The following is a 288,358-nucleotide window of genomic DNA, read 5'->3' as shown; positions in this document are numbered from 1 at the left end:
ATGAGCCATGTTGTTTGTGCACTGTGCAATTGCATTAATGCCTTGAAGCAGCGAACAGACAGATCGTTATTATGATGGTACAATGAGGATAGCTGGAAACCAACCTACCCCTGGAAATGGCAGCGATGAAAGATTATGGATGAAGCAAAAATTATATCCAAGAAAACAAGACCAGGAAGACTGACACAAATAATTGGATTATCAAGACTGACACTAATTAATTGGATTATCAAATTTAGGTACTCAAACCTGAGTTTATATTACATCAGATCCAGTCACCTCACTCATAAATAAATGACGATCAGCTTTTGTAATAACATAGTAAATGTATTGGGGAAGCTGCTATTTCGTTATTCTACTAAATAATTCAACTCTGAATCTCTCTAACTCAGAAATGGATGTCCTGACTACAGTTTCTTGAATTACACACAGCTCTTTGTTCTTTTGTTTTTGATACAAACATCACAGAGAAGGTTTTTTTCTTGCTGTGTTTTAATTGCTTTATTGGTCGATTCACCTACCGCAAATATTACCTCATTGTAGATACTCTGGGTGGGAGCACACAAGAATAGACTACCAATGCTTCTCCCTCCTTCATATTGGAGGCTGCTGGTCTTTACGTTCAAGCTAAGCTAGACTTACATTGATGAACCATCAGTAACTCCAAAAGATTGAAGTTATGCAAAACAGATTGGCTTTTTATTCACTATAGACTGGAGCCACTTCCATGCTAGTTGACTGCCCTGAACAGAGGAGTGGGGGGGAAAAGGGGCAGAGCAGTCACCTTTATTCAGGAGTCTATGGGAGGGGACATTTAGCCAATGGGCGTGCCCAGACAATGGTTTACCACAGTCACATTTTGAATCTTTTGCAAATGATGGCTCTCTGTTGTTGTACCCACTGTGATGGTACAGAGAGCCCAGGTGGTGGTTGTCAAGAACGGGGAAAAGCTACGGATGTGGTCGACTATAGCCAGACCATTAACCGCTTCACGCTCCTGGATGCGTACCCCCTGCCACGCATCACGGATGTGGTGAACCAGATCGCCCAATACCGCATTATCTCCACTATTGACCATGTTCGGCCTACCACCAGCTCCCGATCCGCTGCGAGGACCGACCATTCACGGCCTTCGAAGCAAATGGGCGGCTATATCAATTTCTCAGGGTACCATTCGGGGTAACGAATGGTGTCGCGGTCTTCCAGCGGGAAATGGACAAGATGGTGGACCAGAACGGGCTAACCGCTACCTTCCCGTATCTGGACAATATCACCATCTGCGGCCACGACGCCAACCTAGACAAATTTCTTCAAACTGCCCGTCGGCTGAACCTGACTTACAATTTGGACAAGTGTGTCTTCCGGACCACACGACAGGTAGTGTGGTGGAGAACGGGATAGTCATGCCAGATCCTGACCGCATGCGTCCCCTAATGGACTTACCCCCCCCCCCCCCCACATATCCAGAAAGCTCTCAAACGTTGCCTGGGCCTTTTCTCGTATTACGCCCAATGGGTTCCACACTACGCCGACAAGGCGCGTCCTCTTATCAAGACCACCTCTTTTCCCCTCTCGACCGAAGCCACAGCGGCTTTCGATTGAATCAAATCCGACATCGCTGCTGCGACGCTGCACGCGATCGATGAGTCTGTCCCGTTTCAAGTCGAGAGCGATGCATCCGACTTCGCCCTGGCAGCCACCTTGAACCAGGCCGGTCAGCCTGTAGCCTTCTTCTCCAGAACCCTCCAGGGTCCGGAGAGTAGACACTCCTCGATCGAGAAGGAGGCCCAGGCCATAGTTGAAGTGGTGCGTCGTTGGAGACATTACCTCGCTGGGAGGCGCTTTACACTGTTGACAGATCAACGCGCGGTCTCCTTCATGTTCAGCAACACCCAATGTGGTAAGATAAAAAACGACAAAATCGCCAGATGGAGAATCGAACTCTCCACCTTTAACTATGACATCCTGTACCGGCCTGACGCGCTCTCCAGGGGGACGTGCGCCAGCATACAGATGGACAGACTACGGAAACTCCATGAGGCACTCTGTCATCCAGGGGTCACTAGGTTTGCTCACTTTGTCAAGGCCCGCAACTTACCCTACACAGTCGAGGAGATCCGCTCCATGACCCGAGCCTGTTCGGTGTGTGCTGAATGCAAGCCCCACTTCTTCCATCTGGATAACTCCCACGTTATCAAAGCCACCCGCCCCTTCGAGCGTCTTAGCGTAGACTTTAAGGGGCCCCTACCGTCGACCAACCGTAATACCTACATCCTTACAGCCATCGACGAGTACTCCCGCTTCCCATTCGCTGTGGCCTGCCCAGACACCACTGCCACCTCAGTGATACAGGCCCTTCACAGTATTTTCACCATCTTCGGGTACCCCAATTCCACCCACAGTGATAGGGGGTCCTCATTCATGAGTGCAGAGCTGCGACAGTACCTTCTGGAGTGTGGTATTGCTTCAAGCAGGACCACGAGCTATAACCCATGCGGTAACGGCCAGGTCGAGAGGGAGAATGCCACCATATGGAGAGCGGTTACACTGGCTCTCCGGTCTAAAGGTCTCCCCACCTCTCACTGGCAGGAGGTTCTCACTAGTGCCTTACACTCCATCCGCTCCCTCCTATGTACTGCAACAAATGCCACCCCCCACGAAAGGATGTTCCTTTTCCCGAGGAAATCCGAATCAGGAACCACTGTACCGGCATGGCTCACCATCCCTGGCCCCGTCCTTTTGCGACGCCATGTCCGGCACTCAAAGAACGACCCCTTGGTCGACCGAGTGACTCTACTCCACGCGAACCCACATTACGCCTACGTTGAGTTCCCAGATGGGCGGGAGGACACTGTTTCGGTGCGGGACCTAGCTCAGGACGCGGTAGACCCAGCAAACCCCCCAACCCAACCTTCCCCAACTCCTTATTCTCCAGGCCCCGTGCCGCAACAGAAGGACCAACAGCACCCCAATGACCCGGGCCACCCTGCCGACAACACGACTGGGGAATTGAGCGACGGAGCAGTCGCACCCGACGAGCCCGCTGGCGACACCACTCCAGCGACCCCAATCCTGGCACCACGGCGGTCACGCCGGATGGTCAGACCCCATGACCGCTACAGTCCTTGACCTACCCCTTCCTTTCATTCTCTCCCTCATTTTTGTTTTTTTTCCCAGGGTCAATTCTCCAAGAAGGGGTGAATGTGATAGTACAGATCTATCACCAATGTACATAGTGTATATAGTTACTGTACCTAGACTGTGCTTACAGCGATTGGCTGAGAGCTAAGCCACACCTATTGTCTGGGCCTTAAAGGGTTGTGTCCCTAGCCAGGTCGGATCATTCCGGACTGGTCGGCCACCTGTGAAGCGCTCCGGTCTTTTGCTAATAAAAGCCTTGGTTTGGATCAACAAGTCTTTGGTTCTTTCGACGAGCTCTACAACCACTCCAATAATTTACAAGTTCACACAAAGGGTAGAAGGAATCAAACCCCTTCCCCCCACCCTTCCCCCCCCACCCCCAAAGACTGGAGTGACACAGGGTCAAATGAGATCTTCAAGGCTGTCATGTTTTTTAAGAAACAAGTAATGATTTTTGTGCTTATAAACTTGCCATAACAAGATTAAGAATGGAAAGAGAATGTTTGATGTAAAATTTATAGCAAATACAAGTTGAAAATATATTAATTTAGTTGACCTTCAGACAACATGGCACAATTATTGCATCAGTCGAATCATATTTGGAGAACTCTGGCAATGTAGTTTTGTCTCGTCGATGATAATAGGAGACTATTTTAGAACAAAATCCTGATGGCAGGTTATGCTATCCCATGGAATTCAATGTTTTAGAATGTACATTCCTTAATAAGTTGGACTTCGAACATGTTAACAAGAGGCTTGGTGGAATTAAAGAAAAAGAGACAGTAGTGCCTAATTAAACCACAATTAATAAAGGTGAAGCAGCTGATATTCTTTCCCGTTAATAGATTTTATATATATTCTATTCAATGATGGTTGTCAAAATACCTTTATTCCAAAGTCAGTAAAGTTCCTGGAGCTCGGCGATTGGAGGAAATGAAACAGATACTCAAGATGTGTTAATGGATTTAATGCGATAGCCAGGAGAGCTCAATCATTGACTGGCTTAGAAGACTAGATGTTTTAAGAAAATGAAGCTGAAATTAGTAGACCAACACCAGCAACCAATCTGGCGGACATCTCCACAATGCACACCACACCCCCTCTCAAATTTTGGTAAGTAATGAATATATTTTGTTAGTATAATTCTTTAATTTTGCTGTTTATGAAGGAAACTAATTATTGGTTTGCTTTTAGGTCTTTTTAAATACACTGGACCTTCAAGGATAATCCAATGTTAAATCATACAAAACTATTAAAGGAAGAATAATGTTAACAGCTGAGAAGAATCTTACCAGTGCCATCTGTGTCCCAGTCATGGGGAAAGATAACACCTCCAGAATCTCTTTCAAATGAGCAAAAGATACCAGGCCATCTGACTGGCTCCTCAGAGCACTCATTATCAAGAGGATCCGTCAGAGCCTCTGACAAAATGCAGCAGGTGAAAGGGCTGAGTTCACCCGAATTTTGAGTGGCATATCTGCAATTTGGAGAGGCATATCTGCATCAGACTGTTCATGGAGCTGGTACTGAAGGTCATCCTGACCACAAGAATCACAGAAGCACCAATTCCCAACTGCTTGTTGAATTTGCAGTCGCAGAATTCCACTATCATTTGGTTCACATTTTACTACAAAGTTTAGACCATGGGAGAGAGTTGTCAACGCTCCTCTTTAGTGCCATGAAACACTACAAGAATGTAACATACATAATCGGGGGTGACCAACCTTTTAATTTAGACATACAGCATGGTAATGGGCTATTTCAGCCCACAGGCATGTACTGGGGGTGTAGGTTAACTGGACAGCACGGACTCATGGGCTGAAATGGCCTGTTACCATGCTGTATGTCTAAATTAAACATTAAAAGATTGGCCACCCTTGACAATTTTTGCCTGCCATAAAGGCAAAGAGTCATCCCTTCATTTGACTCACTGTTGAATTTTATTTGATGACACTCCTGTGCAGGCACACGGATGAAAGAAAAATACAGGGTTATGAGATAGGGTGGGGTTTTTCACCACAACATCGAGGGCTGAAGGGCCTGTACTGTTCTATGTTCTAAAGAACCATGGAACACTCCAGGCAACAAATAAATGCAATGTTGCAATGAACTATGTATGGAAAAACCCAACACCCAACCCCAACCAATCAATTTTCCCTTGCAACTGCTGCAACCGTGTCTGCCTGTCCCGCATCGGACTTGTCAGCCACAAACGAGCTTGCAGCTGACGTGGACTTTACCCTTCCATAAATCTTCGTCCGTGAATCCAAGCCAAAGAAAGAAACCTTAAAGCAACTGTGACAATTAGTTTGGTGTTAGATGAGACCACGTGACTTTTTATTCAGACACCTGCCTGATTTTGCTTATACCTTGACAAATGGCTCAGGACCGATGTGTTGGTTACTTCCTATGGATGGTGCAGGACCTGCTATGTTTCTCCAGCACGTTGGCATATATGAATGGTGTGGGGATAGAGAGCCATGTATGGCACAGAGGAGATAGGTCCTTCAGCTACCATCACATAAAATAGGTTTGATGTGCAGAACTGGCCTCCTCCTTCCCCTACGTTTTGGTGTTCTCTGTGAATGTTGGGGGGTCAAATGCAATAAACAAACTCTTCAGGTTGGAAGGTTCCAACCAGATGGCTTTAATATTGATCTCCAATTTCCATTTAACTCTTTCCCAGAGTCTTTTTTCTTTTCCTATCCTTTTGTCTCCTTTCCGACAGCTCACCACCACCTTCCCTCTCCTGAGTGACCACCTCCCCCATCTTCTCAGCTTTTTTCATTCTTCTGCCCTCCCATCTGTAACCAGCTATGACCCCTTACCTGTTAGCCTGTGTCCCTCCCTGTGCCCCTTTCTCCCTCCCTCCTCTCTGCTCCTCATTCCCCATCCCTACCTCCCTCCTCTACCCCTCCTTTTTATTCTGGTGCCTGCCAGTTTTTGCTTCTACCTGACAAAGAGCCCAGGCCCGAAACGTTGGTTACCCTTTACTTCCAATGCATATGGCAAGACCTGCTGAGTTTATCCAGCACGTTTGCGTATTAAATTTTATTAACTTGTCTTTTACCCTGTGTTCCAGTCCTGGAGCCACCTTCGTTGTGCTGACGACAAAATGGCTCAGTGAAATGAAATGAGATTTGCTTAGACTGTCCTTGTGGACAGCGTTATTCATCAACAGAAATTGGAAGTATTCTCCATATTTTGAAGATATCAATTGACAAATTCACTCAAGCATCCATTTTTTTTAAAACTTGCTATGCAATTGATTTGAATTGCAAAATTGATCATGAAAAGTGATTTGTCTGCGCAGAGCTTGAAACTGAGTCACTTTGAGTGATCAACATTGGGGCTGAACGCACGTGGCCCTGAACGTTCCAGTCTAGGAATAGATGAAAGCAGCATGACTCATGTAAATCACCTCTAAAATGTATTATTCATTCAGCAATAAAGAGCCCTGCAAGAAATCATTCCAACCAATTGTAGTTCTGAGATGGGAAGAACTCCGCAATGTTCACCTATCTGGAACAGTTGCGAGCTGTAAATTTGGCAAATACATTCAAAAGCAGAAAGAAAATGATTTTGCATCATATCAGTCAAAGACTTAACAAGGTGGTGTAACTTTGGTGAGTTTGTGTACCCGGAAAGATTCAGTGAAGCTGTTAAAAAGAAAGAAAACCTCGAATTTGAATTGATGCGTGGAAATGTTACTTCCATGGAGATATGAGCCAAGGAGGCAAGGCAATGCCATCTTGTGCCACCTCCTGCTGTTTACAATATTGTGTTTTCAAACTGTGACTTTCTGGTCCAGAAACAAGGATGACAGCAAGTAAATAGATGTTCCCTGGATCACTGTTAGAGTTGTATCAGCATTCATTCCCCATGTAACTGTTCTTTGTATATTTGTTAAAAGAACCCTTGAGCCAAACTTCACATAGATTGGTTAAACTTCATGTTTAAATACTGTACTGGGGTTGGACCTCTATTCTGGTGGGCAGGTTTGCTGGAGCTGTTGGGGAGGGTTTAAACTGAGGGGATGGGAACCAGGATAGGGCAGAAGGTGGAAAGGAGGAAGCATTATGTTGTGGGTGTAGCAGTGCTATGGCAGCACTACAACTCGCAGAAGGCATTGGACCGGCTATGAGACGCTATCAGCGCATGATGACATCACAGGTCGAGTGCATGATTCGGGCTTTTATAAGGTTGTGCAGGTGATGAAGAGTAAATCCATTTGATTCACTCTAAAAGAGCCTTGTGTGGTTATTTTGTCATATCTACTGCGATTCCAGTGGCCACAACTGGTGACCCCAACAAGTCCAAAAATACATTAATGTCACAATTGCGGACTGGGTTTTGGATGGTGAAAGAAGTTTTATTTGTTGGTGAATTTGTCCAAATTGTAACTGTTTGACTTATTGCAATTGGTCCTTCTATGTGCATGGATTTAACTGTCGAACCTTCAAGCATGGAAGCAAACCTGTTGGAACTCCTGGTGTTCATCTCTGTCCGTCTTGGTTCATTGGAGGGCACTCATCCCTGATGCAGAGGATCGTGGTTCCCTTGTAAATCTGCAAACATGGAGGTTCTTGCCATGACCACCAATGTGCCACCATGCTAACTCCCTTCCTGAACCTCCCCCACCCACACTGAGCCACAACCCAAAATAATACTCAATGCTGACCCATACCTCAAAACTTCCCACTATTTCCTGGTCAATCCTCCTCCTGTTACCAGGCCATATCCACCACCCCTTCTCCCCACCCCACCCAAGAGCTTTTCCATCTCCATGAACCAGACTCAGACATGCCTCATTTTCTAAATCTCTCCATACAATGAGGGTGTAAACAAAGAGCAGACCTTTCCTGTGTAAGACCTACTCAGGAGGGCATGATGTCTCGGGCCATTATGCACTTCCTGCATTGAACCTTGGAAGAAAGCATTTGTTGGCCTGTCTTGCATCACCTCAGCAGGTGTATTAGCGAGGAGGCGCAATCAGACCAAGGGCTCACCTGATACGAAACGACGACGCAGTTCCTCCACAAGCCTGTGCTGGGGACAGCATCAAATTAGGAATTCTGATGTGTAATTAATATTTTATCCTCGTGTTGGTGCCATTTCTTCCTTTCTGGGACTCGGATTTGTAATCTGATTGGATTTTGGTGAGCATGTGATTGATGACATCCCGTGGTTAACGCTGACTAAACAAAGTCAGCAATAATTCTTCATCAGTTGTGTGGAACTTGTATACCTGGAAGGATCACATTTTATACTCAAAGTCAAAGTTCAGATTTATTGTCAGGGAACGTACATGACATCACCTACAACCCTGAGATTCTTTTACCTGTGGGCCAGGGAATGTGAAAAACTGTACTCAAGAAAGGCTAAAAGAGAGAAATGTAAACAAAGAAAGAAATGTAAACAAACTGTAAATAAAGAAATATAAACAAAATGTGCACTAGAGAAAAATAAGTGCACAAGTAAGAGACCTTAAATGAGTCCCTGATTGAGTTTGTTGTTGAGGAGTCTGATGGTGGAGGGGTAGCAGCTGTTCCTGAACATGGTGATGCGGGTCTTGTGGCTCCGATACCTCTTTCCTGATGGCAGCAGAGAGAACAGAGCATGTGCTGGGTGGTGTGAATCCTTGATGATTGCTGCTGCTCTTCAATGGCAATGTTCCATGTAGATTTTCTCGAAGGTGGGGAGAGTTTTGCCTGTGATGTACTGGGTTACATCCATTACCTTTTGCAGGGGTTTCCACTCAGAAGTATTGGTGTCCCCACACCGGCCGTGATGCAGCCGTTACTCATCTGTTGAACTTTGCCAGGGTTTCTAGTGTCATACCAAACCTGTGCAAACTCCTGAGGAAGAAGCACTGACATGCCAGAGACAGGTACTGAAAGGATAGTAGAACCATAGAACATTACAGCAAAGAAACAGGCTCTTTGCCCATTCCAATCTGTGCCAAACTATTTTTCTGCCTTGTCCCACTGTCCTGCACCCAGTCCATAGCCCTCCATTCCCCAAAAATCCATGTACCTGTCCAAATTGTTCTTAAATGTTAAAATTGACCCTTCATTCACCACTTCAGCTGGCAGCTGGTTCCACACCCCAACTACTCTCTGTGTGAAGAAGTTCCCCATCATGTTTCCCCTAAACTTTTTCCCCTTTCATTCTTAAACCATGTCCTCTGCTTTGTATCTCACCCACCCTCAGTGGAAAAAGCCTATCTACATTTACTGACTATCCCCTCATAATTTTAAATACCTCTATCAAATCTCCCCTCATTCTTCTACGCTCCAAGGAATAAAGTCCTAACCTGTTTAACCTTTCCCTATAACTCAGTTCCTCAAGTCTGGGCAACATCCTAGTAAATCTTCTCTGATCTTTCCTGTAGTTAGGTGACCAGAAATGCACACAATACTCCAGATATGACCTGACCACTGTCTTCTACAACTTTACCATAACATCCTCTCATTTCATTCCTCTATACTCTGATTTATGAAGGCCAATGTGCCAAAAGCTCTCTTTACAACCCTGATGCCACTTTTAGGGAATTGTGAATCTGTATTCCCAGATCTCTTTGTTCTACCACACTCCTCAATGCTATACCATTTACCATCTTTGTCCTTTCTTGGTTTGTTCCTCTAAAATGCAACACCTCACACTTGTCTGCATTAAATTTCATCTGCTAGTTTTCAAAGACCATGTCAGTAGTTCCTCTGTTTGCGCGAAAGCCGCACTGTGATTCTGGGAGAACATTCTCGGCGACACTAGATATTATTCTATTTAGGAGAATCCTAGCGAAGATTTTGGCTGCAATGGAGAGCAGCGTGATTCCCCTGTAGTTTGAGCAGTCTGATTTCTCGCCTTTGTTTTTGTACAGGGTGATGATGATGGCATCACGAAGGTCCTGAGGCAGTTTTCCTTGGTCCCAGCAGAGCTTGAAAAACTCATGCAGTTTGGCATGCAGAGTTTTGCCGCCAGCTTTCCAGACCTCTGGGGGGATTCCATCCATACCTGCTGCTTTGCCACTTTTCAGTTGTTCATTTGCCTTATATGTCTCTTCCCGGGTGAGGACCTCATCCAGCTCTAGCCTTAAGGGCTGTTGAGGGAGCAGGAGCAGGGCGGATTCTTGGATTGAGCGGTTGGCACTGAAAAGAGATTGGAAGTGTTCTGACCATCGGTTGAGGATGGAGATCTTGTCGCTGAGGAGGACTTTTCCGTCTGAGCTGCGCAGCAGGCTTTGGACCTGGGGTGAGGGGCCGTACACAGCATTTAGAGCCTCGTTAAAAACCCCTGAAGTCGCCAATGTCCGCGCTGAACTGGGTTCGTTTGGTGAGGCTAGTCCACCACTCATTTTGGATCTCCTGGAGTTTGCGCTGAAGATGGCTGCATGCGCGACGGAAGGCTTGTTTCTTCTCTGGCCAGGACGGCTTTGCAAGGTGAGCCTGGTGGGCAGCTCGCTTCTTTGCCAGCAGCTCCTGGATTTCCTGTTTGTTTTCGTCGAACCAGTCCTTGTTTTTCCTGGAGGAGAAGCCCAGTACCTCTTCAGTAGATTGCAGTATGGCAGTCTTCAGCTGATCCCAGAGGGTTTCAGGGGACGAGTCCGTGAGGCGGATTGCATCGTCGAGCTTTGCTTTGAGGTTTGCCTGGAAGTTTCCTCTCACTTCGTCTGACTGCAGGCTTCCAACATTGAACCTCTTTCTGGGGGCTTTACTGTCCCTAGACTTTGACTTGAAGTGAAGGTTGAGCTTGCAGCGAACCAGCCGGTGGTCAGTGTGGCATTCCGCGCTGGGCATGACCCTGGTGTGGAGCACATCTCGTTTGTCACTTTCTCGCACCAGGATGTAGTCCAGGAGGTGCCAGTGTTTGGATCGGGGATGCATCCAGGTAGTCTTCAGGCTGTCCCTCTGCTGAAAAAGGGTGTTTGTAATGACAAGCTGCTGTTCTGCGCAGAGCTGCAACAGGAGGCGCCCGTTGTCGTTGCACTTGCCGACACCATGCATGCCCAGGATTCCTGGCCAGGTTTCTGAGTCTTTGCCGAGGCGAGCGTTGAAGTCGTCAAGGATGACAACCTTGTCGGCTGTAGGGGTGCGTTGAATGAGGTTGCACAGATCAGTGTAGAACTTGTCCTTTTCTGCTTGTTCCGCCTGGAGGGTTGGAGCATAGACACTGATGAGGGTGATGTGACGCTTGTTTTGAAGGGGGAGTTGCATGAACATGATCTGGTCTGAGTGGCTTGTGGGGAGGTTTTTGAGTTTGGAGGCAATGGAGTTCTTGACCATGAAACTTACACCATATAGGCGTCGTTCATCCATAGGCTTGTCAGACCAGTAGAGTGTGTCGCCCGCGCCGCGTTCTTGGAGGCTGCCTACATCTGCAAGGCGGACTTCACTGAGAGCGGCTATGTTAATGTCGAGTCTGAGGAGTTCAAGTGCGATGAGGGCAGACCGACGTTCAGGTCGGTGGCTGTCAGCCTTGTCTAGCATGCTTCTGATGTTCCAGAATGCTAGCTTGAGTTTGTGAGCACCTTTTGAGGGGGAGGACGTGGAGGGGGAGGGCGTGGACATGTCCTCGGGCCTGCGCAAAGGAGCTTTTAGGTGGAGTGCAGTTTGCGCAGTACTGGCCCCACCCTTTACACCCATGGTTCGTATGCCGTGGCCAAGCAAGCTGGGACGTGGCAACGAGATCCTTGGGTCGTAGGTTTTATATCGGAATGGCCTTCTCCTATGCAGGTTTCTTACCCGGGCTGGAGTGGCCTGCCTCCCCTCCTACGTCGGACCATTCTGCCCGGACAGGGGCCGGGGCCACCGCTGCTTTCCCTGTGCCCGGACTGGGGCCGCCGCCTTCTTCTTTCTGCCCAGACCGGGGCCTCCGCCTGCTTCGCTCTGCCAATGCCGGGTCCACCGCCTCCTCCTCGCTTCTGCCCGGACCGGGGCCTCCGCCTGTCTCACTTGACCGAGGCCGGGGCCACCGCCTCCTCCTCGCTTCTGCCCGGACCGGGGCCTCTGCCTGCCTCACTCGACCAAGACCAGGGCTGCCGCCTCCCCCTCGCTTTTGCCCAGATCGGGGCCGCCGCCGCCTACCCTCTGCCCGAACTGGGGCCAGGGCTGCCGCTGCTTTCCCTGTGCCCCGACCGGGACCGCCGCCTCCTTCTTTCTGCCCAGACCGGGGCATTACAAACACCCTTATTTCAGCAGAGGGACAGCCTGAAGACTACCTGGATGCATCCCCGATCCAAACACTGGCACCTACTGGACTACGTCCTGGTGTGAGAGAGAGACAAACGTGATGTGCTCCACACCAGGGTCATGCCCAGCGCAGAATGCCACACTGACCACCGGATGGTTCGCTGCAAGCTCAACCTTCACTTCAAGCCAAAGTCCAGGAACAGTAAATCCCCCAGGAAGAGGTTCAATGTTGGAAACCTGCAGTCAGACGAAGTGAGAGGAAACTTCTAGGCAAACCTCAAAGCAAAGCTCGAGGATGCAATCCGCCTCACGGACTCGTCCCCTGAAACCCTCTGGGATCAGCTGAAGACTGTCACACTGCAATCCACTGAAGAGGTACTGGGCTTCTCCTCCAGGAAAAACAAGGACTGGTTCGACGAAAACAAACAGGAAATCCAGGAGCTGCTGGCAAAGAAGATAGTTGCCCACCAGGCTCACCTTGCAAAGCCGTCCTGTCCAGAGAATGAACGAGCCTCCATCGCGCATGCAGCATCTTCAGCGCAAACTCCAGGAGATCCAAAATGAGTGGTGGACTAGCCTCACCAAACGAACCCAGCTCAGCGCAGACATTGGCGATTTCAGGGGTTTTTATGAGGCTCTAAATGCTGTGTACAGCCCCTCACCCCAAGTCCAAAGCACGCTGCGCAGCTCAGATGGCAAAGTCCTCCTCAGCGACAAGATCTCCATCCTCAACCGATGGTCAGAACACTTCCAATCTCTTTTCAGTGCCAACCGCTCAATCCAAGAATCCGCCCTGCTCCAGCTCCCTCAACAGCCCTTAAGGCTAGAGCTGGATGAGGTCCTCACCCAGGAAGAGACATATAAGGCAATTGAACAACTGAAAAGTAGCAAAGCAGCAGGTATGGATGGAATCCCCCCAGAGGTTTGGAAGGCTGGCGGCAAAATTCTGCATGCCAAACTGCATGAGTTTTTCAAGCTCTGCTGGGACCAAGGAAAACTGCCTCAGGACCTTCGTGATGCCATCATCATCACCCTGTACAAAAACAAAGGAGAGAAATCAGACTGCTCAAACTCCATTGCAGCCAAAATCTTCGCTAGGATTCTCCTAAATAGAATAATATCTAGTGTCGCCGAGAATGTTCTCCCAGAATCACAGTGCGGCTTTCGCGCAAACAGAGGAACTACTGACATGGTCTTTGCCCTCAGACAGCTCCAAGAAAAGTGCAGAGAACAAAACAAAGGACTCTACATCACCTTTGTTGACCTCACCAAAGCCTTCGACACCGTGAGCAGGAAAGGGCTTTGGCAAATACTAGAGCACTTCGGATGCCCCCCAAAGTTCCTCAACATGGTTATTCAACTGCACGAAAACCAACAAGGTCGGGTCAGATACAGGAATGAGCTCTCTGAACCCTTCTCCATTAACAATGGCATGAAGCAAGGCTGCGTTCTCGCACCAACCTTCAGCATGATGCTGAAACAAACCATGAAAGACCTCAAAAGTGAAGACGGTGTTTACATCTGGTATCGCACGGATGGCAGTCTATTCAATCTGAGGCGCCTGCAAGCTCACACCAAGACACAATATCAACTTGTCCGTGAACTACTATTTGCAGATGTTGCCTCTTTAGTTGCCCATTCAGAGGCAGCTCTTCAGCGCTTGACGTCCTGTTTTGCAGAAACTGCCAAAATGTTTGGCCTGGAAGTCAGCCTGAAGAAAAATGAGGTCCTCCATCAGCCATCTCCCCACCATGACAACCAGCCCTCCCACATCTCCATCGGGCACACAAAACTCAAAAAGGTCAACCAGTTTACCTATTTCAGCTGCACCATTTCATCAGATGCAAGGATCAACAATGAGATAGACAACAGACTCGCCAAGGCAAATAGCGCCTTTGGAAGACTACACAAAAGAGTCTGGCAAAACAACCAACTGAAAAACCTCACAAAGATTAGCGTATACAGAGCCGTTGTCATACCCACACTCCTGTTTGGCTCCGAATCATGGGTCCTTTACCGGCATCACCTACGGCTCCTAGAACGCTTCCACCAGCGTTGTCTCCGCTCCATCCTCAACATCCATTGGAGCGCTTTCATCCCTAACGTCGAATATATATATATATATATATAATATATATAATATATATATAATATATATATAATATATATATAATATATATATATTATATATATACACATATATATACATATAATATATATATATATATATACACACACATATATATACATATATTATATATATATATAATATATATTATATATGTATATATATATGTATATATATGTGTGTGTGTGTGTATATATATATATATATATATATACACACACACATATATATACATATATTATATATATATATAATATATATTATATATGTATATATATATGTATATATATGTGTGTGTGTGTGTATATATATATATATATATATATATATATTCACATCTTTGGCTTGGCTTCGCGGTCGAAGATTTATGGAGGGATATGTCCATGATTGCTGCAGGCTCGTTGGTGACTGACAAGTCCGATGCGTTACAGGCAGGTATATATATATATATACATGTGTGTGTATGTTGTTTTAATATATATATATATGTTTGTGTGCAAGTATGTGTGTGTTTATATATATTATGTGTGTGTATTATACATATATATATATTATGTGTATGTGTTTTTTATATATATATTGTGTGTGTGTGTGTGTGTGTGTGTGTGTGTGTGTGTGTGTGTGTGTGTGTGTGTGTGTACAGTTAGATAGATGGATGTGCTAAATCCAGATATTTTTCACAACTCTGAGGCGACACTTTCTAAGTCCTCTAGAACAGCATTAAGTGCTGATCCGTGCAAAGCTCCAAATAGGCCCACCCGTTCCACCCCTTACTCTTTTGTTCGTCACCTGCTGACATTTTTCCCATACCTTGATGAAGGGCTCCAGCCTGAAATATCAGCTGTGTATCTTTGCTATAGAAAGGACACTGTTTGACCTGCTGAGTTTCTCCAGCATCGTGTTTTTACTCCAAATAGGCAATGATGTATTTTCTAATGACTCTCATTCTCATTCTGAAAGGCTCTATCCCTTAATTAACCACAACTTTTCCTGGAATTTAGTGGGTCTAGTTTTGTTAAATCTTCATAGGTTTCTATAAGATCTGTTCTTTTGTCCTCCGGTGAAGAGGGGCCTGATTAATCCAGGCTCTTCTCGTATGGTCTGGTGACTCAGGAATCGTTCTTACCCTTCCTATACATCAGGGCTATTAGGATCTCTTCCCTTTGTCATGAGTTTGTAGATTCCAAGCCTATTTGTTGCTTAACTATCCTTGACAACCTTGACAACTTGGTTCATTTAGAATGGGCTACATTCATTTTGAAAGCACATTTCACGGTAAAAAATCACCACAACCAGGTTCTTCAATGAATGGATTTGATCTGATCATAAATCACCCTTCTAGCCTGCATCCACCCCAATAATTAGCTGTGGATTTACCTGGCACATGTAATTAAATGCATCTGTTTAAGCACAAAGTCTAATCCCCCTCAGAGAAAGAGACTAAAGCTGCAGACAGATACCGAGATGGGCTCTCAACAAGTTCTTGTACATCCTTGCCCTTGAACACACTTCCTCTTGCAATAAAAAACAATGTACCATCTGCCATTCCTACTGCATCTAGACCCTTGTTTACAGTGATCAATGCAAAAGACAATCCACATTTTGTTGCTCCTTCCTTTTTCCTAATATATTTACGATTCATTAATCAGCAGATTTTAGAACCAAAGTGGACAACCTCAGATTTATCCACAATAAATACTGTCCAACATTGTCTATGTCACATTGGAGTCTCTTTTCATCCTTCGCACAGATTAAGTTCCCTTCCCCCTAACGAGAAGCCTTATCAAAAGCCTCCTGAAAATTGAAATATAAAGTTCAAGATTTATTTTCAGAATACGGAGATAGCATCACATACAACCCTTGGATTCTTTTTCCTGCAGGCCAAGCAGAGTTTTTACTTATCATTGTACTCAAGAAAGCATAATGTATACAAAAGAGAGAAATGCAAACCAAGAAAGAAATGTAAACAAACTGACTGCAATACAGAAATAATCTGGTGATAATAATATGCAAAGTAAGAATCTTTAAATGAGTTTGTAGTTGAGGAGTCTGATGGTGGAGGGGGAGCAACTGCTCTTGAACCCATTGGTATGTATCTTGTGGCACCTATAGAACTATAGAACACTACAGCACAAAAAGCAGGCTATTCAGCCCTTCTAGTCTGTGCTAAAACATCATTCCACTAGTCCCACTGGCCTGCACCCATTTCATAACCCTCTAGACTTCTCTCATCCATGTATCATCCAATTTATTCTCAAAATTCACTACATTCACTACATCAGATGGCAGCTCATTCCACACTCCTACCACTCTGAGTGAAACTGTTTTTGTACCATTGGGGTTTGATTTTAGGTTCCTGTACCTTCTACCTGATGGTAGTGAGCAGAAACATGGAATTTTTTTTTAAATTGATTTCTTCTAAAATTTAGACATACAGCAAGGTAACAGGCCATTTTGGTGCATGAGTCCATGCGCCCAATTACACCCAATTAACCTACAACTCCTGGTACATATCGAAAAATGGGAGGAAACCAGAGCCCCTGGGAAAAACCCACACAGACTCATGGAGAATGTACAAAATCCTTACAGACTGTGAGGGATTTGAACCCCGGTCCCAATCACTGGCACTGTAAAGGTGATGTGCTAACCGCTATGCACCCTAGAATGTAGAATATCTGTCTCAACATTTTTATAGAAGTTTTAAGTCAGTTCATACAATAATGTAAGAAAATGGGAGCAAAAGTAGCTACAATACACAAGATACCATGAGCATGCATACGGTCTTCAAAGGCTTTGGAATGTAAATACAAGACGATGTATATTGCGTGAAACTATTGTAACAGGTTTAACCCAATTTACATTGAATGGAGGCAGCTTTAGTGGAGTAGCAAGTGAAAGTAGAACCATGGAACATTACAGCACAGAAACGGGCCCCTTTGGCCCTTCTAGTCTGTGCCAAACCAGTTTTTTTTTTGCCTCATCCCACTGACTTGCACCCAGGTCCATAGCCTTCCATACCTCTCCCATTCATGTACCCGTCGAATTCTTCCTAAGTGTTAAAACTGAGCCAGCCTTTTGCACTGAGTTAGAATTTAACATGGAGCTCAGTCACATTTCTGAAAGGTGAGAATTGCAACAGAGCTGCTTTCAGTTCAGCTCATGATTTTGCCAGTTATCCTTGACCCAAAAACCAGAATGAATCACATGTACCCGTATCTATTTCTGACAAAAAGGGTCAGGTTTTTCCTCCTTAGGACCATCAAAAATTACAGCAGAGAAGCAGGTCCTCTGGCCCTTCTAGACTGTGCCGGACTATTATTCCTTCTGATCCCACTGACCTGCACCCTGAACATATCCCACCATACCTCTCCCATCCATGTACCTGTCCAAATTCTTCTCAAATGTTCAAAATGAGTCCACATTCATCACTTTAGCTGGCAGCTCGTTCCACACCCCCACCACTCTCTGTGTGAAGAAGTTCCCCCTCACATTCCCCGTAAACTTTTCCCCTTTCACCCTTAACCCATGTCCTCTGGTTTGTATCTATGCTCAATAGAAAAAACATATCTACATTTACTCTTTCTATCCCCCTCATAATTTTAAATACTTCTATCAAATCTCCCCTCATTCTTCGATACTCTAGGGAATAAAGTCCTAACCTGTTCAACCCTTCCTTGTAACTCAGTTCCTGAAGTTCAGGCAACATCCTTGTAAATCTTCTCTGCACTCTTTCAATCTTATTGATATTTTTCTTGTAGTTATGTGATCAAAACTGCACACTATACTCCAAACAACTTTACCATAAGATCCCAACTCCTGTATTCAATACTTTGATTTGTGAAGGCCAATATGCCAAAAACTCTTTTTACACCTGTGTCACCACTTTCAGGGAATTGTGTATCTGTATTCCCAGATCCCTCTGTTCTACCGCTCTCCTCAGTGCCTGAACATTTAATGTGTACGTCCTTTCTTGGTTTGTCCTTCCAAAATGCAACACCTCACCCTTGTTTGCATTATATTCCATCTGCCATTTTTCACTCCACTTTTCCAGCTGGTTCAGATCCCCCTGCAAGCTTTGAAAACTTTCTTCATTGTCCACAACACCTCCAATCTTAGTGTCATCTGCAAACTTGCTGATCCAATTTACTACATTATCATCTAGATCATTGCTAGAGATGGCAAACAACAATAGTGCCAGCACCGATCACTGAGGCATACCACTAGTCACAGGCCTCCAGTCTGAGAAGCAATCATTTGGCTTCTCCCATCCAGTCATTGTCCAATCCAGTTCACTACATCACTATGAATACCTAGTGACTAACCATTCATGTGGGACCTCGTCATAGGCTTTACTAAAATCCATGTAGACAACATCTCCAGCCTTTCCTTCATTAACTTTTCTGGTAACCTCCATGAAAAACTCAAAGATTGGTTAAACACAACCTACCACGCACAAGGCCACATTGACTATCCCTAATCAGTTTCTGGCTATCCAAATAATTGAATATCTGATCTCTTAGAACACCTTCCAATAATTTACCTAATATTCACTGGTCCATAATTTCCAGGCTTAATTTTGGAGCCTTTTTAAACAGTGGAACAACATGAGTGTGATAAATTACTATGTATACATTTATCTGTCTGGGAACACCCATTGACCAACTGTATCTGTGGCTCCTTATTGTGAGAGAGGGAACAGGTTTGTAGGTCTCAAAGGGAGGGACTTTGAACACAGTTTTGATGGGAAGGATTTTATTTACAGAAGGCAAGTGTGGGAAATGGTGACTGATCACACACACACACACACACACACACACACACACACACACACACACACACACACACACACACACAGACTGGTACATAGAAAAGATCAAGGAAAAAAATCACTACATGCCCCTCCACCCCTTGACTCAGTGCAGGCACAGCTCTGTGCTACAAGGGACACTAATTAAACACTCCCAACCTTTTTAACAGTGCACATCTTACCAACAGCTTCTCCAGCACCCTTCCACATTTCTAGGCCTGGAGTGAAGCAGGGTGGTCCCAAGCTGGCAAAGAGAGAGAACAAAGAACACAGAGCACCTTTATAGTGTTGGAGGGTCCAGCCAAGGATGTGAGCAGTGAAAATTGCTCATTGCCAGGAGGGTCAAGCCAGTTACAATGGCAAATGGCCCAAGGGCAAGTTCAGGCCGGCTAGAGAGTCCAGTCTAGGTTATTTGCAAGGGACCAACAGCAAGGTGTGAACTAATGGGTGGGGCGGGATCAAATCTTGATTGGCAGCTGGTGTGTCCTCCAATTAGGTAGAGGGCAATGCTTTCACATGACAGCCACAACTCTTCCCAATACACTCCTCCCACAAGCTCCTGAATAAAGGTGACTGTCCCTCAGCCCCCTCCTCAGTTTGGGACAGTCGACCAGCAGGAATGTGCCTTCATTCTATTGCGAATAAAAGCCTGTCAGTTTTGCTCAATGCCAGTCTTCTGAGTCATTGATGGTGCATCAACGAGCTACCCTCCAATACTCTAGCAGCATACTCGTGGCTGAGGACATTTTAAATATTTCTGCCAGATTGCCTGCGATTTCTACACTAACCTCCCTCAAGGCCCGGGGGAATTTCTTCACAAGTCCTGAGGATTTATCCACCCTTATTTGTTTTAAGTTAGTAGGCACCTCCTCCTCTTTAATATGTATAGGTTCCATGACCTCGCGGCTTGTTTTCCTTACTTCCAACAACTCTGTGCCTGTTTCCTGAGTGAATGCTGAAGGGAAAAAAAAACCCATTTAAGACCTCCCCCATCTCTTTTGACTCCATACAAATCTGACCACTCTGATCTTCAAGGGGTCCAATTTTATCCCTTACTATCCTTTTGCTCTTAATAGACCTGTAGAAACCCTGAGGATTTTAGAAGATAGAACAATACAGCACAGTACAGGCCCTCGATGTTGTACTGACCATATATTCCTTCCAAAAAAAGAACTAAACCCTCCCTTCCCCATAATCCTCTATTTTTCTTTCATCCATGTGCCTGTCTAAGAGTTTTTTAAATGTTTCCAATGTTTCAGTTTCCACCATCATCCCTGGCAAGGCATTCCAGGCACACACAACTCTCTATGTTTAAAAAAAACTTACCCCTTATGTTTCCCCTAAACTTCCCTCCCTTCATTTTGTACACATGTCCTCTGCTGTTTGCCAATCCTACCCTGGGAAACAGGAGCTGGCTGCCCACCCTATCTGTGCCTCTCATAATCTTGTAGATCTCTATCCAGTCTCCTCTCATCCTTCCACATTCCAAAGAGAAAAGTCCCAGCTCTGCCAACCTTGCCTCATAAGACTAGTTTCCCAATCCAGGCAACATCCTAGTAAATCTCCTCTGCACCCTCTCCATCGCTTCCACATCCTTCCTATAACAAGGTGACTAGAACTGAACACAATAAGTATGGTCTCAACAGAGATTTAGAGAGTTGTAACTTAACCTCTCTTTCAATCCCATAGGCCTTCTTAACTATCCTATCAACCTATGTGGTGACCTTGAGGAATGTATGGATTTGGACCCCAAGGTCCCTCTATTTATCCACACTCTTAAGTAACCAACCATTAACCCTGTACTCAACCTTCTGGTTTGTCCTTCCAAAATGGATCACCTCACACTTACCCAGATTGAAATTTGTCTGCCATTTTTCAGTTTAACTCTTCATCCTATATCCTCTTGTAACCTTCGACAACCTTCAGCTCCATCCACAACTCGTCCAACCTTCATGTCATCCGTAATCTTACTGATCCATCCATCCGCCTTTTCATCCAGGTCAACATGCTGGAGAAACTCAGCAGGTCACACAGCACCCATAAGAAGTAAATGGTAACCCCAACGATTTGGGCGTGGGCCCTTCATCAAGTAGAAGCAAAAAACAGGCAGGTACCTGAATTAAAAGGTGGAGGGAGGGAGGAGAAGGGAGGAAGGGAAAGGAGCACAGGCTATAAGGTCAGAGGTGGACATAGAACAGGTGAGGTATTAAGGCAACTCAAATTAGCCTCACTGCTTGACTTGAAAACTGATTATAAAAAATCAAAATTTATAAAAATCCCAGAACAGATCCCTGCGGCACTCCACTACTCATTGACCTCCAGGTAGAATACTTTCCTTCCACTACTACTCTCTGCTTTCTTCCTACAAGCCAATTATTTATCCACACACCTAAGGTTCCACTGATCCCATGCCTCATGATTTTCTGGATGAGTCTCTCTTGGACAACCTTGTCAAATGCCTTGCTAAAATTTACGTAGACCATATCTACTGCCCTACCCTCATCAATTTCTTTTGTTACCTCTTTGTTCTTTTTGTTCATCCTCGTGTCTTTTTTTGCCTTCCCAATTTCTTTCTTGAGGTTTTTTTTGCATTTTTATACTCCTCAAGAACACCATTTGCTCCATGTTGCCTATACCTGCCAAACCACATCCCCAATATTGCTCGAAAACCAAAATTCCTATGCCTGTGAACCTTGCCTTTAATCCTCGCAGGAACATACAAACCCTGTACTCTCAAAATTTCACCTTTGAAGGTTGTCCACTTACCTCACACATCTTTGCTGGAAAATAACTTATCCCAATCCACTCATTCTAGATCCTTTCTCATTTCTTCAAAATTGGCCTTTCTCCAATTTGGAATCTCAGCCCAAGGCCCAGACTTATCCTTCTCCAGAATTAACCTGTAACTAATGGCATATGATCACTGGAGCAAAATGTTCCCCTACACATATTTCTGTTACCTGTCCTGTCTTCCTCCCTAAATGGAGATAAAAAGTAGTATTTCCTTCTCCTTAGTTGGCATCCCTATACAGTATAATTGATTGAGAAAACTTTTCTGAACACATTTGATATATATGAGTCTCAGGCAATAAGTGGAAAATTAAAATCTCCTACGATCACAACCTTATATTTCCTGCAGCTGTCTGCTGTCTCTCTACAGATTTGTTCCTCTAATTCTCATTGACTATTGGGCAGTCTATACTACAACCCCATGAGTGTGGTCATACCTTTCCTGTTCCTCAGCTCCACCCATATAGCCTCAGTAGATGAGCCCTCTGGTCTGTCCTGCCTGAGCACAGCTGTGATATTTTCCCTGACGAACAATACCACTCCTCCCTCTTTCACCCCCACCCTGGTTCTAGTGCCTCAAAAGCAATGGAACCCCAGAACATTGAGCTGCCAGACCTGCCCTTCCTGCAACCAAGTTTCACTAATGGCCACAATGTCATAATTCCACTTGCCAATCCACATTCTAAACTTGTCTGCCTTTCCTACAATACTCCTTGCATTGAAATAGATGCACTTTAGAAAGGTTCTACCATGTACAACCTGTTGACTTCTAACAGTGCATGCAATTTTCACATCACCTTTTCCCTTCTCCACTCCTCTATCTGCTCTGGCAGTCTGAATCCCATCCCCCTATAAATCTAGTTTAACCGCCCGCCCCCCCCCCCCCCCCCCCGAGCAACACTAGCAAACCTTCCCACAAGGAAATTTATCCCCCTCCAGTTCAGATGCAAACTGTCCTGTCAGAACAGGTCCCACCTTCCCTGGAACTGACAAAAAATAAAGAATCGCCTGGGATTTCCTCATTCCTCATGATAGATAGCAGCAGCTTATAAATGTCCTCATTTCTTTCTGTGTTCTGAACTAAACATTACCTCATGGTAATGATTTGTTGGGTTTGAGCCCCATTAACCTTTCAAAGGCATTGATTCTACTTTGGTTGTCTGTGTGTGGAATACAAATCAACCACGCTTTTCTTTCCGAATACTTGGGGGACGTAATCATTCAGGGTATTTACTGAACTTTGCTGGTTTCTGTTTTAATTCTACTTGTCATTTTTTTTAAAAATTATGATTTTTGTGATTTTGTGATTTTGACATCTTTGACCTGCTAAATTTTATTAAACTTCTATTTGTTCCTCACTTTGTTCTTTTATTATCTTTTGTGGCTACATTTTCCCACATTTGCCTGAATTGTTTTTCCTCTCATTCCTGGCTTTAAGAGGTGATTGGAGCACGTGCAGGCAAATGAGACCTGCTCGGTTCGAAGACAAAGTTGGCGCAAAAGGCCCGTTTCCGTGCTGTCTGCCTTGGGAAACGTATTTCTTTATTTCTCTGTGAATTGGTTTGGTTTATATTTTGTTTAAATTCCTTACAGCAGCTCCAGCCTTTTTTTGTATTAATCCTCAGCGATCAAATAATTTAAAAATGGTTCAACCTCGACAGCCACGAACAGATGTACTGCATACATCAAGTCTGCATGCAGATGGTATTTTTTCCTTTTTACGCACATGTCTTACAACTTACTAAATTTGACTGTGCTGCACAGTGTGAGTTCAGGTTAGACAAATTCATGGAATTGCTTTTCAGATATATATTTTATAAACTATATGGTGCTACATTTCCAGTGCAGGAACACGTCAGTTTTCAAGTCAAGCAGTGAGGCTAATTTGAGTTGCCTTAATGCCTCACCTGTTCTATATCCACCTCTGACCTTATAGTCTATGTTCCTTTCCCTTTCTCCCTTCTCCTCCCTCCCTCCACCTTTTAATTCAGGCACCTGCCTGTTTTTGCTTCTACTTGACGAAGGGCCCACGCCCAAATCGTTGGGGGTTACCATTTACTTCTTATGGGTGCTGTGTGACCTGCTGAGTTTCTCCAGCATGTTTATGTGTCGCTACCCAGTAACGCTCGTTGTCAGGGTGGTTTGGAGCATGCCCTGCGCTGCACACCTGGGATTTCCATGTTGACAAACAGTTGGAAGAAACTGAATTGTCATTAGTGTTTTTTAGGCAGCAATGTCGGAAAAAAGTTAAACATAAATTAACATAATTACTCACCTTGTGGTTGTTTACACCGCACCCCTTAAGTTCCTGTGCTCATTAGTCCAGGTGCTTTTATGTGGAGTAATGTGGCCTGAGTCATTAACTGGATGTCAAATTCATGAGGTGAGTTTTGTGGTGCGATTTACACCGCGGGCTTCACCCGAAAAGTTGTAGGGGTCCTGCAGGATAAATCACGGTGCAGGAATTGACTCAAAATTCCTTCACTTTCCTTTTTAGATGGCAAATTTTGATGATTGTGCCATTACATGCCTGCACTCTAAAAATCCTAAATGAAAACATTTATTCTATATTTAATCCCAGTCTTCTTCTTTGGCTTGGCTTCGCGGACGAAGATTTATGGAGGGGGTAAAAAGTCCACGTCAGCTGCAGGCTCGTTTGTGGCTGACAAGTCCGATGCGGGACAGGCAGACACGATTGCAGCGGTTGCAAGGGAAAATTGGTTGGTTGAGGTTGGGTGTTGGGTTTTTCCTCCTTTGCCTTTTGTCAGTGAGGTGGGCTCTGCGGTCTTCTTCAAAGGAGGTTGCTGCCCGCCAAACTGTGAGGTGCCAAGATGCACGGTTTGAGGCGTTATCAGCCCACTGGCGGTGGTCAATGTGGCAGGCACCAAGAGATTTCTTTAGGCAGTCCTTGTACCTTTTCTTTGGTGCACCTCTGTCACGGTGGCCAGTAGAGAGCTCGCCATATAACACGATCTTGGGAAGGCGAGGGTCCTCCATTCTGGAGACGTGACCCATCCAGCGCAGCTGGATCTTCAGCAGCGTGGACTCGATGCTGTCGACCTCTGCCATCTCGAGTACTTCGACGTTAGGGGTGTAAGCGCTCCAATGGATGTTGAGGATGGAGCGGAGACAACGCTGGTGTAAGCGTTCTAGGAGCCGTAGGTGGTGCCGGTAGAGGACCCATGATTCGGAGCCGAACAGGAGTGTGGGTATGACAACGGCTCTGTATACGCTTATCTTTGTGAGGTTTTTCAGTTGGTTGTTTTTCCAGACTCTTTTGTGTATTCTTCCAAAGGCGCTATTTGCCTTGGCGAGTCTGTTGTCTATCTCTTTGTCGATCCTTGCATCTGATGAAATGGTGCAGCCGAGATAGGTAAACTGGTTGACCGTTTTGAGTTTTGTGTGCCCGATGGAGATGTGGGGGGGCTGGTAGTCATGGTGGGGAGCTGGCTGATGGAGGACCTCAGTTTTCTTCAGGCTGACTTCCAGGCCAAACATTTTGGCAGTTTCCGCAAAGCAGAATATAGAATAATACCTAGTGTCGCCGAGAATATTCTCCCAGAATCACAGTGCGGCTTTCGCGCAAACAGAGGAACCACTGACATGGTCTTTGCCCTCAGACAGCTCCAAGAAAAGTGCAGAGAACAAAACAAAGGACTCTACATCACCTTTGTTGACCTCACCAAAGCCTTCAACACCGTGAGCAGGAAAGGGCTTTGGCAAATACTAGAGCGCATCGGATGTCCACCAAAGTTCCTCAACATGATTATCCAACTGCACGAAAACCAACAAGGTCGGGTCAGATACAGCAATGAGCTCTCTGAACCCTTCTCCATTAACAATGGCGTGAAGCAAGGCTGTGTTCTCGCACCAACCCTCTTTTCAATCTTCTTCAGCATGATGCTGAACCAAGCCATGAAAGACCCCAACAATAAAGACGCTGTTTACATCCGGTACCGCACGGATGGCAGTCTCTTCAATCTGAGGCGCCTGCAAGCTCACACCAAGACACAAGAGAAACTTGTCCGTGAACTACTCTTTGCAGATGATGCCGCTTTAGTTGCCCATTCAGAGCCAGCTCTTCAGCGCTTGATTTAATCCCAGTATAACAAGATCAAAACCACAAATGTTCCATGCAGAGTTAAGGGCCACAGAGGCAAACGTAATCTTTCTCACTGTGAATCAACATGCATTGACCTTGAGCAATTTAATTGCCTTGCTGTCAGGAGGTCAGTGATAAAAAGCCACAAATGATCATTCAAGTCTGGAAGCAAATGATTTTGCACGACCTTGAATATGTCTTCAGGTGGTTGTTTTTCCAGACTCTTTTGTGTAGTTTTCCAAAGGTGCTATTTGCCTTGGCGAGTCTGTTGTCTATTTCTTTATCAATCCTTGCATCAGATGAAATGGTGCAACCGAGGTAGGTAAACTGGCTGACCGTTTTGAATTCTGTGTGCCTGATGGAGATGTGGGGGGGCTGGAGGTCATGGTGGGGAGCTGGCTGATGGAGGACCTCAGTTTTCTTCAGGCTGACTTCCAAGACAAACATTTTGGCAGTTTCCACGAAACAGGGCGTCATGCGCAGGAGAGCTGGCTCTGAATGGGCAACGAAAGCGGCATCGTCTGCAAAGAGTAGTTCACGGACAAGTTGGTGTGAGCTTGCAGGTGCCTCAGATTGAAGAGACGGCCATCCGTGCGGAACCAGATGTAAACAGCATCTTCATTGTTGAGGTTTTTCATGGCTTGTTTCAGCATCATGCTGAAGAAGATAGTAAAGAGGGTTGGTGCGAGGACATCCACCTGAAGAAACACACAAAGATCAGCGTGTACAGAACCGTTGTCATACCCACGCTTCTGTTTGGCTCTGAATCATGGGTCTTCTACCGGCATCAGCTACGGCTCCTGGAACACTTCCATCAGCACTGTCTCCACTCCATCCTCAACATTCATTGGAATGACTTCATCACCAACATCGAAATACTCGAGCTGGCAGAGTCCGCAAGCATTGAATCCATGCTGCTGAAGATCCAACTGCGCTGGGTGGGTCACGTCTCCAGAATGGAGGACCATCGCCTTCCCAAGATCGTGTTATATGGTGAGCTCTCCACTGGCTACCGAGACAGAGGTGCACCAAAGAAGAGGTACAAGGACTGCTTAAAGAAATCTCTTGGTGCCTGCCACATTGACCACCGCCAGTGGGCTGATATCGCCTCCAACCGTGCATCTTGGCACCTCACAGTTCGGCAGGCAGCAAACTCCTTTGAAGAAGACCGCAGAGCCCACCTCACTGACAAAAGACAAAGGAGGAAAAACCCAACACCCAACCCCAACCAACCAATTTTCCCTTGCATCCGCTGCAACCGTGCCTGCCTGTACCGCATCGGATTTGTCAGTCACCAACGAGCCTGCAGCAGACATGGACATTACCCCTCCATAAATCTTCGTCCGCGAAGCCAAGCCAAAGAAAAGAAGAAAGAAGGACATGTCAGCAGCCTCTTCACTGACAGACACGAGTCTGCTGTCGCTGGCATGGCTGTACCAACTCCTACAATGGGATTGAATCCTTTATATTTCCTTCAACCTCCAGGGATGCAGAAAGATGTGAGAAGTCTGAACATAAGGATTTTAAAATGGAGGTGATTGTGCGCTGGGATACTGTCAAATTAGAGAAACCAAATGGTACATATCAAAACGTGACATCCGAATTTTCAATGAGCTGGTGGTGCTATTCTGGAAAATTCAAGTCCACAGGTTTCAAAAGCATCAGTTAGTATTTGGGTTCCGATGAAGGCAGAGTTGGTGGGGCTATTACATTTCACCAGGTACTATTAATAATGGCAACAGAGTGGATCTCCCAATGGCCACCCATTTCAATTCTCCATCCCATTCCCTTGCCATGGTCTCGTGGACTGCCAGACTGAGTCCACCCACAATTTGGAGGAACAACACCTCATCTTCTGAACGGATGGCATTAATATCGCCTTCCCTGGCTTTCATTAAACCTCCCTTGCCCCCCCTCTTCTTCTCCCATCGCTTTTCCCCCCATCTCTGTTTCTCCATTTCATCTCCTTTCACACAAACATGAGAAATTTCTACCTCATCCAATTAACACCTTTTGTTGGTCTAGATTCCTCCCCAGCCATCACTGTCTGAATTTTGAAATTTCTTGCTTCTGGGTTATTCCTTGAGGAAGTGCTCAGGCCTGAAATATCAGCGATATATCTTTGTCTCCTATAAATGCTGAAAAGACGGGCTGAGTTCCTCCAGCATTTCTGTGTGTTTTTACCAGTACAGTATGTTTCCAATTATCCAAAATGCTGGGGCCAGACCTATCTCGGTTAAGTGGATTTTACAGATATTTGGATATTTTCTCTAAGACCAGTAGCATCAGGAGTGGTGCCTCTCCAGACAAAACCATCAGCACCCGCCTGATTGCTGGTACAGTACCTGTAGTTGCTGAGAAGTTGAGACGGAATCCACGACCTCGTGTCGAACTTAAAAAAGCGAGGCTCGGGTTCAGTGCAGGAGCCAAGGCAAGACGACGGGCAGGTGAAGGAGAGGATGTTGGCGACGAGCATGAATGGGGAGCTGGGACCAAGCCCCAGAACAGGGAGCAGCCAGCCAACATAACCCTGAAACAAACCATCATGCTGAGATAAGGAGTGGCCATCATCGTGGGAACTGTAACATGTCCAAAATCTTCATTACCCCCACTGGCATGGTGCAGGAGGTGGGCTTAGTGGGCTTCTGCTCATCATCTGGACTGGGCAGTGCATTTTGTCCACAACTGGTGCAGTATGAAGTTGGGTGGGAACTATGCTTACATCCCGGAGGTGTATAACTCTCTCATGGCTTTCCTTAAACTTGGGATTGAGTTGCTGACGATATGGCCCAGTTTGAAGTACATAGCGGCCCTGGTCTTTGCCATGTAAATCATCAAACCCATCTTCCCCAATTGTGCTGTGACCAAAGATGAAGCCAAATTAGTGGCTTGCCTCTGTTTCTGTAAGTATGAATCGGCACCTCTGTCGAGTGGGGGTGGGGGGGGGGGTGGGGTGAGGGTGGAAATAAGTCATTGGATTTAAACCTTCACTCCATTGTTTCTAATTAGTCATCATTTGGAAAATTGGTGTTTGTTTTTAATTTAGCATTTGGACACCCTTGAGCAGTGTAACAAAGCAAATTGTTACTAATTTGCTTGCCAAATAAGTGGTAAATCATGATCTTCCGTAAAACGTGTTGGCTTGGAACAGTACTTAAACACTGCTCTCTCCTCAGCGGAATCCATTTTGATTTTCTTGCCTGTTTGAATCCTTTACTCTTTACTTGATGCAATTGTTTCCTGTTTAGTTCCATTTGCAACTGACTTCCTTCTCCACTTTCTTTTTCAACTTTTTAAAAAGTTATGACATCATCTCACACACACCCGGAAACACTTTCGGATATTGGGAATTCCGGTTGTTCGGTTTTGGATAATCGGAAGTATTCTGTATGCTCAGGTGAAATCTGCTTGTTCAAGCAGGATATCTGTGATCTCACAATGGTTTTCTTTCCCCTTAGAACCAGGCCGACTGCACATTGACAATATTCCAAATGTTTATTTTAATTCCATTTTATAATTGTGCATTTTAAACTGGGTAGATTTCCTTAGTCCAACTCCACTGCACCACAAAGAATATAAAATACTGAAACCCAGTGCTATTTTTGTGTAAGGTTGGAAACCAGTGACTAGTGGCATTGCTCAGGGTTCAGTGTTGGGTCCATTACTGTTTGTCGTAAACATCAATGACCTGGATGACAGAGTGGTAAATTGGATTAGTAAGAATGCAGATGATACTAAGATAGGTGGAGCTGTGGATAGTGAAGAAGGGGTTCAAAGCTTGCAGAAGGATTTAGGCCAGTTAGAAGAGTGGGCTGAAAGATGACAGATGGAGTTTAATGCAGATAAGTGTTACATTTTTTGTAGGGCTAATCAAAATAGGACACATATGGTGAATGGTAGGGCATTGAAGAGTGCAGTAGAACAGAGGGATCTAGGAATAATGGTACATAGTCCCCTGAAGGTGGTCACATGTGGATAGGGTGGTGAAGAAAGCTTTTATAAATCAGAGCATTAAGTATATGGAGCTGTGATGTGATGTTAAAATTGTTCAAGGCACTGGTGAGGCCAAATTTGGACTATTGGTCACCAAAGTATCAGAAAGATATCAACAAATTGGAGAGAGTGCAGAGAAGATTTATTAGAATGTTGCCAGGGTTGCAAGGTCTAAGTTATAGGGAAAGGTTAAATAGTTAGGTCTTTATTCTTTGGAGCGTAAAAGGTTGAGAGGATTTGATTGAGATATTTCAAACTATTAGGGTATAGATAGAATGGACATGGAGAGGCTCTTTCCTTTTCTTAAAGGAGATACAAACAAGAGGACATGAAATGAGTGTTGGGGAAAAAAGTTTAGAGGAAACATGAGGGGGGACTTCTTTACTCAGAGTGGTAGGTGTGTGAAATGAACTTCCAGACAAAGTGGTGGAGGCAGGCTCGATTTTAGCATTTGAGGAGAAGTTGGAGAGGTATATGGACAGGAAAGGAATGGAGGGTTACAGTCAGTGGGATTAGGAGGGAGAAAGTGTTAGGCATGTTGGCATGTATGGTCTTCTTGTCTTGACCAGTTAAGTTTGAAGTGATATTTTACTTTGGAGAACAGGATACATATGCATGACACTGAGTCACTCAGAAAAGTGACGCATTCTGTCATTGATAAATGAAGAAGAGCTTGGTTTTATTAATGTTCCTTGGAAGGAGCAGATTAGTGTACAAATGATCTTTATTTCAGGTATGCTGCAATTGGCAACTCTCATTAACTCTTGTGTGCTGACTATGTACAGTATTGAGAGATGACGAGTAGATCAGTTTCTGTTTTGCATTGAGTCTCCACAAGGGCCAATGTTGGATGAAAAATAAAACAGATTTCCACAATTTTCCCTAACATGTCTGTGTTGCATTTGGTCCTTTGATTATTCTTGCAGTTTATTTTCTGCAACATAAGTGCAATAGGGAAAAAAGACATTAATTTGACTGGCTGTCAAATATTTTAAGGGTTTTTTTCACTTCAAATTATATGAATGTGCATATGAAAAACCATGAATGTGTTTGACACTTGCTGATAAATTATTGTTATTACTTCTGGTTTTGAAATATTTGAAATAATGCACAGAATATCTTCAGTATAGAGCCTAAAATGGTTATATACCTCACTGGAGTGCCAAAAGTGTATACAATTCCTAGTGAAAGGGTGACGATTTAGCAGGATATACACTCTGCGTGGTTCTTTTTCACAGGACTATTTTTCTCTGGATAAAAAAGGCATTAGGAGAGTAGAGGAGGAAAAAACATTCAAATGATTGTCTTCATTTCTCAAAAGTTAGGAATAGAACAGGTGAACAGGAGAGAAAAGCTCCAATACTATCTTACCAATCCAATTTCACTTTACCAATCCAACTTCACCGTACCAATCCAACTTCACTTTTACCAATCCAACGTCACTTTTACCAATCCAACTTCACTTTTACCAATCCAACTTCACTTTACCAATCCAAATTCAGTCCTCTTCCTACTACTGCAAGTTACTGTCATTGCTTTTCTTATTGTATGTCTCTGGAGATCACCTTTAAATGCAACTTTCTCTCAATTTCAGGAGGTTTTCTCCCCGAAATAGACCTAGCAGTTCCCTTCAACAACAAAAAAACAGAACATGGAGCATAGAAATCTACAGCACAGCACAGGGCCTTCAATTCACAGTGTTGGGCCAACTAATAACTTGTACAAGAACTAGAATTTCCCTTCTCTATAACTCTCCATTTTATCCTGTACCATGAACCTAACTAACAGTCTCTTTAAAAGATCCTATTGCACCTGCCTCTATCACCATTGCTGGCAGAACATTTCATGCACCGACCACTCTCTGTGTGGAAAAAGTTACCTCCTGGTTCCCCCCTGCACTTACTCAAGATTGTTTTTGTTCTTTTATTGTCATGTAATAAAACAGAAAATGTAATATTATGCAAATATTCTTTAGTCTCCAGTAAATGCACTTTGTGTTAATTCTAAACCATACTTTTGAAGTAAGATCAGAAAGATACATGGGTGTATTTGGGTGGTGTGGGTTCATGGGCTGGAAGGGCCTGTTACCATGATGTACCACTAAAAAAATGAAAACTTAAAATGAACCAAAATATTAAAATGTCTCAATCTGTTTTAATGTCTGGATAAAATGCTCTAGTTGAATATAACCTATAAAAGAAGTCTGGAGATCAAATGAAAGTCCTTGCCCTTAATTTTAGATTTAAATTTCCATTTATTTGTTTCCCAAGTAATATTTGCTGTTGATTGTTATTTTTTATTCTCCGCAGATTCATTAAGATTAATGTGAAAATTAGCAATTATCTGTTGGTCTGCAATAATGTTGTGCTCCCTGAGAGATTTGTACTCTTCCAGGCAAGTAGCGGGCAATGTAGATGAGAAAATGGCTTTGAAGGCAAGTCACTCACCATATGCCATTCTGACCTTCTCTTGGGGCCAAATTTATGTGGCTTTTCCAGTTGAAGTTCTGGTCAATGGTGATTGTTGGGATGTTGTGAGACTCCACTATGCTGATGTCATTGAATGTTGAAGATAGATAGTTAGACTCCATTATGTAAGTTGCCTAGTGCAAATGTCACATAATTTCTTAGCTCATGCGTATATTTTGCATGCACTGCTTGATTTTCGGAAAAGTTGTGAGTGGTGTTGAACATATTGCAAACACCAGCGAACATTTCCACTTCTGACCTAGTGATTGAGGAAGAGGATTGGAACGAGGACACTGAGCTGCCATGATGTCCTGGGGTTGGGATGATTGACCTTGTAACATCTCAACCACCTTCTTTTGGGAGGTATAGATGATTTGTAATTACGGTACTTAAACAGTGAAAAGGTCTCTCTTTTTTTTGCCATACCTTGTCAGAGGTTCATGCTCCTTGGGGTTAGTTTTGCACAGGTAATAGAAAGTGATGGGAACACCTTGCTTTAACAAGCACATTTGTGTAATTCAGAGATCGAACTGAAACGGCAAGTCAACGCTGTTGCCAGTCGCTGTTTACAAATTAACAAAACTTTTTTAGTTTTCACCTGAAAAGAGAAGGGAAAGGTTTTGATGACTTAACCTGTTGTTCCCGCAGTTTCACAGATGGTCATCGAAGAAGTTAATGCTTTGCACACACAACTGGAGATCGAGAAATCATGTAGAGAGAATGCAGAGGTCTTAGCCACAAAGGTAACTACTCCTCTTATTAAACTTGAATGTCATAAGAGGGCGAGGGCATTCTTTACTGTGATCAAGACTCCCAGCGTTAATTAGACATGGAATGACTGAGGATTCTATGCTAACTGCTTCTCAGTCTCCCATTCAGAGGTCTGAGGGAAAATGGGAAACTGTCTCCACAGTGAAGTTAGGTGCATGAATGATTAATGCCTTACTTCTCGAATCATTCCAGGTCATAAAATGTTTTTCTTTGGCCGCAAAAAGACTTTCACTAAAAGAATGGTTTTGCCTGTTGCAGCTCAGTCATGAAAACAAAAAGCTGAAGTACCTGAGCCTAACTTCGCGGGTGTGCCTTGATGACCTTCTGCCCAGTATATCAGATTGCGGTGCAACAGAGGAGGAACCGCAGGACACCAGCTCCGACCTCTACGTTCAGTATCAGCAGCAGGTCAAAGGTGAATATTGACAGAGAAACCCAAGATAAATTGGAATCTTGAGGTACTCAGCAGGCCAGAAGGCTTCTGTGGGTGGAAGTGTTCAGTCAGTTGCCTTCTTAAACTGCAGCCCCTGGGTGGACCTCCTGGGACCCAGTACAGTTACTGGGGCAAAGATGCTGGAAGCACCTTTCAAAGTGCAGGGGGTTTGACCCATTAAATTGCCAACCCAGCAATTTAAGGGGGATCCCGCCCGCACGATGGCGCAGTAAGGGATGCATCACGCACCCACGGAAACTATCAGCATTTAGTCTCTTTCCTCCACCCCCCCTCCATTGGCTGTCAGTCGCCAACCCACCGTCAATTGCCATGCCCACAATCAATCGCCCTCCCTGTCAGTCGCCACCCCCACCGTCTCTCCCCACTCCCATGGCAGCGACCTCCCTCCCCCTCTTGAAGCAACCCCTCTCCTCCCCGAACCCACCCCCCCCCCCCCCCCCCACGGCAGCAACACCTCAGCCGGGGATTTCTCTGACACAAATGCTGATGTCACCAAAGTAACCAGGTCGACAATTTCCCCTTTCAAGCCATCAGACCAGGACACCCGGGTAAGTTTTACTGGGTTCCCTGACTCCCTCTGAGGTAGGTCAGGGACCCAGTTGGGTTCTGACTGGGTTGACCCAGACTGACCCTTTCAAATAGCCATGTAACTGGGTCACTAACCGTGTAAAATTGCTGGGTTAACCCCACTGAAAGGGCGTAGTGTTCAGGTCTTGGGAAAGGGTTCAGTCCTAAATCTTGGCTGACCTTTTCTACCCTTTGTTGCTGTCTGACCTGCTGAATCTCTCCAGCAACTCTGCCAGTTCATGAATGTTAACTTGGAAGGGAAACTGAGGTGGAAATATTTCCTAACCTTCAATCTAGCAGAAAATCAGCTGGTAGGGAACATACCTGTTAGGGAATTGACAGAAGGATTAAATGTGAGTTGAGGACATTATATTGCACCTGAAATGTAGAGGGAGAGTGGAACTTGCTGTTTGAAAGGCGGGTTGAGACATAAACCCCTGAGACATTTCAAAAAGTACCTGGATGAGCACTTAACCAACAATTAACATACATTTGGACAGGAACATGCTCAGGAAAGATTTTGAGGGATATGGACCAAACATAGGCAGGTGGGATTAGCTCAGGTGGGCAACCTGGTCGCTTGTATATATATCACCAGTATAAATGCAACAGTCTGAATAGCTTCCTTCTGTCCCTCAAGACTGTGGTTCACAACTTGCGTGGTTTGAAGCTGAGGACCTCAAAGAGAGAGGTTGGGTGACCCAGAGTTTGAATGAAAGGTTCTGAGCTGCAGTCGTTGTCATAAACAATCAGAGACTTGCCTCTCAGTGGTGTCATGTCCATCAATGCCAAGTTCGCCAACATCATCACACTGGCCAAATGCAACACCCATTCAACAGGAAGGAGAAAGATACTAAACTGACATCACTCTGGCAAAGGATGACCACTTCCATTGTCCAATAATCCTCCAGCAAACCCACTACTAAAGTTAGGCTTTGGAATGTCATAAGTAATAGGGCCAAATGTTATAACTGTAATACTGTTATAGCCAAGATCCTGGCAATGACCTCCTCAACCAGAGGTAAAACACAAAAAGCCTGCAGACACCGTGGCTGAAGTATAAACACAAATTACTGGAGAAGCTCAGCAGGTCAAACAGTGTCCTTTACATAACAAAGATAAAAATACATAACTGACCAATTGGGCTTGAGCCCTTCACCAAAGTAAAACACAAAAGTCTGCAGACACTGTGGTCGAAGTAAAAACTAAAACACAAAAATCTGCAAACATGGTGTCTGCTGATTTCTATATTCTATACGTACACTGTTTCACCGGCTGAGTTTCTCAGCATTGTGTTTTTCCTTCAACCAGAAGCCCCTTATTTTAATGTTTACAGTATGCTATTGGACAGCACAGATGAATAGGTACCACAAAAAAAAAACAAATGGTGCCTGTAAGGAAGTGCCCTAAACACTTTTGATTACTTTTTCCTAATCATCATGTTTCAGTCCTCAGGTCTTTTTGGCTGTTGAATAAAATTTAAGTCTAAAAGGACTGGAGGAATAGGCCCCTGACCGATATTTAAAGGACCAGAGGAATAGGCCCCTGAGTGCGATCTAAAGGACTGGAGGAATAGGTCCCTGACTGATATTTAAAGGAGAGGAGGAATAGGCCCCTAACTGATATCTAAAGGACTGGAGGAAGAGGCCCCTGACTGATATTTAAAGGACCGGAGGAATAGGCCCATGAGTGCAATCTAAAGGACTGGAGGAATAGGTCCCTGACTGATATTTAAAGGACAGGAGTTATAGGCCCCTAACCGATATCTAAAGGACTGGAGGAAGAGGCCCCTGACTGATATTTAAAGGACGGAATAGGCCCCTAACCGATATCTAAAGGACTGGAGGAATAGGTCCCTGACTGATATTTACAGGACAGGAGTTATAGGCCCCTAACCGATATCTAAAGGACTGGAGGAAGAGGCCCCTGACCGATATCTAAAGGACTGGAGGAAGAGGCCCCTGACTGATATTTAAAGGACGGAATAGGCCCCTGAGTGTGATCTAAAGGACTGAGGGAATAGGTCCTTGACTGATATTTAAAGGACAGGAGTAATAGGCCCCGAACCGATATCTGAAGGACTGGAGGAAGAGGCCCCTGACTGATATTTAAAGGACTGGAGGAATAGGCCCCTGAGTGTGATCTAAAGGACTGGAGGAATAGGTCCCTAACCGATATCTAAAGGACTGGAGAAATAGGTCCCTGACTGATATTTAAAGGACAGGAGTAATAGGCCCCTAACCGTTATCTAAAGGACTGGAGGAATAGGCCCCTAACTGGGATCTAAAGGACTGGAGGAATAGGCCCGAATGAGATCTAAAGGACCGGAGTAATAGGCCCCTAACCAATATCTTTTTTTAAAAACTTTATTCATTTAAAAAATAAATAATATATAGCAATTAAACATGAACATGAACATTTTTTTATATAGAAAAAAATGAAAAAAAAGTACCCCCCTTCAGCCACTCGCCAAGGAGAGCCATAAAAAAGAAAAAAGAAAGAATATTAAAAAAAATATTAAATATACATATTAAAATCTAATCAATATAAATTAAAATGTAAATATTCCAAGTATAACAGCCACTTATTAATTAAAAAAATTATAATTATCATGCAAAACATAAGTAATTTTTTCCATTATTAAACAATATTTCATCTCATTATGCCATATATTAATATCAATCATATTTGTATCTTTCCACGTACTAGCAATACATTTTTTCGCTATGGATAAAGCGAAATATACAAAAGCAAGCTGGAACGTATCTAATTCCAAGCCTTTCAGAGGTTGCAAACTACCCAATAAAAATATTGTTGGATCTAAAACTATTTTAATCTTATACAGATATTCTAAAAAAGATTGAATTTTCTTCCAAAAAGATTGTATACATATACATGACCAAACAACATGAAAAAAATTTCCAACCGTATCACCACATCTAAAACACAAATCTGATTCATTAAAACCATATTTTTTTAAAGTTCTTCAGGTGTCAAATATAATTGATATAAAAAATTGTAATTAATCATTGCATAACATGCATTTATCAATCTAGTTACACTATCATAACAGATATCTAACCAATCCTCTTCAGAAAAAATAAAACCAATATCCACTCCCCATTTAATTTTAGATCTATCCCAACCCTTTTTATCCATACTATCCTGTAATATTTGATATATAAATGAAATATAACCCTTCTCTGGTACCTTCATAAGGGAAGTCTCAAATTTAGTCATTTTAGGTAAAATCATATCTCTACCAAACATACGTTTTACCAAAGATCGAATTTGATAATAAAGAAATAAAGAATTCTTATCAATACCAATATCTTCCTTCATCTGATTAAAAGATAAAAACTTACCCTCTTTAAAACAATCTCCCAAATTTTTCTCACCTTTAAATCTCCAATGCAAAAAACTTTGATTATGTATTGAAAAAGAAATAAGTTGATTATTATACAACGCAGTCAAAGCCGATAATTTACCCCTAGAATCCATCATTTTATTTTTCTTTATCCATAACTTCATTAAATATTTTAGTATAGGCACATTATATTGTTATAACAAATTCATATTCCACCAAAACAAAAATTGATGTATTTCAGATTCAGAAATACTTGCCATCTCAATTTTAGACCAGTTAGGAGGCCGTACCAAATCCATCAATGAACTAATAATTTTAAGTTGGGCTGCCTCATAATAATTTTGAAAATGTGGTAAACGTAATCCCCTAACTCATATTTCCAAGTTAATTTATTGAAAGCTACTCTCAAAAATTTACCCCTCCATAAAAACTCCCTAACCATTTTATTTAAATCTTGAAAAAAAATTTATCAAGTAAATATGGAATAGATTGAAACAAATATTGTATACACGGAAAGATATTCATCTTAATTGTACTTATCCTTCCCATTAAATTAATAGGTAAATCTTTTCATTTAATCAAATCAGTTTTGATTTTTTTCATTAACGGAGCATAATTTAATTTATATAACGATTGATAATTAACATTCAAAATTATACCCAGATATTTAATTTGATCAGTCCACTTCAAATTAATAATATTCTTATAAACTGAATAATCTCCTTCACTTTCCGGTAATATTTCACTTTTTTCCCAATTAACTTTATATCCAGAAAGACATCCATATTGTATTAAACATTCCTTCAAATGCAAAAGTGACTGAGCTGGATTTGTTAAATACACCAATACGTCATCAGCAAATAAATTAATTTTATACTCATCATCTTATTTTGTTTTATTTTGTCTTATCAACTGTGCTAAAGGTTCAATCACTAACACAAACAAAGTTGGTGATAAAGGACAACCTTGACGAGCTGATTGAGTTAACTTAAAAGATTCTGAAATCAAACCATTCGTCAATACTCTAGCTACTGGTTGACTATATAGAGCCCTAATCCAACCAATAAAAGAAGGACCAAACTTAAATTTCTCCAAAACTTTAAACAAAAAATTCCATTCAACTCTATCAAATGCTTTTTCTGCATCTAAGGATATCACCATCAGATGATCTGCAGATTATCGAAATCTAATAATAAAACTATTCATGCGTAAAATGTTATCTGAAGCATATCTATTCTTTATAAAACCTGTTTGATCAATATGAATCAACTTTGGTAAAAATTTAGCCAATCTATTTGCTAATATTTTAGCTATTATTTTATAATCTACATTTAACAATGAAATTGGTCTATAAGAAGACACTTTCAAAGGACCTCTATCTTTTTTAGGTATTACTGTAAGTAAAGCACTAGAACAAGACTCGGGTAATTTATAATGTTCTCCAATTTGACGTAATACATCCCCAAACACTGTAGATAAATCATCATAAAAAATTTTTATAAAATTCAACCGAAAATCCATCATCGCCAGGCGATTTACTGTTCAGCATTTCCAGCATAGCCATTTTAATTTCCGAATCAGTAAATGGTTCTTCTAACTCCTGTATATCTCCATCCTCTAATATCGGTACATTCACTGTGATAAAAAAAGATCAATCGATCCAGTTTCCTGTTTTCCTTTAGATGTATATAACTTTTTATAAAATTCATCAATAATCACACGAGATTTATAAGTAATAATAGAATTCCGTCTAACAGCATTAATAGTCCTCGATATCTGTTCTTTCTTTAATTGCCATGCCAATACCTTATGTGCTTTCTCTCCCCATTCGTAATACCGTTGTTTAGTCCTATTAATCACACATTCAAATTGATAAGATTGCAAAGTATTATATTTAGATAATTCTATTTTCTGATCTTCTGTAGCATCTTTCTGAAATTCCTTTTCTAACTCATCGATCTGTTTCTAACAGAATTAGAATTTTATTTAAAAAAAATTAATTTGTTTTTTCAAAAAATCAATAAATTCCATATTTTTAACAACGTTGTATTAAATCGCCAACAATAAGCTATTTGAATTATCTCAGAAGTTTCATATGTAAAATATAACAGAGAATGATCTGAAATCACCCTACATTTATATTCTGCTTGTTGTAATTTCCCTTCTAAATGTGCCGATACTAAAAAGAAGTCATTTCTTGAAAACGATGAAATAAAGGAAAAATCTTTCTCTGTCGGATTAAGATGTCTCAAAATATCTACTAAATTAAGATTTTTCATCAATGCTTGGACCTGAATTGCCATCTTGGATTTTTTAACTTTCTTTAGAGATTTATCTAATAAAGGTTCCAAAACACAATTAAAATCACCACCAACTAAAATATTATAATTAGCCTGACCCAAGCATAAAAATGCATCTGAAATAAGTACTCCATCATTTACATTTTGAGCATAAATATTAAGTAAAGTCCAAAATTCACTAAAAATCTTACAATTCAATTTAAGAATTCATCCTGCCTTTTCCTCCATTGATTGTAATTCAAAGGATAATTTTTTATTTATCAAAATTGCTACACCTTTAAATGAAGAAGAATATACATGCCCAGCCCAATCCCTTTTTATTTCACGCTTTCCTTCACATTCAAATGTGTTTCTTGTAAAAAGGCAATATCAATTTTCATTTTATTAATATACGCCAAGACTCGCTGATGTTTAATTAGACTATTTAATCCTCGAACATTAAAAGTAGCAAACCTCAACTTTGACATATCTACTATTATTACTAAATACCAATAATATCTTTATATAAAAACTCAAATTAATGTATATAGGCCCTCCAATAAAAAAAATCACAAATTAAAAACTAAAAAAAAAGAAAATCCCCCCCCCCCCCAAAAAAAATACCAAAAGGTAGTAATCCCCTGAACAAAAATTGGGTGACTAGTAAAGAACTTAGTGCAAATAGGCCCCTGACTGACATTTAAAGGACGGGAAGAATAGGCCCTTGACCAATATTTAAAGGATGGGAGGAATAGGACCCTGACTGGGATCCTAAGGACTGTAGGAATAGCCCCCTGACTGGGAATTAATGGACTGGAGGATTAGTCCCCGACCGATATTTAATGGACCGGTGGAATAAGATCCTGACCCCTATTTAAAGTACTGGAGGGAAAGGCCCATAACTGATTTCTAAATGACCGGAGAAATAGGCCCCTGACTGGGATCCAAAGGACCGAAGGAATAGGACCCTGACTGATATTTAAAGGACCAGAGGAATAGGCCCCTGACCTATATTTAAAGGACAGGAGGAATATGTCCCAGACCGACATTTAAAGGACGGGAGGAATAGGCCCCTGCCTCGGATCTAAAGGACCGCAGGAATAGGCTCCTGACCGATATCTAAAGGACTGGAGGAATAGGACCCTGACTGATATTTAAAGGTCCGCAGGAAAAGGCCCCTGACAGATTTCTAAAGGACCGGAGGAATAGGTCCATGACTGGATTCGAAAGAACTGGAGGAATAGGCCCCTGAATGGAATGTAAATGACCGGAGGAATAGGCCCCTGACCGATATTTAAAGGATTGAAGCAAAAGGACCCTGACTGATTTCTAAAGGACCGGAGGTATGGGCCATGACTGAGATCAAATAACTGGAGGAATAGGCCCCTGACTGGGAACTAAAGGACCAGAGAAATGGGCACCTGACTGATATTTAAAAGGCCAGAGGAATAGGCCCCTGTCCCATATTTAGAGGACGGTAGGAATAGGCCCCTGACCGACATTTAAAGGACGGGAGGAATAGGCCCCTGCCTGGGTGAAGGACCGGTGGAATAGGTCCCTGACCGATATTTAAATGTCCACAGTAAAAGGCCCCTGACTGATTTCTAAACGACTGGAGGAATTGTCCCCTGACTGGGAAGTAAAGGACCAGAGGAATAGGCCCCTGACCGATATTTAAAGGACCGGAGGAATAGGGCCCTGACCAAAATTTAAAGGATGGGAGGAATAGGTCCCTGACCGATATTTAAAGGACGGGAGGAATAGGCCCCTTACTGATATTTAAAGTATTGGAGGAATAGGCCCCTGACTAGGATCTTATGGTTCGTAAGGATAGGCCCCTGACTGGGATCTAAAGGACCAGAGGAATAGGCCCTGACTGATGTTAAAAGCACTGGAGGAAAATGCACCTAACCAATATCTAAAGGACTGGGGGAATAGGCCCCTGACCAATATTTAATGAACCACAGGAAGAGGCCCCTGACCGATATTTAAAGGACAGGCTGTATAGGCCCCTGACGGACATTTAAAGGACGGGAGGAATAGGCCCCTGCCTGGGATCTAAAGGACTGGAGGAAAATGCTCCAAATTGATATCTGAAGGACTGGGGAATAGGCCCCTGACCGATATTTAATGGACCGGTGGAATAGGCCCCTTACAGATTTCTAAAGGACCAGAGGAATAGGCCCCTGATTTGTATCGAAAGAACAGGAGGAATAGGCCCCTGACAGGGGTCTAAAGTACCAGAGGAATAGGCCCATGACTGATTTTCAAAGGACTGGAGGAATAGGCCCCTGACTTGGATCGAAAGGACTGGAGGAATAGGGCCCTGACTGGGATCTAAATTACCAGAGGAATAGGTCCCTGACTGACATTCAAAGAACCGGAGGAATATGCCCCTGACTGGGAACTAAAGGACTAGAGGAATGGGCCCTTGACTGATATTTAAAGGACCAGAGGAATAGGCCCCTGACTGATATTTAAAGGACGGTAGGAATAGCCCCCTGTCCGATATTTAAAGGATGGGAGGAATAGGCCCCTGACTGGGATCTAATGGTCTGAAAGGAGATGCCCTTGACTGGGATGTAAAGGACCGGAGGAATACGCCCCTGACCGATATTTAAAGGATCTAAGCAAAAGGCCCCTGACTGATTTCTAAAGGACAGGTGGTATGGGCCATGACTGGGATCGAAAGGACTGGAGGAATAGGCCCCTGTCTGGGAACAAATGACCCGAGGAATGGGACCCTGGCTGATAATTAAAAGACCATAGGAATAGGCCCCTGACTGATTTCTAAAGCACCAGAGGAATAGGCCCATGACAGGGATCGAAATGACTGGAGGAATAGGCCCCTGAATGTTATCTAAAGGACCAGAGGAATAGGCCCCTGAATGATATTTAAAGTACCAGAGGAATAGACCCTTGACTGATATTTAAATGACCGGAGATATAGGCCCCTGACTGATATTTAAAGGACCGGAGGAATAGGCCCCTGACTGATATTTAATGGACTGGAGGAATAGGCTCCTGACTGCAATCTAAAGGACCGGAGGAATAGGCCACTGACTGATATCTAAAGGTCCGGTGGAATAGCCCCCAGACCGATATCTAAAGGACTGGAGGAATAGGCCCTGACTGATATTTAAAGGACCAGAGGAATAGGTCCCTGACCAATATTTAAAGGACCGGAGGAATAGGCCCCTGATCGAAATCTAAAGAACAGGAGGAATAGGCCCGTGACTGGGATGTAAAGCACCAGAGGAATAGGCCCCTGACCGATGTTTAAAGGATGGAAGGGATAGGATCCTGAATGATATATTAAGGACTGGAGGAATATGCCCCTTACTAGGATCTAAATGACCGGAGGAATAGGCCACTGACTGATATTTGAAGGACCGGAGGAATAGGCCCCTGACCGATATTTAAAGGACCGTGGAAATAGGCCCCTGACTGGGATCTAAGGGACCTGAGGAATAGGCCCCGACTGATATTTAAAGGACCGGAGGAATAGGCCTCTGACTGATATTTAAAGGACTGGAGGAAAAGGCCACTGACTGATTTCTAAATGACCAGAGGAATAGGCCCCTGAGTGGGATCTAAAGGACTGGAGGAATAGGTCCCTGACCAATATTTAAAGCACCAGAGGAATAGGACCCTGACTGGGATTGAAAGGACTGGAGGAATAGGCCCCTGACTGGGATCTAAAGGACTAGAGGAATAGGCCACTGACAAATATTTAAAGGACTGGAGGAATAGGCCCCTGACCGATATCTAAAGTACTGAACGAATAGGTCCCTGACTGACATTTAATGGACCAGAGGAATGGGCCCCTGACTGATATTTAAATGATTGAAGGAATAGGCCCCTGACTGGGATCTAAAGGAACGGAGGAATAGGCCCCTGAGCGATATCTAAAGGAACAGAGGAATAGGTCCCTGACCGATATTTAAACGACTGGAGGAATAGGCTTCTGACTGATTTCTAAAGGACCGGAGGAATAGGCCCCTGACTGGGATCGAAATGATGGAGGAATATGCTCCTGACTTGGATCTAAATGACTGGAGGAATATGCCCCTGACCGATATTTAAAGGACTGGAGGAATAGGCCCCTGACCGATATCTAAAGGACAGGTGGAAAAAACCCCTGACCGATATCTAAAGGACTAGAGGAATAGTCCCCTGACTGTGGTCTAAAGGACCGGAGGAATAGGTCACTGACCGATATCTAAAGGTCCGGTGGAATAGGCCCCTGACTGATATTTAAAGGACTGGAGGAATAGGGCCCTGACTGGGATCGAAAAGAGCAGAGAAATAGGCCTCTGACTGATATCTAAAGGACCTGAGGAATAGGTCCCTGATTCGTATCTATAGGACTGGAGGAATAGGCCCCTGACTGATATCTAAAGGACCTGAGGAATAGGCCTCTGACTGGGATCTAAAGGACTGGAGGAATAAACCCCTGACTGGGATCTAAAGGTTGGGTGAAGGGGATGTCTGCTTGTTCTAAATAATGTTTCTGTGTTCACAGAACTGCAGGACACAGTGACACATTTGCTGGAGGAAAAGAAACAGCTTGCCGGTCAAGTGCAGGAACTGCAGAGCAATATTGAGGAACTAACCACCAGAGTAAGTGACCAACAGATTGGCAAGTATGAAAAGTATTTTATAGTTTTTCTCCATTTGCAAATTGAGCCATGGTAGGCCTTGCAGACGGAACTCGCAGCCAGACGAAACCAGCCACAAATAGCTAATGCACTGCGGATTGGATCGTTGAATGGGCTGGTCTGTATAGGAACTTGTTCATGTTAACAAGCTGCCAGTCAGATCTTAGCCACCAACATTGTGTTCAGGTCTTTATAGGTTTAGAAAATATTACAGAAACAAAGTCCTAATATTCTGTCGCCATTCTCCATCCAGACGTCATTGACATTGACTTTCATTTGACCCTTCCCCATTCTCTCTCATTCCTTATCCTGCTCTCCACCCCCTTCCCTTCCCTCCATTCAGAGACCTATCCCCTCCCATTTTTTTCCTCTTACCTTCCCACTTACCTTCCCTCTTACCTGCTAGTCTTATGCTCCTCGCCCTGCCCCTTCCTCCTTCCTCTCCTCCCCCATGTGTTTATTTTTGACCCCTGCCTATTTTTTTGTTCACACCTTGACGAAGGGCCCAGGCCTGAAACGTTGATTACCCTTTACTTTCTATGGACGCTGTGTGACCTGCTGAATTTCTCCAGCATATTTGTGCATTGCCTCATTAGAATCGTGTTAGATGTTAAGGAGGACAGACAACAATCATTTGTGGTCCATGAACTTATTTATCCTAATATATATATATGAAAGCACCACCAGCTGCTTAAAAAGTTTATAGCAGATTTATTGAAATAAACAGAGTGCCTGAGTGTCACAAAATCATTCTAAGTGCACCATAGTAAATTTGCCTCTATTGAATAAGTTTCACTCACTGTCCACAGTTGACAGGCTTAATTTAAGTGAAATTCCTCTGTGAAACATACAGATCCAATGACTTAAGAAAGAGGTTTGTCTCCATTTAGAGTAAAACAAAAGTTTGCCGTCCTCGTGATTGAAGTAAAAACACAATGCTGGAGAAATTCAGCAGGGCGCAAACAGTGTCCTTTGTGTAGTAAAGATACAGAATTGATGGTTCAGGACTGAGCCCTTCATCAAGGTATAACCAAAATGTGGGCAGGCACCTGAATAAAATGCAGCAGAGGGAGGGCCAGGGGGAAGAGCGTGGTCCCACATATGGTAGATGGATAAGGGAGGGGGGCACAGCAGGATGCAAGGGGAGGGGCACGGTCCCACAGATGATAGGTAGATAAGGGAGGGGGGCACAGCAGCAAATGGGGGAGGGGCACGGTCCCACAGACAATAGGTAGATAAGGGAGGAGGCACAGCAGCAAGCAGGGGGAGGGGGGAATGTCTCTATGAATGGAGGGGGAAGGGGAAGGAGAGCTGGAGGAAAGGAGACAGAGGGAGATGGAGGAAGGGGGAGTGATCTAGCAGAAACCGGAGAAGTTAGTGTTAATGCCATCCTGTCGGAGAGAGCCCAGTTGGAATATTAGGTGTCGCACCTCCAACTTACGGGTGGCCTTGGTCTGGAAAGTTTTCCACTCTGCATGTTTGCCAATTATTTGCAATCGTGACTCGCAAGACAACATCCTACCATTAGAAACAGAGGTGGGTGAACATATTTAACTTGAATTTGGACAGTTTACGTTTAGATGCGGAAGTACATGTTGGAACATCAAAGATATGATGAGTTCGAACATTTACAAATTCTAACGATGAATCTCAGGATAATATATTTGCACTGGATCAAGCTAATGTCGATATGAGCTACACGTGCAATGTTTTTCAGCTGGAGAAAGAACACACTGAGATGGAAGATCTACAGAATCTGCTCACAAAACAAGCAAAAACAATCAAAAGTTTCAACAGGGGTAAGTTCAACATTCAGGTTCTCTTCTGGAGAACAATAGTTTCAAAAGCACTTGTTAAAATACCAGTTTGTTACTTGTGTTTGTTACTCTGTATGGGGACAGTCACATGTGCAATATATTACTGGGTGTATGATCCAGAGGTAGGAATCACTGGGCCTCTTCACACCGCACTGTAAAATGAAGATTCCTGGGAAATTTTCCCAGGACCCCTCCTGTGAACCTGCTGTGTGAAAATGTCAGCCTGGGAATTTTAAATGGGTCTGCGGCCCTAACTCATAGGTACGGCCACAGCCCTGGGTAATTTTCCTGGACCACCCTCTCCCTGCGGTGTGCAAAGACAAATGGCCGAGCAGGGGAAGCCTCGTGTTGTCAGCGCCTGTGTGCTGTGTCACATAGGCGATTAAAATTAAAGGATACCTCCAGGCAACAGCGGGCCACTTCAGCCTGTCGCAACAGCAGCACAATGCAGGATGACTGGCCGTCCTTGTTAACCATAATCCTTCACGCAGCTGGATTCCCCAGAGCAGTTCCAGCTGCGTGAAAGATTATGGGAAACAAAGTCGGCCATTCATCAAGCATTGTGCCACTTTCGCGATGTGCTGAAGCGTGGGTTGGGGGGGGGGAGAGAGCGGGCAGGTGAGCGACCGATCAACGGGAGAGGTGACTTACTCTTGTGAGTGCATAACACTTCATTGGTAGGGGGCAGGACCCCCCCACCCCCTTAAATTGCCAGGGAGGGCAAATTCCTGGGAATTTGGACCACAGTGCGAAACGCTCAGGATGTCCTGAATTCCCGGGAATTTCACCGGGACAAAGTGAAAATGGAGTCATTTCCCAGCACAGCAGAGTGAATTTCAATTATTTGTCATGTTAAGACTGGAGTCAAAAGCTGCTTTTGATCAAGCTCATCAAACTTCAGCTACTTTACTTATTCACTGCCCAGTGGCTCTCTAGCAATGTGACTGCCCCAAACTGTACTGAAGAGCCATTCCGTTGTATCAAAATATATTAAAAAGAATAAATGGACTGAACCAAATATCCTTGCTGTAACAGAGACCCACAACCAAATGCAACCAGTTCAGCAAACTCCTTTTCACTTATTTGGGGTCTCCAACACCATTTTGTTGATATTCCTTTTCGCTATTCAAGTGATCTCCTGGGCAGCAGGGCTCCCTGCCCTATTTAAATGCTCCTGAGAACCAGCCTTCCCACAGCAGGGATCTCAAGGCACAGGAGATTTACCACTGACAAAGTAAGCCCCTGTTAGTTTCCTCTTCCTGTTGGTATGTGCATCATCGAGACTTTAGGCAGACCTAATCCTTCACGATTAGTCTCCTAGAATAGACCCTCTGCTCTAAGTTTTGGTGTAGAAAGCAGCTGCCAGGACATAGGAAAAATCTCAGAGATGTGATCAAATCTGACGACCAACCCACGACCTCCTGTGAATGTCTCCCCAATCAATAGTGACAGGAGTGGTTGGGATGGTACAGAGAGCTTTGTGTCTCAGGAGCACACATCAGCCCTGAGAAAGCATTAGGAAGAGGACACCACCTCACCAACTAGCTGGCCTGTTGGGCAGCTGCCCATCCCACCTGGGGAGGAGACTGCAGCCCCGTTAGCACCTCAGAACTGACAGGATAGGAATGGAAGCAAGTCATTTGAAAGGTCGCAATGATGGAACATATATATTTATGAAATATGTCCCTATACTAAATTAAAATGTCCAATATTTTTCATATAAAGATGAACATATTTTGGACAATGGGATGAATCTTCAAAGGGCCTTTGGAAAATGTAAAGCAGTTTGTGTAATTTTAACATTGCTGTAAGGATCCATAGGGAATTCCAACCTCATTCCACTTACCCACCTATCACCACCCCATAATTCAAGTTCAAATTTATTGTCGCATGTATCAGAATGCAGTGTCAGAAGTTGTTTTGTGAGCAGATTGGGGGGGGGGGCACAGTTGGCGTAGCGGTTAGCACAATGCCTGTACAGCGCCAGAGATCAGGAGTGGACTGAGTTTCGAACCCTGCACTGTCTGTAAGGAGCTTGTATGCTCTCTCCGTGTCTGTGTGGGGTTTCTCCGGGGGCATCGGGTTTCCTCCCACTGTTCAAAACGTACCAGGGGTGTAGGTTAATGGGGTGTAAATTGGGTGGCACAGACCCATGGACCGAAATGGCCTGTTGTTGTGCTGAGTGTCTAAATTTAAAAAAAATTAGTAGTCATCTCGCACACAGTATGACACATAATAGAACAAGAGTTCAGAGACAAGGAGGAAGACCAGTTGGCCCAGAACAAAGCCAACCTCATTTTTAATGCCTCCACTTGTTAAAAATCTACTGGATGAATGGGGTCATAATAACTTCTCCATGTAATGTTTCCTGGCCCAGTATCTGTGATGGCAACTCAGGAATACGAAGAGCTCAGGCAACAACTGGATCTGGAACAGAGCCTGAGACAAGAGGCTGAATCCTTTGCCCATGAGGTAGGTGAACAAGGGCAGGAAAAATAAAGTCTGCCTTTCGGGATGACTGATTAGGTGGGGCTATTTAACCACTGTGGATGTTATTCATGCATGATAAGCCTACTTACCCATACAATGTTTGTTGGGCATTAGGTTAGAACCCTGCTGCTAGAAAAGTTATTTTTGAATCACTAATATAGCACTGTTTGTCAGAATCAGGTTTATTGTCATGAACACATGTCACAAAATGTGTTGTTTTGCAGCAGTAGTTTGTGCATTACAGGTGCAAAATTGGTGTACAATACAGTCCCAGTGAGGATCAAAGAAAAGGCTGGAAGTCATAGGGAGGCTTGGTTTTTGAGGAATATTGGAAATTTGGTTAGGAGAAAAAGGGAGGTGTACAAGAGGTATAAAGAGCAGGGAGCTGAGAATTTGAAGGAGGACTACAAGGAGTGTAGAAGGAATCTTAAGAAAGAAATTAGAAAGCCCAAAAAATGGCACGAAGAGGCTTTGGCAGATAGAGTAAAATTAAATCCAAAGGGTTTCTATAGGTACATTAAAAGTAAAAGATTAGTGAGGGATAAAATTGGACCCCTTGTAGATAGCGAGGGTAGGTTGAGTGAGAAGTCAGAGGAAATGGGGGAAATTTTGCATGATTTCTTTGCCTCGGTATTCACTAGGGAAAAAAAATATTGAACCAGTTGAAGTAAAGAAAAATAGTGGGGAGGTTATGAAGCATATAAGGATAACCAAGGAGATAGTGATGGCTGTGTTGAAAAAGATAAAGGTGGATAAATCTCCGGGACCAGACAAAATATTCCCAAGGACACTCAGGGAGGCTAGTGGACAGATAGTGGGGCCATTAACAGAGATATTTAGGATGTCACTGGCCACGGGGGTAGTGCCAAAGGATTGGAGGGTGGCGCATGTGGTTCCGCTGTTTAAGAAAGGGTCCAAATGTAAACCTGGGAATTTTAGGCCCATGAGTCTGACGTCTGTGGTGGGCAAGTTGATGGAAAGTGTTCTGAGGGATGGTATTTACAGATATTTGGAGGTACAGGGATTGATAGGGAGTAATCAGCATGGTTTTGTCAGGGGTAGATCATGCTTGACAAACCTGATTGAGTTTTTCGAGGGGGTTACAAAAAAGATTGATGAAGGGAAAGCTGTGGACGTTGTCTATTTAGACTTTAGTAAAGCTTTTGACAAAGTTCCTCACAGGAGGTTAGGAAAAAAGGTGGAGGCATTAGGTATAAATAAGGAGGTAGTGAAATGGATTCAGCAATGGTTGGATGGGAGGTATCAGAGAGTAGAGGTAGAAAACTCTTTGTTCAATTGGAGGCCAGTGACTAGTGGAGTTCCTCAAGGATCGGTCCTGGGTCCACTATTGTTTGTTGTATATATTAACGATCTGGAAGTAGGGGTGGAGAATTGGATAAGCAAGTTTGCGGATGATACAAAAATTGGTGGTGTTGTGGACAGTGAGGAAGATTACCGTAGATTAAAAGGTGATTTAGGAAGGCTGGAGGTGTGGGCTGAGAAATGACTGATGGAATTTAATACAGATAAGTGTGAGGTGTTACATTTTGGAAAGGCAAATCTAAATAGGTCATATGCATTAAATGGTAGGCTATTGAGATGTGCAAAGCAACAAAGGGATTTAGGAGTTGTGGTAAATAGTACCCTCAAGGCTGATATGAGATGGTGTGGTGAAGAAGGCATTTGGAATGTTGGCCTTCATAAATCGGAGTATTGAATTCAAGAGTAGGGAGGTTATGATGAAATTGTACAAGACATTGATGAGACCAAATTTGGAGTACTGTGTACAGTTTTGGTCACCAAATTATAGGAAAGATATATACAAAATAGAGTGAGTGCAGAGAAGGTTCACGAGAATGTTGACAGGATTTCAAGGTTTGAGTTATAGGGAAAGGTTGTGTAGACTGGGGCTTTTTTCTCTGGAGCGCAGAAGATTGAGGGGAGACTTGATAGAGGTGTTTAAGATTTTAAAAGGGACAGACAGAGTAAATGTGGATAGGCTTTTTCAATTAAGAGTGGGGGAGATTCAAACTAGAGGGCATGGTTTAAGATTGAAGGGGGAAAATTATAAGGGGAACATGAGGGGAAATTTCTTTACGCAAAGGGTGGTAGGGATGTGGAATGAGCTTCCGGCAGACATGGTTGAGGCGGGATCTTTCCTTACATTTAAGGAAAGACTGGATAGTTACATGGATAGGAGAGCACTGGATGGGTATGGACCGGGTGCTGGTCAGGAGGACTAGGAGGGTGGGGATTTGTTACGGCAAAAACTAGTAGGGCTGAACTGGCCTGTCTGTGCTGTAAGTGGTTATATGGTTTTATGGTTATATAGTAAATACAAATATGTAAATAAGTAATTAGTCTGAAAAAAGAAGAAAAGTGAGGTCATGTCTGTGGTTTATTGTCTGTTCAGAAATCGGATGGAGGAGAGGGAAGAAGCTACTTTTGTAACGTTGGATGTTTGTCTTCAGGCCCCTGTACCTCCTTCCTGATGATAGCCTGGGTGGTGGTGGGGGGGGGGGGGCCCTTGAATATAGAGGCTGCTTTCTTGAGATACCACCTCTTAAAGATGTCCTTAATGGAGTGAAGGCTAAATGCCCGTTATGGTGCTGTCCAAGTTTACACTCCTCTGAAGCCTTTTTCTGTCCTCTTCCACCCCAGATGTAACCACTCAGAAGGTTCTCCATGGTACACCTGTAGAAATCTGCGAGAGTCTTTGGCGGTGTACCATATCTCCTCAAACTCCAATCCAAATATCGCTGCTGGCAAGTCTTCTTCATGGTTGCATCAACATAATAGTCTCAGGATAGGTCTTCAGAGATTTTGATACCCAGGAATGTGAAGTTTACTACCCTTTCCACTGCTGACCTCTCGATGAGGACTGGCTTCTCCACAATCAGTTCCTTAGTTCCGCTAACGTTGAGTGCAAGTTTATTGCTGTGACACCACTCAACTGGATCATCGATCTCACCTCTGTACACTTTCTCGTTGCCATATGTGATTGTGTGGACAACTGTGTTGTCATTGACAAATTTGTAGATGGTATTTGAATTGTGCCTGGCCACACAGCCATGGGTGTAGAGAGTAGAGCAGTGGGCTAAGCACACATCTTTGAGGTGTGCCAATGAGAAGATGTTGTTACCGATCTGCCCTGACTGTGGTCTTCCGATGAGCAAGTCAAGATCCAGATGAAGAGGCCCAGGCTTGCTGGCCAGTACTGAAAGGATTATGTCATATTAGTTTAATCTGTACTCTTCCCCCACCATTACATCCATGTGGTTGGATCTTCCTTCAAGGGCCCAAGTGCCAATGGGCTGAATCGCCTGCGGCCCACCAGAGTATGCCATTTCTGTCGATTGCCAAATTTTTCAACCTACTTGATACAATGTTACTTACACATTCGTCACATTTTCTGTGGCTGTTCATTCGAGCTGTAGCTGTTCTCAATGGGAATATTTAATTATTCCCGTCAGAGCTGCATGCAAAGGTCTGCAAGGTGGCATTTTGTTTTACATCTTTTCAAAAAATAGAGATGTAATGAGAAATTGCAAAATTAACGTGCTGTTACTGAAACTTCAAGTTGCAAAATAGAATTGAATCAATATTATTTCAGTGCCTAATAGAAATATTATCGCAGCACATAACTGAAAAGGTATTACAATCTGTCCCCATATACCCTGTAACAACATGAGCGTACAGTAGAACAAGTGCAGTCTCACCAACACCCATCCTCCAAGCTAACACGTGTTTTAAAACGGGGATGGTGAGAGAATTTTGGAGAGATCACAGTCATAAGTGGTGTTGAGGTGTTACTGACCAACATTGTCTCTTGCTGTGTGCAGGTTTTCTCCACAATAATGATTATTTTTCAAAAGTGATTCATTGTGTATGATGTGCTTTGGGAAGTCCTGAAGTTATGATTAAGTGCTCAATAATGAAAAATTCTCTCTTGAATGGTCTGTTGTCATTTGCAGAGAAATGTGACAAAATGACTTTGATTGAACAGCACTATGTCACCATCTTGTAGCTTCATCTAGAGTATTCAAATGGAGCATAGAGCATAAATGCCTTGGTAAAATGCATGTAGACCACATCTACTGCCCTACCCTTATCAATTTATTTTGTTACTTCCTCAAAAAAGACAACTAGACTCGTGAGGCACGACTTTCCCTTCATAAAGCCATGCTGACTATCCTTGAGTAGACTGTACTTCTCCAAATGCTCATCGATCCTGGAGGTCAGTGACTAGTGGAGTTCCGCATGGATATTTTCTGGGACTCCTGGAAGTCAGTGAATAGTGGAGTTCCACATGGATATGTTTTGAGACCCCTGGAGGTCAGTGACTAGTGGAGTTCTGCATGGATATGTTCTGAGACCCTTGGAGGTCAGTGACTAGTGGAGTTCATCATGGATATGTTCTGGGACTCCTGGAGGTCAGAGACTAGTGGAGTTCCACATAGATATGTTCTGTGACCCCTGCAGGTCAGTGACTAGTGGAGTTCTGCATGGATATGTTCTAGGACCCCTGGAGATCAGTGACTAGTGGAATTCCACATGGATCCTTACAGCAATGTTCTCCTTCTTCTTCTTCTGTCTCTGCTCTAGGGTTTGTGTCTTCTTCTTCTTCTCTTCCTTGTATCAGTGTCTCTTCTGACTTTCTTTTTGGGCTGTTTGTCTCAGTTTGTTGGTTTTTTTTATGCTGTCTTGATGTTGGTCCTCTTCTTCTGGGCTGGTTATCTGTTGTGTCTCTGATTTCCTTTTTTCATTCTCACCCCTTCCGTTCCCGTTATTTTCTGTATTTTCCCACTGGGAGCCCTACTGTCGGGTTTTTCTCAGCTGTTCAAGCTGTGGAGTTCCACTCTACAGCTGGTCCCCCCTCCTGTTTGTGTTGTCTTTGTCATGCGCATCGCGCATGCGCGGTTGCGCACCTCTGTTTGGCTCCGTGAGCCATCTTTGTAGTCCTACGTTCAGTGGGTTGCAAACCTGCGGGGTTTCCACTGACCTCAGGGAGTGGGCTCCTCTTTCCACGGCGGGTCCCTGCTTTTTCGTACAGGTAAGGCTTTCACCTTGCTCTTCTGGCGTCTTTCCTTCTTCTTTTCTTCCCGTTGTTTTTGGCTTTTCTTTCTTTGGTGCCATTTCCTCCACACCTTTATTTTTTATTTGTTGTGGTTTGTGTGTCTGGGGCTTTGCTTTTTCTTTACTTTTTTCCTTCTTTTCTGGAGAGGGCTGATATTCCCCTACCGGCCACTACTCCATCACGTGACTCCTTGTGAACCTACTCCACGTCAATCTAACCCTTCCCTCCCTCACATCCATAACCCTCTATTTGCTTGCTTCTATCTGCCTATCTAGGAGTCTTTTAAATGCTCCCATTATACCAGCCTCCACCACCATCCCCAGCTATGGATTCCAGACACCCACCACTATTCAAGTAAATGAATGACCTCTTTCGTCTTAGGGTGGCATGTTTTTTTTATTATTATTTTTTAAATTTTTTTATTTTTCACACCATAAATCACATTAACCATGATACACACTTTTTCCTTTTCAAACATATACAGTGCCATTTTCTCCCCCCCCCTCCTCCCATCCCACCCTCCCTACCTCCCCCCTCCCGTCCATTTAAAGTACAAAATCTAGGATACATTAAACCAGTCAAACAATGTTGTCATTCAATAAAAATAAACAAGAAATTCCACTGAGTCAATTCTTTTCATTTCCTTCTCCTTTCGTTAATTTAGGTAGTGAATGTCCCCGGTAGGTTTTCACTATTGTGTTTCATGTAAGGCTCCCATATTTGTTCAAATATTTCAATATTATTTCTTAAACTATATGTTATTTTTTCTAATGGAATACATTTATTCATTTCTATATACCATTGTTGTATTTTCAAATTATCTTCCAAATTCCAGGTTGACATAATAAATTTTTTTGCTACGGCTAGAGCTATCTTAACAAATCTTTTTTGTGCATCCTCCAAATCAATTCCAAATTCTTTGTTTTTTATGTTACTTAGGAGGAAGATCTCTGGATTCTTTGGTATATTGTTTTCTGTAATTTTATTTAATATCTGATTGAGATCTTCCCAAAATTTTTCTACTTTCTCACATGTCCAGATTGCATGAATTGTTGTTCCCATTTCTTTTTTACATCGAAAACATTATCAGATACTGTTGGGTCCCATTTATTTAACTTTTGAGGTGTAATGTATAGCCTGTGTATCCAGTTATATTGTATCATATCTAACCTCGTATTTATTGTATTTCTCATCGTTCCAGAACATAACTTCTCCCATGTTTCCTTTTTTATCTTTATATTTAAATCTTGTTCCCATTTTTGTTTAGTTTTACCATTTGTTTCCTCATTCTCCTTTTCTTGCAGTTTAATATACATATTTGTTATAAATCTTTTGATTATCATTGTATCTGTAATCACATATTCAAAGTTACTTCCCTCTGGTAAACTCAGACTGCTTCCTAATTTGTCCTTCAAGTAGGATCTCAATTGGTAATATGCCAGCGCTGTATCTTGAGTTATATTGTATTTATCTTTCATTTGTTCAAAGGATAATAATCTATTTCCTGAAAAACAATTTTCTATTCTTTTAATCCCTTTTTTCTCCCATTCTCTAAAGGAAAGGTTATCTATTGTAAAAGGGAGTAACTTGTTTTGTGTCAATATTAGTTTTGGTAATTGATAATTTGTTTTATTTCTTTCTACATGAATCTTCTTCCAAATATTGAGTAGATGATGTAATACTGGAGAACTTCTATGTTGTACCAATTTTTCATCCCATTTATATAATATGTGTTCAGGTATCTTTTCCCGTATTTTATCTAATTCTAACCTGGTCCAATCTGGCTTTTCCCTTGTTTGATAAAAATCTGATAGGTATCTTAATTGTGCGGCTCTATAATAATTTTTGAAGTTTGGCAGTTGTAAGCCTCCTTGTTTATACCATTCTGTTAATTTATCTAGTGCTATCCTCGGTTTCCCCCCTTTCCATAAAAATTTCCTTATTATTTTCTTTAACTCCTTGAAGAATTTCTCTGTCAGTTGTATTGGCAATGCCTGAAATAGGTATAATATCCTTGGAAAAATGTTCATTTTAATACAGTTTATCCTTCCTATTAGTGTTAGTGGTAAATCTTTCCAATGCTCTAAATCGTCCTGTAATTTTTTCATTAGTGGATAATAATTGAGTTTATATAATTGGCCGAGAGTTTTATTTATTTGTACACCTAGGTATCTTATTGCTTGCATTTGCCATCTAAATGGTGATTCCTTCTTAAATTTTGAGAAATCCGCATTATTCATAGGCATTGCTTCACTTTTATTTACGTTGATCTTGTAACCCGACACTTCTCCATATTCCTTCAATTTCTTATATAATTCTTTTATTGATAGTTCTAGTTCTGTTAAGTATACTATAACATCATCCGCAAATAAACTGATTTTATATTCCTTGTCTTTTATTTTTATCCCTTTTATATTATTTTCTGTTCTTATCAATTCTGCTAGTGGTTCTATAGCTAATGCGAACAATAAAGGTGATAGTGGGCATCCCTGCCGTGTTGACCTGCTTAAGTTAAATTGCTTTGATACATATCCATTTACTGTCACTTTCGCCAATGGTCCCTTATATAATGCTTTAATCCAATTAATATACTTCTCTGGTAAACTGAATTTTTGCAATACTTTGAACAAATAATTCCATTCTACTCTGTCAAAGGCCTTCTCTGCATCTAAAGCAACTGCTACTGTTGGCGCTTTACTCCCTTCTAGTGCATGAATTAAGTTAATAAATTTACAAATATTGTCTGTTGTGCGTCTTTTTTTAATAAATCCAGTTTGGTCTAGATTTACCATTTTCGGTACATACTCTGCTAATCTGTGCTAATAGTTTAGCTATTATCTTATAATCTGTGTTAAGTAAAGATATTGGTCTATATGACGCTGGTGTGAGTGGATCTTTCCCTTGCTTTAGTATTACTGTAATTATTGCTGTTTTACATGAATCTGGTAAGCTTTGTGTTTCATCAATCATGTTGCATACATTTTTGCATACTTCCAGGAGGGGCGGAATTAATAAATCTTTAAATGTTTTATAGAATTCTATTGGGAATCCATCCTCTCCTGGTGTCTTATTATTTGGTAATTTTTTTATTATCTCTTGTATTTCTACTATTCCGAATGGCTCTGTTAATTTATTTTGTTCCTCTATTTGTAGTTTTGGTAGTTCAATTTTAGTTAGAAATTCATCTATTTTCCCTTCTTTCCCTTCGTTTTCAGTTTGGTATAATTGTTCATAGAATTCTCTAAAGTTTTCCTTGATCTCTTTTGGATTATATGTAATTTATTTGTCTTTTTTCCTTGATGCCAATACCATTTTCTTAGCTTGTTCTGTCTTAAGCTGCCATGCTAGGATTTTGTGCATTTTTTCACCTAGTTCATACTATTTCTGTTTTGTCTTCATTATATTCTTCTCCACCTTATATGTTTGTAGTGTTTCATATTTTATTTTTTTATCTGCCAATTCTCTTCTTTTAGTTGTATCTTCCTTCATTGCTAATTCTTTTTCTATATTTACTATTTCCCTTTCCAACTGCTCTGTTTCCTGATTATAGTCCTTTTTCATCTTGGTTACATAACTTATTATTTGCCCTCTAATGAATGCTTTCATTGCATCCCATAGTATAAACTTATCTTTCACTGATTTCGTATTTATTTCAAAATACATTTTAATTTGTCTTTCAATAAATTCTCTAAAATCCTGCCTTTTAAGTAACATGGGGTTTAATCTCCATCTATACATTCTTGGAGGGATGTCCTCTAACTTTATTGTCAATATTAAGGGTGAATGGTCCGATAATATTCTAGCTTTATATTCTGTTTTTATTACTCTATCTTGCATACGAGCTGATAACAAAAATAGGTCTATTCTTGAGTATGTTTTATGTCTAGCCGAGTAATATGAATATTCCTTTTCCTTTGGGTGTTGTTTCCTCCATATATCCAAAAGTTGCATTTCTTCCATCGATTTAATTATAAATTTGGTTACTTTGTTCTTTCTGTTAATTTTTTTCCCAGTTTTGTCCATATTTGAATCCAAATTCAGGTTGAAATCCCCTCCTATTAATATGTTCCCTTGCGTATCTGCTATCTTCAAAAAAATATCTTGCATAAACTTTTGATCTTCTTCGCTAGGTGAATATACATTGAGTAGATTCCAAAACTCCGAATATATCTGACATTTTATCATTACATATCTCCCTGCTGGATCTATTATTTCCTCTTCTATTTTAAATGGCACATTTTTACTAATTAATATAGCTACTCCTCTTGCTTTTGAATTATACGATGCTGCTGTTACGTGTCCTACCCAATCTCTCTTTAATTTCTTGTGCTCCAATTCAGTTAAATGTGTTTCTTGCACAAATGCTATATCAATTTTTTCTTTTTTCAGTAAATTTAGGAGTTTCTTCCTTTTAATTTGGTTATGTATTCCGTTAATATTTAAAGTCATATAGTTCAGCGTAGCCATTTTATACTTTGTTTATCTTCTCTTCCCGTTTCTCCATCATTACCTTTCCTTCTTATCCATTTCTGCTTTCTTGTTTTGAACACTTTATAAGACAACATTTCTAAAACATCAAACATTTTCCCTATTCTCCTATTTAAAACTTCTTTAACCCCAATCTCCCCTTCCCCTCCTGAGTTGTCCTTTATCCCTTGTCGGACAACCACATCTCCCCTCTCCATTTGGATTTGCGAATTCACTCGCAAACGTCAGCTGATTTTGCAGTGACCGTAACTCTTCCCCACCCAGCCCCCCCTAAATAAGGGAAATAGTAAATATAGAAAAAGAATTAGCAATGAAGGAAGATACAACTAAAAGAAGAGAATTGGCAGATAAAAAAATAAAATATGAAAATTGAAAAGATTTCAATTTTCATATGTAACAAAGGTCACTCTTTTAATTCCCTCCTTATTCCCTCTATTCCATTTCCCTCCCTTATTAATTCTTGTCTATACTCTATATATTTTCCTCTAAATACGGATACATTCATGTATGCACACTATATATATATATATATATATATATATATACACATATACCCCTTTCTTCTTTGGCTTGGCTTCGCGGACGAAGATTTATGGAGGGGGTAAAAAGTCCACGTCAGCTGCAGGCTCGTTTGTGGCTGACAAGTCCGATGCGGGACAGGCAGACACGATTGCAGCGGTTGCAGGGGAAAATTGGTTGGTTGGGGTTGGGTGTTGGGTTTTTCCTCCTTTGCCTTTTGTCAGTGAGGTGGGCTCTGCGGTCTTCTTCAAAGGAGGTTGCTGCCCGCCAAACTGTGAGGCGCCAAGATGCACGGTTTGAGGCGTTTTCAGCCCACTGGCGGTGGTCAATGTGGCAGGCACCAAGAGATTTCTTTAGGCAGTCCTTGTACCTTTTCTTTGGTGCACCTCTGTCACGGTGGCCAGTGGAGAGCTCGCCATATAACACGATCTTGGGAAGGCGATGGTCCTCCATTCTGGAGACGTGACCCATCCAGCGCAGCTGGATCTTCAGCAGCGTGGACTCGATGCTGTCGACCTCTGCCATCTCGAGTACTTCGACGTTAGGGATGTAAGCACTCCAATGGATGTTGAGGATGGAGCGGAGACAACGCTCCATCCTCAACATCCATTGGAGCGCTTACATCCCTAACGTCGAAGTATATACCCCTTTACACACATACATATAGATCGTGGTCATTTTTACTCTTATTACATGTCTTCATCTCTCTGCTTGTTTTGTAGTTGTTCTGCAAATTTCCTTGCTTCCTCTGGATCTGAGAATAGTCTTTTTCCATAAGATCGTTTTCGCTGTATTGAACTCCTTCCTCTTCTTCAGGAGTTCAAAACTTATGTGTCTTTTTAGTTCGCAGTCTTTTGTACTCTCGTTACACGTCTTCATCTCTCAGTCTATTTTGTAATTGTTCTGCAAATTTTCGTGCTTCCTCTGGATCCGAGAATAGTCTGTTTTGCTGTCCTGGAATAAATATTTTCAATACCGCTGGATGCTTTAGTATAAATTTATACCCTTTCTTCCATTAAATCGCCTTTGCTGTATTGAACTTCTTTCTCTTCTTCAGGAGTTCAAAACTTATATCTGGATAAATAAAGATTTTTCGCACTTTGTACTCCAGTGGCTTGTTGTCCTTTCTTACTTTCTCCATTGTTTTCTCCAGTACCTTTTCTCTTGTAGAATATCTTAGGAATTTTACTAAAATAGATCTTGGCTTTTGTTGTGGTTGTGGTTTAAAGGCTAATGCTCTATGTGCCCTTTCTATTTCCATTTCTTGCTGTAGTTCTGGACATCCTAAGATCCTGGGGATCCAATCTTTTATAAACTCTCTCATATTCTTGCCTTCTTCATCTTCCTTAAGGCCCACTATCTTTATGTTATTTCTTCTGTTATAATTTTCCATTATGTCTATTTTCTGAGCTAACAGCTCGTGTGTCTCTTTAACTTTTTTATTAGATTCCTCTAATTTCTTTTTTAAGTCCTCTACCTCCATTTCTACTGCTGCTTCTCGTTCTTCCACCTTGTCCATTCTTTTTCATATTTCTGATAAGGTCATATCTATTTTATTCACTTTCTCTTCTGTACTGTTTATTCTTCTTCTTAAATCACTAAATTCCTGCGCTTGCCATTCTTTAAATGACTCCATGTATTCTTTAATTAGTGAAAGTAAATCCTTTATCTTGCCTTTCCTTTCTTCTTCTATTTCACTGTACTCTTCCTCTTCCTCTTCTTCTTCCTCTGGGTTGGCCATCTGTTGTTTCTTTGTTGTCCTTTTCTTCTCTTCTTTCTTGTTTTCATTGTCTTCTATGTTCTCCTCTTGCTGCTGCTGTTCTGTAGCTGTCATTGCCGGATGTGGAGATCGACTCCCCAGCTGGTCGCCCCTCCCGTCGGTGTGTTTTTTTTGCATGCGCATCACGCATGCGCAACTCTTCGCGCATGCGCGGTTGCGCACTTTTACTCGGCTCAGCGAGCCATTTTTGTAGTCCACTTTCTACCGACCTGAGGGAGCGGGTTTCTCTCTCCACCGTGGGCCTCTTCGAACAGGTAAGGCCTTCTCCTTCTTCTTCCGTTGTCTTCTCTTCCTCTCTTCTTACCGTTGGTTTCGATTTTTCTTTTTTCGTCGCCATCTTCTTTCCACCTTTATATTCACTTTACTTTAATTTTTATTTTTGTGCCTTTGTGCTTTCCTTTATTTTTTTCGACTTTTCTGGAGAGGGCTGGAGTTCACCGTCCGGCCACTACTCCATCACGTGACTTCCCCTGGGTGGCATGTTTAATGTAGTGGTTAGTGCAATGCGATTACAGCGCCAGCGACTGGGACTTTGGTTCGAATCCCACAACATTTGTAAGAAGTTTGAACATTCTACCTATGCCTGTCCAGGTTTTCCCTGGGAGCTCCAGTTTCCTCCTATCCATTAAAAAAATGTACCAGGGTGTAGGTCAAATTGAGCGACGTGGGCTTGTGGGGTAAAATAGCCTGTTACCTGTTGCATGTCTAAATTTTTTTAAATTAAATTTAAATTTAAAAAAAAATGTAAAAGAATCTCCCTTAAACTTTCCTCCACTCACCTTAAACTGATGTTCTCTGGTAAGTGTTATTATTGCAGTAAGTGCTGGTTGTCCATCCTATCTGAGTCCCTCAAAAAACCTGAATTAGACTCATGAAGCATGATGTGCCCCTCACAAAGCAATACTCACTACTCCTGCCAAGGCAATACTGCTCTAAATGCTCATCAATCTGTTGGGTTTCTGATTTATTGTCAGAATACATGCATGACATCGCATACCACCCTCAGATACTTTTTCCTGTGGGCCAAACAGAATTACCACTTATTGGTAGTGCAAAAAAAAACTGTACATAACATGTAAACAACTGGGTAATACAAACAACAAAGTGCACAGTGAGTCCTTAAATGAGTCCCTGATTGACCTTATCGTTGAGGAATCTGATGGTGGAGGGGGTGCAGCTGCTCTTGAACCTGGTGGTGCGAGTCTTGTGGGACTGACACCTCTTTCCTGATAGTAGCAGAGCGTGTGCTGGGTGGGGTGGATCCTTGATGATCGCTGTTGCTCTCTGATGGCAGCGTTCCCCGTAGATATTCTCGATGGTGGGGAGCATTTTGCCAGTGATGTCCATTGCCTTTTGGAGGGCTTTACACTCAGGGTATTGTGTCCCCATACCAGACCGTGATGCACACTTTCCACTGCACCTCTGCAGAAATTTGCCAGGGTTTCTGGTGTCACAGCAAACCTCCGCAAGCTCCTGTGGAAGCAGAGGTGCTGATGTGCTTTCTTCAAGATGCCGTTGGTGAGTTTGGAAAACATCCTCCGAGAATCGTGACTCTCACAACTATCGTTAAAAATCCTCAATTTATAGATTTTCTCTGGGATTGATTGTAAGTGATTATTTCCCAATGAAATGGTGACCATTTCTCCTTATTCAGTTGCTGTTTATCTGACGTGGTTTCACAATGAGGACAAATGCTGGGGTAAGGGTGCATGGAGCAGAAAGGAGTGGTGTGGGAAGGAAGCCCTCTCCTCACCGCTTGGCCCCTCATCATGAGTACTTTGATTGAATCCTGACCATGTTGCAGATGCTGATAAAGCAGAAGGAGGTGAATCGACAGAGTGCAATCCTCCTGCAGCAGGTTGATCCCAGCGTACAACTGCTCAAAGCACTGGAGGAGGTGGCCACCATCACCAAGACCTTGGAGGAGGAACGGATCCACCACCAACTAAAGGTTTGACTTGCGTACCATCCACTCATGTTCCCATCACCTTCCTCCTCAAAAGGTAGCATCAGAGCTATAAATCTGGGGGTGCCTGAACCATGCCCATCTGTACCTATAGAGAACATTGAAGGGGCTAGCGTCTGTTGATTTAAACAAATTACTCAACTAGCAGCTCCTCCAATAGAACACTACAGCACAGAAACAGATCTTTCAGCCCATCTACCTGCTAAACTATCATTCTACCTTGTCCCACTGACCTGCACCCAGACCATCGCCCTCCATACCCCTCCCATCCATGTACCTATCCAATATTTTCTTAAATGTCAAAACTGAATCCGCATTCACCACTTCAGCTGGCAGCTTGTACCTCACTCTCACCCCTCTTCGCGTGAAGAATGTTCCCTTCATGATCCCTTTAACTAGTTCACCTCTCACCCTTAATCCATATCCTCTAGTTCTTGGCTCTACCCCTCGTAACACTCTAGGGGATAAGCTCCTGACCTGTTTAACCTTTTCCTGTAATTCATTTCCTTGAGTCCCACCAACATCCATTTAATTGTCCTCTTCCCTCTTTCAATGTTATTAATATATTTCCTGTAGTTAAGGGGACCAAATGCGCACACAATACTCCAAATTTGGCCTCACCGCTGTCTTACACATCTTTACCATAACATCTCAACTCCTAGACTCAATACTTTGATTTATGAAGGCCAACATGCCAAAAGCTCTTTTTATGACTCTATCTATCTTTCAGGGGATTATGTATCTGTATTCCCAGACCTGTGTTCTACTATATTTTTTCTTAGTGATCTGCTCTTACAGGGTATGTCCTACCTTGTTTCGCAGGCTCATGGGATGGAAAGGCCTGTTATCATACTGCATCTCTAAATTAAATTAAATAAATTAATGGGTTCATCTAGAATGTTTTTTCTATCATTAAGGCATTTTATTGGTGATGACAAAGTGACCCAGGGCCATTAATTTAACAACTGAGGCCAACATTAGACTGTGGGGGGTGGGGTGAAAAAACAATTTTTCTCAATTGTCATTGTTAGTCACTCAATAGAGATTTGGATCTGATGTCACCCCATCAGATGGACTGGCAGTCTTATCCACAACCTGTCCTGTTCAATGATGCGTGAACAAACATCTCCGAGTGTATCACTGGCCTGCTCTTCATCTACAAGGCATTTTCTCTGGGGCACTGCGTTGTGAGAATCCACAGTTACCATTCCCTTAAATCAATCCCTCAGTCTTTATTCCATTTCCAAAGTGCGCTTTAAAGCATTACCGCGCCCCCCGAACCCCTTCTGTGCCACCTTCTTCCTGTCAATTGTAATTCTTGAATCCTATCCTTTTCCCCAATATTCTAATTTCTAAATCCTAACCTAATCCATGAATCCTGGCATAGTTAAGGTAGCGGTTAGCGCATGCTGTTACAGGCATTGCAACAATTTTCCATGCTGCGTTGGGTGGCTAAAGTATGGAATTGAATTCATCACATTCACCATATATTCTGGCATATTAGACGACCTTCAGATAAGATGGGTCCTCAATTTTATCATGGAGTTTAATGTAGATCAGGGTGAGGTGTTACATTTTGGTAGGGCTAATCAAAATAGGACACATATAGTGAATGGTAGGGCATTGAAGAGTGTAGTAGATCAGAGAGATCTAGGCATAATGGTAACATAGTTCCCTGAAGGTGATGTCACATGTGGTGAAGAAAGCGTATGGTATGTCGGCCTTTATAAATCAGAGCATTAAGTATATGTTAAAATTCTACAAGGCACTGATGAGGCAAAATTTGGAGTTTGTGTACAGTTTTGGTCATCAAAGTATAGGAAAGATAAACAAGTTGGAGAGAGGGCAGAGATGATTTACTAGAATCTTGCCAGGGTTACAGGAAAAGATTAAATAAGTTAGGTCTTTATTCTTTGGAGTGTAAAGGTTGAGAAGGGATTTGATTAACATAGAAACATAGAAACATAGAAGATAGGAGCAGGAGTAGGTCATTCGACCCTTCGAGCCTGCTCCGCCATTCAACGAGATCATGGCTTAAAGTTCAGTACCTCGTCCCCGCCTTCTCTCCGTAACCTTTAATACCCTTATACTGAAGAAATATATCTAATTCCCTCTTAAATATATTTAATGAACCTGCCTCTACTGCCCTCTGTGGCAATGAATTCCACAGATTCAGCACCTTCTGGGTAAAGAAATTCCTCCTCATCTCGGTCTTAAATGGTTTGCCTATTATCCTCAAACCATGGCCCCGGGTTCTGGATTTTCCCATCATTGGAAACATCCCATCTGCATCCATTCTGGCCAGTCCTGCCAGAATTTTATATATCTCTATGAGATCCCCTCTCAATCTTCTAAACTCCAGCGAGTACAATCCCAATTTGCGCAATCTTTCCTCATAAGTCATTCCTGCCATTCCAGGTATCAGCCTGGTGAATCGCCTCTGCACTCCCTCCACTGCAAGAACATCCTTCCTTAGATAAGGTGACCAAAACTGCACACAATACTCCAGGTGTGGTCTCACCAAGGCCCTGTACAGCTGCAGTAAGGTATCCTTATTCCTATACTCAAACCCTCTTGATATGAAGGCCAATATACCATTTGCCTTTTTAACCGCCTGCTGTACCTGCATGCTCGCCTTCAGAGACTGGTACCCCTAGGTCTCTCTGCACTTCCCCATCTCTTAATCTATTGCCATTCAAATAGTAATCTGCCCTCCGGTTTGTATTACCAAAGTGGATAACCTCACATTTATCCACATTGTAGTGCATTTTCCATGTATCTGCCCAGTCCTTCAATTTATCCAAATCACACTGGAGCTTCCTGACTCCCTCTTCCATGCGCACAACCCCTCCTAGCTTAGTGTCGTCTGCAAATTTGGAGATATTACATCCAATCCCCTCATCCAGATCATTAATGTAAATTGTGAACAGCTGGAGATCAGTACAGATCCCTGTGGCACCCCACTGGTCACCGCCTGCCACTCAGAAAATGAGCCATTTATCCCAACTCTCTGTCTTCTATCTGCCAGCCAGTTCTCAATCCACATCAATACTTTGCCCCCAATCCCATGAGCCTTGAGTTTGGAAGCCAGTTGTTTATGTGGGACCTTATCGAAGGCCTTTTGGAAGTCCAGGTACACTACATCCACTGGCTCTCCCCCATCTATTTTATCTGTCACCATCTCAAAGAATTCCAATAGATTTGTCAAGCACGATTTACCTTTTGTAAATCCATGTTGACTCCGTCCGATCCCTTCTCTGCTAGTCATATGCTCCGCTATTACATCCTTAATAATGGATTCCATCATTTTGCCCACTACTGATGTAAGGCTCACCGGCCTATAATTCCCCGCTTTTTCTCTACCCCCCTTTTTAAATAGTGGGGTAACATTAGCTACCCTCCAATCCATGGGTACTGATCCTGAGTCTATCGAGTTCTGGAAAATAATTCTTAAAGCATCTGCTATCTGAATGTAGATTATCAGGCCCTTGGGATTTATCTGCCTTCAATCCCATCAATTTCCCCACGACCATGTCCTTAGAGATACTGATTTCTTTCAGTTCCTCCCTTGCATTAGTCTCTATGTTTCCCAACATCCTTGGGAGGTTATTTGTATCCTCTCTTGTAAAAGCAGAACTAAAGTAAGAATTTAATTGGTCTGCCATTTCCTTATTCCCCATTATATATTCCCCTGATTCCGACTGCAAGGGACCTACTCTGGATTTTACCAATCTTTTCCTCTTGACATATTTATAAAAGCTTTTACAGTCGGTTTTTATATTTGCCGCAAGCTTACTTTCGTAATTTATTTTTGCCCTCTTGATTAATCCCTTTGTCCTCCTTTGGTGCATCTTGAACTGCTCCCAGTCTTCGGTTGTGGTACTTTTTTTGGCCAATTGATATGCTCTCTCTTTGGACCTAATGCTGTCTCTAATTTCCCTTGTTATCCATGGTTGAGTCACCTTTTTTGGTTTATTTTTATGCCAAACCGGTATAATTTTGGTAATTGAGGTATTTAAAATTATTAGAGGTATAAATAGAGTGGACATGGAGAGGCATTTTCCTTTAAGAAAGGGGGGAGATACAAACAAGAGGACATGAAATGAGTGTTGGGGGAAAATGTTTAGAGGAAACATGAAGGGGGACTTCTTTACTCAGAGTGGTTGGTGTGTGAAACGTGCTTCCAGAAGAAGTGGCGGAGGCAGGCTCGATATTAGCATTTAAGTAGAATTTGGACAGAGCCCACCTCACTGACAAAAGGCAAAGGAGGAAAAAACCCAACACCCAACCCCAACCAACCAATTTTCCCCTGCAACCGCTGCAACCGTGTCTGCCTGTCCCGCATCGGACTTGTCAGCCACAAACGAGCCTGCAGCTGACGTGGACTTTTTACCCCCTCCATAAATCTTCGTCCGCGAAGCCAAGCCAAAGAAAGAAAGAAAGAAGGATAGGTATATGGACGAGAAAGGAATGGAGGGTTTCAGGCTGAGTGTAGGTCAGTGGGGTTATGGGGGAGAAGGTGTTTGGCATGGACTGGAAGGCCCATGTTGGCCTGTTTCTGTGCTGTAATTGTTATATGGTTACATCAGGTGTATAAGACGACACCCCCCCCACCCCACCCAAAAAATATATGTTGGCTGAGTTGTTGGATGTGGCTGGAAGGTGGGTGTTATCATGGAACCTCCAGCAAAATGAAAAGGGTACAAAGCAAGTGTTAAGTTAAAAGTCAAGGAATATACCAACTGTACTGCTGTGAGTGCATTTGACATAGCTGAGAAGATGGTGAGAGAGTGGAGAAAGAATCCCAATGTTTGATGAGAAGAGGAATCATTCATTGGCCAGAGGTGGAAAATCACGTTGCAGAATGGGTTCTACCACTGCATAGTCACAAGAAATAAAATCAGAGCCTTTATACACTGAAGTGGGCAAGGTTAAATTAAACCCAGAATAAATTCCCACCAGGTGTTTTTGTACATTTTCAAAAAAAAGGATGGATAGATGAAAATGGGGTAAAACTATGGATAGACAAGGCATGGAACAGATGACCAGGGGGTTTACGCAAGGAATGGAGTTTGCTGGTCTGGGATATGTTTCACAGCCACTTAACTGAGAACACTAAAAATAGATTAGCATTAAATAATGCTGTGATTGCTGTCATACCAGGTGGTTTGACTTCTCTCTTGCAACTACTAGATGTCTGCTTGACAAACCATTTAAAGATCATGTACGTGGAGAATGAAATAATTGGATGACGAGTGGTGAAAATTTCTTCCAAAATCTGTGGTATCTCTAGTGCAACGGATGGTTGGGGGACTCTGAGAATGAACATTCAGACTGGGACCCCTGTGATGACAATGTAAACAGTGAGACTCCGGATGCGCTCACCGAGTTCTTTGCCTCAGATGAGGATAGTGATTTTTAAGGATTTTAGATATGTTTATTTTAACCAATAAAAATTTCTTTCTAATATACTGCTAGCTTAAAAATTTGTTGTAGGGTGGGTCTGAGTGGGTTATGGAACCAATCGAGTGGTATTCTGAATAGAATTTTAATGTCACATTTTTGTATAAGATGAACCCTGTTTTTCGCATGTTTTTGGGTGCTTCAAGGGTCGTCTTATCAGCTGAAGTATACGGTAATTTAGCTGTGAATCATTTTCCCTCAATAAGGTGTTGAGGTCTGATTCTCTTGAAAGACATGAGTTTAAAAATAGAGATCAATGATAAGGGAGTGCTGTCAAGTCAGATGTGCTGTCTTGTGGATGAGACGTAGTCAAGGCATCACAATGATGTAAATTTCGTGCACACTGCTGCTTTGAAGAATGTGGAAATTATCCCCCAAATCCTGGCCAATTAATGTCACCAAATCAAATTACCTTGGCATAGAGGTGAGTGCAATGCTGTTACAGCGCCAGTGATTGAGACCCTGGTTTGAATCCTGCGCTGTCTGTAAGGAGTTTGTACGCTCTCCCTGTGTCTGCATAGGTTTTCCCCAAGGGCCCTGGTTTCCTCCCACTGTTTGAAATGAACTGGGGGTGTAGGTTAATTGGGTGCAAATTGGGTGGCACAAACTCGTGGGACGAAAGGGCCTGCTCTTGTCCTGTAGGTCTAAATTTTTTAAATATGTAAAAATAAAAATTGATAAAATTGTGTTGTTTCTTTCACATCTTGTGTTTATTTATATTTTCCCACATAAATTCCAACAGAGCATATTTTCTTCTGTTTTTCAAAGTTTTCGGTTGATTTGTGATCTCCGTAATGGCAAATTTCCATAACGTAAATGGCTGCCGTGCGGGATCACCTGTATTAAATTCGCAACTATGCAGACAGACACCATGCGTTACAATGCACTGGCAAAAACACAACCCCCAGAAAATCTCAGGCCAAGTAAGAATATATAGCAATTTCACATCCAGCGGCAAGTTGCAAAGGAAAGTTTGCCACAGGAAATTTTATGCAAAGTGAAATTGATTGAAATGCAACGACTGTTGTTCGTCAAGCAAATTGAAAGTCTGTTTGTGGATCAGACTCGCGATTGGGGAAAAAAAATGTTTTCCCGTATGATCTTGTAAAGATTGCTTGAAGAGAGAGTTGTTACATGGATGTATTTGGGCACCACAGGCTCATGGGCCAGAAGTGCCTGTTACTGTGCTGTATCTTTAAATTTTTACATTGTCACAGAGACAGGTTTATTCTGAGGCGCAGTGCAAGTTGGTTGACTTCTGATTTTTGTGGCAGGGCTGGCTATGACAGAGCCTCTCTACTACAGCCCTGGTGGAAACAAACTACCACTTTGTTCAGCACCAACTGAAGGCAGCGAGACGTACTGTAGTTAGTGCTTTTCTCTTTGATATTGTAACTAATTTCCAAGACCTTCCTCTACAGATTCAAGAGCTGGAATCCCACCTAAGTGACTCAGCACTGCAAAAGGAGCTGGGCCTGTTGCAGAAGCAGCTGGAGGTGGTCGAGGAGGAGAGGCGAGAGATAGAACAACGAGTGCAAGATATGGAGCAGAGGAACTGTGAGCTGGAGAACCAAGGTATGGATTCAATACAAAGAAATAACTTGCATCTATGTTGTGCTTTTCAAAAGATGAAGAGTGACATCTTGATCTTTACAGCCATTTTGAAAGGACCTAGTTGTCAAATGGACCCATGCTGTTTGTGGCCAATCAGGGATCTGCATTTACTGCACTGAAATCAACTAGAAACTGTACAATTTTAAAATGATCAGGTGTGAAATCAATGGATGAACATTTGGCACCATTACACAATATTCCAAATCAGATACTACAAGGAGATGTTAGTCTGTTTATTTTAACACAGTTAGGTGTTCATTTTCTTGAATATTCATGCTTTATATTTTCATTCTTTTATGAACGGGACGTGGATTATGAAATATTTCCTATAATTTCCTCTAGTGTAAGGTAAAACATCATGAGATGGGAATGTGTAAGGAGTTACCCTGTACAGGGCTGTAACAAGATGTGAATGCATCCTTGTACTTACAAGATAAGAGAGACATTGATGGATTGAGAGGCAGGAAGCTAGCAGGGAAAGGATAGCAACAGTTTTAGTCATTGGACAAGTAATGATATGATGATGTTCTAAGCACGTATCCAAGGGTATAAAAAATCACCATTTTGCTGATAACGGCAGAATGCATTCTCCGACTAACATGGTTAGTTGCAAGTGTTACAATCCGGTAATAAAGAACAAAGAACCCTGATTTCGACTCAGTCTAGTGTTTGTCTCACTCATTCATGAACAAAGCAGACCTAACACTAGCCCACCACAGATCTCTGGGTTCTGTTTCTAGCTTCTTGGCCACTCGCTGTGCACCGCAGCATCAGCTACTAGGATTCTGGAAATCCCACTTTAAGTCTCACTGCTCTTCCACCTTTCCAACTTTCCTGAAGATTCTTCTTAGAACTGACCCAGTTGTCCAGCCCTCCAGCGAGGACTCTCTATCCTTGCACCTCTCAGTGAAGCATTCTGCTCACTGGTGTTACTGCTGAACGCTTCAGGCATCCCATCACCTCAAAGCGCTGCTGTTGTTGGGCCAGCAGAGATTTTCACCCTGGCCATCTACCGTCACACACTGAGATCAGCAAGGGTTGCTGGGAGAAACCAAGTGTCTATTAATCTCTTACTTTCCTGCAGTGAAAGAACTAAAGGAGAAGCTGAAATTCCAAGTGGTTGAATCAGCTCCAGCCATGGCCTCTCCTCCACCTCCCCCTCCAGCTCCACCCCTTCCTCCCCCACCCCCTCCTCCACCTCCCCCACCCCCTCCTCTTCCAGCAACACGTTGCAACCCAATAAGGTACGTGGCTTGAGTTTTTTTACACTGTAGACAAAGGAATGTTGTTGAAGGATTAGAACAGTGGTTTTCAAACCTTTTCTTCCCACTTGCATCTCACCTTAAATAATCCCTACGCCATCGGTGTTCTGTGATTAGTAAGAGATTGTTTAAGGTGGGACTGGGAAGAAAAAGTTTTAATCGTATCTAATTGACTCCTTGTGTGCACGGTTTCAGAACTCCAAAGGAAATGGGCCAATGACAATTTATCTCAAGCCAAATATTTCAGTAACAATTGGGTCTAGAGCAGTGATTCTCAACCTTCCCTCCCCACTCACATCCCACCTTAAGCAATCCCTTACTCATCACAGAGCACCGATGGCCTAGGGAATTCTTAAAGTGGGATGTGAGTGGGAAGAAAAAGTTTGAAATCACTTCATTATAGGATAGATCGTACGTCAAGATGAACTCGGAGTGGGTATAGGGAGTGCCCTTGAAAAGTAAGGGGTGAAATGAGGTTTGGGGAAATCGATGTGCATTAGCTCGATATGACAGCACAATGATAAAACAATTAAGGCATCCAAATGGATGGTTTTGCTGAGATGGTAATTAAATCTATTAAACCTCACACTTTTAGAATTCTGGGTAAGGAGAATGATGGACAGGAGTGTAAGGAGATATCAGACAAAAAAAAAAGTTTGGAATTATCCTTTACCTTAAAGTTTTTTAAGAGTAAAGAGAGATGGAGCTTGATACGGAACAGTTAGCTCTAGTGAACAATCGCCTGATCTCCCTCTATGCCAGGTAGATCAGACTGAATATCTTAGACCCATCAGCAACTGATGAGAGACATTGATGAATGAGGCTCTAAAGGAAAGATTTGATCAACTGCAGGGTATTTCGGCAAGTCTGGGGACAAAAGACTAGATGGGCCAGGAGTTTAGGACAGTTAAGGTGGGCAATTAGCCCAAATGGTAGCGTGGTTGCTTATCATGCAGGATTCTGGGTAGCGTCGTTTAGAGTAGCAGTTAGCACGATGCTTTTACTCTGCCAGCGACCAGAGTTCAAATGGGGCACTGCCAATAAAGCCCGTGTCCGTGTGAGTCTCCTCCAGCTGCTCCTGTTTCCTCCTGCCCTCCAAAAACACACAGGGTCTAGAGGTTATTTGGCCACCACGGGGTCATGCTTTGTCTCTAAATTAAACAAAATTAAGTGTGTGTTCTGTATCTCTTACAGTTCCCTTATTGCTATTGTGCGCCGTTCCTCCAAGAACTCCAAGACACAGCCAAAACCCGAACCTAGCAACAGTAAGTGATCAGCCTCACCTTGTGCACTGAGATGTGGTAAGCAACTAAGACCAAATCTTCAGCATTCTCTGAAACCAGGTATTTTGGACACATTCCATTTCTTGTGTAGCTAGAAGGTTTCCATCTGCTTATTGAGCAGTTTTACTTCCCACGAATTTTGGGCAAGATGTGAACGGTGCCCCTTTTACACTGCCCTTTTTTAAAAAAAACAACAGGATTTAACCACCTCACTTGCCTGTGTGAATGCAACAAATTTGGGTTGGGGTGGTCATTTTCAACCCACTAATTGCTCGGTAAAGTAGGTGGTATCAGATGGCTCCTGTGTAATCTCCTGTGGCTTACCTGCCTTCCTGGCAGAGGCGGTTCTATGGAAATTAATGCCTATGGCAAGCACTGAAATTGTGCCACCCCCATTAAAATATAGTTACTTCAGTTCTTCACCATGCAACCATACCTCTCTGCTGCCAAGCCATCCACTTCGCCTTCCCTACCTGTCCTCGTCGCTGTAGAACCCTAATATAGTCATATCCAACATTGTGTTGGACATATTGAAATATTGGAAAATAATCCACACCTTAAAAAACACAACAGTCATTTCAATTAAAAAAAAACCTATGGCTACTTTAAAGGCCAGTATTCGTGGATTGAAAGTAGCGAGCAGCGTTCCCCAGGCTGGAGCGGAGCAGCCAAAGTTAAAGGTGTCCCGTCCCTGTGGGGCGCCCTCTCTTACCTTCAGTGGAAACATAGCTCTAGATACCAAGCACCCAGTGGGAGAGAAGCAGAAAGATGCCAAAGCCCATGCTCAAACTCATCCTTCAGCGCACACCCTCCTCAGCCCTGGCTCCAAGAGGGGACAGGGAGGGTTCAGAGTTAGAAGTCAGGAGCTCCAGTGTAGGCTGAGGGGAGAGTTTGGAGATGGGCATCAGGAGGTCTGGTGTTCGGAGCTCCCAATGACCGACTCCAGCCCCTCCCCTTGGCCTACCACACACTGGAGCTCCTGTCACCCGACTCCGAACCCTCCCCTTGGCCTACTGCTCACTGGAGCTCCTGAAGCCTGATTCTGAACCCTCCCCTCAGCCTACTACCACACATACACACCGGACCCTGGTGTGTGTGTTTGTGGTAGGCTGAGGGGAGGGTTCAGAGTCAGGCATTGGTAGCTCTGGTATAGGCCAAGGAGAGGGTTTAGAGTCGTGCATCGATAGCTCTGGCATAGGCCAAGGTGGGGGGGGGGGGGGGTGGTTCAGAGTTGGGCATCGGGACCTCCAGTCTGAAAGGTATTCTGTTTGAAATAAATCAGACAAGAGGTGTTGGCGGAGTTGGGTGGTGGGGGGGGGGGGGGGGGGGGCAGCGAATAATTTCTAAGCACTGCCAATGTGTACACACCACGAATTGCCAACTTTCAGCCATTTGCTTGCTGAGCTCGCGACACACATTGCACAGAACTTATTTTTTTAGATCATCGCTAAAGGAGGATTGGTGCTGAAGCCCTTGCCCTTCAGAGAATGCTCAGCACTGGGTTTAATAGGAAGGCCACCTCAGAATGTGTGTGGGTTTTGGTGGGTGTATAAGGACACCGGCAGCAAAGGGAATCCTGAACAGGCACCTCCGAGGCACAGATAGGTCAAGAAAACTGATGTTGACACCCTCTGCTGCTCAGTAATGCCTACGCTGACTCAACGTGCACTCCTGCTCCTAAATAGCACATACGAGCTTGTTTTTAAATTCTTATGAGGATTAGTGGGTGAAGACAGTAGCGCCCCTCTTCAAGTGGTGCCAAGGGCACGTGCCCTGGCTGCCATGCCCTAGATATGCCTATGGCTGTAATGCTGCAGGTCCCGCCTCCATTTGACCTGGGATACCGGGTTGCTATGTAAAAGGTCGCACTGACCCGACTTTTCTTGGTTCAGTATGAATGCCCTGATTCAGCCTGACCTGGCTGAGTCATTCACATGTCAATTTGGTGGAATCTCTGTGTAAAAGGGATATGTGACAGTTTCCTGCCTGGTATATCTGCGGCAGGTTACCCACTGTTACATAAAATAACATTGCTATGGCTTCAATCTCAACTACTCTGCAGATTGAAATAGACAAATGCACTGGAAAAACTCAGCAGGACCTCTAGGAAGTAAAGGGTAACCAACATGTCAGGCCTGGACCCTTCATCAGGTATATGGACCTTATGGATGTTGCGTGACCTGCTGAGTTTTTCCAACACATTTGACTAAAACTATGTATTTCGCTGGATCCCACTATCTGCAGACTTTCTTGTTTAACTCCTTTGGTTTTTTTTAATTCAATAAACTTTGCAAAGACAGCAAATGTCCTGTTCAAAATTTGCATTTTTATATCACCAAACACTGCCCTTTCTCACTATAATATTTACACTCAGACTAGAAGTGTGGTGCTCGGAAAACAATGTGGTATTGAATTCTTCAAAAACAAAAGAGCTCGTAATGGATTTCAGGAGGAACAGTATGGCCCCAGCTCCAATGTGTATTAATAGGGACTGTGTGGAAAGGGTCACGATTTTTACATTTCTGGGACGTATTTGACTGAAGATCTTTCTTGGACTACTAATACCACTGTGATAGTCAAGAAGGCACATCAATGACTCCATTCCCTGAAACTCCTTAGGAAAATCAATCTATAGGAGAAGTTATTGGTGTCCTTCTACCGCCGCTCTATTGAAAGCGTGCTGGCTTACTGCATTCCCATGCGGTTTGCCCACTGTACAGCAGCAGATAAGAGGGATCTTCAGAAGGTTATCAAGAAGATCATTGGGTTTTCCTTGTCCCCTTTGGAGGATTTATTTCGATCTCGCTGTATGGGGAAAACAGCCAATATCATTAAGGATTTTACTCATCATTTGTTCGACCTATTGCCATCAGGTAGATGATGTAGGTCCATTAAATCACGGACGAACAGACTCAAGAACAGTTTCTATCCCAGAGCCATCCAAGAATTAACCTATGCCAATTGGTGTATTTGTATTGATTTAATGCTACTGTTTTTTTCTTGTTTTTGTGTGTTTATGTATGTTGTATTTGTGACTACCGTGGGTTGCCTTTTTAATTTTCTGTTTAAAGTACTTACTTACTTGGTTACAAATTTATGTGGTCAATATATGTGTCAACTTTTTAAAATTAAATTTTTATAATTTAGACATACAGCTCGGTAACAGGCCATTCTGGCCCACGGCTCCATGCCCAATTACACCCATTAACCTACAGCCCCGATCGGTAGGAGGAAATTGGAGGCCCTACAGAACACCCACGCAGACACGAGAGAATGTACAAACTCCTTACAGACAGTGCGGGATTTGAATCCTGGTCCGATCCCTATTGCTGGCGCTGTAAACCGATATATGCCAACCGTGCCACTAGTTTTGTCATTAAAAATGTTCCAGTTGATCTCAACCTGCAGTTTCCTCGCTGATGGAGGAAGGTAGCCGGTATTTCACTATAACAGTTCTTCTTGGGAAGCATGAAAAGGGAATACTATGAATGAGATGTTATTAATATTTCCATCTATTAATTTTTGTTTTGCAGACCAGACAGGAGTTGATGATGTGAAAGTAAAAGCAGTGAATGAAATGATGGAACGGATAAGGCACGGTGTCATGCTACGGCCTGTGACACCTGTCACAAAGGTACAGTCCACCGGATGTTTCAAACATAGTGTATCCACATGAACCTGACTAATTCCACACTGCATCTGGGAGTCTCCTTTGTTAAATGCGGTGATGGTTTTCTCATGTAGGCTCATTCCCATTGACAGTTAAATCAGATATGGACAAATGTAGCTTCACTTTGGATCAAAGGGGTGGCAAGAGTTGGAATTAACTCCACACTTCCTGCCTTTCCAGAGGGAAGTAAAAGTTTCAAATGCACAGCAATATCATGTTTGCACAGTGCAAACCCAGCATCAAAATAGCATAATATTTTTCTTCACCGAATGAGGACACAAGAGAATGCAGATGATGGCATCTGTAGTTAGAAGGCTGAAGGATCTTAACTGTTCAAGCAGCATCTGAGGGAGGAAGGAAAGGATTGTTGATGTTTTGGGTCCCCCCTCAGTCCTGACATGGGGTCTTGACCTGAAACATTGATGCTGCTTGACCCGGATGCTGGTTGACCCCACTGATCTTCTAACATTTAGTTTTATGCCCATCCAAATAACTAAAAGATCCAAATTCTCCTGTGAGGTGAAAAGTAATGCAAACATTTAAAAAGAACAATCCAAAGTAACACTGATTTCGGAAAGAAATGTGAAAAGAAACAAAAGATTAATTGACAGAGACTCTGAGGAAATCAAATATCAAACCCTAGTCCACCTCAGCAACATTACCACAATCCTCCTCAACACCATCAAACCCCTCTCACACTCAAACCATCAAACCCATCCTCAACACCATCAAACCCATCCTCAACACTCAAACCCGTCTTCAACACCATCAAACCCATCCTCAACACCATCAAACCCATCCTCAACACCATCAAACCCATCCTCAACACCATCAAACCCATCCACAACACCATCAAACCTGGCCTCAACACCATCAAACCTGTCCTCAACAAAATCAAACCCGTCCTCAACACCTTCAAACCCGTCCGCAACACCATCAAACCCGTCCTCAACACCATCAAACCCGTCCTCAACACCATCAAACCTGTCCTCAACACCATCAAACCCGTCCTCAACACCATCAAACCCAACCTCAACACCATCAAACCAGTCCTCCACACCATCAAACCCACCATCAAACCCATCCTCAACACCAGCAAACTGACCTCAACACTGTCAAACTGACCTCAACACCTTCAAACTGACCTCAACAAAATCAAACCCATCCTCAAGAAAATCAAACCCGTCCTCAACACCATCAAACCAGTCCTCCACACCATCAAACCCAACCTCAACACCATCAAACCAGTCCTCAAACTATCAAACCCCTCTCAACATTCAAACCCATCCTCAACACCATTAAACCAGACAAGACAATATACTTCCGATCCATAAAACTAATTACAATGAACTTTCTTTTCTGGATATGTGTGTCCCCCTCGGGAGTGTGTCCATCCATCTACTTATTTATTTTTGATGTTCAAAATGAAGTTATTCACAGTAAAAATAAATAATCATTAACATGCCATGTACACCCGTACATACATGCACACACATCCTTATACATTCATGCGCAAGCACACACACATCCCTGCACACACACATCCCTGCACACTTGTGTGCACACACACATCCCTGCACACACACATCCCTGCACACTTGTGTGCACACACACAAGCACACACACATGCACATATCACATATACACACATGCACATACACACGCACACACATCCCTGCATAATCGCGCACGCACACACACATATTCACATATACACTTACACACAAAGGACAACAGAACAAAGTATTTTCACATTTATGCTGTCATCTTCTTTTGTACATTCTGTTATTGTACATTGTAGCATTAACCATTTATTGCACCTTTGCCATTAATGTGCTCCCCCCCTCCCTTTTCTGTTGTTTGTGGAGGTTTCACACCAATTTCAGCCCCTCAGTGGAACTATCCTGGACTGTGGTCCCTCTCCCTAGAGCTCTTGTGTTGGCTGCACCAAGCTCAGCTCTTACCTGAGCATGTACTCCTACAGACTGGAATTTGCTAGTTGGCAAAATTCCCTCACCGACATCTCCCTGTGCTGGAAGACCAGCCAGCTTTGGGCAGACCAGCATCCGTTGCCCATCTCTAAATTCCACACTGCTTTCTTGAACCCACTGCAGTCCTGATGAAGGTGCTTGTGCATTACTATGGGGTGGGGGGGGGGGACTTGTTAAAACAACACACTTGCTCATCAGCTCAAAAATGGTGCCTACCTTCTTTATTCTCCTCCAAAACACCTCTTCTTCTTCCCAGAAAATACTTCTCACCAAAGCCTCCCCGCCCTTTTCACTGGCTCTCTGCTACACAGGTGATGCGACGCTCCTAATCTCCTTCTGTAACCCTGCACATGTGTGTGGTCCATCACAGTATTCTGACCCGTGTATGCGCGTTACTTCTCTTGTACGTCACCAGCGGTGACTGGTTCTACTCCCGACCCACATAAATACGCGACCACGACAGCCCCCCCCCCCCCACTTTAGTCCTCGGAGCCATGTGAGGAGGCGACTGACTGGATCTTTCCTGCTGCATAACAGTCTGGAGGGCTGACATTCTGTCCCGATTTAGTCTGGTACTGCAGGGCAGGCAGTAGGGGTCCAGCTGTGTCTTCAGTGTTAGCAGAGATGAAGAAAGCAGACCGTCGATATACACCAGCTTCATATGGTCAATGGAGACAAGAGTCAGCCTTCCCATTCCGCTGGATCACAGAACTTTTTGGGTGACATTGTATGACCTCGTAAACAGGCTGAAGTGGTTGACGAATAGCATCACGTTGAACAAATACGTGCATGCAGTTGTGAATCATCCATAATATACACTGTAGTTGACACACTTCACGTAGGCATTGGTCTGAGCAATCGTATGCTTTCCCATTGGCTGTTTACATAATTGGATGGATCACACAGTTGAGTTACCGTACACAGATCAACAAATTCACCAGGCAGAGTCCGTATGGTGCCATATACCAGCTCTGCAGCTGACCAACCAAGATCTGCTTTTATGGCAGTGTGCACACCAAGGAAGACCATGGGCAAATGATCACTCCATGGAGATGCATCGCCACCTGCAGTCAATGCTGCTTTCAGTTGTTGGTGGAAACGCTTGACGAAGCTGTTGTCCTGCAGATGGTCGGCTGTAGTCCGAATGTGACTGGTAAGATCAGTGAGAGCTCGGAACAGTACCGATTCGAATTGAAACCTTCAGTCCATCATAATAGTGTCTGGAACACTGAAAGCCAGAATCCATTGATCAATGAAAGCCTGAGCAACGATCTCTGCAGAGATGTTGGTGACTGGAATGGCCTCCTGCCACCCGGTAGTCCAGTCCTCACACATGAGCAGATAAGTGTACCCTCTTGATGGTGGAAGCAGACCCACCAGGTTCAGGTGCACATGATCAAAACGAGAATCTGGAACAGGAAAATCCCCAGGTCTGGATTTCGTGCATCAGGAGACTTTAGAATGTTGACATGGCCAACAGGTCCTTGTCTATAGTCCAACATCCTGCTTCACAATAGGCCAGGTAAAGTGTTCTGTAATCAGTTTGATTGACACTCTCCTGCCTGGATGAGACAGGTTACGGAGGACACTGTATTGTCACGGGTACAAAAAGCCGTGGAAAAATAACAAGCTAGTGTTTCACCTGAGTCATCCATTGTTTTCAGTGGAGACCTGTGTTAATCTGGTAGTACTGGATTAGATCGGGATCTGTGTGCTTTGCATGAGCCATGGCAGTAAAGCCGATCGTAGTGGTATATGTAAGGCCTCGGATGTGCCGTATATCCGAGGAAAGATGAAATCCATACTAAACTTAACGTGGTGAGTAGTGATGCGCGCTTGTTCGAGCGGTATGCGTAAGAGGTTGGTGGCCTGTATAACTGGTAAAAGGGGCGCCCTTCCACGAAAAAACAGAACTGCTTTGGAAGGCCAGGAGTTCTCGCCCGAACAAACTATATCATGCCTGTGAAGGCGACAGCTTGGCTGAAAAGAATGCCAGGCGCTCCAACATCCTACTGACTCTCTGTTCTAATGCAGTTCCCACGGCCCTGTCAGAGGCATCTGTGGTAAGAGAGAGCAAGGTGTTGGGCTGCTGGTGGACGAGCATCATGGCATTCACAAATGACGTTGTCGCCCAAACACAATGGTCGTTTAGAAGCTGACCGTTTGAGATGATCTGTAAGGGGTAAGAGAGATGTGGCTGCATTTGACAGGAAATGGCAGTAGGGATTTATCAACCCGAGAAAATGCCATAACTGGCTGAATGTGACAAGAGTAGGAAAATCTCGAATTTCTCACACCTTTGTTTCATCTGGCAAGATACCATCCTTTGTAACTTCATGCCCCAAAAATACAAGTTCAGTAGCACCAAAAATGCACTTAGTCGGATTAATTACAATGGTAAACTCATCGAGTCTCCGGAACATAAGATAATCCTTGTGCTTCCCTCAAGAACATCTCGCAAAAGCGAGGCTGGGGTGGACAGGATCCATAAACCACTGGAATGTTTCAGCTACATCCTGCAAACCGAATGCCATTTGAAGAAATTCAAACATGCCAAAAAGAATAATTATCGCTGCCTTGGGAATATCAGGAGGTTCCACCGGAAGCTGATAGTTGGCACGCACCAGGTCTATTTTTGCAAATACCTGTTTGCCATGCAGGTTCACTGAGAAATTCGGAGTGTTGTATCAGTTGGGGACAGTGGAATTGTCCAGGGCATGGTAATCACCTCATGGCCGCCAATACTCCGAGGACGACTTCGGCACCATAAGCAGCAGCAGCTCCAAGCGGCTGTCAGATCAATGAACTATTCCCAACTCCTGCATGTACTCAAACCCAGCTCCTGCGATCTTAAAATGATCCAGGGACAATCTATGAGAACTCCCTGCAACCACAGGACCTCAGGTCTCTGTGTGGTGGGTTACTGCATGCTTGATGTCCCTGTGACGATATGATGGGGTCACCAGGCAAGTGAAATGCTTGAGCGATCCTTGGAATGGGCAGGAGCTAGGCTGGAGGCTTGTCAGGTGGGAACGACAAATGCAGCTCACTTGCATGCACTGCACTGTGATTCTTCAAGCCCACAAGTGGGGAAAAAATGTGACAGAAAACGTGCGCCCGCTATGGAATTTGATACATTTGTGACCGTGAAAAACACACGGCTTAGTGAGACCAAAATCCAGCATGAGTGACCTCTAGCCATATGCCTGAATGTGAGAATCTTTTACAACAGACGTATTAGGGTGTCTGCCCTCTTGAGGAGTTGGAGGAGCCACAGGAATTTCTGCACCAGAATCAACAAGAAATTGAACACCCAAGAGATGGTCTTTGAGGATAAGGTGGTGGCTGAATTGCCCATGAGCAATAGTTGCCTCTACTGCTGGCCCCTGCCACGTCCCCGACCATCACGATTCCAACCAGACCTGAAATGGGGCTAATTCCATTGGGTGTTCAAAGCCTGCACTTGTGCACTGAGGGCTGCCATTCGCTGCTCCAGTTCTGTTGTCTTCAGCTGAATGGCCGCTTAGCTTGTTATTCCGGCTTGGTTTTCTCGCACTGACTGGGGGCAGTTTTTAATGCCCCTCCAGCTGCATCACCAAGGTCATGGACATAACGGGATTAGCATGTCTCGCTAACTCGCTGAGGGGGGTCACCCAAAAGACACTTGAATTTGAGGAGGCAAACAGCAGAGGAATCTCTGCTTCCAAACTTCCCATCTCTTCTCCGTCCAAGCCTGCGCCATCTTCCCATCATCTGGAACAGCTGTTGTTGTCTGGCGGCTCGGCAATGCAAGATTCCCAGGACGGCTGAGTCCCCTCCAAAATAGCAGCCTTAAGGATGTTGTATGGGACGTTTTCAGCTGAATTAACTAGAACGTCCTCCATTTCACAGGCCATTGGCTCTAGGAGTCACTCCACAAGCAAACCCAATTTTATCTTCAAACTTATCACGTTTAGCAAGGAGAAATGTGCGTGGATGATCCATGCCTGTGCATTGTTGGTAAAAAGGGGGGAGAACCTCAAGTTTGACCTCCCTAACTTCCCCCATAATGGGTTTATCCTTATAATTTTACATTTTAACTCAGAAAGGCACCCATGTGGGGTCATCACTTGTAGAGACTATGTTATACTATGCACACAGAATTAAAGAACACACTCACTCGTTTTTCATGGCATCAACCTTCTTTATTTTCCAACAAAACTCTTCCTCTTCCCATAAAACATCTCTCACCAAAGCCCCCACCCCCCCACCCCACCCTTTTCATTGGCTCTCTCCCACGCAGGTGACTGCAAGGCTCCTATCCTCCTCCTCCTGTGGCCGTGCACGTGGTCCATCACGGTGTTTGCACTGACCCGTGCATGCACGTTACTTCTCTCGCGCGTCGTTCTGGATACAACACCAGCGGTGAATGGCTCTACTCCCAACCCAAATAAGTACAAGACCCCCGACAGGAGCTCCAGAATTTAGACCAGCAACGATGAAGGAATTTCCAAAACAGATGGGAGGGGATGGTGATGTCGCCTGACACCCACTTCCTACGTTGTTCTTGCTGGTTTGTTTTCTGAGTAGCTTAGATGAGTAATCAGTATTCAAGATACTAATTATCTGTATTCTTGCTTAAACTATCATCAAATGGGCTGGGTCGAAGAGAATATGGTTTACCGCATTGTAATTTTGTATCATGAGGCAAAATTTATCAACATTCAAATAAAATTGTTGATTACCAGAGATTCCTCAAAATAAAAGCAGAGAACAGTTTGGTCATGTTTAGGTAGAAGGTGACCCCAAACGTTAATTGCTGGCAGTGAAAGTACATTCATTTTTGGAAAAGTGAACAGTGTCCACGAAGAAAGGTTTTTAAAAAAAAACTCAAATGTGTAGCCAGTGGAGGGGCACGGACCACTGAGCCTGAGGAGGCAGTGCTTCCAGCAGTTGATGGCCGCTCCTCACAATAAAGTGGAAACTTTCACAAGCAATTTCTCCTTGAGTCAGTGAAGTGATAATACAAGAAGCAAGAATCAGTCTGCGGCACGTCACAAAGACACAAGATGAGAGGGATGACGTTGACTGAGGCTGTCAAATATGCGCAGGAATGGCAATACATGGTTAACCCCAGGCATTGTTGACTTACATTAGATGCACACACAAGTTATGCAGTAAGTGTACTAATCTGTCCCGTTGCTGGGCAGGATGTCCATCCCCAGGCCCTGATCTCCTGAGAGACAAGCACCAGTTGAAGCTGGCTACTGCAGGTGGAACGATTGCCTTCTCTTCAGAGATGTGATGTACTTCGTAAATGTAAGAAGTCAGTCTCCGCTTCCTGAAATCCATGGCTATTCACGGCAAAGATCCCACTGGCTGAATTTGGGGAAGGTGGGTGGAAGGAAAGGAGAAAAGGAAACAGTCCTCTTCCCACAACAGGGGAGGAAGCCCTCAGGCAGCTGGTCAGAGGCAAGCAGATCCTTGCCACAAGTGAAACAGTTGGTCAAAGGTTTCGTGATTTTACAGTAAGGCTATCATCAAATCACACACTTAAGCAACTGCACCGTTAGCCTCATGCAAGTCAAGTTTATTGTCATCTGATTGTACCAGTACAACCCGATGGAACCGTGTTCTCTGGTCCTCAGTGCAAAACATGCAGACACATATTCAGACAAATAATACATATGCAGGACAAGTATTTTATTTATACAAATAATTAACAAAATATTGTTTTGTACACATGAGTCTCAGATAGTTAGTGTGAGTAGTTCCTTGTTCAGCATTCTCACTGCCCATGGGAAGAAGCTGTTCATCGGCCTGTTGGTGCTGGCTCTGATACTCCTGTATCTCTTCCCCGATGGGAGCAGCTGAAAGATGCTGTGTGCAGGGTGGAAAGGGTCCTCAATGATTTTGCACAGCCTCTTCAGCCAGTGATCCTGGTGGATCACATAGATGGGGAAAGGGAGACTCCAGAGAGCCTCTCTGCTACTCCTATGGTCCTGCAGATTGACTTCCAATCCATTTCTCTGCAGCAACCGTACCACACTGTAATGCAGTCAGCCAGGATCCTCTTGATAGAGCTCCTGTAGAATGATGTAATATTGGCCGGTAGCCTTGCCCACTTCAGTCTTCTCAGGAGGTGCTGTCGCTGTTGACAAGTGAAGGAACTTGATGCTCTCTACCCTCTCTATTACAAAGTTGTTGATGTGTATTGGAGGGTGGTCATTCCTGGTCCTCCTGAAGTCCACAATCATCTCCTTTGTCTTGTCCATGTTGAGCCTCAGGTTGTTACTCGCACCATTTCACCAAGATTTTCCACTTCTTCTGTGTAGTGAGACTCATTGTTGTTGCTGATGAGGTCAACGACTATTATGTCATCTGCAAACTTGATGACAATGTTGGAGCTGGATCTGGTGATACAGTCATGGGTCAGTAGCATGAACAGGACTGAGCACACAGCCCTGAGGTGCACCAATGCTCAGCATGATGGAGCTCAACATTCTGCTACCGACCCAGACAGACCATGGTCTTTCTGTTAGGAAGACCAGGATCCAGTTACAGAGAGGGGTGTGGAGTCCCGGGGGGACAGTTTCTCCACCAGCCTCTGGGGAATGATGAGCTACAAACTCTGCCAATCATTTCTTCCACCAAACGTTCCTTCCTCCTGCAAGGATGTGATTATCAACCTATGCAGACACATACGGATGATCATTACCTTTATCTTTCACTCCTTTCCAACCATTTTTCTCATTGTTATGCAATAATTGGCTGCTGCCAGTTGGACACGCCTCCTGAGACTGATCCTACCCATGGTCCTTTGCATACTCCCCTTTCTACTCTGCCTTGATTAGTCGATGAGGTTGACGGCTGTTCCAGTCTAGTTAATAAAAGCCTGTCAGTTTCCCAACTTCTGTCTTTTGTGATTATTGATGGTGCATCAATACATAAAGATATAATTTAAATAAGTATATATAAATCACAAGATCACAAGAAAAAGGAACAGAAGCAGGCCATTTGGCCCATCGAGTCTGCTCTGTGAAACCTCCCTGAGATAAACTGTTCTCGCATCTAGTTCCAAGTTCTGGCCTTCTCCCCATATCCCTCGATACCCTGACTAATTAGATACCTATCAATTCCCTCTTTAAATCCCCCCAAAGACTGGGCCTCCACGGCTGCATGTGGCAACGAATTCCACAAATCCACTACCCTCTGGCTAAAGAAATTTCTCCTCATCTTTGTTGTAAATTGGTACTTTTTAATTCTAAAACTGTGACCTCTTGTCCTGGAATCACCGAACAGGGAAACATCTTATTTACATCCACTCTGTTTTAACCCATTCATTATTCAAAATGTTTCTATGAGATCCCCTCTAATGAATAGAGTCCAAAAACTGCTAAACGTTCCTTGTATGTTAGCCTTCTCATTCCTGGCATCATTCTGGTAAACCTCCTCTGTACCCTCTCCAACCTTGCTATATCCTTTCTAAGTTATGGGGTCCAAAACTGCACACAATTATTCCAAATAATGTCTCACCAGTGCCCCATAGAGTCTCATCAACACCTCTTTATTCTTAGACACAATCCCCTTTGAAACAAATACCAACAATATTTTGGTATGATTAACTCAGTTACAGGTTACTATTCATCAATCTCTCAGCCTATGGAAGAAGCCATTTCCCAGCCTGACAGTCCTGATTTTGATACCCCTGTACCTCCTTCCTAATGGTAGTGGATCAAAGATCCTGTGTGTTGGATGGAAACAGTCCTCGATATATTTTTGAACCCTATTTAAATGGCATTTAATTGCAGTGTTGACTCTGCCAGGGTTGGTCAAACTAACCCAATAGTTCAACAATGAAAATCAAAACCTACACATCCTGGAACAAACAAAACAGAAAAACAAGACTTTCAGTAGGTGAAGCAGTGTTGGTGGAAAGAGAAACAGGCTTAAGTTTCCAGATCCTCGACTTTAAATGTTGCCCCTGTTTCTCTTGCCACTGATGTTGCTTGATCTTCTGGGTTATATTCACGACTTCCTATTTATTACTCTGTTGTCAAACAAGGCAGCTGGTCATGCTGATGTAAGTTGCCACATCTTTTAAACACGTAAATGTTGGTGGAAAAGAGAGAAGGGCAATTTAGTAACAAATAGAACTAGTGATACGTAAATATTAACTGGTCTCCATTTCACAACTTACTTTAGGCTGTTAGAACAGCCTGAATTAATTTAACTGAATGAAGTTTTAAAACTGAAATGCAATGTAGCACATTGATCTTTGACCAGTCCTTGAGCACTATTGACAGGCAGAAGTATCAGATGTCTGGGAACAGCAGAAGGATAAACCACAGGGATGATCCAGGGCCCAAGTCTGCTTTGTTTCCCCCCGCACCCCCCCCGACCCCTGTCCTGTCATTGTGCATGTGCCTCCCCCCCACCCCCACCTCGCATTAATTTCCCTGGATCATTCGTTTTAATACATCCTGAAGGCATCCCCATCGCCCGAGAGAACCTGGCTCAAGGCAGCAGTGAGCCCATTAGACACCTACCTCAAGGCCCTAACCGCTGAAAACGTGAATAATTGTTTTATAAAAGATGTTAAAAAAATTCAAAAGACTAAGGAGATAAAATACTTATCCTCCAATGAATTAAATTGTCCTTATATTATGTAAACTTTATTTCCCATCCAATGAACATGCCCATTGAAGTACAGGGCTTTTTTCATTTCCAGCTATGATGTACGGTGACATATTCCCACCCTTTGTGTTTCGTTGGTTTCTGTCCATCCATTCTCCCATCACTGTTTGGAAGAGTGACTTCCAATTATATTTTGTTTCCACAATTACTGAGCAGCTGGACTAGTTAGATGCTTCATTTTTCTGGTTTGTTGTTAAGATTTATTTTATTTAAATATGCCTTGATTACTGGGGAGTTTGTTTCATTTTGGACACTGGGAGACGTTTCATATGATATCTATCCTTTTCTTCCTTGCTGGCTGACTGATGACTTCAATTGCGAAGAGGAAGGTTAGCGACAAGGTAGGCCTCTTGCACCCACTGCTCCCGCCTCGAGACCCGACCCACTCCATATCCCTGATGCTCACCCTGTACCGATCGTCAAACTTTACATCCGGGGCAGGCCACCTGGCCCCTGAAGCCTGCTTCACACATCAACTAACGGCGCAGTTTGGAAAGCGCAACACTTATTACATCCCCAGCGCCTTGAGTTCGAATCCATCTCTGACTGTCAGGAGTTTGCATGTTGACCCCACCTGTGTGGGATTTTCCCAAGTTTCCTCCAATTCTCCAAAATCCCAGGTTAATTGGGTATAATCGGGTGGCATGGATTTCATGGGCCGGAAGTGCCTCCTACCATGCCATATCGTTAAATTAAAAAAAACACTCCGACTCTTCCTCCACTGCTTTTCCGAGGACCGAAAGATTCAAACTCTCCAAGAAAAAATGTTGGCCTCTTCTCTGTCCTAACAGATGACTAGAGTTAGAAATTAATGGAATAGTTTTGCATGGCTTTGTTGAAAGGCTATCTGCTATATTAAGCAAAGAGCTTAGGGTCAGGCGTATATTTGTATAAGTTGGTGAGAAGGGCTTTGTTGTAGATTCAATTTTCCCAAAAGTTAAAGGTCAGATCCTGATTGTAACCTTGAGGGAGGAAGGTTGATCATATTTGTGAATTATTTTGGGGCTCGTGAAGCCAACCCATTTCATTGGTGCCAAGCGTTTTGACTAAGATCAAGTGAAGTTCGTCTGCTGTGAGCTGAGCAACCAGATCTGTGAGGAGCTGTCTCTGTAAGAAAGAGGAAAGAATAGGAAGACAATAAGAGGGCTGTTGAAGTGGAAGAGATCATCAGGTGTGAGTAGGCAGGCTGGCGTAGGGTGGATCCATGCTGATTGCGGGATTGGTGTAATGCCACAGCAGTAAGCCACCTCCATCAGACTCATGAATTGGATCCAGCAGCAAACTCCTTGGGAGGGCGAAGGGTTCAAAGCACCATCAATGTGACAGTGAACGACATAAGCAAAAGTTTCCCGTTTTCCCGGGACCTCTTAGTCAGGAATGCTGCAAGTTTGAGGTGAAGGGTATCCATTTCCTCGAAGATACTGCAGACAGCAGTCACTTTAATGTGACTGGGATAGCAGAGGATGCTCCAGAAGAAGGGGGCCATGGCTTTCAGCTCGCTATTCAAGGGACTTCACCCTTCCAGCGCAGAAGGAGCAGGTGATAACAGTACACATGTTCAATGCACTTGAGCCAGTCATGGATGTGCTGACTTTCCTGGGCTGTTATGTTGAGGGGATAGGGACCTGTGTGGACATCAAAGGCATGTTGGAATCTGAGCCAGCAAATGCCAAGTGAAGGTAAAGCTGAGTGAGGTCAGTGAAAGGGCCATCATCCACCCCTCTCCCCTCGGTTTTTGGCATTGGAGGGAACCGTGGGTACTTGCTCTATTCTGGACAGTCCAGGACTTCAAACCTAGGCATGTGACACCTCAGTGCCTAGAAGTCATCTGTAAGAACTGCAAGCAGGAAGGCCACAAGACCAAGGACTGTTCAGTGAGCAAGAGCTGCAACTTACCTGAGGAAGCAGGCCACTTCTGCCCAAAGCAGGCATCACTTCGGCCCAGGCCAATATCACCATCCCCAGCAAGATCAATTCCCCCTCAACCTCAACTGTGAAAGAGACCCTGGTAGAGATTGAGATTAGGGGGAGTGACGAGACCCCAGGCATCTCTACCTCCAATTGTCAAACCCAAACCACGAGGCCAGAGGGCCCTCCTGAGGAGGTAGGGTCCATGAAGGAGAGAGCTGCGGATGAAAAATGGAAGATGGTCAAAAAAAGAAAGAAAACCCAAAAGGTCCCATGGAAGTAACTAGCAACCAAGACAAAGAACAGTGGGAAGAAAAAGATCAAGGTGCAAAGAGAAACCAGCAACCTCTTGTCTGAAGATGAAGCCAGCATGAGTGTCCGACAAAAGAAGAGGAAGCGTCAAGGTGAAGGAGAAAGAAGAGGACAAAGGGTTATGAGTAAGCCCATCTGTGGGACGTACATCCTCCAGAAACCCCCAGCAGTCAGGCAGAGGCCATCACCTCCCAGCTCCAGGAGATTGGGAGCAGTTCAGTGGCCATTATCCTGGACTCCAGGAGACCAGCAACAGAACAGAGACCATTGCCCTGGAGACCAGGAGACTGGGAGCATAATTGAGGCCATAACCCCAGACTCTATGAGATGAGGAACAGAACAGAGGCCATTACCCCAACTCCAGGAGACCAGGAACAGAACAGAGGCCACTTCCCCAGACTCCAGGAACAGGGAGCAAAAGAGAAGGTTGGATGAATGCATGGATGCGAGGGGATTGGAGGATTATGGACAGGGAGCAGGTAGGTGGGATTAGAAGAGATCACTTAAATTGGTGCAGGCTAGATGGGCCAAGATGGCCTGTTTCCATACTATAATTGTTATATGGTTATATGGAATGTATTAGTATAACATGAAGGAAGCTTTGTTTTCTTTTGTAAATAATCTTATTGTGAATAAAGTTTATTTTTGAAAATAGAATTGGTGCCAGGTCTGCAGGTTGGTGATGGCACACCTTCCCCACCTGGGCCTGAGGCAGAGCTGAAAATGGGAACACCTTTCTCCAGTTGATTTTGATATCAGGAAGGATAACAAACTGAAGCTGCAGGAAATCTGAAATCTAAACACCAAATGCTAAAACTACTCAATAGGTTAAGCAACATCTGTAGAGAAAGAAACAAGAGATGGGGTTTTATCTGCAGACTTGCCTGTTTAATGTTCTATTTATTTATTTATATATATAATATATATATGTGTGTGTCTGTGTGTATATATACATATATTTTTGCACACTATGAACCATACTGACCAAAATATATACAGACATTTTTCTCTTGAATATATAGTGTTATTTTCTCCCCTTTTTCCCCCTTCCTTTCCCTTCCTTCCCTCCCTCACCCCCCCTTCCCATTTATTCAAAGTTCAATCTATATGATACATTAAATCCGTTAAACAATGTTGTCACAATAAAAATAAACAAGAAATTTTTGTCTTTTACTTTTATATATTGAGTCAGTTCATTTTGTTGTCTTCTCCTTCTGTCATTTTAGGTGGTGGAGGTCCGTGGTAGGATTTCTTTGTTGTGTTTCATGTACAGTTCCCAAATTTACATGCAATTTGGGCATGTGAGAAAGTGAAAAAATTTTGGGGAGATCTAAACCAGATATTAAATAAAATCACAAAAAGCAATATACCAAAAAACCCAGAGATCTTCCTTCTAAGTAATATAAGAAATAAAGAATTTGGACTCGATTTGGATGGAGCACAAAAAAGATTTATTATGATAGCCCTAGCTGTAGCAAAAAAATGTATTATGTCAACCTGGAAATTAGAAGACAACTTGAGAATACAACAATGGTACATAAAAATAAATAAATGTATTCCATTAGAAAAATATAACATAAAATTTAAGAAATCACATCACAATATTCGAACAAATATGGGAACCATACATGAAACACAATAGTTTAATGTTTTATTGATGACCTTTCAACACAATCTGTATATTGTTGTTCTTGTAGGATTGGATTAATCCTGAGCAAGGGAATGGGGTCTTAGTTACACATTCATTTGCAACATATGAGAAAGCGAACATGAGATTATTTGAGTTTTAGTAGTTCAGGAACTACTTACAACTTCAGGGCCTGTTAAAGGAGTGAAAACACCGAAATGCTGGAGGATCTCAGCTGGTCTTTTCAGCATCTATGGGAGACAAGGTTACATCGCTGATGATTCAGGCCTGAGCTCTTCTTCAGGGAAAAATTAGAAAAGGGAGAAACAGGAAATCGCAGCGTCTCAGAATTCAAACAATGGGGGGAGGAATCCAGACCAACAAAAGGTGCTAATTGGATGTGATAAGGGACTACTGTAAATATTTGAGTATAATGTTAAAATTTTGGTACAAAAATTTGAGCCCAAAGTAGGGGGGTTCACATTATACACAAGGTTATAATTTTTTAAAAAATCTGCGAGGTTTAATGATAAGATTATCAGCAGCCGCCTATATTGACGACAGCAGGACTGGGGGGTGTAGGGGAGAGATGGCAGCTTGACTCAGGTGGGCAAGTGGGGGGAGAGACACCAGCATGATTCGGGCGGGTGAGAGGGGAGAGAGACGCCAGCGCGACTCGGGCGGGCGGGGAGAGAGTCATCAGTGTGATTTGGGCAGGCAAGGGGGAGAGAGATGGCAGTGCAACTTGGGCAGGCGAGGAGAGTGAGGTTGTATCATACACCGGGGTAAAAATTTTCCCTCTTTTTCCCCTCAAAAATGTGGGGTCGTATTATATATGAAATGCATTATACATGAATATTTACAGTAAATGGAATTTATCATGTCCGTGTGAAAGGTGACGGAATGGAGAGACGACAAGGGAAGAAGTGAGGGGGAGGGGGTTTTAATGAAATTAATGGCATCCAGTTTGGAAGATGCCCAATTGGAAGATGAAGTGTTGTTCCTCCAATTTACAAGTGGTCTTAGTCTGGCAGTACATGAGACCATGGACAGACATGTTGGCAAAGGAATAGGATGGAGATTTGAAATGGGTGGCTACTCAGAGATCCACGCTATTGTAGCAGATAGAGTTAAGGTGCTCAACAAAGTGATCTCCCAGTCTGCATCCAGTCTCTCTGATGTAGAGGAGACCACAGTGGGAGCATCAGATATAGTAAACGACCCCTGCAGATTCACAAGTGAAATGTTGCTTCACTTGGAAGGACTGTTTGGGGTCCTGAACTGTGATGAGGGAAGAGGTGTGGGTGCAGGTCGAGCATCTCCTGTAGGTCCCAAGGGGACAATTGGTGGGGAGGGAGGAGTGGACAAGGGAGTCGCGGAGGGAGTGGTGCTTGTGGAAGGCAAAGAGGGGAGGAGACGGGAATATGTGACAAGTGGTGGGATCACGGAATAGATGGCAGAAATGGCAGAGGAGAATGTGTTGGATGCAGAGGCTGGCGGGGTGGTAGGAGAGGACCTGTCCTTGTTGCGCGTGGGGGCGGAGGGGTCAGGGCAGATGTGTGGGTAATGGAGGATATGCAAGTGAGTGACGAGTTGATGGTAGAGGGAAAGCCACGTTGTTTGTAGAACATCTCTGATGTGAAGAAGCATGGGTGGTTGGTGAGGACAAAAGAGTGGTCCTGATCCAGACAATTTTGGTCTTTCACTGTTTCAGCAGTGGGGCATCAATGATGCCAGCCACCTCTACGTGGGACATTCTGTTCCACAGGCCAGTTTATTTTCCCCCAATTACTTGTAACCCTTCCATCCTGAGATGATAATTCCTGGGTATAATTCTCCCACCCTGACACACACAACAGGTCATTATTCATCTTGGTGTACAGACAGAGGAATGCCAGCGGGCCAGTCTAACCGTAGTTCTATAGTTCACCCCCAATCACTATTTCTACCTCTTGCCACATGTAGTTTTCCAGGAGAAGGTAACTGGATAATGAGCAGTGGTGGATTATATTCCCTGCACTGTTTAGCCCATGGGAGTGTTTTTTCCCATCTGTACTAGTGAAGAAGCCTATTTTTTTTTAATTGAATTTTAAATTCAGTCCTATTTTTATAATTCCATGGATGTGGTGAGGTGGTGGGGAGTGGGATCATATACTCCAACTGTTTTATCCTTTGCATTCACATACATTTGTGTAGATTTATTGCTGTGCCTCGGAACGTCCCAGGGATTGTAGGTTAAGGGGATGTAATTGGAAGGCAAGACACATCAGCCGAAAGGGCCTATTATTGTGCTGCATGTCTGTATGGCTGCTTGATTTTCACATCTGAGAGTCTGGGTATACTCTCAGCCAGCTGTGGCATTGTTAAAAAGTGTGATCTGAAAGGACATTTGCAATAACACAAGAACAATGCAAGGATTTAACAATGCCATGAGGTTGAAAATTCCCAGAGATCCAATCCTCTTCCTGTTTCATCTTGTATTTGTATGCGCGAGTTCTTAAGACCAGACATGGATGAAGGAAAAGGATCTTTACTTTAATGTAATTGTAAACAGCACATGAGGCAGGCCATGAGGCTGCAAGTCTCCATTATAGATACAGCATACTGTGTGTCAGCCCCCTGCTGGCAGCCAAGTCTAATCAAACAGTAAGGCATTGCTAGTTGCCCTGCAACCATGATCACTATCATTACATCTCCCTTTCTTAAAAAAGAGCTTACTTTTAACCAACATGTTTTCTTTGATAACTCTGCAATTTTACCTTTAACATCAGGAACTTACATTTTCATTATTATCAACATTGTTAACATTTTTTATACTTGTTTTGTGTTTTCACATTTACATCCCTAAAACTTGAAGAGCAAATAAGATAGTATGACTTCATTCTTTATATTTGCTCAATGAGTCTCTTAGGAGGATTCACGTATCTTGACGATTTCCTGATCGATTGTCCTTGAACCAGAGTTGTTGCCTCAGAATATGTCTTCTCAGATGTGCCTTCAGGATGTTCAACAGTATCCGTCTTTCCATCTACTGTGGCTGGTCCCATTTGAAGGTCTCGATGATTTCTTTGCAGAACTGCACCTTCATCTGTCTGAATGGTGTATGATCTTGGTTGGACTTCACTAACAACAGTTCCCTTCTAAGTTCATAAGTTCATTTTGTCTTTTAGCCTTACTTGGTCACCAGTGCAGAGTTCCGGTTGGTTTTTTGTTCCTCTGTCAAAATAATACTTTTGCTTTTCTTTCTGTTGTTCTTTGAACTTCCTCACTTTCTCCCCCTCTTTTGTTTTTAGGAGGTTCTCCTGAATGGGTAGGTTTGATCTTAGTTTACATCCCATCAGGAGTTATGCTGGTGACAAACCACACTCGAGTGTCTTTGTGCAGTATACTAGCATGCTCTTGTAGAAGTCTGTTCCACTGTCTTTTGCCTTGTTCATCAGTCTTTTTGCTGACTGTACTGATTTTTTCACTAGACCATTGGACTGTGGAAAATGAGGACTTGACGTGGTTTGTACAAAGTCCCACTTTTTGGCAAACTGTCGGAACTTTAAATTGCAAAACTGGGGTCCATTGTCTGTGAAGATCTCACTTGCCATGCCATGTCTGGAGAATATGGCTTTCATATCTGTTATTACAGCATCTGCAATGGTGGTGTTCATTTTACACACCTCTGGATACAGGGAGTAATAGTCTGTGATTACAAGATAGTCCTTTCCTTGACATTCGAATAGGTCAGCGCCTACCTTCTGGTAAGGTCTTTATGGTGCTGGGTGCGGCTTTAGTGGTTCTGCAGGATTGCTTGCTGGATATTTCCATCTTATTGTACAGTTTGACACTTCATTTGTTACATCATTGTTGATTCTTGGCCAGTACATCACCTCTCATGCTCCTTTCTTACACTTTCAATTCAGAGATGTCCTTCATGGATCATTTTTAGCATTGCTTTTCTCAGACTCTTTGGGATAAGGATTTTATTTCCTTTGTAGATTATGTCTTCAACCACTGATAGTGCCGCCCTGCAGTTCCAGTACTCTGCAATGTCAGGTGAGCAGTCCTGCTTCATGTTGAGCTATCCATTCAAGATGTTTTTTCTCAGTTGTCTCAGTGTTTCATCTTTGTTTGTCTCAGACTTTATGAGCTTCATTTTTGCATCTGATATGGGTAGTGTACTTGTGATCATGTCCACAAAGGCATTCATGTCTTCATCCATTTTGGTGTTTGCGGGCTCTCTCATGTCAACAGCTCTAGACAACATTCCTGCTGCGTATGTTAGCTTACCCGGAGTGTACGCCACGTTCAGTGTATAGCATTGCAGCCTGATCATCATTCTTTACATTCTAAATGGACATTCATTTAATGGCTTTTGGAACAATGCAATCAAGGGCTTATGGTCAGTCTCTACACTGATTGCTTGACCTGACACAAACTGATGAAATCTTTCACAGGTGCATGTGATGCTGAGCAGCTCCTTTTCAATTTGAGTTGAAATGCAATGGGTTGCTAGTCAACATATTTTTGCAGAAGAACTGCACTGAGCCCACTATGTGATGCATCTGATGAAATCTTGATGGGTCTCACTGTGTCGTAAAACCTCAGAACTGGTTCCTCTGTGACCAGTTTCTTTAATTCGCTCCATGACTTTTCATGCTCATGATTCCACTCCCATTCAATGTTCTTTTCTGTTAGTCTTCTCAATGGAGCCATCTTTTCTGAGAGGTTGGATATGAATTTACCCATATAGTTGACCATTCCATTAAACCTCTGTACGACCTTTTTGTATTGTGTCCTTGGCATGTTCCCAATGGTGGACACCTGTCTGGGATCTGGTCTGATGCCCTCACTGCCAATAATATCTCCTACAAATGTTAGTTCTGTCACCCCGATCTGGCATTTCTCTCTATTCAGTTTCAGCTTTGCTTTCCTTGTTGCTTCCAGCAATTTCCTTAGTCTCTCATCTTGCTCCATTTTCGTCGTTCCCCATACTACGATGTCATCCATTGAGGTATCAACTCCGTCCAGGTGCTCATAGACCATATGGATAGTTTTGTGGTACATTTCAGGAGCTGAGGCAATTCTGAATGGTCACCTTAAAAATCTGTATCTGCCGAATGGACTATTGAATGGGCACAGTATTGAACTTGCTTCATCCAATTTTAACTGCCAAAATTCTGATGATGCACCTAACTTGCTAAAAAATTTTGCATTTACAAACTGCAAAATGATTTCTTCATGTGTCTTGGATGCAAGCAAATTCTAAGCTTTCCATTCTTTTTGGCCACGATTAATGAACCCACCTACTCCGTTGGCTCATCTATCTTCTAAATCATGTTCAGGTTTTCCATCCTGTCCATCTCTGCTTTTAGTTGCTTTTGAAGCGCAAATGGAACTTTTCTGCATGGATGTATTATCGGTGGCACATGTTTATCATGTGTTCTCCTGGAAGGCAGCCTAGACCCTGAAATAGGTAATTGTACTCTTTCAAGAGTTCATCATAGACTGTCTCTTCTTCACTTTCCACAACAAAGACTCTTTTTACCAGGTTCAGTTTCTCACAAGCTGTTAAACCTAGTATGGCCTATACATCCTTTGATACCACGATGAATGCTAGCATGTGCTCTTTGTCCTTGAGTTTCACTTTGACCATGCATTCTCCTTGCACTGGTATATCAGTACCTGAATATCCTGTCACCTTCACTTTTGTTCCATACATCTTTGGTCTAGGTCTAATCTTCTTAAAATCAGTCTCTGCACCAGTATCCAATTTAACTGATCTACTGGTCAGGCAAGCCTATGGATGAATGACCCCTATCTGGTGTAGGCTTCATGGTCAAGAACTCCATTGCCTCCAAACTCGAAAACCTCCCGACAGGCCACTCGGACCGGATCATGTCCATGCGACTACCCCTTCAAAACAAGCGTAGCATCACCCTCATCAGTGTCTATGCTCCAACCCTCCAGGCGGAACCAGCAGAAAAGAACAAGATCTTAACTGACCTGCGCAACCTCATTCAACGCACCCCTACAGCCGACAAGGTTGTCATCCTTGGCGACTTCAACGCTCGCGTCGGCAAAGACTCAGAAACTTGGCCAGGAATCCTGGGCAAGCATGGTGTCAGCAAGTGCAACGACAATGGGAGCCTTCTGTTGGAGCTCTGCGCAGAATAGCGGCTTGTCATTACAAACACCCTTTTTCAGCAGAGGGACAGCCTGAAGACTACCTGGATGCATCCCCGATCCAAACACTGGCACCTCCTGGACTACGTCCTGGTGCGAGAAAGAGACAAACGAGATGTGCTCCACACCAGGGTCATGCCCAGTGCGGAATGCCACACTGACCACCGGCTGGTTCGCTGGAAGCTCAACCTTCACTTCAAGCCAAAGGCCAGGAACAATAAAGCCCCCAGAAAGAGGTTCAATGTTGGAAACCTGCAGTCAGACGAAGTGAGAGGAAACTTCCAGGCAAACCTCAAAGCAAAGCTCGACGATGCAATCCACCTCACGGACTCGTCCCCTGAAACCCTCTGGGATCAGCTGAAGACTACCATACTGCAATCCACTGAAGAGGTATGGGCTTCTCCTCCAGGAAAAACAAGGACTGGTTTGATGAAAACAGCCAGGAAATCCAGGAGCTGCTGGCAAAGAAGCGAGCTGCTCACCAGGCTCACCTTTCAAAGCCGTCCTGGCCAGAGAAGAAACAAGCCTTCCGTCGCGCATGCAGCCATCTTCAGCGCAAACTCTGGGAGATCCAAAATGAGTAGTGGACTAGCCTCGCCAAATGAACCCAGCTCAGCGCGGACATTGGCGACTTCAGGGGTTTTTACAAGGCTCTAAAGGCTGTGTACGGCTCCTCACCCCAAGTCCAAAGCCTGCTGCACAGCTCAGACGGCAAAGTCCTCCTCAGCGACAAGATCTCCATCCTCAACCAATGGTCAGAACACTTCCAATCTCTTTTCAGTGCCAACCACTCAATCCAAGATTCTGCCCTGCTCCAGCTCCCTCAACAGCCCCAAAGGCTAGAGCTGGATGAGGTCCTCACCCGGGAAGAGACATATAAGGCAATTGAACAACTGAAAAGTGGCAAAGCAGCAGGTATGGATGGAATCCCTCCAGAGGTCTGGAAGGCTGGCGGCAAAACTCTGCATGCCAAACTGCATGAGTTTTTCAAGCTTTGTTTGGACCAAGGAAAACTGCCTCAGGACATTCGTGATGCCATCATCATCACCCTGTACAAAAACAAAGGCAAGAAATCAGACTGCTCAAACTACAGGGGAATCACGCTGCTCTCCATTGCAGCCAAAATCTTCGCTAGGATTCTCCTAAATAGAATAATACCTAGTGTCGCCGAGAATGTTGTCCCAGAATCAAAGTGCGGCTTTCGCGCAAACAGAGGAACTACTGACATGATCTTTGCCCTCAGACAGCTCCAAGAAAAGTGCAGAGAACAAAACAAAGGACTCTACATCACCTTTGTTGACCTCACCAAAGTCTTCGACACCGTGAGCAGGAAAGGGCTTTGGCAAATACTAGAGCGCCTCGGATGCCCCCCAAAGTTCCTCAACATGGTTATCCAACTGCACCAACAGGTCGGGTCAGATACAGCAATGAGCTCTCTGAACCCTTCTCCATTAACAATGGCGTGAAGCAAGGCTGCGCTCTCGCACCAACCCTCTTTTCAATCTTCTTCAGCATGATGCTGAACCAAGCCATGAAAGACCTCAACAATGAAGACGCTGTTTACATCCGGTACCGCACAGATAGCAGTCTCTTCAATCTGAGGCGCCTGCAAGCTCACACCAAGACACAATATCAACTTGTCCGTGAACTACTCTTTGCAGATGATGCCGCTTTAGTTGCCCATTCACAGCCAGCTCTTCAGCGCTTGACGTCCTGTTTTGCGGAAACTGCCAAAATGTTTGGCCTGGAAGTCAGCCTGAAGAAAACTGAGGTCCTCCATCAGCCAGCTCCCCACCATGACTACCAGCCCCCCCACATCTCCATCGGGCACACAAAACTCAAAACGGTCAACCAGTTTACCTACCTTGGCTGCACCATTTCATCAGATGCAAGGATTGACAACGAGATAGACAACAGACTCGCCAAGACAAATAGCACCTTTGGAAGACTACACAAAAGAGTCTGGAAAAACAACCAACTGAAAAACCTCACAACGATAAGCGTATACAGAGCCGTTGTCATACCCACACTCCTGTTCGGCTCCGAATCATGGGTTCTCTACCGGCATCACCTACGTCTCCTAAAACGGTTCCACCAGCGTTGTCTCCGCTCCATCCTCAACATTCATTGGAGCGACTTCATCCCTAACATCGAAGTACTCGAGATGGCAGAGGCCGACAGCATCGACCCACGCTGTTGAAGATCCAACTGCGCTGGGTAGGTCACGTCTCCAGAATGGAGGACCATCGCATTCCCAAGATCGTGTTATATGGCGAGCTCTCCACTGGCCATCGTGTCAGAGGTGCACCAAAGAAGAGGTACAATGACTGCCTAAAGAAATCTCTTGGTGCCTGCCACATTGACCACTGCCAGTGGGCTGATATCGCCTCAAACCGTGCATCTTGGCGCCTCACAGTTCAGCGGCAGCAACCTCCTTTGAAGAAGATCGCAGAGCCCACCTCTCTGACAAAAGACAAAGGAGGAAAAACCCAACACCCAACCCCAACCAACCAATTTTCCCTTGCAACCGCTGCAACCGTGTCTGCCTGTCCCGCATCGGACTTGTCAGCCACAAACGAGCCTGCAGCTGACATGGACATTTACCCTTCCATAAATCTTCGTCCGCGAAGCCAAGCCAAAGATGTGTCATTCACTTTTAATCTCAACGTCCAGTCTCTGTTTTCTCTCTTGTTTTCAGTCACAACATCTACATAGAATTCCTCTATCTCCCTTTCATCTACTGCATGAACCTTGCTTTGTTGCACTTGGTTCCTACGGCAACAGGCATAATGGTTGCTTTTGTTGCACATACAGCGTGTTTTACCATATGTTGGGCACTTGTTTGGTAGGTGTTATGTACCGCATCAATGACATGGCTTTTAATTGTCCTTTCATTTTTACCCTTTAAAGTATTTCCTTTTAATTTCTTTCATCCCACTTCTGACACCATGTTTCATCTTGTATTTGTATGTGTGAGCTCTTCGACAACACATGGATGAAGGAAAAGATTCTTTACTTTAACGTTGTTCTTAGCAGCACCATGAGGCTGCAAGACTCCATTACAGATACAACATACTATGTGTCAGCCCCCTGCTGGCAGCCAAGTCTAATCAAACAGTAAGGCATTTCTAGTTGCATTGCAACCATGATCACTATCATTACACTTCCTTTAACAAGGGAATTGGGTAACTGGCAGAGATGCCATGTTAAGATTAAAAATAGCCCGAGACTGGAATATGTTCTTTAACTCTGCAGATATTTAGAGGAAACATTTGATTGTGTCGCACCAGCTGCTCAGTCATCCTCAGGGTGCAGTGAAAGCGAATGTGCTACTTGGCTGTCTGATGCCCAAAGTGTATATGACCTTTGGTATTATTCTTGTTTTGTTTTGTTTTGGTGATGCGAATTCCAAACAAACATTTAAACATATTGGACTTGCTAAATCAAAAGAGCTTGACTTACAAAAACCTGAACACCATGATGTACTGGATCATTGAAGTTAGGTTGCATTTGGGAATTTTCTTTTTGTCGGACTTTTATTGGATTTGTTTAAAAAAAACCATATTGATCCTATTCCAGGTAAAAAAAAATCTGATTGAAGCAAATTGGAGGCAGTAATAAAAAGTCTCAGTGTGTAAAAGGAGCAACAGGGTCAGGGAGAATGTTAATAGAGTGCAGTAAACAAGGCATTGAAAAGGGAGCTGGATAAGCGTTGAAATGCAAGACATTATAGGGCAAGGGTTGTGGTCTAGTTGGCCTCCTCTGATATAGAGCCAGCACTGACTATACAAACGGAGCACATTCCATCCTTACCATAACCATTTGTTGAGGCTGGGATTTCAGGAATGGATCTGTGTTGTGTTGTTAGATCTGACCCACCACACATTGATCCATTTTCAAACTTCACTGGAACTGAAGATGGGGAAAGAAACAAAATGGATTGGCCAGCAGGGTCGGCGTAGTGGTTAGTGTAACTGTTACAGCGCCAGCGATCAGGACCGGGGTTCAGATCCCACGCCATCTATGAATACTTTGTATTTTCCCCCCGTGACTGGTGGGTTTCCACCGGATGCTCCAGTTTCCCTTCAAAACGTACCCGGGGTTGTAGGTCAAATGGGTGTAATTGGGTGGCATGAACTCGTAGGCTGAAAGTACCTGTTACTGTGCTGCATGCCTACATTTTAAATTTACACCTGATCCAACGCTACTCATTTTGCACCATTTGTAAGACTCCAGCATCATGCTACCAGAACCAGAGTCTCTGCCCATAAAAGTGCCCCCAAACTTTGAGGGGTGGACTTCTGCTTTGTTTGCTGTAAAACCCATGTATTAACAGTTCTGAAATGCCACTGACATTGAGACTTCTAAAAATTATCACATTTAGATCACAAGGACATGAGAAATAAGAGCAGGAGTCGGCCATCTGGCCTGTCGATCCTGCTCCACCATTCAATAAGATCATGGCTGATCTGATCATTGATTCCTCTCCACCCACCTGCCACTTCCCCACATCCCTTAATTCCTTTTTTACGTCAAAATCTATCTAACTGAACCTTAAATATGTTTTGAACCTTAAATATGTTTAATGAAATTGCCCCAACTGCTACCCTGGGTAGAGAATTGAACAATAATCTTCAAAAGAAATGATTAACTTAGATTTTTAAATGTAAAAATACACTGTAAAGACCTAAAGTGCATAAATAATTTAAAATATTGAACAAGAGCAAAATACTTAGAAAAAGTAACATATATTCCCTTTGCCTCTGCAATGACCAGATCAATCAGTGACTCCAAAAATTCCTTATCAGACAATGTATGTGGAGATACTGTACCTGAATCTGTCCAATCACTGTAAGTTTCCCTTTGGAAACTCTGGTGTTAGCTGTCAATGTCTGGCCTGTTCCACAGCCAAAGGTGGTGAGAAAACTGTCATACATGCAGCCCCCCCCCCCCCCCCCCACCCCCGCCCCGGCTAAGATTCCACCCTGAACTAATAAAGCCTCCTGCTCCCAGTTCTTTTGCTATCCTTCCTGATTCTATTGTGATCCTGGCACTGAATTTGTTCAAACACATTGCAACCTGAAAAATGGTGATGAGCACCTGAATATTAGACAGGATTCAATGTGGGGAGGAGTGAAAGCTTCAAACACACTATAACATGGCTTGCAATGTAATGTTACATCCTTTCCTAAACATATTCCATGTAGGCAATATAAAGTAAAAACACAAAACACTGGAGAAGCTCAGCAGGTCAAATAGTGTCCTTTATGTAGCAAAGGTAAAGATACAGAACCAACATTTCGGGCTTGAGCCCTTCATAATGTTGTGTTTTTACTTCAACCATGATGTCTATATATTTTCGTGATTTACTCCTGTAGGCATAATAAATCTGGTAGAATGGTGGGACAGACTGGGGGAATTATTGAAAAGGACTAGAGATCCCAAATGAGCTGCAATAATGTGATAGTACAGATTCTATCACCAATGTGTATATGTACATATGTACAGATGGTAGTGTAGGATGACTGTGATTGGGTGAGAGTGTAGCCACACCTACTGGCAGGTCTTAAAGGATTGCTCCTAGCCAGACCAGGACATTCTGGACTGGTCGACCTACTTGTGAAATGTTCCAGTCTTTTAGTTAATAAAAGCCTTGGTTTGAATCAACAAGTCCTTGATTCTTTCGACACACATTACAAACCCTTTCTCCATTCAATTGACAAACAGTCATCAATATTCATGAGCAGTGAATCCTGGAACAAGATGAGAAGTGGTTTGCAAAGTTTTTGCTTTTGCTCATTAATAAAACAATCCATGTCAAACCGTGGACAATTTCAACAGGAAGTTGAAATGCTTGCTTTAAAGCATTGTGCTCAGATCCACATTGAGAAGGTTGGGAGCAGCTTACTTCAGCTGAGCTGGCAGACGGGAGGTGGCTGGACTCAGATGTGGTGAGATACTCACTTACCCAGGGGTGGCTGCTGGAGTTCAGTGGGCTCCACGTGCGATGGAACTGAGGGGATGTGTCTCGCTGCAAGGCCATTATTCATACCCGCTGTGTGTTTGTTTGTGCTCTGACAGCCCCTACCGGTGGATGAGAAGACACAGGAGAGTGCCATGGATGAGCTGAAGGGGATCTTGGTAATGCAGCAAACATTTTTAACTCTTTCTTAGCCAGCACAGACTGAAATCGTTTTGGCAAAATTTAAACCAGTGGTTCTCAGCCTTTTTCTTTCCACCCACATCCCACTTTAAGTAATCCCTATGCTATTGGTGCTCTGTGATTAGTAAGGCATTGCTTAAGGTGGGATGTGAGTGGGGATGGAAGGTTGAGAATCACTGCTCTAGGTCCAATTGTTACTGAAATATTTTGCTTGAGAAAAATTGTCATTGGCCCATTTCATTTGGAGTTCTGAAACCGTGCGCATAACGAGTCAATTAGAGATGATTAAAACAATGGTTTTCAAACTTTTTCTCAGTGGGTTGAGTTCAAGAAAATTTGCTAGAGGAATTCAGTAGATCAACCAATCTTTCATTGAGACTCTCAGTGCAGTGGGGAGGTAGCCAATATAATATGAAAAGGGTGGGAGGGGTTGGACAGGGTCCAGCAAACCATTGGTGAACCAGGGAGGGGGAAAGGATGATGGACAGATGCAAATGATAGGCAGGTGACAAAGAGAGAGAGAAAGCCAAGAAAAAAAAAGGGTTGATTGAGTCCAATGTTGAGAGTATTTGGAAGTTCATGGAAACCTGTCTAATGTACAGTCAACCATACTTATTTACTGCAAAGCAAAGGAACTTAAATGGATGAAAGACAGCTTTACTTTTCCTCATCAAAGTAGGGTTTTCTTTTTGACAGAAGGCAGGGAGTGAAAAAAAATGGAGCATAAATTTCTCTCTTTGGCTTGGCTTCGCGGACGAAGATTTATGGAGGGGGTAAAATGATATACTTAATTTCATTCTTAGCTCACAGCAAGTATAATGGCAATAGAATTGCCAAATCATTTGCCACTCAGAACAGTTGTTCTATTGTAGGGATGGTACAGGTCCTGCACTGAATGAGATCTCACTCAACACCAGTTATTTGCTTTTGTTAAACTGGTGAGTAACATTAAATTTCATGACTGTCTCAAGTCTACACTGCAAATGTTTTTATACCCATTTTTACTGAAATATCACTTTAGAAACATGAATTAATGATTTGGGTGGGTTTAGGTTGTCCAGAGCGATGGTTAGTATATAACCATATAACCACTTACAGCACAGAACAGGCCAGTTCGGCCCTACTAGTCCATGCCATAGCAAATCCCCACCCTCCTAGTCCCACTGACCAGCACCCAGTCCATATCCCTCTAGTCCCCTCCTATCCATGTAACGATCCAATCTTTCCTTAAATGTAACCAATGATCCCGCCTTGACCATGTCTGCCGGAAGCTCATTCCACATCCCCACCACCCTCTGCGTAAAGAAATTTCCCCTCATGTTCCCCCTTATAATTTTCCCCCTTCAATCTTAAACCATGTCCTCTAGTTTGAATTTCCCCCTTTCTTAATTGAAAAAGCTTATCCACATTTACTCTGTCTGTCCCTTTTAAAATCTTAAACACCTCTATCAAGTCCCCTCTCAATCTTCTACGCTCCAGAGAAAAAAGCCCCAGTCTGCACAACCTTTCCCTGTAACTCAGACCCTGAAATCCTGTCAACGTTCTCGTGAACCTCTTCTGCACTTTCTCTATTTTGTTATTATATCTTTCCTATAATTTGGTGACCAAAACTGTACACAGTACTCCAAATTTGGCCTCATCAATGCCTTGTACAATTTCATCATAACCTCCCTACTCTTGAATGCAATACTCCGATTTATGAAGGCCAACATTCCAAATGCCTTCTTCACCACACCATCTACCTGAGTATCAGCCTTGAGGGTACTATTTACTATTTACCATAACTCCTAAATCCCTTTGTTACTCTGCACTCCTCATTTGTCTACCATTCAATGTATATCACCTATTTAAATTTGCCTTTCCAAAATGTAGCACTTCACATTTATCTGTATTAAATTCCATCAGCCATTTCTCAGCCCACACCTCCAGCCTTCCTAAATCACCTTTTAATCTACGGTAATCTACCTCACTGTCCACAACACCACCAAACTTTGTGTCATCCGCAAACTTGCTTATCCAATTCTCCACCCCTACATCCAGATCGTTAATATATATTAATATATAATAATAGTGGACCCAGGACCGAACCCGGAGGAACTCCACTAGTCACCGGCCTCCAATTAGACAAACAATTTTCTACCACTACTCTCTGACACCTCCCATCCAACCACTGGTGAATCCATTTCACTACCTCCTTATTTATACCTAATGCCTCCACCTTTTTTCCTAACCTCCTATGGGGAACTTTGTCAAAAGTTTTACTAAAGTTCAAATAGACAACATCCACAGCTTTCTTCTGTAACATTTGCATCCCCACATCTACTCACAGGACTCGATGAAGAAGAGCCCAAGTCGTGGGTTTCCAGAAGCAAGTCACAGCAAGACAGAGAATGAGCTGGAGGTTGTTCTGAGGCGGAGACGGAAACAAGCATCAGAATATGATCCAAGAGGTATTGAGATATTCGGGCTGAGTATTAATCATTTTGTGGCTCAGATAACATGTGACCTTGGCTATCTGTGGCTGAAGATCTAAAGCAGCAATGTTCATAGTCGGTGTGATTGTGAACAAGAATGTTTTATCTGTTTATATTCATATATCTTTTTGACCTCGATTACACAGATCACAAAGCTTAAAGTCTCCATTAAGCTATTTTGATTTGCCTTTACACAGATTGAGAAGATTAATGTGCAGATAACTTTGTACTACATACTCCTCCCAATTGTAATAATAGTAATCATGGCTGCAATGCAACTAGCAATGCTTTAAGGATTATAGGGCCTGTTTGATTATATTTGGCTGCCAGCAGGGGCTGACATAGAGCAGGAGACTGCAGAATATCAGATCTGTAATAGGGGCTTGCAGCCTCATGACCTGCCTCATGGGCTGTTTACATCAACTTTAGCAGCTCTTGGACTCTATTCATTAGAATATAGAAGAATGAGATGGGATTTCATAGAAACATTTTGAATAATGAATGGATGGGGGGGGCGTGGCAAGATGGCGTAGAGTCTAGACGTGTAATCTCGACCTTTCTGGCCAGACTTTTAAGAACCCGTTTTTAACTTTTTGTTTTTAAGTTTAAACTTTTTAAAAACTTAGTTTAGAGTATCAAGGAACTGTTATGGCCATTAATGGTAAAAAGATTAAACTTCAAGTGCAGAAGAAATTACATTTTCGGAGTGTTGAAGATTTAAAGCCTAAAAATCCTGCTACAGCTTTAGATTTATTACCTGTGGGAGCTGGAAAAAAAATGACTACTACTCACCAGGAGAAGGATATCGCTGGAATTACTCATTCTCAGGAGGAAGGTGTGTGTTCCCAAGAAGTGGATTCTGATTCTGGCAGCCTGCCAACTTTAACAGTGAGAACTCGTAGGAAAATGACTCCATTGTTTGAAACCACTCAGGCAGTACTCCAACCTGAAGACCTTAAATTTGTCCGTGAGTTCTTGAAACAACTGCGATTTGTGGGGGGAGATCAGCATCAACCTCCTGAGGAGGCCAGGATGCCGTCGCTGGGAGTTCAAACTCGCAGTAAATCTGTTAAAAAATCTGTTGGAATGCCTGCTGTTGAGCTGCAGCAGGAGCTGCAGTTATCTGGTTCTGACACTACGTTAAAGAAAACAGGGTTGAGTCTTTCTGAATTACAATTTAACCTGTTAAATACTGTTACTCAGCCGATTATGCAAGAATTGGCTCAAATGAAAGAGAGTATGAGGTTAGAATCCACTACAGTTAATGCACATGTGGAAGTATTTTCTGAAGATTTTTTAAAAATTCAGTCTGCTTTTTTGGAATGTAAACAGCAAGTGGCCTCTAATACAAAAAAAGTGATGGAGGTGGAAAAATCCGTTAAAGAATTGCGAGAACGTGAGAAGGAGTTAGAGAGGAAAATAGATTATTTGGAGAATCAAAGTAGAAGGAACAATGTTGGTTTGCCGAAAGGTATGGAAGAACAAGATCCTCTTCGTTTTTTTACAGAATGGATCCCACAAATATTGGGGCAAGAATTTTTCTCTGGAGGCTTGGTATTGGAAAGAGCCTTAAGAAGAAGACCTCTGCCTGGTCAATCACCGAGACCCGTGATAATTCGATGCTTGAATTATTTGGACAGAGAAACAATACTTCGTCTAGCAGTGCAAAATGAGAGACAATGACAAGGTCCGTAGAATAGTAGAGTTTTTTTTTATCCCGATTTGAGTCAAGAGGTTATTCAGCGTCGGCGTCGATTTAATTCCGTTAAAGAAGTTTTGTGGCATAAAGGCTATAAGTCTACTTTTCGCTATCTGGTAGTGTTGAAGGTGTTTTGTGGATACTTTCAATCTCAGTTTTTTGAGAATGAGCGTGAAGCAATGATTTTTGCTGATTCGTTGCCAGATGTACGAGGACAAAGACGTAGTCCACCATTGTCTCCTAAAGAAAAATTTGGTTGTTCTGGAAATGGAAGAAATGGTAGAAATGGGAATGGAAAGAGTCTAGCTTCACCTGAAATGGGGTCGCCGAATTTGGAATCTCTTGGATGAATAGAAGAACTTTCTTATTCTTACTTTATTTTTATGTTATTATGATATTTTGTTGTTATTCTTTGTTTGGCTGGGGAGGGAGAGATTTGCTCTATGTTCTATTAATCATCAGCCACTGGTGGGTGATCCACACCCAAGATTGGTTTAGGGATTACTTCTTTTTGGTAGTTTTTTTTTGGGGGGGGGGGTTTTACTTTATCTTTTTTTCTTTTTTTTTCATTTTTATTTTATTTAGCCTTTAATTTGTGGTTTCTTTTTCTCCTATTGGAGGGCCTATTTACGTTGTTTTGAGTTTTTATATATAGATATTATTAGTTCTTAGTAATATTAGTAGATATGTTAAAGTTGAGGTTTGCTACTTTTAATGTTCGAGGTTTAAATACATCAATTTTTGTTTAGATGGAATGTAAATTTGTTATAGCAATATAATGTGCCTATATTAAAACATTTAATGAAGTTATGGACAAAGAAAAAGATAGATATTAGTGGTGAATTGTCGGCCTTGACTCCATTGTATAATAATCAACTTATTTCTTTTTCAATACATAATCGAAGTTTATTACATTGGAGATTTAAAGGTGTGGAAAATTTGGGAAATTGTTTTAAGAAAGGTAAATTTTTATCTTTTGATCAGATGAGGGACAATTATGATATTGATAAGAATTCTTTGTTTCTTTATTATCAAATTTGATCTTTGGTAAAGCATGTGTTTGGTAGAGATATGACTTTATCTGAAATGACTAAATTTGAGACTTTTCTTATGAAGGTACCAGAGAAGGGTTATATTTCAGTTATGTATCAAATATTACAGGATGGTATGGATAAAAAGGGTTGGGATAAATCTAAAGGTAAATGGGAAGCGGAGATTGGTTTTACTTTTTCCGAGGATGATTGGTCAGATATTTTTTATGATAGTGTAACTAGACTGATAAATGCACGTTATGCAATGATTACTTAGAATTTTTTACTTCAATTATATTTAACACCTGAAAAGCTAAAACAAAATATGGTTTTCATGAATCAGATTTGTGTTTTAGATGTGGTAACGCTGTTGGAACTTTTTTTCATGTGGTTTGGTCATGTATATATATATATATATATACACAATCTTTTTGGAAGAAAGTACAATTGTTTCTGAAATACCTGTATAAGATTAAAATACCTTTAGATCTGACAGTATTTTTATTGGGTAATTTGCAACCTCTGAAAGGTCTGGAATTAGATAAATTTCAACTTGCTTTTGTATATTTAGCATTATCTGTAGCGAAAAAATGTATTGCTAGTACGTGGAAAGATACGAATATGATTGATATTAATAGATGGCATAATGAGATGAAATATTATTTAATAATGAAAAAAATCACATAAGTTTTGCATGATAATTTTAGTTTTTTTATTAATAAGTGGTTGTTATATTCAGAATATTTATATTTTGATTTACATTGATTAGATCTTAATATGTAGGCTTAATTTTTCTTTATTTTTTTCTTTTTTTATGGCTCTCCTTAGGAGAGTTGGCTGAAAGAGGGGGGGGGTTCTCTTTTTTTTCTTCTCTTTTTCTTTTTTTTCTTTCTGTTTTCTTTTATATATATAAAATATATCGTTGATGTTTGTTTATGGTTATGTATGTTACTTATTATCTGTATTTTGAATGAATAAATAAAGTTTAAAAAAAAGAATAATGAATGGATTGGACAGAGTGGATGTAAATAAGATGTTTCCCCCGTTGGGTGATTTCAGGACAAGAGGGCAATTTACAACAGAGATGAGGAGAAATTTCTTTAGCCAGAGGGTAATGGATTTGTGGAATTTGTTGCCACATGCAGCTGTGGAGACAGGATCTTTGAGGGAATTTAAAGAGGAAATTGATAGGTATCTAATTAGTCAGGGTATCAAGGGATATGCTGGAACTTGAAGCTAGATGCGAGAACAGTTTCGCTCAGAGAGGTTTCACGGAGAAGACTCGAAGGGCCAAATGGCCTGCTGTTCCTTTTTCTTGTGATCTTGTTATCTTGTCATCTATCAATATCTTCTTAAGTAACCGACGAGAAGCTGGAATGACAAGTGGGTCAAGAAAGAAATATATCGTCAAAGTATCAGATCAGATCCTTTCTCTCCACGGATGCTGCTGGACCTGTTGAGGCCCCTCCAGCTTCTCATTGTTGGCTCAAGATTCTAACCTCTGCAGTTCCCATTTTATTCATGCTTCTTTAAAATGTTACATTTTACTTTTATTACAAAAGTATAAATAAAGCAACAACTTGTCAAATTCAATCAACAAACAGTTTACAAACAAGGGAAAGGAGGAAAATTTAACTTGATGCCAATGCATGGTGACATTCGCCACAACCGAATCTTCCTCCTTTTTGCTACTGCGCATGTGGCACTTCCTTGAAAGCCCAAACCTGCTGTCAAATGCAATACAGGTTCATGATGAAGATTTGTCATGTTCTGCTTTTGACAGATGGAAATGAAACGGATGCCAGCAACTCTGCCTCTTCCAAACCCCTCAACCTGAAGGATGCCGATGAAGGAAAAAACAATCATCTAGAGTGCAGCCCTGTGCTGCAGGCTCCAGCACCAGAGGACCAGGAGATTTGCACCACCGGAAGGTAAAATCTGGACTCAATAGAAACCTGCTCACTTTCCTGACAGGTGAAACAAGGCTGCTCCAGAAGGCACAATACCCATCGCCCTCTTGAGCTTAGAACTGATTTGTCTTCCAGCAATATTGTGTCATGCCAAAAATTATACACTGACTGCAATGTCATGTAAGTATATGAAAATATGCTCCTGAATAAATACATCCTAGTTTATGACATCATTGTTCTAAAATAATTATACCGAGAAAACTCACACTAAGTGCTAACCCAGCGGAAATGAAAATGAGACTAGATTAATTGTAGCGAGGTCCACTGGCTCTGCCCGTTCGTTTTCCACATTTCTCTTTTCTTCTCAGTGATGCAGAAACTCTCAGAATTCCACAGTTGCAGAGCCCCTGTGAGGTTTCAGGTGACCCCCAGTAACCTGGCCACTGGTCTGGTGATCGATTCTGCTGGAGTTGACGTTGTGTGGACCTGTGACATTCAGTCTCGAATGGTGCAGAATGGTGCTAACCATCAACGGTCTCTGTGAACATCCCACCCCACTATCAGTGAGAGTGGACCCCAACTCCAATTCAACTTCACTGCCATATGCACAGTGAGAATGTTTGTTTTGTGTACTATCCAGCAAGTTCATAATTGAACTCAGGTCACCAAAACAAGGCAGAAGCTTTTTCAAACACCTTGAGCCAGCATCGCCATCACAGTCATCAATGAAGTCAGTTCACCCCATGAGATGTTGTGAACTGCTTGAGTGCACTGCCGGCCTTTCTCCATCACTGTTGGCCAAGTCCTGAGTTCAGGAAATCCCCTCTAATTCACTTCAAATCTTCTTCTTGGACCCAGCTTTTGGTTACTTATCCTAACATCTCCGTACATATATTAATGTCTCATTTTGTTTGATATTCCCCTTCCATTCAATTACTGTGTTAAATGCACCATCTAAAAATAGATGACCTGAACTATTGTTACGAGTCCAGAGGACCCCAAAACCCAGCAGCAATAGATATGTACCACGATAAAGGGTTACTTAAACAAAAGTTGCTTTTAATTATCTTTGAACATGAAAATAGAATCAAACTTTAACATCTCTATTGACTCACTTAACTCCCTTCTAATTCTAAGTGCACGTGTGTGTAATGTGGAGTAAGTTAAGCAAAGTTCTTTGGTTCACAGTCCAATCTCACTGGTTGCAGGCAATTCTTGTACTGTTGATGGGGCTTTGGTGCTTAACAGGTAAATGGTTACCATTCAGAAAGGTTTTTGTTGGTTTTCAGAGAGAGAGTTTTTCTTGTTCCAGGACATCCACAACTGATTCCTTTTTAATCAGCCACTCCAGTGTCTTGCTGATGAAACTTGCCCCCTCCAGGGTTCTCCAGATGATAACCTCTTTCCTTCAGGTCACCACAGAGTTCCTTTCTGTTTCTCCTATTCCAAAAGAAACACCAGACAGCCAGTCCACTCCTTTGACCAGGCCGTCTTCCAAAGCTTGCCAGCTTGTCCCTCTAGAACCGATGTCTGTTTCTCTCTCCTCTCTCTCTCTTACTCCCTCCAACTTTGAGAGCAAAGCCTGATTTTTTTCTCCTTTCTGCCTGCAAAGATCACATGACCTTCCAGACAGTAAATACTGTTTTCCAGACATAGCTGCTACTGCCTGTTGTTACATGTATTGCCTTTTGCAAATAACAGTCCATCATGAGACTCTGAGCACTCTTGCAAAAGCTCCTGCAAAAATTCTGTGTTTTAAAGTGTTTGTGTGTGGCCTGCTCTAACAAACCTTTCCCAATTTAGCTCCCAAACACCTCTATATACTCTGAAGCACTATTCCCCTCTGAGTTTGGGTTCACTTCTCACTAACACCATTTTCTTGTCTTGCTACTTCTTCATGATGCTCCGCCTTCCACTCTCAGGTGCATCTTAAAACCAGTTTCGATCAACATTCTCTTTCCTTCTCAATCTCTGCAAACTACTTTGCTTTCAACTTTGCAATAGTTTTTTTCCCCCCCGCATTTATTGTCACATTATGCCTGGTGCAGTGAGAAAGGGTTCTCCTGCAAGCAGTCTAACAAGTCAATTCCAATTCCCACACAAAGGAGCAGGCAAATGCACAGTGGCAATTAAACAGGTCAAAATTCCAAATGGCACAGTGATCCCCTCTGTTCAGAAAATTACAATACATACCCATGCAGAATTACTCTGCTCTTTAAAGAGTGATGAGGTCAGGCTTTTTACACTTTGCTTGTGTTTCCTCTGTTGACCACTCCAGATTGAAGCAAACATTGCAAAATTTTATAACTGGCAAATGGATTTCAGTACAGGCAAACATGAGGGCCCTATTTTGGACCTAGTGGAGGGATTATGCATATATTTGGTGGAATTGAGAAGATTGCGAATTCTCAGAGAGAAATAACAGGCAAGCCAGATACATTATTTCCACAGTTTGAGGGATCTGAGATTGGTGGACAGTTAGGCCTTGCGCTAATGATAATAGAAGGAAACAGTTGAAGCATGAAGAAACACCCTTTCACAGAAAATTTGTGCTGACTCAACTGTTAATTTTAAATCAGAAGTTGCTAGCTTTTTGTTAACCAAAGAAATTGAGGAATATGGAGCAAGAATGATAATTGCAGGTGGGTCAGGGATCATCTTTGATCTGTCTGAATGGCAGAAGAGGTGCACTGTTAAAAGGCCTCCTCTTGTTATAATGAACATAGAAGACTTAGCAGTGTGTAAAATGAAAATGTGGCTCTGACTGGGTGAATACGAAGCAACTGTTTTCTCTGGAGGTTGAATCCAGAGGATAGAAGCTGAAGATTAGAGAACCAGGTCATTCAGGAGGGAAATTGGGAAAGGAGGTGGAAATGTGGAATTCTATCTCCAAAAAGGCTGCACTGAAAGAGCAAAAGCTTTGGAAATAGAAATTAGATTAGATTTTTATCAGTTAAGAATATCAAAAAAGGCTTCAAATAAAGATGACGAGATTAAATAAAAGTTTATTGTCATACACACAAGTGTGGTGTACAACTACCTGAAATTCTCCTTTAGTCCCTAAAATGTATCAGTAAGCAATGTCTACATTTAAATTAGCACACAAGAGAAAAAATATTATCCACATAGTTACAGTTAGTGCAAAAAAGGCAAGGTTACAATAGTGCAGACAGGTCTTTGGCCCTGGAGTGGTGTGGCTAACTCTCATATTAATACTGAAACCACCCGTAAATTGGAGGAACACCTTCTGTTTGGGCACCATCTGACTGGATGGTATTAACATTAGCCCCTTTCACACTTGCATCCCACTAAATTAGCCATTCAGTGTCCTGGAATAGGAATGGGGTTTGGCTTTTTGCACACGACCACTCCTAACTGGGACACTGAATGCTTTCACACTTGCAAGGAGCCATCCCCAGGGCTAGGACTGTCTAACTTCTACGGGTGATGTCATGACGCATCGAGCAATAGTGGACCTGCCCTAAATTCTGATCAATGTATTATGATCTTATATTTGAACAAAATTAATCATGCCTAATTATAATATAATTAAGCTTTATGTACAGCACAGTTTATGAGCCCTTCAGCCCCTGTTGTTGATGTGCCGACCTATATATTGTTTGCTAGCAATAAATAGCAATAGTGGACAATTTTTAAACAGAGTGGGAAAGTTGGTAGTGCTATAACGCTCAATTTATTTGGCATGGGAACGTTGGCAGCACTGTCGCGTACAATTTATAAAGACCGTGGGAAATAGTGAGGGCAGACCTGCCCTCCCAGAATGTCGTGCAGCAGAGAAAGGGTGTATGCCCAGCTGCATAAGAGCTTTCATGGAGGAGTTTCTCTGCTGCACGGCATTCTGGGAAGGAAGGACCACAATTGCTTTTTCCCTCGGTCTTTATAAATTATGCGCTACTGCAATACCAACTTTCCCGCGCTGTTTAAAAATTGTCCAGTATTGCTATTTATTTCCTCTCTCTTTGTCTCCTGCTGTGACTTTCCCATGGCAAAGTTTATTCCTTCATTTTAATCTTTTCCTCCTTCACATTCCTGCACCCATGCAAAAACTTGGGTAATTTCAATCCCACAATGCAATTATCTGTTTCACACATGCCTGATTGCAATGCCAGTGTCTGCAGATGCCAGGGATTTTACTCGGGGCCGAGGTCATCCATCCCCGACATGAGATGACGTCATCTGACGCTGGCGTTGAGTTGATTTTGGTTTCATACTAGGCACTTTAAAGGCCGATTGGTGGCTAATTCCTGGGATCACTTGCAAGTGTGAAAGGGACTATTGACTTGTCCAGTTTCCGTTAAACCACCCCCCATCCCTATCTTGGTACCCCTGTCTCTTTTCCTCTTGCTCTCTCTTGCTCTCTCTCTCTCTCTCTTCAAAACAATTAACATATTCTAATAACACCTTTAGAGGGTTAGATCTGGGCTCAACACCCTCCCATTCTTCCCCCTTAATTTCTAGACTTTAATTTAGATTCTTGGCTGTTTTTGCTTATACCTTGAAGAAGGGGTCAGGTCTGAAATGTTGGTCATACACTGTATCTTTACCCCCATGGACACTGCAAGGCCAACTGAGCATTTCTGTGTATCCTTGTTACCACTGAATGCAAGACAGACTTGAGAGGATGAATGGATTATTCCTCTTTATTTGTTTCCATTAGATGTTCCATATAAATGTAAGCTGTTTAATTTCTATCTTTTTTAAAAACATCTTTCTTCTTCTTTCCCTTTACAGCTCTGAAGAAACGAAGAGAAAATGTTTAACTAAACAAGAAAATGTTCAACCTCAGGGTATCCTGATAACGATAAACAGCCAGTCAGAGTCACCTGACCAAAGAATCCTCCCAGCTCAAGGCCAGAACATATCGGAGGGTCAAAACGCAGTTCAGGAAAGCACTGAGGCAGATTGTTAACAGCAGCAAGGATGTAGCAATGTCAAGGAGTTTGAAGTTATTGTTGAAAATAGTAACCTGTCCATTTGATGTGCAGGTTCAAATGAAATGGCCGGCATTGCATGTCCTGAGGTGGCTTCCTGAGAACATTCAAGTTTCGTTGCAAGTTCAGCAGTAAGGCAATTGTAAAGTTATTGAAATAGAATTCCCCTTCTCTCCATGAGGATGTCCATTTTCTTTACAATGGGCAGAAAGGCACAGGCTGCAGAAGAGGAATTTCTCAGATACATTCCTAATGCCTTGCAGATATACTTGAGAGTTTTACTGACATCTTAAACATCTTACAAAGTCCACCATTGCACTTTTGACTGTCACCCTGAGAGCCTCATTTTATGTTTTCATTTTTATTAATTTCATCACTTGTCAAAAAGACAACCAGCCGTACTCATCATTAGACCCATTAAAATTCATTCAGATGTAATCGTCAATCCCTGGAAATGAATTGTGCCACTTTCCATCTCGTCCCACTTCTTGTTCACCATAATCACTAGCTGATCAAAAACAGGGTTTTTATAGATGCATTACTTGTGATCTCCTGAACTTTGCTGAGATCTTCCCTCCTTGACCATTTGGTCCAGGTTTACAAAACCATCCTGGTTATTACTGGCCAAAACCATAAGCCATATCATTCCAACTGCACATTGTTAGGCAGGTTAGTATCAGGAATTGATAATCATTTGGATAACATGAGTAAAATGCTATGTCTTTCCTGTGAAACTGTTTCCGTTGGTTCTTAACACGGAGCCACGTTTATTTATTTACTGTGTACGTTCTGTTATTGCACATGGTTGGGGAGTATCATGAAGGAGGAGCGATGTCGCACTTGTACCTCAGCTCAGTGCTGCCTCAGTAAAGGTACAAGAGGTTACTGTTGTACATCTCACAGTGTCACTATAAGCACCTTTCCTGCTTTAATGTGAAAACAGTGTCTTCTTGGTGTCACGATAGAAGGAGGAACGAAAGGATAGACAGCTGGAGCAAACCGGACTTATCTCAGGTCTCTGGGTCATTCATGTTAAAAGGCACAATAGGAATTGACAAAACACAATTTCCTTTAGTTGTAGCTTTACAACCTGTGACTGACACTGAAATGTTAATGACTGCTGCTCAACAACTATTCAGGCCTGAAAGAACAAATGCACATGTTTAATTTTAATTTAGACATAAAGCACGGAAACAGGCGATTTCAGCCCATGAGTCTGTGCTGCCCAATTACACCCAATTGACCTACACCTCCAGTATGTTTCGAATGGTGGGAGCAAACCGGAAAACCCACTCAGACATGGGGAAAACATACAAACTCCTTGCAGAAGCGCAGGATTCAAATTGCTGGCACTGTAAAGGCACTGCGCTAATTGCTGCGCCAACTGGGCTATCCTTAACACTGCTCAAACCCACCAACTGATGCAGAGACACATTTTCAACCCGCTGCTTGCCTGTAACATTAAGAACATAAGAAATAGGAGCAGGAGTTGGCCATCTGGCACGTTGAGCATCCTCGCCATTCAGTAAGATCATGGCCACTCTGGCCATGGATTCAGCTGCATCTACCTGCCCTTTCCCCATAATCTTTACATCACTATTATTCCAAAAATCTATTTCTCCCATGCATACATCTCTTGGAGCAACCTCTCCACTTTATTGGGTACAGAATTCCTTAAATTCACAACTCTCTGGGAGAAGCAGTTCCTGCTTTTCTTTGTCTTGAATCTAGTCCCCAAATCTTGAGCCTTGTTCTGGAATCACTTGCCAGTGGAACCAACCTCACCACTATTCTATTCCTTTCATAATTGTACATTAACCAGAATTACAGAATCTGACTGATTTCCAACTGTGTTGAAAACCATTCTCCTGTAATCTGGCAGAGTAAGACAGACTTAAAAATAATAAGTTGATTAACACAGCATGTTTGATATGAAACGTACAGAGGCACAAGGCTAGTTACTCAACTTTATTGTAACAATCTTATTTGAAAAGTTCCAGCTCAAAAATGTTAATTTTCCAATGATAAACATTGCTGAAATAAGGTGCTGGCTGACAGCAAGTCTTATGGGAAGGCATGCAATTGATGTTTGAAAGTCACTGCACATCTCATCTTAACTACAGATTTTGCTGAACAATTATACAATTCCACCTATCCTTCCTGATTCTCAAGTCCCAGGTGACAGGCTGACTACATCAATATCACAACTGAGCTCCCTTCTGCCCATGCTGACATTCCGTTGGACTTTCCTGCCTTCTGTGGGTGAGCTACAAGTCCATTCCCACAGCTGGAAAATTAGACAATGCTGCAGGTGTTGAAAATTGAATTAACACAGGCCAGAGCAATTTTAACTCCATTCCTGGTTTTCCAAGTTCATCTCCAATCAATTTTAGGCTGATTTTTATTCTCCTCTGAATTTTTACCAGTAGGATGACACCAAAAGTGGTGCTGCTTTCAAAGTGCTTTTTGCTGTGAGATTTTAAAATTCTTCTGGTCTGAAGAAAGCGATTCTTATTGCCTCACAGAACAACAAGCTTTTACCCATCGTTTCCCCTGAAATGGTAGTGCATCATTGCCTGACAATCACAGCATCTGCAATTTTTACTGTTTAACTCCCCTGAATGGTGCTATTTAAAAAGCCACCCCTCACACTTCGTCCTCACTGCCTTCTTGCAACCTCAAGTGCAACCTGATATCAGAGCCTTGACAGATCTGCCAACACATGTTAGGACAACTCCAGGCAGCCACTGGCCTCTGCCAGACCTCATGGTTTGCTGGTCACTGGGAGTTAGCAAGGTCACACAAACCCCATATTTAAGGATAAGGTGCAGCTGGTTGTCTGCATGGCAGGCTGTCCCAAAGTGCGATTATACCACACAGAGAGTTAGTTGGCTGCAGCCCTGGAGGGCTTTAATTTAATTAATTTAATTCCATTTAGACATGTAGCACAGTAACAGGCCCTTTTGGCCCATGCTGCCCAATTACACCCAATTAACCTACACCACTCAGTACGTTTTGAATGGTGGGAGGAAACCGGAGTCCCTGGGGAAAACCCATGTAGAAACGGGGAGAGCGTACAAACTCCTTACAGACAGTCCTGGATTTGAACCAGAATACCAACTGCTGGCACTGTAACACCATTGTACTAAATGTGCCGCCCAAAAACAATTTGGAAGATGCAGGGATCAATCCCACTACCTTTTGCAGGCAAAGCGAGCACACTACCATTTGCGCTAATTCTCCACCTAATTCTGTGACCTTGAGTTATGAGCCCAGAGGACCCCAAAACCCAGCAGCAATAGAAATTTACCAAGGCAAATGGTTACTTAAACAAAAGTTGTTTTTAATTATAAACATGAAAACAGGATCAAACTTTAGAAAGAAAACTATTAACTTAACCTAACTTAACCACCTTCTAATTCTAAGCGCACGTGCATGTAATGTGTGTGTAAGTTCAGAAAAGTTATTTGATTCACAGTCCAATCTCACTTCTCACTCCTCCTACTCCTGGTATCAGGCAATTCTTATACTGTGCACAGAATTTAACATTTATGAATCTTCACCAGGCTTTGGTGCTTGAAAGGTAAAGGGTTACCGCTCAGGAAGGTTCTTGTTGGTTTTCAGAGATAGATTTGTTGCTCATTGGACACAAACTGATTTCTTCTGATCAGCCACTTCAGTGTCTTGCCGAAGAAACTTGCCCCATCAGGGTTTTCCAGATGATAACCTCTTTCTTTCAGGTCACCACAGAGTTCCTTTTTGTTTCCCTTATTTCAAGTGAAACATTATACAGCCAGCCTCTCCTCTTGTATGAATCACAAGGGCTTTGAACAGGCTGAACTAAGAAATGGGGATTTTCCACAAGCTTGCCAGCTTGTCATGTTTCAGTCCCAACTGCCACTGCTGAACTATAGAACTGAATTCTCTCTCTCTCTCTCTCTCTCTCCACCTCTCCTCTCTCTCTCCCTCAGAGAAAACCACATGACCCTCTTAGAACAGCTAACTGCATTCAGACAGACTGTGGCATCAGACCCAATCTTCTAATCTGTTTATCTGTTGCTTTCTAAAACAATAATCCATTACTCCACAGTAAATCCAATTAACACCTACTTGTGAAGACCTTTAGCAAAGCATTTTCCATTGTCTTTACAAAGGTACTGGGAGTCTGGAATGTCTGGTTTTGAGCAGAGCTCTGGCATTTTAAATGAGATCTGTGCTGTCTGTGTGTGTTTGTGACCTACTCTAAAAAAACCCACAATTTATCTTCCAAAAACATATCTATATACAATATAAAATATAACATAGTGTAGCTCAGACTATGCTTCCTTTACCACGTTCTGATCTCCAGGACACGCTTTATCACCTCCACCTCTCTTCCCTTCATGTTACCCTAACTGCAGCATCCATTCCTTCAGGAGCGGTTAAAGCCGACTGTCAATATCACCATTGTTGAGCAGCATGCAAACCACTTGCTGTACACAGAAGGGACAGCCATGCCAAAACCAGGCACATTGGTATCAACGCACCATTGCGTGAGGAAACACAACGGTGCTGTTCTATGAATCCATACAGTTGAAGTTATGTGGATTTCTTTGCCATCCACAATACTGTTTTAACACCAAAACATAGAATGTTGCTGGGTCCTGGAGTCATACTTAATCACAGAAGTTTATGGGTAGACCAAACAGAGATCTCACTCCAAGGAAAGGTGCTTTTTGGGAAAAACGATCTTGAAGGATTTTTTTTCGATGGTTACTGACACATTGTGATGATGTGATACTTTTCCAATTTAAAAGAAGACATCAAGAAATGGAGTATAAATCATACTATTACAAACCTTCTGCTTCCACGTTGATTAAGGTGCCTCAGCATAGATTTTAAAGGACCACTACCCTCAAATAATAGGTTTGGAGAAGATTCACTGCATTCTGGTAGACAGCTGTCTCTCTATCCATGGAGTAGGGTACTTCTCCGAGAAGGGCAACAAGATGATCCATTTTCACTGCGTCTTGCACAACATTAATGTGCTAATGTAAGGGGGGGGGGGTATTATACTGACTGCTTGGTATTGGCTATGGCTGTAGAGCAGGGGTAGCCAACCTTTTAATTTTACATTTTTAGACATACATTTTTGGCCTATATGTCCATGACACCTAATTAACCTACACTCCTGGTACCTACACATGACCTGAAATGGCCTGTTACCGTGCTGTATGTCTAAATTAAAAATGTAAAATTAAAAGGTTGGCTACCCTTGCTATAGAGATACTCCACCCTACTGGTATAACAGATGGAGATGCTTTCCCACTGGCCAGTTTAGAGGTGGTTCTAGTCTGTTAATAAAAGCCCTGTATTGGTATAATACTTGACTGGTCCATATCTATGGCATGTCAGTTTTATTAACAGATTAGAGCTACAAACTGGCCAGTGGGATAGCATCTCTATCTGTTATACCAGTAGGGTGGAATATCTCTACAGCCATAGCCAATAGCAAGCGGACACTATAATACGCGCCCCCCCCCCCCCCCCCCATTACATCATCAGACACTTCGAATAACTTTTAAAAAATTATTCCTTCTGAGATACTAGAATAAATATAAACCAAACTGCTCCAGGAACTCAACAGGCTGAGTGGCATCTGTGGAGGAAGAGAGATGGGCACCATTTCTGGACAGGCACCTGATGCAGCGCCCTGCCCTGAGATGCTGACCATCCCTTTGCCTCCACCGATGCTGCTTCACTCATTGTTTTGCTCCAGATTCAAGCACTTGCCGTATCGTTTGCCTACTGGGATATCAGTTTCCTGACAGAAATATTGAATTAAACTTGCAGTCACATTGATAATTTCTCATTACATTACCCAAGTGTATTGACGCTCCATGACATATCACAGAATCTCCATGCCTTTGAAGCAGTTAGCAGTGAGATATTTCTTTAATTGCTATTGGCTGCATTTCAGGACTGATTGTTCACATGCTGTGGACAACTCCAAGGGGGGAAGTAAGGAGTGCAAGAACTCCCACAGAGCCCACCCCTCCACAGACACTTATGAAACCGTGCACTTAGTAATTACCCAGGATGATTAATTCCCTCTAGAAACTGGCTATCACCTATCTGCTGATCACCATGAGGTAGCTACAGACGGAAACTCAAGGTACGTCTATAATGATTGCCCAAAAGCTCTGTTGCCCAAGAACGTCTTAATAGGGAATGTTGCAAGTTTACTTGAAAAAGCCAACTGACTTTTGGATAATAAGCTGGAACTCACAAAAAATATGTAAATCCAAATTTTTGATTCTCACACAGGTGCTATTATGTTTACTCTCTCAGCTCAATGCGCGATGTTGATTTGATGGAAAGTTTTCTCCTGGATTTCGACAAGCATTTGCGAATAAAGGAGAAAACTGAACACTGGTGATCCGGCGGCTTTACTTTTGTTTCTGGTGATTCAACCAAATGTATAAAGTTTGTAAATTTGGTGACTCCAATGGGGCACTTTGTGGGAATTTACAGTGGTTGGTGCAGTGTAGTACAAAATCAAGACAGTTCTCCCATAAAGTTCACTTATAGCTGAATTGTTCCTTTTTCTGCCTTTGCTCTATATCCTATTAAATTCTCATCCATCAAGACTTTGTTAATATTTGCTGCCTTGCAAACTACAGCTGTTTCCCTAATCTTCATATCTTTTATGGAGGAGAATGCAAGGACCTCATCAGATCCTTTTAGCCTGAATCAGATCGCCCTTCAGTCTTTAACACTCACATTGAACACAACCAAGAATTGTCCACAATTATTCTCCTTCTTTGTTAAGTAAATTTTGAAACCAGTCTATTTCTTTAAGACAACAAAATAAAATACTGGGGTGAGGGTGAAGACTGGCATGTGATCTTTAAATCAGTTCCAAATGCTCAAGGAAAAGTTATGACGGAACTACTTTCTTTAAAAAAAGTACGTATTTTCTGAAATGAGGTATGTACTGAAAAAAGATTTGCAATTATCGTACCTTATGAAGTGTATAAGGTGGGCTAAAAGGTTTGATTTTTGTGCTGAGTAACTCATTTATCTATAAGACACCTTGGATTAATGAATGGCACTTACTGAAAATCTATGCCAACCAACTAGCTGGAGTGTCCACAGACATTTTCAATCTCTCATTGCTGCTGGCAAAGTTCCTACCTGCTGCAAAAGGGAATCAATCATCCTGGTGCCCAAGAAGAGCAAGCAGGGTGGGCTGCCTTAACCCAGTAGCACTCACACCTACCAGAATGAAATGCTTCAAGAGGTGGGTCATGGCCAGAATTAACTTGGACCTAAGTAAAGATCTGAACCCATTGAAATTCACCTACCGCCACAACTGTTCCATAGCAGATACAATCTCACTGGTTCACCGCACAGCCCTGGATCACCTGGGCAACAGCAATATGTACATCAGGTTGCTTTTCATTGACAACAGCTCGGCTTTTAACACCATCACCTCCTCAGTGCTGGTCAGCAAGGTACAAAACCTGGGCCTATGCACCTCCCCCTGCAAATGGATCCTGACTTCATCATCGGAAGACCATGGTCAGTGTGGATCGGTAACAATATCTCCTCCTCACTGACAATCCAAAGAGGTGCACCTCAAGGATGCGGGTTTAGCCCACTGCTCTGCTCTCTCTCCACCCATGACTGCGGCTCAGCACAATTCAAATCCCATCTACAAATTTTCCGATAACACCTCCGTCATTCGCAAAATCTCAGGCGGCAATGAGGAAGTGTACAGGAGCGAGATAAATCAGCTTGTTGAGTGGTGTCACAACAACAACCTTGCACTCAATGCTAGGAAAACTAAAGAAGAGATTGTGGACTTCAGGAAGGGGAAAACAGATGAACACAAACCAGTCCTCATCAACTGGTTAGCAGTGGAGAGAGTAAAGACCTTTAAATTCCTGGGAGTCAACATCTCTGAAGATCTATCTTGAGACCATCATGTCCATGCAATCATAAAGAAGGTTCATCAGAGGCTACAATTCATTAGGAACTTGCAGAGATTTGGGATGTCACCAAAGACTCTTGCAAATTTCTACAGGTGTAACATGGAAAGCATTCTGACTGGTTGCATCACTGTCTGGTATGGAGATGCCGACGCACAAGGCTTCAGAGGGTTGTGAACTTGGCTAGTGCCATCATGGGCACTAGACTTCAGTCCATTAAGAAGATCTATAAGAGACAGTGTCTCAAGAAAGCAGCCTCCACCATCAAGGATCCTCATTGACCAGGCCATGCCCTCTTCTCATTGAACCATCAGGAAGGAGGTACAGGAGCCTGAGACCTTACAAAAACAGTACCTTCTCCTCCGCCATCAGATTTCTGAATGGACAATGAACCACAGACACTTTTATCCTCTTATTTTGCACTAATTTATTTATTTTTAAACAGTGCATTTTCAGAAAAATAATTTAAAGCAACTTCTTGCACCTTGTTCTGCACAACATTGGTGCCACAAAACAACAAACTTCTTGACACATGTTTGTGACAATAAACCTGATTTTGATTAATAATATGTTTACAATGTTCTGTTTAGATGGATAGGTGATTGGATAGACTAACACCAGAGAATGGTTGGGGCCAGTTGGACGTTTTAAGAGGAGAGAGTTTTTGGGGCTGTTGGTTTGCCAGGTGGGTGAGGGTCCAGGCAATGTTATTTACAGGAGATAAAGGTGGGAGAAAACATGAAGAAAACTATTTAAATTAGAACCCATTTGGTAGGGTGTCTTGGTCTTCCTAACTCGGCACAGTTGGTAACTTCAAGCTGCCTTAAGGCTTGATACAGTGAGGGAGGTCCATCTACCTTTCTATGAGATGAATTTCTCTGAAAGGAAAATGACATTCCTTGCAATCTGATTGCCAGTAGCCTCTGTGTGTGCCTTGTACATTTCATGTAACAGTCAAATCAAGTTTATTGTTATTTAAATGGATAAGTACAACTTGACGAAACAGTGTTCCCCGGTCCTCGGTGCAAACACACAGATACACAACCATATATAACACACAATACATATGCAGTCAAGTATTTCATTTATACAAATTAATAAATAAATAAATAAATAGATGTTGTTTCATGAATATGAGAGTCTTAGATGTTTAGTGTGAACAGTTCCTTTGGCCAGTCATCATTCTCACTGCCCGTGGGAAGAAGCAGTTCCTCAGCCTGGTGGTGCTGGCTCTAATCCTCCTGTATCTTTTTTCCCGATGGGAGCAGCTGAAAGATGCCGTGTGCAGAGTGGAAGGGGTTCTCAATAATTTTTCGTGCCTTCTTCAGTCAATGATCCTGATAGATCACATCGATGATGGGGGTGGGAAGTGGAGCAGAGACTCCAGTGATCCTCTCTGCCTCTCTTATGGTCCAATAGATTGACCTCTCATCCATTTCTATGCAGCAACCATACCACATTGTGACGCAAATGGCCAGGTCACTCTTGATTGAGCACATATACAAGGTTTACATAATGGTGGCCGAAAGCATTGCCTGCTTCAGTCTCCTGTTGAGCCTTCTTGACAAGTGAAGAGATGTTGAGTGTCCACGATAGGTCACTAGTTAAGTGAACCTTAAGGAACTTGGTGCTCTCCATCTTTCTACTACAGAGTTCGGTGGTTGTTCTTGGTCCTCTTGAACTTCACAATCATCTCCTTTGTCTTGTCCACATTGAGACTCAAGTTGTTACTCTGGCACCATTTCATGACATTTTCCACCTCTTTGTAGTGCAACTCATTGTTGTTGCTGATGAGGTCAACGACTGTTGTGTCATCTGCAAACTTGATGTCACTATTGTAGCTGGATCTGATGATGCGGCCATGGGTCAGTAGAAATGGTCTGAGCACACAACCCTGAGGTGCACCAGTGCTTGGCATGATGGGGATCAATGTACTGCTGCTAACCCAGACAGACAAATAGACAGACTAGGCTACTCCTCCCCCTTTCCTGTGGTGTTCCCACCCCCCCGACCTCCATAATCATCTCCCACCCTCACCACCCTCCTTCCCCCTTCCACCTTTTGTTTTGACATCTCTCATGTTCCCCCACACCTTGATGAAGGACTCCAGCCCGAAACATTGGTGATGTATCATCACCTTTGCTATATGAAGGCACTATTTGACCTGTTGAGTTTCTCCAGCATTTGTGTGTTTTTTCACTTACCACATGAGTTCTCTTGGTCAATCCACAGGACCATGAGGCAGAGACTGCACTTTGAAAGAAAGACTGAAAAGTTTCACCAAAATAAGTATTCAAAGTTTGTGGAGATACCCATCGATGGGGAGGGGAATCAAAACGTAGTGTTTCCAAAGCAGGTGGCATCCCAATGCTGTGGTGCCAACTCATTTGGTTACTCTGTGCAGCTAGAAGAATGCTTCACATTGCTGATTGGTTGTAATCTTTGTTGAGTGAAGGCAATGGCAGGAGAGAATCTTGGGATCCAGTGGCAAATGTCAAGGACTTGCATTCAGTGACCTTGCATGAATGGTAACCATCAGTGAATTTATCTTCAAATGTACCACAACCCTCACACTCTGGATTTACTCCAACTTCCCCATGTCCAAAGATTTTACAATGTCAATGTACTAACTCAAATTGTTGGGAGAATTAGCCTGCCAACTGGTATAGACCCAATGAATAGAATGACCTCCTGTATTGTAAGGAAATATGGTCCACCAAACACTGCACATTCTTGGATCTGACAGTCTCAACTTGCAGCCTTTGCAGACTGACTGCTATTCAAGTCTTGACCATGAGGTCACCCAAATATCTGGCACTTACTGAAATGAAGACCTCTGGCAGGAATATAGGGTGCTGGAGAGACCTCACTTGGAGTACAGTTTTGGGCATCTTATTTAAGAAAGGACGAGCTGTCATTGGAGAGAAGATTTACTAGAATGATACCAGGAATGAATGGGTTGTAGCAACGGCTACATTGCTAACTGAAGGATTGCACAGCCAGACAGGTTGAGTTCAGTGAGTAAAACTGGTTTATTGCAGGCTGCCTGGCTGGTTTTATACTCCCAGCCTGGACCTGGCTGAGAACCGTGTTGGGGGGGCCCCAATGTCACTGGGGCATCATGTGGATCACCAAGGCAGGCTTCTGAGCCCGGTGCCGAGGTCGGGAGGAAACCCCCGACGACACCAGTTTGGCTGGCTGCCCTGCCGCGTGCGTGAAAAGTGGGGCTGGTTCGCCTGCCTAATGGCGTACTGCCACACAGCTCCCCCCACCCCCCCCAGAACTGGCACCAATGTCCTTTTTTGCCGGGCAGCCCCGCTTCTTGAGTTGGGCCACAACTGCTGGCTCGGTGGGGTCGAGGTGGGTTTGCTTTAACCTGTCCACCGAAAACAGTTCCCTCTCATCACCAATGTCCAGTGTGAAAGTGGATCCTGAAAGCTGGACAACTTTGTACGGCCCTTCGTATGGTCTTTGTAGAGGTGCTGTGGACGGGCCGTGCCTGATAAAAACATACTCTGTGGAATACAGCTCGTTGGGGATGTAAGAGGCCCGAGTACCATATCTGGACAGCAGTGAAGGAGTCCAACGGGTCCCTGAGGCAGGGAAGTAGACGGTGCAGTGACTGCTGGGGGTTGTGAAGTGTGCTGACGAACTCACTGGGTAGGGCAAGCAGTGTACTGTAGAGCAGCTCAGCTGATGTTGCCAGCAAGTCTTCTTTGGGTGTCAAGCGGATGCCCAGGAGCACCCAAGGCAGCTCATCCATCCAGTCAGGTCCGGTGAGGCGGGCCATCAGTGCCGACTTCAGGTGGCGGTGCAATCGCTCGACTAGCCCATTGGCCTGTGGTGTGATGTAGCTTGATCCCCAGCCTGTTGGCGAGCTGTGCCTAGAGCACAGAGATGAACTGGGTGCCCCGATCACTGGTGAGGTGGTTTGGGACGCCGCACCAGGCAACCCAACCGTTCAAAAGCACTCGGGAGCAGGAGTCCGTGGAGGCATCTGGCATCAGGATTGCCTCGGGCCAATGAGTGTTGCGGTCTACCACTGTGAAAAGGTAACAGTTACCTCGGGAAACGGGTAAGGGTCCGACGATGTTCACATGTATGTGGCTGAACCATTCCCGGACGTGTTCAAAATCTTGTACGGGTGCTCTGATGTACCTGTGTACCTTGGAAAGCTGGCAATGGGTGCAGGTTCTGGCCCAGTCCGCAATCTGCTTCTGAAGCCCATGCCAAACAAAACGTTCTGCCACCATATGGACTATGGACTTGATGGAAGGGTGGGAAAGGTCATGGATATGGTGGAAGACTTGCTTGCGTCACTGCTGGGGACCACTGGAGGCAGGGTGCCCATGGAGTCATCGCACAGGATGGTGCCCTCACCGTGAGGTGTCAGGAGGCCCTGGAACCACAGGACCATGATGGCAGTCCTGAAGGCCCGCGTCTCCTTGTCGGACTTCTGGTCCTGGGCAAGCTGGTCGAAGTCGAGGTCGGGTGTCAGCGCGGAAATGGCCGGTCATGAGAGTGCGTCAGTCACCACGTGTCTTTCCCCGCCTTGTGCCGAATGTCAGTGGTGAACTCCTACACGAAGGAGAGGTGATGCTGTTGGTGGCCGAAGAAGGATCTCTTGCCATAGCGAGCGCCTGAGTGAGGGGTTTGTGGTTGGTAAAAATGGTGAAAGGCCTCCCCTCCAAGAAATAGCAGAAATGACACACTGCCAGGTACATGCCCAGCAACTCATGATCAAAAGCTCTATACTTGAGCTCTGGCGGGCAAAGAAGTCAGCTAAAGAATGCCAGTGGTTTCCACTGTCCGTTCACCTGCTGCTTCAGGATGGCGCTGATGGCTATGACAGAGGCATCGACGGAGACCGCCATATGCAGGTTGGTGCATGGGTGAACGAGCAGGGTAGTCTTCACGAAGGCATCTTTCGTGGCTTCGAATGCCCTGTTGTCCTCTGGAGTCCAGGCGAGTGTCGTGTCTTTGGCTGCGATAAGGGGGAAGAGTGGCTGCATGATGCGCATAGCGCTTGGGATGAAGCAGTTATAGAAATTGACCATACCCGCGAACTCCTGTAGCCCCTTGAGGTTGTGCAGGCATGGGAACTCCCTGACTGCAGAGACCTTCGTAGCGGCAGGTGTAGCTCCTTTGGCCATGATGGTATGGCCCAGGAACTGCATGGACTCTTTCCCGAACTGGCATTTGGCTGGATTGATCATTAGGCCAAAGTTGGCCTGAATACGAAATTCAAATCCACGCCCACTGTATCAAAGAGGCGCTGGAAGGTCTTGAGCCCATACGACATGCGTAGGAACTCGAACAAGCCGAAAGGGGTGATGATGGACGTTTTGGGATATCCTTGGGATGCCCTGGTCCCACTGCTAAAGGGAGAGACTCTGGAAGAGGTGGCTACATCTCTCAGCAAGAAGAAGAACTGAACTGCTCTCGGTGTGTATGTCTATTTTCTTTCGATAGTTCGAACACTGTGACCAATCTAAAATGAACAAAGTGAGAGGTATAAGTTTACCCAAGACAATTAGCGCTGCGAGCATGGTTGGTCTCAAGATGTTTCGTCGAAATTAAGAGGTGAGCCCTGAGCAGTTCTTGATTCCGGGATGGACTTGCAAAGACAATGGGTTTGGCATGTTGGCCAATACCCTGTCTTTGTTGGGACCACCCCTCAGTTGGGATGAGAAGTTAGATCCATCAAGTGCACCTCTGGGAGAGCGGGTTGCCATTCTCCTTCGAGAAAGTAAATTTCCTGTTAAAAAGGGGACGCTGACGGACGGTTTTTGGCTGCTGGCCACAGCCTTACGCCACCCTGTTCAGTGTGAAGCAGAATCAGTTCAGCGAGAAGTAGAATCTCAGCGTAAGAGAGAGCAACTAGAGGAGGAGTTAGAAGCCCTGCGACAACACTGTTCCATGATGAGTGAGATTGTTTGCACCAGTCAGGACCGAGCCAAAGAATGGGAGGATAAGCATGTCCAAACGATCTGCCGTAATATTAAACTCCGGCTCTTGCAAGAATGGACACCCGCTCTTGCAAGAATGTTGAATAAAAGGTTATATCGCTTCACATTGACTCTAAGAAATTATTTCATTGGTGAACTGTGTTTCTCACACTAGGTTAATTCCCGAAGTGCAGCTGTGTTAACTTCTAATTTTTTAATCTTTTAAAATTGCAACATAGAGCACGGTATCAGGCCATTTTGGCCCACGAGCCCAGCCACCCAATTATCCTACACCCTCTGGTGTATTTTGAACAGTGGGAGAAAACCGGAGACACCACAGAGACAAGGGGAGAAGGTATGAACTCCTTATAGAGAGCGTGGGATTTGAAAACCAGTCCGTCTTGATCACTGGCACTGTAACAGCGTTGAACTAACCACTACGCTAACCGTAAGAAATGATTGAGCAGATTGGTTCTGTACTCATTATAGTATAGAAGAATAAGATATGACCTTCAGGTGGCCAAAATCTCCGATGTAATGCCGCATATTATGTCCATATGTGGCTGTCGGGAGGCCACCTGAAAGAGCAAGAGATGCCTGTGAGGCAAACTTTGTAACCCTCTGGGAGGGATAATCACTGGAGCATTGAGGTCCCCCCGGCACATGAATGTAGCCACCTGAAAGTGGCTGCTAAGAGTCTGACTGTCAGCTGGCGAGCACCTGACAGCTCCCCTCCCAGCTGCCCCTGCCCCCCGGCGCGGGACATCTCCATACTGATCCCACTGTCCTGCTCTTTCCCAACAGCCCTATATCAGACCCCACACTGTGGGGCGGCTGGTGCGGACTGTCAACGTGGCAACGTCCCATGTGGGATATCCCCATACTGATCCCACTGCTCCACTCTCTCCCAACAGCACGATATCAGTCCCCACACTGTGGGACGCGGGACGTCCCCGCGTTGACAGCTCGCATCAGCCGCCCCACAGTGTGAGGCTGTTGAGAGAGAGTGGGGCAGCGGGATCATTGTGAGGACATCCTGCGTGGGACGTCCCCGTGCCGGCTGTCTCAGCTCTGACAGCCAACCATCCCAACCCTGACAACCTGAAGGGACAGGAGCCGGAGTGCGCTCTGAGGTGCTTCCCGTGAAGCTGTCCCTTTCAGATGGTCAGCACTGCGCTTTCAGCACTGCCTCCTGAACGACCATTCCATAGGCCTGAATCCGCTTCTGCAGGCTCATTCTTGGCGGAGAATGCACCTGAAGAAGCCTTAAGGAAGCTTGCCAAGAAAGGTGCAAAGAGAACGTTTCCTTTTAGAGAAGAATTTAGAACTAGGGGCTTCATTTCAGAACAAATAATCACCTGTTTAAAACAGAGATGAAAGGGGCTAGAGTCTGAAGAAAATGTCATGGACAGAAATACAGAGGCTACACTTCAAGATGCAAGCCACTAGTTAAATGAAGCCCAGATTACAGTTTGCCAGAAAGTATTTAAGAGACTGCAGAATTCTAGAAAAAGGTCTCGTGGACAGATGAGACCAAGATTAATTACCAGAGTGATGGCAAGAGCAAAGTGTGGAGACTTATGGGAATTGCCCAAGATTCAAAGCATAACCATCTATGTACATCTTGCAGTGTACATAGGAACATAGGAACATAGGAAGTAGGAACAGGAGTAGGCCAAAAATGGCCCATCGAGCCTGCTCCGCCATTCAATACGATCATGGCTGATCTAATTTATGACCTAACTCCACCTACCTCCCTTCTCCCTATATCCCTTAATTCCTCTATCATGTAAAAATTTATCTAAACGAATTTTAAATATGTTTAATGAGGCAGCCTCAACCATTTTCCTGGTTAGAGAATTCCAAACATTCACTACTCTCTGGGAAAAAACTATTTTTCCTCATCTCTGTCCTAAATCTACTCCCCCGAATCTTGAGCCTGTGACCTCTCGTTTTAGTTTCCCCGGCCAGCTCAAAAAACCTTCCTACATCTATCCTATCCATACCCTTCATAATTCTATATGTTTCTATAAGATCTCCTCTCATTCTTCTGAACTTGAGCGAATACAATCCTAGACGATTTAATCTTTCATCATAATTCAACCCCTTCATCCCAGGGATCAACCTAGTAAACCTCCTCTGGACCGTCCCCAAAGCCAGTATATCCTTCCTCAAATATGGAGACCAGAACTGGACACAGTACTCCAGGTGCGGTCTCACCAGTACCTTATACAGTTGCAACATTACCTCCCTACTCCTGAATTCAATTCCTCTAGCGATGAAGGCCAACATTCCATTTGCCTTCTTAATAACCAATTGCACCTGCAACCTAACTTTTTGCGATTCATGCACAAGCACTCCCAAGTCCCTCTGCACAACAACATGCTGTAGTTTTTCACCCTTTAAATAATATTCAGCTTTTATTTTTCTTGCCAAAGTGGATAACCTCACACTTACTAACATTGTACTCCATCTGCCAGACCTTTGCCCACTTATCCAGCTTAACTATATCCCTCTGCAGACTCTCCACATCCTCATTACAATTTGCTCTTCCACTGTAGCCTCTGTATTTCTGTTCATGAAGTCTCTGCAGACAGTGGTCATTGTCACATCCACACCTGCCTCCTGAAGAGGGTTTCTGATCTGTCAGACAAACGTTTGGGGATTTTTCTTCATTATGATGAGAATTGCTCTGTCATCAACAGTGGAGTCTTTCTTAGAATACCAGCCCCTTTAGGATTACTGAGCTCACCAGTATGTTCTTTCTTCTTAATGATGTTCCAATAGGTTGATTTTTGTAATCCTAAAGTTTGGGTGATGTCTTACTGCTTTAGTCTTGTTTTCAGCCTCATTATGGGCTTTTTTTGACTTTCATTGGCTCAACTCAGGTCTTTGTGTTGAAAAATGGCAACTACAGACTCCAAAGGTGATCTAAAAGCTTAGAAACAAATCCAGCTCTCTTATACCTGCACCAATGGAGCAATGAAACCTACCTGAGTGCTCACAAACACCTGTGAAGCCCAATGTCCCAAACATTATGGTGCTCTGAAATGAGGGAACTATGTATAAAAAGTGCAGGAATTTCTACATGATTAAACCAAAATATACACAAATAACCATGAAATAAATCTGGAATGTGTATTTTAATTACATATGAATTGTTTGATTGTAAATTTAAAACTGCAGAGCACTTGGGCAAATAAAGGCACAAAGTTTCTGTCACAAATATTATGGAGGGCACTTTACATGTCTGTATCCATCCATTCACTGCGTGTTTATTTGTCTGGGTCTATGTAAATGCCTCTTAAATGCCAATGTTGTATCTATTTCTATCACCACCTCTGACAGCGCACTCCTGGCACTCACCAATCCCTTGTGAAAACTGGCAGATATTTGGCACTGATCTGCTGTATGCATTCACAAAAGCTGTACATTCAGACTTGGAATCCCTTCTAGTTGCACTCTATCTGAGTTCATCTGCAGCAGCAGGAAATCAATGTGCATGCAGATTTTGGTATCTGCATGGGGGATCGTCTGGAATCTGAAAAGACAGGAAGCCATGTCAGAGCTCCTTCTGTACAGAGACTCTGCAACTATCCACAAGGATGACAAACTGAAATATTTCTGACAGCTGGAGATTTGTGCCACTAAACCAAGGCAACCTGGAATACATAGTCTGCTATGAAGTTGCTCCTGGATCAGACAGCTTTCAGTAAGGATATTCTGAGCACAGATATCTAACTCTGTTTCTTGCTTACCTGTTGGAAGCAAAACGCATTGCTGAGTCTTCAACTCCTCCTCATCTTCCTCCTGCCAGGACTGTACCCTGCTCTGCAGGGTGTATTCCAGGGGCATTATCTTGGTGTCTGGGTCAATAAATGGTTTTTCAGAAGGCTTCTGTCCAGACTTAGGCTTCAGTAACTTCAAAGAACTCTTGATGAATTATTAACATTTTCTTGTCCCATAACAAAAGCTGGCAGGAGCTTCTCAGAATCAGAATCAATCTGAGTTACAAAATATGTTCTTTTGTGGCAGCATTATAGGTGTAAAATTGCTATAAATTACATTTAAATAAATAAATGAATGAGTGCAAAAGTTGGGTAGTGTCTGTGGTTGATTGTCCATTTAGAAATCTGAAAGGGGAAGAATCTGTACCATTGAGTGTTCATCTTCAGACTCCTGTACCTCTTTCCTGATGGCAGCAATGAGAAGAGGGTGGTGAGGGTCATTGATGTTAGAGGCTGCTGTAGCTTTTTTAGATGATCTTAATGGAGTGGGCTGATGACGATGATGTCTACCCCTTTGACTCATCCCACTTTCACCAGGTCAAAGGAGTAGCCATGGGTACCCGCATGCATCCCAGCTAACCCTAACCCTTTTGTTGTCTATGTAGAGTAATTATTACATCATCGACCAACAGCAATAGAAATTCACCCTTGAGACTGTTATTGTTTATCTTTTACAACAATATATTCAATAATAACTACTAATAATATAACAACTTTGCTAAACTTAACCCCTAATATGCATGAATATACTTAATTGTGCGTGTGTGTGTGTGTGTGTGTGTGTGTGTGTGTGTGTGTGTGTGTGTGTGTGTGTGTGTGTGTGTGTGTGTGTGTGTGTGTGTGTGTGTGCGCGCGCACGTGCGTGTGTGATACCCAAACCATTACAGCTTAAGCACAATTCTGGAAAGTGATTCCAAGTTTCAATCTTAGATGTCCAAAGTTGAAATGCAGACTTTTAAAATGATGTACAGAAGTAATCGCGAAGAAGGTGGATGAGACTGCGTGACTAGTCTGCTGAAAACTTACAAATCTTTGTTGAGCTGCTTCCAGAGAAATGTCCTTTCACACGAATGGTTGTCACAATTCCCCTTTTCCTTACGTAGGGAAAACAAAACATGTGACTTTCATAATGCTTCCAAAACCGAGGCATGATTCTGTCGAAATGACCATCACAATGGTCACGATCCAATGCAGAAATTTGCCTGCTTCCTTTACCCAGATACAAAGTGACTGTTCCTTTGGTCAGGATGGTTCAATGATTCCCCTGATGGAGAAATATCTGAATTGTCCATTTCACACAAAGTCACTCCACCTCTGTGTTCATCAAATGGTTGGTGGTCAATTAATGAATCCTGTGTCTCAAACACATGACTCTCTATAAGTGTCCCATCTGTTTTCCTGGATAAACACCATTGGTATTTTGTCTTCTTCCAGACCACCAACCCTGGGCAATGTCTCTACCTAATGGTGCTACTTAGTCTCAAGCCGTGAATGTTTGCAGCCTGTTTTAACCCTTAAAATGACAGTCACTAAATTAAACAGGAGCTTGTAATACTATCCAGGCCAAAAGCCTATACAGGCAAGGTTCCTCATCTCTTCCTCTGCTACTATTTTGATGCTGCCTCATGCTCCCATGATGAGCTCATTGACTTTATCCACTTTTCTAGCCACTTCTACTCTGACCTCAAATTCACTTGGTCCATCTCTAGCAATATTCTCCCCTCTCTCCATTTCCATCTCAGAAGACAAGCTCACAACATACATCTTCTGCAAACCCACCAACTCCTAGCAGCTACCTCAACTACATCTCGTCACACTCTGACCCCTGTAAAGATCCATTCCATACTCTCAATTCCTCCATCTCTGTCGCATCTGCACCCAAGTTGAGGACTTCCATGCAGATCATCCGAAATGTCCTCCTTCAAAAAATTATCACCATTAACGACCCTCGGCCACATATTCTCCATTAATCGCACATCTGCCCTGGCCCCCACGTCCCCACGTGCAACAACGCAGGATTCCTCTTGTGCTCACCTACCACCCCACTAGCCTCCGCACTCATCACATTTCCACCCCCTACTATGTGATCCAACCATCAGACACAAATTCCCCTCTTCTCCCCTCTCCGCTTTCCACAGGGACTGCTCTCTCCATGACTTCCTTGTCCACTTCTCTACCCGCCCCCTCCCACCAATCACCCTCTTGGCACCTACCCCTGTGACCACAGGAGATGCTCCACTTGCGCCCACACCTCCTCCCTCAGTACCATTTGGGGCCCCAAACAGCCCTTCCAAGTGAAGTAACGCTTCGCTTGTGAATCTGCAAGGGTCATCTACTGCAGACAGTGCTCCCATTGTGGTCTGGATGCAGACTGGGAGATTGCTTTGGTGAGCACCTCAGCTCTGTCCGTGGCAATAGCAGGCATCTCTAGTGGCCACCCATTTCATTCTCCAGCCCATTCGCTTGCCGACATGTTTGTCCATGTTCTCGTGCACTGCCAGACTGAGACCACCAGATGGCATTATCATCGACTTCTCCCATTTCCATTAGCCCCACCCCCATCTTTCCTTTTGTCTCATTTCCTATAGATCCTTCTCTCTCTTCCATCTCTTTTCCCTGTGTCTCCTTTCCCCCAGGTCTGCTTACACAGAGCCAACACACACCCTCTCCCCCAATCAATTTTCATCTCTCCTCTCCCCTGTCCTCCTATCCATATTTTATATTCTACCATTTTCTATTGGTCTGTTCTCCTCCCCCTGCCCATTCTTTTCTTCTCCTCAGCCTTTTTGCCTGCTTTTTACTTGTACCTTGAAAGAAGGTTCAGGCCCGAAACGCCGGTAATATATCTCTACATCCTATGGACAATGCAAAACCGACTGAGTTCCTCCAGTATTTATGTTTTCTTTTAATACAATCACAGTGTCTACAGACTTTCACTCCACCGGGTTGCAGGCTACTGGGGGTCGGCTTCGGGGGATCAGGTATTGGGGATGTGATCTCCTGAAGGACCTTGGGCACTGACACCTTTCTAACCGCTTCAGGGGACTGGACTGTGGTGGGACCATAGAGGTCACGAGGGATGGGAGCAGGAGGTGGTGGAATGCACACAGACTGGATTTCTGAAGGGATTCTCTTTTGCTTCTTTTCGTTGTCTTGATGGTGTCTCTAGAGCAGGAGCAGCTCTGTGGGCCTTCACAGGGGAAACAAAAAAAAGGATCTTTGTGCACTTTGTGTATAGGACAATGAATGAATCTTGACTCTGTCACATTTCTAAATGCTTACCACATAATTAAATATATGAAGTGCTTTATTGACATGGGCAGGAGTAGGGAATAATATTTCTTTACCACCCATAGAAAGGATTTGGGAATAATTGGGGAATGGTGTGGTCTGTAGTATTTATTCACCACGTGGCGAGCGTATTGCTGCTTGATTTCAGTCAAGTTCATGTGTGTATTGAGTGAAACTCAAAAGGGCAGTTATCAGCGTGGCACAGTTGGAGACGTGGATAGCACATAGCTGTCATCGCGCCAGTATAATCAAGACCGGGCCTTGAATCCTGCGCTGTCTGTAAGGAGTTGGTACATTCTCCCCGTGTCTGCGTGGAGTTTCCCAAGGCGGCTTTGGTTTCCTCCCGCCCTTCAAATCATACCAGAGGTTGGAGGTTAATTGGGTGTAATGGGATCGGGGGTGGGGGGGGGGGGGGGAAGGGCCTGTTACCGAGCTGTATGTCTAAATTTGAAATTTAATATGAATTTTAAAAATCTGCAGATGTAAAACATGGAAGTCTGCAGTAAGAGCACGATGCTGGGTGAAGTCAGCAGGTCAGACAGGGTCCTTTTTATTGACATCAGCACTGTCAGGTGTGCAGGGACTCAGCAGGTCTGGCAGCCTCCAGATACCTGCTGCAATAGACATAGACCTTTAGCTCAGAGCCACAATGCCCGTTGCCGCCGAGCTGCTGAGTTCCGCCAGCAGTGGCTGGGTTTAAACGGGAGGAGCCGAGGAGCGCAGCTTCCAGGAGGAAACGGGACAGCGCGGCAATCCGGACTAACACGGTCCTGGTTCCAAAGGAAGAGGCGGAAATTGCTTCCCCCCAGCGGGGAATTAGCTCAAATGGTAGAGCGCTCGCTTAGCATGCGAGAGGTAGCGGGATCGATGCCCGCATTCTCCACACTCTTTTAACCTCCTTTTTCACATGGTAGCGCGTGTAAATGCGATTTGTGGAGCAAGGGATGGTTACTATTTGGAATACATATTTTTCATTAGTGCACATTTGTGGCTGCCATGGGTAGCCCTGCATGGGGAAATATGCAGGGAAATTGGAGCAGTGCTAAGCAGCTCTTCTGGAGAATGGAGTATAGTATTTATCCGTGGATGGAACGGAGTATTTAAAATCCCTTCTTGTGGTACTTGGGATAGTTACATAGTTAAAGTTGCCTACGTACGTGCAAACTGTAGAGACAGAAGCATTGCCGTTCTTGAGCAGAGAACGAGGATGTGGAGGGACTCAGACCGTTCCGATTGCGGGTCCGAGCACCTTTCCTTTGGTCACGTTTCCACGACCAGCGAGGAACGTCTCCTTCTCGCCCTCATCAAACATGGCGTCCAAATCGGCACATGCCCACAGTGCGCATGACACTGAGAGCGGTCACTGGAAAGTGAACGGCGATTGGACAATTTGGAGAGCGGCGCGATGTTTGAAAAGTCGAGTCGTTAGCTTGCGCTGGCATTGGCTGAGGGGTCCGGCCGGCAGGAACAGCAGCGGCGAAGGAGGTGAGGCCAGAGCATCGAACCGCGCGGGTTCTCGGCGGGCGGCCTTCGGGTGAGCTCGGTGCCCGGCTGCCGCCCTACCTCGGGGTTGCGGGATCCGCGGTGCGGGCAGGGAGAGGAGAGTCCGGGGGCGTGTCGGTTCCGGGAGGAGCAGGGGCGGCGGTTGGAGACGCCGGGGCCGACTTGCTGGAGCCGTGCAGCCTCCGGAAAACAGGCCAGGCGCTTGAATGAAATAATGGGGGGAGGAGACCAGGGATGTGCACAGACCGAAGGGGGGTAGAGGGAAGGCTCCCTGAATGGAGAGGGGGAGGGAGCCTAACCCTAACCGCACATACCGTGTGCCCTCGGGGAACGGATGCCCTCTTGGGATAATCCCTTTCCAGCAAAAGGCATAATTGCCCTAGTCAGTCCACCGAGTCCATGCAAAAACTCAACCTGCTGGATGCCTATGTGGGAGAAGAAGAATCTTCACTGTTTTGGACTGGAACCCATCATGGACTTTTTTTTTTGCTTCTTATTCCAGTGTCTGCAGACTCTGGTGTGCCTCTTGCTCTGAGAAGTTTAATCAATCTTATTTCTCTACTGAATTTACTATTGTAGAGCACATCAAAAGAACCAAAGACTTGTCAATCCAAACCAAGGCTGTTATTAACTAAAAGATTGGAGCATATCACAAGTAGGTTGACCAGTCCAGAATGACCTCCTCTGGCTTGGAGCAATCCTTTAAGATCTGCCAGTAGGTGTGGCTACACTCTCAGCCAATCACAGTCATCCTACACTTCCATCTGTACATATACACATTGGTGATAGACTCTACTATCACAACTATATTCTGTTCTCTCCCGCATTCCCATTAGTTGCACGCTGCTGAAGATCCAGCTGTGCTGGGTGGGTCACATCTCCAGAATGGAGGACCATCGCCTTCCCAAGATCGTGTTATATGGCGAGCTCTCCACTGGCCACCGTGACAGAGGTGCACCAAAGAAGAGGTACAAGGACTGCCTAAAGAAATCTCTTGGTGCCTGCCACATTGACCACCACCAGTGGGCTGATATCGCCTCCAACCGTGCATCTTGGCGCCTCACAATTCGGCGGGCAGCAACCTCCTTTGAAGAAGACCGCAGAGCCCACCTCACTGACAAAAGGCAAAGGAGGAAAAACCCAACACCCAACCCCAACCAACCAATTTTCCCCTGCAACCGTGTCTGCCTGTCCCGCATCGGACTTGTCAGCCACAATCGAGCCTGCAGCTGACGTGGACATTTACCCCTCCATAAATCTTCGTCCGCGAAGCCAAGCCAAAGAAAGACATAACTACAATGGGGTGATTTGTAGTAGCCATGTAACTTCCCTTAACAGAATCAGAATTTATTGTCATGACAAGTCACCAAATCTGTTTTGCGGCAGCATCACAGTGCAGACATTCATATTGCAACAATAAAAAAAATAGTGCATAAAAAGGAAGGCAGTGCCTTTGGTTCATTGATTAGCTGATGGTAGCAGGGAAGAAGCTGTCCTTGTGCTGCTGAGTGCCTGTCTTTAGGCTCCTTTACCTTTTTCCTGATGGTGATAGAGTGAAGAGGGGCGTGACCTGGATGGTGGGGTATTCTGCTTCTTTAAGACGCCGTCTCTTGTAGATGTCCTCGATGGAGTGAAATCTGGTGCCTGCGATGCCGCAGACTGAGTTAACCACTCTGGAGTTTTTTCTTGGCCTGAGAGTTGGTGCCTCCATCTAAGGCAGTGATGCAACCAGCCAGAATGCTCTCCACAGTACATCTGTAGAAGTTTTTAGTGACCTACCAAATCTCAAACACCTCACAGTGTATAGCTGTGGCGAGCCTCCTTCTGAGTAAGTACCCTTGCCTGATGAGGGCGCACAAAATCAGTAAACCGGTGCGGACTCGAAAGGCCAACGTGGCCTGTTTCCGCTCCGTAAATGGTTATATGGATTGCATCGACATGAAGGTTCCAGGATAAATCCTGAGAGATGTTTCACCCAGGAATTGGGTCTATTGTGTCTTGTGGAAATGGGAAGAAATTGCAACACCTGGGGCAAACTATGTAGGGAGATTGTGTACAGTTTATATGTGAATAGGAAGGGCATGCCAATTGGACTAGCCCAGAATATCAACTTTGATGACATGTGTATGGTAGCTTGTGCTGAATGGCCTGTTCTGTGCTGTATGACTATGAAAGGTTATTTGGAACTCCTAATTACAAGTTATTTTAAACTTCATCTCCACTCCTAAACTGACCTCTTTGCCTCCACTGCTGGCATGTGGCCAACTGAAAACTAGAGCAGCAGCAACACTTTATGTTGCATCTGAGTAAATGACAACCCCACATCATCACCATTGAATTATCAGACTTCAGATTCCCAGTATTCTCTTGCCATGGTTCCTTTTTATCTCATGATCCACCTAAGCTCTTGATCAATGGTGCAACCTGAAAGTGCACAATTCTTACCCATACCCCCTACCCCCCAACCACCACCTCTGGTGCTCCTTAACCTAAATTCCTCCAGCAGATTTATTTTCTACTTATTGCTTACCAGCTCCTGCCTTGCTCCTCCCCATCACCTCTCTCTCCTTTACACTTTCACTTCTGAAGCTGTATCTCAACCTAAAATGTTGACTTTCCCTCCCTATATGCTATATTCCAGCATTTACATTTCTCCAAATTGGATGTAAAGATCCAATAAGGATTTCTGCAGCCCAACTTTATTTCAATGGCTCAGTGATTTTTCTTCTTGGAAGTAGATTAGGGGTTGTAACATGGCATATTTATTATGTTGGTGATCAGCTACCTTGAACTTCATAACACTAAAATTTTTGTAGGATGGTCTAAGGTTCAGCAGTAATTAAAAATCTAGCAAGGTTTTACTTGTTTTAAATCATCCAAGCAGGGCTGGTGAAGTAGGTTTTTTTAAAAAAAGATATTTCCAAATTGTTAAGATTTTGAATGTCAAAATTGAGAGTTAAAATTATGCTGATTTGGTGCATTGATTATTGATAAATTCTGCACTATTAAGAGAGTTTGCTGAGATACTTGAGAGGTTTTCTGTAGTTGTGATTTTTGTTGTTGTTGCATCTATTACTGGAGACTAATTAACTACAAATACCTCTGGAAGAGATTTGCACAGTTGGTGATATGGAAACAATTTGGCAGAGGCCACGAAAAGGGAAGAAGGAAGTAAACTATAATCGAATCCACTTGAATCAATCTACCTTGAGGCTGTGCCTTCCTTAATGAGAAAGAATAGTGATGTTAGGGTTGACTTGTCACAATGTAGATTTTAATAATTAATTTTAAATGTATAATCGTGGACAGCACGACTGAAATCTCTGAATGTTTATCCAATCAGTGAGATATCTTACTGATAATCATAAATGCAGCAGAAATGCACTTTATTATGGCTTGCAACATAGAACGTCAGTATCCAAATGATACTTTTACAGAAGAGAAGTCTGGTCAGTACCATTTTTAATTTTAACTAGCTAGCTCTACCTCATGACATGTATTTTGCATTTCAAGAATTTTAATCAAGCTTAATCATCTCAAATTGATTTGTGGATTTTATTTATTTAGAGCAGTGGTTCGCAACCTTTTTCCACTCACATCCCACTTTAAGTATTCCCTATGCCATCGGTGCTCTGTGATTAGTAAGGGATTGCTTAAGGTGGGATGTGGGTGGGAAAGGAAGGTTGAGAATCACTACTCTAGACCAAGTTGTTACTGAAACATTTGGCTTGAGGAATATTGTCATTGGCCCATTTCCTTTGGAGTTCTGAAACCGTGCACACAATGGTATGAATAGGTATGATTACAACAGTGGTTTTCAAACTTTTTCTTTTCATCCATGTACAACTTTAAGCAATCCCTTACTAATCACAGAGCACCTATAGCACATAGTCCCGTCTCAACACCCCTATGTAACTGGATTCTGGACTTCCTAATGGAAATACCAATCTCTCTGTGTCGGTAGCAGATCATTGAGCACTGGTGGACCTCCGGCTGTGTGCTCAGCCAGCTCCCGTTCACACTACTGACCCACAACTGTAACTCCAATAAGGTTATCGAGGTTTGGATCTGGAGCTCGGGCTGCTGATGGTTTGGAGTGGACTCGGGCTGCAGAAGTGCTGGAGGTGAATCCACGGACACTCAGTGACTGAGGAAACTCTCCTCTTTCCCAACGGGAAACAGCTTCTCACGGGCAGTGAGACTCCTGAATTAATTTTCACTAACCATGTGAGACTCTACTATCTATTTGTCCTGCATATGTGTATTACATGTGTTATGTTTGGTTGTGTGTTTGCATGTTTTGCACCAAGGACTGGAGACCGCTGTTTAGTCGGGTTGCACTTGTGCATTTGGATGATGAAGAAACTTGAATTTCTAAGTGCTTTATACATTCCATCCATCATGGATATGTGGACAATTTTCCTTGTGTGCTGAGCCAGCATCTGTGTAGCTAATATTAAATTTGGATTGTATATGTATCTGACTGATTTTATTTTATTTGGAATTTTCTTGCTGTACTGCTTAGTATGATGTGGAATTCAGCAGCAACTTTTGGCACAGGAAGGTGCAAACTTGGTTTTGTTTGAGGTAATAGTGATTCCCTCCAATGTCTCAAAGGTCGATGAACTGATGCATTTTGTTTTGGCATAGTTTGTCAAATTTACCCAGTAATAATCTTGCTTTCTTTGTCAGAATTTTTGCAAGCTCCCAATTATCGTTTCAATGCCCCAAAGTTAGGATGGAGGATGATTTCTTATCTTTTTTCTCTTCTACCCTCCCACCTGTATTTACTTGTTAGCCTGTGCTTCTGCTTCTTTCTCACTCATCTCTTTCTTCCTCTCTCCCTCCACATTTTTATTCAGATGCTTGACTGTTGTTGCTTGTACTTGATGAAGGGCCTAGGCATGAAATGTTTGTTACCCTTTACTTCCTAGGGATGTTGTGTGACCTGCTGAGTTTCTCCAGCATGTTTGTGTATTGCACTTGACTCCAGCATCTACAGACTTGTTTAATTCCTATCCTGATTTTTCTCTCTTGGAATAAAGATGTTTTTCAAGGATAAATAGGAGTCAACTGAGTAATATGATGTGTCTGTGAAATTGTGCAAAATACTACTATGTGCCGAGAGCAGGATTATTTAACCCCATCCATGTTTGACACCATTTATCATAGCAGGATGTTGAGAGGAGACATCTTTGAGATGTATAAAGCAATATGAAAGCTGGGTAGGAAGGCCGTATTCCCCCTTGGTCAGGTGGTCGGAGCCAAGGGAGGCAAATGTTATTGGTCCAAGGATTAGCTAAATAATGAATGTTTAGAGTCGTGAATGGAGTGCCAAACAAGAGGGGTGTTTGATCAGGGTGATAGTCTTGCGTTTTTGGAGTTGCATTTGTCCAGACAAATGGAGAGCATTCCTCCAGGCTCCTGATGTGTTTGGTAGGTAAATGTATAGGTAAGAGTTGAGAGGGAGTGCCATCTTTAAATTTCAATGACCTAATCTGAAAGTTTGGTAGAGTTTTTTTTTTAAAAAAAAAAGGAAAATAAATGGAGCTGTTAAATCTGACAGGAAATACAGTTTGTTAACATTTTCTACCTGATCAAAATTATTTAAAACCGGTTGAAACTGGCCCAGCATTAATTTTTGCAGTGACTCTTGTAGTTGCAATTTAAAAAAAAATCTCGAGTAGTTTTGTCAGCATGGACAAGTTGAGCCAAAGCATCTGCTGTAGAATGACTTCAGATTTCTTCTAATTAATTCAAAGTAAAATCCAAGTAAGGTTTATACTAATCTGTAGCTAATTAACCTACCAATACAACCTTTGCAATATTAGCCTTCAGCATTTCTGACAACGGAAACTACAGGTGCCTGGCAGTTCTCGGAACACTCATGTGAGAGATGGGAAAATTGATCTAAAATTATGAACATGGAAGAAACTAAAGTTCATCAGTAAAATGGCTGTAACCAGTTCAAACAGGATAAGCTTGGGGCTTAGGATGCAGGAAAGCAGAGTCAGCACGATTAACATAAGAATCTTCTAGTCTTTGTGACAAGACCATAGGGCTAAGATAAGGAATGGTAAGGTACAATAGAATGTAGGAAGTTGAGGTAGTCTGGATCAGATAAGGGTCTCCTAGCCCTGGACAGAAGTACCAAGTCATACATTTCTAATTAGCTAACCATACACAGATTTATACATATGAAATTAGCCAACCCTAGATAGAATGAGTCAACTCTGCATATCAAGAAACTGTAGCCCAGAGAATCAGGAAGGTGTGAATAAGGACAATGACATGATGGGGCACCCACAGGATACCCCCTGGTCCTCCAAGTGTACTGAAACTTGGCAGGAAGGATTGCCTATGCCAAACCCATCCAGGGGGCAGAAGAATGTAAGGGGGAGGGCACTCTGATACTGAAATTGACTGTATAAAAGTTGGGTGAGCCCCAGTGTATGTGTGTGTTCCCAGGGTAAGGGGAAGCACCCAACTTTGCATTGTTGTAGTAATAAATGTTCTTTGTTCTCAATTTTTGTCTCGAGCAATTTCTTTAAAGGTACTTTAATTTCTAACAAATGGGAGCTCGTCCGGGATCACACTCCCTCCACTGACAGAGTACCCTGACGACGAGAGTAGGTGCACCCCGGCTGATTCAGCTGGACTCACGGGCGACGGGTGGCTGGTCAGTGGAAGAAGCGAGTGATATCCGAGAAGAGGCATTGAGAACAAACGGCGGAAGGACGCGCGCTAGAGCAGTACTGCTAGAACTCGGTAAGAGTATTTTACTTGTTCCTAAGCATGGGAATAGCGGGCAGTAAAGATGAGAGTCCTGACACAGGACGTGACCACCAGATAGCTACGTACAGCCCGCTTGGGTTGATGTTATCTGAGTGGGGCACAGGAAAGACCCGCGGTAAAGACAAACTGACGATGGTCAGGTATTGTTGTAATGAATGGGTTAAATACCCGGTTAAAGGGAGCTCCGTGTACTGGCCAAAATTCGGATCCGAGGATGAATGGATGTGTAAAGCTTTGAACCTATGGCTCTATCAAAACCAGAAAGACAATGTTGAGAGCAGGGAATATGCAGCCTGCTGGCTCAAGGGATCCATTGAACAGCTGGTTTTGAATGAGAAAGAATCCAGGGATAAGAGAGAGGAGGAACCTCTTGTCCCTGAATCACAGGGTTGGGATGTGTTACATTCCCTCCCTCCACCCTATGTTCCTCCTATGCCAGCTCCTATCTTTCCTTCCCCTCCTATGACCTACCCTTCTGCACCTTCCCCACCTCCCCCACCACTAGAGAAGAGAGAAGAGAGCAGGAGTGGTATGATAACTTGCTCACAAAGCACTCGATTACCACCTCTGTTGGCAGGAGAGAGAGGTAACTTTAATTCAGAACAGCGTGAGACTCTTCAGGAAGAAAGGGCAGAACCCTTTGATTCATTTCCCAGGGAGCAGGAACCCAGACCTAATAAGTCAGAAACCAATTGGATGAGACCACTGCGGGAAGTTCCCATGGGAGAGGGTCTCGGTTTCGTAAATGTGCCCCTGACCAGTACTGAAGTGTGTAACTTTAAGAAAGAACTGACCTCCCTGATAGAAGATCCCCAGGGATGTGCCGAACAGTTAGACCAATTTTTGGGACCAAATATATATACAATATGAGGGTCTCGACATAGAAACCCCAGCAGGGGAACAATTGATACTAACAGGTTTTGTTACCAACTCAGCCCCAGACATTAGGAGAAAATTACAAAAGACAGAAAATTGGCATGAGCAGGGAATAACCCAGCTTCTACAGATCACACAAAAAGCATTTGTCCAGACATCTGAGGATAAGCAGAAAGCAAAGGCTAACATTTTGATGCAAGCAGTTAAAATAATAGTAGATGAGTAACATGGAAAAGGCAGGGACTGTGTGCCAGCTCCTGAATGTTGGGAGAAGTGCAGGGAGTGGGAGAGTAGAGACCAGAGATAATTTCATAAATCACGACTTCCCACTTCAGTCACTGACCAATATTGATTAAAATTCATGCTAAAAATTAAATGTCATAAATGATCATTTTTCAATACTGTAGAATTAGCGAATTTAACTACCAGTTAATTCCAATTTATGAAATAAATTGTATTCAAATGTGATTTTGCACAGGGAGTACCTGAGAGTTGTGATGTTATAACATTTGCAGGGAGAAATGTTTGCGCAAATAGGGTGAGTTCTATACATCTTAACTTTAAGTGTATGTGAGATTAAGAAAGGATCTGATGTGTAAAGTGGCTGGATCAGCCAGTTGAAGGGGGAGTGTGCATGTCCCTTTAAGTGCACTGTGGCACTTGAAATTGAGGCTTCAGGCTCTTGTCTTGCAGTTAGAGGTATGGAGCCCGATCAACACATTTAATACATTTCTTCTACACATTCAGCAGTCAAGGTCCGTGAGTTTAAAGATCACCCACCTCTGGAGAATAAAGATACCTCTGGGGATTCCTATGGGGATTCCTATAAGTTTAATCATTCATTTCTCTGGTGCATTTTCCTCTGGAGTGAAATTAATGCCTCAGCACAATTTCTCTGTATTGCCGCTGTTATTTAATTCATGATAACTTTCCCCATTCATCAGGTTTATATTTAAATCCGGTAGTGCAGAAGTTACATTGTAAATAATCACGGAGGTAAACCCTGCGCGACTGGATTCAGCTTAATGGAGAAATAAACCTGCGAACTGGTCTATGGTGCTGTGTGAGTATTGCAATAGGTGGAATATGATTTAAATTGGTGGCATAGTTCAGAACAATTGGGTGCATAAGAATAATAATATCATTAAGAACTCACAGATCTTGTACCGGATGCTATTCAGTACATCTTGACTTAAGGACTGGAGAAATTGGCATGTTAGAATGAGATTGGCATGGCACCAATATTTCTTGATTCAATAATGACTCCACAAGCTCCAGGATTCATGCAGCAGAACTTTTAAGTGGAATATAATAGAAACTAGCCTGTACTTAAATTATTGTGTGTGCAATCTTCATAAGAACATCTTTTAACTTTTTTTGGTGCCTGTTTTACAGACTGTTTTAAATAAGGCCAGCTCCTGTGAGCTGTGGCACAAGGCATTTTACTTAAGGCAGAACTAAAGGTTGAATATGTTTCAAGTTCTCTTGCAGGGGCTCTTGTGCTGCAATGTCTGTTATGTACTCACTCTAACAAATTGGAGGGTTGTGCCCCATACAGACAAGCAGCTCCAACTGCATTTTAATAAGGTCTAACATATTCAAAACCCATGCAAATATGGTTTGTGTTTCATTTTACAATTTTTACACTAACACAAAGGAAAGTCAGATTGTTACAAAGTGCCGTAATTTAACATTTTTTTTCGTTTCTTTAATGGTTTATTCAGTTATTGTTGTATTTTATTGCTGTTTTCAATGAGCTTTACATTTATTGTGGTTTGTTCAGTTATTGTTGTATTTTATTGCTGTTTTCAATGAGCTTTACATTTATTGTGGTTTATTCAGTTATTGTTGTATTTTATTGCTGTTTTCAATGAGATTTACATTTATTGTTGTTTATTCAGTTATTGTTATATTTTATTGCTGCTTTCAATGGGTTTTACTTTCATTGTTGTTTTACTCATTTTTTGGAATATTGTTCGTTAATGTTTTAAGTCCCCCTGGAATAGGGGCAGCAGAGGTTACAATTGTGCTCCTTTAGAATGTAGACAGGGCATAGATTTAATGTATAGTCATAATGGGATATAAGGGATCCCAATACGGACCAGGGGAATTAAACAGCTTTAGTGGAGTACATCTAATTTGTATCTTAGCCTACACAGGTATTAAAGACAGGAGTTTTGAAGCGATAGCACAAAGGACATGGTGGGACAAAGACAGACAGAATGGTAGTCAGGATTGTACATGTAACAGAGAGAGAGAGAGAGTTAATACATATGCTAATGTACACAGACAGGCTGCAACTCACAAGTTCAATGATACATATGCTAATGTTAGCAGACAAGCTGCAACACACAGTTAAATCACAAGAAACAATCCCCCCCCAGCTTGGTCTCTTTTCATCACCCCGTGAAGGGGAGCACCAGTTTCCAACAACGTGAGCTGCTTGACACTTTAATATCAGGCTCCAAACAGCCTTCGGAGATCGGTGGCCCTAGGGTTCGGGGCTGAAGAGGACATCAGATACTAGCCACAATTCAACGGAACCGCCTGACTACTCGTTCGCTGCTGAAGGCAGCGTTTCTCACAGACTTCGTCAGGACAATGCTTACAAAAGTCGGGTGGTTAAAAGACACTGCTTCAATGTTTCAACGTGAATCTGCCCATGCCCATGTTCAGACGTGGCAACTTCGGACTGATATGGGATGGACTAGACTCTTTACTGAGAACTGGAGCCTGATACTCACAACCCTAATAAGCAGCTGGACTCGCTACTCTGACCTTCATGGTGCTCCCCTACCTAAAGACTTTACACAGGTGTTACAATTCGGTTATTGACCAGCTGGGTAAAACTACACCTTACAATTGAAAGATCAGTATTACTGATCTAAAAGAAAAGTGAAGATTGTGAGAGATGGGAAAATTGATCTAAAATTATGAACATGGAAGAAACTAAAGTTCATCAGTAAAATGGCTGTAACCAGTTCAAACAGGATAAGCTTGGGGCTTAGGATGCAGGAAAGCAGAGTCAGCACGATTAACATAAGAATCTTCTAGTCTTTGTGACAAGACCATAGGGCTAAGATAAGGAATGGTAAGGTACAATAGAATGTAGGAAGTTGAGGTAGTCTGGATCAGATAAGGGTCTCCTAGCCCTGGACAGAAGTACCAAGTCATACATTTCTAATTAGCTAACCATACACAGATTTATACATATGAAATTAGCCAACCCTAGATAGAATGAGTCAACTCTGCATATCAAGAAACTGTAGCCCAGAGAATCAGGAAGGTGTGAATAAGGACAATGACATGATGGGGCACCCACAGGATACCCCCTGGTCCTCCAAGTGTACTGAAACTGCACGTAGGCAGGAAGGATTGCCTATGCCAAACCCATCCAGGGGGCAGAAGAATGTAAGGGGGAGGGCACTCTGATACTGAAATTGACTGTATAAAAGTTGGGTGAGCCCCAGTGTATGTGTGTGTTCCCAGGGTAAGGGGAAGCACCCAACTTTGCATTGTTGTAGTAATAAATGTTCTTTGTTCTCAATTTTTGTCTCGAGCAATTTCTTTAAAGGTACTTTAATTCCTAACACTCATGTAACCTGATGAGTATATACTTTAAAAAAAAGTTCTGCTTAGAGGAAGACGATCAGGAGTGTGTCTGTGGTTTGGTTCCAGCCAGGTCTCAAGGGTGTCTGTCAAGAGAATTTCTGCCTGTATCAAGTTTTTGGTCAATGACCTGCCGTCTAACACAGGCATTCTCAATGGGGGCCAATTGCCCCACCTCCCCTGGGGCTGGGGCATGGACTAAAATCAAAATATATTTTGTTTTTTATGTAGTTGCTAGAAGAGAAGCATGGAAGAAACCAGCTAAATGTCTGCTTCACAAGGAAGGGGGCCCATAAGCCTTGAGATGAGTCTTAAAGGGGCTGTAGCCAAAACCAAGGTTGAGAATGGCTGGTCTAACAAATGTATAGTTTGTTGGAATTTGGGTCCAGAAACACAAATTCTGCTTTCCCTGTTGTAGGATCCTGCCTGACCTTGGGATTTCTGACATTTTCTGTTTGTGAGTCATAAATTCAGCACAGAAATAGGCTCTTTAGCCTTATCAACCACCTATTTATACATATCCTACATTGATTTTTTCAAATGTTCCCCAGGTTCTATCACTTGCCTATGTCATAACAGCCAGTTAAATATATAGCGCCTCTTTGGGTTGTGGGAGGAAACACACACAATTGCAGGGAACGTGTGCAAACTCCACAAACCATTTGCTGTATTTAAAATAGAGAAGTTGCATTTTTTAAATATATTGCATTGCTTTGAACACATGGGAAAGCAGCAGTCAGCAAGGTTTTTGTATAAATTCTGAAACTGAGGAAAACTGGTAGCAAACTGAGTATATGAACAGAACTCTGAGGCACAACTGTTAAGAGATTCCATTTACTGTAGTTTGAGTCTGCATTAATTTTACTTTGTATTTTACTGCCTGAGCTCTTAGTTCCATGTAAATGTTGTTGCTTTATCATTGGTACACTTCATAATTTCAGTGGCAGCACTGACAATTGTCAAAGTGAATGCTTTCTTTTAACTTCAGTGCAGCTTTTATTGCCTTTAGTGGATAATAAGCTAAAATTTAATGACCATTCTTTCACTGAACATGAAAGGCAATGATTCAAATGCTCAAAATGTACATTTCTGTCAAATCACAGCAGGTGGTGTTTGAAGTCCTGTTAAATGGATTCTACTAACTCTCTGCATTGTACAAATTGCAGCTTCCTATTTTGCAGAACATAATTTGTGATGGGAGTATTTATTGAAGCAGTTAGTTAGCACCCGGTTCTTACATTTGGTTTGTATGTTGATTGGGTTTGTTAGTAAATGATCAGCATCTGGCTTCACTCCAAGTCACTGTACTTGGTGTCTGAATTAATGGAGAGCATTCGTACATAGGTTAGTTATTTTGAAATTAATTTCCAGTGGATACTGGCAAATGGGAAGCTTTCATAGTCCTCTTGAATGTAATGAATCAGTTGGAAGAGCTTACAGATTCAGGTACCACAGTGAACCTTAGTGGTATTTTTTCTCATTCTGGCTGAGAACTAAATTTCCATGTGATTTTTTTTTCCCAGAGTGCAGATTTATTCTGCTGATCTCAGTAATTTTCTTGTACTGTAAGCAAGTTTTGTAACTTAATGGCAACAGTGTTTACTCTGCTTGGAATGAATGTCAGTGAATAAATGGGTTTAGATCAGGGTGATGATACAATATTTTCAAAACCATATAGAAACTTGAGTTAAATTTTGTTCTGGGACTTGGGTGTGTATAATCTGTTGCAAGGAGGCCACTGCTCATGCCCAGTGACATCAAAATACACAGCATTGATACGATGAAACTTGTACAACTCTACTGCCCATACGAGGCCCTTGAGGGCACTGGCCTGAATGAAGAGTTGAAGTCTGCCTCTGTGATTGGTTAACTCTACCAGAACCCAGAGGTCTGAGTCATCTATCTTCCCATGGCACTGACATGTGATGGACAAAACCCCTTGGTGCCACTATTTTGGATATGCATTCAAATGTGAAATCTTGTACATTAATTATTTGGATCATTTTTATTTATCAGTTAAACCACACATGAAATTATTTTGCAACTTTGATTTTGGAAAGTCACTAATCCGACCTTGTTTCCAGCCCTGAATTTGTAATTTTTTTATAATCTTTGAAGGTGCTTGTTAATGTTGTTCTTCAATCCATTACCTCAATAAATAGTCAAGGTTTTGCAGGAAGTCAGCTGAACTAGGGTGTAATTGTTGGTATCTATCTCTGATGGTAAGATTGAACTCTTGTCACAAAGCAGGCAGACTTTTTCCTTTGCTATTTCAAAAAAAGGGGTGGAGAATTGGATAAGCAAGTTTGAGGATGATAAAGATTGTTGGTGTTGTGGACAGTGAGGAAGATTACCGTAGATTAAAAGGTGATTTAGGAAGGCTGGAGGTGTGGGCTGAGAAATGGCTGATGGAATTTAATATAGATAAGTGTGAGGTGTTACACTTTGGAAAGGCAAATCTAAATAGGTCATATGCATTAAATGGTAGGCTATTGAGATGTGCAGAGCAACAAAGGGATTTAGGAGTTGTGGTAAATAGTACCCTCAAGGCTGATACTCAGGTAGATAGTGTGGTGAAGAAGGCATTTGGAATGTTGGCCTTCATAAATCGGAGTATTGAATTCAAGAGTAGGGAGGTTATGATGAAATTGTACAAGGCATTGGTGAGGCCAAATTTGGAGTACTGTGTACAGTTTTGGTCACCAAATTATAGGAAAGATATAAACAAAATAGAGAGTGCAGAGAAGGTTCACGAGAATGTTGACAGGATTTCAAGGTTTGAGTTACAGGGAAAGGTTGTGCAGACTGGGGCTTTTTTCTCTGGAGCGGAGAAGATTGAGAGGGGACTTAATAGAGGTGTTTAAGATTTTAAAAGGGATAGACAGAGTAAACGTGGATAAGCTTTTTCAATTAAGAATGGGGGAGATTCAAACTAGAGGGCATGGTTTAAGATGGAAGGGGGAACATGAGGGGAAATTTCTTTACGCAAAGGGTGGTAGGGATGTGGAATGAGCTTCCGACAGACGTGGTCGAGGCAGGATGATTGGTTACATTTAAGGAAAGACTAGATAGTTACATAGATAGGAGAGGACTGGAGGGGTATGGACCGTGTGCTGGTCAGTGGGACTAGGAAGGTGGGGATTTGTTATGGCATGGACTAGTAAGGCCGAACTGGCTTGTTCTGTGCTGTAATTGGTTAAATGGTTATAACATTCTTTTGGCTGAAGAGAATCTTTTCAGCACAGAATTTAAGCTAGTGTTTTATTGCACATTCCCAGGTTCCTGCCACAGTTAGATGGAGTCTGAGCTGTCATTGCACATTTCCCTCTTTAACAATGCTTGTGCTCAAAAATTTAACTCGGGGTTAAATTCCAATCTTATTTCTTTGTCTGTCATCAGTCATTTTTGAGTTATTGAACTTGACATCTAGAGAGGTTTGGCTTTATTTCATTCCATCCTGATTGATTGTGTAATGAGAGTACTCCTTGTTATTTTTTTTAACATGTCATGAATAATGTGTAGAATGGGACATGTGCAGAATTCTAAAAAGTATTCTGCTATTTAAAATTCTTTTTGGATTTTATTTGTGCATAGTGATACAAAGTCGATCAAATATATCGGACAGTTGTATTCTCTCTGCACTGCAAGACCATGTTTTTCACTGAATTTAAAGTCATCCTTAACTCCCTTCTGAAGATCCAGCTCTGAGGATACCGACCATCATCAGGGAATTTTTGTGCTGCAAATTCAAGGTTGTTATTACAAAAGTTTGTTTATATTTGCCCTAATTTGGGACCAAGTAGCTTTAAGACTGAGTGACCAAGGGTTGATTAAAGAAGCTATATTTACTTTCAATAGATTTATTGCCTGACCAAAGCACAAGTCATTTTGAGGCCACTTTACACCCCTTTTTCTGTTGATCAGGAGACTATTGTGTGAACTACATAACCATCAAAGGTTAAATTTAACCTTTTAAATATTGTTACACTTGCTGTGCCCTCTAAACTAATAAGAAGTGGCATGAAATATTCTAATCCAATAATTGTAATGAAACAATTTGTTTGTGCAGGAATCACAGCGAAACGAAAATGGCTACAGGAATAATTTCTCCCAATATATATTCAGATGAAGAGGAAACAGCTATCTGGGAATCAACTGCTCTTAACACAATGAGTTGTAACGTTAAAAAGCAGTTGTTACCAGACTTCTCAGCAATCTCGCCAACAAGTACCGTGCCAAGTTCAGGGCAGAGCCCTACAGAGGCTTCTCAAGAAGACAAAATTAAGGTTTACCTCCGGGTTAGACCTTTTACAGAAGCGGAGCTTGAGAGAGGAGAGTCGCAGGTCAGTGGCAGATTGTGAAAAATTTTCATTTGATATTTTTTTTCGTTTGACAACTTTATTTTATTGGTAAGACATTAAACCAATGTCCCATCTGTCTTCACTGGTTAGATGCTGGAGATCAGATTTTTTAAGAAGTTGTTTTCTGCTTACCAATGTGTATCTTCACCAAGACTAGTTAAATAGATGATGGTCAGGACAAACTTGGCGGTTCTGTATTGGGTCGTTATCATTTGATATTTGCTGCACACCTGCTGTGTATGTAGTGAACTTGCTAAATTTCTAATATTGCTACACTGAGAAATATGTCCATGATTATGGTATTGATTGAAGAAATGTTGATCTAGTCAGTCTGTCTGTTAAAGTGCAAGATGTGTAATTGAAATACTTTGGCCAGTTCTGTTGAAGAGGAGCAAAATAATTTTGGTTTCCTGTATTAACAAGGAGTAATTTGAGTTGTGGGGGAAAAAAATGTCTGCTGGTTCACTGGGAGAAGCAGAAGGATTCGACTGTATCCGGGGCATAACCAGGTTTTTAACTTTGGGAGAGAGCACATTAAAAAAAGGCGCTATGACAACTGTTCCCTCAAAGCTGTGTGCGTACACAGGTTTTACAACCAGCTCAAGGGAAATAATGTACGCACATCTGCAGTGCATACCAAATCATTTTAAATTCATTATACATTTTAAATTTGTATTTAAGAAAGCAACTACAACAGCCTCTTTCATCTAGACTTCATTCTAACAAAGCTTGGGGTACTGTCGGGAATTTTTCCCCATCCGCCCTTCCCCCTCCCCACTCTCCCACCTATAGTCCTACACTCGTCCCTCCCCAACCCACCAAGTATGCCTACACATGCCCAAATGTCACATGAAAATTACAATCTTTCTCTTTGCACTAACACCAAAAGACAAAGTAGCTCATTTAGTTTTGATTACAGTAAATCTTCAGCTATCTTATTTCAGCTGACCACCAAATCCAGTACTTGCCTTATTCTCAGGGTGTTTTTTCCGAGCAAGGTACACTTTACTGAATGCCCAAGGATGGGTTTGATAATAACCAAGTCCTCGATGCTGGGAGCTGTCAGCACCTTTAGACCCTTCACATTCCTGTACTAGACGACTGGACTAGTGTCATACATGCTGGGATCCTCCATCTCCCAATCGAATCCGACAGCCCATTCCCTGCGTTCCAGTGGAACACAGGATGCCCTCTGATTGAACACTGGTGCCCGTCTCGCACTTGCCTTGCGGCTCCTTATACAAAATGTTTTCAGAAGTTCCACTGGGGTCCTCTATCAAATTGCTTTCTTACACTTTACACTTCAATAGGATGTCGTCAGGCTGGAATTGGTACCAAATGTTGATAATGGATTGCATTCGATATAAAAGTGTGTGTATATGTGTATGTATATATATATATATATATATATATATATATCATTGACCTAGTGTATCTTGTATTATGATTGAAAGTGTAGCAAATTGTTGTTTAATTATTAAAGAAAACCTGTTCTGTTTATCTCCTGTATTGATGTAAGCAAGGGGCAACACAAGGAACATGTACTATATTGGTGAATATCTTGACTACCTCATTTGGCAAAAGTATTTAATGACATTTTGCATCTGTAAAACACACTTTGAATCTCAAAATCTAATCCTGGCACCACATCATTAAATCACTTTGCAAAGAAGTCTAGTTGGAATGGAAGAAATTCTTTCCATCTTGATTTTCATGGTTGATCTCAAGATCTCTTGAAACAATTAATATATCACTGAGTGTGGATGATCTTAATTTGTACCTTTTAATACTTGTAGGTTTTAAATCTTGGAAACAGTTGCTCATTCATGGCTTTTTCTGAATTCTTCACAGGGCTGTGTTTTCATTGAGAATTCTGAAACACTTCTACTACGTGCTCCTAAGGATTCATTTGCTATGAGGAGTTGTGAGCGAGGGATAGGCCAGGCGATGCACAAATTTACCTTCTCGCAGGTTTGAACTAAAAATGAGATTTATTTAACCTATCAGACTATCAGAGTGAAACAATCTCTAGTTTATTATAGAAATAAAAGTTCTGTCTTTCAGTTTTCACTGACAGTAGCTAATTTGTCAACTTGGCATGCTATGAGTTCAAATGCTGCAAGATGCAGATGCTAATTTCATGCATTTTTTCATTTTCCTGAATGAGCAAAAGAACATCAGAAAATAAAAGCAGGAGTAGGTTACTAGGCCCCTCAAAGCTGTACTACCATTTAATTTAGTCACGCCTGATCTGTCCCACAGCCCAACTCCTCTTTTGTGTAAGTTCCACAGTGCAGAATTGCCAACCTCTCCTTTTCAGTATCTCCACCGGTGAAACCTACACAACTTTCTGGGACAACAAATTCCACTGTTTAACCACCCACAGCAAGAACCTTGGTTTTAGGTGACTGCTTCTTTGCCTTCAATGATGCCACTTTAAGACGGTCACTACTGCAAATCACTTAACCCATATAACCATTTACTGCACAGAAACAGGCCAGTTTGGCCCAACTAGTCCGTGCTGAATATCTTCTCCTACCTCGTCCCACTGACCCGCATTTGGCCCATAACCTTCCACACCTCCCCCGTCCATATACCTATCCAATCTTTCCTTGAATATTAACATAGATCTCACTTCTGCTACCTCCGCTGGACGTTCATTCCACACCCCCACCACCCTCTGTGTGAAGACATTCCCCCTTGTATTTGCCTTGAACTTTTCCCTTTTACTCTCAATCCACGCCCTCTTGTTTGAATCTCTCCTACTCTCAATGGAAAAAGCCTGTCCAGATTGACTCTCGTCTTTCCTCCTTATAATTTTGAATACCTCTATCAAATCACCCCTCAACCTCTACGCTCCAGAGAATAAAGTCCCAGGCTGCTCAACCTTAACTCAAACCCTGGCAGCATTCTCGTAAACCTCCTCTGCACTCTGTAGGCTGTTTATATCCTTCCTGCAATTCGGCAACCAAAACTGCACATAATATTCCAAATTTGGCCTCACCAATGCCTTGTACAATTTCAACTTACCATCCCAATTCCTGTATTCTATACTCCGATTTTTGAAAGCCAATATACTAAATGCCTTCTTTACCCTATCTACATGTGATTCAATTTTCAGAGAATGATGTACCATCACTCCTAAATCCCTTTGTTCCACTGCACTTCTCAATTGTCGACCATTTAACGTTGATGCCCTATTTTGATTAGTCCTACCAAAATGTAGTACCTCACATTTATCAATATTAAACTCCATCTGCCATCTTTCAGCGCACTCTTCTAACTAAGCTTTGATAATCTTCGCTGTCGACAACACTGCCAACCTTTGTATCATCTGCAAATTTACTAATCCAATTTGCCACCCTATCATCTAGATTGTTAATATATTTGACAAACAGCAGTGGACCCAATAAGTCCGATGCAGGACAGGCAGACACGGTTGCAGGGGAAAATTGGTTGGGTCTTGGGTTTTTCCTCCTTTGTCTTTTGTCAGTGAGGTAGGCTCTGCACTCTTCTTCAAAGGAGGTTGCTGCCCGCGAACTGTGAGGTGCCAAGATGCACGGTTTGAGGCGATATCAGCCCACTGGCGGTGGTCAATGTGGCAGGCACCAAGAGATTTCTTTAGGCAGTCCTTGTACCTCTTCTTTGGTGCACCTCTGACACGATGGCCAGTGGAGAGCTCGCCATATAACACGATCTTGGGAAGGCGATGGTCCTCCATTCTGGAGACGTGACCTATCCAGCGCAGTTGGATCTTCAACAGAGTGGATTCGATGCTGTCGGCCTCTGCCATCTCGAGTACTTCGATGTTAGGGATGAAGTCGCTCCAATGAATGTTGAGGATGGAGCAGAGACAACGCTGGTGGAAGTGTTCTAGGAGCCATAGGTGATGCCGGTAGAGGACCCATGATTCTGAGCCGAACAGGAGTATGGGTATGACAACGGCTCTGCATACGCTTATCTTTGTGAGGTTTTTCAGTTGGTTGTTTTTCCAGATTCTTTTGTGTAGTCTTCCAAAGGCGCTATTTGCCTTGGCGAGTCTGTTGTCTATCTCGTTATCGATCCTTGCATCTGATGAAATGGTGCAGCCGAGATAGGTAAACTGGTTGACCGTTTTGAGTTTTGTGTGCCCGATGGAGATGTGGGGGGCTGATAGTCATGGTGGGGAGCTGGCTGATGGAGGACCTCAGTTTTCTTCAGGCTGACTTCCAGGCCAAACATTTTGGCAGTTTCTGCAAAACAGGACGTCAAGCGCTGAAGAGCTGGCTCTGAATGGGCAACTAGAGCAGCATCGTCTGCAAAGAGTGGTTCACGGACAAGTTGCTCTTGCGTCTTGGTGTGAGCTTGCAGGCGCCTCAGATTGAAGAGACTGCTATCCGTGCGGTACCGGATGTAAACAGCGTCTTCATTGTTGAGGTCTTTCATGGCTTGGTTCAGCATCATGCTGAAGAAGATTGAAAAGAGGGTTGGTGCGAGAACGAAACCTTGCTTCACGCCATTGTTAATGAAGAAGGGTTTAGAGAGCTCATTGCTGTATCTGACCCGACCTTGTTGGTTTTCGTGCAGTTGGATAACCATGTTGAGGAACTTTGGGGGGCATCCGATGCGCTCTAGTATTTGCCAAAGCCCTTTCCTGCTCACGGTGTTGAAGGCTTTGGTGAGATCAACAAAGGTGATGTAGAGTCCTTTGTTTTGTTCTCTGCACTTTTCTTGGAGCTGTCTGAGGGCAAAGACCATGTCAGTAGTTCCTCTGTTTGCGCGAAAGCCGCACTGTGATTCTGGGAGAACATTCTCGGCGACACAAGGTATTATTCTATTTTGGAGAATCCTAGCGAAGATTTTGCCTGCAATGGAGAGCAGTGTGATTCCCCTGTAGTTTGAGCAGTCTGATTTCTCATCTTTGTTTTTGTACAGGGTGTTCATGATGGCATCACGAAGGTCCTGAAGCAGTTTTCCTTGGTCTCAATAAAGCTTGAAAAACTCATGCAGTTTGGCATGCAGAGTTTTGCCGCCAGCCTTCCAGATGGTCAGATCTGGCCTTACCAGAGATTTGTAGAGTTGAAACTTGACCTCTAGTCCTTTTTTTAAAAGAAACTAAGATATAAAATACAGGTAGAAAATAAAATTAAAACCCTACAAAATACATAATATCCCCCCTAGTACTCATCCCCCCTCCCACCTCTCCCCACTTTCCACCCCTAACTGCCCCTACAAAAAGAGCCAAAATTATCCATTGCTATGGAGTGTGCCAAATTCTTAACATCTTCAAAAAAAACTTTTAAGATATATCCAAACCCATACATATCAAATATGGAGTCCACATTTTAATAAAAGGAATAATTATTATGCAAATTATGTTATCTTTTCTAAATAAATATAAGATCTCAACTCATTATGCCATCCATGTATATTCAGTTCAATATCATTCTTCATGTAATTGCAATACATTTCCTGGCTACAGCCAAAGCCAGGCGAATAAATGCAATTTGAAATTTGTCCAATCTTAAACCCGTTGTTAAGGTTATAGTATGACCCATTTTAAAAAAAAGTAATGGATCAAGTATTAATTTAAATTTGAATAAATCTTTCAAAAACTCCATAATTCTTTCCCAAAAAGGTTTGACTTTTCCACAGGTCCAAATTGAATGTAGAAAAGTACCGATCTGTTTTCCACAATGAAAGCTCAAATCTGAAGAACTAAAGCCATATCTTTTTAACTTCTCGGGAGTTAAATATAACTGATGCAAGAAATTATAATTGACTAAACTATATCTCACATTAATAATTTAGTCATCCATTCTTCTGGAGACAATAAAATAGATAAAATCTTCTTCCATTTATTCTGTTTTATATAAATCTTGCTTAATCATCTTCTCTTGTAACAAAGCATACATTTCAGAAACCTTTTTTTTACACCAAGAATTAAAATTTCAAATTTAGTTTGTTTAGGTAATGTCAAATCACGTCCAAAATGATCCATTAATAAAGCACGCATTTGATAATATGCAAATAAAGAATTTGGCAATATCCCAAATTTTTTCTTAAGTCTAGTAAAAGAAAGAAACATACCCACCTCAAAACAATCCTCAAGTTTAATACCTTTCAGTTCCCAGGTTTTCAAATAATAATTATTCACTGAAAAAGGAATTATTTATTCTGATATAATGGAGTCTTAGCTGAAATTTTACTTTTAGTTCCTATAATTTGATCTCTTTTATACTAAATCTCCATCAAATGTCTCAATACTGGTAACATAATTTTGTCAAAGATGGGGATTCCATTTGTATATAAATTGATGTACATTAGATTCCAAAATCTGTGCTAACTCAACTTTAGCCCATATAGGAGGTTGATCAATATCAAATATCCTATAAATAAATTTTAATTGAGCGGCCTCATAATAATTCTGAAAAAGTGGTAATTAGAGTCCTCCAACGCATATTTTCATGTCAACTTTTGTAATGATACTCTAGATAATTTATTTTCCATAAAAATAGTCACACTGACGCATTTAATTCTTTTTTAAAAAACCCTTTGGAAGTAAACAAGGAAATAGATTAAAAAAGATATTGAATACATGGAAAAATATTCATTTCAATACAATTCACTCACCCTATTAAAGTTAAAGGTAAATCCTTCCATCTATTCAGATCAAATTTGATTTTATTTAGTAAAGTAACATAATTTATATAAACTTTGATAATCAACATCGACAGTTACACCTAAATATTTAATTTTATTAGGACAACCGGAATTGTGTCATCTGTTTAGATGAATAGTCCTCACCTGAAATTGGTAATATTTCACTTTTATTCCAATTAACTTTATAACCTGACATTTCTCCATACTGTTCCAAACGATTTTGAAGTTTCGCCAAAGATTCTTTAGGATGTGTTAAATATATTAACACCATCTGCAAACAAATTAATTTTATATTCATCCTCACCTACTTTAATTCCTTTAATATTAACATCTTGTCTAATAGTTTGAGCCAATGGTTCTATAACCAATGCATATTCTTCTTTGGCTTGGCTTCGCGGACGAAGATTTATGGAGGGGGTAAAAAGTCCACGTCAGCTGCAGGCTCGTTTGTGGCTGACAAGTCCGATGCGGGACAGGCAGACACGGTTGCAGCGGTTGCAGGGGAAAATTGGTTGGTTGGGGTTGGGTGTTGGGTTTTTCCTCCTTTGCCTTTTGTCAGTGAGGTGGGCTCTGCGGTCTTCTTCAAAGGAGGTTGCTGCCCGCCAAACTGTGAGGCGCCAAGATGCACGGTTTGAGGCGTTATCAGCCCACTGGCGGTGGTCAATGTGGCAGGCACCAAGAGATTTCTTTAGGCAGTCCTTGTACCTTTTCTTTGGTGCACCTCTGTCACGGTGGCCAGTGGAGAGCTCGCCATATAACACGATCTTGGGAAGGCGACGGTCCTCCATTCTGGAGATGTGACCCATCCAGCGCAGCTGGATCTTCAGCAGCGTGGACTCGATGCTGTCGACCTCTGCCATCTCGAGTACTTCGACGTTAGGGATGAAAGCGCTCCAATGGATGTTGAGGATGGAGCGGAGACAACGCTGGTGGAAGCGTTCTAGGAGCCGTAGGTGGTGCCGGTAGAGGACCCATGATTCGGAGCCGAACAGGAGTGTGGGTGTGACAACGGCTCTGTATACGCTTATCTTTGTGAGGTTTTTCAGTTGGTTGTTTTTCCAGACTCTTTTGTGTAGTCTTCCAAAGGCGCTATTTACCTTGGCGAGTCTGTTGTCTATCTCATTGTCGATCCTTGCATCTGATGAAATGGTGCAGCCGAGATGGGTAAACTGGTTGACAGTTTTGAGTTTTGTGTGCCCGATGGAGATGTGGGGGGGCTGGTAGTCATGGTGGGGAGCTGGCTGTTGGAGGACCTCAGTTTTCTTCAGGCTGACTTCCAGGCCAAACATTTTGGCAGTTTCCACAAAGCAGGACGTCAAGCGCTGAAGAGCTGGCTCTGAATGGGCAACTAAAGCGGCATCGTCTGCAAAGAGTAGTTCACGGACAAGTTGCTCTTGTGTCTTGGTGTGAGCTTTCAGGCGCCTCAGATTGAAGAGACTGCCATCCGTGCGGTACCGGATGTAAACAGCGTCTTCATTGTTGGGGTCTTTCATGGCTTGGTTCAGCATCATGCTGAAGAAGATTGAAAAGAGGGTTGGTGCGAGAACACAGCCTTGCTTCACGCCATTGTTAATGGAGAAGGGTTCAGAGAGCTCATTGCTGTATCTGACCCGACCTTGTTGGTTTTCGTGCAGTTGGATAATCATGTTGAGGAACTTTGGGGGACATCCGATGCGCTCTAGTATTTGCCAAAGCCCTTTCCTGCTCACGGTGTCGAAGGCTTTGGTGAAGTCAACAAAGGTGATGTAGAGTCCTTTGTTTTGTTTTCTGCACTTTTCTTGGAGCTGTCTGAGGGCAAAGACCATGTCAGTAGTTCCTCTGTTTGCGCGAAAGCCGCACTGTGATTCTGGGAGAATATTCTCGGCGACACTAGGTATTATTCTATTTAGTAGAATCCTAGCGAAGATTTTGCCTGCAATGGAGAGCAACGTGATTCCCCTGTAGTTTGAGCAGTCTGATTTCTCGCCTTTGTTTTTGTACAGGGTGATGATGGTGGCATCACGAAGATCCTGAGGCAGTTTTCCTTGGTCCCAACAAAGCTTGAAAAACTCATGCAATTTGGCATGCAGAGTTTTGCCGCCAGCCTTCCAGACCTCTGGGGGGATTCCATCCATACCTGCTGCTTTGCCACTTTTCAGTTGTTCGATTGCCTTATATGTCTCATCCAGGGTGAGAACCTCATATTAGGCTGGCGACAAAGGGCAACCTTGTCTATTTGATCTAGTCAAATTAAATAAAGATGATATTTGTCCATTTGTCACCACCCTGGCTGACAAATTTTTATATATAGCCTTCATCCAACCAATAAAGAGTGGTCCAAATTTAAGTCTCTCCAGAACTTTAAATTAAAAAAAAAATTCCACTCCACTCGATCAAAGATTTTTTTCAGCATCTAATGCTACTGTCATTGGTTGGTTGGGTTGCTTTCTTGATGCCTTGATTAATGTAATTAATTTAACAATGTTATCAGCAGAATATCTATTAATAAATCCTGCTTGATCTACATGTATTAATTGTGGTAAACATTTAGCAAGCCCATTAGCTAAAACCTTCGCTACTATTTTGTAATCTACATCTACTAAGGAGATCAGTCTATAAGAAGCCACTTTCAAAGGATCTCTTATCTTTTTTTGGAATAACTAAGGAAATGAACCCGTTTCTGTGGCTTGCTTCAATACATCCATAAATGCAGGGAGCAATAAATCATAAAATTCTTTATAAAACTCTAAAGTAAATCCACCTTCTGGTGATTTCTCACTTGGCATAGTTTGTCACATTTCTTTAATTTCTAAATCAGTAAAGAAACTATCTAATTCCTTCATATCCTTGTCATTCAAAAACGGTAAATCTAAATTAGCCAAAAAGGACTCAATCCGATTACTATCCTAAACCACCCCAGAAGTATATAATTCTTGATAAAATGAATGAAATTCATCATTAATCTCCTGGGGTTTATAGGTAACCACCAAATTTTTCCTTATTGCATTTATTGTCCTTGAGTCTTCAACTGCCATGCTAATACTTTGAGCATTTCCCCCTAATTCATAATAATGCTGTTTAGACCTTTGTATCAATTTCTCATATTTATATGTTTGCAAAGTATTATAAATGTAATTTCAGTTTAGTTAAATAAGCCTTTTTATCTTCTGTCAAGTTCCGTTGTAACTCTTTTTCTAAAACATCTTATCTCCTTTTCCAAATTTTGCCTCTGCCAAATATTGCTTCTTAACTCTAGTCGAATAACTCATAATCTGACCCTTTAAATACACTTTTAAAGGATCCCATAGAGTAAACTTACTTTGTACTGAATTTACATTCTTTTGTAAAAAGAATGTAATATGTTCCCTAATAATTAATAAACTCAGGTTGTTTTAATAACATTGCATTAAATCTCCAGCGATATACAGTTTCAACGGTTTCTGAACCAACATAAATTAATAATAAGGATGATCGGACAAAATCCTACTTTTATATTCAGAATGAGAATACTGAAATTGTGCCGATTCTTTAAAAAAAAATCAATTCTAGAAAAAGAATCATGTCTAGCTGAATAAAATGAAAAGTCTTTCTCAGTTGGGTTTAATCTCCAAATTTCCACCAAATTTAGATCTTTCATTAATACTGACAGTCGTTCAGCAATCTTTATTTTCTTCAAAGTTTTTCGAGATTTATCCAATAAAGGATCCAAACAACAATTAAAATGACCACCTACTCCTGGATTCAATCCCCCATTAATGAAGCCAGGATCCCATAGGCTGCCTTAACTATCCTATCAACCTGTGCGACAGCCTTGAAGGATTTGTGTATTTGAACTCCAAGGTCCCTCCGATTATTAGCCTTGTACTCAGCCTTCTGGTTTGTCCTTCCAAAATGCATCACCTCACACTTATCTGGATTGAAATCCATCAGCCATTTTTCTGCCCAACTCTCCATCCTGTTGATATCCTCGTAACCTTCGACAACCTTCAGCTCCATCCACAACTCCTCCAATCTTTGAGTCATCTGCAAACTTACTAACCCATCCTTCCATCTCTTCATCCAGGTCAATGATAAAAATCACAAAGAGCTGGGATCCCAGAACAGATCTATGTGGCACTCCATAGTCACAGACCTCCAGGCAGAATACTTTCCTTCCATTACAGTTCTGCTTTTTTCCTACAACCCTATTTTTTATCCACACACCCAAGGTTCCACTGATCCCATGCCTCATGACTTTCTGGATGAGTTTCTCGTGAGGGACCTTGTCAAATGCCTTGCTAAAATCCATGTAGACCACATCTACTGCCCTACCATCAATTTCTTTTGATACCTCCTCAAAAAAGACAATTAGACTCATGACCTTCCCTTCACAAAGCCATGTTGACTATCCTTTAGTAGACTGTACATCTCCACATGCTCATAGATCCTATGCTTAAGAATCCTCTCCCATTAGTTTACATACCACTGATGTAAGACTCACCAATCTATAATTCCAAGGATACTCCCTCTTACCCTTTTTTAAACAAGGGGCCTGTATTTGCTGCACTCTAGTCCTCCAGCACCTCCCCTGCAACCAAAGAAGATTCAAAGATCATTGCCACTGCCCCAGTCATCTCTTCTCTCACTTCACACAGCAGCCTGGGGTACATCATGTCTGGCCTCAGGGACTTAACCATCTTAAATGTTTTTAAGAAGATCCAACACTACCACTTCCTAATCTCCACATTCTCCAGCACACAGGCCTGTTCAATTTCAACTTCACTGTGATCAAGGCCCTTTTCTTACTCTTGGGGAGGTCCTACTCTTGCAAAGTATTCTTTAGGACCTCCCCAACCTCCTCTGCCTCCAGGCACATGTTGCTTCCTTTATCGTTCCCACCTTCACTCTTGTCATCCTGTTTTTAATTATTTAATTATTTTAGAGCTTTCATCTACATTGCAAGTAACATTGAAAATAATTACATCAATTATTAATCATTTATGCATTGCATTGTATTTTTAATCCTCCGTCCCAATACACAAAGAAAGCAAATAACCAAATAAAATTTAAAAAAACATTATTCACAACTCAGTCATCCTTCTGTTCTTCACATATCCATAGAATGCCTTGGGGTTCTCCATAATTCTTCATACCCCATTCAAGCTCTAAGCCCTTTCTTAAGCTCCTTCCTGGCTACCATATTCTTCTCATGAGGCTTTCCTGTTTCCTGCTTCCTATATCTAATATATATTTCTTTCTTGCTTTTAACTAGTTGCCTGATTTGTTTCATTAGGCATATTTTCCTTTTTCTACCATCTTTTCCTTGTTTCAATGGAGACAAACCTATCCTGAACCCTGGACAGTTGGTCCCTAAACTTCCTCCACATCTGAGTTTTCACCCTTAAATATGTTTCCAATTTATTTTTGCTAGTTCGTGCCTCATCCCTCCATATTATCCCTTCCCCAGTTAAGAACTTTCCCATCTTGGATGTTTTTATCCTTTTCCATAGCTATGTTGAAGCTAAGGGAGATGTGGTCACTCTCACTAAAATTCTCCCCCATTGAGAGGTCCGCCATCTGACCAGGTTTTTCCCCAGATCCAGTATGGCCTCTCCTCTAGTCGGACCAGTCCACATACTGTGTCAGGAATCCTCGTACATACCTGACAAATTCAGCCCCAAGTATCCCTCTTGCAGTCAGTAGGTGCTAGTCAATATTAGAGAAGTTGAAATTACGCATAACTACAACCATGTATTTCCCGCACAATTCCAAAATCTGCCTGCTTATCTGCTCCTCTGTGTCTTGAGGGCTATTTGGGGGGCCTATAGACTACTAGTAAAGTGATTGCTGACTTCCACCCACACTGACTCAGTGGACACTCCCTCTGCAATGTCTTCCCTTTCTATAGCTGTGATACTATCCCTGACCAGGGATGCTACTCCTCCCATTCTGTTCTTTTTAAAACATCTAAACCAGTCAAATGAACAAAGACCAGGTCGTTTTCTGCATTCCTGATGTGCTTTAGGGCAATAATTGAATTATTCAATATTGGTAATCAATAAGATGAGAAAAATCCAACATTTGCTTCACTCATACTGATGGAAGTTTCCAGATCAGGAACGTGCACTGCTTCTCATAGTCTGATCTGAGATTTTTTAGCATTTTCTGTTTTTATTTGGATTTCAAGCAGTTTTTGAGTTTAATTTATCGCTTCAGCAGTCTGGAACTTCTCTCCTAAACTAGGCGTGCCCTCTGTTTACAAAAACAAGGTAGCTGGTTTGCCCTTGTCTTGTCAATGGCTAGGTCAATGGTGAATGTTCTAACCAGTTTTGAGTTTTGCAACAGCAACTTAGTACAAATGAGCAGATTTCTAAATAATCTTGGAGAGCAGATGGGAGTCAACCATACTGTGGGAATTACACACGCTAAACCTGACTCCTTTCATTTTAAGTGACATTAGCGCCAGCTTGTATTTTTAATGATGGCTTCACACTTTACTGTTTCTCCAGTTATTATTAATCCATATTAGGTTATTAACTCTACTTAGTATTTATCAGCTGCCATTGTAAAATTCAAATTTATAATGGTCATTACTCCTTGTAGTTTTTAATCTAATAATTACTTAGCTGTGTTCAAGTTGCTTTGAGGGTGTGGAATATTTTATGGCCATCTGATAGAAGTACTACATTTTATTGTTGCAAGTAGCCAATCGATTTTTTTTTCCCCCAGTAGATAACATGGTATTAAGACAAAATCAACCAATCATTAATTCTTTGCAAGCAAAATTGTAGAATTGTCCTAATTAACATAAAATTGACACTTTTTCTTCAGATATTTGATCCTGAGACAAGCCAGAAATTGTTCTTTGATGTTGTGATGAAGAACCTGGTAAAAGAAGCCTTGACAGGACAGAATTGCTTGGTTTATACCTATGGTGTAACAAACTCTGGAAAAACCTATACTATTCAAGGTAAAATACATATAGGATCTACTGTATATGCCATCTTATTAGGGCAACTTGTGCATAGGATGACCCCAGAGTTTCCACCTAAAATGTTGGTTTAAACACTGCCCTGTGTATAAGATGACCCCTTAATTTGGTACTTACCGCTGACTAGTGGAAGCTGTTAAGAGCAAATCACAATATTTTAATAACAAATTATCACGTAAACACTCCAATTTTATATGGATATTTTAAAATAAACTACTGTCAGCTCCCTGTAACAGGCTGCTTAAAGCCTGTACAGAGCCAACTGCCTTGGGTGGGTAGACTCCACAGAGGAGCGCTGAGACTTCACAAATAATGGAATACGCGCAAAATTGCATCAGAGCCCACGTGAAGATTGCAGCAAGGTTGAGACTAAGCCGTCAAGGTATGGATTTTAGACTCTGTGTCTAGGATGACCCTGAATTTAAGGTTATATTTTTGTTACGACAGCATATAGGATATTTTAATTTTAATGCCCCAACTTGAAGGAGTTCTCTGTTGTGGAGAACTGTGGTGAATATCTGGAGGGAGTTGGTCGAGGAAATGGTAAAGGCAAATGTTGAAAAGGTATTTGGACAGGTACTTGAATTGGAATATACAAGTAGAGGGCTATTGACTGTGGGCAAATGGATGAATGCAGATGGGCATCATGGTTTGGTGAAAGGGCTTGTTTCTGTGCTCTCTTTTAACTGATTCTAATTGAATTCCACTTTATAGGCACTAGGCAAAATAATGGAATCTTGCCACGGTCTCTGGCAGTAATTTTCAACAGTATCCAAGGAAAACTATATCCCAGGATGGACCTAAAGCCTAACCTCTGTAATGATGTTATCAAATTAGATAACAAGATGGTGAGGCAAGAGGAGCTGAAGAAACTTTCTCTACTAGGCATTGTTCGAGAGGTCAGTTTTGAATTTTTACCGTGTGCCGAGTTTGTGCATAAGCTGAGACCTCTTTGGGTGATCCATTTTTCTAAACTGTAGAGTCCAATAAGCCTACTCATTTCTGTTAAACTCTACTAAGAACTACATCCAGTCTTCTATGGTGCCACACTGTTCTCAAAATATGTGAACTTGGTTGTTTATTATGTTCATTTTTGTAACCTACCTAGTTTCCTATTTCTACTGGGCTAGGGTAGAATGCAGATGTTGCATTATAAAAATTGCAAGAATTAAAAGGTTCTTCCAAGTCGGTATTATTGATTCTACAGGTGAAAAATAAATCTAATTTGCCTTTTCTGAACCAAAATTCCTACCTTCTCCTTCATGCATTAATTTCCACCACAACTGAGGTTTTTTGGACTACATTAAAATAGTAAAATTCCGGTGGAAGACTTTCTGATTGTGATTGACTAGTTGTAGATCAATAGACCAATGAAGATGAAAAGCTTGGGAGAAACTAAGAACCAGTAAATGTAATTCCAATATTTGGTAATTAATATTGAAGTTTGGTAATTTTTATTTATCCCTTTCCCTATGCAAGAGAGCCTGGCAATTGAGAAAAGCATATAAAAGTTGATTTTATTAAAATGCCTATCATTTTGAGAAACACAAAAACTGCTGATGCTGGATCTTGAGCAAACAATAATATGCTGGAGGAGGAATTCAACTGGCCCTCCAATATCTCATTGTTTGCTGATTTATAATCTCTTCGTCATCCGTGTCATTGTGCAGTGTGGAACGTTGTGTTTGTGATTTTGTTGTATGGAATGGGAAATGTTTTGTTGAATGCCTGAAAATGTTCTGTTTTGCAACTTCCAAAGGTGGTCAAGTGGAAGTTAAACTGCCTGCTTCAGTAGCTGGGATTCCGAGAGGGATAATTGTATCCATTTGTATAAACATCAACACTATGTTCAGCTTTGTTCTGCCTGTTCCATCTCATTGCATTTTGATTTCAGTTTGCAATGTGAGTGTTCCTAGGATGAGACACAATTGTATCGTCTCTACCCAAACTTGTTATGGTTTGAAATATCTGAAGATCTGGTGCTAAACACTCTGATAGTAATCTTGTTTTTTTTTTAAAACTTTATCCAGGAGGACCTGCAAACGCCAATGAAAAAGAATATAGACTTCAGAGTGAGGGAAGGTATCAGCTGTGACTCTGATAGTGGAATTGGGGGCATGTCATCTATCAGTAATGTTGAAGGTAGTTTTTTGAACCTGAACTTGATCAGCATTTAATTCTCTTGCATGTTTCCTGATGTGCTTTGTACAAAGATCATGAGTTGCCAGCTTGTAAAGTGTCCTGTGAAAAGAATTTGCCATTTTAAGTACTTTTAATATGATCAAAACACCAAAGCTGTTCACCTGATTTCTGTGAAATGTAATCACTGATTTGTGATATCCAATTTGTTTCCAAGCAAGTTCTTTGTTTCTGAGGAAGGTTCCTCGGACAACTGAAATAGATGACCAGTTAATTACTTTTTGTAAGTAGAAAAATGGGAGGGGTGGGAAATGGATTTCCTCAAGATGCATTTCAGCATAACGGATAAGGGTTCGGAGAGCTCATTGCTGTATCTGACCCGACCTTGTTGGTTTTCGTGCAGTTGGATAACCATGTTGAGGAACTTTGGTGGGCATCCGATGCGCTCTAGTATTTGCCAAAGCCCTTTCCTGCTCACGGTGTTGAAGGCTTTGGTGAGGTCAACAAAGGTGATGTAGAGTCCTTTGTTTTGTTCTCTGCACTTTTCTTGGAGCTGTCTGAGGGCAAAGACCATGTCAGTAGTTCCTCTGTTTGCGCGAAAGCCGCACTGTGATTCTGGGAGAATATTCTCGGCGACACTAGGTACTATTCTATTTAGGAGAATCCTAGCGAAGATTTTGCCTGCAATGGAGAGCAGCGTGATTCCCCTGTAGCTTGAGCAGTCTGATTTCTCGCCTTTGTTTTTGTACAGGGTGATGATGATGGCATCACGAAGGTCCTGAGGCAGTTTTCCTTGGTCACAACAAAGCTTGAAAAACTCATGCAGTTTGACATGCAGAGTTTTGCCGCCAGCCTTCCAGACCTCTGGGGGGATTCCATCCATACCTGCTGCTTTGCCACTTTTCAGTTGTTCGATTGCCTTATATGTCTCATCCTGGGTGAGGACCTCATCCAGCTCTAGCCTTAGGGGCTGTTGAGGGAGCTGGAGCAGGGCGGAATCTTGGACTGAGCGGTTGGCACTGAAAAGAGATTGGAAGTGTTCAGACCATCGGTTGAGGATGGAGATCTTGTCGCTGAGGAGGACTTTGCCGTCTGAGCTGCGCAGCGGGCTTTGGACTTGGGGTGAGGGGCCGTACACAGCCTTTAGAACCTCGTAGAAACCCCTGAAGTCGCCAATGTCCGCGCTGAGCTGGGTTCGCTTGGCGAGGCTAGTCCACCACTCATTTTGGATCTCCCGGAGTTTGCGCTGAAGATGGCTGCATGCGCGACGGAAGACTTGTTTCTTCTCTGGACAGGACGGCTTTGTAAGGTGAGCCTGGTGGGCAGCTCGCTTCTTTGCCAGCAGCTCCTGGATTTCCTGGCTGTTATCGTCGAACCAGTCCTTGTTTTTCCTGGAGGAGAAGCCCAGTACCTCTTCAGTGGATTGCAGTATGGTAGTCTTCAGCTGATCCCAGAGGGTTTCAGGGGACGAGTCCGTGAGGTGGATTGCATCGTCGAGCTTTGCTTTGAGGTTTGCCTGGAAGTTTCCTCTCACTTCGTCTGACTGCAGGTTTCCAACATTGAACCTCTTTCTGGGGGCTTTACTGTTCCTGGGCTTTGGCTTGAAGTGAAGGTTGAGCTTGCAGCGAACCAGCCGGTGGTCAGTGTGACATTCAGTGCTGGGCATGACCCTGGTGTGGAGCACATCTCATTTGTCTCTTTCTCGCACCAGGACATAGTCCAGGAGGTGCCAGTGTTTGGATCGGGGATGCATCCAGGTAGTCTTCAGGCTGACCCTCTGCTGAAAAAGGGTGTTTGTAATGACAAGCCGCTGTTCTGTGCAGAGCTCCAACAGGAGGCGCCCATTGTCGTTGCACTTGCCGACACCATGCTTGCCCAGGATTCTTGGCCAGGTTTCTGAGTCTTTGCCGACGCGAGCGTTGAAGTCGCCAAGGATGACAACCTTGTCGGCTGTAGGGGTGCATTGAATGAGGTTGCGCAGGTCAGTGTAGAACTGGTCCTTTTCTGCTGGTTCTGCCTGGAGGGTTGGAGCATAGACACTGATGAGGGTGATGCGATGCTTGTTTTGAAGGGGGAGACACATGGACATGATCCGGTCCAAGTGGCCTGTCGGGAGGTTTTCGAGTTTGGAGGCAATGGAGTTCTTGACCATGAAGCCTACACCAGATGGCATGAAGCAAGGCTGTGTTCTCGCACCAACCCTCTTTTCAATCTTCTTCAGCATGATGCTGAACCAAGCCATGAAAGACCTCAACAATGAAGACGCTGTTTACATCCGGTACGGCACGGATGGCAGTCTCTTCAATCTGAGGCGCCTGCAAGCTCACACCAAGACACAAGAGCAACTTGTCCGTGAACTACTCTTTGCAGACGATGCCGCTTTAGTTGTCCATTCAGAGCCAACTCTTCAGCGCTTGACGTCCTGTTTTGCGGAAACTGCCAAAATGTTTGGTCTGGAAGTCAGCCTGAAGAAAACAGAGGTCCTCCATCAGCCAGCTCCCCACCATGACTACCAGCCCCCCCACATCTCCATCGGGCACACAAAACTCAGAACGGTCAACCAGTTTACCTATCTCGGCTGCACCATTTCATCAGATGCAAGGATCGACAACGAGATAGACAACAGACTCGCCAAGGCAAATAGCGCCTTTGGAAGACTACACAAAAGAGTCTGGAAAAACAACCAACTGAAAAACCTCACAAAGATAAGCGTATACAGAGCCGTTGTCATACCCACACTCCTGCTCGGCTCCGAATCATGGGTCCTCTACCGACATCACCTACGGCTCCTAGAACGCTTCCACCAGCGTTGTCTCCGCTCCATCCTCAGCATTCATTGGAGCGACTTCATCCCTAACATCGAAGTACTCGAGATGGCAGAGGCCGACAGCATCGAGTCCACGCTGCTGAAGATCCAGCTGCGCTGGGTAGGTCACGTCTCCTGAATGGAGGACCATCGCCTTCCCAAGATCGTGTTATATGGCGAGCTCTCCACTGGCCACCGTGTCAGAGGTGCACCAAAGAAGAGGTACAAGGACTGCCTAAAGAAATCTCTTGGTGCCTGCCACATTGATCACCGCCAGTGGGCTGATGTCGCCTCAAACCATGCATCTTGGCGCCTCACAGTTCGGCGGGCAGCAACCTCCTTTGAAGAAGACCACAGAGCCCACCTCACTGACAAAAGACAAAGGAGGAAAAACCCAACACCCAACCCCAACCAACCAATTTTCCCCTGCAACCGCTGCAACCGTGTCTGCCTGTCCCGCATCGGACTTTTCAGCCACAATCGAGCCTGCAGCTGACGTGGTCATTTACCCCCTCCATAAATCTTCGTCCGCAAAGCCAAGCCAAAGATTTCAGCATAAATTTTACAATGCATTCTGGACCCTTACATTGATGTACTTTGAAGCATTGTTATAGCTTCCATTGTCTGCTCAGTTGAAACATCGAGCCATCGCAAATCAGGGACACAATCCTTTATCCAGTTATCTAAAATCCGGAAAGCTTCAAAATCCGGCCGGGGCACTGGAAGGGGGTGGGGGTGGATACAACAGCACGATTTTGGTGGGCTTTCTGAAATCCGGAAGATTCCAAAATCCGGAACACCCTCTCCCCCCCAAGGGTTCGTATAAAGAATCGTGTACCTGTACTTTTGTCGCTGTGACTAAAAATGTTCACTCATTTGTTTTTCCTCTTCATTCTTTCCTCTCTCAGAGACTACATCCGGCTGGGCTGATCACGACATTGTTGTCCTCCCACTCATTTGTTTTTCCTCTTCATTCTTTCCTCTCTCAGAGACTACGTCCAGCTGGGCTGATCACGACACTGTTGTCCTCCCACAGGAGGAGCACACCCAGTATTCCATTTGGGTCTCTTTCTTCGAAATTTACAACGAACTTGCTTTTGACTTGCTGGACTCTGCTCCGACTGCAAACCGCAAGCGACAAACCTTAAAACTCTGTGAGGATAAAAATGGAAGCCCTTATGTAAAAGGTACTTTTTGGAACAACGTGTTTATCCATGTTTTTCACATTTAAAAAAAAAAAATGCTTTTTACAATAAAAACTAAGGATGTAATTATGCTGTCTAATTAACCTATCTTTGAGCGTTTGACTTCATTTTACTGACTGAAACAAGGCAGGTCTTCACAGGGAATAACTTCATCGCATAATCTTTGGATTAATGCCCCGCATGTCACTATTGAGCCTGTTCTGATGAGGTGTGCTACAATGCATGTCCATGGAATTGTTTGCTTCACGAGTTCCTGGAGCTGAAATATAATCTAAGTAGCTGTTGCATCAAAACATACTCACACAAGTAAGCTAGTATATGGTGTAGACAGTGGTGATGATTTGATTTTGGGAAGCCTCTGCAAAAATAAAGTACAACAGCGAAAACTGATGTGGAAAATGGATCCTAGTGTTAGCAAAATACCCTTTTTACAAGTCAACTAATTAAGAATTTTGGTGGTTAATGATACATTAATTGAATATTTTGATGCAGTTTTACTTTTTGTATATCAGACCTGACCTGGATCAATGTGGGTGATGCAGAAGAAGCCTGGAAAGTTCTTAAAGTAGGCCGTAAAAATCAAAGCATGGCCAGTACACATGTGAATCAGAATTCCAGTAGGAGGTGAGTGCTTTTATTTGGGATCTTTCCCTTCATTGTATGAGAAATGATTGTGGCTCAGTTTGACAAGCCTGGGATTGGAGTGGGAAGGACAAATCTTAGATCAAGAAGCACAATGAGCCCTTGAAATGATTTGTTATGGATGTTTATTGAAATAATTCTTCCTCCGCCCTAACCTGGCCTCTGAGGTTTTATTTAGTGAGAGCTATTTGCAACGAGAGATTTAAGCTTGATTGGAAAAAATTGAACAAAATATAATTTTGTAATTTTATCATTTTGTACCTCAATCTTTTAAAATTATTTTATAATTTTTTTTCCACTCTCAGATGCAGGCTGATAATCACAGTTGAGGATTGTGATTTTAAAATACATTCCGGGCCTCAATGTTTCTAAAGGGATTGTAATGGATCATGGGCTTTACTGTGAGAGATTTGAAATATTTTTCTTCTCACATTAAACTTTTCCTTGTTCTTATTTACAGTCACAGCATCTTCTCTGTTCGCATCATTCACGTGTCTGAAGATTGGAAATCCATACAGCAAACAAGCGAGTAAGTATTGATCATTGTGTTCATGAATTATCCTTTGAAATGTCTGGTAGATAAATAACTGGTATTATGCAAAAGAAGGAACCAGTACTATCAGATATAGTAGGATTAGGGGTGTGGGGGCTGTGAAAGGATATGCAAATTAAACTATGGTTTCCATTCAATGTGATCCCCCTTTTAATATGCATTCATGGTCTATTTTTTATATACAGTAAAACTCATGTTAACCGGAATAAAAGCAATCGGCAAAAAATGGGGGAGGGCCCGAGCGAATGGGGGAGGGCCCGAGCGAATGGGGGAGGGCCCGAGCGAATGGGGGAGGGCCCGAGCGAATGGGGGAGGGCCCGAGCGAATGGGGGAGGGCCCGAGCGAATGGGGGAGGGCCCGAGCGAATGGGGGAGGGCCCGAGCGAATGGGGGAGGGCCCGAGCGAATGGGGGAGGGCCCGAGCGAATGGGGGAGGGCCCGAGCGAATGGGGGAGGGCCCGAGCGAATGGGGGAGGGCCCGAGCGAATGGGGGAGGGCCCGAGCGAATGGGGGAGGGCCCGAGCGAATGGGGGAGGGCCCGAGCGAATGGGGGAGGGCCCGAGCGAATGGGGGAGGGCCCGAGCGAATGGGGGAGGGCCCGAGCGAATGGGGGAGGGCCCGAGCGAATGGGGGAGGGCCCGAGCGAATGGGGGAGGGCCCGAGCGAATGGGGGAGGGCCCGAGCGAATGGGGGAGGGCCCGAGCGAATGGGGGAGGGCCCGAGCGAATGGGGGAGGGCCCGAGCGAATGGGGGAGGGCCCGAGCGAATGGGGGAGGGCCCGAGCGAATGGGGGAGGGCCCGAGCGAATGGGGGAGGGCCCGAGCGAATGGGGGAGGGCCCGAGCGAATGGGGGAGGGCCCGAGCGAATGGGGGAGGGCCCGAGCGAATGGGGGAGGGCCCGAGCGAATGGGGGAGGGCCCGAGCGAATGGGGGAGGGCCCGAGCGAATGGGGGAGGGCCCGAGCGAATGGGGGAGGGCCCGAGCGAATGGGGGAGGGCCCGAGCGAATGGGGGAGGGCCCGAGCGAATGGGGGAGGGCCCGAGCGAATGGGGGAGGGCCCGAGCGAATGGGGGAGGGCCCGAGCGAATGGGGGAGGGCCCGAGCGAATGGGGGAGGGCCCGAGCGAATGGGGGAGGGCCCGAGCGAATGGGGGAGGGCCCGAGCGAATGGGGGAGGGCCCGAGCGAATGGGGGAGGGCCCGAGCGAATGGGGGAGGGCCCGAGCGAATGGGGGAGGGCCCGAGCGAATGGGGGAGGGCCCGAGCGAATGGGGGAGGGCCCGAGCGAATGGGGGAGGGCCCGAGCGAATGGGGGAGGGCCCGAGCGAATGGGGGAGGGCCCGAGCGAATGGGGGAGGGCCCGAGCGAATGGGGGAGGGCCCGAGCGAATGGGGGAGGGCCCGAGCGAATGGGGGAGGGCCCGAGCGAATGGGGGAGGGCCCGAGCGAATGGGGGAGGGCCCGAGCGAATGGGGGAGGGCCCGAGCGAATGGGGGAGGGCCCGAGCGAATGGGGGAGGGCCCGAGCGAATGGGGGAGGGCCCGAGCGAATGGGGGAGGGCCCGAGCGAATGGGGGAGGGCCCGAGCGAATGGGGGAGGGCCCGAGCGAATGGGGGAGGGCCCGAGCGAATGGGGGGGGGCCCGAGCGAATGGGGGGGGGCCCGAGCGAATGGGGGGGGGCCCGAGCGAATGGGGGGGGGCCCGAGCGAATGGGGGGGGGCCCGAGCGAATGGGGGGGGGCCCGAGCGAATGGGGGGGGGCCCGAGCGAATGGGGGGGGGCCCGAGCGAATGGGGGGGGGCCCGAGCGAATGGGGGGGGGCCCGAGCGAATGGGGGGGGGCCCGAGCGAATGGGGGGGGGCCCGAGCGAATGGGGGGGCCCGAGCGAATGGGGGGGGCCCGAGCGAATGGGGGGGGGCCCGAGCGAATGGGGGGGGGCCCGAGCGAATGGGGGGGGGCCCGAGCGAATGGGGGGGGGCCCGAGCGAATGGGGGGGGGCCCGAGCGAATGGGGGGGGGCCGAGCGAATGGGGGGGGGCCGAGCGAATGGGGGGGCCCGAGCGAATGGGGGGGGCCCCGAGCGAATGGGGGGGCCCGAGCGAAGGGGGGGGCCCCGAGCGAAGGGGGGGGGCCCGAGCGAATGGGGGGGGGCCCGAGCGAAGGGGGGGGGCCCGAGCGAAGGGGGGGCCCGAGCGAAGGGGGGGGCCCGAGCGAATGGGGGGGGGCCCGAGCGAAGGGGGGGGGCCCGAGCGAATGGGGGGGGGCCCGAGCGAATGGGGGGGGGCCCGAGCGAATGGGGGGGGGCCCGAGCGAATGGGGGGGGCCCGAGCGAATGGGGGGGGCCCGAGCGAATGGGGGGGGGCCCGAGCGAATGGGGGGGGGCCCGAGCGAATGGGGGGGGGCCCGAGCGAATGGGGGGGGGCCCGAGCGAATGGGGGGGGGCCCGAGCGAATGGGGGGGGGGCCCGAGCGAATGGGGGGGGGGCCCGAGCGAATGGGGGGGGGGCCCGAGCGAATGGGGGATGTAGTGGTAGCTACACTGCTCCTGCAATAACACAACCAGTCGGTTTGAGCTCAGTGAGCTGGCGAGTTGACTGCAGGCGAGTTGACTGCAGGCGAGTTGACTGCAGGCGAGTTGACTGCAGGCGAGTTGACTGCAGGCGAGTTGACTGCAGGCGAGTTGACTGCAGGCGAGTTGACTGCAGGCGAGTTGACTGCAGGCGAGTTGACTGCAGGCGAGTTGACTGCAGGCGAGTTGACTGCAGGCGAGTTGACTGCAGGCGAGTTGACTGCAGGCGAGTTGACTGCAGGCGAGTTGACTGCAGGCGAGTTGACTGCAGGCGAGTTGACTGCAGGCGAGTTGACTGCACTTATTACTCCCAGCCCGAACCTGGCTGAGAACCGCGCTTGTGGGCGCTGATGTCACCCAGGTGTCACGTGGTCCCCCAGCGTGGGATTCTGAGTTCCGTTCTGGAAGGAAGGAAAACCCCTGACGGCACCATTTTGGCTGGCTGCCCCGCTGCATGGCTTACAAGCGAGACCGGTTCGCCTGCCTCGTGGTGTGCCGCCACACAGCCCCCCCCAGAATCGGCGCCAATATCCTCTTGCTGGATGGCTATGCTTCTTGGGCTGTGGAACGACCACGAGCTTGGTGGGATCGAGTTGCACTGGCTTCAGCCTGTCCATGTCCAGCGTGATCGTCGAGCTGGAACGCTGTACAACCCTGTATGGCCTCTTGTACGGTCGCTGCATAGGTGCCGCGGTCGGGCCCCACCGAACAAAAATGTTCTCCGCGCGAAGAAGTTTTCCAGGAACGTGAGATGGGCCAGTGCCATGCCTGGGGGCAGTAGGGGTTCGAAGGTGTCCAAGCGTACCCTGAGGTGAGGAAGTAGGTTGTGTGGCGACTGCTGGGGATTGTGAGGTGCGTTCACAAACTCACCAGATAGTACCAGTAGTGCACTGTAGACCAGCTCAGCTGATGATGCCTGCAGATCTTCCTTGGAAGTGGAGCGGATGCCCAGGAGCATCCAAGGCAGTTCGTCCGTCCAGTCGTGACCGGTGAGGCAGGTCATGAGTGCAGACTTAAGGTGGCAGTGCAGACGTTCAACCAGCCTGCGGGTGGTAGGCCGTGGTGCGGTGTAGCTGGATCCCCCACCTGTTGGCGAGTTGTGCCCAGAGTCCAGATGTGAACTGGGCGCCCCGATCGCTGGTGCAGTGAGCCAGGACATCGAACTGGGTGAACCAACCATGTAACAGTGCTTGGGAACAGGAGTCGGTGGAGGTGTCTGGCATCGGGATCGTTCGGGCCAGTTTGTGGTGCGGTCCACCACCGTAAACCGTTAAAGGTTGCCCCATGAAACTGGTAAGGGCCCGACGATGTCCACATTAATGTGGCTGAACCATTCCCGGATGTGCTCGAACTCCTGTACGGGTGCCCTGGTGTGCCTGTGCAACTTGGACGTCTGGCAATGGGTGCATGTTCTGGCCCAGCCCGCGATCTGCTTCTGCAGCCCATGCCATACAAACCGTTCTGCCACCATCCAGACCGTGGATCTGATGGACGGATGTGAAAGGTCGTGGATGTGACGGAAGACCTGCCTGCGCCACTGCTGGGGAACCACTGGCTGCGGGGTGCCCAAGGGGATATTGCACAGGATGGTGCCTTCGCCGCTCGTAGTTGGGACGTCTCCAGGCCCATGATGGCATTCTTGAAGGCCCTCGTCTCGTCATCAGTTTCTTGGTCCCTGGCGAGCTGATCGAAATCGAGGCCGGGTGTCAGCGTGCAGATGGCCGGTCGCGAGAGTGCATCGGCAACAACATTGTCCTTTCCCGACTTTTGCCAAATGTCGGTGGTAAAATCTGCTGGCGGGCTCACCAGGGATCCTTTGCCATCGCAAGCGCTTGGGTGAGGGGTTTGAGGTCGGTGAAAATGGTAAAGGTCCTCCCCTCCAAAAAATAGCGGAAATGCTACACTGCCAGGTACATGTCCAGTAACTCACGGTCGAAGGCACTATACTTGCGTTCGGCGGGCAGAGGAGGCGGCTGAAGAATGCCAGCAGCTTCCAATGTCCTTTCACCTGCTGCTCCAGGACGGCACCGAAGGCTGTGGCAGAGGCATCGACAGAGTGCCATGTGCAGGTCAGTGTGCGGGTGGGCGACCATGGCGGCCTTCGCGAGGGCGTCTTTGGTAGCCTCTAATGCGGTTGCAGGCTTCTGGGTTCCAAGCGAGCTTCTTGTGCTTGGCTGCGATGAGGGTGAACAGCGGCTGCATGATGCGCGCAGCTCCTGGGATGAAGCAGTTGTAAAGGTTGACCATATCCGTGAACTCCTGCATCCCCTTGAGGCTATCCGGGTGTGGGAACTCCCTGATAGCAGTGACCTTCGCAGCGATGGGCATGGCTCCTTCGGCCGTGATGGTATGGCCGAGGAACTGCATGGACTCTTTCCCAAACTGGCACTTGGTAAAGCTGAAGTTGGCCAGCCGGGAGAAAAGGCAGGTAGGTGGGGCTTGTGTTGTACCCAGTCCTTGGTGGCAACGAGAATGTCTTCCAAATAAATAAAGATGAAATTCAAGTCCCTGCCCACACCATGAGGCGCTGGAAGGTCTGAGCGGCATTCTTGAGCCTAAACAGCATGCGCAGGAATTTGAACAAGCCAAAGGGGGTGATGATGGCTGTCTTGGGTATGTCCTCAGGGTGCACCGGGATCTGGTGATATCCGCGCACCAGGTCAACCTTGGAGCAGACTCTCGCGCCGTGCAGGTTGGCCGTAAAGTCTTGTATGTGAGTGATGGGGTAACGATCAGGAATGGTTGCCTAGCTGTGCCGTCGATAGTCTCCGCAGGGACGCCAGCCGCCGGAGGCTTTCGGGACCAGATGGAGCGGCGAGGCGCACGGGCTGTTGGACCGCCAAAAGATCCCCAGCTCCAACAGGTGTGAAAACTCCTCCTTCGCTACCTGGAGCTAGTCAGGCGGGAGCCAGCGTCCTTTGACGTGAACCGGCGGCCCCTGGGTGGGGATGTGGTGGAACACCCCGTGGCACATAGAAGAAACATAGAAACATAGAAGATAGGAGCAGGAGTAGGTCATTCGACCCTTCGAGCCTGCTCCGCCATTCAACGAGATCATGGCTTAAAGTTCAGTATCCCGTCCCCGCCTTCTCTCCGTAACCTTTAATACCCTTATACTGAAGAAATATATCTAATTCCCTCTTAAATATATTTAATGTACCTGCCTCCACTGCCCTCTGTGGCAATGAATTCCACAGATTCACCACCCTCTGGGTATAGAAATTCTTCCTCATCTCGGTCCTATTATCTTCAAACCATGGCCCCGGGTTCTGGATTTTCCCATCATTGGAAACATCCCATCTGCATCCATTCTGTCCAGTCCTGCCAGAATTTTATATGTCTCTGAGATCCCCTCTCAATCTTCTAAACTCCAGGGAGTACAATCCCAATTTGCGCAATCTTTCCTCATAAGTCATTCCTGCCATTCCAGGTATCAGCCTAGTGAATCGCCTCTGCACTCCCTCCATTGCAAGAGCATCCTTCCTTAGATAAGGTGACCAAAACTGCACACAATACTCCAGGTGTGGTCTCACCAAGGCCCTGTACAGCTGCAGTAAGGTATCCTTGTTCCTAGACTCAAACCCTCTTGATATGAAGGCCAACATACCATTTGCCTTTTTAACCGCCTGCTGTACCTGCATGCTCGCCTTCAGAGACTGATGTACAAGTACCCCTAGGTCTCTCTGCACTTCCCCATCTCATAATCTATTGCTATTCAAATAGTAATCTGCCCTCCGGTTTGTATTACCAAAGTGGATAACCTCACATTTATCCACATTGTAGTGCATTTGCCATGTGTCTGCCCAGTCCCTCAATGTATCCAAATCACACTGGAGCTTCCTGACCCCCCTCTTCCACGCACACAACCCCTCCTAGCTTAGTGTCATCTGCAAATTTGGAGATATTACATCCAATCCCCTCATCCAGATCATTAATGTAAATTGTGAACAGCTGGGGTCCCAGTACAGATCCATGTGGTACCCCACTGGTCACCGCCTGCCCCTCAGAAAATGAGCCATTTATCCCAATTCTCTGTCTTCTACCTGCCAGCCAGTTCTCAATCCACATCAATACTTTGCCCCCAATCCCATGAGCCTTGATTTTGGAAGCCAGACGTTTATGGCACGGTGAGGCAGCGGAGAACTGTGGCTTGAGGAGTGTCAGGAACTTGTCCAGGATTCGCTGGAACTCATCTCTGGGCGTGCTGATCGTGGCCATCTGAGGTTGCTCTGAGCGGGAGGCATTGAGGCGAATGGCCTGGAAGGTATGGGTGTCCACCAGGCGCCTACCTCGAATGTCCACGAGAAGCCCGTGTGCGAGGAGGAAGTCTGCACCCAGGATGGCAGTCGGGAGGGATGAGACGGTGAACCTCCATGCCGTTGCGTCGGCCGCACGGAGGGGAGGCCCACGAGGTTGGTTCCTGGATTCGATGGCTGGGATGACGCTGATCTGGGCTCCAATGTCAATGAGGAACCACCGGCTGCTGACTAAGTCCCGCAGGCAGAGAAGGCTGTGTCCTTGGCTAGCCGCCGCAGCCATTAACAACAGGCAGCCTGGTCGTTTCCCTGGAACGAGCAGGACTGATGACACTTCCGAGCCTTTGCTCCCCAGCGCTGTTGATAGAAGCAGAGACCTGAAGCGGATGCTGTGGCCTTGGTTATGTTCTTGGGGGCCCCTGTAGGGGCCGAATGCTCTATCGCAGCACTAGGGGCTGGCTTGGCGTAGTCGTGCCCGTGCCTCATGACCTGCTAGACCTCTGAGCCCTCTGAGAATCGTGTGAGGCATAGCTCTTGGGCCTTCTGGGTGACCTTCCTCTGATCGGTGAAGCTCTCCTGGACCAGCAGCAGCCGGATGTCCCCAGGCATATGGTCGAGGATGATGTGTTTGAAGAGTGGGCAGTTGGTGTGCTCACCCATGAGCACGAGCATATCGTCCATCAATTCCATCGGGGATCTGTACCCCAGGGCGTCAAGGTGCAGCATCTGAATGGCATGCTGGTGTCTGGATAGTCCGAGGGACTCGGTAAGCACTCGCTTGATGGTCTCATACTTGTCCTCGGCGGGGGGGTGCTGAACAAGGTGCAGCACACATCTGGCAGCATCCTGGTCCAGGGCAGCGACCACATGGTAGAATTTGGTCGTGTCGGACAAAATCTGGCGGAGGTGAAACTGGGTCTCCGCATGGCCGAACCAGGTTTCCAGCTCCTGAACCCAGAAATCAGGCAGTTTTACGGTGATCCTAGGCTCGCTCATGGTGGGTTCAAAGACGTTTGAACCAGTCGGGTCACCAATTGTAGCGGCGGCTACACTGCTCCTGCAATAACACACACAACCAGATGGGTTGAGCTCAGTGAGCAGACTGTTTTATTGCAGACTGCTGGGCTGCACTTATACTCCCAGCCTGGACCTGGCTGAGAACCGCGCTGGAGGGTGCTGACGTCACCTGGGCATCACGTGGTCCCCCACCGCGGGTTTCTGAGCCCCGTGCTGGAAGGAAGGGAAAGCCCCGTCGGCACCATTTTGGCCAGCTGCCCCGCCGCGTGGCTTACAAGCAGGGCCGGTTCGCATGCCTCGTGGTGAGCCACCAAAAGGAAAACAAAAAAATTGTAAAATGCAATCGTTCCCAAGGGGCTAGTGGAGACTGTGTCCTTGCTGGGACTCAACTCCCCCTCTCTGTAACTAGATCCTGGATTTCCTAATGGAAAGACTGCTTTGTTCAGATCAGTAGCAGAATGTTGAGCACCATCATGGCATCACTGGTACACCTTAGGGCTGTATACTCAACTCAATCCAGGTCACACTACTGACCCATGACTGCATTGCCAGATCTAACGCCAATGAGTGTCATCAAGTTTGAAGAGGGCAATGATAGTCGGCCTCATCAGCAATAATGATGAGTTGCTCCACAGACAAGAGGTGGAAACTCTTGTGAAATGGTGCAAGAGTAACAACCTGAGTTTCAATGTGGACAAGGCAAAGATGATCCTGAACTTCAGGAGGACCAGGAATGACCACCCACAACTACACATCAACAATCTGTAGTTGAGAGAGTGGAGAGCACTGAGTTCCTTGGAGTTCACTTAACTAGTGACCTATCGTAGACACTCAACATCTCCCTTGTCAGGAAGGCACGACAGCATTTCCTGAAAAGACTGAAGCGGGCAAGGCTTCTGGCCACCATTATATTAGCCTTCTATAGAGTTCTATCGAGGGAGTTTTGGCTGGCTGCAACACAGTGCTGCAGAGAAATGGATCAGAGATCAATCCACAGGTCCATGATTGGCAGAGAGGATACCTAGCGTCTCCCTTCCCCCTTCCCCACCTATCGATATGATCTGGGATTGTCTGAAGAGGGCATGCAAAATTATTGAGGAGAACCCCTTTCACACGGCACTTTTCAGTTGCTCCCGTCGAGAAAAAGATACAGGAGTATCAGGCTATGAGAATACTGATATTTATTTGTACAGATGAAATACTTGTCCTGCATATATACTGGTTGTGTCTGCATATTTTGCACCAAGGACCAGAGAACGCTGTTTCATCAGGTGGTTGTTGTACAATCAGATGACAATAAACTTGATTTTGCTAAAAGTAAATATTCTCTGAAGTAACACAAATCTTTAAAGATGGGAGCAAGTATTCAGCCAACGGAGTGACTTGGCCATGCTTTGCTCATAGCAATGGCTTGAATAATGTTTGAATAAAATTGCATCAGTCTGAATGAAGAGCTGGCTGATGCTGCTCGCATTTGGGATGACTCTCTTAATGGGTATCCTTATCCCTTTGCAGTAAGAATATTTATCAATATATTAGTAAGGCTTTATCTGGAAACTTGGCGGAGGGGGGGTTAATTGTTATTTTCATAGAAAATGACTGAAAATAAAGCAAAATGCTTTATGGTTTATATACTTGTGCAACTGAAGTTTGTTTAGTTTAAGTACAGTAAAGTAATTTTGTGTTAAACTGTTTATTCTTAATGCTTTGTACAAGTTGATCTCAAGTAATCAGAAAGCTTGCTTATCCAGCATCTACCAATCCTTGTAGGTGCTGGATACTAGGGGTTTTACTGTAATACTATTATTAAATAGCAAATTGTTCAACAGGTTGGAAGTAACTGATTCAGGCATGTTTATATATTGTATTGTTTAAAACTGAGGTGACAATATGCCTGTTCTGCATTGACTTTACATTGAATAGAATGGAAACTTCCATTCTAGGAATGTATCATGGGGAAGATGTTTATGGCCAGGATGGCAAACCAACTCAAGATTTTTAAAGGAATATACATTCATATATCATGTGTGTTTATATAACTTTTGCCTCCTCAAATCCCCAGTGTAGTTTGATTTGGCGATAAGTACTGCAAGGTTTAGGTACATTTGATCCTAAATGATGATACTTCTAACAGTGCAAAACTCCTCTTTTCCAACCACCCCCCCACGCCCGCTGCATATCTATAAATACTGAGCTGTGTCTGAGAATGTTGCTTGGAACACAGACTTATTAGCAAAAGAGATGGTTCAAAGCCAGGCCTGTAACTCTTTTGTGGACAGTACTTGAATGTTGTAGGCTTTCCAAGAATGAAGTCTGCAATGCAGAAGAATTTCTAGGATCGTTTGACAAATATTCTGTTGGCATAATAATGTGGCCCACTTATTGGGATTGAACAAGATTAGTTTAATAGACTTTGTCTAATGTTTTGAAATAATTGGAGTGAAAATGGCCATTTGATCATCAGGTTTCCTCTCTGTCCATGGCTCCCTTTTTATATCTCTTTTTTCTGATGAATGTAGCAACCATATCAGATGGTGCTGTGTTTTGTTTTCTAAATTCACATTGCTCATTTTTGTAAATTAGTTTGCTGCGATCTGCATTAGCTATCCTTTGCTTACATGAATCGTAAAAGGCTGGAAGATTGCAAATTTGTTGGTTTGAAGAATTTTGTAACAACACCAGTTGTGAAGTAAGTCAGAAGCAGCTTTATGAAATCGCACAACAATTGTCAATTCCCTCAAGATAAAGTAAGGAATGTTTTCTGCACTCAAGAATGTGCCTGAACATGAATTTCTTTTTTATTGTCCAGACTAACTGTGTGTGACTTGGCTGGCTCTGAACGTTGCAAAGAACAGAAGTGTGGTAACAGGATGAAGGAGGCAACAAACATCAACACTTCCTTGCACACACTTGGCAGGTGTATCACTGCCTTGCGCCAGAACCAACAGATCAGGTATGGGCATCATTATCATATTTTACATTTTGAAATTTAAATTCTATTTTAGATATCGCATGGTAAAAGGCCAAACCTGTGCTGCCCAATTAGCCTATAAGCCCTGGTACATTTTAAAGGGTGGGAGGAAGCCGGAGCCCCTGGGGAAAACCCACTCAGACATGGGGAGAACATACAGACTCCTTACAGACAGTGTGTGATTTGAACCCCAATCCCAATTGCTGGTGCTGTAGCGGTGTTACACTAAACGCCACGCCAACTGTGCTACCCTTAATATGGGTAATTTTAATGTAGGGTGCACCATATCATTGCCCTTATTACACAATCTTGAGCAGCATTTTTAAGGAGTTGCTTTTGAGCTGAAGTTAGAAACTGGGGCGAAGGTATAAAAAACTGTCGATGAAATCAATGTTGCTAAATAATGTGTTATAGAACAAATATTTCAAGTTAATAAATTATCTTCTCTAGTAATTATGGATGCCACGGTTAGCATAGCCACTAGTCCACCACTATTACAATGCCAGCAACCCTGTGTTCAAATTCAGAATGGTCTAAGAATTTTGTATGTTCTCCCAGTGTCTGTGTGGATTTCCCTGGGGTTTCTTCCCACCCTACCAATACTCATGGGTTTGTAGTTAATTGATGTATTTGGATGGTGGAAGGGAAGAGAGTACAGTTACTATTTCAAGGGAGAAGGTGCCCAGAAAGTTGATAAGTCTCCTGGACCAGATGGATTACACCCTCATGTTCTGAAAGAAGTAGTGGTAGATATTGATAATGTTCTCTTTCATGAATCTTTAGATTCTGGCATGGTCCAGGAGGACTGGAAAATCACAAATGTCACCCCATTATTTAAGGAAGTGAGACAGCAGAAAGAAAATTAAAAACCAGTTAGCCTGGTGTCAGTGGTTGGAAAGATATTGGATTTGATTGTTAAGGATGAGGTTACAGAATACTTGGAGCCGCTTGACAAGAGAGGACAAAACCAGTATTGTTTTCTTAAGGGAAAATCTTACTTGACAAACCTAGTGGAATTCTAAGAAGTGACAAGCATGCTAAATAAAGGAGATGTAGTAGATCAGAGTTGGCCAAACCACAACTCACAAGCCACATATAACCATATAACCACTTACAGCAAAGAACAGGCCAGTTCGGCCCTACTAGTTTTTGCCGTAACAAATACCCACCCTCCTAGTCCCACTGACCAGGACCCGGTCCATACCCCTCCAGTCCTCTCCTATCCATGTAACTATCTAGTCTTTCCTTAAATGTAACCAATGATCCTGCCTCGACCACGTCTGTCGGAAGCTCATTCCACATCCCCACCACCCTTTGCGTAAAGAAATTTCCCCTCATGTTCCCCTTATAATTTTCCCCCTTCAATCTTAAACCATGACCTCTAGTTTGAATCTCCCCCACTCTTAATTGAAAAAGCCTATCCACGTTTACTCTGTCTGTCCCTTTTAAAATCTTAAACACCTCTATCAAGTCCCCTCTCAGTCTTCTATGCTCCAGAGAAAAAAGCCCCAGTCTGCACAACCTTTCCCTGTAACTCAAACCTTGAAATCCTGTCAACATTCTCTGCACTCTCTCTATTTTGTTTATATCTTTCCTATAATTTGGTGACCAAAACTGTACACAGTACTCCAAATTTGGCCTCACCAATGCCTTGTACAATTTCATCATAACCTCTCTACTCTTGAATTCAATACTCCGATTTATGAAGGCCAATATTCCAAATGCCTTCTTCACCACACCATCTACCTGAGTATCAGCCTTGAGGGTACTATTTACCACAACTCCTAAATCCCTTTGTTGCTCTGCATATCTCAATAGCCTACCATTTCATGCATATGACCTATTTAGATTTGCCTTTCCAAAATGTAACACCTCACACTTATCTGTATTAAATTCCATCAGCCATTTCTCAGCCCACACCTCCAGCCTTCCTAAATCACCTTTTAATCTACGGTAATCTTCCTCACTGTCCACAACACCACCAATCTTTGTATCATCCGCAATCTTGCTTATCCAATTCTCCACCCCTACTTCCAGATCGTTAATATATATAACAAACAAAAGTGGACTGAAGGCCGATCCCTGAGGAACTCCACTAGTCACTGGCCTCCAATTGGACAAACAATTTTCTACCACTACTCTCTGACACCTCCCATCCAACCATAGCTGAATCCATTTCACTACCTCCTCATTTATACCTAATGCCTCCACCTTTTTTCCTAACCTCCTGTGGGGAACTTTGTCAAAAGCTTTACTAAAGTCTAAATAGACAACATCCACAGCTTTCCCTTCATCAACCTTTTTTGTAACCCCCTCGAAAAACTCAATCAGGTTTGTCAAGCATAATCTACCCCTGACAAAACCATGCTGATTACTCCCTAGCAATCCCTGTACCTCCAAATAATTGTAAATACCATCCCTCAGAACACTTTCCATCAACTTGCTCACCACAGACGTCAGACTCACGGGCCTATAATTCCCAGGTTTACATTTAGACCCTTTCTTAAACAGCGGAACCACATGCGCCACCCTCCAATCCTTTGGCACGACCCCCGTGGCCAGTGACATCCTAAATATCTCTGTTAATGGCCCCATTATCTGTCCACTAGCCTCCCTGCATGTCCTTGGGAATATTTTGTCCGGTCCCAGAGATTTATCCACCTTTATCTTTTTCAACACAGCCATCACTACCTCCTCGGTTATCCTTATATGCTTCATTACCTCCCCACTATTTTTCTTTACCTCAACTGGTTCAATATTTTTTTTCCCTAGTGAATACCGAGGCAAAGAAATCATTCAAAATTTCCCCCATTTCCTCTGACTTCTCACTCAGCCTACCCTCACTATCTACAAGGGGTCCAATTTTATCTCTCACTAATCTTTTAATGTACTTATAGAAACCCTTTGGATTTATTTTTACTCTGTCTGCCAAAGCCTCTTCGTGCCTTTTTTTTGGCCTTTCTAATTTCTTTTTTAATATTCCTTCTACACTCCTTGAAGTCCTCCTTCAAATTGTCAGCTCCCTGTTCTTTATGCCTCTTGTACACCTCCCTTTTTCTCCTAACCAAATTTCCAATATTCCTCGAAAACCAAGCCTCCCTATGACTTCCAGCCTTTCCTTTGATCCTCACTGGGACCTAACTACTCTGTACCCTCAAAATTTCTTTTTTGAATATCCTCCATTTCTCATTTACACCCTCACCTGAAAATATCCTGTCCCACTCAATACTGCCTAAATCCCTTCTTATTCCTTCGAAATTTGCTCTTCTCCAATCCAGAACCTCAACTTTAGGCCCCTCCTTGCTCCTCCCTAAAACTAACAGAATTATGATCACTAGACCCAATTGGATCTCCAAAATTAATGTCTGATACCTGACCTAGCTCGTTCCCTAACATGTAATGAGTAACTCACAGAAATATGTTGGTTGATACAGGAATCGTTTGAGCCAGTGGTAGTTTTAGTGGGCATGGCTTGTGAATGTTGCGGCTCCCAAACATCTGAAGTTTATCGTATGTTATCTCTTGCATTAAGCAAGTCTGGCCACTCCTGCAGTAGATGTTGTGTATTTGGATTTTCAGAAGGCCTTTAAAAAGGTGCTGCACATGAGGCTACTTAAGAGGTGAGCCCATGGTAAAACAGGAAGCATACTAGTTGGGGGAGAGCATTGGCCAATTGGCAAGAGAGTTGGTACATGGGAATCGTATTCTGGTTGGCTGCCAGCTGCTATTGCTGTTCCACAAGTCTGTGTTGGCAGCTTGTGTTGTGTATTAATAATTTGGGATATGGAATGAATGTCTTTGTTGCCAGGTTTGCAGTTGATACGAAGGTAGATGGAGGAGCTGGCAGTGTTGAAACAGGGAGGCTGTAGAAGGACTTAGACATGTTAGGAGAATTGGCAGAGAGGTGTCAAATTCAATTCAAAATGTACAGTCTTTCCGTACACATCAGTATAAAAAAAAATAACGAGTGAGAAAATTGAAAATACTCAGATGCAGAGGGGGAGTCCTTGTGCAGGATAGCCTGAAGGTAAACTTGCAAGTTGGGTCAGTGTTGAAGGCAAATGCAATGCTGGCATTCATTTCAAGAGGAATAGCCTATAAGAGCAAGTGTGTGTTATTGAGGCTTTATAAGGCACCAGTGAGGCAAAGGGTGTGCTTTTGGAGGGGATTCAGAGGAGGTTCACAAGGATGATTCTGGGAAGTAATGGGTTATCATATGAGGAGAATTTGAAAACTCTTGGCCTGTATCCATTGGAATTTAGGAGAATGAGAGGGGGATCTGATTAAAACATTTTGAAGGGCATGGACAAAGTAGATGCTTTGTTTCGCATGGTGGGAGAATCTAGGTCTAGGACGAGAGGATACAATTTCAGAATCGAAGGGTTAGAGCAGAGAAGCTAGAAATTTCTTCAGTGGTAAATCTGTGGAATTTGTTGCCCCAGGCAGTTGTGAGGTCATTGGATGTATTTAAGTCCGAGATTGATAGTTCTTGATTAGGGCATCTAAGGTTATTTCAAAAAATGGATCAGTTAATGATTAAATGGTGGGGCAGACTCGATGGGTTGAATAGCCTATTTCTGCTCCTGTATCATAGACTTAAGACCCTGTTTAATTTTTTTTTTAATTTAGACATACAGCACAATAACAGGCCCTTTCAGTTCATGAGCCTGTGTCACCAATTGACCTACAGCCCCATGTATGTTTTGAAGGGTTGGAGGAAGTTGAAGTCCCCAGGGGAAAACCCATCCAGACCCAGGGAGAATCTACAAATTCTTTGCAGACACCATGGGATTTGAACCGTGGTTCTGATCACTGCTGCTGTAACTGTGCTGCCTAAAGTATGATATTATGCTATATCTTTTGAAAATTAAAAAATAAGAATAATTGCTAAATAGTGGCATTTATTTGTTTTGTCATTTGGACACTCTGGAAGCGAACCTAAGTGACTTCCTACTGGAAAAAAGACTGCCACTTTGCAACAGTTTAAGTGTCCCCTTTGGTCATTTGACCTTGTAATTGCTATTTGTTCACAGTAAAGTATTCTTGAAGTTGCAGTAAATATGCTGTTTGACCGTAGTTTCTCCAGTATTGTGTTTTTACTTCAATCAAGACGTCTGCAGACTTTCATGCTTTACTCCTGAAGTTTCTTTGCTGTTTACAGGTCAAAGCCCAATGTGGTTCCTTTCCGGGACAGTAAACTGACTCGTGTATTCCAAGGGTTTTTCTCTAACCATGGGAAATCGTGTATGATCGTGAACATTAATCAATGTGCATCCACATATGATGAAACACTACAAGTCATGAAATTCTCAGCTATTGCCAGCCAGGTGAGCAGTTCAGCTCTTATTATGGACATTGTAGATGATAAATTTACAATCTTCTTGGGAAATGTCACTTGTAATAATTAGAATCTGTATTGGGGTTTGGTTTTGCTTTCGCAGTTGAGATTGGATGGTCATCCTGTGTATAAACTACAGTTAATTTTGTAGTATTCTTCAGCAAAGCCACCATGTTCTGGGTTTAAGTCCCATTTATAGATGCATGCAGTGAATTAAGGCCGACTTCTAGAATAATACTGTGGCAGGGCTACAATATTGATGTTGTTTTGAAGAGGACAGTGAACAAAAATCCATTTACTTTCTTGCATGAAAAAAGTATATAATCCCATTCTTTGGAAGAATGTGTACCTGGTTTCCTGATCCAATTGAGATGAAAACAAGGCTCTGCTTATGCTTCAGGGTCTCAATGATATGTTTGATTTGCCTTATCACTGCAAAGTAAAGCTTTAAGGTAGTTTATTTATTTATATAGCACATTTAAAACCAGACTTCACAACTAGGCAATTATTTAAAGTCCAGAATAAAATGATTATAAGAGGTTAGGACTCAAAATGCTAGTACATCTTCAATCTGGATATAGAGTTGATAAGGGGCTGATTTGAATGTTGTTCCTCAGTTTGGGGGCTGCAATAGCGAAGGTCCGATCTCCTCTGAGTTTATGATTTGAGTGCAGAACAGCCAACCGGCCCAAGTTAGCCAACCTGAGGGGTCTAGAAGTGGAATAAGAAGTTGGTGTGACCCATGTTTTAATCTTATTTACTGCATAAACCCTGTTGAATAGGGTACGCCAGATTGATGCTTCTTTTGTTTGTAGCTGATACAGGCACCTACAATGAAGATATTTCCCTCTATCCGATCACTACTCCGAGAGCATGATGGATGGAACAACTGTAATGCACAAGAACCAGTTGAAGAGGAAGAGGAATATGATAATGAGGAAGATAATGAAAGTGAAGATGACCCTGATATCAGTACATTGGACAAGGAGGTGTGTTAATAGTATATGCTAATGAAATGCTTCTGCTTTATCTGGTTCCATATAACCATATCTTTAGGAAAGCAAGAAAATCTGCAGATGCTGGCATCTAGTGCAGCACACAAAAGTGATGGAGAAGCTTGTAGGTCATGCAGCATCCCTAGGAAGTGAAAGGCAGTAAATGTTTTGGACCTGAGCCCTTCATTAGAAGTGATGAAGCAAAAGTTCTAAAGACGGTTGTTATTGCCTTGTCTAGGCTTGGATACTTGGTTAAAGAGCTTAGAATATTATAATTAGGAGTAGGCTATTTGGCTTTTTGCATCTGGTCAAGATGCTCATTGAGTCTTTTCTCTCCATGCCACTTTTCTGTACTAATCCAGTACCTCTCAATTCTCCTAATACGGGTACACAATCCTTTATCCGGAATCCTTAGGGGGACAGTGTGTTCTGAATTTTGGATTTTTCCAGATTTCGGAAAGCCAGATTTAAGACCACCCGAATTGTGCTTCCATATCCACCCCCACCCCCTTCCAGTCGCACTGCAGTCTCCTCCTTCCTCACCCGCCCGACTCATGCTGCTGTCTGCCCCCCCAAACCGTACGATTTTGTTTCAATCAGATTGAAATCAGCCTACTTAATCTCTCCACGTAGTCCCTTGTACCCTGTCTTAGGGATTAATCGAGTGAACTTTTACTGCACTCCTAGCCTCAGTATATTTCAACCCCCCCACCCCCAACCTTGGATAGCGGCCACACCTGTGTACAGTATTTTGGGTGCTATCTCACCAAGGTCCTTTTATAGTTTGAATAACATGCCATTAACCTTGTACTGAAATCTTCTGGGAATATAGGCCTACATATACTTTTCCCAATTGCTTGATGTACCAGCATGTTCAATAGGTAGTGTGGCTAGTGTAGAGGTTAACACAATGCAATTACAGCATCAGCAAAAGCCAGGTCCGAATCCATCACTGCCTGTAAGGATCTGTGTTCTCCCTCTCCCTCTGCCTGTGTGAGTTTTCCCCAGGTTCTCTTTTCATCCCACCCTCAAACCTACAGGGTTGGTAAGTTAATTGGGTTTCATGGGCCAGAAGGGCCTTATTACTGTGCTTTATCTTTAAAATGAGGGGGAACAAGTACACAAATGCCTCTGAACACAAATATTGCATTTCTATTTTTTGTTATCAGTGTATGACATCACATTTTCCTACATTTTATTTTCCCATTCAGTTAGCCACTCTTCATTCTCTTTATAACCCTGTCTACCACCCAGTTTTGTACCACCTATGTGGTGGAAAGTTGGATCTGATGTGGTTGTAGGACAAAAGAAGAATCAAAGTCCATTCTACACCAAATAGCTGAACATCACTAATCCTGTTGGATTGTTTAATTGGAGAGAAAGGGTCAAATTAACTGTAGGAATAGAAATATTATGTTACCTGAGGAATTTCACATTTTGTAATAATCTTCAGTGCTTGAGAGGTTGCTTGCCAGTTACCATTTTTAAGTTCGATTATTATCTGTCGACATGTTCAACCAGATGAAACAGCGTTTCTCCAGACCACAGTGCACGCAATGCACTTCACATAATAATCACGAAGATATAATTTTAAATAAATGGGGATGATTTTCATGGTTACAGTACTGTTCATCAATCTTACAACCTGTGGGTGTGGTGGGGGGAGGGGGGGTGGAGCCATTTCCTAGGCTGGCAGTCCTGATTTTGATGTCTTGTACCTTTTGATAGTAGAAATTCAAAGATGCTGCCTTCCAGATGGAGAGGGTCATCAATAATTCTAAGTCCTATTTAATAAATGATCCCAGTAAAAATGCCGTCAGTAGAGGAAAGCAAGACCCCAGTGTTTTGATTATCTTCTGTATTGAATTCCAATCTTTTTTTTAAACTTTATTTATTCGTTCAAAAAACAAATAATATATGACGTATACAGCAATTAAACATGAACATTTTTTTTCTATATCTATAGAAAAATTAGAAAAGAACCCCCCCCCACCCTTCAGCCAACTCTCCTAAGGAGAGCCATTAAAAAAAGAAGAGAAAGAATATTGAAACAAATTAAATATACATATTAAAATCGAATCAATATAATTGATTAATATAAATTGAAATGTAAATATTCTGAGTATAACAGTCAGTTATTAATTTAAAAATATAATTATCATGCGAAACATATGTAATTTTTTCCATTATTAAACAATATTTCATCTCAATATTTCATCTATTAATATCAATCATATCGTACTAGCAATACATTTTTTCGCTACAGATAAAGCTAAATATACAAAAGCAAGCTGGAACTTATCTAATCCCAAACCTTTCAAAGGTTGCAAGCAACCCAATAAAAATACTGTTGGATAACATAACATAACATAACATAACAATTTACAGCACGGAAACAGGCCATTAGGCTCTTTTAGTCCGCACCGAACCAAACACCCCTCTCTAGTCCCACCTCCCTGCACAATGCCCATAACCCTCCATCTTCTTCTCATCCATATACCTGTCCAACCTTTTCTTAAATAATACAATTGACACCGCCGCCACTATTTCTCCCGGAAGCTCATTCCACACGTCTACCACTCTCTGAGTAAAGAAGTTCCCCCTCATGTTACCTCTAAACCTCTGCCCCTTAATTCTTAACTCGTGTCCTCTTGTTTTAATCTTTCCTCCTCTTAACGGAAATAGTCTATCCACATCCACTCTATCTATCCCTTTCATAATCTTAAATACCTCTATCAAATCCCCTCTCAACCTTCTACGCTCCAAAGAATAAAGACCTAATCTGTCCAATCTCTCCCTATACTCTAGATGCTTAAACCCAGGTAACATTCTGGTCAACCTTCTCTGCACTCTCTCCACTCTGTTTATATCCTTCCTCTAATTAGGTGACCAGAACTGCACACAGAACTCCAAATTAGGCCGCACCAACGTCTTATACAGTGTCAACATCACCTCCCAACTCCTATATTCCATGCAATGATTGATAAAGGCCAGCATACTAAAAGCCTTCTTCACCACCCTATTCACGTGAGTTTCTACCTTCAGGGAATGATGTACCGTTACTCCTAAATCTTTCTGCTCTTCTGTATTCATCAATGCTCTCCCATTTACCACGTATGTACTGTTCTGATTCTTCTTACCAAAATGAAGCACCTCACACTTATCAGCATTAAATTCCATCTGCCATTTTTCAGCCCACTTTTCTAAGCAGCCCAAATCCCTCTGCAATCCTTGAAGACCTTCTTCATTATCCACTATTCCACCTATCTTAGTATCGTCTGCATATTTACTAATCCAATTCACCACCCCATCATCTAGATCATTAATGTATATAACGAACAACAATGGGCCCAATACAGATCCCTGAGGCACACCACTGGTCACCGGCCTCCAACCTGACAGACAATTATCCACTACCACTCTCTGGCCTCTCCCTTTCAGCCAATGTTCAATCCATTTGACTATCTTAAAATTTATACCTAAAGACTGCACCTTCCTAACTAACCTTCCATGTGGTACCTTATCGAAGGCCTTACTGAAGTCCATATAGACAACATCCACTGCGCTACCCTCATCCACATTCCTAGTCACCTCTTCAAAAAATTCAATCAGATTGGTCAAACATGACCTTCCTCCCACAAATCCATGTTGAGTGCTCCTGATCAGACCCTGTCTATCCAGATGTTTATAAGTACTATCTCTAAGAATTTTCTCCATTAATTTACCTACCACAGACGTCAAACTTACAGGCCGATAGTTGTCAGGCTTCCTCCTTGAACCCTTTTTAAATAACGGAACCACATGCGCAATGCGCCAATCCTCCGGCACTATCCCCATCTCTAATGACATTTGGAAAATTACCGCCAGAGCCTCTGCTATTTCCTCCTTCACTTCTCTCAATGTCCTGGGGAAGATCCTGTCTGGTCCCGGAGACTTATCCACCTTTATATTCTTCAAAAGCCTTAAAACTACACCTTTTGTAATCTCTATATTCCCCATATTTACCCAATTTGCTTTTTTTTATCTCACATCTCCCAATATCCTTCTCCTTAGTGAATACCAAAGAAAAGAAACTGTTCAATATCTCCCCCATTTCTCTAGGCTCCACACACAGTTTTCCGCTCTGATTTTCTAAGGGACCAATTTTGTCTCTAGCTTTCCTCTTACCATTAACATATTTGTAGAACTCTTTTGGATTAGTTTTCTCCCTGCTTGCCATAGTTTCCTCGTACCTTCTTTTAGCTTTCCTAATTCCTCTCTTAAGATTTCTCTTACATTCAATGTATCTTTCAAACATCTCCTTAACTCCATGCTTCTTATATCTAATGTACGCCTCCCTTTTTCTTCGAATCAAGTTTACAATATTCCATGAAAACCACGGCTCTCTCAAACCTTTTGCCCCTCCTTTTAACCTAACAGGAACATAAAGCTTTTGCACTCTCAAAATCTGATCTTTAAAAGACTTCCATCTCTCTACAACATCCTGCCCATAAAACAAATTGTCCCAATGCACACCCTGCAAGTCCTTTCGCATCTCCTCAAATCTAGCTTTTCCCCAATCAAAAACCTCAACCCTTGGCCCTGACTTCTCTCTTTCCATAATGACATTGAAGCTGATGGCATTATGATCACTGGACCCGAAGTGCTCGCCAACACTAACCTCCGTCACTTGACCCATCCCATTTGCCAACAGTAGATCTAACACTGCTCCTTCTCTGGTCGGCACCTCTACATATTGTTGTAAAAAAACTATCTTGCACACATTTCACAAACTCTAACCCATCCAGTCCTTTCACAGAATGTGTTTCCCAATCTATATGTGGAAAATTAAAATCTCCCATAATTACAACCCTGTGCTTATCACAAATATCTACTATCTCCCTACAGATTTGCTCCTCTAGGTCTCGGTCCCCTCCGGGTGGTCTATAATACACCCCTACAAGTGTAACCTCTCCTTTCCTACTCCTCAGTTCCACCCAAATAGCCTCCGTGGATGTGCCCTCTAATCTATCCTTCCTAGGCACCGCTGTAATATTTTCCCTGACAAGCAATGCAACCCCACCTCCTCTTGCCCCTCCGACTCTATCACACCTAAAACAACGAAACCCAGGGATATTCAGTTGCCTATCACATCCCTCCTGCAACCATGTCTCACTAATCGCTACCACATCATACTTCCAAGTATCAATCCACACCTTCAGCTCATCCACCTTTTTTACAATACTCCTGGCATTAAAATATATGAATTTCAGAGATTTCCCAATTTTTAATCCCTGTTTTCCCTCATCTTTAATAACAACATTATTTACTTTTCCTGCCAATTGCCCTTCATCTTCTTCCAGAGCATTTCCCTTCTCTATCACCTGCCCATCCATATTCAAATACTTACTACAAACTTTCTTTGTTTGCATTCTAACCTTCTCCTTACTGCTCTGTATTATTTTGTTCCCTCCCCCCAACCATTCTAGTTTAAAGGATCCTGAGTAGCCCTAGCAAATACCTCTGCCAGGATTCTGGTCTCCCTGGGATTTAAGTGTAACCCGTCCTTACTGTACAGGTCACATCTCCTCCAAAAAAGGTCCCAGTTATCAGAAACTTAAAACCCTGCCCCTTACTCCACCCCTTCAGCCACGTGTTAATCCTCCACCTCATTCTATTTCTATTCACACTGTCACATGTGAATAACATTCAAAATTATACCCGGTCAGTCCACTTCAAATTAATAATATTCTTATAAACTGAATAATCTCCTTCACTTACCGGTAATATTTCACTTTTTTCCCAGTTAACTTTATATCCAAAAAGACATCCATATTGTATTAAACATTCCTTCAAATGCAAAAGTGACTGAGCTGGGTTTGTTAAATACACCAATACGTCATCAGCAAATAAATTAATTTTGTACTCCTCATCTAAAACTTTCATACCTTGTATCTGTGTATTTTGTCTTATAAACTGTACTAAAAGTTCAATCACTAACGCAAACAAAGCTGGTGATAAAGGACAACCTTGACGAGTTGATCAAGTTAACTTAAAAGATTCCGAAATCAAACCATTGGACAATACTCTAGCTACCGGTTTACTATATAGAGCCCTAATCCAACCAATAAAAGAAGGACCAAACTTAAATTTTTCCAAAACTTTAAACAAAAAATTCCATTCAACTCTGTCAAATGCTTTTTCTGCATCTAAGGATATTACCATTGGATGATCTAAAGAATGTCGAAATCTATTAATCAAACTAATCACGCGCAAAATGTTATCTGAAGCATATCTATTCTTTATAAAAACCTGTTTGATCAATATGAATCAACTTTGGTAAAAATTTAGCCAATCTATTCGCTAATATTTTAGCTATTATTTATAATCTACATTTAACAACGAAATTGGTCTATAAGAAGATACTTTCAAAGGATCTCTGTCTTTTTTAGGATTTACTGTAATTAAAGCACTTGAATAAGACTCAGGTAATTTATAATGTTCTCCAACTTGACATAATACATCCCCAAACACTGTATATAAATCATCATAAAAATTTTTATAAAATTCAACCGAGAATCCATCATCGCCAGGCTATTTACCATTCGGCATTTCCAGCATAGCCTTTTTAATTTCTGAATCAGTAAATGCTTCTTCTAACTCCTGTATATCTCCATCCTCTAATATTGGTAAATTCAGCTGTGATTTAAAAAAAAAAGATCAATCGATCTAGTTTCCTGTTTTCCTTCAGATGTATATAACTTTTTATAAAATGAATAAAACTCATCATTAATGTCACGAAGTTTGTATGTAATAAGAGAATTCCGTCTAACAGCATTAATAGTCCTCGATATCTGTTCTTTCTTTAATTGCCACGCCAATACCTTATGTGCTTTCTCTCCCCATTCATAATACCATTGTTTAGTCCTATTAATCACACATTCAAATTGATAAGATTGCAAAGTATTATATTTCAATTTCAGCCTAGATAATTCTATTTTCTGATCTTCTGTAGCATCTTTCTGAAATTCCTTTTCTAACTCATCGATCTGTTTCTCTAATTCAAGACTGATTTAATTGATTCTTTTTTATTTTAGAAATATAACTAATTATTTGTCCTCTCAAATAGGCTTTCATAGCATCCCATAATACAAACTTACTTTGAACAGAATTAGAATTTTCTTTCAAAAAAATTAATTTGTTTTTTCAAAAAAATCAATAAATTCCATGTTTTTTAACAACATAAGCTATTTGAATTTTCTCAGAAGTTTCATATGTAAAATATAACAGAGAATGATCTAAAATCATCCTACTTTTATATTCTGCTTGTTGTATTTTCCCTTGTAAATGTGCCGATACTAAAAAGAAATCAATCCTTGAAAACGATTCATGTCTAGATGAATAACAGGGAAAATCTTTCTCTGTCGGATTAAGATGTCTCCAAATATCTACTAAATTAGGATCTTTCATCAATGCTTGAACCTGAATTGCCATCTTCTATATTTTAACTTTCTTCGGAGATTTATCTAATAAAGGTTCCAAAACACAATTAAAATCACCACCAACTAAAATATTATCATTAGCCTGACCCAAACATAAAAATGCATCCAAAATAAATATTTAATCATCTGCCTTTGGAGCATAAATATTAAGTCCAAAATTCACTAAAAATTTTACAATTCAATTTAAGAATACATCCTCCCTTTTCCTCCATTGATTGTAATTCAAAAGATAAATTTTTATGTATCAAAATTGCTGCACCTTTAGCTCTAGAATTAAATGAAGAAAAATATACATGCCCAACCCTAATCTCTTTATATAGAAACTCAAATCAACGTATATAGGCCCTCGAATAAAAAAAAATCACAAATTAAAAGCTAAAAAAAATTAAAAATAATGAAGAAAAAAAAGAAAATTTCCCCCCCCCCCCCAAAAAAAACTACCAAAAGGTAGTAATCCCCTAAACAAAAATTGGGTGTGGATCACCCACCAGTGGCTGATGACTAGTAAAGAACTTAGTGCACATCCCTCCCTCCCTGCCAAACAGTCAATAACATCAAAATCTCATAACAAAAAAAATAGAATTAAAAAAATTCTTCTTTTCATCCAGAAGATTCCAATCTCGAAGATCCCATTTCAGAAGGAGGTAGACATTTTCCATTCCCGTTTTTGCCATTTCTGCCATTTCTTCCGTTTCCAGAGCAACCAGATTTTTCTTAATGATGAACTACGTCTTTGTCCTCTTGTATCTGGCAATGAATCACCAAAGACCATTGCTTCACGATCAGTTTCAAAAAACCGAAATTGATAGTCTCCATAAAACACCTTCAACATTGCAGGGGAACGAAAAGTAGACTTATAACTTTTACACCACAAAACTTCTTTAACTGGATTGAATCGACGTCGATGTTGAATGACCTCTTGACTCAGATCAGGATAAAAAAGACTGCTATTCTGAATCAATAATGGGGTTTGTCGTTGTCTCGCATTTTGTACTGCAAGTCGAAGTATTGCTTCTCTATCCAAACAACTCAAACATCGAATTATTACTGTTCTCGGTGGTTGACCAGCTGAGGGTGTTCTTTTTAAAGCTCTATGGGCTCTTTCCAGTGCCAAACCCCCAGAGAAAAATTCTTGCCCTAATATTTTCGGAATCCAATCTTTAAAAAAAGGAAGAGGGTCTTGTCCTTCTATACCTTCTGGCAAACCAACAATTTTCACATTATTCCTTCTGCTTTGATTTTCCAAATAATCTATTTTTCTTTTTAATTCCTTCTCGTGTTCTCCTAATTCTATGACTGATTTTTCCACCTTCAATACTTTTTCTGTGTTAGAAGTTGCTTGTTGTTTACAGTCCAAAAAATCAGTCTGAAATTCTTCATAAGATGCATCCACACGTGCCTTACCAGCATTCATTTGTACCATTTCATTCATTTGAGATGTCAATAAATCCATTCCAGGTTTTATAACAGCTTGAATAGCTGCCTTCAATTGTGATTCAGTAAAATTCAGCTCTGCGCTCTCTGACATGGTGGCAGAACAAGGTAACTGCATCTTCTGCTGCAATTCAACAAAAGGCATTTTAAAAGATTTACTGCTGGTCTGGACTCCCAGCGACGGCATCCCGACTTCTTCAGGGAGTCGCCGCTGGTCTCCCCCCGCATCTTGTTGTTTTCTCATCCATTCGTGAAGAAAAATGACTTCTTCAGATTGTAATGCGGCCTGATCTTCCTTTTCAGCCTCCACAGGTGGCAATGAAGAAATTGAGGCTGCTTCAAGTCGTCTAGGCCCCAAATCTTCAGCACTTCGAAAATGTAACTTCCTCTGAACGAGGTTTAGTCTTTTTACCATTAGTGGCCATAATAATTCCTTAATACTTTAAACTAAAATTTAAAAAATTTAAACTTGGAAACAAAGTACATACCTCTGATGCTTTCCAGTTACCATACCATGCCATGATGCAGCCAGACAAGACGCTCTCAATTGTGCTTGTATAAATAATTATCAAGATCATTTGTCCAAAAAATAATGATGGCACTGGTATGGACCTGCAGAGTGTGGAGAGCAGAGAGATTGGGCTCTCCTGCAGGGTCTGACCACTGTCAGCTCTGCACAGGCTTTAATGGCCTTTTAATGTAGCCAATGGTGATAAAAGTCCTGCACTTGTGTACGGGCCCAAGATGGAGGCGCCTATGAGTATCAGAGGTCATGGGAGGTTGCAAACTCCAGGCAAATAGAGGGCTGGGCAGGACACTAGAAAATGGGGAAACCATTTCCTGTTGAAGACACAGAGGAAATGACCCACGGGACAATGACCACAGTAGTGGGCAAGCAAGGGTCTGCGAGCTGCTAGCATCTGCGGTCAAGGGACTCACACCAGGTAATGCACTGCTGGAGACTTGCTTGAGACTGGTATGAAAGGGTACCAGGTGTTGGAACCTGGATGTGAGAGGGGGCTGAAGGTTTCCTGATCACGTCAGAGGTTTGCATCTGGAGCTCAGATGGCTGATGATTTGGACTGAATGCATATCCATGACTCAAGTCAGGCTCTTTTGCTTTTTCTCTGTCTAAGGGGTGCTGGGCAATTTCTGCTGATGGCAAATCTTTGCCTTATGGTAGTCTAAAGGAAATGTTGTGTAATATTTGACGAATGTGCTACGATTAATCTTTAGTCTAATGTTAAAACTATATTTCATGTGTGTATATATATTTTAGTAAAAGTTTTGGGTGGACAGGGCTCATTTACATTCTAGATACATGGTACTTTGTAGCTGTTAGCTGGCTTCAGCACAAAGACAACACTTTAAACACATGGTTCTTTGAGGGAAGATGGAGAGCCATTTGCAGAGAGGAATGGCTGCTGAAGCAGAAAATGAAAGGATTTTTAATGGTTCTTGAGATTTTAAAAACAATGTTTTATTTCAGAAGTACCTGGCCATTCTGCTCTTGCGAATAGATATCAGGGCACTAAGTGAACTAAGATGCTTTTAGCACATCAGTGTGAAAAGACATTATGAACTTCAAAGACAGACATGAGAGATTTGCCAGAAATATTATTGAAATGGAAGATAAGATTCAGATGAAAAAGCCTGATCTGCTAAGATGCAGAACTGACCAACAGCAATATTCCTTGCAGAGGGGAAAAAAGCTGCGTTACTCCTAATAAAAGGGGACCCAAAAAAGTGGATTTCAAAAGGGAACCACTTTTCGATTGTGCTTTTGAAAATAATGCAGCCTCATCATGGAAGAAAACTGAAGATAGAAGATAAAAGATCTGAATATTGACATCCTGGAAGACAGGACTTGCGTTATCATTATAGATACAGCATAATTGGCTTTTAAATAAGTAAGACCACTTCTCATTTGGACCTAGAAAATGGTCACTCCTGTTTGAAGAATCTCTGAAAGGCAGCTCATCAAGACTTGAGTTTAAAGAGATCTGAAAATGTAATGTTTAAAAGTGCTTCATAATTATTTCTGAACTGAAAATTTAAGACCTTCAAGCAAGACTAAAATGATGCTGAAATTTTAAAATGGACTTTTCAGAGTTTGGGCATATTGGGGGTTTTAAGATCAAGTTAAATTGAGAGATAAGTAAGAAATGTTATGTTATTAATGGTTGAATAAAAACTATTATTTTGAATTTACCATAACTCAGTGAAGTTTTGCCACTGCTGTTCCTTTTGTTAGTGCTAACAAAATTGAGAGGGTTGTTAGTTCGTAATTTCATATTTTTGGTTTTATTACAATAAATGAATCTTGAGATAGATACCAGTAGTCTTGCCCTTTGCAATGTTCTTGGGAAGTATAGGCACTGCTGCACCTTCCTGACTAGTGAGGTTTTGTGGGTGCAGGTTGGATTGTTGGAAGGGGATATGAAATTAGATATTGTTGATGGAGATGGTGATCTTGTACAGATAGTGATCTGTGGCCTACTATATTGTGGTAGTGAGCAAGCTGGGGGCGGGGTGCAATTTTTGCAAGATTATTGGCAGTAATTTAGTAAGTAGTATTTGACACTTACACTTTAGTTTATTGCACCCTTGAATGTTGCTGCACTCATAATTCATTTGGAAATCCATTTGGCTTTGGTGTTGTCAGGAATATCCAATCTAATTTACAAAAATACATTTTAACAAAATTGAACTATTAGAATGAATACATTTATATTGCAATATATCAAATCGATGCTGATGAAATGAATCTGTAACCAATGTGTGATGTTGTCATTATTTTAAACTACTGTTTTAATTAAGTTCTATATTGTCTTTTGCTGTGGGCTGTAAATTGTTGATAGTTTTGTCAGAAATATTTTTGAGTTTTATCTAATAACCATGTGTTTACTCCTTAGTCATTGCAGAAAATTATTGAATGCCTGCAACAGCATCTAATTAAAGAAAAGCGGGCAAAGCTGTTAATGGAGAGCGAGATCAGGGAGAGTGTTGTCAATGAGATGATGGAACAATACAATGCTATGGAGAAACACTGGAGGTACCTATTGATGGGAATAAAGCCTGATGTTGTTGCTTAGAATTAATTCTTTGTGGTTATTATTAAAATAGCAGCAAAAAAAGAATATGTATGTTTTACTGGACGTGTCCAAATTTGTTTTTACCCTCAGATTTTTAACTTGTCAACTGAGATCCACAATATGAAGGCAAAACAATATGTTCCTGTCCAAAAAAAGATTTTTTTGACTTTTTGCATCTTTGAACTTTTTTAGTGGTCTTTGAATTATATCCGGTTTCATTTTGCAATTACACCAATGAGTTGGGTAGTGGAGATAGTTGAAGGGTTGTCAGTGACAAATGAGCTAATTGAGTATGCTAACAGGCCCTTCATCCCAACTTGTCCATGCTGACAAAAATGTCTCACCCATACCTTGCCTACATTTGGCTTGTATCCCTCTAATCCTATCCATGTATTTAAAAAAAATTTAAAAATTGGTGCCCCTCACTTTGCTATAAAAATCTTTCTCCACTACCACCCCCTTGCATCTCTGATTTTGCCTTGTCAAGGCAAAAGACTGTTCACCTGATCTAGTTCCTCATGATTTGTACACCTCTGAGATTCACCCTCTTCCTTTAGCTCAGGCTCTGAGTCCTGGCAATATCATCATAAATCTTCTCTGCAGCTTCTCTAGCTTGATAACGTCTTTCGTATAACACAGTGACCAAAGCCAAACAATATTTCAAATGGGGCCTCTCTGCACAACTGTATCATGACTTTTATATTTCATTCTGTTCTTTGACTGGTGAAGGCTAATGTGCCAAGTCTTTTTGACCATGCTATCTAACTATGGCACTTTCAAGGTACTACATACCTGTACTAGATAGATCCATCTGCTCTTCAACACTACCCAGATCCCTACGCATGTTAGAATGCCCAAAATGAAACTCTCAGTTCCATCAACCATTCCTCTGCCACTTGCCCAACCAATCAAGGTCATGCTACATTTTGGCAACTGTCTTCACTATCGACAATATCAGATTGGAAAAAAAATGTCCTAGATCTCTTGTAAAGTAAGCGAAAACACAATGGCATGGTTAGCGTAGCAGTTAGCGCAACATTTACAACACCAGTGATCAGGACCAAGGTTCAAATCCCATGCTGTCTGTAAGGAGTTTGTATGTCTCCTCATGTTTGCATAGGTTTTCTCCCACTATTCAACTCACACCGGAGGTTGTAGGTCATTTGGGTGTGATTGGGCAGCATGGGCTTATGGGCCACCATGCTGTATAACTAAATAAATAAATTTAAAATTTACACCCTAACAGATCAAACAGTTAACTTTATGTACCAAAGATGGATGTATAACCAATGTTTTGGACTTGGGCCCTTCATCAAGGTCTGAGCAAAATGTAAGCAGGCTCCCTTACAAAATGGTGGGAGGAGGGGCAGCGTGGACCCACAGGCAGATATAGGTGGATAAGGGAGGGAGGGCACACCATCAAGGGAGGGGGGTGGCTCTTTGAATTAAATGGGAAGAGGTGGAGAGCTTATGGAAAGATGGAGAGGGAGGGGGTTAGTGTGGCTTTGGATTGACAGTATATGAGGCCATAGACGACGTGGGAGAGGGGCGCAAAACTAAATTGATTGACTACTGGGAGATACCTGTCGTTGTTGCGGACAGAGTGAAGGTGCTCATTGAAGTGATCTCCCAGTCTCTCATGTAGAGAAGACCATAATGGGAGATATCTCCTATGGATTCACAAATGAAGTGTTGCTTCACTTGGAAGGATTGTTTATGAGACTCCGAATGGTGGTGAGGTGAAAGTATGGAACTTGCTGTGGCTACAGAGGAAGATACCAAGGGAGCGATTGATGGGAAGGGATGAATGGACGAGAGAGTCATAGAGAGAGTGGGTCCTTCAGAAGACTGGGAGGAGAAGGGAAAATGTATCTGGTAGTGGGATCATGTTGTAGGTGCCGGTTATTGGAGAGGATAATGTGTTGGATGCGGAGGCTTGTTGGGTACATAGAACAGCACAGTCCAGGCCCTTCACCCCTCTGTTGACCATATAACAATTACAGTACGGAAGCAGGCCATCTCGGCCCCTCTAGTCCACACCAATTTAAGTGATCTCCTCTAGTCCCACCTACCTGCTCCCTGTCCATAACCCTCCAATTCCCTCACATCCATGCACTCATTCAACCTTCTTTTAAATGACAAAATTGACCCTGCTGCAACCACCTCTTCTGGAAGATCATTCCACTCAGCCACCACTCTCTGAGTGAAGAGGCGCCATCTCATGACAAACAACAAGGGACCCAACACCGATCCTTGAGGCACACCACTTGTCACCGGCCTCCAACCTGACTCTCTGGCATCTACCTTCTAGCCACCGTTGAACCCATCTGACTATCTCAACATTAACACCTAGCGCCTCAACCTTCTATGTGGAACCTTATTGAAGGCTGTTGTCAAACTATATATTCCTACTAAAAAGAAAACTAAAGACTTCCTACCTTGTGACCCTCCATTTTCCTTTCATCCATGTCCCTTTCCCATTTTCTTTGCTTTTATCCTTAAATTTAAAATTGAGACATACAGCAAGATAACAGGCCCTTTCAGCCCACAAGCCAGTGCTGCCCAATTACTCTCAATTAACCTAGAACCCCCAGTATGTTTTGAACATTGGAAGGAAACCAGACTCCCTAGGGAAAACTCAACAGGCACGGGGACAACGTACAAACTTCTTACAGTGTGGATTTCGAATCCTGATCACTAGTGCTGTAACAGCATTGTACTAACTGCCATGCTAACTGTGCCACACCTTGTCCATAGCTATGCTAAAGCTCAGGGAGTTGTCAGTATCACCGAAATGCTCCTCAACCAAGTGGTCTGCTACCTGACCAGGTACCTTACCCAATACTAGATCCAGTATGGCCCCACCTCTGGTCGGTTGGTTCACATAATGTGTCAGGAATCCTTCTTGTACATAACTGACAAATTCTACCCCATCTATTCCCTTGCAGTCAGGAGATGCCAGTCAACATTATGGAAGTTGAATTCTCCCATAACAACCCTGTAATTTTTGCACCATTCCAAAATTTGCCTACTTGTATGTTCCTTGGTGTCTCGAGGGCAATTTGGGGGCCTATAGACTGCTCCCAGCACATGATTGCAACCTTCTTATTTCTGACTTCCACCCACAATGACTCAGTGGACACTCCCTCTGCAGCATCCTTCCTTTCTACAGCCATGATACTATCCCTGACTAGTAATGCTACTCCATCCTATTCTTTTCAAAAACACCTAAGCCCCGGTACCTGAATCAGCCAATCGTGTCCTTGCATCAGCCAAGTGTTACACTTCCATGAACTGATCCATGCTTTTAAGTTCATCTCTTTTATTCTTAATACTCCTTGCATTGAAATAGACACATATCAAACCCTCCAACTGACTATGTTATGCTTTCTCCCCTCTCTATCCTTCCTCACAAGCTCAACACATTGCATCATGCTTTCACCTTCTGCTCTATTCTCTGCCCTCCCATTCTGGTTCCCACTCCCCTGCCAAACTAGTTTAAATTCACCCCCACAGTTCTAGTAAACCTGCCTACCAGGATATTGATCTCTCTCCAGTTCAGGTGCATCCTGTTCTTTTTGTACAGGTCAGACCTTCTCCAGAAGAGATCCCAATGATCCACAAATCTGAACCTTTGCATCAACTCTTCAATTACATGTACATCTGCCACAAGTCCCTATTCCATCCTTCACTAGTGATTTTCAGCTTCCTTCCTGACACCCTATACTCCCTCCTCAGGATCTCATCCCTACTCCTATCTATGTCATTGATACTGTTAGAGTCCAGAGGACCCCAAAAACTAGCAGCAATAGATATGCACCACAACACAGGATTACTTAAACAAAAGTAGTTTTTAATTATATTTCAACAAGAAAACAGAATTAAACTTTACTTAACCTACTTAACAACTTAATTCTCCCCCTCTAATACTAAGCACAGGTGTATATTTAAGATTAGAAAAGTTCTTTGGATCACAGTCCAATCTCACGGGTTGCAGGCAATTCTTGTACTGTGCACAGAAGTTAGCATTAACAAAGTTCACCAGGCTTTGGTGTTTAAAAGGCAAATGGTTACCACTCAGGAGGGTTCTTGTTGGTCTTCAGAGAGAGATTCCTTTTCCAGGACATCCACAACTGATTCCTTCTCAATCAGTCTTGCTGATGAAACTTGCCCCCTTCAGGGTTCTCCAGATGATCCTTTTTCTTTCAGGTCACCTTTCATACCACCAGTCTTATCCTTTGACCAGGCAGCCTTCCAAAGTTTGCCAGCTTGTCCCTCTGGAACTGATTTCTGTCTCTTTCCTCTCTGTTTCACACCCTCCCTCTCTGAGAGCCAAACTGTTCTCTCTCTGCCTGCAAAGAACACATGCTCTCCCAGGCAAGTTGTTGAATGTTGCTCCTCTGCAAAAAAACATTTTGCAAAAGTCCTGCAAATATTCTGTTTTTAAAATGTGTTTGTGTGCAAGTTACTCTAACAAGCCACCTCTAAATACTCTGTCACAGTACCGATGTGGACCATGACTGCTGGCTGCTCACCCACTTGAGAATGCTGTGGACTTAATCAGAGATGTCTGACCCTGGCACCTGGGAGGCAACATTCTATCCAGGAACCTCTATCTCATCTGTTTGCCTAAATTGTGAATCCCCAATTGCTGTCACTCTCCTCTTCTCCCTTCCCCTTCTGTACTGAGTTGAAGGACCAGAGTCTGAGCCAGAGAAATGACAAATGTAACTTGTCCCTGGTAGATCTTCTGTGAATTTGAATAAATACACAGAGGCTGTCACAGACTTTATCAAAACAGCTGTGGATGAGCGTGTCGCCAACAAATCATTCAGGGCTTTCCCCAACCAGAAGCCCTGGATGAACAATGAAATCCAGAATTTGCTGAGATCCAGATCACAGGCATTTAAATCTGGAGATCCAGATCAGTACAGTAGGAGCAGGCATGATCTGTGAAAAGCTATCTCCTGGACAAAGTGGAGATTTCGGACAAGAATGGAAACAACAAGGGACACTCGACAGCTGTGGCAGGGTTTAAGTGTTATAACCTGTTACAAAACCATATCCAGTGAAGTAACAGACAGCAAAGCTTCGCTCCCAGCGGAACTCAACACCTTCTATGTCCGATTTGACAACAGTAACAGCGAGAAGAGCCACCCCTCCGCACCCTCACATTCCCTTATGATCCCACCCTGTCCGTATCTGAGGATGATGTGCGTGCTGCCTTCAGGAGAGTGAATTCGAGGAAAGCATTCTGGCCAAGTATTAAAAATCTGTGCTGACCAACCTATCAATGTATTCACAGATATCTTCAATATCTCACTCCAGCAGGGTTTGGTACCCACCTGTTTCAAACAGGCATCAATCATACTGGTGCCCAAGAAGAGTCTAGTAACCAGACCTAATGACTATCCACCAGTAGCACTTACATCAACAGTGATGAAGTGTTTTGAAAGGCTGGTAATGAAACAGATCAGCTCCTGTCTGGGCAGTGGCGTGGATATGTTCCAATTCGCCTATCGTAGCAACCACCTCACTGGCTCTACATAAAGCACTGGAACACCTGGATAGCAAAGATGTATACATCAGGATCCTCTTTATCGACTACAGTTTGGCATTTAACGCCATCATCCCCTCCAAACTGATCAGCAAGCTCCAAGACATGGGACTCAACACCCCACTGTGTAATTGGATCCTGGATTTCCTCACCTCCAGACCACAATCAGTGAAGATTGACAAGAATATCTTCACAATCTTCATCAGTACCAGAGCATCACAGGGCTGTGTTCTTAGCCCCCTGCTCTACTCCCTTTACACCTACAACTGCATGGTTCAGTATAACAATAACACTATCTACAAATTTGCCAAGATACCACAGTACTGGGTTGTATAAAGGAAGGGGGTGAGTCAGTATATAGGATGGAGAATGAAAACTTGACTGAATGGTGCATCAACAACAATCTTGCACTCAGTCTCCAAGGAGCTGATTGTTGACTTCAGGAAGGGAAAGCTAGAGGTGTTCAATCCAGTGATCATTGAGGAATCAGAGGTGGAGAGGGTGAGTAAATTTAAGTTCTCAGGAGTTACTATCTCGGGGGTCCTTTTCTGGACCCAATACATCAATGGCATCGTGAAGAAAGTGTGTCAATGCCTCTACTTCCTCAGGAGTTTGCAGAGGAAGAGCAGAGACCCTGGGAAATTTCTACAGAGGTGTGGTGGAAAGTTTGATGATTGGTTGCATCACTGTCCAATTATGGGTTCACCAATACTCCTGAGTGTAAAGCCCTCCAAAAGGTAGTGTACACAGCCCAGGACATCACATATAAAAGCATCTCCACTTTTGAACATTGACAGGGCATGCTGCCGTCGGAGGGGAGCAGTAATCATCAAGAATCCACACCAGCCAGCAAACGCTCTGTTCTCACTACTCCCATCAGGAAAGAGGTATCAGTGCCACAAGACTTGCATCACCAGATTCCGGAAGAGCTGCTACCCCTCCACCATCAGACTCTTCAACAACAAACTCAATCAGGGTCTCATTTAAGGACTCTTACTTGTGCACTTTATTTTTTTTGTTCTGTGTATTGCACAAATTTGTTTACGTTTGTTATTTTTACTCTTGTGTCCAGTTTATTTTTGCACTACTGATTAGTGGTGATTCTGCTGCGCCTGCAGGGAAAAGGAGTCTCAAGGCTGTATGTGATGTGTATGTACTCTGACTATAAATCTGAAATCTAAATGATTTTACCCTCTGCCCCCCAAAATTATCCAAAATGGTAAATGTCGTTGAGGGGATCGTCCACAAGGGTGCTCTGCCTGCCTCTTCCCTCTCCTAACAGACCCAGCTACCTGATTTTTGGGGGTGACTATCTCCTTGAAGCTCCTGTCTATCACCCTCTCTGCCTCCTGAATGATCTGGAATTCATCCAGCTCCAGTTCCTCAACTTGGTCTGACCTCACCTGACCTCCACCCCACCTCCCCCTAACACCTTCTCCCACTCTAACCCCTGCTTGGTCTTTGCCACCCCCTCTGACCTACCCATGGAGATGGAATGATCTGTCATCACTTTTTATAAATTAAATTTAGACCTACATCACTGTAAAAGGCCATTTTGGTCTGTGCCGCCCAATTTATACCCCGTTAGCCTAAGGGTTGAAGGGTGGGAGGAAACTGAAGCCTTCAGAGAAAACATGCAGAAATGGTGAGAACATACAAACTCCATACAGGCAGCGTGGGATTCGATCGCTGACGCTGTAAATGTATGGCGCTAACCATGCCACCTGGTTGAGCTCAATAGAGGCTTCACCTACAACCCCCTTTGTTTATACCTTATAGAGTTCCGTGCATGCCACAATGCCAAACTCTTCTCTGTTCCCACTTCCTCAAACAGGATTTTCCACCTCCCATTGAAGATTTTCCTGCTTCCTTCTCGGCCACCCTGTCCTGGCCAGCTGCCTGCTCTGGATCTTTTTATTTCAATTGCTGCTGAGACATCAATTGACTCAACTTCACCACTCCCCTCACTTATTCCAATCTGTATGCTTTGCCCTCCTCTCACAACACACAGATCCCAACCTCTCTATCAAACCCTCTCTGCTGCTTCAATGACAGGGATCTCTCAGTGATCAACCATTTTAATTCTATACTCCACTCACTCTGACATGTCTGTCCATGGGCTTATGTACTGTCAAATCAAAACCACCTATAATTTGGAGGAGCAGCAGCTAATATTCTGTCTGGGCACTCAAACCTGATGGCTTTAGCATCAACTTCTCTGGTTCCTGCTAGACCACTCTCCATTCTCCCTCTCTTCCCCATCCAGCTCTCCACCCCTTCCCTCCTTTTCCAGAGCCATCCATCTATTCTGTCCCTTAACCCCCATCACACCTACAAATGTAGGTGTCTGCCTACATTTTGCTCATAACCTGACATTTGTTATGTATATTTATCTTTTCAATATAATGTATCCTGTTTAATCTGCTGAGTTTCTCCAGTATTGTGTTTTTACTTAACTTGCATTGTTTGCAGATTTTAGTGTTTTACTCATGTTCAACACAGTGGGTGGAAATGCCTTTGGTTTAACTGGCTAATTATGTCATTGCTCTATAATGTCTTGGTTTTGGTTGGCTTTAGCAAGTAATTTTTTTTACCATCTTTTTAGGCCAAAATAAAATGTATTTTCATACTTTTTAAATGGATATTAAAACAATTGAGTTTTATTATTTGTTTTGGACAATGATGTGCACATTATGAAGGGTTCAATTTGCATTCTCTTTTCCTGGCCAAGGAAAAGCAGTAGCCCTGTGAGACTGGGATGGGATTCAACTGTTTTTCTCTTATCTTATCAGCGAGCAACTTGAGGAACAAAAAGATCGCCTGGAGTTTGCCTTTGAAGCAAAGATGAAAAATTACCAAGAGTACGTGAAATTCTATTACCAGCAGTCCTCTGCCGAAGAGGACGTTTCTGAATCAGATGATGAAATGTGTTATGATGAAACATTGGTAAGAAATATTTTTGATTATTGCAGACATTTCATTAATCGAGGAAGCATTGGGTCTTATTTTGATTTGTAAAAAATCAAAATCTGCATGGATATGCCAGTTGAAAGGAATGAGCATTCGTGTTAAACGAGGGGAGAGAATATTAAATACCAGAAAGTTGGTCCCCTAATGATCCACTGAATTGGTGGAATGAATGATGTGAATAGTCTTGGTGTTTCTTCTCAGTTGGAAACTGGATCCTATAGCCTTGAACTGACAGGTGACAGCTGATTTGTTGTATCAACCAGATTGCTGTGGGTCTGGAATTGCGTGGTGATGAATAAAGTGAAAATCCAGAAGGCTCTGTGGCGGGGTTTGAATGTGTCTCCCTGAGTAGCTGATGTCTTTGAATAAGTAACCCAATAACACAGCACTGTTATTGATATAGTGATGAATGAACCTGACCACTGGCCAGATGAAAATGCAGCAAGCAGTCATGGTGCACTAGACAATCCTCAATGATGCTGTCTGCAAGGTAGCATGGATTAAGTAGCTTTATCGCACTGACTTGCCAGACAGAAAAGTTTGACCACTTTCTGTCATGGTTCCTATTTGAGAAACGAAGCTTAATTACCACTCGAGGAAAAGGGCATATTCTTAAATGGCCATATTGTAATGAGCCCACATCATAGTTTGCCCTTGCCATTGATGCCTGTGAAGCATTCAAGGGGTTGGATGATGAAATTGTTTTGGTCAAGCTATTGGCTGAGCCTAATAGGTTTTAATTTGGGTGACATGCTGGTGGGATCTCTGAATGTGACATCTTAAGATGTTAAGTGGATAACTTGTTTCTGTTCAGCTCGATTGTTATTTCTGAGTGGGTTATGCCAAAATTTGCTTTCCAGTCTCTGTAATACCGTTATTTTCCAGAGGGTCTGGAGAGAGATATCGATAGGTTAAGTGAGTGGGCAAGTCTGGCAAGTGAAGTACAATGTTGGTAAATGTGAAGTTATTCATTTTGGAAGGAACAATGGAAGATCAGATGCAAACAATTGCAGCAGGCTGTTGTGCGGGTGGACTTGGGAGTGCTTGTGCATGCATCGCAAAAGGTTGGTTTGGAGGTGCAGCAGACTATTAAGAAGGCAAATGGAATGTTGATCTTCATTGCTAGAGGGATTGAATTTAGGAGCAGGGAGGTTATGCTGCAACTGTACAAAGTACTGGTGAGCCCAGATCTGGAGTGCTGCATGCGGTTCTTATCTCCTTACTTGAGGAATGATGTACCGGCTTTGGAGGCTATGCAGAGGAGGTTCACCAGGTTGATTCCAGGGACAAAGTGGTTAACCTGAGGAGAGATTGAACCATCTGGGACTGAACTCACGAGAATGAAAGGAAATCTTATTGAAACATAAAATTATGATCCTATTGGTGGGGGAGACTAGAACTAGGGGACATTGCATTGAGATCCAGGGGAGCGAAAATCATAGATGTCCCCACCCTCTGGCAATCAATGGAATTCACTGCCCATTGAAGCAATGGAAATGACCCCAATAAATTTAGGTTGGTTAGATTTTTACATAGGCTAATCTCCACCTACCTGTATTTTCTCTATATCCCCTGTCATTAGATTAGTAATGATCTCATTGAATGGTGGAGTAGGCTGGATGGCATACTCCTGCTCCTATTTCTTATGTTCTTGTGTTCCCCGTGGCATCGATACCATACCTTGCACACTGCTGTCCAAGGTGTTAGAATTGTTCATGGATAAGGTTAAGTTCATTCTTTTAAAAAAATTTCTCTATCAGAGGTGTGGTCTACACCTACTCCTTCTGCAGTTGGGAGATTTGATTACTATGGAAATTGAATAGAAAAGTAGAGAAGATGATGCCTTAGTTCAGAATCAGAATTTATTGTCATGAACACATGAAACAGTGTTTTGAGGCAGCATCAGGAGTGCAAACATTCATATTGTAATTATTTTATAACATGACTATGATTAGTGTCAGAAAAGTGAGGCAGTGTCTTTTGGTCATTGATTATTCAGGAATCTGATGGCAACAGGGAAGAAGCTGTCCTTGTGCAGTTGAGTACTTGTCTTTGGGCTCCTGTACCTTTTTCCCGATGGTAGCAGAGTAAGGAGGGCAGAGGCTGGTTTTTAAAGACATTGCCTCGTGTAGATGCCCTCAATCGAGTGAAGTCAGGTGCCTGTGATTTTGCAGGCCGAGTTAACAACCCTCTGGAGTTTATTTTTGTCCGGAGAGTCTTCGATGACCTACTGAATCTCCTCAGACCCTTCACAAAGTATAGCCATTGGCGAGCCTTCTTTGTGATTGCATCAATATGGAGGCTCCAGGACAGATCTTCAGATGTTGACATCCAGGAATTTTAAGTTATACGAGTCATTGGTGTGACTTGCAGTATTGGTCTCTTAGTTTAAGAAATGATATGCTGCAGCTCAAAGGCTTTCAACACTCCACCTGTACTGAACATGTTATCTTGTGAGGGATGGCTGAATAAGGTAGCCTTATCTGTCGAAGAGTGAGAAGGACACTTGATTGAAGCATAACATCTTGAAGGATCTTGACAGGTGAATGGAGAGATTGCTTTCTCTACTGGGAAAATGTGGTGTAAGAGGTCACTAAAAATGTGGGGTTGTTTGTTTAATTCATGAGGCAAAAAAGTTTTCTGAAAATTTAATCTTTGTCCTTTAAGTGTTTTGAAAGCAGAGCTATTGAATATTTTCATGACAAAGGTAGATAAAATCTTGATTGCAAGGCAATGAAAGGTCACCATAGTTAAGACAGGAATTCTGAGTTGAGCTTGCAATCTGTTCAGCCAGGATCTTAACAGATGGAGGAGATTTAACGGACTGAGTGACATACTCCTGGTTTTTTTATTTCAAGATTGATATCAAATGTATAAAGAATGCAAATCGCTGAAGTCTTTAGAAATGATTTTTTTTCCCCCTCTGCAACCCAAGTCCACAAAAATCCATGAACTGGAAGCAACTATTCAGCAACTGAAGGCAGAGCAGATGTCTACCAGCCAACCAGTGAGGAAATCTGCTCGCTTGATCCGTGCAAGCTTCCAAAATGATCTAAGTGCACTTCAACTGGAGTTGGCAAATGCAAAAGCTGAGCTAGAGCAAAGCAAAGCAGCAGCAGCATTCAGTGCAGAAGGTAGGTGTGTATTTGGTCTGGTAACAATAACGGAAGAGAGGGAGAAATGAAGGAATTGTTTAATAGATGAGCATTTCTTTTCCTCAAAACTAAAGGGTGACTAGGATTGACAAACTGGGTTGAATGGATCCAATTTATCTTGGGGCTTTGTTAACCACAATCAAAAAAAAAATCTTATCAGACATTGGAATTTTCATCACCAGTTGAAAAATTTTACTCAAAATGAGAATCGCAGAACTAATTAATCAAATGTCCTTTGTTGAGCAAGTCTATAGTTGGGGTGAATGTAGAAGAATCGCTGAATCTGGAGTGAGGACTTTGTGTAAAGGAGCTCTGTTAAAATCAGTCCACTGCAGATGAGTAACATCAGGCAGAATGGATGTTGTGTTGGAGCAAAACCATCTGGGTTATAAAAGGCTATGGGTGTAAGAAATTTCCTCACTCTTTCTCCTGAAAATAACTGAACCACCTTGTGTAAGTTGCCTTGTCCAGTAAACTCTGAAGCAACATATTGGGTAAATCAGGACATGTTTGTTCTGAATATTAACAACCCGGAGAAACTTGAAAATAACTTGATACCAATTTATAATTACTTAGAGCTGGTGCCACCTTTAAAGGGTATAACTATCTGCATGAGGATATAGATGGCATAGTTCTGGAGTTTATGGATGCCACTAAAATTGGTAGTATCATGGACAATGTGAGAGGTTAACTATTAATTTATTAATGTGGACTATCATTCCTTTCAAAAGCAGAAGGAACCAAAACAAATGCCCTCCATTAAATATTTGCAGCTCATGGCTGCATAACTTGGGGGTTGATGTCTTTTGAAGTGTATAATTTCTTATTTGGACTAAAAAAAATTCTCTGGGAGATATTTTCTCGTGATATGCTGTTTCATGGCAATCTCAACAGAACTGAAACGATACAAGGAAATGGTGGAGCCTCCTCCTGGAATGAAACATCTCACAATTAATGCAGACCGTAAACTAGAAGAGGGACAGCGGGTAAGTTGTGCTCTTCCTCCTTGGTCTCATATAGCATCCTGAGCTTTCTCTTTAACATTTAATGGCTAGTGGACATTCTATGTGTTTGGTAGATGCTAGGGATTAATGTTGAGATAGTCAGATGGGTTCAGTGGTGGCTAGAAGATAGGTGCCAGAGAGTCATGGTGGATAACTGTCTGTCAGGATGGAAGCCATTGATGAGCGGTCTGCCTCAGGGATCGGTGTTGGGTCCCTTGTTGTTTGCCATTTACATTAATGATTTGGATGGTAGAGTGGTAAATTGTGTTAGTAACTATGTGGACGATGCAAAGATAGGGGAAGTTGTGGATAGTGAGGATGGTTTTCGGGGACTGCAGAGGGATTTGGACGGCTTAGAAGAGTGGGCTGAAAGGTGGGAGATGGAGTTTAATGTAGATAAGTGTGAAGTGCTTCATTTTGGGAATCAAAACAGGACGTATGCAGTGAAGGGGAGGGCGTTGAGGAATGCAGAGGAACAGAGAGATCTTGGAATAACGGTTCATCGTTCTTTGAAAGTGGATTCTCGTGTAGATAGGGTGGTGAAGAAGGCTTTTGGTATGCTGGCCTTTGTAAATGAAAGCATAGAATATAGGAGCTGGGAGGTGATGTTGAGACTGTTCAAGGCATTAGTGAGGCCAAATTTGGAATACTGTGTGGAGTTCTGGTCCCTAAATTATAGGAAGGATATCAATGAGGTAGAAAGGGTGCAGAGAAGATTTACTAAAATGTTACCTGGATTGCAGTATCTAGAATACAAAGAAATATTGAGTAGACTGGGTCTTTATTCATTGGAGCGTAGAAGATTGAGGGGGGATTTGATAGAGGTATTTAGAATTATGAGGGGGATAGTCAGAGTAGATGTGAAAAGACTTACCCTTAAGGGTAGGTGAGATTGGAATGAGGGGTCTCAAGTTCAGGGTAAGGGGGCAGAACTTTAGAAGTAATATAGGAGAAAGCTTCTTCACTCAGAGAGTGGTGGCTGAGTGGAATGATCTTCCAGAGGAGATAGTTGCAGCAGGGTCCTTTCTGTCATTTAAGAGAAGGTTGGATGTGTACATGGATATGAGGAGAGTTGGAGGGTTATGGGAGGGGGGAACTAGTAGAGTTGTTTAAAGTGAACCAGTGTGGACTTGTGATATGGCCTGTTTCCACGCTGTAAACTGTTATATGGTTATCAGATAATACTGTCATGGGTTGGAGCCTCCTGGAATGCTTGATTTGTGTGATTTAAGCACTAGTGGTAAAGCACAAGTGAGGTGATTTCTTGTTGGTTATGCAGAAATGACATAGAGTTTACAATCTCCTCATAACTGCCTGAAAATTGAGCTGAAATTTGTGTGTTTTCCCCTCAAATTTTTTGAAAATTCTTTTACTAATTTGGTAAGGATCTCCATATAATCTATTTTTTCAGAATGCAAAGGCCTTGCAGAAAGAGTTACAGAAAATAGAGCAGGTATTGCAGACATCAGAGAGAGCCTGTTGTCATAACACTGAAGCATCGAAACTGCGCCAAACGCTCACCAAATGTGAAGACCTAATGTTAAAACAGGTATGGTGAGTAATTGTTGGCAGCTCCCAACCATTGATCTTGGTTGAATGCATAATAGAAAAAGTTACAACCTTGTATATTGTTTTCAAAGCATGAAATATTGTGAACCCTGCTATAGCTGCCTTTTGGTGACAAGGTCAGTTGGTTATCTCAACAGGAAAGACTGTCAGTCACACATATTCTTTGATTGCCATTTTTAACACAATACATTAAAAAAATACAGAAATTACTTGGTGATTTTTCCTGGTTTAAAATGTGTAGCAGAGATTATCTGCTGAACAACACTTAAGAAAATTAGCATGAAAAATAGGCCAGGCTGTACCTACCACATCATTTAGTTTGTGATTCATTCTGTGCTTGGGTCCACTTTTCTGCCTGATTCCCAATTTCTCAAAGTTGGCTATGAATAACCCCAACTTCTGAGTATCCATAAGACTAACATTGGGAATTGATTCTTTGGAATATTGTCAATGGCTGAATTCTTCTCCAGACTGTCTCCATGTTTAAGATTTTCCAGCAAGAGGAAGTGTCCACTTTGAGAGATTTGACCTGCGAGACCTCCAGTGAATGAGCTCATTTTCTTTCATCTCTGTTTTCCTAGAAATAGAACATTAGAGCATAGAAACAGGCCCTTTAGCCCATCTAGTCTATGCTGAACTACTATTCTGCTTGGTCTTCCTGACTTGCACGCAGACCTTATCTCTACGTGCCCCTTCCCTCCATGCACCAGTCCAATATTTTCTTAAATGCTTACTCTTTAGAAGAGCCTTCTCCTGATATTCCCCTTAAACATTTCCCCTTTCACCCATAACCCATGTCATTTGCTTTGTATCTCACCTAACTGTTGGAAAAAAAGTTACTTGTCTTTACAGTCTATACCCCTTATAATTTTCCCTTATTCTTCTATGGTCCAGGGAATAAAGTCCTAACCTGTTTAACCTTTCCCTCAAACTCAGTTCAAGTCCCAGCAACTTCCCAGTAAATCTTCTCTGCGTTCTTTCAATCTTATTGATATCTTTCCTGACTTGCTACATAAAATAATCCAAATTTGGCCTCACTAATGTTTTTTAAATTTAGACATACAGCATGGTAACGGGCCATGCTGCCCAATTTGCACCCTATTAACCTACACCCCGGTAGGTACGTTTCGAACAATGGGAGAAAACTGGAATTCCCAGGGAAAACCCATACAGACACAGGGAGAATATACAAACTCCTTATAGACGGTGTGGGATTTGAACCCCGGTCGATACTGATGTACTGTAAAGGCGTTGCACTAACTGCTACGCCAACAATGTCACCCACGGTTGTACATCTTTAAGATAACATTCATACTCCTTGCTCAATACTTTGGTTTGTGAAGCCAAATGTGCCAAAAGATCTCTTTACAAGCCCTTCTACCTATGACAGCAAATTATGTATCTATATTCCCAGATTCCTCTGTTCCACCACACTCCTCAATGCCTTACTATTTACTGTGTATGTCCTATCTTCGTTTGTCCTTCCAAAATACACTTTACACTTGTTTGCATTAAATCCATTTGCCATTTTGCAGTCCACTATCTGATCCAATTTACCACATTATTATCCAGATTATTGATCTAAATGACAAACATCAATGGTCCCAGCACTGGTCTGAGGCACACCACTAGTCACAGGCCTCCAGTCTGAGAGACAATCATCCATTACCACTCTGGCTTCTCCTGTAAGACTAACGTCGAACCCAGTTTACTACCACACCATGAATACTGAGTGACTAACCTTCCTGATTAACCTCTTATCTGAGACCTTGTCAAAGGCTTTACTAAAGTCCATGTAGACAATGTCCACAGCCTTTCCTTCAACTTTCCGGGTAACCTCAAAAAAGCTCTGGTTAAACATCATCTATCATTCAGAAGGCCATATTGACTACTCCTAAGCAGTCTCTATCTAAATACTTGTATATCCGATCTCTTAATAAAAAGACTTTTCAATAACTTACCTGCTACTGACATCGGGCTCACTGGCCTGTAATTTGCAGTTTTGGTGCCTTTTAAACAACAGAACAACGTATGCTACCTTTGATATCTCATCTTTGGCTAAGGACATTTTAAATGTATCTGCCAGAACCCCTTCAATTTCCTCCCCAAGGTTCGACAGAATTCCTTGTCAGGCCATGGATTTATCTACTCCAATGGTTTTCATACTGTCCACCCCTGCAACTCTCATTCCATCTTAAGTAAACCCTTTGCCATAAGTGCTCTGTGATTAGTAAGGTGATATGTAAGTGGGAAGGGAAGGTTGAGAATCACTGCTCTAGACCTAATTGGTACTGAAATATTTTGCTTGAGAAAAATTGTCATTGGCCCATTTCCTTTGGAGTTCTGAAACCGTGCACATAATGAGCCAATTAGGGACGATTAAAACAGTTTTCAAACTTTTTCTTTTCAGTGACATACCACTTTAAGCAATCCCTTACTAATCAGAGCACCTTTGGCATAGGGATTGCTTAAGGTGGAATGTGAGTTTAGGGGGGCAGTTTGAAAACCACTGATCTACCCCTAATGATCCAGTGAATCTAACCTTAACTGACATCAAGATGTGTACAGCCTTTTTGGAGATCGACTGCACTTAATGGGCCAAAGACCTTGTCAGAGGCCTGAACATTTTCAAAAATGCATATCTTAGTACATTTCAAATTGCTTACAACACCCATGTATATTTGCTGCATCTTAATAACACAAAGAAGCATGTAAAATACTGGTATGTGCTATTTTTCACCATTTAAAAAGTATTTGGTTCCATTGTTGATTTTGATGATAATTCCACTTAGGGGGTGAAACTCTAATATTGACATTTTGGTTAGCAGAAGATCCTGAGCAGAAGGCCCTGTATTGTGCTGCAATGCACTATGGTTGTAAAATTGATTTTGCACATGGCTGTTTGTGGCAATTCAATATTTACAAGTGTGAACTGATGACCAGTATTGAAATATTGTTAAGAGTGGCTCTCTCGTTTAATTTCCTTAAATACTGTAGAAAATTCTAGGTTCATAGAATTGTAGAGTGATGAAGCACATTTTGATTCTGAGCTATAATTTAGACTCGCATTAGTCTTGCACAGATCTGATTATTATGTTGAAATGACCAATTTTTCTGTTGGGTAATTTGATTCAAAGTCATGGTAATAAGTGTGTATGTGTATGCATGTCTCACAAAGGCAGAGGATTTGTATTTTCAAGTGTTTTGAGATGGAAAAAAAATCAGAACAGACCACAAATCTAAATGACCATTTAGATTTGGTTGCTTTGGCTTCATTATGTCTAGCCACTGAACTGAATATCTGAACAGGTCTCTCAAAGTTGCTGCTCTGGTTGATGTTAGTTAAGAAGGTTTATGGTATGCTGGCCTTCAATAGTCAGAAATAATGTTCAAGCCGTGAAGTCATGTTGCATCTCTATAAAATTCTGCTTTGAACAACTTGTAATGACTCGACAAGAAATGAACAGTATTTCAAGAAGGTTGTGGAGGCTTTGGAGAGGGTGCAGAGATTGACTAGGATTTTGCCTGTATTGGAGAATGCCTTGTGAGGCAAGGTTAACAGAGATGGGGCTTTTTGGAATGAAAGAGGTACTTTATAGAGGTTTACAAGATTGAGTCATAGATAGGGTGGACAGCCAGCACCACAGGAGCAAATACCAGTGGACATCGGTTTAAGATGAGGGAATGAAAGTTTCGGGGAAGATGTAAGGGATAAAGACGTTTACACTTAGGCACATGAATGTAAAATAAAATGGGGGGGGGTTATGGGTGTGAAGTTGTGAAGGTTTGTATTGTTGAGGTTGTGTTATGTTTTGTACCTTTTGTGAATTTTAGTTCCATCAAGTTACACTGCTGTTACCAGGACATCACTCCATTAAGGCCTTTTTAGTACTGTAGTTTAGGTTAAATGAGTGTCTCTGGCTGGGAATATCTAAGCATGAGAAGTCAATCTCATGTTACTGTGGGATCATTTACCCTTGCTGTGGGACATTTTTCACTATAAACTGAAAATTGTATTTTTGGCAGGATCACACATTGGCAGAGCTTCAGAAAATGATGATTGTACTAAAATTGGACTTGAAGCGAAAAAATTTATGCATTGCAGAGCAGTATCACACAGTTCGTCAGCTTCAGGGGGGTCCTGGCTGCAACAAGCGTCGCTGTGCTGGCAACATTGAAAATCAACCACCTCTGGAGAAGAGGCCCTTCCAAACTGGTCTGCTGAGCCCACTGAAGTGTGTCCACCAGCAGTGTGGAGCCACTCCTTCCACTTACATTCTGCGAAGCCGGGCAAGGCAGGACAAACCATTGCTTCGCGTTCAATCAAGATATCAAGCCAATTATTAGTCACAATTAGTTTTTAGATTTTTTTGGTGCATTTTATTTTAAAACTAGGTTCAATCAGTCACTTTACAGAAAGGATTTTCACCCGGAATGCAGCATGCTGAGATTTTGGGCCATTGGTTACTTATTATTTGTGCTGCTTTAAGAATCCATTCTTTGACTTGTTTTCTCTGTCTGGTTTGTGTCATGGTTTGGAGGGAATTTGGTGTGAATGGAGAAAGTCTATGCTAGCAATCATCAATTTTGAAAAATGGGATTAAGAATTTTATTGGTGTAGATCCAATTGTTTGGCACAGAAAATATTCAGCTAAATCTTTTTAAACATTTGCATGTGGAGCAAGAACATTAGCCATATCCATTTATTTTATTGAGCTTTCTTTTTTAAGTTTTGTGTGCTTCATCTATATTCCAAAGAACTTGATATATTTTATTTGTAGGGAAACTTGTTAATTGGAAGTTACTTGTGCCTTGATCACTAAATGAATGAATCCCTTTTATAACAGAGCATGAATGATATTTTTTGTGGATAAGTTTCCAGGAGAGTGGTATTTACTATTTGTTTGGAATATCTCGTTCTCAGCAATATATCTGCTGTTTTTATTTGGACAGCTGTGTCTTCATACTATGTGATGAATGTCTTTTGTGACAACAAACTGATAAACACATTTTAATTGTTCATTGAGAGTTCTGTTAACTGCTGCAAAGTTAAATGTAGCATTGGACAGCTGAGATTGAAATGAAATCATTTGTAAAATATCGTCTGCTATGTTTCACAGTATTTGTATAATGTTTGAAATTACTCTTGTATCTTGATATACACATGAAATTAAAAGTTAATAACATTTTGTGGATTAATGTATTGGTCATAAGAATGAACTAACATGAACTGAATTCACCAATCACAAAGAATCATAGAACATTACAGCTTAGAAACAGGCCCTTGGAGTCTAGTCCCACTGACCAGTATCTATTCTATCACCTGTCCAAATTTTTCTTGATTGTTACAATCCAGCCTGTATTCACTTCAGCTGGCAGCTCATTCCACACTCCCACTACTGTGTGAAGACATTCCCCTTAATGTTCCACTTTCACATTTAACCTGTCCTCTGGCTTGTACCTAACCTCAGTGGAAAAAGCTGATTTGCATTTACTCTATACTCAATTTTGTATACTACTTTAATGAACTTATTCTTTGAGGTTGTTCAGGTAAATTTAAATGGTCTGTTTTCAAACAACAGGATGAAATGAACTGTTCTTATGCTGCCACTATAAAGTGGATTGGCTGGATTTTACACAAAAAATAGCCTTTTTGATGGTTCTTTCAATGTTAAAAAATCTCCTTTACCTCACCTGTTCTTGACTGATGCTGTAATTGTAAATTTACTTTGTGCCTCAATGTTGTACGAACCAATACTTCAATTAATATGTACAATTTCAAGCACCAATGAACGCTGCTTTATTCTTTTAGCAGTGAGGTTGTACAAAGTGCCATCATTAGGCAGATAGAATGGGGCAAGCTTTGTAACCGGGGCTAAGGCCAACAGTCCTAAATCTATGGATGCCCAATTGAAATGTTCTCATTATAAGGACATTATTTCCCATTGCCATTTGTATCTGCAAGTGAACAGGAAGGAAGATGAACGTGAATTGGAATCAACTTGCAATAATAAATGTCCATTCCAAACAAGTATTCTGAAGGATTATTCCTCTATATTTTTATGGTGTAATGGAGGAAAGGTTGAGTGGGGGTAACTTTGCAGAGGGGGTGTTGACTCCAGGCACAAATGTCCTCGATGCATCAGCAGGTACTGCATTTGGTGAGCTATCGCCCTGGTTTCGCAGTTGTGAAATCTGTCTGAGTAGAGCTTTTCCTTCTTCTCTTGTCTGAAACAAATCAAAATGTTTGAAATGCAAACAGATCGAAAAATCAGCTTGTAATTTGACTTCTATTCAAATTGCCTAGAAATGTTTTACACAGAATGACTTCTTCAGGAGAAAGTTAGTAAGCTTCCTTCATCTCCTGCCTGGTAGACATGATTCTTTGATTGTTCATTAACTCTATTGAGAGTTCCAATGCTCTGGGCAGGACCACCCAGGATGGGAGAAATGTACTTGAATGTCAGAAATTTAAAATAGCAAGCTAACACAAAATTCCACTTTAAAAGGTCTTTAAATGAAAGGGACTGAAATAAATTCCCAACATTTCATAGACCAACACTACCAAAGTGTTTCTTTTCCCATAAGCTGTCGTCTCACATCACAGTACATTCAAGAAATGCAGATTAGCCCCAAAGCAGGACATAGAAACATGGGATTGTTGGAAAACAAAGCAGCTGTTGACAAATAATTTCACAGCCAAAAAAATCTTGTATAAATTGTTTACATTCTATATCATGGTGTTAATGTGTTAGTGCAGCCTAGGACAAGAGTGCAAAATTTGAGGTTGATGTGGTTGCAATTTCCCCAGAATTGAGTGGGTAAAATAGCCGGGCCCCTTCTTAAGGTCCTGACCCTCCAAATCAACTTTCAGCTTCAGGTGTTCCTCAACTTATGATGTGGTTATGTTCTAAAACCCATCTATAAAGGATACAGGTATACCTTGTTTAATGACAACAGTACTGTATCCATCCCTGCTCTCTTCCCCAATCCCCACACAATCCCATTGCCAGTTCTCCTGCTGCCCTGCTCTCTTCCCACAGCCCTTTATCATTCCCCACTGTGAACCCTCTGCCCAGATCTCCTCCAACAGCGCTGTATCAGTCCCAACACTGATCCCACTGCTAAGCTTTCTCCCAACAGGGCTGTATCAGTCCCTGCAAGCTTTCTGATTGAACTAAAATAAGTGATTGACCAAGGAGGCTGCAAAGAAAACCATGCTTGGGGGTTGATGAGGGACCAAGTGTTGCATGAAGGGGGTCAATGATCTACAATGTTTGGGGACCTCTGATGTAGCTGATTGAAATTGTTGGTTGTGGAGGCTGGTAGGTGAAGACCAGGGAAATCCTGTGTTTATGTCTTGGGGAAGAGTGGACAAGAGAAATGGAGCAGCTGTGGGATGGTACTTTTTTGGAACAAGGTCCTCTCTGATGATCTCATCTTGGGAACAGATAAAGGAATAGAATTGAAGGGGACTGGTGTGAAGAAATGTAGTTGGGTAGGTTTGTAAAGTGTCTCAAAAGCTTGTCTTCCACAATGAAGACAAATCAAGAAAAGGAAGCATTGCTGGACTCGGAACAAGTGAATTGGAGGTGAAAGCAGCAAAGTGAAAAAGTTGACCGATTCATGATGCAGCATCAATGTAGGTGTTTGAGAGCTGGTGTCTGGCCTTGGCAAGGTAGAGATCAGTGTTCCATATCACATCAGCACTACCCTTGTCTGCAGCTTTGATCAAAACGTTGGGATTTGTGTGGGGAGAGGTGAAGTGGAGATTTGTGCCTTGACAAGATTTGGAAATAACAGATGAAGAGCAGGCAGCTGACCAGGACAAAGAGGAAGGGATCCAGTGAGAGGTGGAGAATCCTAACTGCGGAAGTGGGCACGGAGGCAGAGTTTGTCATTGAGGTGTGGGCAAAGGGGCATGTCTAAATGGGGAGCTGAAGGAAAGAGGGAGAACAAGGGTTGGGCTCGTCGAAATGCGAGGTCAATATTAATGCTGCAAATGGGGGGTGGGGAGGGTTGGCTTTGTGAAGTTCTGTATTTGTCCATTCCACATAAAATGTAGATTTCAAAATTGCCTTGAATTGGATGACTGCCCTTGATAAAGACATTTGACTTGCATCTAAAACTAGTTTCAATGGTGTGGGGGGAGGAATGGGGTAACTGTCTTCCGGATGGGATAAAATGTTGATTGACTTTATCATTTCTCAGCCCACAAGCAGTGTCTTGGTCTAACCAGTTACACCAGCCAGCTTCAAGCCAAAATCTCACAGATGGGAATGTTTGGTGTTGATTAGTGAGGCTTATAACACCTTCATCCTTTCATCAAATTTTAAAAAAATCAAAACTTAATAGCAAAAGATGGCCAGCAACATACAAGTAAATCTGATATCATCCTGCATATTTTCCCTAAACTGCACCAGGCTAGCCTGTGAACCACAACTAGCTGCATCAAATGAGTGGGGTACAGACTTACATCGTTATAATCACAGCACTTCTGTGCACAGACCGACGACTCGTCCCACCGTTTACATTTGAAATAATATTGAGCTAGGGCTCGAAATGCAGTGCTCATTTCGTGATGCTCCAGAATTTCCTAAAGATTTAAACAAGAGTAGAATAATTCACTAATGTGGAGCCAAAATACAATGGTAGTTATTAGTGAATACAGGACCCTCATAATTCGAATTCCAAAAACATTTATTTTAAACCAGTACAGCAGAGGGTGTAGCTCACCCCTGCAATTAGAATAAAAAGAAATTCCCCAACCTACTACCATGATGCAAGAATATTCCACACCAGTGTACAGGAAAACGGCTGGATCAGGGTGTTATGTTCTTGCATAACCCCAGCAACTCATGGCTGCATGCCAGTTTACCCTGAGGCCAGTGTGGTTTTGTCAAGTCACAAATTACACCTCAATTTGCAGAAAGAAAGTAAAATGGCTCTTATGAAGGCCTTGATAAGAATCCCAAGGATTCCCCAGCCCTTACACTATCTACTTCACATGAAAGACTGCATATTGTTCCGTGATTACATCCTGATCTGAATTCCTACGATAAGGTCTAAATATTAAAAAAGACCTTGGCCTCAGAATTAGTCACTCAGAAACACCATCATTTTGGGGCAGTGCGATGCTGTTAATTTTAATTTATAATTCTTACATTTTAATTTAGAATTTCAGCACCAGTAATCAGGGTTCAAATCCAGCAAGGAGTTTGTACGTTCTCCCCATGACTGCACACTTCCTCCCGTCCTTCAAAATTTACAGGGATTGTAGGTGAATTGGATGTAATTGGGCAGTATTGGCTTGTGGCCTGGAAGGGCCTGTTATCACAATTCGAAATGGATGCATGACGAAGTTTACAGTTTAGATAGTTGGGAGTAGTTAAATCTTAAAACTCTTCTGAAGTGGTAGGTCTGGTTGCCATCAAGTGTTTTATTTTAAAAGAAAGCTTTCCTTTTAAATTTTGTTGCAAGTGAAGTACCAGCATTATGAACATGAGTTCAAGGCAACAGACACTGTACTCAGGGAACCGAGCAACTTACCCCACAATCACAGATGTCTTGGACATATTTGATGTAGCACTGTGCTGCTTGATCGGATTCACCCAACTGTTCATGAATTCTGCGACATAATGCAAGGAAACATTGACATCTGGTCACTACAGTTAACTGCAGTCTCCAGCAAGTGAAACATTAAATGGCTAAAGATTCTGCAGTGAGCTGTTTGGTTTACTTTGTCTCCAGATATTCCACAAATTGGTACTTGAACAGAAAACTGAAAAACACTTTTCAAAATACGTTTTCAAGACAGTGAAGGGCAAGATCAAGAAAAATGGTACTCACTTTGCTAGTTTCACCAAAGCCATTTTCTCTACATCACCAACAGAAAATGCCCTCCAGTAACACTGGATATTGGAAAAGGAAATTAAATAGTAAGTAAAAACACAGTGCTTGAAGTAAAAACACAAAGCTGGAGAAACTTAGCAGGTCCAACAATGTCCTTTATATAGCAAAGGTAAAAATACACAACCAACGTTTCAGGCTTGAGCCCTTTATCAAAGTAAAAAAAAATGTCAAATCCAAATAAAAGAATAAAGGGAGAGGTGTGGTCACAAAGGCAGAATGTTATAGGTGGAGGAGGGATGGTTGGGTGAATAGAGGGAAGCGTGGAAGAAAGGGGAAGAAGAGAACAGGTTAACAGAAACAGGAATAGTTAGTTCATGGTATCTGGCTGGAGAGTGACCAGACTGAAAACCAGCTGTTGGTCCTCCAATTTACGGGTGGTCTTGGTGGGATAGTACACGAGGCCAATGGACAGACATGAGAATGTGACTCAGAATTGAAATAGTTGGCTACTGGGAGGTCTCTGTCACTGGTGTGGATGGAGCAAAGGTGCTCAGTGAAGTGATCTTCAAGTCTTCAATGTAGAGAAGGCCACAAAGGGAGTACTGGATGCAGTAAATCAATCCTGCGGATATACGTGTTACTTCACTTGAAAGGCCAGTTTGGAGCCCAGGACTGTGGTGAGAGAGGAGGAGTGGGTGCAACTGTAGCACCTCCTGTGGCCACAGGGGAAGATGCCGAGGTGGGGGTGGCAATTGGGGAAGTCACAGAGGGAGCAGCCCCTATGGAAGGCGGAGAGGGGAGATGGGTCCTGTTGTAAGTGCAGGAAATTCTGGAGGATAACATGTTGGATGTGGAGGCTGGTGTGGTGGTAGGTGATGACGATGGGAATCCTGTGTTTGTTGCGTCTGAGGGCAGAGGGGGCCAGGGCAGACGAGCGGGAAATGATGCAGGTGAGGGGAAGCCATGTTTGTGGAAGAAGACAAATATTTTGGAAGATTTGGACTGGAAGACCTCATCTTGGAACAGGTGCAGTGGAGATAGAGAAACTTCCAGCAGGGGATGGAATCCTTGCAGGGGACAGGATACGAGGAAGTGTAGTCCAGGTAGTTGTGGAAATTAGAGGGTTGTAATATATTTTGGTGGAAAGCTTATCTCCTAAGATTGAGACAGAGAGATCCAGAAAGAGGATCTCTTTCTGACAGAGATGGACCAGGTAAGTTTGAAATTGGGGTGAAAGTTGGCCGTGAAGTGAATGAAGTTGACAAGCTCATCGTGGGCATGAGGTAGCCCTAATGTAATCATCAATATACCAGAGGAAAAGTTGAGGGGTCTTGCCTATGTAGGCTTGCAGCATGGATTGCTCCACAAAGCCCACGAACAGGCAAGTGTAGCTGGGACCCATGGTTACTCCTTTAATTTGGAGCAATGATTCTCAACCTTCTTTCCACTCACATACCACTTTAAGTAATCCCTATGCCATTGGTGCTCTGTGATTAGTAAGGGATTGCTTAAGGTGGGATATGGGTGGAAAGAGAAAGTTTGAAAATCATAGTTTTAATTGTACCTAATTGATTCGTTATGTGCACGGTTTCATAACTCCAAAGGAAATGGGTCAATGACAATTTTTATCAAGCATATATTTCAGTAACAATTGGGCCTAGAGCAGTGATTCTCAACCTTCTCTTCCCACCCACATCCCACCTTAAGCAATCCCTTACTAATCACAGAGCACCAATGGCATAGGGAATTCTTAAAGTGGTATGTGAGTGGAAAGGAAAAGGTTGAGATCCACTGATTTGGATGAAGGTAGATGAGTTAAAGGAGACATTATTTAGAGTGAGGACAAGTTCTGCCAGGCAGAGGAGGGTGGTGGTAGAGGGTGACTTGTTAGGTCTTTGATCCAGAAAGAAGCAAAAGTGCTATCAGACCTTCTGTAGGGGAGATGGAGGTATAAAGGGATTGGACATCCATTGTGATATTTCTGACTCCCACTAGTGTAAGTTAATAAATCTGTATTGTATGCTCTATGGTTCTGCTGTGTATTTTTCTGCCCTAATAGGTTTAGTGGGAACATTTGGGGAAAGTTCTTCACTCCGAGAATGGTGGGAGTGTGGAATGAGCTGCCATCTGATGTGGCAAATGTGGGCTTGATCTTAAGAATAGATTGGATAGATTCATGGATGGGAGCAGGTCAATGGGACTAGCAGAGTGATGGTCAGCACAGACTAGAATGGCCGAATGGCCTGTTTTCTGTATTGTAACATTCTATGGTTTTATAACTTCAAATTCCCCAAATTGGACTGACTCATCTTCACAAAGATGTCTAATCCATCTCCCATACAGAAGGTCTTAAAGCACTTCACTTAATCCTGGACCAGGGACTTGACCAGTCACCCAGTCACCAACCTTCTCCACCTGGCAAAACTTCCTCACTCTCAGTTAACTCATCTCAGTTCCTCCAAATCAAAGGAGTAACCATGGGTCCCCTACACCTGCCTGTTTGTGGGCTTTGTGGAACAATCCATGCTGCAAGCCTACACAGGCAAGGCCCCTCAACTCTACCTCCAGTACATTGATGACTGCATTGGGGCTGCCTCGTGCACCCACTATGAGCTTGTCAACTTCATTGACTTCATGTCCACCTTCCACCCTGATCTCAAACTCATCTGGTCCATCTCCAACAACATTCCCCTTTCTGGATGTGTCTACAACTTGGGAGACAAGCTTTTCACCGACATATATTACACTCCCACAACACATCCTCACTCCCTGCCAACTGCAAGGATTGTATTCCCTTCTCTCAATTTCTCTGTCGCTGCTGCATCTGTTCCCAAGATGAGGTCTTCTAGTCCAAATCCTCCAAAAGGTCTGCCTTCTTCCACAAATGTGGCATCCCCTCCACTACCATCATCTCATCCCTCACCTGCACCTCCTCCATTTCCCACTCATCTGCTCCCAAACGCAACAAACACAGAATCCCCCTTGTCCTCACCTTCCACCCCACTCCCCTCTGCATCTGACACATTATCCTCCAGAATCTCCTGCACTCCTCCCACTACCACACCTCCTGTGGCCGCAGGAGATACCACACTTGACCCACACCTCCTCCCTCACCACAGTCCGGGGCCCCAAACAGGCCTTTCATGAAGTTAACACCTCATGTGTATTCGCAGGACTGATTTACAGGATACAGTGCTCCCTGTGGCCTTCTCTACACCTGGGTGCAAATTGGGAGATGGCTTCACTGAGTACCTTCGCTCTGTCTACACCAGTGACAAAACTAGTAGACAACCATTTCCCTTCTGTGCTACACATACATGTCTGTCCATGGCTTTACGTACTATCCCACCAAGACCACCTGTAAGTTGGATGAACACCTGATTTTCTGTCTGGGCTCTCTCCAACCAGATGGCATTAACATTGATTTTTCCAGTTTCTGTTAACCTGCTCTCCTCCCCTCCCCCCTTTTCCCCTTCCAGGTCTCTATTCAACCAGCCATCCCTCCTCCCCTTGCTTGCTGCTGTCCTCTCCCTCACTTCTCCACTTCTGTACATACCCCTTATCCAAAGTTCTGAAAATCAAAACTTTTTTGTGATGGTGACTTAATGTCACAAGTTGAAACAAATTTATTCCCTAACTTGCCCATGTGGGGCTCTGACGCTCTGTGGGCACCAGTTTGGTAACAATAGACCTCAGAACGCTGAACTGCTGGATGTCAGCTGCTGGAATCTTGAGCTATCAGTTACTGACTGGAAGAGTTGGCGGGCCAGGCAGTGCATGGGGAAAAAGTAGAACTTTGTCCTCGTTTCAAGTAATTCCCTCCCCTTTCTCTTTCCATTTCTTCCTTATCCACCGCTGTACTTGGTTTACAAACTGTCTCCCAGCCACAAGTGGTCAGAAGAACCCTTTGTCCCGGCGTCATGAAGGACAGCAGCCTCCCGGGCAGGAGGGGTCGGGGATTGGGTGGTGGGGAGGGTGCCGGAAATCGGCAATGGCTGATGCCACTGTGCTGTTTTTGGCTTTTTTTTTCAGTTTTGTTCCGATAACCAAAAAAACCCCAATAAGTGAAAACCATCTGGTCCCAAGCATTTTGGATACGGGGAAAGGTACTGTCTTACCTCCTGTCTTTGCGAACATGCCTCCCCCCCTCTCCCACTTTTATTCAGATGCCTGCTGACATTTTTCCATAAAGGACTCAAGCCCAAAATGTTGGCAAAGTAAATAATAATTTGTTTAATTTCAGGTAATGATCAAGAGATAGTTGGTCAACCACACAGTAGAAATAAGAAGTACATGGCTAAGGAGGTGGCACAGGTAGGAGAGTTTCAAGTTTCCAGACAATTGGACTCTGTTCCAGGGAAGGTGGGACTGTTCCGACAGGAGGGTTTGCACCAGAACTGGAGGGGGATTAACATCCTTGCGGGCAGGTTTGCTAGTGCTGCTTTAGTGGATTTAAACTAGATTTGCAGGTGGAGGGAAACCAAAGTGTTAGATCAGGGGTGTCAAACTCAAATTCACGGAGGGCCAAAATTAAAAACTTGGACTAAGTCGAGGGCCGAACTAAATATTTATTGAAAATTTTCAACAACATCTGCATGTTTTCTCTTCTTTCAACATATGTAATGTTAAACTTTAGGATATAACTTTAGGAGGATAATGTTACAGGTCAGGAGTAGGTAGCTCAAGTTCACCCTTTGCTTGACCTGAGGGAAACATATTTGGTCCCTGTGGAGATGTAGTCAGCATTCACAGGCTGTGTCCATTTTGGCCTGCATCAGGACTCAGCATTTCCTGCTCACTCCTCAGGCTCTAGGCCTCTATTCACCCTCGACCCACCATCCCTCTACCTGACCAGTCCACTCCACTCCACTCGCTCTGCCTCTACCCACCCCATCCTATACACGCCCCTCTACTGCCTCTCCCCTCAACCTGTTCCTCCCTCTACCCATCTCTCACCCTCTAATCACCCCTGCCCTACTCGCCCTGCCCCTCCCCTTTTACCTCTTCCCTATCCACCCCTCCTTCCACTCATCCCTCCCTCTAACTGCCCCTCGCACCACCATAAATTCCCCTGCCCATTACTCCTCACCTACACCCTCTGCCCACCCCTGCTTACCCACCCACTCAGGCCCAGCGCGCTGCCGATCAGCCTTTGCGGACAGCCACCATCTCTCTTCACGTGCAGGGCCAAACCAGCTGTCCCTGGTGTCCGCGCGGGTGCAAGCGCTGAAGGCCGTGGCGACCGGGAGAAGTGCGCTCGCGCTGTGGAAGGGCCGCCCGGTGCCAGTCGTGCGGGGCTCGCGTTGCCCGGGGGCCGTGCACAGCCTGCCATGCCTGTCGCGCCGACAGGAAATCACAGGCGCTCGCCCATCCGCCGCACCGCTCGACAGGTGGGAGAAGTGACTGGTTGTGCAGGGAGCCTTCCAACTGGCTTGCCGGCTGATGACATCGACAGACTTCTCGTGTTACAATTTCTCGTGTTACAATGGGGAAGGATGTGCAATGAAGGGGGAGGATGGTGGGGGTGACATTACCAAAAAACAGCATCGGCTCTCGCTGCAGGGCGGGCCACCTCTAATACATTTTTGAAATGATCTTGCGGGCCAAATATAATTATATCCCGCGGGCCAGAGTTTTACATGTGTGTGTTAGATAGTGAGGTGGAAAAGGATAAAGGTCATGCGTGTAAAGACAGAAATCAAAGGTTTGTACGGGATAGAAATGTTCTCAGGCATATTTATTTCAATGCAAGGAGTATTGTCAGAAAGGCAAAAGGATAGTAAGGGACAAAATTGGTCCCCAAAAAGATTAGAGTAGTCTTCTATGTGTAGAGCCTATCGAGATTTTTTTGCATCAGTATTTACTCAGGAAACTGGCAGAGGGCATACAGAAGGAAGGGAAACAAGCAGTAGTGGCATGGAACATATAGGGATTAAAGAGGAGGAGGTGCTTACCATCTTACAGTGAATAAAGGTAGATAAATCACCCAGGCCTGACATGATATCCCCTCAAACCTTGAGGGAGACGAGTATAGAAATTGCAGGGGCTCTTGCAGAAATATTTAAAATGTCCTTAGCCACGTTGTGAGGGGCTGGAGGATTGGAGGGTAGCTCATGTTATTCTGTTGTTTTAAAAAAGACTCCAAAATTAAATCAGGAAATTACAGGCCGGTGAGCCTGACAACACTAGTATGTAAACTGTTGGAGGGTGTTCTGAGAGATCGGATACAAGTATTTGGACAGCCAAGGGCTGATTAAGGATAGTCAGCATGGGTTTGTATGAGGTAGATCGCGTTTAACAAATCTTATAGAGTTTCTCGTGGAAGTTACTGGAGGAAAGGCTGTGGATGTTGTCTATGTGGACTTTAGTAAGGTCTTTGACAAGGTCCCATATGGAACGTTAGCTCAGAAGATTCAGGCACTAGGTATCCATGGAGAGGTTGTAAATGGGCTTCGAAATTGGCTGAATGGGAGAAGGTAGAGAATGGTAGTGGATGGTTGCTTCTTAGTCTGGAGGCCTGTGACTAGTTGTGTGCCTCAGGGATCAGTGTTGGGACCATTGTTATTTGTTGTCTACATCAATAATTTGGGGGATAATGGGGTAAATTGGATCAGCAAGTTTGCTGATGACACTAAAATTGGAGGCATTATAGACATTTGCAGAGGGATCTGGACCAGTTGGAAAAATGGGACAGAGAATGGCAGATGGAATTTAATGCAGACAAGTGTGAGGTGTTGCATTTTGGAAGGGAAAACCAAGGCAGGACATACACAGTAAATGGTAGGGTACTGAGGAGTGCGGATGAACAAAAGGATCTTGGAATGCAGATACATAATTCCCTGAAAGTGGCATCACAGGTAGACAGGGTTGTGAAGAAACATTTTGGCATTTTGGCCTTCATAAATTAAATTATTGAGTATAGGAGTTGGGATGTTATGATGAGGTTGGGGTGAGGCCACATTTGAAGTATTGTGTGCAGTTCTGGACACCCACCTACAGTAAGGATATCAGTAGGATTGAGAGAGTGCAGAGAAGATTTACTAGGATGTTGCCAGGTCTTCAGGCATTGAGTTACAGGGAAAGATTACATAGGTTAGGACTTTATTCCTTGGAGTATAGAGGAATGAAGGAGATTTGAAGGAGAATGAGGGAGGTTTACAAAATTTTGAAGGGTCTAGACAAAGTAAATGTGAGTAGGTTCTTTTCTTGTATATTACGAGAGATAAATAAGAGGACCTGTCTTTATGGTGAAAGGGAAAAAGGTTTAAGAGGAACATTAGGGGAACATTCTTCACTTAGAGAGTGGTGGGAGTGTGGAACGAGCTGCCTTCTGATGTGGTAAATGTGGGCTCAATCTTAAGTTTTAAGAATAAATTGGATAGATACATGGATGGGAGAGGTCTGGAGAGTTTATGGACTGGGTGCAGGTCAATGGGACTAGTGGAATAATGTTTCGGCAGACTAGAAGGGCCGAATGGCCTGTTTTCTGTGCTGTAGTGTTCTATGGTTCTAATATGCAGTCCTCCTCCAAGACAACAATCTAATAAAGAGCGGTGCAGTGAGCATAGCGGTTTGCGCCAATGATCAGGACGGATTCGAATCCTGTGCTGTCTGTAAGGAGTTTCCTCATTCTCCAAGTGTCTGTGTGGTTTTCCCTGGGGGCTCTGGTTTCCTCCCACTATTCAAAACGTTCCAGGGGTTGTAGGTCAATTGGGTATAATTCGATTCATGTGTTCAAGGGCTGAAAGGGCCGAATACCGTGCTGTATGTCTAAATTTAAACACTCGGCTCAAGGGTGATTTGGTTTCTGAACACAAAACATTGCTCAATACTTGAACACAGTTTGTGACAAAGTGTGCAGATATTGGAATCGCTTAGCCTGTTCACTCTAATTTCTATGTTCCTGAACACCCTCACCATTCCCTTTTGTTTTGACACCTCTCATGTTCCTCCACAACTTGATGAAGGGCTCCAGCCCGAAACGTTGGTGACATAGCTTTACCTTTGCTACATAAAGGCACTGTTTGACCTGCTGAGTTTCTCCAGCTTTTGGGTGTTTTTTCAATAACAGCAAATCATTATTTTGGTGATGAATGATATCAAGAAGACAAGGCATTCCGAATAACAGTGATTTTTACAACTGCTTGGTTAAAAAAATGCAGGTTCTGGCTTTATTACAAACTCTTCACCCACCATTGTTTAACAGATTCAAAACAAAATTTCAATGGGTATTGCATTCCTCGAGTCAAGATGCAATATGGGCACCATCACTTGTAGAGACATAGAAATGTAAGTTCTGAATGAATACCAGGAAGTTACCTTTTTGGCTTCAGCCAGTTGACTCAATTTTTCATAACATTCACCCAATGCAATGAGCATTCGCGAGTCATTGGGTCTGTGGAGAAAAATCAATAATTGTAGAGGAGATAAGCTGGAGAAGGAGGCAAAGCATCAAGATGACATTCAGCTTTCATTGTGGGATCTGTATGAAAAATCAAAGCCCACCCCCACCCCCCATAGGTTAACAGAGCTACTTAAGGGATGTTTTCTCTTGTTAAATGGCAAGTTCCCTTTAAAGGTAATAGGCTTGACAAATTAAGGATATTTAATAAAATTATGAATTGAAAATAGTGAAATGTAAAATATCTACCTCCTCTTTAACAGCTTTTGCACATCTGGTTCAAAAATCAGTGAAAATGTTTAAAGACCACCCCAATCTATAACGTTGAACACCAAACTACAAAAGGCAAATGAATCCAAGTTTTACATCTGATCATCGTTACCTCAACTGATGAGCCCGTCTGTAATAATACAAGCAGTAAAATGGCATCTTGAGGATTTCATACGTTTGCCCCAGTCCGTACCAAGCCCTGTAATCTCTCTTGTTCACCTCAATGGCATGTCTGCAGGAACAGAAGGCGTGATGCAACGAGCCATTTACTGCAGGCTAATGCCGCTGAAACTAATGACATTTTTTCAGGCCCCAAATGGACTATTGTATCAGATTTTTACAACCCCCATCTCTGGTATCTTGAGGATGAACAGCAAAAGGATCAAACTGAAATCAGGAATGATAAGCATTAATTGATAAAACTCAACAGAGTTCATGTGAGGGGTTGGGGGGGGGGGGAGGAAGACAGATAGAGATTTTTTAAAAATAGATATTGTAATGGGGGAAAACCCTGAGCAAAGAAATACAAAAAGACTGAAAGTAGCTAAAATTGGAAGCAGAATCCTAGAAATAATCTAGCAAAAAGTAAAAGAAAACTTGTTTCCATAGATACTGAAAAAGATTAACACTAGTTAATGTCCCTTATTCACTGTGACAGGAGAAATGATATTGGAGAGCAGGAAATGGCAGAAAAATTAAATGTTTTGTGTCTATGTCAAAGAAGATTACACAAAACATCTTTGGAATGAATGTATCAGGTTAGACATAATGGAAAGCTGAATTAACACAAGAAAATATAGCCAATAAATCTCCAGGACCTGATGACCTGCATCTCAGATTTAAAATAGTTGGCTTGGAGAATTTGTCTTCTTCCAAAGCTCTAGAAACTGCAGATGCTATGCTAACAGCAGAAGAAAAATAAGCTGTTTAGTCACTAACTGTTAGCTCATACTTTCCCAGTTTTCACTTCTCAAGTACAGGTACACGATCTTTTATCCGGAACCTTCAGGGGACAGTGTTCTGAATTTCAGATTTTTCCGGATTTTGGAAAGCCCACCCGAATTGTGCTGCCGTATCCACCCTACCCCTTTCCAGTCGCCTGGCTGTCTCCCCCAACCACCCGGCCCCCTCCCCCAGCCACCCGTCTCCCCGCCCCTTGGCTGCCTCCCCCAACCACCCATCCTTCGGCCGCCTCCCCCGACTGCCTGTCCTTCAGCCGTCTCTCTCCCCACTTGCCGGATTTTGGAGCTTTCCGGATAAAGGATCGTGTACCTGTACCAGGAGTACTGAGGAAGAAAGCTGTAGCCTCCAGAAATACTGGTAAATGGAAAATAAACCAATTTAAAGACTGTATTTTGGAGAAAAGGATTCTCAATAAGAATTGAAGGTTGCGAGTCAAGTAGAAAAGGTTACATGAAATGCTTTTATATTCTAAAAATAATAGACAGACAAGGTCAGGACTATTTAAAACATTAACCAATCCCAACAAGGGCATTATTTCAGCTCATTTTCAGCAAAAACCCATCTATCCAAACGAAGAGGTCTGTGGTAAACAAGCATGCCCATTGGCTAGTTGTTCCTGTGGCCCCTCTCCACAGGCTCCTGATGCTACTCAGTGCAGGACAGCTAAACAATAGGGATATGCTATTTTCTTGTGAATTAAAGCCTATTGGTTTCTCCACAATAGTCTCTTGAGTGACTGATGGTGCATCAAGGTTAATAAAACTAGGAACACAATCCTGGTGAAGCTCAGCAGTGTACTTTATATAGCAAAGATAAACAGCATTTCAGACTTGAGCGTTTCAGGTATGTACAAAATGTGGGCAAGGCACCCAAAAAGGGTGGAGGGAGTGGGGGGGGGGGGGGTGCAAGAAAAGAGAGGCAGGGGAGGAGCATAGTCCCACAGACAGGAGGTAACATAGAGGTCAATAACCAACTAACTGAATAAAGAACATTTCTTCACTGGGAAAATGGAATTCTACAACTCATTGACACAACAAGAGTTATGTCTGAAACCTCCTTAAAAAAAAAATAGAAATGTACTTGAGGTACCATAATCTTTGATATTACAGACCCAGATTACAGAAAAGGTTCTTTGAGAACAGTTAATCTTCTTTGATTATACTGGACAACAAAGATTTTGTTTTCTGAACACTTTTGGGTGTATTTTATAGATTTTGGGCTGCTAATCACGAAAATCACCTTCAAACTTTCTTATCAAGGTATCGTTTTTTTTAGATACAACTAATTTTTGTGATTTCCTGTCATAATTTAAATCTACTTCAAATACAAAACAATGAAGTGAAACTTCATTTTCCGCCTTTGCACTCGGACATCGTCTCTGCTGATCTTGGTGCAGTCAGTAATGAACAGTTTCACCAGGACCATGGAAAAGCAATGTTAGGGCAACTGGAATCCTTCAAAGGTGAACAACGATTGTTGGACACTGACATGAGAGGCATCAGATGCTGACGACAAATGAAAATCAGCAACAAATCATTTTTAGTCAGTTGAACTAACTCAATGTCTCAGCATCATTATGCGATTAAACAAGCTAAATTCAATAAAAGTTAATGTTTCTCCAACTTCCCATGTGATTCAGCAAATCTGAAATTTTCTTTTGTGTTCAGCTTGAAGTTGTCTATCATAATTCACTATTTCAGGAAGCAAACGTTTGAAAAAACATTGTAGTCCAGTGTTATTAATGACATGACAGACCAAACTGTACCCCCTTCAGTGCTGAGAAAATGAAACACAAAAAGTATGCAGATGCTGTGATTGTTTTAAAAACAGAGAAATGCTGGAGAACGCAGTAGGCCTCTCAATATCCATGGGAGGTGAAGATGTATACCCGACGTTTTGGATCCGTGTGGTTCTTCGAGGAATGAGAAAGAGCAAACAGCGCTTAAATAAAAGAAATGGCAGAGGGTGGAGTGTAGACCAACAGACAAGGCCCCTCAACCCTTCCTCCACTACATCAACGACTTTGGTTCTGCCTCATGCACCAATGGTGAGCTTGTCAACTTTATCCACTTTGCTGCAACTTCTACCCAATTTTAAATTTACTTGATTGATTTCTAGCAACACTGCCTCCTTTCTTGATCTGTCCTCATCTCGGAAGACAAACTCTCAACTGACATCTTCTACCAACCCACCAACTCCCACAGCTACCTCAATTACACCGCTTCATACCCTGTCCCCTGTAAGGATGTCATTTCATTCTCTCAATTCTGAAGTTGGATTTCGACGAGGCTGACTGGGTCAGACCTTTCCTAACTTCCACGTATCTAGAGCGCTAATCGGGCAAATTGCCCAGTTAACCCCATTTTACACAGCAGTTTGAAAGGGCCTCCCATCTTCTTTACCCCCAGCTCTACATTCACAAAACCAAACCTCTCCTTATCAATGTGCACCTTTCCTTTCTCCAGGCCTCTTCTCCAGATCCAATGATCACATCTGCACTCTTCCCCTTGCCATTTCTTTCATTCAGGCACTGCCTGCTTTATCTCAACCCTTAAAAGGCCCAGGCCTGAAATGTCAGTAATTGATCTTTACCTGCTATGGACGCTGTGAGTGCATCTGAGTTCTTCCAGCATTTCTGTGTGTTTTTACCCCCTTCAGTGCTGGCTCAACTCAATATTGGAAGTTCTTGCCTCTCTTGCTAGAGGAAGCAAAGAAGCTGACATCATAGATAGATTTAGCCTAGACAAAAGATTCATCTCGCAACAAAGCTAAATTGAAGCTGCCTGTGATAAGTTTGCAACTTGTAACATTACCTGTATCTAACTACAGGTAATGTTACACAAATGCATGATCCAAGCTATATCAAAGTGAGAGTAGGGATGTACTAATTTCCGTGATCGATGAATGTAAAAAAGGATACAATCAATGTGTACAAGTTTAAATGAGTTTTTTTAAAAAAGTCAACTGATATGTACCTGTAGGCTTGAATAGCTGCTGATATGTTCTTCATTTCCATATACTCATGTCCCATTAGTGTCCAGGCACCAAGGTAACGAGGATTTAACTTCAGTGCCCGTTGAAAGTACAGAGCTGCTTTCTCGTGTTGAGATCTTAAACTATAGTAATTGCCTTAATGAGATGAGAAAGTACATTGGACCATAATTTAGATACAGCACCACCAAACCATGGGGTGAAATCTTAACCCATACTTAGTGACGTGATCAGAGCTGCATCATAGTCTGAGCATCCTTATCAAAGGAAGGGGAAATATACTGCATTTTCTTTTACGAGCGTCGTTAGATGAGAACAGCAAAAAAATGAAGACAGCTCAGAATATGATTGAACTAGGATAATGTGTTTTTCCATATAACATTTCAATCTTTACACAGGACAATCTTTGTGCAATAAACAAATGTGCCGGAGAAACTCAGCGGGTCATATTGCATCTAGAGCATGGGTTTTCAAACACTTTTTTTCCCACCCACAGTAATCCCTTACTAATCACAGAGCACCGAGGTGTAGGGAATACTTAAGGAGGAATGCAAGTGGAAAGAAAAAGTTTGAAACCACTGATCTAGAGGAACCAAAGTTTCAGGCCTCAGCCCTTCGTCAAGTAGGAGCAAAGAAACAGGCAGGCACCTGAATATAAAGGTGGGGGAAAGGAAAGAAGGCACAGGGAGCCAATAGGTGGATATGGTGGGGAATAGAAAAGAAAAAAGGCTGAGGTGGTAAGGCAGAGGAGAGGGAAAGGGGTGGGGGCTGGAGGAAAGATGTCAGAGGGAGAGGGAGAGAGAGAGAGAGAGAGAGAGAGAGAGAGAGCGAGCGCAATGGGAAGGGGTTTAATGGAAATTGGAGTTGATGTTTATTGCATCTGGTTAGAGTACCCAGATGGAAATTATTCCACCAATTTGCTGATAGTGCAAAAGGCCATGGATGGACATGTCGGTGTGGGAATGGTATGTGGAATTAAAATTGAGCTGGGAGATCCTTACTATTGCAGTGGATGGAGCGAAGATGCGACAGATCTCCCCAATGTAAAGGAGGCCACATCAGGAGCTCTAGATGCACAAGTGAACTATTGCTTCACTGAGAACCACAGATTGGGGCCACAAATGGCGGTGAGCGAGGAGGTGTAGGTGCATGTGTATGCATTTCCTGTGGTCACAGGGGTAGATTCTGAGGGGGCAATTAGTGTGAAGGAATGAGTAGAAGAGGAAGAAGTCACTGTAGAAACCAAAGTTGTGGGATCACGCTCTTGGTGGCAGTAATTGCAGAAGATAATATATTGAATGTGGAGACTGGTGGGGCAGTAGACGAGGACAAGGGGATTCTTGTCCTTGTTGCGTCTTCAAGCGGAGAGAGCCAGGGCAGATGTGCAGGAAATAGCAAAGATGCGTGCAAAGGCGGAGTTGATGGGAGAAGCAGCAACGTTTTTTGAAGAACCATCTTGGATGTTCTGAAATGGAAGACTTCATCTTTGGAGACAGGAATTGAGAGAATGGAATAGAATTCTTCCAGGAGACACAAGGCCCCTCAACCCTTGTCAGGGTATGGGGGGAGGGGGGGGGGGGGGGGGCGGCTCACCCTTGTAGAAAATACCTTGGAGAGTTTATCCCCTGAGATGGAGAAAGATTGAGAAAGGAAACAGTGTTGCCAGAGATGGACCAAGTGAATTTGAGGTCAGAGTGAAAGTCGGCGCAATGTGGTCGTCGACGAGTTGAGGAACCTTGTCTGTGAGGTTTGTAGTATGTATTACTCAACATAGCCAACAAAAGGCAGGCATAGCTTGGACCTATGTTCACGATAACCCCTTTAACTTGGAAAAAGTGGGATGAGTCAAAGGAGGGAGAGAACAGTTTTGGCCTGTCACAAAGAAAGAAACAAAGGGTTTTGAGACCTTCTGTATAGGGGATGGAGATGTATAGAGATTAGATATCCATGGTGAAAATGAAGTGGTCAAGTTCAAGGAACTGGAAGTTTTTGAAATGATGGAAGCAAAGTGAGCTACTGTAGATATAGGTGGAGGGACTGGACCAGATCTGGCAGGAGTTAGAATGGGGTTTAGCGGGGGAAAGTGTGAGGGGAAAGTGGGGGTGGGGGAGGTGGGTAGGAGACAGGGTTGCCAGAGGTGGGGGCTGCTCCAGGGGTTGTGGGGGGAAAAGAGGAGGATGTGGGGTGTCAGAGGGGAGCTCGATTGTTTAACTTCAACAGAACAATCCTTCCCTTATTTCGCTTTACTCATTATGAAATATGTTAAAAGGAGCAGAAAGAGGAAAACCATGTTTATTGCATATATATATATCTATAGGGACCTGTCTAAGAATTCTTCCAAATCGGATGAAGTGGCGTATTTGGAATGTATCATTAGCTGTGTGACAATAGAGTAAAAATGTAAACCTTTCTATCAAATTTTCACTCTCAGACATGATGACAAGCAATTTTCCATGAGAGGGAACAATAAATACCAAAGAATTAACTGGGACCATGTCCCTTACATCACTACTGGCTACAAAGGGGTATTGACAAAAGCAAGGGATGTAAAAGATTGGGGAAGCTCAATAAAATGGGAGATAAAAGACAGGTTACAAGTCTCAACAAAATAATAGAGTTAAGTAGTTAGTAACAAAACAAATTAATATTTTTGCTTAATAATTTGAAAAAGAAGCCATGGATGTCCTTCCTGTGTGAGACAAGCAGTACTCACCAATCACGCAACACGTTTCTACTCGGTACTTATCAATTTCACAGAGGTTATGAGCCAAATAACTTAGCTCAGGCTTCATGTTCTAATTTAAAAAAAATAAAAGTGGGAATAAACATATTTCTGTCAATACAATACAATTATTAAGTCTTTTTTATTCACTATGGCTTTAATCAAATTTAAATTAGTCAAATTCTTGTGACACATATTACCTGAGGTGACTAGAAGCAGTCTACATATTTTCAAAGATAACTGAAAGAGAACCATGTCATGCTCTGGGAAAACTGATGACAGACAATCAAAATACAGTACAACTCCGATGATCCAAAATGGTCGCGACCAGGCCTCTTTCGGATAAACTATTTTTTTCCCAGAGAATTGGTCATTTTTTTTAAAAACAGCCCAGTAGCAACAGCAAATCACTTGTAACAGTATTCTTGTCCCGAGAATTGGCACTTCTATACCAAACAATGATGCAACCAGCCAGAATGATCTCCACAGTACACCTGTAGAAGTTTTTGAAACTCTTCGGTGACATAGCGAATCTTCTCAAACACCCCACGCAGTATAGCTGCTGGGGAGCCTTCTTCGTGATTGCATCAACATGGAGGCTCCAGGACAGATCATTGAAGATGCTGACTCACAAGAATTTAAGGTTCTTGACCCTCTCCACTACTGAGCCCTCGATGAGGACTGGATCGTGTCCCCCCCAACTTCCTCCTGAAGTCCACAATCATTGCCTTGGTTTTGCTAATGCTTAGCACAAGGTTTTTGGCGTGACACCACTCAACAAGCTGACCCATTTCCCTCCTGTATGCTTCCTCACTGCCATTTGTGATTCTGTCGACAACATGTTACTGTTCCCTAAACCTATCCAAATCCTTTCTGACAAGAAACACAAACTCAACTACAGTGGCCACATGAAACCAGTGGCTTCAAGAACAAAGAGGAGGCTAGAGAGCATGGGCAACTGAATCACTTTGAGTCCACATCTTTCCACAATCTGCAAGGCACATCTTTGAGTCCACATCTTTCCACAATCTGCAAGGCACAAGACACCAGCACGATGAATTAACAGAGTTCTAACACCACCAAACAAGCTCAATGTCATCAAGATCTAGGACACGGGCCTGATATTCCATTCATCACTCCCACTACCAATGCTCTGAGGCCACGTTTTATTCCAATTTAAAAAAGAACTGCAACCTCTTGCCAATTTCTCTCACAAACATGCAACCTTTACCAAACATCAAAGTGTTAAGGAAATTATATCACTTGCAAGTTCCCTTCCAAGTCCCACATCAACCCAACTTCGAATGCATCTTTGATTTTTCATTGTCACTGGTTGCACATTCAGAGACTTCAGACCCAATTGCATTGGACAAATACTTGTGATAGAGACAATAGTGGAAGATGACAACTCCCTCTCAAATTCTCAAAGCCCATTGGCATTAAATGCTGAACAAGTCCTGCAATTCCCGATTCCATGTTCATGATAAAGAAAAATTTAACTCAGCACTAACCAGGACCTAAGCAATTATTTAATGGTTAATCAGTAGAGGCTCTATCCAAAAAAGGGCAGGTGAGCTGGCCAAAGCAAATGACTAAATTTCTAAAGATTTCAGATTTTGCCACATAGAATATATTTAAATTAGGAGGATTAAATGATACCATTATTTTATAATTATCAGAATTTTTCATTGGTTTACATTTTATAATATGAAAGAAAATTAATATTAGGCTTCTTCAATAAGTTAAATGGAAATTAGTTGCTTGGACTTTTAGAATTCCAAAAACTCTTAAAACTGTCTATTAAGCCTTACCCGAACATACAGGAGATTGGATAAAGTGTCCATGTTCTCTATTCTATATGGATCTTGATTCCGTAACTCATTGAAAAGGGTTAGAGCTCTATCAATGTCTAAGGATTGCAGAAAAAGAACAAATTAGCAATTCCTGAACTCAAGATTTCATAATGGAACATATGAAATCGAGAACCTTTCATCCAATAATCACAGGACAGGGCAGTCTAACATTTTTTTGTTCAGCCACAACACACTGACAGTCATGCTGATCTCATAAATCAGAAAAAAAAAGTGGAAAATGTCTGTATCATGGCATCCAAATTAATTGGTATAGATGTGCTATTTTTAAAATAAAAAGTAATCACCAGTTGACGTGACAGACTCAGTAACATATTTCAAATGAATAGAGTGGTATCAGAGGTTAGCAACACAGGTCTTCAAGAATAGCAAATGTCAATAAAAGAATTACTAGTTGAAAGTGAAGTTTAATAATTTTGTGTAGCGGCACTATTGATAGGCTACAACCCCCAGACGTCTAGCAAACCGGCACGGGACGTCATAACGTCATGACATGGCACGCACGGTTCAGTGTTTTAAAAGAACAAACGAGTTCTGATTAACCTGAAACTGTGTGTGTCGTTATTTAGCGTTCATCAGCCACCACGGCATGTTCAGTGGCTACAATTGGTGACCCTGACGGGTCCAAAATGAGCTTTTGGACCATATGGATACTGAAGTTGTTGCTGTTAAGCTACCACCTTCCTGGACAGCGGAACCAGAGCTGTGGTTTTGACAGGCTGAGGCACAATTTCACCTCAGGAAGATCAAGATGGATGCAACTTGCTATTATTACCTCGTCAGTGCCTTGGACCAACCACTGCCAAGAGAGTCGGTGACATCCTGCACGATCCACCAGTACCTGGAGAGCGCAAGTATGACACTCTAAAAGTGTTCCTGCTGCGAATTTACGGCATGTCCCGCAGAGAGAGGGCTGCCAGACTGTTACACATGGAGGAGATGGGTGACTGCGCCCCATCCAAACTAATGGATGACATGTTGTGCCTGGCATCTGGCCAATGGCCAGATATGTTATTCAAACAGCTTTGATTGCTTTAAATTTAGGTAAACAAGAAAATCTGCAGATTCTGGCAACTAGTGCAGTAAACCAAAATGCTGCAGAACCTTGGGTTGGAGGGGAAGGCGGATGGGAGGTGCATAGGCGAAAAGGCAAGAGGCAATAGGTAGATATAGACTGTATAAGAGAAAGCTGAGAAGTGATGAGAAACAGTGAACAGCGGGCTAAAGAGATAGCTCTGATACATGGGAAGGAGATGAGAGCTAGAAGAAGAGAGAGAGAATGGGGAGGGGGGGGGTTAACAGAAATTGGAGAAGTTCAACCATCTGGTTGGAGAATGTGGAGACAGAATACAACCTTTGGTTCCTCCAATGTGTAGGTCACCTCAACTTGTAGACGAAGCCACATACAGGAATTTCAGTGTTGCAATGTGGTGTGGATTTGAAGTGATTGGTCACTGGGAGGACCTTGCCGTTGCAGCAGACAGAGCAAAGGTGCTCAACAAGGCAATCTCCCAGTCTTCATCCAGTCTCCCCAATGTAGAGGAGGCCACATTGGGGTGCACTGCTTCTCAGTTGAAGGGCTGCACAGACATTCAGCAAGAGCTAGCCTCTCTCATTAAAAATCAATTCATCAGGAAGCTTAAACAAAACAAAAAATACTGGAAAAAAATCTCCAGTCGAAGAGCAGTGGTATAAAGAGAGCTCTGTTAACATTCGGGTCAGGTATCCTTTCTCAGAACGGATTCCCTTTTCCCTGATGATCTCTGACTGACGAGGTCTTCCTACATTTCTGTTTGTCCCAGATTCCAAAACCTTCAACTTTCCTTTCCATAGCAGGTCACTTTCTCTGGCAGGTGAACTCAATTTTGGCTTTTATTTTAATTACCTAATTTCCCAAACAAACTGGCAGAATTAATTCAGAAATCATGAATTCTTCAGCATATTTTATTCAACACAACATGAGCTTCTGTGATGGTCTGCACCAATTTTGAAAAATGTTATAAACATGCCCACGTGGGCAGAATTGCTGTCAGATGTCATTGTTTGCTGGCCTCCTGGATCAAAAATGAAGAATGCGACTGGTTTTGACCAGGGAAATCAGGGCAAGCTGGTTCCCATTAATAAATTATTTCACCCCCAGTCACAAAAGATTAACAAAAACATACAAAAAGGGAATGATCAGATAAAACTTATTTTAAAAGTGCACAGCAGTTATTTTTCTGGAACTCGCAGCCTGCAATATCAACCCAAGCTTTCAAAAAGGAATTGGATAGACAGTTGAAAGTGCTGACCTTGTTGAACAACGGAGAAAGAGAAGAACCTCAGCTAAGAGCTGCCACTGGGTTAGGAGTACTGTACCAGTAGAATGGTCTTCTCCTGCTACTATAATAATTCTATCATCTTGAAATGTCAAGCTTCAACTCCTTCTCAGAAATACTGCTACAGATAGAGTAATGGACCCAAAGTTGTCTGGGCAACATCAATGGGTGGAGTCTGCAGATGCTGGAATCTGAAGCAAAAAAAAAAATCTGGACGGGGGTTGGAAAATACTGCATTATCTCCTTAGAGGTGACCAGCAACCAAAATACTGAGGTGCCAGTCAAGTGGGAGCCATCATGTTAGAAAATATCCTGGCAGCCAGCATTAATAATGGCCAATCTTGTTCAATAGGGTTCCAATTTATGGAATACGCAAAGTTGCATCAGTTTTTTTTTTAAATTTACAAAATGGTCTAAAAATGGACTCAAAAAATTTAAAATGAAGGACATCTCAAGAGGATATTTACTCAGCTAAAACATGTACTGATACTGACCTCGAACATTGTGGTAAGCGACAGCAATTTGAGAGATGATATAAGTGCTTTTGGAAAAGCCAGCATCAATTAGGTTTTGATATTTCTGAAGAGCCTCTTCAATTAACTGAAGCTCTGTGTATATGTGAGCCAGGAAGAATTCTTTCATCCAAGTACTGGGCAAAATCATGGGCTTGAGCTGGAAGAGAAAAGCAAAGGGTAACTGGTAACAGCAATGTGCAACAACTCAACCAGAAGCCCAACTTTTCTTTCCAACATCTTAGAAGTGTATTAGGGTGCAATGAAAAGGTTTGATTCAGCTTTTATTCACTTCCAAATCAGCAACACTCTTGGCCACGAGAGCAAAATTCCGTTTACTAATTATTAATCGCAACAATCTAAAAATGGCCTATTTTACACCAAGTTTGCCATTGTAGAAAAATGAATAATTTATTTGCCAGGTCACCACAAATGAAAACATTAAACACTTGCCATCTCTTTGTCAGTAATGAGGTTGCAGAGTTCAAGCCACGCTCCCCAGTGCAGGGGCAGACGGTGTGTAGCTTCCACAAACACATCAATGGCTTCCTTGATGAGGTCGAGCTTTCGTAGAACTACTCCATACCTAAATTACAAATTCTAACTGAATTTCATTCTGTGTAACAATGTCATACCATTCTATCCTGTATACAAGTTTAAATTAACAAATTTATGATGAAGAGCAGCTTGCATTATTACACAAGAGATGGTACGGTGCACTTTTAAATAGTCTTCATGCTAAAGTGATGATCTTTCCTCTAAAAATATGAGGACAAAGGAAGATCAGCACACTGTGTGACTCCTGAAAAACTGCTCAGTTATCCAACAGAATAAACTCTCACTTCAACTCTATTTCCTTATCTCATCCCAATACTCCAAGTTCTTAAAATGATCTTCAGTTATCCTGGTCATAGATAATTCCAGACTCTCCCTACCACTACTGGACCTGAAATCATTTTCACATTGATATGGTTTGGCTTACAAAGTTTCCTCTCAACATCACCGTCAGGTTTGTTTCTCTCCATTTTCACTTGGGCCTCTGTGTTCAAATCGAGTTAGATTTATTAGTTCTAGATCATTAACCCATCTTGTCCAGCTCTGCAATGTCCTCTTTCAATCACCTTCCTTCAGATGAAGGGAAGCACACCCTCTAGCCTTTCCTCATTACTCAGCGTTCCAGCTGTCACCGAGATATCAAAAGCCTTTGTTTCTAGATGTCACCACACTTCTTTCTTTCTCTTTCTCTTTGGCTTGGCTTCGCGGACGAAGATTTATGGAGGGGAAATGTCCACATCAGCTGCAGGCTCATTTGTGGCTGACAAGTCCGATGCGGGGCAGGCAGACACGGTTGCAGCGGTTGCAAGGGAAAATTGGTTTGTTGGGGTTGGGTGTTGGGTTTTTCCTCCTTTGCCTTTTGACAGTGAGGTGGGCTCTGCGGTCTTCTTCAAAGGAGGTTGCTGCCCACCGAACTGTGAGGCGCCAAGATGCACGGTTTGAGGCGATAACAGCCCACTGGCGATGGTCAATGTGGCAGGCACCAAGAGCTTTCTTTAGGCAGTCCTTGTACCTCTTCTTTGGTGCACCTCTGTCTCGGTGGCCAGTGGAGAACTCGCCATATAGCACGATCTTGGGAAGGCGATGGTCCTCCATTCTGGAGACGTGACCTACCCAGTGCAGTTTGATCTTCAGCAGCGTGGATTCGATGCTGTCGGCCTCTGCCATCTTGAGTACTTCGATGTTGGAGATGAAGTCGCTCCAATGAATGTTGAGGATGGAGCGGAGACAACGCTGATGGAAGCGTTCTAGGAGCCGTAGGTGATGCCGGTAAAGGACCCATGATTCGGAGCCGAACAGGAGTGTGGGTATGACAACGGCTCTGTATACGCTAATCACCACAATTACAAACTATGGTTTTGGTTCAGTCCCGTTCAACTTGTTGTTTCAGGAAATTCCACTGAGAAAATAAATGCAAACCCCTACCATCAGATTTCTGAATGGACGATGAACCAGACATACCTCAATTTTCTCCTCTTTTCGCACTAATTTATTTATTAAATGTAATTTATAGCAATGCTGTAAATGCTACCACAAAACAATAAATTTTATAATATTAATTCTGATTCTGACCAATCCCAAAGTACAACTCATGGAACTACGCAGGATTATTGATACAGAGGTTAATCAGATTCATTGCATTTTCTTTTTGCCATAAACTGTACTAAATCATGTGGAGATTCATAGGATAACCCAGCAGTAGACAGCCATATACAAACTGGTACTTACAAATACAGGCCAAAGCCATCCAGCTCCCGGGCTTTGTGTTTTCTGCTCAATTCCACTCGTAATTCCCTCAGAGACTCGTTCTTCACTTGTCCCTTCTCCAAAGGCCCTGCCAAGCAAAAAGGATGAAAATATTGTTGCCATCACAGAGTTAAACAGAGACAGACTCCCAACTCCATATCCCAGGATATGGAATTTCCAAATGAGAAAAGGAGGGGAGGCATTACACTGTTAGTCAAGGCTTATTACTTCAGTATTGAGGCAGGATATCCCTAGAAGGCTCCTCAAAAGAGACTATGTCTGTAGACTTTAGAAACAAAAAGCTCATCGTCACTTTGCTGGATATGTATTACAGCTCTTCCACCAGTCAAAAGATACATATCTACATATATGTAGATAGGTATCAGATTAAATGAAAATAGGATTATTGTGCTGGGATCTCAGTATCCCAAATATGACCTTGTAGTCCCAAGTACAGGTACACAATCCTTTATCTGGACATCTAAAGTCCAGAAAGTTCCAAAATCCATTAAGTCAGGTGTGGGGCGGGCGAGAGACCTACAGCACAAATCGGGTGAGCGAGAAGGGGAGAGACCTACAGCACAAATCGGGCGAGCGAGAAGGGGAGAGACCCGCAGCGCGAGTCAGCCGGTTGCGGGGGTGTGGGGGGAGACCGCAGCGCGTCGGGCAGGCAAAAAGGGAGAGATCGCCAGTGTGATTTGGGCGGGCGAGAGACCGGCAGCGCGTCGGGCGGGCGAGAGACCGGCAGCGCGTCGGGCGGGCAAAAGGGGGGAGACCAGCAGCGTGAGACAGGTGGGCGGGGGGAGAGACCGGCAGCGTGAGTAGGGCGGGAAAAAGGGGGGGAGACCGGCAGCGTGAGTCGGCTGGGCAAGGAGATCGGCAGTGCGAGTCAGGAAGGCGAGGAGATCAGCAGTGCGAGTCAGGAGGGCGAGGGGGTAAGACTGGCAGCACGAGTCGGGAGGCTGGGGGGGGGGAAAGGAGAGACGGCAGTGTGACTAGAAGGGGGTGGGGGTGGATACGGCAGCACAATTCGGGTGGGCTTAAATCTGGCTTTCCGAAATCTAGAAAAATCCAATTTCAGAACATACTGTCCCCCGAGGGTTCCAGATAAAAGATTGTGTACCTGTATTACTAAAGGCTCAGAGTAGTCAAATTTTTTTATGCCTGTCCAGGAGATTTTTTTGACACACTACTGGGCCTCACCTTGGGGAATGTAGCTGGTTAAGTGGAGGGAGTGTCAGTAGGGGAACATTTTGGAAATTGTAACCGTACCTCAGGAAATTTTAAAATGGTTATCGGAAAGGATAGAGATAAATCATTAATTGAATCCTTGAGTTGGGAAATGCCAATTTTATTAACATGTGAGGGCCTGTCAAAGGTTGATTGGGATGTATATTTTCTTGTGTTTACATCAGCATAGAGAGAACCATTCAAATAAGAAACTGCAAGTTTAAGACCAAATAATAGCTGATAAATCACTAATTGAGTAAACAATGAATAATGTCTAGCATATAGAAAGAAGCCAATATGTACTCAAGCTAGGAATCAAAACTTTCAAAAGAACATCAAAAAATACTGCAGAAATGTTTGGGACCAGTTTTCGGTTATTGTTTTTTTTTAAACCCAAAAACTGAGCAGTAGCATCAGCTGCTGCCGGTCCCAGACTTCTCCCCATCTCCGTTGCCAATCCCAAAAACGTTCAGTTAATGGATCATTTCAGTTAACAGAACTTCGGATAAGGGGAAACGTACTGTATTAAAAATGCAGGAAAACCCACAGCCTTGCATTGTTAACACATTAGTGCAAATTACAGCTTAACACTTTGGTGGTCAAATATTCACGTTTAGTTTTTTTTACCTAAACTGTCCACTGTTTCATCGTCCTTCTTCTTTTCTCCAGACTAGAACGAAAAAAATTAAAAAGTTTATCCTTTGCAATCAGAGTTGGAATCACAGCTACAATATGATGGAGATGATAGTTGGAAAAATCTTCATAATATATTGTTTAATCACTTAATTGTTACATCTTGCTATGTGAAAGTCAAGAGGCTGTTTATGAGCATTTTGCTATAGGTTTGAGGGTAATATTTAGCAGAAGCAAATTTCAGTCTAGAGGACATCAGGTGGATTCTTATTTTTAAACATGTTAAACATCTCTTTAGTCACTTTTACCATTTCAAATTCCAGATCTACATGAAATGGAATTTTAGTAAGACCAGCTATGACAAAAAAGAGAAAAACGAAGGTACAGTTGTCTCTAAACATCTGTAAAAGTGCTGATTTCATCAGTAAAAATAAATGTTTTGGGCAGTATACATAGAACACTACAACACAGTATAGACCTTCAGCCCTCAATGTTGTTCCAACCCAAATATTCCTTTTAAAAAAGTACTAAACCCTCCCTACCACATAACTTACTTTTCTTTCATCCATGTGTCTGTTTAAGAGTCTCTTAAATGCCCCTAATGTTTCTGACAAGGCATTCAGGCACACACAACTCTCTGTGTAAAAAAACATCCCTGATGTCTCCCCTAAACTTCCCTCCTTTAACTTTGTACACATGTCCTCTGGTGTTTGCTGATCCAGCCCTGGGAAACAGGCACTGGCTGTCCACCCTATCTATGTCTCTCATAATCTTGTAGACCTCTATCAAGTCTCTTCTCATCCATCTACACTCCAAAGAGAAAAGTCCCAGCTCTCCTATCCTTGCCTCATAAGACTGGTTTCCCAAACCAGGTCACATCCTGGTAAATCTCCTCTGCACCCTCTCCATAACTTCTACATCCTTCCTATAACGTGACCAGAACTGAACACAATACTCCAAGTGTGGTCTTACCAGTGATTTGGAGAGTTGCAGCATGACCTCTCTATTCCTGAATTCAATCCCTTTATTAATGAAGCCCAGCATCCCATAGGCCTTCTCAACTATCCTATTAACCTATGTGGCAAACTTGAGGGATATAAAGATTTGAACCCCAAGGTCCCTCTGTTCAACCACGCTCTTAAGTAACCGATCATTAACCCTGTACTCAGCCTTCTGGTTTGTCCTTCCAAAATTCTAACAACCTCACATTTATCCAGATTAAAATCTATCTGCCACTTTTCTGTCCAACTCTGCATCTTGTTTATATCCTCTTGTAACCTTCAACAACTTTCAGCTCCATCCACAACTCCTCCAACCTTCCAGTTATCCACTAACTTAATGACCCATCATTCTGCCTCTTCACCGAGGACTTATCAATTTTGCTGTTTTTAAGAAGATCCAACATTTCTGCTTCCTTAATCTCCGCGTTATCCAGTGCACAGGCCTGTTTAATTTCAATCTCACCGTGATTAAGGTTTTTTTCTCTTGTGAATACTGATGCGAAGTATTCATTTAGGACCTCCCCAACCTCCTCTGCCTCCAGGCACATGTTGCCTCCTTTATCCTTTAGCAGCCCCAAGTTCATTCTCACCATTCTTCTGTTATTCACATATCCATAGAATCCCTTGGGATTCTCCTTAATCCTACATACCAAGGCCTTCTCATGCCTCCTTGGAGCTTACCCACGTCCTTTTTTAAGCTCCTTCCTGCCTACCATATACTTCTCATAAACCCTTCCTCCTTCCCCTTGACTAGTTGCCTGACCTGTTTCATCAACCTCTCATGGTTTTCCTTTTCCTACCATCTTTTCCTTGTACCAGTGGGACAAACCCATCTTGAACTCTGCACAAGTGGTCCCTACACTTCCTCCATATTACTTCTGCTTTCACCCTTAAACATCAGTTTCTAATTTATTCTCACTAGTTCCTGTCTCATCCCTTCATAATTAGCCTTTCCCCAGTTAAGCACTTTCCCATTTTGACTGTTTAGATCCTTTTCCATAGCTATGTTGATTGAAGCTAAGGGAGTTGTGGTCACTCTCACCAAAATGTTCCCCCACCGACAGGACCTCCACCTGACTATGTTCATTCCCCAGAACCAGACCCAGTGTGGCCTATTCCCTAGTCGGTCGGCCCACATACTGTGTCAGGAATCCTTGGAAACACCTGACAAATCCAGCCCCATCTATCCTTCTTGCAGTCAGTAGATACCAGTTAATATTAGGGAAGTTAAAATCACCCATAACGACAACCCTGCTCATTCCAAAATCTTCCTGTTTTTCTGCCCCTTGGTGTCCCGAGGGCTATTTGGGGGCCTACAGATTACATCCAACACAATGATACCTCCCTTCCTATTTCTGACTTCCACCCACACGACTCAGCGGACACTCCCTCTGCAACGTCCTCCCTTTCTATAGCCACGATATTATCCCTGACCAATAATGCTACTCCCCACCCATTTTATATCTCCCATCATATTATTTTTAACACATTTAAACCCTGGTATCTGCATCAGCCAATCTTGCCCTTCTAACGGAGTTCCATATACTGATCCATGCTCTAAGTTCATCCCTGATATTCTAATACTCCTAGAGTTGAAATATACACATTTCAAACCCTCTTATCTGGCTGCCTTTATATTTTGTCCTCTGTCCTCTTATCAACTCAAGAGCACATAGAATCAAACTTTTTTTCCTTCTATCCTAATCTCTACACTCATTCTGATTCCCCCCTCCCCACACCAAACTAGTTTAAGCCCTACCCAACAGCTTTACCAAACCTACCCGCCAAGATATTGGTCCCTCTCCAGTTGTCTGCTTTACTTTGTGGTATTTAAAAATGTAAACAAAGCACAAGCTTGTGTTAACAAAACACCTTTTATATTATCATGTCATCGCAAAGGGCAACATTACTAATACATGCTTTTGACTGATAATCTGTTCTGTGATGTGAAAATATGATTAAGTTGAGATTTTAGTGTGGGACCAAGAAATTTAAAAGTCCAATTTAAGTTTTTGCAATTCTTACGAGCCCAAGAGGACCCCAAAACCCAGAAACAATAGAAATTCACCAAGACAAATGGTTACTTAAACAAAAGTTGCTTTTAATTATCTTTAAACATGAAAACAGATCAAACACTAACTTATCACTATTAACTTACTTAACCCCCTTCTAAATCTAAGCGCACGTGTATGTAATGTGTGTGTGTGTGTGTATAAGTTTAGAAAAGTTCTTTGATTCCCAGTCCAATCTCACTTTTCACTCTTCCAAGTTCACTGGTTGCAGGCAATTCTTATACTGTGCATAGAATTTAACATTTATGAAGTTCACTAGGTTTTGGTGCTTGAAAGGTAAATGGTTACCACTCAAGAAGGTTCTTGTCAGTTTTCAGAGAGAAATTTGTTAGTCGCTGGACACAAACTGATTTCTTCTAATCAGCCACGTCAATGTCTTGCCAAAGAAACTTGCCCCATCAGGGTTTTCCAGATGATTACCTCTTTCTTTCAGGTCACCACAGAGTTCCTTTTTGTTTCTCTTATTTCAAGTGAAACATTAGGCAGCCAGTCCTCGCCTCTTGTATGGACTACAAGGGCTTTGACGAGGCTGAACTAGCACTCACACCTGTCTTCAAAATGGGGTTTTTCCACAGGCTTGTCAGCTTGTCCTGTTCCAGTCCCACTTGCTGCTGCTGAACTGAAAATTCCCCCCAGAAAAAAGCCTTTTTGACCCTCTCTGTTTGCAAAACTACATGACCCTCTTACAACAGCAACCTGCACTCAGACAGACAGCGGCTCCGCACCTAATCCTTCCAGTTCCTTCATCTGTTGCTTTTCAAAACAGCAATCCATTAGTGGTCTCTATAGGCACTCCCCAAAACTTTTGGAAAGGTACTTGAAGCCGGCCTGTCTGGCTTGAGCAGGCTTTAGTATTTTAAATGAGATCTGTTTTGAAGTGTTTGTATGTGACCTACACTAAAAAAACCCGCTACAATTTATCTCCTTTAAAATATATCTAAATATAATATAAAACACAACATAATTTGTCACACAATTCAACAAAAATTCTCTGGGATCCAGAGAATGGACATTAAATGGGCACATGAAAAAATAATTCTCAATATGGCCCAGCTCTGTTCTCTTTGCTTAAGATGTTCTATCACATAAGGTAATTAAATGAACAGATATAATAAAAAGTCAACTCTCCATTAGATTAGGTTCAATCATTTTTTTCACGGAAATCAAGAATTCCAGGAAGGTATAAACTGCCAGTAGTTCCACAATCAGGCTCAACACGCAAAGCGAGCATATCCCTGCACACAAAATTATTGCTAATATCTGTGACATTAAGGTTCTTGTCAAGAGTAGTGAGAGAAAGTGAAGATAAAGCAGGAAAGAGGGTCACTTCTGTTACAAAAGATAATGAAATTTCTCCTAGATTTTGGAAAATGATATCCATTAGGATGTTAAAGATGTTGAAGCTCTGAATTTTCCCCAAAAGTGTGGAGAAAATGACGTGAAACCAGCCCTAGAAGTGGAAAGAAAACGACTAGACACCTTGAAAGGTCTTAAGTGTGTCAATGCAGTCTTGAAGAAATTGCATGAACAATTAGTGTATTCTTACCAGATATCTGGAATACATATACAGAAAGTAAGCTTTCTGACTCTGACAGCCTTTGAGAAAATACGCCGCTCGGTCATATTCCTTCAAATCAAAGTATGACTTGGCCAGAGTGTAGGCATCTAAATCTGCCAGGTCTTCCTAAAAACAAACAAGATTTAATTAAAGTTATGTCAAAGAGAATGCAGGTATAACCCCATCCTGCATTCTGAACTGAAGTCAGTGGTGGGGAAACTATTAGAAAGGATACTTAGGGATAGGATTTGCACACATTTGGTCAGATAAGGGACAGTCAACCTGGTTTGAGGAGGGGCAGATTATATGTTAATAATTCTAAGGAGCTAGCAAGGGTCATTGATGTGGCTAGGGCAGTCCACCTGTATTTACTAAGGCATTTGACAAGGTCCCTCATGGTAGGCTGATCCAGAAGTTACAGATGTATGGGATCTAAAGTGAATTAAAAGTCTGGATACAGAACTGGCTGGCTGGTAGTGGTGGAAGTCCGTGACCAGTGGTGTTCTCATTGGGATTGGTATTGGAAGCCCTGTTGTTTGTGATATATAGAAATGAAGTGGATGAAAAAATAAGATGGGTGGGTAAGTTTGCAGAGGATACCAAGGTTGGTGAATGTGTGGACAGTGTAGAGGAATAGCAAAGGTCATATAGATCAATCACAGATAAAGGCAGAGGTGGAATTTAATCTGGACATGTGTGAAGTTTTGAACTTTGGGAGATTAAAATATGTGGAATGTATACAGTTGACAACAGAACTCTTAACAGCATAGGAGTGCAGAGGGAACTGGGGGGTACATTTCCATGGTTAAATAAAAGTGGCCACACAAGAAGATATGGTGGTAAAGGTGTATGGTATGCCTGGCTTTATTGGGCTGGGCAAAGAATACGAAAGTAAGGAAATGATATCACAACTATATAAAACTTGGGTTTGGACAGATTTGGAATACTTTGTGCAATTCTGGTCACCCATTACAGGAAGAATCTAGACTTTGGAAAGGGGTGTTTAATTAAAAAAAAATTAGACATAGAGCACTGTAACAGGCCAATTTGGCTCTATGAGTCAATGCAACCCAATTTACAACTAATTAACCTCCACCCAGTACATTTTTGAAGGGTGGGAGGAAACCGGAGCCCCCAGAGAAAACCCATGCAGACACAGGAAGGAGATATAAACTCCTTTCAGACAGAGCTGGATTCAAACCCAGGTCCGGTCTCAATCACTGGCGCTGTGAAACCGTGGCACTAACCACTACACCAACTTTGTCAGAGAGGTTTACCAGGATGTTGCCTGGTTTAGATAGTAGTGCTATGGGGAAAGGGTGGACAAACTTGGGTTGTTTTCACTGGAGTGTAGGAGACTGAGGGGGTGATCTGATAGCTTATAAAATCATGAGAGGTAGTGATAGGGTGGACAGTTAAAATCTTTTCCCTGCGGTAAAGTGTTACACTCTGAAGGACATGTGTTTAAGGTGAGGGGAGGAAGTTTAAGTGAGATGTGCAGGCATTTTATTTTATTTATGGATGCCAGGAATGGACTGCCAGGTGTCATGGTCATAGCAGATATGATAATATCTGTATAATAATATAGGCACACGAATTAGAAGATGATGGAGGGATATCTGATATCTGTCAAGCACAAGCAGCAGTTTCATTTGACATCATGTGCAGCATCAACAGGTGGGCTGAAAGGACTGTTCCTGTCCTGTTTTGTTCTACATTCAATGTTTTGTTAACTGAAGGAATAAACTGAACAGGAATTTTAATTTTACCTTTTCCACAAACACAGCTCCAACTCAGACAAGTGTAAGTTGCATCCCAATGTCACTAGATCTTTTGTTCCTTTCTACATGACTTCAATCTGGGCACCTAGGGTTTGAACATTTATGCACAGAAACAAGCCTTCGGCTCAGTGTGCCCATGCCAACCTTTGTACCCGCCTCTACTAATGCTGTTAGGTCTACTAACGCTATTACGTCTGCAGACTTCAATGCCCTGGTGATTCAAACGATTGTCTAAATGGTGCCTCCATCACCTCCTCATGCAGCACATTCCAGATTTCAACCACTGTAACACAAAATTCTCCCGCTAACCCTCCTAATTCTCACCTTAAACTAATGCCCTTTGATCTCAGACATCCCCAACATGGGAAAAAATGATTCTTACTCTCTAGACTAAGCAAATTGTTTATCATTTTGTAAACCTCTATCGGGTCACCCCTCAGCCTCCTCTGTCCCAGCAAAAGCAAATACTGCCTTTTGAATTTAATACACAAAAGTGCTGCAGAAACTCAGGTCACTCAGCATTCTTGATGGCAGCGTTATAGAACCAACGCTTCAGACCCGAGCCCCTTGCCAAGATAAGAGCGAAAAGCAGGCAGGTGCCTGAATAAATCGGTGGGGAGGGAGAGAGGTAGGGGGAGGAATACAAGTCCACAGGCAGGAGGTCATAGGTGGATATGGGTGGGAGGGCAGAAGAGAACTGGGAAGTGGTAGGGGGAAGGGATAAATCTCTGAATGGAGAGGGAAGGGGGTGGGGAGCTGGAGGAAAGGAAGCTGAGGGATAGGGAAAGAAGGAGAGACAAGCAATACAACCACCTCATAGATGATGTGCTCCAATCCAGGCAACATCCTAATTCATACACAAGAGACTGCAGATGTTCAAATCTGACGCAAAAAGGAATGCAGGGTCTTGACCCAAAACCTTAACTATCCCTCTGCCTTCATGGATGCTGCCTGACATACTGAATTTCTTAACATCCTCGTGGATCTCCTCTACACCCTCTCCAGCTCAATCACACATTTCCTATATCGTGTTCACCAGAACTGCCCACAATACTCAAAGTGCAGCTTCACCAACCTTTTATAAAGCAGTACCATATCCCAGCTGAGGTAGACAAGCATCCCATAGTCTTCTCCACACGCCTTTTATCTGTGCTGCCATTTTCAGGGATTCATACATTAAGATGCCCATTTGTCAACACTACCTTTGTCAACACTACCTCAGGCCTAACCATTTGCTGTGCACATCCTATCTATTTGCCCTCCCAAATGCATCAACTGGCATGTGCAGGGGCGGCACAGTTGGCGCAGCGCCATTACCATGCCAGCGATCATGACTGGGGTTCAAATCCCGTGCTGTCTGTAAAGAGTCTGTACATTCTCCTTGTGTCTGTGGGTTTTCCTCAGGGGCTCCGGTTTCCACCCACCATTCAAAATACCACCGGGGCTTGTAGGTCAACTGGGTGTAACTGGGCAGCACAAGCTCATGGGCCGAAATGGCCTGTTACCATGCTGCCTGTCGAAATTAAATTCCTTCTACTAATGCTGCACTTAATTTTCTAACTAATCTCTCATTAAACTGTCACCTTTATTGACTCCAATTCCCCAAAGTACACACATTTGTAGTCAAATAGTTAACACCTTTTTTTCCAGCAAGTATGAATGAGGTTTTCCTGCCTAAATAAATTAGATATGTGTATTTCTTTTAAACAATAGATTATACCTCTGATAAAGCAGGGAGAGGAGGCAGCTCATCCTTAGGAAGAGGATCCAAAGAGAAGGCCAGCTCTGAAGCCCTGGGTGGATGACATCAGAACACATCAAATCCAGATCTTGCAATACCATTTGTTCAGTACCATAACTTTAATTAGTAGACAACTTAAAGCATCAGAAAACACTGTTTCTTTTGAAATATGTACCTTTTTAACCATCCAGGACTACAGAATCTTACAGCTTACATAAAAAAAAACTTTAAAAATTTTTAGCTTGCCTGGATCAGGAGAAAACATTTTCTCTTGCCACTATTCTTTATTTATATCTGGTAACATTATTCCGCACATTCACAAATGTGAATTCCAGTAGGCATCTTACAAAGAACCATTTGTACACCCCCCCCCCCCCCCAAACATTGTGAAGTAGAATATATTACCTAACTGTGCCACGATATGGACAGGATTCCTGCTGGATACACAAATCTAGCATATTGATGAGGGCAATAAACATAACAAGATTCTGACCCATAATTCCATCCAACATTGAAAAAGAATTGTGATCTATCCAGAATCCTCAATCATATTAGGCTACAAGGACAGATGAAGGCCAATGCTCTTCTGCAGTGAAATCATTCTTATGGGATTAGAGAGCGCTGAACATACAAGACTGGTTGGGAACACAACAGGAACACTTTTGTGTATTGCACTACAATCACAGCATTTGTACACTTTTCTGTTTAACTCCAAGCAGGAGCAAGAGCAGGCCATTTGGCTCCATCCAAAACAATTTTTTTGTTTCCTGTTATCCAGAAACACATTGATCTCAGTCTCAAGGGCAATTTGACATTCCTCATGGCCTCTGGTATAGTGAATTCCAAAGATTCGCTGACCAAAGGTCTCCACGTTTTTGCATAAATGTGAGACTGTGAACCCCTGATGTGGATTCCACAGCCAAGCCTCATGACATCCACCCAGTTAAGTCCTTTATGAATTTGACACCAACCCACAACAGACATAATACAAAAGTCTTCGATGTGAAGGACCAGCGCAAAGCTCACTTCAACTTCACTCATTTCTAAATTGATTATTCAATACCTGTATATGACAAGCCAATTTTGATACATTCACTCTGGATCACCTCAAAAACAGCAACTCATACATTCAGCTGCTCTTCATCGACTACAGCTCAGCCTTCAAGAAATCGACAAATTTGCCAATGATACCAGGGTTGTCAGCAGAATCATAAATGGCAACGAGGAAGCCTACAGACGTCAAACCAACAATCTTGCACTCAACATTAGTAAAGCAAAGGAGATGATTGTGGACTTCAGGAGGAAGTCAGGGGAGCAAGATCTAGTCCTCATCAAGGGCTCAGTAGTGGTGAGGGCCAAGAACTACAAATTCCTGGGTGTCAACTTCTCCGAGGATCAGTCCTGGAGCCTCCATGTCGAAGCAATCAAGAAAAAGGCTCACCAGCGGCTATTCTTTGTGAGGTATTTGATGAGATTCAGTATGTCACCGAAGACTCTTGAAAACTTCTACAGGTGTACCGTGGAGAGCATTCTGGCTGGTTGCGTCACTGTCTGGCACAGAGGTGCCGATGATCAGGACAAAAAAAAACTCCAGACATCACAAACACCAGATTTTACTCTATCAAGGACAGTTACAAGAGATGGTGTGTTACAAAAAAAAGCCTCTATCCTCAACGACCCCCACCACCCAGGCCATGTCCTCTTCACTCTATTATCTGGAAAAAGGTACAGGGTCCTAGATGAGCACTCAACGGCACAGGTGAATGGAGTGGGGGAAGTATATTGGCATTGATTGAGGATTGGTTAACTGACAGAAGGCAGAGGGTCGGGATAAATGGGTGTTTTCTGATTGGCAGACAGTGGTAAGTGGGGTGCTGCAAGGGTCCGTGCTGGGCCCGCAGCTGTTCACCGTTTACATTGATGTTTGGAAGAGGGGACAGAGTGTAGTCTAACCAAGTTTACAGATGATACTAAATTGAGTGGACAAGCAAATTGTACAGAGGATGTGGAGAGGGTGCAGAAGGACAGAGTTAAGTTAGGTGAGTGGGCAAAGGTCTGTCAGATGGAGTACAATGTTAGTAAATGCGAAGTCATCCACTTTGGTAGGAAAAATAGAAGAGCAGATTATTATTTAAATGGTGAAAGACTGCAGTATTCTGTAGAGCAGAAGGACTTAGGAGTGCTTGTGGACGAATCGCAAAAAGTTGGGTTGCAGGTAAAAAAGGTTATTAAGACAGCAAATGGAATGTTGTCCTTCATCACTGGAGGAATTGAATTCAAGAGCAGGGAGGTCATGCTGCAACTATACAAGGTAGTGCAGTTCTGGTCTCCAAACTTGAGGAAGGATATACTGGCCTCGAAGGCAGTCCAGAGGAGGTTCACCAGGTTGATCCTGGAGATGAGGGGGTTGACTTATGAGGAGAGACTAAATCGCATGAGATTATACTCACTTAATTTCAGAAGAATGAGATCTTATAGAAACATATGAAATTATGAAAGGGATAGATAAGAGGCAGGAAAATGGTTTTCACTGGTAGGTGAGACCAGGACTAGGGGACACAGCCTCAAGATTCAAGAGGGAGATGAGGAAAAACTGTTTTCCCCAGAGAGTCGTGAACCTGTGGAATTCTCTGCCCAGGGAAGTAGTTGAGGTGACTTCATTAAACATATTTAAGGTTCAGTTAGATAGATTTGTACATGAAAAAAAATTAAGGAATGTGGGGAAAAGGCAGGTGAGTGAAGTTGAGTCAATGATCAGATCAGCCATGATCTTATTGAATGGTGGAACAGTATTGATGAGCCGGATGGCCGACTCCTGCTCCTATTATGTTCTTCCCCGCTGTCCTGAATAATCAATGAACTTTGACTTTTTGTTCACTGTTATTTTTGTAAGGTGATTTATATGAATATTTGCACTGTGATGCTGCCACAAAACAATGAATTTTGTGATGGGCACCTTCCCCCAACCCTGCTGCGGATGCACTGGGCAACTCCTTCCCACCCTGCCTCAGGTGCACTGGGCACCCCTCCCCCCACCCTGCCTCAGGTGCACTGGGCAACCTCTTCCCACCCTGCCTCAGGTGCACTGGGCAACCCCACTCCCACCCTGCCTCAGGTGCACTGGGCACCCCCACTCCCACCCTGCCTCAGGTGCACTGGGCACCCCCACTCCCACCCTGCCTCAGGTGCACTGGGCACCCCCACTCCCACCCTGCCTCAGGTGCACTGGGCACCCCCACTCCCACCCTGCCTCAGGTGCACTGGGCACCCCCACTCCCACCCTGCCTCAGGTGCACTGGGCACCCCCACTCCCACCCTGCCTCAGGTGCACTGGGCACCCCCACTCCCACCCTGCCTCAGGTGCACTGGGCACCCCCACTCCCACCCTGCCTCAGGTGCACTGGGCACCCCCACTCCCACCCTGCCTCAGGTGCACTGGGCACCCCCACTCCCACCCTGCCTCAGGTGCACTGGGCACCCCTCCCCCAACCCTGCCTCAGGTGCACTGGGCACCCCCACTCCCACCCTGCCTCAGGTGCACTGGGCACCCCCACTCCCACCCTGCCTCAGGTGCACTGGGCACCCCCACTCCCACCCTGCCTCAGGTGCACTGGGCACCCCCACTCCCACCCTGCCTCAGGTGCAGTGGGCACCCCCACTCCCACCCTGCCTCAGGTGCAGTGGGCACCCCCACTCCCACCCTGCCTCAGGTGCAGTGGGCACCCCCACTCCCACCCTGCCTCAGGTGCAGTGGGCACCCCCACTCCCACCCTGCCTCAGGTGCACTGGGCACCCCCACTCCCACCCTGCCTCAGGTGCACTGGGCACCCCCACTCCCACCCTGCCTCAGGTGCACTGGGCACCCCCACTCCCACCCTGCCTCAGGTGCACTGGGCACCCCCACTCCCACCCTGCCTCAGGTGCACTGGGCACCCCCACTCCCACCCTGCCTCAGGTGCACTGGGCACCCCCACTCCCACCCTGCCTCAGGTGCACTGGGCACCCCCACTCCCACCCTGCCTCAGGGCACAGGGCACCCCCCACCTCCATCTGACCTCAGGGGCACTGGGCACCCCTCCCACCCGACCTCGGGGGGGGGGGGGCACTGGGCACCCCTCCCACCCGACCTCGGGGGGGGGGCACTGGGCACCCCTCCCACCCGACCTCGGGGGGGGGGCACTGGGCACCCCTCCCACCCGACCTCGGGGGGGGGGCACTGGGCACCCCTCCCACCCGACCTCGGGGGGGGGCACTGGGCACCCCTCCCACCCGACCTCGGGGGGGGGGCACTGGGCACCCCTCCCACCCCGACCTCGGGGGGGGGCACTGGGCACCCCGACCTCGGGGGGGGGCACTGGGCACCCCGACCTCGGGGGGGGGACTGGGCACCCCGACCTCGGGGGGGGCACTGGGCACCCCGACCTCGGGGGGGGCACTGGGCACCCCGACCTCGGGGGGGGCACTGGGCACCCCGACCTCGGAGGGGGGCACTGGGCACCCCGACCTCGGGGGGGGCACTGGGCACCCCGACCTCGGGGGCGCTGGGCACCCCGACCTCGGGGGCGCTGGGCACCCCGACCTCGGGGGCGCTGGGCACCCCGACCTCGGGGGCGCTGGGCACCCCGACCTCGGGGGCGCTGGGCACCCCGACCTCGGGGGCGCTGGGCACCCCGACCTCGGGGGCGCTGGGCACCCCGACCTCGGGGGCGCTGGGCACCCCGACCTCGGGGGCGCTGGGCACCCCGACCTCGGGGGCGCTGGGCACCCCGACCTCGGGGGCGCTGGGCACCCCGACCTCGGGGGCGCTGGGCACCCCGACCTCGGGGGCGCTGGGCACCCCGACCTCGGGGGCGCTGGGCACCCCGACCTCGGGGGCGCTGGGCACCCCGACCTCGGGGGCGCTGGGCACCCCGACCTCGGGGGCGCTGGGCACCCCGACCTCGGGGGCGCTGGGCACCCCGACCTCGGGGGCGCTGGGCACCCCGACCTCGGGGGCGCTGGGCACCCCGACCTCGGGGGCGCTGGGCACCCCGACCTCGGGGGCGCTGGGCACCCCGACCTCGGGGGCGCTGGGCACCCCGACCTCGGGGGCGCTGGGCACCCCGACCTCGGGGGCGCTGGGCACCCCGACCTCGGGGGCGCTGGGCACCCCCTCCCTGCCTCGGGGGCGCTGGGCACCCCCTCCCTGCCTCGGGGGCGCTGGGCACCCCCTCCCTGCCTCGGGGGCGCTGGGCACCCCACCCCTACCTCGGGGGCGCTGGGCACCCCACCCCTACCTCGGGGGCGCTGGGCACCCCACCCCTACCTCGGGGGCGCTGGGCACCCCACCCCTACCTCGGGGGCACTGGACACCCCCTCCCCTACCTCGGGGGCACTGGACACCCCCACCCCTACCTCGGGGGCACTGGACACCCCCACCCCTACCTCGGGGGCACTGGACACCCCCACCCCTACCTCGGGGGCACTGGACACCCCCACCCCTACCTCGGGGGCACTGGACACCCCCACCCCTACCACGGGGGCACTGGACACCCCCACCCCTACCTCGGGGGCACTGGACACCCCCACCCCTACCTCGGGGGCACTGGACACCCCCACCCCTACCTCGGGGGCACTGGACACCCCCACCCCTACCTCGGGGGCACTGGACACCCCCACCCCTACCTCGGGGGCACTGGACACCCCCACCCCTACCTCGGGGGCACTGGACACCCCCACCCCTACCTCGGGGGCACTGGACACCCCCACCCCTACCTCGGGGGCACTGGACACCCCCACCCCTACCTCGGGGGCACTGGACACCCCCACCCCTACCTCGGGTGCACTGGACACCCCCACCCCTACCTCGGGTGCACTGGACACCCCCACCCCTACCTCGGGTGCACTGGACACCCCCACCCCTACCTCGGGTGCACTGGACACCCCCACCCCTACCTCGGGTGCACTGGACACCCCCACCCCTACCTCGGGTGCACTGGACACCCCCACCCCTACCTCGGGTGCACTGGACACCCCCACCCCTACCTCGGGTGCACTGGACACCCCCACCCCTACCTCGGGTGCACTGGACACCCCCACCCCTACCTCGGGTGCACTGGACACCCCCACCCCTACCTCGGGTGCACTGGACACCCCCACCCCTACCTCGGGTGCACTGGACACCCCCACCCCTACCTCGGGTGCACTGGACACCCCCACCCCTACCTCGGGTGCACTGGACACCCCCACCCCTACCTCGGGTGCACTGGACACCCCCACCCCTACCTCGGGTGCACTGGACACCCCCACCCCTACCTCTGGTGCACTGGGCACCCCCACCCCACCACCAGGCTCGGCCTGCAGTTGCCCTGCATCCTCTCGGTGCAGCGGAGTAGGCTGCGAGCGGGCCTCGGGCTCGGCCGTCCGCTCCGGGACTCACCACTTGGCGCTCTGCAGGAGGCCCCGCTCTCGGCACAGGCCGCTCACCGCCATCAGGCCGCGCTTCACCTCCTTCAGCTCGGGGAACTCGCTCGGCGCCGCCATTCCTACTCCTGGCCAATCGCAGAGCCACTAATTTCGCACCGGCTCACCCGTCAGTCTCCCCTCCTTTGATTGGCCGCAGCAGTTTGGGGACCCTGGAACCGGTGGGAAAATGATTGACAGCTGTCCATCAACCGCTCCAAGTTGATTAGGAAAGGACAGCAAGATGATTGCACTAGCATTGTTTATAATATTAATTAAACATTAGCAAATACATATGTGCCAAAACATCTAAAAACATTGCCCAGTCACCTCCATTCCTCCATTGTTTATAGTTATTGCTGACTACTGTATATATGGAGCTGGCCCGCCCACGGATGACTCATACCCTATGATTCCTCCCCCCGTGATCCTGGGCCATAAAGGTCGCGCCCCCTCTCCCTTCTCTCCATTCCTATACATGGACCAGAAAGGTTCTTCTGTTCTCTTTTGTTCCCTTGGTCTCGTCTCTGAGGTTACTGGTCATCTTCTTTGGCTTGGCTTCGCGGATGAAGATTTATGGAGGGGGTAAAAAGTCCACGTAGCTCGTTTGTGGCTGACAAGTCCGATGCGGGACAGGCAGACACGATTGCAGCGGTTGCAAGGGAAAATTGGTTGGTTGGGGTTGGGTGTTGGGTTTTTCCTCCTTTGCCTTTTGTCAGTGAGGTGGGCTCTGCGGTCTTCTTCAAAGGAGGTTGCTGCCCGCCAAACTGTGAGGCGCCAAGATGCACGGTTTGAGGCGTTATCAGCCCACTGGCGGTGGTCAATGTGGCAGGCACCAAGAGATTTCTTTAGGCAGTCCTTGTACCTTTTCTTTGGTGCACCTCTGTCACGGTGGCCAGTGGAGAGCTCGCCATATAACACAATCTTGGGAAGGCGATGGTCCTCCATTCTGGAGACGTGACCCATCCAGCGCAGCTGGATTACTGGTTTAGGTTACTGGTAGTGCCTATCAATACCACAATATAAACTGAGGTACTAGGCTGGAGCTAAAAATAAAAGCTACTGAAGCAACTCAGCAGATCAACGTCTACCCTTTGCCAGTGCAGAGCCAGAGGCTGGCCGTCTTCCAGCTGCTCCCACTATCGCTGTGGATGTCCAGGCCAGTCATTCTGGCTGGTGACTTCAACTGGAGCATATATGGTTTTTAGACTGCAGGCCTGTAGCGGCACAATCGTGGAATTTTGCCGCCACATGGGCCATCTAAAAAGGAGCATGCAGGAATTTGGAGTCAATTGCTGCCCTGCGATTTATCCTCCAGGACCCCTACAAAGTTTTGGAGGAAGCCTGCAATGTAAATCATACCGGAAAAATTTGTTGACGGTCATCCACTCTATTGCATGTCCAACCCCCCTGGACTGTTGCACAGAGGCATTTACAGTCTGAAAAGGCGCCCAGTGTGAACGGCCACAAGGACAGTAATTATGTTATTTTTTTCTGCGATTTTCCCGAGATTGCAGTCTGAAAAACATAATAGATGCAGCTTGACAATCCAGCAGTGATGACTCCTGATGGAGAAGGTAAAGGACGCCCAGCTGTGCAACGCCTTCAGCAGCCCAGCAGGAGGAACACCGCTGCAGCCCACCCTGTCGAGATGGGACGGCTCAACCTGGTCTCAGATAGATGTCCTCTGTGTGTCAAGGCTGTCACGGTCAGAACCATTGATGTCTTGCCAGTGTTCTCTGACCACTGGCGGAGAGAACTATTACCAAGACTATCCTCTTGCTTCCTCTGATGCTGCTCAACTATGCGAGTTCTTCTAGCAGTTTTCGCTCCACGATCCAGCATCTGCAGTCTCTTGTGTCTCTGTGATTATAGACAAACGGTTCTTTCAACCCGAGTCTGTTGTACACTGCAGCATCTCATGGTGTTTTAGTCATAGAGACTTTTCAATGTGGAAATGGGCCCTTCAGCCCATCTATCCATACATGACCTAGTACTGTGTGTCTATGTTTGCCCCATATTCCTCAAAACTTTTCCTATCCATGTATGTGTCTAAATGCTGTTTTAACATTGTTTTCGTACCTATCTGCCATTTCTCTGGCAGCTCAATCCCTATACCCACCACCCTCTGGGTGAAGTGTTATTGCAAGTCCTCACTTTTTTTATTTAGCAAGGCATATGATTAGTTAAAGTTAAAACATAATGCTGGAGAAACTCAGATGGTCAAACATTGTCCTTTAAATGGCAAAAATGAAGATACACAAAAGACATTTCAGGTTTGAGCTCTTCATCAAGTCATGGAAAAATGTCGTCAGGCATCTGAACAAAAGGGTTGGGGGTAGAGCATGATCCAAGCAGGGAGAAGAGAGATGGTTAGATGAATAGAGAGTGTTATATAGCCAGGATAATGTGAACTATTTTGTAACCACGTAAGAATACACCCTTCTCACTGCAATAACTTTAGAGCACCCACCGTGGGCATATGTGTGTGTCTAAACAGTTTCCTGAGATGGTGCAAGTAACATCTCTTCTGTTATTTGAATCTTGTATCATTAATTTATTTAAGAAGCCTCCCAAGTAACTCCAGAGACATAACATGGTGGCAGCAGTATTACAGAACAATAATAAAGCCATATAATTAATTGTAAGTCACTGAAATACAAAGGGGAAGAAGAGAAAAAAAAACATTACTGAAAAAAATGGTTGGACCCAGTGATAGATGGGGAAGCTGAAGACATTGATGAATTGTTTAAAAAGTTTCAGCACAAGAGCAATTTAGCATTCAAGAGATATTTTAAAAATGCAACAGCAGAGGAGAAAGGTCAGTTCTATACTTCTCTGGACAGGGGAGCGAGGCCTTGACTTATTTAATAGCCGGGAGCTTACAGAGGAGGAGAAAAATAACCTAGAGCATATATTTGCAAAGTTTGCTTCTCACCTTGAACCTAGGTCTAATCATAGAATTAAACACTGAATTTCAAGGCTTAATGCAAGAGACTGATGAAATTGTTGATAACTTGCTCACTTGACTAAAAATTGTTGCTTCAAAATGCAGATTTAAGGATATAGAGGAAAGATTAGTTGATTGACTAATATGGGGGAGTGCCCATCCTGAAGTGTAAAAGTCTCTATAGCGAAGGATAGCTTGAAGCCAGCTGAAGCTATAGACACAGCCAGAGCCTTCGAAGCCACCAGGACGCAAATGAAATCCCAATCTATGCAGACCCACCCACAGCAAAGGGAAGGAAGGAATGATACTATAAAGAATGCATTCAGAAAAGTGCAAACCCCCAATACCTGCAGAAAGTGTGGAAAACAACACCTTATCTATGACTGAAACAAATACCCTGCATACAGTTTTGAATGTAGAGCCTGTGGTAAAGCAAACCACTAGCCGTAGATGTGCAAGTCTGGTACGAAGAAAACAGTAATACCAGTGAAGAGAAAAGACAAGGAGAAGATCCACCACATAAAAGGAAACAACAATGAGGACTCCGGCACCCAGATACTGGACATAGAATCCATACACATTCATGAGATGTTGGGCGAGATGAAAGAAGGAAGCGAGTTGCACCCAAGGATCAAAATACAGAGGACAATCCAGAACAAGTCCACGATATTTAACCTAAAGTTGAAGCCTTTTGGATCATAAAGCAAAGTCCTTCCACTCAGATTCTACCGCCAGATGTTCCCAGAGAACTATATAAAAGGGGATCCAAAAGACGGTTCATTGGGAACAGCAAATATGACATTAACGGCTAATGGTGGACCCATGATCAAGCAGCTTGGGAGAGCTAAGATCAATGGCTGCCATAAAGGAAAGAACATCCTCTATGTTCTATGTGGTAGATGCCGACGGGCCAGCAATTCTAGGTCTGGATAGCTCCCTGGAGTTGCATGGACATCTGTCAATTATGAGATCTAGATGAAGAAGATATGCCAAAAGCACAGAAACAGACAACAAAAATAGGAAATGATTTCCACAGAAGTATCTGCCAGGCCATGGCACACAATGGGAGCAGACTTGTTCACCAAGAATCAAAAGTGGTATTTAATAGTAGCCTGTAACTACTCTGTTTCTATTCATCAAAAGGGTGAAAGACCTGAGAGCATCAAGTATCACCTCAGAAATGAGAGTGCTCCTTGCTGAACAAGGAATACCTGAGCAATTAATATGTGACAATGGAACACAGTTCACAAGAATTCAGAAAGCTGGCTGCAGAGTATGGGTTTGTTATCACTACATCATCCCCATACTACCCCAAAGGTCATGGGTTTATTGAAAGACGTGCAAACTGTGAAACACACAGTAATTAAGTGTCACAAAACAAAAGAAGACCCATCCCTCGCTCTTCTATCATTACGAGCAACACCTTTAAGGGCTGACATGAAGTCCCCAGCAAAACTTCTAAATGGCAGGCAGGAAGACCAGGAGGAAACCAGAAGACTGCAAGAAGAAGGACACCAGCATTATAAGAAAAGGCCCTTTCAGGTGGACCCTCCAACTTGAGGGTGGCAGCAGGAGTGGATCTTAACCTGCAGACTCACCTTTCAGGTGGCAGCCCTAAAAGGCTGCCTGCAGCATTGCCTGGTCCACCTGTAAGGGCCTGTTCGACCAGAGGCACCTCGGAGTGCCCTCCGGAGCTGGTCGACTGGAGCCATAAGCTCCGCCTGCCAATGTGACATCAATTGAAGCACGTCAAAGCAGAAGATGGGGAAGTGCAGAGAGACCTAGGGGTTCTTGTGCACCATTCACTGAAGTTACAGCATGCAGGTACAGCAGGCAGTTAAAAAGGCAAATGGTATGTTGGCCTTCATATCAAGAGGGTTTGAATATAGGAATAAGGATACCTTACTGCAGCTGTACAGAGCCTTGGTGAGACCACACCTGGAGTATTGTGTGCAGTTTTGGTCGCCTTATCTGAGGAAGGATGTTCTTGCAATGGAGGGAGTGCAGAGGCGATTCACCAGGCTGATACCTGGAATGGCAGGAATAACTTATGAGGAAAGATTGTGCAATTTGGGATTGTACTCGCTGGAGTTTAGAAGATTGAGAGGGGATCTCATAGAGACATATAAAATTCTGGTGGGACTGGACAGAATGAATACGGAAGGGATGTTTCCAATGGTGGAGGAGTCCAGAACCCGGGGCCATGGTTCGAGGATAATAGGCAAACCATTTAGAACCGAGATGAGGAGGAATTTCTTTACCCAGAGGGTGGTGAATCTGTGGAATTCATTGCCACAGAGAGCAGTTGAGGCAGGTTCATTGAATATATTTAAGAGGGAATTAGATATATTTCTTCAGTATAAGGGAATTAGGGGTTACAGAGAGAAGGCGGGGACGGGGTACTGAACTTTAAGATCAGCCATGATCTCATTAAATGGCAGAGCAGGCTCGAAGGGCCGAATGACCTACTCCTGCTCCTATCTTCTATGTTTCTATGTTAAGTACACAGAATTATGGCGCACCTGGAGCAGGCAAGGGAAATACTTCTGATGTTATCAGCCTGTGTCAGTTTTCAGGCTGAGATATGTTGAATCCTTGGTAATGCCATTAATGCTTTCAAGATTCGTGCTAATGCAACTCATCCTGATGACGTAACTGTGATGTCATGAGCCCAACCCTAAGCAGCCGCTTACAGCCTGGCTGCATTCAGGTGTGTCAGGGGAGCTCGCCTCTCCGCCGATTATCCCTCCTGGAGGAGGGGTGGTGTCGGTGCCTCAGAGGCGCTTTCAGAGCATTCAGGTGAGCACTTCCTTAGTTGCATGGGGAGAGAATATGCGGCTTTACAATATGGTGTTCAGGCCACCCGAAAGGGCCTAAACATACACAAACTTTACCAGAACTCTTCAGAGGGCAGCATGTGCATATTCAAGAGCCAATGTTGAAAACATGGGCCCCAGCAAAGGTCATCAGAGAAGCTGAGACAGACTCTGATCATACATTGTCGAGACAGACTCTGGCAATCAGCTGAGGAGGAACAGAATTCACATCCGGCTGACACAAGATGTGACGAAGCAGAAAGCTTTAATAGTAGTAAAGCCTGCAACATCAATATTAAGTGAGGTATCAAATGAAGAGACCACAACCACTAATACTGAAACATCAACACAGTAGTTGTCAGGTGAAGCACAACAAGCTACATCACCTACACGTGTACCAGCAACACAGAGCCCAACGGTCACAGTCAAATCCACAAGATGGCAAAGCAACATACTGCTGCCAGTGCGATATCGATAAGAAGTATTTAAAAATAAACTAGTGTACAATTTCAGTTACTTAAGTGGCACTGGAAAGAAAGAGATAAAGAACACTAAATCAATCTTTTTTTTCCCTTTTTGCATTATTAAACATAAATGCCACCGAATGCTGGCCAGTGAGCAGTACAATGGCTTGAACCTTCTTCTCCACTGATGGGTTCCGAAGCTCGAGGTCTTGTAGGGTGTGAGAGAAAAGGCAATTGGCCTGCCCGCCTGGTTAAGAGTAGCGGCCAGAGCTACGTCAGAGTCATCACTTTCCACCTGGAAGGGTGCTTTCTTGTCCACCGCATGCATGGTGGCCTTTGCGATGTAGCTCCGAACATAGTTGAACGCTGCCTGGGCTTCCCCTGATAATGGGAAGGAGGTGGACTTTAAGAGAGGGCGAACTTTATCTGTGTAGTGAGGGACCCACTAGGTGTAGTAAGAAAAGAAGCCCAAGCACCTCCTTAAGGCTTTCATGGTCTTCGGGATTGGGAGGTCTAGCAGTGAGCACATTCGATCAGGTGTTTCATCTGGAACACACACTTACTAGAGTTGTACGTGATATTCAGGGCCTTGGCTGTGTGGAGAAACAGCTGGAGGTTAGTGTCATGGTCTTCTAGAGAGTGTCCACAAATGGTGACATTGTTGAGATAAAGGAAGGTGTATTTCAACCCGTACTCATTGACCGTTTTGTCCATCTGTCTCTGGAGGACCGAAAGCCCATTGGTGATCCAAAAGGGACCTTCCAGAATGGATAAAGCCATCCTTCTGCCTCAAATGCTGTGTAGGGGTGGTCCTTGGAATGGATCAGTAACTGATTGTATGTAGCTTTCAGGTCAATGGTCATATAGACCTGATACTGTACAATTTTGTTTACCATGTCCAAAATTCGAGGGGGGGTGTATGTGTCCAGGAGTGTAAAATGATTAATTGTTTGGCTGTAGTCAATAACTAGCTTGGACTTTTCTTCCCCTTTCATGACCACCATCTGGGCTCTCCATGGGCTGTTGCTGGGCTCAGTGATATTTTCTTTGAGCAGCTGCCATGTCTTGGCTCTAATTCCCAATCCCCCACATTGTTTTGCCGGCTCTTTGTGGCTATCGGCTTGAAATTGAGATCAAGTTTGGAAACAGTGGGGGTGGGGAGGAGGGGGGGGAATCAATATTTAGGGTGAAGAGACCACATGTGGTGTCCGGCCTTTGGGACCCTCCATTCTCCACCGTGATTGGAGGAAGTAGGCCAGAGTACTCCATTGTCACACTTTTAAGGTGACACAGCAAGTCCAGGCCCAGCAACACACAAGGACACAAATCCTTCAGTACATACAATTGGAACTTACAAAATTCCTCCCCCCTTTTACAGTTAGATGTACTAACAATACCCCTGGATCATCGCAGAGTGTGTGTGCGAAGCTAGGTAAATACAATAGTCCATCGGATACAGTCTTAAGTTGTACTGCAGAGCCATCAAAGAGTTTATAAAGCTCTCAGTGGAGCCAGCAACTAGCAACCAATCAATCAAGTGTCCGTTTACCATCATCTCATTCATCGAATTATTCAGTTGGTGAGGTTTTTCCTGATCCAGGACGACTGAGGTCAGTGCTCCGGGAACCACGTTGCTCCCCATGTTGATGTCAACTCTTTCATCTTGATCCACGGGCATACAAGATGGTGTCAAACATGAGGGGTGGTTTGTTATGGTTTCTGTGTTTGTGGCTTTGCTTTTTCTTTACTTTTTTTAAACTTTTCTGGAGAGGGCTGGTATTTTCTTACCGGTCACTACTCCATCACGTGACTTCCTTTATTAAAAATAAAAGTGTGGAGAAAATGGCAGCAAAGAAAGAAAAACCAAAAACAACAGGAAGAAAAGAAGAAGGAAAGATGTCGGAAGAGAAAGGTGAAGACCTTACCTGTACGAGGAGGCCCATCGTGGAGAGAGAAGCCCACTCCCTGAGGAGATGGACAAGACAAAAACAACACCGAAGGGAGGGGGGACCAGCTGAGGAGTAAATCTCCACAGCTGAAACAGACAAGTATAACACGACAGCAAGATTCCCAACAGGAAAACATAGAAAATAACGGGAACAAGAAGGAAGAGAATAAAAAAAGGAAATCAGAGAAACAACAGATGACCAACCCAGAGGAAGATGACCAACACCAAGACAACTTTAATAAAAATAATAAAAACAAAAATACCCAACAAAATAAAATAAACAACCCAACAAGAAAATCAGAAGAGACACAGATCCTGGAGTGGACCCAGAAGAAGAGGAGGGAGAACATCAAACTCTACACAGAGAAATGGAAGATGAAGGGAAAGGACAGTACATGGATAAAAAAAAAAATTAATATATGGAAACATTAAAAGAATGACTGACACAAGAATTCAGTGAAATAAAAAGAAGAATAAAAGGTACAGAAGAAAAAGTGAATAGAGATTAGAGATGGTCATGACAGAAATAGGAAAAAGAGTAGACAAGGTGGAAGAACGAGAAACAGCCATAGAAATGGAGGTAGATGACTTAAAAAAGAAATTAGAAGAATCTGATAAAAAAAAGTTAAAGAAGCACAGGAGCTGTTAGCTCAGAAGATAGATATGATGGAAACCTATAATAGGAGAAACAATATAAAGATAGTGGGCATTAAGGAAGATGAAGAAGGCAAAAATATGAAAGAATTTATAAAAGAATGGATCCCCAGGGTCCAAGGAAGGCCAGAATTACAGGAAGGAATGGAAATAGAAAGGGCACACAGAACATTAGCCCTTAAACCACAACCACAGCAAAAATCAAGATCCATTCTAGTAAAATTCCTAAGATATATGACAAGAGAAAATATATTGGAGAAGGCAATGAAAATAATAAGCGAAGACAAAAAACCACTGGAATACAAAGGTCAAAAAAATTTTTTCTATCCAGACATAAGTTTTGAGCTCCTGAAGAAGAGGAAGGAGTTTAACCCAGCAAAAACGACCCTATGGAATAAAGGTTATAAATTTATGTTAAAATATCCAGAAGTGCTTAAAATAGTTAACCCGGGGCAGCAAAACAAACTGTTCTCGGATCCGGAAAAACACGAAAATTTGCAGAACACCTACAAAACAGACAGAGAGATGAAGAGATATAACAAGAACAAAAATGACAACAAATTATATATAAAGAAGAATAAAGTATAAGTAAAAACTAAGAAGAGAAAGAAAGGGAAGAAAGGAAGTAAGGAGGGAATTAAGAGAGTGAGCTTTGAAGATTATGAAGATGAAGATTATATGAAGATTAAAATCTTTTCTTGGGGGGCTGGGTGGGGAAGAATAACAGTCACTGCGAAATCAGTTGACGCTTGCGAGCGGGTTCGCAAATCCAAATGAAGAGGGGAGATGTGGTTGCCTGACAAGGGACAAAGAGCAACTCAGAGAGGGAAGGGACTATTGGGGTTAAAGGAATTTTAGATATGGGAATAGTGGAAATATTTTATGTTTTAGAAATGTTGTCTTACAGTGTGTTCAAAAAAAGAAAACAGAAATGGATAAGAAGGGAAGGTGGTGATGAAGAAACGGAAAGGAAAGATAAACAAAGTATGAAATGGCCATGTTGAACTATATGACTTTAAATATTAATGGAATACATAACCAAATCAAAAGGAAGAAGCTGTTAAATTTACTGAAGAAAGAAAAAAATGATATAGCATTCGTGCAAGAAACACATCTAACTGAAGTGGAACACAAGAAATTAAAGAGAAATTGAATAGGACATGTAACAGCAGCATCATATAATTCAAAAGCCAGAGGAGTAGCTATATTAATCAATAAAAATGGACCAATCAAAATAGAAGAGGAAATAATAGATCCAGCAGGGAGGTATGTAATGATAAAATGTCAGATATATTCAGAATTTTGGAATTTACTCAATGTATATGCACCTAATGAAGAAGATAAAAAATTTATGCAAGATATCTTTTTGAAGATTGCAGAAACGCAAGGGAATATACTAATAGGAGGGGATTTTAACCTTAATTTGGACTCAAACATGGTTAAAACTGGAAAAAAGACTAACAGAAAGAACAAAATAACCAAATTTATAATTAAATCAATGCAGGAAATGCAACTTTTGGATATATGGAGGAAACAACACCCAAAGGAAAAGGAATATTCATATTATTCGGGTAGACATAAAACATACTCAAGGATAGACCTATTCCTGTTATCAGCCCACATTCAAGGAAGAGTTAAGAAAACAGAATATAAAGCTAGATTATTATCGGATCACTCACCCCTGTTATTGGCAATAGAGCTAGAGGGCATCCCACCAAGAATGTATAGATGGAGATTAAACTCCATGCTACTTAAAAGACAGGATTTTAGAGAATTCATTGAGTGACAAATTAAAATGTACTTTGAAATAAATATGGAATCAGTGAAAAATAAATTTATACTATGGGACGCAATGAAATCATTAATCAGAGGACAGATAATAAGTTATGTAACTAAGATGAAGAAGGACTACAATCGAGAAATAGAACAGTTGGAAAGGGAAATAACAAATACAGAAAAAGAATTAGCAATAAAGGAAGATACAACTAAAAGAATAGAATAGACAGACAAGAAAATAAAATATGAAACACTACAAACATATAAGGTGGAGAAGAACATAATGAAGACAAAACAGTAATATTATGAGCTAGGAGAAAAAACGCACAAAATACTAGCGAGGCAGTTTAGACAGAACAAACTAAAAGAACAGTATTGGCATCAAGGAAAAAGGACAAACAAATTACATATAACCCAACAGAGATCAACGAAAACTTCAGGGAATTCTACGAACAACTATATCAAACTGAAAATGAAGGGAAAGAAGACAAAATAGATGAATTTCTAACTAAAATTAAACTACTGAAATTACAAACAGAGGAGCAAAATAAATTGATAAAACCATTTGAAATAGAAGAAATACAGGAGATATTAAAAAAACTACCAAACAATAAAACACCGGGAGAGGATGGACTCTATAAAACATTTAAAGACTTATTAATTCCTCCTCTCCAGATTGAAAAAACACAAAACATACCAGATTCATGCAAAACAGCAATAATTACAATAATACCAAAGATGGGGAAAGATCCACTAACACCAGCATCGTATAGACCAATATCTCTACTTAACACAGATTATAAGATAATAGCTAAACTATTAGCAAACAGATTGGCCGACTGTGTACCAAAAATAGTAAAACTAGACCAAACTGGATTTATTAAAAAAAGATGAACAATGGACAATATCTGTAAATTCATTAACTTAATCCATGCAGTACAAGGAGACAAAACTCCAACAGTAGCGGTTGCTTTAGACGCAGAGAAAGCCTTTGACAGAGTAGAATGGAATTATTTATTCAAAGTACTACAAGAATTCAACCTACCAGAGAAATATATTAATTGGATTAAAGCATTATATAAGGGACCATTGGCGAAAGTGACAGTAAATGGATATATATCAAACCAATTTAAATTAAGCAGATCAACAAGGCAGGGATGCCCACTATCTCCCTCACTGTTCGCGTTAGCTATAGAACCACCAGCAGAACTGATAAGAACAGAAAATAAAATACGAGGGATAAAAATAAAAGAGAAGGAATATAAAATCAGTCTATTTGCAGATGACATTATAATATACTCAACAGAACCAGAAATATCAATATAAGAATTACATAAGAAATTGAAGGAATATGGAGAAGTATCGGGGTACAAGATCAACACAACTAAAAGTGAAGCAATGCCAATGAATAATGCAGATTTCACAAAGTTTAAGAAAGAATCACCATTTAGATGGCAAACACAAGCAATTCAATACCTAGGTATACAACTAAATAATAATCTCGGCCATCTATATAAACTAAATTATCAGCCATTAATGAAAAAATTACAAGATGAATTAGAGCACTGGAAAGACTTACCACTAACACTGATAGGAAGGATAAACTGTATTAAAATGAAATCTTCCCAAGGATACAATACCTATTTCAATCATTACCAATTCACCTAACAGAGAAATTCTTCAAGGAGCTAAAGAAAATAATAAGGAAATTCTTATGGAAAGGGGGGAAACCGAGGATAGCACTAGATAAATTAACAGAATGGTACAAACAAGGAGGCTTACAACTACCAAACTTTAAGAATTATTATAGAGCAGCACAATTAAGATACCTATCAGATTTTTATCAACAAGGGAAAAACCAGATTGGACCAGATTAGAGCTAGATAAAATAGGGGAGAAGATACCTGAACATATACTATATAAGTGGGATGAAAAATTGGTGCAACGTAGGAATTCACCAGTATTGCACCATCTGCTCAACATTTGGAAGATTCACGTAGAAAGGAATAAAATAAATTATCAACTACCAAAATTAATATTGACACAAAATCAACTGATCCCTTTCACAATAAATAACCTTTCCTTCAGAGAATGGGTGAGAAAAGGGATCAAAAGAATAGAAAATTGTTTCTCAGGAAATAAATTATTATCTTTTGAACAAATGAAGGACAAATATAATATAACTCACGATACAAGGTTTGCATACCACCAACTGAAAACCTACTTGAAGGACAAATTGGGAAACAGTCTGAGGTTACCAGAAGGAAGCAATTTTGAATATGTGATTACAGACACAATGATAATTAAAAAATTTATAACAAACATGTACATCAAACTGCAAGAAAAGGAGAATGAGGAAACAAAAATGGGAACAAGATCTAAACATAAAGATAAAGAATGAAACATGGGAAAAGCTATGCTCCGGAACTATGAGAAATACAATAAACACGAGGTTACGCATGATACAATATAATTGGTTACACAGGGTATACATCACACCCCAAAAGTTAAATAAATGGGACCCAACAGTATCAGACAGGTGTTTTCGCTGTAAAAAGGAAATGGGAACAACAATACATGAAATTTGGACATGTGAGAAAGTGAAAAAATTTTGGGAAGATCTAAACCAGATATTAAATAAAATCACAAAAAGCAATATACCAAAAACCCAGAGATCTTCCTTCTAAGTAATATAAGAAATAAAGAATTTGGACTCAATTTGGATGGAACACAAAAAAGATTTATTATGATAGCCCTAGCTGTAGCAAAAAAATGTATTATGTCAACCTGGAAATTAGAAGACAACTTGAGAATGCAACAATGGTACATAAAAATAAATAAATGTATTCCATTAGAAAAAATAACATATAATTATAGAAATAACATCACAATATTCGAACAAATATGGGAACCATACATGAAACACAATAGAGAAATCCTACCACAGACCTCCACCACCTCAAATGACAGAAGGAGAAGACAACAAAATGAACTGACTCAGTATATAAAAGTAAAAGACACAAATTTCTTGTTTATTTTTATTAAGTGACAACATTGTTTAATGGGTTTAATGTATCTTATAGATTGAACTTTGAATAAATGGGAAGGGGAGGAGAGGGAGGGAGGGAAGGGAGGGGGATAAAAGGGGAGAAAATTACTGTATATATTCAAGAGAAAAATGTCTGTATGTATTTTGGTCAGTATGGTTTATAGTGTGAAAAATAAAAAATTTAAAAAAAAACAACCATGAGGGGTGGCAAGATGGCCGCCATCTGTCTTGATCCGAGGGAGGACTAGGTGGTGTCAACCACAAGGTGCGGCAAGATGGCCACCATTGCTTCCCACAATGCTTCACTTCTGGTAGCAGGCCTCGCCAGGAGGCACAACAAGATGTTGAATGCAAGCAGCATGGAGAGGCCGGGGCCGACACTTCGGGACTTGGGTCTGGGTCGTACGCTGATTCGGGGATCACACACGCGGTCGCTCTCTTTGGATTCCCCTTGGTCCTGCAGACCTTCATCCAGTGTCCTCCTACCGAATCCTGAGCACATGGAGACCTTTGTGGGGCATCGGGCATGGGGGTGCTGTACCTGTCCACAGAAGTAGCATCCCTGGTTGCACATGGCCACAGCGGTTGGGGCTGGGGCTGCAGGGTTGCTGGCGCTCCACTGACCTTGTCTTCCGAAAAGGTGCTGCTCCCAGTTGAGCCTGATCGAGTGCTTTTGCCAGCTCCAGGATGCTGGCCAAGTCTTTCTTCCCCAACCTCAACCTCACTCCTGCCACGAGTGTGTCCTGGATTTGTTCCTCCTCTCTCATCCAGGACATGGCCGCTTTGTAGTGGCATTTTCTAGTCAGAGCCCACAGTTCAAGGACATAATCATCCAGTGACTCGTCCGGACGTTGCTGACATTGAGAGAGCTGGGGCACATCATTCTGGGGCCTCATGTAATGGGCTTTCAAGCCTTCTATGGCTGAATCTTAAATTGCACAGTCCCTGATGACAGTAAACCCCTTGGGGCCGACTCGAGAGAGAAGTGCAGATCCTCCAGAGATCATCCGAGTTGAAGACGTCTTGTGTGGCCATCAGGTAGGACTGGAAGCACTCCAGCCAGTAGGTGAATTCCTCTGGGGACAAAGGGGTCAATCTGGAGCATGTCTGGCTTCAACAGGGCTTCCATCCTGTTTCAAAAGCTATTAAAATTGTAACGTGACTGATTGCACTCAGAGACTTGAGAGCACCACAAACACGCTTTTAATAGCTTACAATCAATGGCCAATAGATAGAATAGTCCTCAGGTGAATCTGAGGTAAGGCGGGAAAACCAGGGTATATATTGGGATGGGTGAGGGTGGAGCCAAGGGAGGAGCCAGTCATCGGAACAACACACAGACAGTGGATTCCAGTTCACTGCACATACCTTTCCCGTTCCTCAGCTCCACCTATATGACCAATGTAGATGAATCCTCTGGACTGTCCTGCTGTGATATTTTCTCTGAATAGCAATGCCACTCCTCCCCCTTTCGTCCTTCCCCTCTATCATGTCTGAAGCAACGGAACCCCGGAACATTGAGCTGCAAGTGTAGCCCCTCCTGCAAACAAGTTTCACTTATAGCAATAATGTCATAATCCTATGTGTCAATCCATGCCCTAAGATCGTCTCCTTGCTTTGAAATAAATACACCTGAGGACATTTCTATCACGTACAAGCCTTTGATTTCTGTCTATAGATGTAGTCCTCGCACGACCTTTATCCTTCTCCACCTCACTATCTGCATTGGTTTCTCTGCCAATCTAGTTTGAACTCACCAGAGCAGCACAAACAAACCTGCCTTCAAGGATATTTATGCCCCTCCATTTCAGATGCCAACTGTCCCATCAGAACAGATCCCACCTTCCCTGGATGAGAGCCCAATGATCTAGAAACCTGAACCCACTCCATGTCTCCTGCCATGTGTTGAGCTGCATTGTCCTCCTATTTCTAACCTCACTAACATGTGGCACAGGTAGCAATCTTGAGACCACAACCCTCGAGGTCAACTTTCTTTCCACTCCCCACCTTGTTCCCCACCCAATAAAGGCGGCTGCAGATGCTGGAGAACGAGATCAATGGACGAGCATGCTGGAAGAACTCAGCAAGTCACAAGGATGCTGTGGATTCCAGCAGATGCAAGGTTCAAAAAAATGTTTTTCTCCAATTTTATCAATGTTAATGAATGAAAGTTTATTGTCAAACAATACACAGATGCAATGAAATTCTTGCTGGCTGCAGCTACACAGGTCTGAACAATAAGTATAAATTAAATTCCCACATGAGGAAGATAGATAATTAGTATACTGAGAAAAATATTCATAGTTGCAGTTAGTGCACACAGATGGTTCTGTTAGGGTGGTATGGGGAAGTTTAAAGCAATTTAGATTACATTAATATATATGATGTCTGGCTCCCAGTGCTACTGGTAATGTTCCTGCAAGTCATTCTCGCCAGTGAGCTCATCTGCATCACTGGTGCTGCTGGATGAACTGGCAGAGCCGACAACGACCTCGACATCATTTCTAGGGTCCGGATGGAAAAGTTGACGACTACGCCGCACATTCAGCTACTTCGTGAAAGGAGCACCAGAGGTAATAAAGGCACGAAGATTTTAGCAGCAGATGAGCAGAGCTCCAATGCTCAATGTCTCAGCAATCGTGGGAGTGTATGGTTTTAACCTAAATGTTACATTATAAAATTTAGACTTACAGCATGGTAATGGGCCCCTCCCAAATACACCACTTAACCTACCAATGCCATATGTTTTTTGAATGGTGGGAGGAAACCGGAGCACTCACGCTGACACAGGGAGAACATACAAACTCCTTGCAGACAGTGCCAAAGTCAAAAATGGGCATTGGTTCTGCAATGACATTACACTAACCATGCCACCCTGCACAAAATGTGTCAGATACCAACACGGGACTGAACATAACCCGAATCAGGCATTCTCAATGGTTTGTATATCACGTACCCAGGTTTCTCGCCATTCATTAGGCCCTTTCAAACTGCCGTGTAAAATGGGGTTAACCGGGTCATTTGCCTGGGTAGTGCCCCAGTTATACAGCAGTTAGAAAGGATCCGACCCGATCAACCCCACTGGAAACCAACCAGATCCATGACCTACCTCAGAGGTAGTCAGAGAACCTGTTTTATGTCTGAATGAAGTGAAATTTGTGTAATATTGCACTTTATAACATGATAATTGAATTTTGATGACGATCTACCGGGACCAATGCCTGAAGAGGGCGCACAAAATCAATGAACCGGTGCGGACTCGAAAGGCCAACATGGCCTGTTTCCGCTCCATAAATGGTTATATGGTTATAAGTCACGTCCACAGGCGATTCGAACAGGAAAATGTCTGACCCTTTTATTCTGGTGATGCCAGCACTTGCGCGTGTGCGTCACCGGGCAGCCAGCTTCCGAACCTCTGGCGGTGCTTCCGATTGGTGCATGACGTGCCACCACAGGGGATGGGATACCCCTTAAATCGATCGATCCCCTGCAATTTGAAAGGTGCTACTGATAATTACTTGATAGCCTGTCCCTTTGCTACAAATAATTCTAAGAAAGTGATACTCTGGTTCAAGAACAGTTTTTTTCCCCCAATAGCTACCAGGGTTCTGATCCTCACTGAATTGCCCAAAACAAAAACTACTCCAGGAACACGAAAAAATCTATCTGCATTATTGAAATATCACTTTATTTACCCTAACGCAACTGCAAATATTTATTTATTTATCCTTTTATATTAATCATCTATTTTTCTGATACACTGTACGTTAATTTATACTATTGTGGTTGGTGTAAATTATGTCCTTGTGTGGCTGCAGCAAATAAGAGTTTTGGTGCATCTGTGATTCTGTTTGTGTCTATAACACATCCTTGCATCAGATCTCTCGACGTCAAAGCATATTTATTTCCACTTGGTGGCAGGGTGAGTCCGTTAATCAGCAAGCTCTCTGCTCAGGTGAACAAAGTGGTCAAATACAAGAGTCTGCAGTCACTGTGGTTGAAGTGAAAACACAACTCTGGAGAAACTTGGCAGGTTAAAACTGTGTCCTCTATATGGCAAAGATAAAGATGCGTAACCGACGTTTCGGGCTTCATTAAGGTATGTAAAAATGTAAGCAAGCGCCCGAAAAAAATGGTGGGGGTGGGAGGGGTTGGACGGTCCCACAGGCAGGAGGTAATGGGTGGATAATGGAGGGAGGGTACAGTAGCAAACAGGGTGAGGAGGGAATGGCTTAGGGAATGGAGAGGGAAGGGGATGGGGAGCTGGAGGAATGAAGATGAAAAGGAAAGGGAAGGGAGGGAGAATGGAGAGTAGGTTGGCAGAAATCGGAGAAGTCGATGCTAATGACATAGAAGCATAGAAACTAGGTGCAGAAGTAGGCCATTTGGCCCTTCAAGCTGTGAGAGATAATAGATATAGGAAGTAAAGCTAGTATGAATGAAATAAGGAATACTAGACTAGATTAGAGGAAGTTAAGTAAGTGCTGAGTAGGGATGAATTCTGATAAGGATGAATTCCGATAAGAGTATGAGGAAGGGTTACGCAAGTATAATAGAATAAGGGTCTTGTAGTGATAGAAAGAATTAGCAAGTTCTTCAGAATTAGTAAGTCCTGGGGATTGAGATGGCAGATTCATGAATAAGGACAATGGCATGATGGGACCCAGACAGGATACCCCATGGTCTTTCAAGTTTATAGAAACTGCATGTAGGCAGACAGAATTACCAAATGCCAAACCAATCCAGGAGGCAGAAGAATGTTAAGGGGGGGAGGTTACCTCTACACTGAAATGAACTGTATAAAAGTTGGGTGAACCCCAGTATGTGTGTGTAAGGGGAAGCACCCAACTTTGCACTGTTGTACAATAAATGTTCTTTGTTCTCAATTTTTGTCTCGAGCGAAATCTGTGAAGGTACTTCTGTTTCTCACAAAGCCTACACCGTCATTCATTTTGATCATGGTTGATTGTTTACTCAGTACCCAGTACCTGCCTTCTCCCCATAACCCCCTGATCCCCTTTGCCACAAGGCCCAAATTCCCTTAAGAATTTTATTCGATTCTATAAGATCACCCCTCAATCTTCTAAATTCCAGCGAGAATAAGCCTAGTCAATCCAGCCTTTCTTCATATGTAAGTCTTGCCATATCTGGTATCAATCTAGTGAACCTTCTTTGCACTCCCTCTATGGCAAGGACGTCTTTCCTCAGATAAGGAGACCAAAACTGTACACAATAATCCAGGGCCCTGTACAGCTACAATAGAACCTCTCTGCTTCTGTACGCAAATCCTCTTGCTATGAATGCCAAGATACCATTCGCTTTCCTCACTGCCTGCTGTACCTCCATGCCCACTTTCAATGACTGGTGCACGGTGACACGCAATGCATCTCTCCTTTTCCTCATTGGACACCATTTAGGTAATAATCTTCTCTCCTGTTCTTGCCTCCAAAGTGGATAATCTCACATTTATCCACATTTTATTAGAACTGCCATGCTTAACTTGTCCAAAACACCATGCATCCTCTCAGCATCCTCTACACAGCTAACCCTGCCATCCAGCTTGGAGATGCTGCTTTCTATTCCCTCATCTAAGACATTGATATATATTGTAAATAACTGTGGCCCCAGCACTGAGCCTTGAAGTTCCCCACTAGTCACTGCCTGCCATTCGGAAAATAATCCATTTATTCCTACTCTTTGCTTCCTGTCTGTCAACCAATTCTCCATCCACCTTAATACCATTACTCCTATACCGTGTGCTTCAAGCTTGTACACTAATCTCCTGTGCAGGACCTTATCTAAAGGCTTCTGAAAGTCCAGATATCCCACATCCATTGGTTCTCCCTTATCCACTCTACTAGTTACCTCCTAAAAATATTCTATACAATTCTTCAGACATGATTTTCCCTTCATAAAACCATGCCGACTCTGTCTAATGACATCACCACTTTCCAAATGTGCTGCAATCGCATCTTTAATACCTGACTCTACCAATGTCAGGCTAACTGGTCTATAGTTTCCCATTTTGTCTCTCCCTCCCCTCTTAAAAAGTGGGGTTATGTTTGCCACCCACCAATCCTCAGGAACTAATCCAGAATCTAAAGAGTTTTGAAAAATTATCACTATTGCATCTACTTCTTTAAGCACTCTGGGATGCAGACTATCCAGCTCTAAGGATTTATCTGCCTTTAATCCTTTCAATTTACCCAACACAACCTCTCGACTTGCATTTATTTCCTTCAGTCCTTCCCTCACATTAGATCCTCGGTCCCCTACTATTTCCTGTAATTATGTTTTTCTTAGTGAAGACAGAACTAAAGTAGTTATTCATTTGGTTTGCCATGTCCTTGTTCCCCATGATCAATTCACCCGTTTCTGTCTATAACGGACCCACATTTGTTTTAACTAACCTCTTCCTCTTTACATATCTATAAAAGCTTTTATAGCCATTTTTTAATGTTCCCTGTCAGCTTTCTCTCATAACAATTTTACCTTTCCTAATTAAACCTTTTGTCTTCCTCTGTTGAACTCTGAATTTCTCCCAGTCCTCAGGAATACTGTTTCTTCTGGCTAGTTTATATGCTGCTGCTTTGGATTTGATCCTCTCCCTGATTTCCCTTGTTAGCTGTGGATGCACAACCTTCCTTGATTTATCCCAGTTTGGAAAATGTACAATTGTTGTATTTCATCCAATCTATCTTTAAATGATCACCACTGCATTTCTACCATTAGTCCTTTAAGTATCATTTGCCTATCTATCTCAGCCAATTCACGTCTCATATCATCAAAGTTTAAGTTCAGAACCTTTGTATTTGAATCAATTCTGTCACTCTCCAACTTAATGAAGAATTCCACCATATTGTGATCACTCTTGCCCAAGGGGCTTCTCACAACAAGATTGCTAATTAACCCTTCCCCATTACTTAATATCGAGTCTAGAATGGCCTGTTCCCTCGTTAGTTCCTTGACATGCGGTGGGAGAGAGCCTAGATGGAAAATCAAGTATTGTTCCTCCAATTTACGGGGGGTCTTGGTGGAATAGAACATGAGGCCATGGACAGACATGCCAGCACAGGAGTGGGGCGCGGAATTGAAGTGGTTGGCCACTGGGAGATCCCTGTCACTAATGATGACAGAGTGAAGGTGCTCAGCAAAGTGATCTCCCAGACTGCGCCCAGTCTCTCTGATGTAAAGAAGGCCACATCAGGAGCACCAAATGCTGACTATCCTTAATCAGCCCTTGGCTGTCCGAATACTTGTATCCCTGATCTCTCAGAATACCCTCCAATAATTTACCTACTACTGACGTCAGGCTCACCGGTCTATAATAATTCCCTGGTTTACTTTTGGAGCCTTTTTTCAACAATAGAACAACCTGAGGTACCCTCCCATCCTCCAGCACCTCACCTGTGGATAAAGAGGCTATAAATATTTCCGCCAGGGCTCCTGCAATTTCTACACTCATCTCCCACCGAGGGAATTTCCCAGGGGATTTATCTCCCTGTGTTCACTGTAAGACAGCAAGCACTCTATGTTTCATTACTGATTATTTCCCTTCTTTCCTTAGACACGATACCAGTTTCCTGAGTAAATACGATGCAAAAAGAAAAGTTTACGATCTCCCCCATCTCATGAGGCTTAACACATAAATGACCATTGGATTAATTGCAAATTAACCCAAGAGCATTAGGCCATGATGCACACACAAAAGCACACAATATACAATGCATAAAGATCACATAAATAATCAAAATAACAAATATAAATATCTGGGATAATTTACATGGCTAACAGGTTCATGTTCATCAGTCTCATACCCAATGGGAAGCCATTCCCCAGTCTTAAATGCTCCTTTAAATTACTCAACCATACCTACTTGTGATATGCTCTCTGATGGTCGTGGATGGAAAGGCTTTTCTATAATTCTTTGAGCCCTCTGTAGACAGTAGATGTCATCTATAGAAGAAATGGAGACTCCAATGATCCTCTCAGCCGTTTTGACGATCCTCTGTATTGACTTCTGATCCGATACTTTGCAGCTGCCGTCCCCACACAATGATGCAGCCAGACAGGACCCTCTCAGTTGTGCTCCTGTAAAAGTTGTCAAAATGGGGGCCACAGCCTTGTCATCCTCAGCCTTCTTAGAAATTATAGGCACTGCTCTGCCTTCCTGACTAATGAGGAGGTTTGTGAGTCCTGGATAGGATGTCCTTTATCTGCACCCCAAGGATGATGGTGCTTTGCACTCTCACCATTGATGCAAAATGGAGGATGGTCGACCTTTGTGCTCCTGAAGTCCACAGTTGCCTTCTTTATCTTGTCAGTTTGTTGGGCTCACACTATTTTACGAGCCTTTCAACTTCCTCTCTGTAATCAGTGGTGGATTAACTGCCACTTTTGAACAAAAGTGCTCAGGGGGAGCAGTCACCCCCCCCCCCGAACCCCTGCACACCCCCAGCTAAGCCACTGCCCCTTGAAAGATTCCCCTCTACCC

The 288,358-nt window shown here is 43.4% G+C and overlaps 3 protein-coding genes and 1 non-coding gene across 13 annotated transcripts in view; 3 read left to right on the top strand and 1 right to left on the bottom strand.

Annotated features, from left to right (window-relative positions):
- Positions 1-115,789, top strand: part of shtn3 (shootin 3) — a 151,125-nt gene extending 35,336 nt beyond the window's left edge. Inside the window, exons 3-17 of one of the 4 annotated variants that reach the window (XM_069899218.1) lie at positions 33,269-33,363; positions 33,650-33,806; positions 44,584-44,681; positions 46,437-46,518; positions 48,914-49,008; positions 62,695-62,841; positions 69,741-69,894; positions 71,018-71,177; positions 72,390-72,460; positions 76,012-76,112; positions 87,139-87,156; positions 102,918-102,977; positions 105,329-105,449; positions 109,987-110,134; positions 114,866-115,789. In XM_069899218.1, the coding sequence (XP_069755319.1) occupies positions 33,269-33,363; positions 33,650-33,806; positions 44,584-44,681; positions 46,437-46,518; positions 48,914-49,008; positions 62,695-62,841; positions 69,741-69,894; positions 71,018-71,177; positions 72,390-72,460; positions 76,012-76,112; positions 87,139-87,156; positions 102,918-102,977; positions 105,329-105,449; positions 109,987-110,134; positions 114,866-115,043 (1,685 nt within the window). In that variant the 3' untranslated portion in view covers positions 115,044-115,789. The remainder of the gene's footprint in view (positions 1-33,268; positions 33,364-33,649; positions 33,807-44,583; positions 44,682-46,436; positions 46,519-48,913; positions 49,009-62,694; positions 62,842-69,740; positions 69,895-71,017; positions 71,178-72,389; positions 72,461-76,011; positions 76,113-87,138; positions 87,157-102,917; positions 102,978-105,328; positions 105,450-109,986; positions 110,135-114,865) is intronic. The other 3 variants (XM_069899220.1, XM_069899219.1, XM_069899221.1) reach the window with 3 other exon arrangements.
- Positions 115,790-136,875: 21,086 nt separating this feature from the next.
- Positions 136,876-136,948, top strand: trnaa-agc (transfer RNA alanine (anticodon AGC)). Its single transcript has one exon. It is a non-coding gene; the product is annotated as a tRNA-Ala (tRNA).
- A 520-nt stretch (positions 136,949-137,468) lies between these two features.
- kif20a (kinesin family member 20A) lies at positions 137,469-259,894 on the top strand. 5 transcript variants are annotated; one of them, XM_069899213.1, is made up of 18 exons: positions 137,469-137,550; positions 152,918-153,191; positions 155,061-155,180; positions 166,641-166,779; positions 167,515-167,699; positions 168,831-168,942; positions 172,735-172,932; positions 173,463-173,574; positions 174,053-174,121; positions 184,790-184,933; positions 190,113-190,278; positions 191,105-191,278; positions 203,115-203,254; positions 211,644-211,797; positions 214,757-214,955; positions 215,871-215,962; positions 217,392-217,529; positions 259,739-259,894. In XM_069899213.1, exons 2-18 carry the CDS (start codon positions 152,937-152,939, stop codon positions 259,781-259,783), a joined length of 2,442 nt encoding a protein of 813 aa, XP_069755314.1. In that variant the 5' UTR covers positions 137,469-137,550; positions 152,918-152,936; the 3' UTR covers positions 259,784-259,894. The 5 variants fall into 5 exon arrangements, with proteins under 5 accessions (XP_069755314.1, XP_069755310.1, XP_069755311.1 ...); XM_069899209.1 differs by lacking the exon at positions 259,739-259,894 and adding an exon at positions 221,576-223,580; XM_069899210.1 differs by lacking the exon at positions 259,739-259,894 and adding an exon at positions 221,576-223,580 and having other exon boundaries at positions 137,516-137,599.
- cdc23 (CDC23 (cell division cycle 23, yeast, homolog)) lies at positions 223,326-266,550 on the bottom strand. Of its 3 annotated transcripts, XM_069899214.1 has the most exons (16): positions 266,185-266,546; positions 259,746-259,818; positions 256,233-256,370; positions 251,608-251,650; positions 249,733-249,838; positions 247,903-248,035; positions 247,432-247,609; positions 244,560-244,657; positions 242,740-242,821; positions 240,011-240,164; positions 236,185-236,304; positions 235,721-235,796; positions 227,399-227,460; positions 227,099-227,177; positions 226,026-226,145; positions 223,326-223,777 (listed from the first exon to the last, which is right to left on the bottom strand). In XM_069899214.1, exons 1-16 carry the CDS (start codon positions 266,286-266,288, stop codon positions 223,610-223,612), a joined length of 1,734 nt encoding a protein of 577 aa, XP_069755315.1. In that variant the 5' UTR covers positions 266,289-266,546; the 3' UTR covers positions 223,326-223,609. The 3 variants fall into 3 exon arrangements, with proteins under 3 accessions (XP_069755315.1, XP_069755316.1, XP_069755318.1); XM_069899215.1 differs by lacking the exon at positions 236,185-236,304 and having other exon boundaries at positions 266,185-266,548; XM_069899217.1 differs by lacking the exons at positions 223,326-223,777; positions 227,099-227,177 and having other exon boundaries at positions 226,032-226,145; positions 266,185-266,550.
- Positions 266,551-288,358: the final 21,808 nt, after the last annotated feature.

Source organism: Narcine bancroftii, chromosome 9 (assembly GCF_036971445.1).
Source record: "Narcine bancroftii isolate sNarBan1 chromosome 9, sNarBan1.hap1, whole genome shotgun sequence".
Lineage (NCBI taxonomy): Eukaryota > Metazoa > Chordata > Chondrichthyes > Torpediniformes > Narcinidae > Narcine > Narcine bancroftii.
This window is presented reverse-complemented; position numbering and strand designations above follow the sequence as displayed.

What these genes read in the sequence shown, in the direction of transcription:
- kif20a (XM_069899209.1), top strand. Translation starts at nt 152,937, where the DNA reads ATGGCTACAGGAATAATTTCTCCCAATATATATTCAGATGAAGAGGAA. An exon ending in ACAAATTTACCTTCTCGCAG is followed by an intron (nt 155,181 to 166,640) that starts GTTTGAACTAAA and finishes CTTTTTCTTCAG; the next exon opens with ATATTTGATCCTGAGACAAG. An exon ending in TACTAGGCATTGTTCGAGAG is followed by an intron (nt 167,700 to 168,830) that starts GTCAGTTTTGAA and finishes AACTTTATCCAG; the next exon opens with GAGGACCTGCAAACGCCAAT.
- cdc23 (XM_069899214.1), bottom strand. Translation starts at nt 266,288, where the DNA reads ATGGCGGCGCCGAGCGAGTTCCCCGAGCTGAAGGAGGTGAAGCGCGGC. An exon ending in CCAATCTCCTGTATGTTCGG is followed by an intron (nt 242,822 to 244,559) that starts GTAAGGCTTAAT and finishes TTTTTAAATTAG; the next exon opens with AACATGAAGCCTGAGCTAAG. An exon ending in AGTGCTGTGATTATAACGAT is followed by an intron (nt 223,778 to 226,025) that starts GTAAGTCTGTAC and finishes GATTTGTTTCAG; the next exon opens with ACAAGAGAAGAAGGAAAAGC.